At 40.8% G+C, this 288,358-nt stretch overlaps 1 protein-coding gene across 4 annotated transcripts; it reads left to right on the top strand.

Moving 5' to 3' along the window:
• Positions 1-29,298: 29,298 nt before the first annotated feature.
• LOC137757680 (ubiquitin carboxyl-terminal hydrolase 9X-like) lies at positions 29,299-174,845 on the top strand. Of its 4 annotated transcripts, none has more exons than XM_068534289.1 (45): positions 29,299-29,543; positions 55,238-55,488; positions 64,034-64,179; positions 66,808-66,887; positions 70,226-70,338; positions 71,754-71,972; positions 73,316-73,431; positions 73,630-73,881; positions 73,957-74,095; positions 75,717-75,869; positions 77,473-77,577; positions 89,360-89,566; positions 92,041-92,177; positions 93,863-94,011; positions 97,133-97,220; positions 99,806-100,148; positions 101,279-101,374; positions 101,770-101,981; positions 103,422-103,662; positions 103,970-104,119; positions 104,940-105,060; positions 116,739-116,869; positions 117,042-117,320; positions 120,473-120,598; positions 122,337-122,462; positions 123,527-123,696; positions 143,336-143,444; positions 144,188-144,334; positions 145,155-145,301; positions 146,040-146,262; positions 148,799-149,019; positions 151,184-151,374; positions 156,509-156,682; positions 159,529-159,670; positions 160,843-161,590; positions 161,977-162,100; positions 162,869-163,094; positions 163,649-163,778; positions 166,822-167,007; positions 167,422-167,642; positions 167,731-167,819; positions 171,306-171,462; positions 171,617-171,829; positions 172,234-172,329; positions 173,026-174,845. In XM_068534289.1, the coding sequence occupies exons 2-45, from the start codon at positions 55,396-55,398 to the stop codon at positions 173,161-173,163; spliced, it is 7,674 nt and encodes a 2,557-aa protein (XP_068390390.1). In that variant the 5' UTR covers positions 29,299-29,543; positions 55,238-55,395; the 3' UTR covers positions 173,164-174,845. The 4 variants fall into 4 exon arrangements, with proteins under 4 accessions (XP_068390390.1, XP_068390391.1, XP_068390392.1 ...); XM_068534290.1 differs by having other exon boundaries at positions 93,878-94,011; XM_068534291.1 differs by lacking the exon at positions 89,360-89,566.
• The last annotated feature ends 113,513 nt before the right edge of the window (positions 174,846-288,358 follow it).

The following is a 288,358-nucleotide window of genomic DNA, read 5'->3' on the forward strand; positions in this document are numbered from 1 at the left end:
ATAACTGATACACTGTGCTGTATAGCAGAAAGTAACACAACATAGTAAATGAACTATACTCCAATTAAAAAAAAACCAAAAAACTGCATTCAGCCTTTGCACATCTATAAGATAACAGACCCTGAAAAATAGTGCATTCCTGCATGTAGCCAAGACAGGAATATAGGTGAAAGGGAAAAGAAACTAGGTGAAAAGGAACATTATACCAAAACCTGAGATGAATTATCATATTTTAGTATATGTCACCACCCATTTGCTAATACATGTATGATTTAAACAGCGACATGACAGTCCTAGTTACACCATATAGGTCAAAGGGGTACTAATCATGTAAGCCTTGATGTCTACCCAAGAATGAGGAAGAAGGTGGTCTCCTCCCCTCTCCACTTTTTCTTTGATTATAAAAATGTAGTCCTCTTTGTTCTGGGGCTGCACTCCCTTGCCTGCCCACTTGTATCTCTCACAGCGTCCTATGCTAATAAACTCAGTCACAGTCTAGTGCAGTGGCTCTCAATGGAAGGAAGAAGGTTTCCTACCTGCCAAGGGAACATTTGGCAATGTCTGGAGACATTGCGGCTGCCACAATTTGCGGTGTGCTACTGGCATCTAGTGAATAGAGATTGGGGATGCTGCAATCATCCTACAATGCACAGACCACTCCCCACACATATGTATACACACATAAGAATTATTCTGCCCAAAATGTTACTAATGCTGATGTTGAGAAAGTATAGTGGGAGAGACACACAGTCTAATAGGAGAAGCATATTAATTTAATAATCACACAAGCAAGTGCAAAATGGCAACTTTGGCAAACACAATGAAGGAGGAGAATTGACCTACTAAGAGAGGTCAGAAAGGGCATCCTATGGTAATAAACTTACTTTTTGCCTGCGCCTTTGCCTCATGCTGAATTCTTTCTGTACCAAGACCAAAGAAACTGAGCTTCAGTTAAGTCCTAAGACCAAACGACTGTTCAATAAAAAGACAGCGGGTTTGAGTCCCCTCTTAAATCAGGGATTATGGGTTCAAGTCCCAATCTGAGGTGCGCCTGCATTTGAGCTCCATCCAAAGAGTGTGGTTTCAGCTTCTGTTCAATTTTTTTTCAAGTTCTTTAGTTTTCTTCAAATATTTAAGGAATGCACATTGTTTGACGTCAGAGGATGTTACTTCCTTGGTATTTCTGGCTTGGCACATAGAGGGCAAAACAGAACCCAGCCCACGGCTTAGGAAGAGACCCAAGAGAATGACAGGGCCCTGAAATGTTAGTTTCATTAGCTTCATAAGAAAATCTCCGGGCTTCCCTGGTGGTGCAGTGGTTGAGAATCTGCCTGCCAATGCGGGGGACACGGGTTCGAGCCCTGGTCTGGGAAGATCCCACATGCCGCGGAGCAACTGGGTCCATGAGCCACAACTACTGAGCCTGTGCGTCTGGAGCCCGTGCTCCGCAACAAGAGAGGCCACGACAGTGAGAGGCCCGTGCACTGCGATGAAGAGTGGCCCCTGCTTGCCGCAACTAGAGAAAAGCCCTCGCACAGAAACGAAGACCCAACACAGCCAAAAATTGAAAAATAAAAATAAAGGAATTCCTTAAAAAAAAAAAGAAAATCTCCCTCTAAAGAATAGTTCTTCTGATTGGAAAAAAAAATTACATTGTCAAGAATTTGAAGCTAAGAATGTCTACATTTAATAAGAACATAGCTGTCCTCAAAGCCTGGGACTAATACCAAAGATTACTATTTAATTTTGGAGACTTTTTAAAAAAAATTCTGCAATGCATTGTCTCACAGAATACCAAGAAATTACTCTTGGTTTGGATATATACTTTTAGTCGCAGTTATTAATCAACATATGTAAAACATCTGCTTGACTATTGCCAGGATATATCCAACACGTTTTCTTATTTATTTACTTATTTATTTGGCTACATCAGGTCTCAGCTGTGGCACGCTGGATCTCCGCTGCAACGTGTGGGATCTTTTGCTGCAGTGCGCAGGCTCTTCATTGCGGTGCACTGGCTTCTCGTTTATTGTGGCACACAGGCTCAGTAGTTGCGGCACTCAGGCTTAGTTGCCCTGCGGCATGTGGGATCCTAGTTCCCTGACCAGGGATTGAACCCATGTCCCCTGCATTGGAAGGCAGATTCTTAACCACCAGACCACCAGGGAAGTCCCTATCCAACATATTTTCTTAATTATACATTTAGCTAAAGCAAGATGAGTCAGTAGTTCTGTTATTTCATAATCATTATGAAAAAACTATTTTTTGGAATTTTCTCCTTTTACTGTGTTTGTTCCTTTAGTGGCTGTGTCTCCAGGTGGGCAAGGAAGCCTGGAACTGGGCTCAGATATAACTTCCTCCAGAGACCAAGTGTACAAAAGCAGGGGGCAAGAGGACAAGTACTGGGGAAGGTACTCCTGGACAGCAAGAATAACATGGGCTACTTATTAGTTTTTAATCACTATGTAACAAATTGGCATAAATTTAGTGGCTTAAAACAATAGCTATTTATTAGTTCATAGTTGTGTAAGTCACAAGAAGAGGTACAGGTTGGCATGGTTCTCTTCTTGAGATTGTACATACTCAAATCATGGTATTGGCTACAATGACTTCCTTTCTGGAGGTCTGGGAAGAATATAAAGCTCATTGAAACTGTTGGTCAATTTCTTTCCTTGCAGTTTTAGGACTGATGTCACCATTTCCCTGTTAGCTGGCAGGGTCTACTTTCAGTTCTGAGAGACCACTCACATTCCTAACCTCCTACATTACCAAAGCTAGAAATAGAGACTGTCTTTTGTGTTAAATCTTCTCATTCTTCAAATCTCTTTCACCAAGAAGAGAAGGTTCTTTTTCAGAGTTACTTGTTTGATAAACATTACAAAGAATAATTTCCTTTTTTAAAAAATTTGGGACCTTAATCATATTTGCAAAGTACTTCACAGAAGCATCTAAAATAGTATTTGATTGAGTAACTGAATGAAGGTGTAATGATTAATTGTATGTGTCAGATTAGCTGGGCGTTGGAGCTCAAATATGTAGTCAAGCATTATCCTAGATGGTCCTGTGAGAGTGTTTTGGGATATGATTTACACTTGTGTCAGTGGACTTTGAGTAAAGTGGATTGCCCTCCATGATGTAGGTGGACCTCATCCAATCAGCTGAAGGCTTAAATAGAACAAAAAAACTGACCTCTCCTGAGCAAAAGTGAATTCTGCAGCCAATAGCCTTGGACTTGAGCTGCAAGTCATCAGCTCTTCTCTGTGTCTCCAGACTGTCAGCTCACAGTGCAGATTTTGGACTTATCAGCCTCCATATTTCTGTGAACCAATTTCTTAAAATGTATGTCTTTATAACACACACACATACACACACACACACACACACACACACACACACACACTTACCCTATAAGCTCCATTTCTCTGTAGAACCCTAAGACAGTAGCAATATGTACACCACAGATGAAGAATTTTGTGTTCCATCTTAGACTTCTATCTACTGTGGGCTACATTCCAGAGGTTCTGAAATAGCCTGGTATACCAGAGGGAATGACAGGCATTTTAGTTGGCTGAAAAGATGCCATTAGGAACCTTTCATTCTATTCAGAGCAGTAGTTCTCAAAGTATGGCCTGAGAATACAAGACCTCTAACAGAGTTTGTAGGTCAATATTATTTTTTGTGATAATCCGTAAGTCATTCATTAATTTTATTCTCATTCTCTTATGTGTATATGGTAGAGTTTTCCAGAAGCTACATGATGTATATGATGTCATTGCTCTGAGAGGCAATGAAAGTGATAAAATAAAATTATTTTTAAGGCAAGATAAAAATTTAAACATGAAATTTTCTCTCGTACCTCCTCCCTCCCCTTTGTACGCATTGTGCATCTGCATTATACATTAACTAGACCTCCTTAGAAAACATAGGAATGCCTACTCAACCAAAAGAGCAATTCCCTCCTGGCACCAGCAAGGTAACTCCTTAGGAGATAACATTCCTTTCTTAATCCTTTAAGTGGTCACAATAACCCACTACTTGCCTTATATGGATAGATCTGGACTATGTAAACTGTCAGTATGTCACTTTGATATATTACCCTGTGCCTCAAAAACTTTATGTGTAACGTCTGATGGGCAGAATAGTCTCAGCTTTCCAAGGACTGTCTCCAAAGTTATGCTCCTCAGATTGGCTCAAATAAAATTCTCTATTTCTCTCTTAGATTGACAAATTTTCATTGATATTTTCATGGCATAGCCAGCAGGTTATCATAGATATCCACCAGAGGACATCTGGAGTCTATCCCAAACTGACACTCCATACCAGCATAGGCCCTTCGTGTACCATCAGCTTCTCAGTACTCCTCAGGTGTTCCAATGAGTTCTCCTGATATTTGGATCTCATTGTTTTATTTATTTATTTATTTAATTTATTTTCGGCTGCACTGGCTCTTCCTTGCTGTGCGTGGGCTTTCTCTAGTTGCAGCAAGCAGGGGTTACTGATCGTTGCGGTATGCAGGCTTCTCATTGTTGCAGAGCACAGCCTCTAGAAGCATGGGCTTCAGTAGCTGCGGCATGTGAGCTCATTAGTTGTGGCATATGGGCTCAGTAGTTGTGGTTCACGAGTTCTAGAGGGCAGGCTCAGTAGTTGTGGTGCACGGGCTTAGTTGCTCCACGGCATGTAGGATCTTCCCGGACCAGGGCTCGAACTCATGTCCCTTGCATTGGCAGGCAGATTCTTAACCACTGTGCCACCTGGGAAGCCTGGCAGGTGGATTCTTTACCAATATGCCACCAGGGAAGTCCAGATCTCATTGTTTTAAATGACAATTTAAAATTTTTTATTTGAACTGTTTCTACTTAAGAGTTGGGGTCTTAGGTGCACTGGTGCATTTTCCCAGGTGGAGACCTACAGGGATCTGGGCAGGGAAACAGATGGCTGGGTTTTTGTTAAATTTGGCTTACTTGAAAATAAGTTGCTGCATAATCTGAACAAACAATTTACTAGTGAAATAAGAGACTGAAGTATTCGGCTCTGAAGAAAAGGGACACTTGCTCCTTCCAACCACAAGTTGTCCTCAGGTGACTAAGAACCTAGTGGAGGTATCAGGATTGATCCTCCTAATGTGCAGCAAGTCCGGTAGGGAATCCCACTAGAACCATTAAGTAAATTCTGCTCTTTTAGGGAAGCACAATATAAAGTGCTCTGAGCACCCATGGCAGTTTTAGACTGTCAGAAGGAGACACGTAAGAGTCAAACCAACCAACAGTAACTCCCTAGGGAGCTAGACTCAGAAGCAGCACACATTCGATCTATCACACTGTCCTCAGAAAATTGTTCAGATAATATCTCATATTTGAATTAGGCTGCCAAATTAACAATTGGAAATTGTGCCTCAAAGGTCAGACAGCTCCCTAATAGGCAGTCACCAATGTTAATGCCATCTGGGTTTATGGAACTGACACTTGCAAATATTTAACGAAATGGGAAGGTCTGATGCACAAGCTGTCCCTGAAAATGGTCAAGATGAGACTCTTAACATTTCAAAACTGGTTTGAGAAAACCTGTTTGACAAACATCTTATCAAAATTCTGACCCTAAGGCAACAAATCCCACTAGGAGAAACTTGCATTTCTCTCCCTCTGCCTCTGAGCTTTAAATGCTCTATCAGAGCTCTCAGGAATTCTTGTCTTACTCTTATCTATGTCACCCCCAGTTCCTGACACTGAGAGGGGAAAAAAGGAAAAGAGGCTTTTTTAAAGTCAGGCAAGGGCTTCCCTGGTGGCGCAGTGGTTGAGAATCTGCCTGCCAATGCAGGGGACACGGGTTCGAGCCCTGGTCTGGGAAGATCCCACATGCCACGGAGCAACTAGGTCCGTGAGCCACAATTACTGAGCCTGCGCGTCTGGAGCCTGTGCTCTGCAACAAGAGAGGCCGCGATAGTGAGAGGTCCGCGCACAGCGATGAAGAGTGGCCCCCGCTTGCCACAACTAGAGAAAGCCCTCGCACAGAAACGAAGACCCAACACAGCCATAAATAAATAAAATTAAAAAAAAAAAAAAAAAAAGTAAAAATATAGGGACTTCCCCGGTGGCACAATGGTTAAGAATCTGCCGGCCAATGCAGAGGACATGGGTTCAAGCCCTGGTCCATAAAGATCCCACATGCCACGGAGCAACAAAGCCCGTGCACCACAACTACTGAGCCTGTGTGCCTAGGGCCCATGCTCCGCAACAAGAGAATCTGCCACAATGAGAAGCCCGCACACCGCAACAAAGAGTAGCCCCCGCTCACCACAACTAGAGAAAGCCCATGTGCAGCAGCAAAGACTCAGTGCAGCCAAAAATAAATATAAATAAATAAATCTTTAAAAAATAAATTAATTTTTAAAATAAATAAAAATATAAAAATAAACTCAAGCAAGTAAATTTATCTTATTCCAACTGTTATTTATAAGACTAAATTTTTAAATGAAATTATGATATCTCTATGCATGTGTGTATACTTTATAGATATACTATGTGTCTTCCTCCACATGGTATTACCAAAATTAATTTGTAAATGAGCTTTATATAATTGATTTAAAGGAAATTAAGCTCTCATATAAATTCTTAAAAATGTAAAAGAGGGATTTCCCTGGTGGTCCAGTGGTTAAGACTCCGTGCTTCCACTGTAGGGGGTATGAGTTCGATCCCTGGTCAGGGAACTAAGATGCCACATGATGTGTGGTGTGGCCAAAAATAAAATAAAATAAAAATAAAATAAACTAACCCAAGTGAATTCCAGGTTCACATCATCTGGAAAATATTGTTTTAAGTTAATATTTTGTATTAAAGCTAGTTTAAGCTTGTTGGTTTAATTAATGCAAACATGTCTTTAGAGTCATCAACATTAAATATGGTTTTTTGGTACCAAGTTTACTAGAAGTCAAATAAGACCTTATAAATTTGTCAACAAGAAAAATGATATGATAAAATTTGATGATTTTATCAAAAAATGATATGATAAAAAATTTATAAGTAAATTAAATACAAATGAGATAAGAATTTTTAGGTGAACTCTCTAGGAAAATATATGTTTTAGTGATATACTTTTGTGGATATTAAATTCTAGTGTTGATTAATTTTTTTGACGTGTTATATTTACTGCCTAAGACTCACTTCCTGTATGGCTCCTCATTACTAAGTTACATTATTGTAAAATTTAACTGAATTATTAAAAAGACATTCTAAGTTTGTTTCTCAGAGCTTATAGATTATCACAGTAATCTATTTTTGGATGACAGGTGCCCCATGACCTACAACTATGAAATTATGCATACTGTGAAAGACATTTAAAAAACTATCTTCAACCTGGATGGGAGGACGCTTATCAGGTACTCTTAACTAACCCATGCACAGTGAAACGAAAAGGAATTGACTCTTGGATTTATATTTCCCACTTAAAATGGGCCCCTGCAATAAACTGGTCTATAGAAAGGACTCTTGACTTCAACTCACCTTAGAACAATGCTCAACAGAGTAGAAACTATACCCACAACAGGACATGAAGAAAATGACATGAGAAGTTGACTGTTATCCCAAGATGCTGGACCTGGCCCATGCAATCATTTATAGTATTTTCTTGATTTGGGGGGACTTTTGCATATATCAGTGATTTTCTGTCATGAGCGCAAATCATATGCAAGTTTCAAAAACCAGTACAATTGTTGGGTTTGTAAAATACTATCTATGTCTAGCAATTCTGGGTTACCCTGATGAAGTTCATGTCTCCAAGGTTTAGACTGGCTAGCCCTTAGGGATTTTATTTTAGAAGAAAGAAATTCTAGTGCAATGCAAGCCACTGTTGACATCACTAAGTAGGACCTTCCTACCTTGCCAATTAATGACACCTGTTCTGAACCTGGCCATAAATACTCCTATTTACTAGATATGAATTATATTGGGTAACTCCTAATAGGACCCAATGGATTTGTGGAACAAATGTATGACCTTGGCTCTCCCCAACGTGGCTAAGAAGATGCACAATTGGTTTTCCTTGGGCCCAAGGTCACCTATAAGTAGGCTTGGAAACCATCACTGCCAATTTGCCTTTAATGTGAGCACACTGGGATTGATCAGTCTTCCACTGGTATCATCATTTGGCCATGATATTCATTCCTTCACTTAGAATAGGAGATGTTATTACTGGCATAGAAGCTTTAACAAACTTCACTCAGCAAGCTGTAAATGATAGCATCAAGTCATTAGCTTGCTCAATTCAGAAGTTACATGATTCCATGATAAGAATAGTGGTCCTACAGAATAGCATAGCCCTTCATATATAACTGATTCCCAAACTTATGCTATAATATACACTGAATTTTGTGTTTCTATATCTGATGAGTCTTCTAATGTAAGCCATCTAATGACACATATGAAGAGTCAAACTATGGGACTTCCCTTGTGGCGCAGTGGTTAAGACTCTGCTCTCCCAATGCAGGGGCCCAGGTTCAATCCCTGGTCAGGGAACTAGATCCCACATGCATGCCGCAATTAAGAGTTCACATGCCACAACTAATGAGCCCACTTGCTGCAACTAAGACTCAGTGCAACCAAATAAATAAATAAATATTTTTCTTTAAAAAAAGTCAAGGGGGACTTCCCCGGTGGTGCAGTGGTTAAGAATCTGCTTGCGAATGCAGGGGACATGGGTCCGGGAAGATCCCACATGCTGCGGAGCAACTAAGCCAGTGCGCCACAACTACTGAGCCTGTGCTCTAGATGCTGCGAGCCACAACTACTCAGCCCGCGTACCACAACTACTGAAGCCCGCACGCCTAGAGCTCGTGCTCCACAATGAGAAGCCACTGCAATGAGAAGCAAGCGCACTGTAATGAAGAGTAGCCCCCGCTCGCCGCAACTAGAGAAAGCCTGCGTGCAGCACCGAAGACCCAACACAGACAAAAATAAATAAATAAATAAATTTATTGGGGAAAAAAAAAAGAATCAAGGAACTTCCCTGGTGGCGCAGTGGTTAAGAATCCACCTGCAAATGCAGGGAACATGAGTTCGAGTCCTGGTTGGGGAAGATCCCACATGCCGCGGAGCAACTAAGCCTGTGCGCCACAACTACTGAGCCTCTGTGCTGCAAATACTGAAGCCTGTGAGCCTAGAGCCTGTGCTCCGCAACAAGAGAAACCACTGCAGTGAGAAGCCCACGCATCGCAATGAAGAGTAGCCACCGCTCGCAACCAGAGAAAGCTTGCGCACAGCAACAAAGACCCAACGCAGCCAAAAATTAAATAAATAAATAAATAAATAAATTTATAAGAAAAAGAAGAGTCACATTTCCACTCTGAATGATCCTCTTCCCAGGTTAGGAGAAATTCTAAGAAAATGGTTTGGTTCAGGAGGATCCTGGTTTAAATCTTTACTAAAGACCATTCTTACTCCTATTTGCAATTTTGATTACAGTTGTATAACTTATAAAGTGTTAGTTTCTTGCCTTTCATACTGGGTATCACCTGCTCCTGTTACCAAGTCCAAGCTCACTCTGCTAGCCCCAGGACAGGCCAATAAATTGGGAGATGAGGTGTTGAGGCAGGGAAGATGACTTTATTCAGAAAGTCAGCAGACTGAGAAGGTGAAGGACTAGTGTCTCAAAATAACCATCTTACTGGGGTCTGGATACCAGTTTCTTTTACAGAATCAGAGAGAGAAGTAAAGTAAAAAGGCAGAATAGAGGGGGATAGTCAATGAGGAAGTAATTAAAAAGGGCCATCAGTCTTGCAAAACATCTCCTGGAATGACCAGCCTTGGTGAAGGGATGTGTCAATTTCAGCCATTTACAGGTGGACAGGGTTCCCTGATACAGGCCATTATGTATGATTATAATAACAAAAGCAACGAAAAGCAAAGGCTAAAGTCAAAGAAACAGATCCAACATGGAGTAAAAATTGGCTCTTCCCTGTTAAGATTCCCCCCTGTTGATGTCCATTCCAAAATCTTGTGGAAAAAGTTGTGACAACCATTCTAACTGTTCCATCAGATGGACCTTTCTGGAAGTGTCCGCCATCAGTGCCAGTGATCCAAATGTTGAGATTTGTCTTCCTTTGTTCCTCTTTGGAACATGTCAACTTTACACCTGTAGACTTTAAAATATTCACAACCTAAAAGTTGAGAGTTAGTGAGAATTTTGAGGGCTTCAAGCCCAGGAGGCTGCATCTCAAGTTAAGGAATTTAATATTTTTCTATGTATGGGAAGATGCAAGAGTCTGAGCTCACTGAAGTCATTCCTTTGATATCCACCACAGCTATCTTGGGGCTTGTATCCTGTATTTTCATATCCTGAGTTTCCTCAGGGCTCACCATAGGAAGTGGCTGCAGTCTGATGGCTGCTAGATGGCAGGTATTCTTCTTCCTGAGTTTCCTGAGGGTTCACCATCTCATGTTGGAGGGCTGCAATTGCTGGTGACTGGTCCTCTCCTCTTGGTCAGGAATCTGACCAATATTTGGGAGACATTTCATGATCAAATATTGTCCCATGGAGCTGGGATGAAATTCTTGATATGCCACTCCAAGGTGCTAATTTTCAGATTAGGCCCTACTGATAATTAAAGATTCTCTGGATCCTCTGTCTAATTATGATCCAAGTGACATTTTCCCTTGTTGCTTCTTCCCATACCTAGAATCACACTATTACAATTATTTTATGTTATAAATGTGAGAAGTTTTACTGAGGGCCTGGTTACACACTGGGTACTGTGAGAGACAGCAATCTTATAAAACAGACAGGATATAAGCAATGCAGCTAGTAACACTGACAAAGCCATAGTGCAGCAGGGAGACACAAAGCACAAACAATTTGGAAACAAAGAACAAATTAAAACAATGATTGGTATAACTAGTTGTAATTCCAGTTGCAATAACTAGTGACCAAAGGAACCATAACTGATTTAATGAGCCATCCCTAGCTTTGACACAGGAGAAGAGGAGGCAGGGCACAACATCTGAAAGAATGACACAGCCCGAAGACATGACATAAACTGATTAGAACCAGATGGGTCCAAAATGGCAGACAAGACAACTTCCACTAGACCTTGAGCCTCAGTATATGCACACTGTAACACATCAGCAAGCTGACTGACACACCCACAGGTGCCAAGACAGTTCCAAGGCCGAACATAAGGATCAAAAAGTGAGCGGTGGCCCAATTCCTGGAAATCTCTATCCCTTCCCAAAATAGTTGGAATATTCCTCCACTCATTAACCTATGAAATTACCCACCCCTATAAAAACTGACAACCCCATACCTTGGTGCCTTTCTCATCTTCTGAGATGGCCCACACTCTGTCTGTGGAGTGTTTCTCCCAAGGCCACTCTCATTGTCTTTGTGTTTTTAATAAATTTATTTATTTATTTTTGGCTGTGTTGGGTCTTCGTTGCTGCATGCAGGCTTTCTCTAGTTGTGGCGAGTGGGAGCTACTCTTTGTTGTGGTGCATGGGCTTCTCATTGTAGTGGCTTCTCTTGTTGCAGAGCACAGTCTCTAGGTGCACAGGCTTCAGTAGTTGTGGCACATGGGCTCAGTAGTTGTGGCTCGCAGGTTCTAGAGCACAGGCTCAGTAGTTGTGGCGCATGGGCTTAGTTGCTCCATGGCATGTGGGATCTTCCCAGACCAGGGCTCAAACCTGCGTCCCCTGCATTGGCAGGCAGATTCTTAACCACTGTGCCACCAGGGAAGTCCCACTCTTATCTTCTGAGATGGCCCATACTCTGTCCATGGAGTGTGTTTCTCTCTAAATAAATCCATTTCTTACCTATTACTTTGTCTCTCACTAAATTCATTCTGCAATGAGACATCAAGAACCTGAACTTCATTAAGTCCTGAAAGCAGGCATATGATCTCAGTTGGAAGACTGGGGGTTTTGGCCAGGTTCGAGACCAAGCCACGTGGGTTCAAGTCCCAATCAGGTTTTTGGCTGGGTTTGATTCCTGGCATGTGGGTTCAAGTCCCAATCTGAGGGGCATGGTTTCAGAAGTGCTTCCCATTTTAGCTCAAGCAGTTAGTACCAGATGCTGTGTGTTCAAACCAAAGTAAACAAACCAAACTAAACTGCGCCAGCCAGAAGTCACACTCAAAGTATAACAGATGGCAAAGAGATATGCCCAGAAATCAAAAGCCAAAGGGCAAAAAATGTCCCAAACATGACTTCCCAGTCCCACTAGATCTATGACCTTTGTCCAAAGAGATGCCTCACAAATGGAATTTCCCTTCACAGGGACAACTCCCCAAACTGGAAGCAAAATTCCCCATATTGGAACTAAAGTTCTCCAAATGGACAAGGTCCAAAAGGCCACAATGGGACCCTGATGTCAAGCTGTCTTTGTGAAAATGTGACTTGAGCATTTAATTTACAAAGGAAATCCCATCTCAAAAAAGGGGGATTGGACACTCTGGCATATATAAGAAGCTGTATTTCAGGGTAAGGTCTCTTAGTTGGCATTCTAGAGGTTGTAAGAATTAATGGTTTTGTACTTCTCCAGAAACCCCCATCACTGGGATAGACTGAGATGTTTTCTGTGCCACCTTGGTGTTTATCACAGAATATGTGGCACCCTTAACTATCAGAAAGTCAATCAACTTGTTCCCCAATGTCAAAGTTACCCGGGGCTCCTGTGGGGAAATTAGAATTGGACACCTCAAGTCTAAGGGAGTCCCCTGGCCTCCTAACAGGATATCAGTGCAAGGGAAATTGTCCTGCTACGGAGGTGGGCCCTGGTCCAACCATGGTGCCCTGTCGGGTCTTTGATGGTGATACTAAACGATATCCTTGTGCCTTGGGGGTTATCATAGAAACTTCTATTTGATCCCCATGGGTAGGGGAAACAGAAGATGGTGAAAGGCGTGAATATGTTGGCAGAATGGGGGAGCAGCTGGAAGAACTGCCAGTGCAGGCTTCTTGGCCAGTGGGGGAGCTGGATAGGCCGGAGGGGGTTTAGGTTTTGGAGTAACATGTTCCCACTCTCGTTTTCTCCCTCTTTCACCTGTAGAACAGGTTCCCCCTTGGGTTTCCCTTCAGAGTGCTACACCATAAGGTGGCAGCCCTCTGATTCCTTTTCCTCCTGATGCAATAGAGTAAATGCTTCTACAGCATATGGAATCTCATCTTTTCCCTGCTCTTTTGCAAAATACTTCTGTGAGATCAGATAATAATTGAGTAAGCCACTCTGGGGCCGTCGCTCTTCTGTTCCTAACATATATTGGGTCCACACCCTATTATAATAGTATATCAGGTCTTTCTTAGTCATAGGCTCATGGCTATGTTTTGCCCATTTATCTACTATACACCCCAAAGGGCTCCCCTTCGGGATAGATGGAGTATTTCCCATTTTTATAAGTTTGATAACACCAAAACACAAAAGACGCAAATTCCAACACAAAAAGCACAAATTCCAATATTGATGCACACAAAACCAAAACCAAAACCAGCGAACCAGTTCCAAATCAGGTAGAGTCCAAGAACAATTTCCCTCTCCAACAGGGTACCCCAACCAAACAAACTAGCTTGTCCCATAAAGGAAATGCTCCAATTGAGGGGGGAACATGTTCCCCGTGTGCACACAGGAGTGACTTACCCTCCAAATTCGAGTCCATTGACTTGCAGAAGTTTGTCGACTCCTTGCTCCAACTGCCAAGGGCAGGGGTAGCCAGTGCTGCTTCAGGGAATTTTGAAGGGGAGATCCTCAGGACACATGGTCCCGGCAGCTGTTAGGGCCTTGCCCCAACATCGCCTGACTGGGGCCAGCTAGCCACAAAGCAGCTAGGCTCCTGGCTGGCTAAGCCAAATTTATTACAGGCCAATAAATCAGGAGACAAGGTGTTGAGGCAAGGAATACGACTTTATTTGGAAAGCTGGCAGACCAAGAAGATGGCAAACTAGGGTCCCTGAAACACCATCTTACTGGGGTCTGTTTGCCAGTTTCTTTTATAGAACAGAGATGGGGAGGAGGTAAAAAGTAAAGTAAAAAGGCCATTAGTTTTGCAAACTATCTCCTGGCTTGGCAGGCATCCAGGAGAGGATGTGTTAATTTCTCCTTTCTGCAGCCATTCACAGGTGGGCAGGGTCAGATTGTCTCCCTGTGAGCTGAACAAAAGCACTTTAGTTTAATATTCAGGCAGAGGGGCAGGGTTCTCTGAGGCAGGCCATTATGTATGATTATAATAACAAAATCAACACAAAAGCAAAGGTTAAAATCAAAGAAACAGATCCAATGTGGAGTCTGATTTAGCTCTTCCCTGTTACACTCCTACTAACATGATGGTATACAAACAGCTTGATACGATTGACCACATCTATACATCTCTATTAAGTATGGACAGGCACAATGCACATGAGAGGTAGAATTGTCAGAAGTCCTACTGGACAATTTGTAATTGATTATCAGTCTTTGCCAAATATCCTACCAGTACAGCGCCTTAAGAAAAAATTTAAAATGGGTTATTGAGACCCTGCATTGAGGGCAGTGATAGACCCAAGGCAAGTAAGCAACCACCCTGGAATCAAATATTTGAATTACCTAATACTTTGTATCAAAAGATTAATAATCAAAAGGGGAAGTTGATAAAATAAAATTATTTTTAAGACAGGAAAAGAATTTAAACATGAAATATTCTCTGCCCCCTTGTACATCCTCTCTCCCCTTTAGTGTGCATTGTGTATCTGCATTATACATTAACTAGACCTCCTTAGAAAACACAGGAATGCCTACTCAACAAAAAAAGAGCAATTTCCTCCTGGAACCAGCAAGGTAACTTCTTAGGAGATAATTTAACCAAGCAGGATCCTATGGGGTCTTCCCAGGACAGGCCTTCCCCCACATCCTCTGCTTTAGCTCCTCTCGGAAGTACCTAGATAACAGTATTTGATGCACATTGCTGAGTTGTTTTGCAGATGTGAAAATCCCTTACCAAATGGAAGAACTACTTGATGACCAATAGCACATAGCCCCAGGCATGCTGGAGTCTAAGGACTGATAATGTTAACACCTGTGATACCACTGCCTCACCATCAGCCAATCAGAGAATTGTGCACAAGCTGATCACAAAACCTGTGACCCCGCATTCCCCCAACCTGACCTTTAAAAATGCTTTGCCGAAACCCTTTGTGGAGGTTGAGGCTTTTCAGGGCATGAGCCACTTCTTCTCCTTGCATGGCCTTGCAATAAACCTTTCTCTGCTCCAAACTCTGATGTTTCAGTCTGTTTGGCCTCACTGTGCATTGGGCACATGAACTTGTGTTAACAATAACATTCCTTTCTTAATCCTGTAAGTGGTCACGATGACCCACTACTTACCTTATATGGGCAGACCTGGACTATGTAAACTGTCAATATGTTACTTTGATGTATAACCCCTTGACTCATAAACTTTATGTAATAGTATGTTTGAAACAGAGCAGGACTCTGTGGGGCTCCCCGGTACAAATCCTTTCTGTGTCCACCATTTCTTGTTTGTGAGAAATAGGCTTCAGCCTCCTAGAGCTTCCCTGAGTTCCAAAGGGCAGAGTCAAACAGTTGCTAACCAGGGAAAGGAGGGAATGCAGAAACAAAGGAGGACAGTGAAGAAAGAATAATGCAGGATGCGGCAAAGCCCTGGTTTCTCAGGAAGGAATATACAGAACAGTATCTTTGAGTACTTCTACAGGAACTAAGGCCCCACCCAGGTGGAGGATGGCAACTTCAGGCTGAGCACAAGATTCCTGGAACACTGCCCTGTTACCTCACCAACCAATCAGAAGAAAGTCACACACCCTGCAGCCCACACCCTAAATTTTGCCTGTAAAAACTTCTGCCAGAAAAGTATTGGGGAGTTCAGGGGTTTTGAACACAAACTACTCCTTTTTTGGCCTTGCAATAACTTTCTCCACTCCAAACTCCAATGTTTTGATTTATTTGGCCTCATTGTGCCTGGGGCACATGAACTTGTGTTTAGTAACAATTTTTGAGGGCTAGCCAAGGAGACACCAGGCCCATAGAAGGTCGACCACAGCCAGGGGCAGCCACTTCCTTGAGTCCCTAGCAGCTGCCAGAGTTCATTTTGTTCCAGGGTAGTTGGAGGAACTCTCCCTGACAGGCACCAGCCACCCTGGCCCAAGGTTGTTTGGAGCGAAGAAATGTCCTGAGATATGGTCCACACTTGGAGTTGTTTGTGGGTGAGTCATTCCAGCTTGCACAGGCTGGGAAATTCTACCTTCTCCCCTGGAAGGGGACTGAGCCACTCTGGGCTCATTGCAAGCCAATCTGGGTCTATTCTCTTTCAGAAGCCAGGCCACTCTGGAGGCCTCCATCTGCAAGTGGGAGTGGAATTTTTGGACTAAACCCCTCTGATTTTCTGTCTTTGCAACCATACCACATTTGTTGCTTGTATTTTTGTGTGCATCAATTTGGGGGTGAGCCACTGTAGCCTGTGAAGCCTAGAAATTCAACCCACTTCATCTGGGCTCACTTCCCTTTTAGGGAGTGAGCTACTCTGGGCTCATTGCGGGCCAATCTGGGCTTGATCTCTTTAGAGAAGTAAGCCATATTTTGGACTCCTCCATTTGGGAATGGAAGTGGAATTTTGGGGCTACACCTCATCTGATCTTTTGTTTGTGGGACCTTGTTTGCTGTTTGTATGTGTGTGTGTTTCAGTACTGGCACTGGTTAGTAAAGATGTCTCTGAGCTCTGAACACTGATGACATCAGTGTATTCTTCCCTATTGCATTGGCTTTGCCTATGGCAGAACACTGGTTGGCATTTTTTCCTTTTGAGCTAAGGCTTGGCCATCTAGCCCCATCTCTGATTGAGCATTAATTGGGAATTTCCCTTTCTGGGGCTAGGGAACTGTGACCCTCAGAGACAGTTCTGCATTGCATTGGTGTGCTGTTTGGCCATAAATTGTTACATATGGATGCCCAGAACTCTGTTCCAACTTAGAGCCCCCCAAGGTGTATTTTTGCAAAACTGGAAGACCTTCAGCTATGTTCCCATGAATGAAAGAAAATGGTATTTTATTGTAACCCTGCTTGGTGTCAGTACTCCTTGAGATCCAAAGAAAAATGGTCCCTAATGTACTCTAAATTCTTTTATGCTGTTGTATCAAAGTTGGCCTTTTAAAATTTGTTTGGCTTTTATCTTGGGTCTGTCCATGAATGTTTTGGTACAGGTATCCAAATTCTATTCTCTCTTCCTGGTTTGACCCTTGTTAGGGGGTCCTGGTAACTTGAATGCTGATTCATGTTCATCCAGAAGTGAGGCATGTAACTATGAGTTATATTTATTATTGCTATTGATTTCCACTATTTAGAGACTGAAAAAAAAAAAGAAAATCCCAGAAAATGGTCAAGATGGAACTCCTTTGACATTCTAAAACTGACTTTTGCATATGCAATTAGAGGAAGCTAGCTTTCTAGAAGAAATTGGTATTTCCCTTTCTGTGCCTTTAAGATGTAAATAATCTTCCGGAGCTCTCAAGAACTTTAATCATCTGTGATCCCAGAGAGTGTAGAAAAAAAGTGGCCTTTTTATAGTCAAGCAGGAAGCAGCTCATGCAGCTCAGTATAAAAAAAACAAACAACCCAAACCAAAAATGGGCAGAAGACCTAAATTGACATTTCTCCAAAGAAGATATACCGATTGCCAACGAACACATGAAACGATGCTCAACATCACTAACCATTAGAGAAATGCAAATCAAAACTATAATGAGGTATCACCTCACACCAGTCAGAATGGCCATCATCAAAAAAATCTACAAACAATAAATGCTGGAGAGGGTGTGGAGAAATGGGAACCCATTGCACAGTTGCTGCAGTGTTGGTGGGAATGTAAATTGATACAGCCACTATAGAGAACAGGATGGAGGTTCCTTAAAAAACTAAAAATAGAACTACCATACGACCCAGCAATCCCACTACTGGGCATATACCCTGAGAAAACCATAATTCAAAAAGAGTCATGTACCACAATGTTCACTGCAGCTCTATTTACAATAGCCAGGACATGGAAGCAACCTAACTGTCCATCGACAGATGAATGGATAAAGAAGATGTGGCACATATATACAATGGAATATTACTCAGCCTTAAAAAGAAACGAAACTGAGTTATTTGTAGTGAGGTGGATGAACCTAGAGTCTGTCATACAGAGTGAAGTAAGTCAGAAAGAGAAAAACAAATACCGTATGCTAACACATATATATGGAATCTAAGGGAAAAAAAAAATTGTTCTGAAGAACCTAGGGGCAGGACAGGAATAAAGATGCAGTTGCAGAGAATGGACTTGAGGACACAGGGAGGGGGAAGGCTAAGCTGGGATGAAGTGAGAGAGTGGCATGGACTTATATATACTACCAAATGTAAAATAGATAGCTAGTGGGAAGCAGCCGCATAGCACAGGGAGATCAGCTCAGTGCTTTGTGACCACCTAGAGTGGTGGGATAGGGAGGGTAGGAGGGAGAAGCAAGAGGGAGGGGATATGGGGATATATGTATATATATAGCTGATTCACTTTGTTATAAAGCGGAAACTAACACACCATTGTAAAGCAGTTATACTCCAATAAAGATGTTAAAAATATATACATACAGTCAAGCAGGAAAACTGATATCTCTGTATCTGTACAGATGCAAGTGTGTCTATGTGTACCTTATAAATATGATGTGTTTCTACCGTCAAAACCAAAATTGGTTTGTGGATGAACTCTGTTTAATTAGCTTAAAAGAAATTAAGCACTCATATAAATTCTCAAAATATAAAAGAAAGTGGCCAGAATGAATTTCACGTTCTTGTGATCTGGGAAATATTCAGTACTGAATCAATACCTGGTATTGAAGCTAGCTTATGCTAGTTGGTTTGATTAATAAAGATATGTCTTTAGACTCATCAGTGTTAAGTATGACACTTTTGCTGTACCTAGATTTAGTAGAGGTCAAATAAGACGTTATTGTATCTGTTGCAAATTTGTCAGCAAGGAAAGTAACTCAATATGATAAAACTTTTATTTTTTGATAAAAATTTTGAGCAAGTTAAATGTAAATGAGATAAGATTGGAAAAAAATTTTTTTTACTTATTTATTTATTTGGTTGCCCCAGGTCTTAGTTGCAGCAGGCGGGCTCCTTAGCTGCGACTTGCCTGCTCTTTAGTTGCAGCTTGCTGGCTCCTTAGATGCGGCACCTGGGCTCCTTAGTTGTGGGATGAGAACTCTTAGTTGCAGCATGTGGGATCTAGTTCCCTGACCAGGGATTGAACCCTGGTCCCCTGAATTGGGAGCTCGGACTCTTAGCCACTAGACCACCCAGGAAGTCCCTCTTCCTTTGTTTCTGCATTCACTCCTTTCCTGATTAGCTACTCTTTGAATCTGCCCCCTGGAATTCAGGATAAGTCCAGAAGGCTGAATTAGGCCTATTTCCTACAAACAAGAAATGGGGGACAAGGAAAGGATTTGTTCCTGGGAGAGCCCCACAGTGTCCTTCTCAGTTTCACCTCCCTCCATAAAACCTCCTTTGTTTTAGAGATCTTGGTTGGTTTTAGTAACTAGTCATTTGGTCTGCTTGTTTTTTCTCTTTTTGGGTTTTAAATTCCCCCTAACATATTTTAAATTAATTAATAAAGAGTGAGCCTGTGGAGACTTCCCTGGTAGTCCAGTGGTAAAGAATCCGCCTTCCAATGCAGGGGACATGGTTTCAATCCCTTGTCAGGGAACAAAGATCTCACACACCGTAGGGCAACTAAGCCCGAGTGCCACAACTAGAGAGAGAAAACCTGCACCCTGTAACCAGAGAGAAGCCCACGTGCCACAACGAAAGATCCTGCATGCCTCAACGAAGGTCCTGTGTGCTGCAACTAAGACCTAACACAGCCAAAAAAAAAAAAAGTGAGCCTGTGAAACCCTAGGCCTCTACCTTTGACCCAAATAAAAGCAGAATCCTAGGCCTGCACTCTCTCTACCTGCAAACTTGCTGTGTAGCCTTGTTGTCAATATGAGTTCATGTGCCCTATTTGATTTGTATCTTGCTTTTCAGGCTCTTAATGGTGTCTTTTCCAGGGTAAAGAATAATTATGGTAAAATTTAATTAATTTTAAAAAACAGATTATGCTTTTGGAGTTGTATCTAAGAACTCTTCGGCTAGCCAAAGTCTTAAGGATTTTTCTCTTATTTTTCTAAAAATTTTACTGTCTTAGTATCTTTTACATTTAGTTCCCTTCACCATTTCAAGTTAATTTTTGTAGAAGGGTCAAAGTGCTGGGTTTTTTGTTTGTTTGTTTGTTTTTTAATAAAATATAATTTTAATTTATGTTACTCTGCTGTTACATAGGGCATAACATTTTCACAGACTTTTTTGGGACTACAGTCAATGATGAACAACGTACAATAGTGGTCCAACTTTCTAAATAACTATCACTAGACAGAGTGGACACCCCCTTACATGTGCACAAATCTGCATGGGAAAATAATAAAGTTTTAGACTTGGACTTGTATAATTTCTAGTGTATTAAGAAATGACATACACTTTAATTTGCCAAAAGCAATGCTTGTATTCTGGCAGCAACATGCTACTTCCATTATACGGTAAAGTGAATACCAGAACTTAAAAAGGCAGGAGGTGTAAATAAATTTTTATTGGGAAGGGAAGTTATCAACTTAAACAGCAGCAAATGAAGAGTGAATAAGGAAACTCCCTGTTGTCACAGATACACAGGACCTCCTAAAAGTACTATTTTTATTTGTTGGTTTTTGCACATGGATGTCAGTTCTAAGAGCACTGAGGCAGGAGATAGATGGTTAGACATATACAGCCATCCTCCTGTTTACACTTCCAGATAAAAATAACAACAGGAATAGGGTAAATAGTTGGACTTTACCTCCTCTGGACAATTTAAGATAACAGTAATGTCAGGAGCAGGGAGGAGGTGAGCCCTGCCCAGATAAAAGATAAAGAGACTACATATATCTCATTCTTAAGGTCAGGAGACCTTCCTGACTACACATGCACAGAAAGACTCCTCAGACGTCAAAAAGGAGGGGATGCCACCCCATAGAGGTGATGTTGACCTACCGACAGCCCTCTTCAGTGGAATCCGTCTTGGCTAAGAGATGCACACGCACACAAGGGAGGACCCTGAAATGAACCAAATATGGACTCAGAGCCCAGCAAAGCAAGATGACTGTCCAGAGGAAACCTGGTAGAAATGCCCCATAAAATGATTCAAACTACAACGAGGGTGCAACTCTCTCTCTTGGTCTGCCCGTGTATCTATCTATACATACCATTTTGCCTCCTAATAAACACTTCACTTGCTTCACTACCTTCTGTATCTTTGTGGGAATTCATTTCTACAAAGCCAATGGGCTAGGATCTTGTCACTAACCACTGTCCCTGGTGGTCTAGTGGCTAGGATTCAGTGCTCTCACTGCCACAGTCTGACTTCAATCTCTGGCCAGGGAACCGAATGAAATCCTGCTTGAAGCTGCTGCAGACTGAGGCCACCCAAGATCACATTTGGTTCTGAAACCTGGAATTCAAGGTAAATCATGGGCTTCACCCAGCTTCGGCTTGAGGCCCCTGACTTTTGCTCTTGCCGTCTTTGTCTCGCTCACTGCTTTATCCTCTTTCCAAGACCTGCAGGGCATGATCTCACTCTGCTCAGTGAAGAAGCCCAAGGGGTCTCTCCCTTTCTCTCTATCTCTCTCTGTCCCATATGGAGCCCTCTACTACACTCTTCTTTCCCACCTTACTCACACAACAAGGTCTCTTTCTCACTTTACATCTCCACACCCTTTCAGGGAAGGATTTTCTGGACCTCATTCCTAAACTGTGTTCCCACCACTGCCAAACTCGCTGTTGCCTGTGTCAGATAAAATCGTCAGAAGATTCCCAATTTTACCTTAGCCACCAAACAAACAGGGCAGTAGACTTGGGGTTCTTCTCCTGTTTAATCTCCCCCCTGCAACATGTGTATGGAAACACAAAAGACTGTGAATAGCCAAAGCAATCTTGAGAAAGAAAAACAGAGGTGGAGGAATCAGGCTCCCTGACTTCAGACTATACTACAAAGCTACAGTCATCAAGACAGATGGTATTGGCACAAAAGTAGAAATATAGATCAATGGAACAGGATAGAAAACCCAGAGATAAACCCATGCACATATGGTCACCTTATCTTTGATAAAGGAGACAAGAATATACAATGTAGAAAAGACAGCCTCTTCAATAAGTGGTGCTGAGAAAACTGGACAGCTACATGTAAAAGAATGAAATTAGGGCTTCCCTGGTGGCACAGTGGTTGAGAATCTGCCTGCCAATGCAGGGGACATGGGTTCAAGCCCTGGTCTGGGAAGATCCCACATGCCGTGGAGCAACTAGGCCCATGAGCCACAACTACTGAGCCTGCACATCTGGAGCTTGTGCCCAGTAACAAGAGAGGCCGCGACAGTGAAAGGCCCATGCACCATGATGAAGAGTGGCCCTCGCTTGCCACAACTAGAAAAATCCCTCATACAGAAGCGAAGACCCAACACAGCCAAAAATAAATAAATAAAAAAATTTATTAAAAAAAAAAAAAAAAGAATGAAATTAGAACACTCCCTAACACGATACACAAAAATAAACTCAAAATGGATTAAAGACCTAAATGTAAGGCCAAAAAGTATAAAACTCTTAGAGGAAAACATAGGCAGACCACTCTATGACATAAATCACAGCAAGTTCTTTTTTGATCCAACTCCTAGAGTAATGGAAATAAAATAAAAACTAATCTCCCCCTGCTTTGAGAGTGCAGGGTATTAACAACTGGACCACTAGGTAAGTCCCTGGGCTGGCTATTTTCAAGCTGATTCCAATTCTCACCTTAAGCAGAGCCCTGGGAATGCAAACATCCCCTATCAGGACCCCTCACACAAGGGACTGGGTCAACCCGGCACATCTGACCAGGGATCAATGAGGGAATAGAGGATACTTAAAATTACATCAAGCACAGGATTTGAAGGAAATTCAGAGGGCACTCTGAAACTCCTTCAGGTGCCTCCTAGTAATGTTTCTGGGACTCTGGACTTCATTTCTAGGAGTGCTGTTCTGGGTTGCAGGTTGCTCAATATGGGAGGATCCCCTTTCTAAGCCAGATGGGCTGAGAAAGGAAAAACTTAGGTTTTGCTGTAACATTGCCTGGCCTTTATTTAAATTAGGGGATTGAAAAATGGCCTGAAAATGGGTTTCTAGATTATAATACAATTAGATTTTTATTGCCACAGGATGGGAAAATGGACTGAGGTTAACTCTCCTGACATTTTAAACTATCCTCTTCTAACTTCTCCCAACTCTGGGGGGAAGGGGGTGGTGGTGAACAAACCTTCCCCCTCTCCTGCAAGTTCCTTTGCTCCTTCAGATTCTTCTGATCAAACTAAGACCCCACCTCATCAGAGGGACAGTCCCTGCTGGGATAACATTTTATCATTTTATCAGCCTGTTTGCCCCTGTTGTGAGGAAAAATTTGAGCACTATTTTGTCTATCTTAGCTATGAAACTATGACTACAGAAACGAAAGATGATAGTTTATTATCACATTGTGTGGCCACAATATTCTTTGGACTCCAGAGAAAACTGGTTAAGATAAAACTTTTTTTGAAATTGCAAAAAACTGGTTCTTTTGTGCATGTGCAATTAGAGGAAGCTAGCTTGTTAAAATAATTTTTCCTCTTTTTTTTTTTTTTCCAGAATTCTGACCCAGAGGGAACAAGTCCTACTAGCAGAACTTGACTTTCTCTCCCTGTGCCTGGAGACCAGGGCTCTCAGGAACACTTGTCTAGACCATCTCTAATTCCTGAGACTGAGGGAAAAAAACAGGGAAGAAGCCTTTTAAATTTTTACTTATTCCAACTGTTATTTACAACTAGTGAATTTTATATTGTGATATCTGATTGATGACTAAGTTTAGAAAATGAAGCTCTGAGCTCTCTTGCTGTGTCTGTCTATACGTTTATGTGTGCATTATCTTTGTCTTTACATTTGGATGGTATTATAAAAATTAATCTGTCAATGAGGTCTACTTAATTGGCTTAAAGAAAATTAAGCGCTTATATAAATTCTGAAAATTATAGAAGGTAACAGGCCAGCATTAATTTCAGGTTCACATGAACTGGGAAATATTCAAGATTAAATTAATAGCAGATATTAATGTTTAAGTTTGTTAATCTAACTAATATAGATACGTCTTTGAAACTGTGTAACTCAGATTGGGACTTGAACCCACATGCCAGGACCTGACCCAGCCAAACCCAGTTTGAACCCATGGTCTTTTAATTAAGATCACACACCTGGTCTCAGGACTTAGTGAAGCTCAGGTTCTTGATGCCTCATTGCAGAAAGAATTCAGTGAGAGACAAAGTGATAGGTAAGAAGTGGATTTATTTAGAGACCAACATACTCCACAGACACAGTGTGGGCCATCTCAGAAGACAAGAGCGGCACCAGGGTATGGGGTGGTTAGTTTTTATAGGGGTGGGTAATTTCCTAGGCTGATGAGTGGGAGGAGTATTCCAGCTATTTTGAGGAAGCGGTGGGAATTTCCAGAAATTGGGTCACTGCCCACTTGTTGACCTTTTATTGCTGGCCTTAGAACTGTCCTGGCACCTATAGATGTGTCATTTAGATGCTAATGTATTCCAGTGGGCATATAATGAGGCTCAAAGTCCACTGGTAGTCGAATCTTCCGCCATCTTGGCCCCAGTTGGTTCTAACCATTTATGTCATGTCCTATGGCTATGCCATTCTTTTAAAGGTTGTGCCCTGCCCCCTTCCCTCTTATTTTATCTTCAGAGTCATCAACATTAAGTGTAATACCTTTATTGTATGTAGGTTTAATAGAAGTTAAAGAAGATCTTATTATATCTGTTGCAAACTTGTCAGCAAGAAAAATAACTTGGTATGATGAAATATAAGTGAATTAAATTCAAATGAGATAAGAGCTTTGGGTGAACTTTTCAGGAATAATTATATTTTAGAATGTCTACTTAAGAATAATCTCTCCAGATATTCACAACTTGAAGTTTAGAGTTGTGATAAAATAAGTTAAGTGATGGAAGATTTGTGGAAAGAGGACCCCGAGAAAAGAATTTTGTGCATGGCCAGGATTGACTAAGTTTAAAATAAATGTTATTGAGTAAATGAATTTTAAAAGTAAGCTGGTGCAAAACATGAATTTGGCTTGTATCTCTGTTAAGAGGCCAAGTTTTCTTAAAATGTTGAACTGCCTTTGATAACAGATTTTGTTTCTTTACCTTCCAAGTGATCTATTCTGTATTTGTCTTTTTTTTTTTAAACAATTTCTATTTTTATTTATTTATTTATTTATTTATTTATTTATTTTTGGCTGTGTTGGGTCTGCGTTTCTGTCCAAAGGTTTTCTCTACTTGCGGCAAGCGGGGGCCACTCTTCATCGCGGTGCGCGGGCCTCTCACTATCGCGGCCTCTCTTGTTGCGGAGCACAGGCTCCAGACACGCAGGGTCAGTAGTTGTGGCTCATGGGCCCATTTGCTCCGCGGCATGTGGGATCTTCCCAGACCAGGGCTCGAACCCGTCTCCCTTGCATTGGCAGGCAGATTCTCAACCACTGCGCCACCAGGGAAGCCCTTTATTTGTCTTTGAAATCTTTTATTGTTACTTTGGCTAAGTGAATATTGTTTCACAGTGACCTATGATCCTATCTGAGGCCTCTAAAAGCCTTTTTGTTTTTGAGTTTTATTTTATTTATTTTTCTATACAGCAGGTTCTTATTAGTTATCTATTTTATACATATTAGTGTATATATGTCAATAAACCCTTTTTGATATTTTTTGGACAAAACTTTCTAAATCCAACTCTTTTATTTATTTATTTGGCTGTCTCTGGTCTTTAGTCGTGGCACGTGGGATCTTCGTTGTGCCAAGTGGGTTTCTTTCTAGTTGTGGCATTCAGGCTCCACAGTGTGCAGGCTCAGTAGTTGAGCATGCAGGCTTAGTTGCCCTGTGGCATGTGGCACCTTAGTTCCCCAACCAGGGATCGAACCCACATACTCTGCATTGGCAGGTGGATTCTTAACCACTGGACCACCAGGGAAGTCCCTCCTAAATCCAATTCTAATGAAGTCCTTTTGACCTCTAGCTAACTTTAGGATGCTTCAAAGGGCTCCTGAAACATCCCAGAGAGAGATATTAAACAAATTAAGTTCATTTGGTATGTTAAATTACATGGGAAGTATTGTCCAATGAGTAACAAATCTTCTTAAGTTATATTGTATAGTAAATGTTATTAATATAGATATTCTAGAAATTATATGGAGTTCCTAAAATTCTGATATTTCCTGGTAAAATGTTATCAGTCATAATTCTACTTATCTTAAAGTGCTGTATGTCACAGCAGTAACCAAGTTACTTTGTCAATTGCATTGCAATCAGATTTTTTAAAAGATTATTGTTTATTTATTTTATTTATTTATTTTTGGCTGCATTGGGTCTTAGTTGCGGCACACGGGACTTTCATTGATGCATGAAGGATCTTTCATTGTGGCTCACAGTTTTCTCTCTAGTTGTGGTGTGAGGGTTTTCTCTCTCTAGTTGTGGCGAGCAGGGGCTACTCTTCATTGAGATGCGCAGGCTTCTCATTGCAGTGGTTTCTCTTGTTGTGGAGCATGGGCTCTAGGTGCACAGGCTTCAGTAGTTGCAGCACACAGGCTCAGTAGCTGTGGCATGTGGGCCCTAGAGCACGTGGGCTTCAGTAGTTGTGACACACAGGCTCAGTAGTTTTGGTTCACGGGCTCTAGAGCACAGGCTCAGTAGTTGTGGTTTATGGGCTTAGTTGCTCTGTGGCATGTGGGATCTTCCTAGACCAGGGATCAAGCCCATGTCCCCTGCATTTGCAGGTGATTCTTAACCACTGTGCTACCAGGGAAGTCCCTAAGTTTATAATTTGAATAAACACAACCACTTTGGAGAAATACTTGGCACTATTTATTAAAGATAAACATATAAATACTCAAAAAAGCCAGAAATCAAACTCATAGGCTTGTGCCTACTAAAAACAATGACATATGTCCCCCAAAAAACATGGCTTAAACCTTGCTTATTCATAAAAGTTCCAATTTGGAAATGACTCAAATGCGTTGTCAGTACTAATTAGGTACATATTTATATAATGCAACACAAATAAAGCTCTTAGACACAATGTTGAGCAAAAAAGTCAAAAATAAAAGTTTACATGCTGTATGATTTTGTTTATATAAATTTCTAAATCAGGTAAAACTAGTTTAGGCCAATAGAAGTCAGAATAGTTGTTACTTCAGAAGGTTGAGGTTGGACAATGACTGGAAAGGTATGTTTTTGAAGTACTGGTAGTGCTTGTTGGGAAAGATGATCTGCCATGGGTCTTTCACTCCTTTTCTGGGTATGCTAACAATGCGTCTATGTCATTTACCTATGCCCATTACCTAAGTCAATTCTCAGTTAGGAATCTTGAGTGATAAGGTAGCATCCCTCCCTATCCCAACACACAAACAGAAAGCTTCCTTATTAGTTAGTATAAAACTACTGGAATCCCCAAGCTCACTGTTCGTCAGCTGTGACGGAAATAGTGAAATGTGTGGCAACAATATGTACTTCTTCACATCACTTCTGTGGGATTTAGGAAATAAGGGAAACCTGCAAACATGATAGTCATGCTGCTTGTTCTGCTATAAGTAATAAAGTCATTGATCTTGTCCCTAGCTCCTCTTACCAGGATCCACTAAATACTGCATTCTATATGAAACTTGTCCAGGTTACAGAAATGTATTTACTTAGTAAAAATTGAGCTGCGAATTTTACAGGATGTATGTGCACTTAAGTAAAAACATTTACACCCCCACCCCCCAAAAAGGCTCACGTCTATGTATCAGCTATCAAGATTGTTCACGGGAGAAGGGAAGGCACGACGTAGGAGGCAAAAATAAGACCCAAAGGATTTTTATATGTAGGGTGCACTCTGATAGGGATTAGAACTTCCATTTTCCACTTACCATGCCTATCTGGTGATCTTGGGCAATTTACACTTTGTACATATTTTCTTTACAGAGAATCAAGAATGGTAATCTATGTCTTGAAAACTTCATAGAGTAATAAGTACTAACGACATCCCCATCATTAGCACACCTGCAATTGTATAATACATGGATGGATGCTTGCAGGTGGACCCAGAAGATGAACAAATAGAACCAAATGAATCCAGCAATATATTAAAAAATATTCTACACCAAGGCTAAGTGGCAGTTATCCCAAGAATACAATATTGTTTTAACATATAAAAATAAATTAACAAAATATTCCATATTAATAAAGAACAAAATCCACATGGTCACCTTAACATATCTCGCACGGATAACCAACAAGCTCTCATCTTACTCTCTCAAAGAGGTGGCTGGCCCACTGGATTCTACCGAATCGACAATTTTTCCCTCCTCAGTGCCCAGGGCCCTACAAGAAGACTGAAGGGCTCTGAAAGCTAGGAGGTAGTAAGAGGTGCTGCCCCAAACTGAGTGTCGGAGATTGCCCAAGCACGGAACAAAAGTCAGTCACAGCATTTTTTCCATTCAGGTCCATCTTCTCCCTGGCATTCCGAATCTGGAAAAAAAAGTGACATCGGATGTAGCATTCATACGGGTTTGTCGGCGGGTTAGAAATTCACATTGCCACAAAACCCAGCGATGCAAGTGAACATGTCAGTGTGACGGCGATGGGTCACCACACGCGATTAATCTGTGTTTAATACCTTCTTCGAATTAGTTACTCCTCGGGAGTCCCAGTCTCAATACCGTACTTTTTAATTCTGGCCCGTTCTCAATCCAGCTGTTCCCCTAAGGAGCTCCAGAACCGAAACGGCATGAGACCCATTACAGTCCGTGGAAGGGCACGCGCGACAATTACTGCTCCAACGCGCTTTGTTTACCATGTGGTCCCCACCCCTTTCCCAGCGGTGCAGAATCAAGGTGCCTCAGTCAGACTGATTTGCTTCCGGCTTTGGGTTAGAACTCTCTCCAGTTCCGGCTGAGTGAGGCCATGGGGGAGGGGAAAGGGAAAAAAAGGGAGGAACAGCTGACCGACAAGGAACTAGCAGGAGTAGGGGGAGAGGCCGAGAGGCGGGACTTGGCGGCAGAGCGTTGCGGGGATTGGTCCTCCAGGCTCCGGGTGGCGCTGAGGCTGGTGGGAATCTGCGCCGCGGCGGTAGCTACTGGCCCGGCGGTTTTTTTTTTTTTGTTTGTTTGCCGGATCCGCCATATTGAAGAGGACCGGGCCAGGCGACGGCCTGAGCTTCAACGTCCCCCCCTCTCCCTTACGGGAGACGGCCGCCTTAGCCCCTCATTTTGGTGTTGGTGTCGGCACCTAGGACTGCGTCGCAGCTTAGAGACCAGGCCCAAGAAGGTGAAGCCCCCGCTGCGGGAGGACTAAGGACGTGAAACAGGAGAATCTCACCACTTGGAGCGCCTCTAAGCTCAGAGACACGCCGGCGCGAGAAAAAAAGAGGTAAGAGAGCCACAGTGTGGAGGAGGACGGAGTGGGAACAGTGCCTTTTTCCTCACGCTGCGGTCTGGAACCTGGCAGCTGCAGTTTTTTTCCGTATTTGGGATGAGCTTTGCGTTTCTGTCAGCTATCACGTTGTCTGGTTTTGGGGTAAAAGCATCTGCGTTATGCAGTAAGTGGGCACGCCACCCGCACCTCCCCGGGGTCAATAAATGGATCTGTTCAGTATTTCTTCCCTTCTCCTTGCCGGGCCTGGAGATTTTTAGGCCCCCTCTTGTCCGCCCTAACTGGGTTGGAGTGTCCCTCACCGCTCTAAAGGGTGCGGATCCTCAGCTCTAGGAACATGTCCGTGTTTTGAAGTGTAAGGGAAAATGGCTGACGTCTCTGTCCCTCCCTCTCTTCTCCGGTACGCTTTTATCTGTGGCTGGAGCCTAACCACTCCACTGAAGGCCCTTGAGATACAGTCCTCAGAGGACCCTTGACGTATCCCCTCTCGCGCTTGCCACCAAACGCCATCACTGAGACCGAGTGATTCGGAGTAGAGCTAGGTTCCAGCTACGCCTGGCTATCAGATCTTGACGTTTGTCAATATTCCGAGATAGCCTCGGATAGCACACCAAAGTGGTGAGGGCTGAGGGGGGTGAAAGATGTTTAAATGACGAACTGTTCCAAACTAGGTTTTACTTTTTTGCTTTTTTCTGTTGCTAAAAAAATACTAGCTTCATTCAGTTTCTTAGTAGTAAAACTTCATTTTTGTTAATGTCAGCTATTACGTTTCAGATATATATGAAATTTTTCGTTTTTATGGAATATTAATGTACAGGTATTTCAGTTATTTTATGGAATTCTGTTAAAATGGTACTGAATATGCCACTGGGCAGTTTCTGCTACAGGTGTTTAAATATGAGTTTTTTTTAACTTAATTCAGCGAGTTTTAAATGTGGCTTAAATAGTCATGCTGTATTTTGAAAATGATATACTTTGTCACTTTTACTTAACCAGTAAACAAGTTCATCCTGAGAAGCCGTGTAACACTCGTATACGTACTCTCGGTCTTAGAAAACAATTTGGTATGCTTTGCTTAGGAAAGATCTTTTATTGGGTCTTATCATTAGAGATTTTGTCCTGAGTAAGCATTAGTTGACAAGAAGCCTTGATGCCTATCTTAAATTTAAAGACACATTTTTCTTGCTCTACTAATTCGATAATTAAAGCATGTAGTTTTAGTTTAAATGTTTTAAACTTGATTGTCCCAGTATTTGGGAACTATTTGCAATTATTGATTCAAAGGGCACCTGAGAATGTGTTGTATTTCATAAATTTCAAGATAAGATTTTTAAATTATAACTTTTTCCTCTTACCCTTTTCCCTTAACGATTTTAACACAAAAGTTTAACCTATCATCTTGATATTTTAATTATTATTATTTCTTCTTCTTGCTTGGCCCTAATAATATCTAATGTTTCTTCTGAAGTTGGAGAAAATTTGTGTAGTGACAGCATAACAGCAAAACATTACATTTGACAATCTTAAGTTCTCAAGTAATTTTTAAGACTAGGTTTTACTTTAAACCATATTAGTGGGTAGAGATGGGTTTTTTTCTTCTATGATTTTGAAATGCATTTTTAGATTTCAGTAAGATAAAGTACTTTTCATGCATAATTTTTGTTTTTTGTTTTTTTTTTAGATTATGTGTGCTTGCCTTTTTTTTTTTTCACACACACACACTGTATTTTATTTTTACAAGAGATAGACTGACACCAAGCATTGTACATGGATGACCACAACAAAAGCAACAATGATTGCAATTACCAAACATGAAACACACTCATACTATGTCATAATATTGACATTCAGTCCAGCAATCCTCCACTGTAACAGCTCCTTTACTTTGCAGTGAAAATTGATTTGTATATTCTTTGCCTCTGAGTCCTTGTGGGATTTTTTTTTTTTTTAATTCAGACAGAAAGTCACAAAAATTATACTCATCCTCATCAGTTCACTCAGTCCCATGTAATTGATTTTTTTTTTCATCTTGATCTTTTGTTAGCACTTTTATGAGTTCATCAGTTTTTCATTAGAGTTCTGAAAATGCTTATTCATTCAGTTCAGCAGTACAGTCAGTTACCAGAAACCTGTACTTGTCAGAGTCTTTTCCATGAATTTCTTGAAGATGAAAGCCTTTTATAGGAACATATTTGCAAAAGCATCAGAGTACACCCAGAACTGTCTGTAAATGACAAAAGACTTAAAAATGACCACTGTTAAAGATTTGATGAAAGTTCATAATAATGCAGTTGACAAGAAAATTAGTTATTTCTGAGATATACATTTTAAAGTAATAACTAGGATTATTACTTATAACATTATACCAGAACATATAAGATTTTTAGAAATTTCATGTAATGTCTGAAACATTTATATTAACATATTTCCATACAAATACAAATACAGGATTTTTAGAAATTTCATATAATGTCTGAAACATTTATATTAACATATTTCCATACATATTTCCACACAAATACAAATATAAGATTTTTAGAAATTTCATGTAATGTCTGAAACATTTATATTAACATATTTCCATACAAATAACCCAATGAAAGTTTAGTATTAGTTGTTTTGTTTGTTTGTTTTTTTATACTGCAGGTTCTTATTAGGCATCAGTTTTATACACATCAGTGTATACATGTCAATCCCAGTCGCCCAATTCAGCACACCACCATCCCCACCCCACCGCAGTTTTCCCCCCTTGGTGTCCATATGTCCATTCTCTACATCTGTGTCTCAACTTCTGCCCTGCAAACCGGCTCATCTGTACCATTTTTCTGGGTTCCACATACATGCATTAATATACGATATTTGTTTTTCTCTTTCTGACTTACTTCACTCTGTATGACAGTCTCTAGATCCATCCACGTCTCAACAAATGACTCAGTTTCGTTCCTTTTTATGGCTGAGTAATATTCCATTGTATATATATACCACAACTTCTTTATCCATTCATCTGTCGATGGGCATTTAGGTTGCTTCCATGACCTGGCTATTGTAAATAGTGCTGCAATGAACATTCGGGTGCATGTGTCTTTTTGAATTACGGTTTTCTCTGGGTATATGCCCAGTAGTGGGATTGCTGGGTCATATGGTAATTCTATTTTTAGTTTTTTAAGGAACCTCCATATTGTTCTCCATAGTGGCTGTATCAATTTTACATTCCCACCAACAGTGCAAGAGGGTTCCCTTTTCTCCACACCCTCTCCAGCATTTGTTGTTTGTAGATTTTCTGATGATGCCCATTCTAACAGGAGTGAGGTGATACCTCATTGTAGTTTTGATTTGCATTTCTCTAATAATTAGTGATGTTGAGCATCTTTTCATGTGCTTCATGGCCGTCTGTATGTCTTCTTTGGAGAAATGTCTATTTAGGTCTTCTGCCCATTTTTGGATTGTGTTTGTTTCTTTAATATTGAGCTGAATGAGCTGTTTATATATTTTGGAGATTAATCCTTTGTCCGTTGATTTGTTTGCAAATATTTTCTCCCATTCTGAGGGTTGTCTTTTCGTCTTGTTTATGGTTTCCTTTGCTGTGCAAAAGCTTTTAAGTTTCATTAGGTCCCATTTGTTTATTTTTATTTTTATTTATTTTTATTTTTTTTTAATGAAAGCTTCTTTATTTATTTATTTTTGGCTGTGCTGGGTGTCCGTTTCTGTGCGAGGGCCTTCTCTAGTTGTGGCGAGCGGGGGCCGCTCTTCATCGCGGTGCGCAGGCCTCTCACTGTCGCGGCCTCTCTTGTTGTGGAGCACAAGCTCCAGACGCGCAGGCTCAGCAGTTGTGGCTCACGGGCCCAGCTGCCCCGCGGCATGTGGGATCTTCCCAGACCAGGGCTCGAACCCGTGTCCCCTGCATTGGCAGGCAGGCTCCCAACCACTGCGCCACCAGGGAAGCCCCCATTTGTTTATTTGTGTTTTTATTTCCATTACTCTAGGAGGTGGATCAAAAAAGATCTCGCTGTGATTTATGTCAAAGAGTGTTCTTCCTATGTTTTCCTTTAAGAGTTTTATAGTGTCCAGTCTTATATTTAGGTCTCTAATCCATTTTGAGTTTATTTTTGTGTATGGTGTTAGGGAGTATTCTAATTTCATTCTTTTACATGTAGCTGTCCAGTTTTCCCAGCACCACTTATTGAAGAGACTGTCTTTTCTCCATTGTATATCTTTGCCTCCTTTGTCATAGATTAGTTGACCATTGGTGCGTGGGTTAATCTCTGGGCTTTCTATCTTGTTCCATTGATCTATGTTTCTGTTTTTGTGCCAGTACCATACTGTCTTGATTACTGTAGCTTTGTAGTATAGTCTGAAGTCAGGGAGTCTGATTCCTCCAGCTCCATTTTTTTGCCTCAAGACTGCTTTGGCGATTTGGGGTCTTTTGTGTCTCCATACAAATTTTAAGATGATTTGTTCTAGCTCTGTAAAAAATGCCACTGGTAATTTGATAGGGGTTGCATTGAATCTGTAGATTGCTTTGGGTAGTATACTCATTTTCACAATGTTGATTCTTCCAATCCGAGAACATGGCATATCTCTCCATCTGTTGGTATCATCTTTAATTTCTTTCATCAGTGTCTTATAGTTTTCTGCATACAGGTCTTTTGTCTCCCTAGGTAGGTTTATTCCTAGGTATTTTATTCTTTTTGTTGCAATGGTAAATGGGAGTGTTTCCATACTTTCTCTTTCAGATTTTTCATCATTAGTGTATAGGAATGCAAGAGATTTCTGTGCATTAATTTTGTATCCTGCAACTTTACCATATTCATTAATTAGCTCTAGCAGTTTTCTGGTGGCAGTTTTAGGATTCTCTATGTATAGTATCATGTCATCCGCAAACAGTGACAGTTTTACTTCTTCTTTTCCCATTTGTATTCCTTTTATTTCTTTTTCTTCTCTGATTGCCGTGGCTAGGACTTCCAGAACTATGTTGAATAATAGTGGTGAGAGTGGACATCCTTGTCTCGTTCCTGATCTTAGAGGAAATGCTTTCAGTTTTTCACCATTGAGAATGATGTTTGCTGTGGGTTTGTCATATATGGCCTTTATTATGTTGAGGTAGATTCCCTCTACGCCCACTTTCTGGAGAGTTTTTATCATAAATGGGTGTTGAATTTTGTCAGAAGCTTTTTCTGCATCTATTGAGATGATCATATGGTTTTTATTCTTCAATTTGTTAATATGGTGTATCGCATTGATTGATTTGCGTATATTGAAGAATCCTTGCATCCCTGGGATAAATCCCACTTGATCGTGGTGTATGATCCTTTTAATGTGTTGTTGGATTCTGTTTGCTAGTATTTTGTTGAGGATTTTTGCATCTATGTTCATCAGTGATATTGGTCTGTAATTTTCTTTTTTTGTAGTGTCTTTGTCTGGTTTTGGGATCAGGGTGATGGTGGCCTCATAGAATGAGTTTGGGAGTGTTCCTTCCTCTGCAATTTTTTGGAAGAGTTTGAGAAGGATAGGTGTTAGCTCTTCTCTAAATGTTTGATAGAATTCACCTGTGAAGCCATCTGGTCCTGGACTTTTGTTTGTTGGAAGGTTTTTAATCACAGTTTCAATTTCATTACTTGTGATTGGTCTGTTCATATTTTCTGTTTCTTCCTGGTTCAGTCTTGGAAGTTATACCTTTCTAAGAATTTGTCCATTTCTTCCAGGTTGTCCATTTTATTGGCATAAAGTTGCTTGTAGTAGTCTCTTAGGATGCTTTGTATTTCTGCGGTGTGTGTTGTAACTTCTCGTTTTTCATTTTTGATTTTATTGATTTGAGTCCTCTCCCTCTTTTTCTTGATGAGTCTGGCTAATGGCTTATCAATTTTGTTTATCTTCTCAAAGAACCAACTTTTAGTTTTATTGATCTTTGCTATTGTTTTCTTTGTTTCTATTTCATTTATTTCTGCTCTGATCTTTATGATTTCTTTCCTTCTGCTAACTTTGGGTTTTGTTTGTTCTTCTTTCTCTAGTTTCTTTAGGTGTAAGGTTAGATTGTTTACTTGAGATTTTTCTTGTTTCTTTAGGTAGGCTTGTATAGCTATAAACTTCCCTCTTAGAACTGCTTTTGCTGCATCCCATAGGTTTTGGGTCGTCGTGTTTTCATTGTCATTTGTCTCTAGGTATTTTTTGATTTCCTCTTTGATTTCTTCAGTGATCTCTTGGTTATTTAGTCACGTATTGTTTAGCCTCCATGTGTTTGTCTTTTTTACGTTTTTTTCCCTGTAGTTCATTTCTAATCTCATAGCATTGTGGTCAGAAAAGATGCTTGATATGATTTCAATTTTCTTAAATTTACTGAGGCTTGATTTGTGACCCAAGATGTGATCTATCCTGGCGAATGTTCCGTGTGCATTTGAGAAGAACGTGTAATCTGCTGTTTTTGGTTGGAATGTCCTATATATATCAATTAAATCTATCAGGTCTATTGTGTCATTTAAAGCTTCTGTTTCCTTATTTATTTTCATTTTGGATGATCTGTCCATTGGTGTAAGTGAGGTGTTAAAGTCCCCCACTGTGATTGTGTTACTGTCCATTTCCTCTTTTATAGCTGTTAGCAGTTGCTTTATGTATTGAGGTGCTTCTATGTTGGGTGCATATATATTTATAATTGTTATATCTTCTTCTTGGATTGATCCCTTGATCATTATGTAGTGTCCTTCCTTGTCTCTTGTAACATTCTTTACTTTAAAGTCTATTTTATCTGATATGAGTATAGCTACTCCAGCTTTCTTTTGATTACCATTTGCATGGAATATCTTTTTCCATCCCCTCACTTTCAGTTTGTATGTGTCCCCAGGTCTAAAGTGGATCTCTTGTAGACAGCATATATATGGGTCTTGTTTTTGTATCCATTCAGCCAGTCTATGTCTTTTGGTTGGGGCATTTAATCCATTCATGTTTAAGGTAATTATCGATATGTATGTTCCTATGACCATTTTCTTAATTGTTTTGGGTTTGTCTTTGTAGGTCCTTTTCTTCTCTTGTGTTTCCCACTTAGAGAAGTTCCTTTAGCATTTGTTGTAGAGCTGGTTTGGTGGTGCTGAATTCTCTTAGCTTTTGCTTGTCTGTAAAGCTTTTGATGTCTCCATCAAATCTAAATGAGATCCTTGCTGGGTACAGTAATCTTGGTTGTAGGTTCTTCCCTTTCATCACTTTAAGTATATCATGCCACTCCGTTCTGGCTTGCAGAGTTTCTGCTGAGAAATCAGCTGTTAACCTTATGGGAGTTCCCTTGTATGTTATTTGTCGTTTTTCCCTTGCTGCTTTCAATAATTTTTCTTTGTCTTTAATTTTTGCCACTTTGATTACTATGTGTCTCGGCGTGTTTCTCCTTGGGTTTATCTTGTATGGGACTCTCTGCGCTTCCTGGACTTGGGTGGCTATTTCCTTTCCCATGTTAGGGAAGTTTTCGACTATAATCTCTTCAGATATTTTCTCGGGTTCTTTCTCTCTCTCTTCTCGTTCTGGGACCCCTATAATGCAAATGTTGTTGCATTTAATGTTGTCCCAGAGGTCTCTTAGGCTGTCTTCATTTCTTTTCATTCTTTTTTCTTTAGTCTGTTCTGCAGCAGTGAATTCCACCATTCTGTCTTCCAGGTCACTTATCCGTTCTTCTGCCTCAGTTATTCTGCTATTGATTCCTTCTAGTGTAGTTTTCATTTCAGTTATTGTATTGTTCATCTCTGTTTGTTTGTTCTTTAATTCTTCTAGGTCTTTGTTAAACATTTCTTGCATCTTCTCAATCTTTGCCTCCATTCTTATTCCGAGGTCCTGGATCATCTTCACTATCATTATTCTGAATTCTTTTTCTGGAAGGTTGCCTGTCTCCACTTCATTTAGTTGTTTTTCTGGGGTTTTTTCTTGTTCCTTCATCTGGTACATAGCCCTCTGCCTTTTCGTCTTGTCTGTCTTTCTGTGGATGTGGTTTTTGGTCCACAGGCTGCAGGATTGTAGTTTTTCTTGCTTCTGCTGTCTGCCCTCTGGTGGTTGAGGCTATCTAAGAGGCTTGATGGGAGGCTCTGGTGGTGAGTAGAGCTGACTGTTGCTGTGGTGGTCAGAACTCAGTAAAACTTTAATCCACTTGACTGTTGATGGGTGGGGCTGGGTTCCCTCCCTGTTGGTTGTTTTGCCTGAGGCAACCCAACACTGGAGCCTACCTGGGCTCTTTGGTGGGGTTAATGGCAGACTCTGGGAGGGCTTACGCCAAGGAGCACTTCCCAGAACCTCCGCTGCCAGAGTCCTTGTCCCCACAGTGAAACAGAGCCACCCCCCGCCTCTGCAGGAGACCCCCCCAACACCAGCAGGTAGGTCTGGTTCAGTCTCCCCCAGGGTCATTGCTCCTTCCCCTGGGTCCCGATGCGCACACTACTTTGTGTGTGCCCTCCAAGAGTGGGGTCTCAGTTTCCCCCAGTCCTGTCGAAGTCCTGCAATCAATTCCCACTAGACTTCAAAGTCTGATTCTCTAGGAATTCCTCCTCCCATTGCTGGACCCCCAGGTTGGGAAGCGTGACGTGGGGCTCAGAACCTTCACTGCAGTGGGTGGACTTCTGTGGTATAAGTGTTCGCCAGTCTGTGAGTCACCCACCCAGCAGTTATGGGATTAGATTTTACTGTGATTGCGCCCCTCCTAGCATCTTACTGTGGCTTCTCCTCTGTCCTTGGACATGGGGTATCCTCCTTGGTGAAGTCCAGGGTCTTCCTGTCAATGATTGTCCAGCAGCCAGTTGTGATTTTGGTGCTCTCGCAAGAGGGAGTGAGAGCACGTCCTTCTACTCCGCCATCTTGGTTAATCCTCCGGATAATTTTTGTTTGATGAAGTATTTCTAATGCAGCTTACTCTGAAATTGGATATTTGTAATGAAATTTCAACATTCATTTATTGTCTAGCTGGACAAAATCACACTTTCAGCTTTTTAGTGTTTTCACATTAGTTTCAGCATTTTAATTTGGACACATTTCTTTTTTTGCTGTGTGTGCGTTAAAGGATTTGTCCTTACAGATTGGAATGACAATTGTGTCTTTTGGTCATCATGTAAGTTAATTTTTTAACAGCTTTAGTGAGGTGTATTTTTTACATACCATAAAATTTACTCTTTAACACATACAGTTAGGCAATTTACATACCATAAAATTTACTTCTTTAACATATACAGTTAGGCATAAATTTACAGTGCTGTAAAAACAACAGACCAATCCAGTTTTTGAATATTTCCATCACTCTAGTTACTGCCGTTTACCTGCAGACATGCAGATCCTCAGATCCCACTCCCCCCACCTTTTGTTTGTAGTCCCAGGCAATTTCTAATCTACTTTTTAATCTCTAGAATTGCCTATCATGGATGTTTCAGATAAATGGAATCATAAAATATGTGGTCTTTGTATCTGACTTCTTTCACTTAGATAATGTTTTTGAGGTTTATTCATATTGTAATGTGCATCTGTGTGCTATGGACTTCAAGTAAAGCTGTTACAAACACTAATTTTCAAGTCTTGGTGTGTGAATAATACATTTTTGTGTTGGGTAGATACCTGGAAGCAAAGTTATTGTATTGTAAATTTATGTTTAACTTAAACTGCGCAATGGTTTCACAATTGTTTCCAAAGAGATTGCCCCCATTTTATTTCCTACCAGGAGTTTATGAGGTTTCCAGTTCATTTTGAGTACATTTTGACTTTCTGGTTATATCCATTCTAGTGGGTGCGTTGTGGTATCTTTATTGTGGTTAATTTGAACTTCCTTACTAACTAGTTATATTGAGCATATTCTCATGTACTTATCAGCTGTTTGCAAATTTTCTTTGGAGAAATGTCTGTCTAGACTCTGCTCATATTTTAAATTAGTTTTTTTTTAAATTGCTGTTTGCTTAGGTTTTATTTTTTCTGTGATACATGACTTGCAATATTTCTCCTAATCTGTGTTTTCTCTTTTCACTTTCTTTATGGCATGTTTTGAAGTGAGTAGTTTCAAATTTTGATGAAGTTCAGTTTATTGTTTTTCTTTCTTTTAAAATTAATTAATTGCTGTGTTGGGTCTTCGTTGCTGCACGTGGGCTTTCTCTAGTTGTGGTGAGTGTGGGCTACTCCTCCTTGCGCCACATGGGCTTCTCATTGCGGTGGCTTCTCTTGTGGAGCACGGGGTCTAGGCACACAGGCTTTAGTAGTTGCAGCACGTGGGCTCAGTAGTTGTGGGTTGCGGGCTTAGTTGCTCCGGGATCTTCCAGGAGCAAGGATTGAACCCGTGTCCCATGCATTGGCAGGAGAATTCTTAACCACTACGCCACTGGGGGGGGGGGGTCCCTTAATGTTTTTCTTTTTATCACTTTTCAGTCTAGCCAAGAAATGCTTGCTTAACTGAAGGTCATAAAGATTCAGTCGAATTTCTTTCCTTAAGGATTTTATATTTAAAGTACTTAGTTTGTAATCCGTTTTGGGTTAACTTTTGTGAACTGTGTAAGTTAAGAACCCAAATTCATCTTTTATGTGGATATCCAGTTGTTTCAGTACAGGTTGATCAAAAGACTTTTCTTTCGCCCTTGAATAGTCTTGGCATCCTTGTTAACAATTATTTGACATATTCAAAGGTCTTACAAGTTCTGGACTGTCAGTTCTGTGCTGTTGATCTGTCTGGTGTATCCTCACACTAGCAATGGGTAAATTAATTTATATTCTAAATGACAGTGACAGTTAAATTTTGTTTTAAATTGTGGTAAAATACACTACTAAGTCCAGATTATATGTATGTTATTTAAATTGTATTAAAACATACATAAGAAAATTTAGCACTTTCCTGTTCTCAGTTATACCATTTAGTGACATTAAGTACATTCATTCACATTGTTATGCAGCCACCACCATTCATCTCCAGAACTTTATTCATCTTGTAAAAGTGAAACGATACCATTAAACAATAATAATTTCCCCTTTCTCCTAGCAACTACCCTTCTACTTTTTGTCTCTGTGAATTTGATTACATACCTCATATGAGTGGAATCATAAGTTATTTGTCCTTTTGTGACTGGCTTATTTCATTAACATAACGTCCTCAAGGTTTATCCATGTTGTCACGTGGGTCAGAATTTACTTTTTCTAAGGCTGAATGGTATTCCACCGTGTGTGAATACCATATTTTATTAATCCATTCATCTGTCAGTGGGTAATTTGGTAATTGGTTACACCTCTTGGTGATCAGGAGTAATGATGCAGTGAACACAATTTTGGAAATACCTGTGTGAGCCTCTGCCTCTGTTCTTTTGCATATACACACAAAAGTGAGATTGCTGGGTCATATGGTAATTCTATTTTTTTTATTTTATTTTATTTTATTTTTTGAGATACTACCATTTCATTTCTGCTAATATAATTGGCTATTGAAGGTTGTAAGGTTATTGATCACCTTTTTCTTGTCTTTTTCCTTAAGTAGCTATTATTGGGAACTTCTGATGAGTCTGGTTAGTTTTGACCTGACCATCAGAAGTTATATGGCATTAGTCCCATGTTTTGTGTAAACAGAATATGTATTTATCTCTGAGAAATTTGATTGTTCTTTTAGTAATGCTTCAAGAACTTAGAATATTGCTTGTACGAATAACAAGTATATCATTTTTTCTATAAACATACAGAAAAATTTACCTGGAGGACTAATTAAAAATACACAGTTGGACTCCATCCTCAGATTTTTAGATTATCTAAGTCTGGAGTAAGACCATGAGATTTTGCATTTCTGATAAGTTCTCAGGTGATACTGAAGTTGCTGGTCTTAAAAGAGACCTGGAGAGCCGTTAACTTAGAGTTTGTTTCCAGTGTAGCCTACGTTTTTTTAAGGGAACTTTATTTTTTATTTATTTAGTTTTATTTATTTATTTATTTTTGGTTGCGTTGGGTCTTTGTTGCTGTGTGCGGGCTTTCTCTAGTTGCAGCACGCGGGGGCTACTCTTCATTGCGGTGCATGGGCTTCTCATTGAGGTGGATTCTTTTGCTGCAGAGCATGGGCTCTAGGCATGCAGGCTTCAGTAGTTGTGGCTTGCAGGCTCTAGAGCTCAGGCTCAGTAGTTGTGGCGCACAGGCTTAGTTGGTTCTCAGCATGTGAGATCTTCCTGGACCAGGGCTCGAACCCATGTTCCCTGCACTGGCAGGCTGATTCTTAAGCACTGTGCCACCAGGGAAGCCTTAGCCTCCCCTTCTTTCTAAGCACTTGTACACATGTGTATGTTTGTGTACGTGTGCTTTTGTGTGTATGAAAGTTACGCATATTGTTGACTGGTGAAAAGGTTTGGAGCCCATAAAAGAGAAATAGAAAGCAAAACACCATGTACAGATATTTTATTTCCCTGATACCACCATGTAGAAGTAATCATATTATTAGGTATTTTTAAACTTTTTTGTGTTTATTTTTTAAAAATAAATGAAAACGCTGAAAAGTAGAAGTTAGTACTTATTTTGTCATTTAAAAAGTTATACATAGGAAGATTTTTCAGGTCTTTTAATACTCCATTTTATAAGTGTATTGTGATTTAGTTACTGTTTCCCTTGATGCCCTTTTTAGACTGTCAACGGTTTTTGTTAGGTATATGCTGTGATGAACATTTTCGTTTTGGTGAATATTTGAATATTAGGTTGAATCGAAGTTTTCATTAGTTGCGGTATATTTCAGTTTAGTAAAGTTTTTTCATGTTCTTTGTTTCTGCTTTTTTAAGGTTTTAGAATTTAGATATGTGTTATCTGTTCATTCTGCCTGGGAGACATTGTCTTCATACTTCTTGTTTCTGAGAGGATACTGCTGCTCCTCCTCCCCCCTTCCCCCATCCCCACCCCAGCTCCCTACCATATTGCTCAGAACTCTCATCATGAATTTCATTAACATTTCCAGCGTTAAAAGCCACACACAACCAAAAAGTTCTCTCCTATCCTTCACTTATTTTGACTCAGGATTTTCCATGCACACCCTAGACTTACAGCTTTGCAACTTTGTTCTGTTCCTTTTGGGAGAATTTTCCTTTTCTTTGTTAGTGCCAGTTATTTTTCATCTTCAGTGGCTGAGGTTTATATATAGGGTGGTTCACATAGCTAAAATCGTCTCAGGCTCTTTTAAATGAGGTTTTTAAAAACTGTCTTTCTCCTTGGTATTTTTCTGTCAGATAGTTGTTCCCATTGCAAGTTTAGTGTCTGTTTTCTTTTTAATCTGTGTGCTGGGACATGAGATTCATTCATTGTGTTTGAATGTAGCACACTGTACTTGAAGTGGTTGCCCAGACCTTTATGAAATAATTACAGATAATTGCATGTAATCATACTCAGTTGATACACTTGCTATTCATAGCATTTGTATGAATCTATTAAGCAGGATAAAAACAGTAGATATATTATCTGTTTTATGTAACGTTTTATGTAATTCAGTATCGGTTTACAGCAATAGATTTCAACTTGGGCTGATTTTGCCTTCCTATTAGACAATCAGCAGTGTCAAAAAATACTTTTGGTTTTCATGATTTAGGTGGGAGGAGTTGGCTTGCACTGGTTGGCGTTCAGTGGTTAGAGAACAGAGATGTTGCTAAGCATCTTGCAAAGCACAGAATATCCCCCAACCCCCAAAGTTATTTGGTCCAAAATATTTACAGTGCTGAGATTGAGATACCCTGATGTGCAGAGTTTTTAGACTTGTGTTCCATAGCTTGCAAGTTATTAGAGTTGTTAACTTGTACCTCATCAGCTAGAGGGATAGGGGCTGAAAGTTAGAGGAGAAGCCTGAAGTAGTAGTGTAAAACAAGTATAGTCCTTCCCTGATAGGAGAGGGTGTTAGTCTGAGCCATGTGATATAAGCTGCCTGCAATTGAATTGCTGTTGTTAGAAGATGATTTTAGTAATCCTCAATGCGGTTGCATGGGGAATTAATTACATTAGGGAAAAGAGAATCATGGGAGGCTTCCCTGGCTTGCTTTCAGCTACCTGTGGCTACAGTAAGCAGGTTCCTCAGTTGTACTTCCTTTTCTCTTCCCTGTTCTTTCTTAAAGATACTGTTCCGACTCTTACCATGCTAATTCCAGTGGAATGAAGCTACTTTGAGATAGCTCTCCCGGTCTGCCTTTGCATGATTTTTTAATTTTCTCTTTATTTAATTGAACTATCTATAGTTGATGTGAACGCTTATACTCTTCCTACTATTTCTTTTTACTCTTTTATTCTTGTAGTTCTGTTTACCTGGCGTATGCTCCCTTATGGATATGTCTTACCTACAGTTCTGAGTTCATACGCCATCTTTGATTATCTTCATTTGGTAATGATTTTCACTTTCTTTGAACTCCAATAGCACTTTGTCATGACATTAATATTTTCTAATAATTTTTTTTTTTTTTTTTTTTTTTGGCTGCATTGAGTCTTCGTTGCTGTGTGCAGGCTTTCTCTAGCTGCGGCGAGCGGGGGCTACGCTTCATTGCCATGCGCGGGTTTTCATTGCAGTGATTTCTCTTGTTGCGGAGCACAGGCTCTAGGCGTGCAGGTTTCTGTAGTTATGGCACATGGGCTCAGTAGTTGTGGCTCGTGGGCTCTAGAGCACAGGCTCAGTAGTTGTGGCGCGTGGGCTTTGTTGCTCCGCGGGATGTGGGATCTTCCTGCACCAGGGCTCGAACCCCGTGTCCCCTGTATTGGCAGGGGGATTCCCAACTACTGTGCCACCAGGGAAGCCACTGTGCCACCAGGGAAGCAAAAATTCTTTTTGCTTTTGGTGTTTTTGTATTCTCTTCTAGAATTTATCAACGAAAAATTAATAGTCAATCTAAGAAAAAAAGGGAAAATTTTATTCAAGCCAACTTGAGGATTATAATCTAGGGGACAGTCTTTGAGAAAGCTCTGAGGACTGTTCCGCCCACTAGAGGTCAAGGCACAGCTGTATAAGTTTTTTGAGACAGTGTTAGTCATCAAAGTAACATCTTGACAGTTTACATAGTCCAACAAGACAAGTAGTGGGTTATTGTGATTCCTTCCAGAATTGAGAAAGGAATTTTACTTCCTAAGGAGTTACCTTGCTGGTGCTAGGAGGAAATTGCTTTTGTTTTGTTGTTTTTTCCTTTCTTTGTGGGCAGGCATTTGTGTGTCTTCTAAGGGGGTCTAGTTAACATGTAGTACAGATGTACACTAGAAGGGATGGAAGAGGTAGTGACTCAAACAGCACAAAGAGAATTTTGTGTTTAGCAATTTTCTTCTCCTGCCTTAAAAATAATTTTATTTCATCCAGTTGAAGTCCATGTCTAATAGCATGTTCTTTTGCTTGCTAGGTATTATTGAATAGTTGAATTTTTACTTATTAACACTTGTACAGTGATTACATAGAATCCCAGGGATTATTATTATGGAATTTAAGTTACTTTATCTTATTAATTGTTAATAAATTATTTTATTAATACATTACTGATTTACTAATTGTTAAAGAATCTAAAGAAACAATGCTATTATATATGTCATTCAGAAATTTTTCTGGGATGTCTCTTGAGTGAAGTTCTTAGTTTCTGAGGTGAAAGCTATCCTTTTTGAGATCAGCATATATAACTAGTTGAGGGAGTGTCGGACTGAATATAAGTATCATGTTGTCAGTTAAGAGACTTGGGTTACAGTTCTAGGGCTTCAGCCAACTTGTGAGTTATTTAACCTTAAAATGAGAGACTTAGGGACTTCCCTGCTGATCCAGTGGTTAAGACCCCGCGATTCCACTGCTGGGGTCACGGGTTCCATCCCTGGTCAGGGAACTAAGATCCCACATGCTGTTAGGTGTGGCCAAAAAAGAAAAAAAGAGAGAAACTTAGACTCAGTATTTGCTATCTAATCTTACTGTAATTCTTTAGTTGTATTTATTCATTTAATTCCATTGATGGTTCTGGGTCAGGGTCTCTCTAGAGATTTTACTCAGGTGCCAGCTGTGAGTAGCAGTCTTCTATCTGAAGGCTTGACTGAGACTGGAGTATTCACATCTGTGATGACTTATTCAAAAGACTGACTGTTGGCAGGAGGCATCAGTTCCTTGCCATGTGGATCGCTCTGTAGTGCTGCTTCAGTGTTTTGGGGAAAGTGTTAGCTGCCTTGTTAAGAATACCTTTGTTAAGCTTTAAGAATACCGATACTGCTAAAAAATTATTGTAGTTTGCTAGGGAAAATAATATTAAGAGGAATTTTAGTTTTTTTTCATATGAAGAGTAGAGATACGCAGTGATTAAAGTTGGTGTAGACAGTTGCATGTAAAATTGCATGTTCTTTGTTTTTTATCACAGTAAGATAATTAGCAAAAGGAACTTATTTTGTATGTTGGACCTTTTAACAGGCTAGCAGTTCTCAATTTTTTTAGGTTTCAAGGCCCCTTAACAGTTAAAAAGTTTTGAGAATCTCATGAAGCATTAGTTTCTGTGTGTTATCTCTTGATATTTACCATGTTGTAAATTTAAATTACAGATTAAAAATTCTTCAGTATTTCATTTGAAAACCAATTACATGGTAACAAGTATTTTTGTGAAAGGTAACTATTTTCCAAGTGGAAAAACTTTTAATAGGCTATTTTTTAGAGGAGTTTTAGGTTTGCAGGAAAACTACACAGAAAATAGAGAGTTCCTATCTGTCCCCTTTACTCTGTTGTTCACCTCTTGCTTCAGTATGATATATTTATGACTGATAAATTTGTACTGATACGTTAGTGTTAACTAAAGGCCATAGTTTTATGTTAGGGTTCATTCTTTATATTGTGCAATTTTGTGGGTTAGGACAAATGTATAATGTCATGCATTCATCATTATAGGGAAAAGTTCCAGGTCCCTAAAATGTCCTGTGCTCTACCTGTTCATCTCTTCTTTCCACTCCCTGAATACTTGGTAGCCGCTAAAGTTTCTGCTGCCTCCATAGTATTGCCTTTTCCAGAATGTTAAGTACTTGGAATCATACAGTATGCAGGTTTTTCAGACTGGTTATAAAGAAACCACTTTACAACAGTATGAATTTGAGACTTCTCCATGTCTTTTTGTTGCCTGATGTCATTTCTTTTATCTATGAATAATACTCTATTATTTGAGTGTAACACAGCTTTTTTGTTGTTGTTTTTGTTTACCTATCTTGGTTGATTCCAAGTTTTGGCAAATGTGAATAGAGCTGCTAGAAACGTTTGTGTGCAGGTTTTGCCCAGTTTGGATGTAAGTTTTTTGCTTTTTTGCGTTGGATCTTTGTTGTTGCGAATGGGCTTTCTCTGTTTGCAGCGAGCAAAGGGCTACTCTCTGTTGCGGTGCCAGGCTTCTCATCGTGGTGGCTTCTCTTGTTGTGGAGCACGGGCTCTAGGTGCGCGGGCTACAGTAGTTGTGGCACGCGGTCTCAGTAGTTGTGGTGCACGGGCTGAAATTGCTCTGCAGCATGTGGGATCTTCCCGGACCAGGGCTTGAACCTGTGTCCCCTGCGTTGGCAGGCGGATTCTTAACCACTGTGCCACCAGGGAAGTCCCTGGTGTTTTTTAAAAATAAATTTATTTATTTATGGCTGTGTTGGGTCTTCGTTGCTGCACGTGGGCTTTCTCTACTTGCAGTGAGCCAGGGCTACTTTCCATTGCATTGCGTGGGCTTCTCATTGTGATGGTTTCTCTTGTTGCAGAGCACAGGCTCTAGGCATGCAGGCTTCAGCAGTTGTGGTGCACAGGCTCAGTAGTTGTGGCTCACGTGCTTAGTTGCTCCACGGCATGTGGGATTTTCCTGAACCAGGGCTTGAACCCGTGTCCCCTGCGTTGGCAGGTGGATTCTTAACCACTGCACCACCATGGAAGCCCTGGACATGAGTTTTTGTTTGGGTAGATATCTAGGTGTATGATTGCTGGTTTGTATGGTAAACCTATTTTTAGTTTGCAGGAAACTGCTCAATTGTCTTTCAAAGTAATGGAATACCATTTTGCATTCTCACCAGCAGTGTGTGAAAGTTTTTCAGTAAGGGGAATAAGGCTGTCACTTTTATATTCTGGGTATGAGGACTAAAAGATTTGGTATTTTCTGTAAATAGACTAAATAAGGGTAACAATGATTTAATATTCTATTTTGGTAGCCATTACAGATCACCATGCTTCTAGATCCTCAGGGAAGAAATTAGTGAGAGTGATCCAGAGATAGTTTTTGATCAATATATGAGAATAAGATTCTGGATTTGAGGTGAGGAATTTCTTAACATCAGTTTGTGGAAACAGTTGCAAAGGACATATGATAATTGGGAGTCCTTGGCATTTGTTTACTCAAATTCTGCCAGTTGTTGCTAGATTGGTGGAACACTTGACATATCTTACAGGCTTCTTGGGATTCATCATGAGCAAATCTCCAAGGCTGTTGTCATTATGGAGTTTATGTTTTATTGTCTTACAGAGAGAAGTTCACATAGATGCCAAAAAAAGGAAAGTGCAGGAGGCTGTGAGAGCCAAATGCAGGGGGATTGATGAGACTTGTCAGGGATATTTCAGAAAGGCCACATTTGAGTTGAAAGTTGAAGAATGAGTACAGAATTAACCAGACAAATTGCTGGTGCCAAGGTCCCAGAAATAACATGTGGAACAAAATTTAAAGGAACATGAAGAAGAAAAAAAAATTACTTTAAAATTAATATTTAGGTTTATTGTCCTGAAAATAGGATTCTCACTCAAGTTTTGTTTTCTTATGAGAGGGGGGAAAACTTCTAAGATCACTTATTAGGTAGTTGATTAATTGTCCATTATTAGTAGCTAGTTTTATAACCATTTTGAGAAACTATTGTTTATATGCATTGTTCTATATAAACTACACTTTGTAAAGACTTGCATTTTAGCATTGCATCTGTATTATCGTAGACATATGTTAATAAGCCCATAGATAGCATATGAGGCTCATCATGCATGATGGGGGGAAAAATAATTAGGAATTGCTGTTTTGTTTAAGATACTACTCCAGACTACCAGTACATTAAAGATATGTATTAAAATTTAAATATGTGTTAATTTAGAAATAAGTATTTTTGTACTTTACCTTATTTTACATAGGACTTAAAAGTGCTTAGTGAATTATAGTACAGAATAAACAATTTATTATATGCATTTAAATATTTAAACAATTTATTATATGCATTTAAATATTTAACTCAGTGTTTTATGTATATTTTTATAATACTAATTGGAAAATAGTTTGTAAGTAGCTGGTTTAAGATAGTTGTTATTAATGTTTACTGTCTTAGAATGGTTTGCAAGAGCAGTGAGCTTTAGTTAGCTTCATGAAGGCTGAGTATAGGTTGAGCTTTTCTGTTACACTGCTTGAATCTACTAAGTCCAGATTATATGTATGTTATTTAAATTGTATTAAAACATACATAAGAAAATTTAGCACTTTCCTGTTCTCAGTTATACCATTTAGTGACATTAAGTACATTCATTCACATTGTTATGCAGCCACCACCATTCATCTCCAGAACTTTATTCATCTTGTAAAAGTGAAACGATACCATTAAACAATAATAATTTCCCCTTTCTCCTAGCAACTACCCTTCTACTTTTTGTCTCTGTGAATTTGATTACATACCTCATATGAGTGGAATCATAAGTTATTTGTCCTTTTGTGACTGGCTTATTTCATTAACATAACGTCCTCAAGGTTTATCCATGTTGTCACGTGGGTCAGAATTTACTTTTTCTAAGGCTGAATGGTATTCCACCGTGTGTGAATACCATATTTTATTAATCCATTCATCTGTCAGTGGGTAATTTGGTAATTGGTTACACCTCTTGGTGATCAGGAGTAATGATGCAGTGAACACAATTTTGGAAATACCTGTGTGAGCCTCTGCCTTCAGTTCTTTTGCATATACACACAAAAGTGAGATTGCTGGGTCATATGGTAATTCTATTTTTTTATTTTTTGAGATACTACCATGTTTATTTCCCATGATGGTTGCACCATTTTACATTCCCAGCAGCAGTGTACAAGAGTTCCAGTTTCTCTACATCCTCATTAACCCTTATTCTTTTTTGTTTGTTTTCTGATGGTAGCCATTCTAATGGGTGTGGGCCAATATCTCATTGAGGTTTGATTTATGTTTCTTTAATGATTAGTGATGCTGAGTATCTTTTCATATGCTCACTACTCATTTGTACATCGTCTTTGGAGAATGTTTGAGTCCTCTGCCCATTTTTTAATCAGGTTATTTGATTTTGTTATTGTTGAGTTATAAGAATTCTTGAATATTCTGGGTATTGCCCCCCCATCACATATGGTTTTTACATTTTTTGTTCAGTACTACAGGTTGATTTGTTCAATTCTGCCTTTCACATTGTTGATTGTGTCCCTTGATATACAGAATTTTTTGAGTTTGAGATCAGTTTATCTATTGTTACTTTGTTGCCTATGCTTTTGGTGTTTTTGTCAAGAAAATTTTGCCACATTTAATGTCATGAATATTTTCTCCTGTGTTTTGCTCTAGGAGTTTTATAGTTTGGGGTTTTAGGTATTTAATCCTTACTGAGCTAATTTTTGTGTGTGGTATTTTACATCTGGATATATTACATTCTTTTTTACGTGTAAATATTTAGTGGATATTCAGGTTTCCCAGCAACATATGTTGAAAAGAGTATTCTTTTCACATTGAATGTTCTTAGTGTTCTTGTTGAATATCATTTGAGCATATGATTGAGGATTATTTCTGAGCTTTCTCTTCTATTGCTTTAGTCTACATGTGTGTCTTAATGTCAGAATTATACTACTTTGATTACTGTAGGTTTGTAGTTTGTCTTGAATCAGGGGGTTTGACACCTCCAACTTTGTTCTTTTTCAAGATTGTTTTAACTATTTAGGAGTTGGCTTGACATTACATATGAATGTTAGGATGGAGTTTTCTTTATCTTCAAAAAACTCTGTTAGGATATTGATAGGGATTGCATTGCTTCTGTAGATTGACATCTTAATAAGTCTTCCAGGCTGTGATATGAGATATCTTTCCATTTATTTATGTCTTCAATTTCTTTCAGAAATGTTGTAGTTTTTCAGGGTACGTGAAATCTTTCCTCCTTGGTTAATTTTATTCTTAAGTTTTCTTAATTTCCTTTTTGGGTTGTTCATTGTTAGTGAACTGATTTTTAAGGTGTTGATTTTGTATCTTGCAGCTATAGTGAAGTTGTTAATTAGTTCTAACACTTTTTAATTTATGTTATGGAAGCTTTAGCGTTTTCTACATATAAGATTATATCATCTCCAACAGACATAATTTATCTTCGTTTTTTGATTGGGATGCCTTTTTAAATTAATTAATTAATTTTCTTACCTAAATGCTCTGACCCAGAGTTACAGTTCTGTATTAAATAGAAGTGGTGGAAGTGGTCAGCCTTACTTTATTCCAGATCTTAGAGGAAAAGCTTTCAGTATTGAGTATGATGTTTGTTGTGGGTTTTTCATATATGGCTTTTCATGTTGAGTTTCTTTCTCTTGCTTTTTTATTTTTTATCATAACAGGGTGTTCAGTTTTGTCTAATCCTTTTTCTCCATCAGTTGAGATGATCATTAGTATTTTTCCTTTATTCTCTTAATGTGGTATATTACATTGATTGATTTGAAAATCCTACTTGGTCATGCTGTTGAATTCAGTTTGGTAGTACAGTATGTTGGTGAGGATTTTTGCATCAGTATTCATCAGGGATATTGAGCTCTTAATTCCCTTGTTTCTAAAACACATTAAAAAAGAAAAGGATCTTATATCAACAACCTAACTTGACAAGTTAAGGTACTAGAAAAAGAACATACTCATCCCACAATTAGCAAGAGGAAGTAAATAATAAAGATTAGCACTGAGATAGAAGACAGAATAGAGAAGAAATAGAGAAATAACTGAAACCAGACTGCTCTTTGAAAAGATCAATAAAACTGACAAATTTTTAAAAAATTTTTAAATTTTTTAAAAAAAGAGAAGATTCAAATTGCTGAAATCAAATGAAACTGGAGATACGACACCTGGTGGCAAAATATGTCAAATTCTAAGAAAATAGTATGAAGTATTATACATCACCAAGTTAAGTAAAGTAGAAGAAGTAGATAAATACCTAGAAACATTAACCCTACCAGAAGTAACTTATGAATAGACATAAAAGTAGCAAGGAGAATGCATCAGTAATCAGAAATCTTAAAACGAAGAAAAGCACTGGACCTGATGATGTCACTTGTGAATTCTGTCAGACATTCAAATAATGTCTTCATAGCAATCATTCTAAAAATTTTTTAAAAGTTGAGGAGGAGGGAACACTCCTCATTTGAGTCCAGCATTACCCTGGTACTTCAGCCAGAGAAAGACACTATAAGAAACCTACAGACAAGTATCTCTTGTAAACCATGATACAAAATCATCAACAACATACTAACAAACTGAATTCAGCAGCATATTAAAATGATAATACACAGTGAATAAGTGAGAGTTATTCCTGGAGTATAGTACGGTTCAGTATATGAAAATCAGTAAATATAATCAGATTAACAGAATAAGGGAAAAGAATACATAATAATCTCAACTGCTGCAGGAAAACATTTGACGAAATTCCTTCAGCATTTTGAATATATCATCACTCTCCTAGCCTGCAGGTTTCTGCTAGAGAAATTTCTGATAATCATATATAGGTTCTCGTATGTGACAAGTTATTTTTCTCTTGCTCTTTTTGAGATTCTCTTTTAGTCTGACTGGTGTCTTGGCATGGCTGTCTAGTTATGTACTTCTTGGAGTTCTTTGTTGAAATTCTCATTTAGTTTCTGTATCACTTTTTGGTTTTGTTTAGTTATATGTCCGTGTTCTCTTTCATGTCGTTCTGCATTTTTAAGACGGTTTAAAAAAATTCTTCTGCGGGGTTGGTGTTTTGGACTTCTTTTTTTGATTCGGTCAGATTTCCCTAATCCCTAATGTTTTCATATGTTCTGTAATTTTGTTGTTGTTCAGATTTTGGGCATTGGAGAAAATAGCTGCTGGTTCCAGTATTCTTTTTTTTTTTAAGGTTTTTTTGGGATGTGGACCATTTTTTTGTTTGTTTGGTTTTTGTGTGTGTGTGTGTTTTTAAAGGAACTCCTTTGTTTATTTGTTTATTTATTTATTTATTTATGGCTGTGTTGGGTCTTCGTTTCTGTGTGAGGGCTTTCTCTAGCTGCGGCAAGCGGGGGCCACTCTTCATCGCGGTGCATGGGCCTCCCACCGTCGCGGCCTCTCTTGTTGCGGAGCACAGGCTCCAGACGCGCAGGCTCAGTAGCTGTGGCTCACGGGCCCAGTTGCTCCGCGGCATGTGGGATCTTCCCAGACCAGGGCTCGAACCCGTGTCGCCTCCGTTGGCAGGCAGACTCTCAGACCTTCCTGGACCTTCATGTCTTTGGCTTTGTGTGCTTTTCTCCAACTATATGTGGGTGCTTTTCGCCATGTTCATTTCCTGTGTTTCTCATTAAGAGTTTTTGGTTTCAGTTTAACTAATCTTTTGCTCCTCCTGTCTTGCTTGTTGAATTGCAGAGTTCTGCTATAACATGCTGTGGAACTCACCTGTTTTCAGTGGCCTCCAACACTATGCCACTGTCAGGCCATTCGGAAATCCCTAGGAAAGCCAGAACTCTGGACCTAAGTTCCACTTTATTCCTTCTGTTCTGAGAGAGGAGTCAGTTGGAGCAAGGAATTGGGTATTATTTTCTCTTTTGCTTTGAGCTACATTGGGTTGGGGAATGACCCAGTGTGAGGCAAACTTCAAGAACTCTTATCCTCCTCACAGTTGTCGTTTCTGTTGTTTATGCGCTCACCTGGGTCCGGAAGCCGCATATTAACCGGTGTCTGGCTGTCTTACAATTGTATTTTGATCCACATACTGCTGTTAACTTGTGTTTGAGGGAGAACTAGGGCCTGGAGCTTCGTATTCTGCTATTTTGCTGACATCACTCTCCTAGTACTAATTTTTATCTAGAGAAAGGTTTCCTAATCCTAGAATATGTTGAACTACTAGAGTTTGAATATGACAAAAATGCTGTTGTGATTTAAAGGAAATATCTAACGTTGCTGTTTTGAATTACATTTCAAATGATTTGAATAATTACTCAATTGCTCAGTTGTGTCTCAGGATATTGTATCTTGTAGTGCAGAGTTTCTCCCTAGACAAAACAGAGGCTTTGCCAGAAGTAATGGGTCTGTGATCTTGGAGAAAGGTATTTTATTTGAGGGAAGGGAGATTGCTTGGTCACTTTGTTTCCATTTACCCTAATAATATCATGTTTTTTGAGAATGACTTATTACCCTTGCTAAATTACTTAACATGTATCTCTAGATAGAGGGATAAGGGCAGACATAAAATGACAGACGAATACAATTTTAAGATATTTTAGTTCAAATAACCTCAAATGCCAAAGAGAATACTATGCAAGGGAAAAGTGTGTGAAGAAAAATTTAAGTAGGACCCCCCTCACCTCCCACCCCAGGAAGCAGTGTTTTAGAGAGAGATGGGATTAATTCTAGGCTTTTGTACTTTCTTACCTGTGCTTTGTTAAATCACTTAATTTCTTAGAGCCTCAGGTTCCTAATTCATAGAACAAATATAACAAAATCTGTGTAACATTCAGAGTTATGAAAGTCTTAGTTGAGTCTTGCTCCTGGACCAAGTGTCATCTCTCATCCTCCGCAAAACACCCATACACATAAAGCTTTCATCGCAGGTTTAGAACTGCCTTATTTTCAGAGTCAGCCATGGAACTCCCTTAAGACCATCTCCTTAAAAGCAATTTTGAACACAAACCAGATGATGAGAAAGAGGAATGACAAACATTTTTTCAAAAAATTTCTGAAGAAGGACAGGTATTAGTGACTTCCGGTAGAGGAGTTTTAAGCATATTTTTGGCCAAGAAAAATGGATCCAGAAAGAAATGGAGAAGCCAAAGTTAAGAGCAAAGCCCTTTTACACACGGAACATACACAGTGGGATCAGTAGCCCAGGTAAAAGGACAAAAGAAAGAACGTTAGAATTGAATGGGTGGCTGATTTTTTTGAGTTGTAAGAAAAAATTATATAGCTTTTGTTAGCAACAGAACTCAACGAAAGATGATAAAGAATTTCTTTAAGTTTTAAAAATTGTCTACTTCATATAAAGTTTTTGAATGAGAATGTTTAAATCTGGGAAATCAAAAGTGAAAGACTCTGTGATCTTCAAGTGACCATGTGGAGATATGTGTGTGTATATGTATTTATGTAATCTGTATGGATACTTCAGATGTTTTCTTGATCTGCTTTCTCTCTCTAATCCTACCTGTATGAAATCATGTTTTATCTTAATTTGGCTTTTCATTTTATTTATTTAAGAGCAGTCTACACCTTTATCTTTATTTTCTCAGTATTTTATGGGCATTTTATAGATTCTTTTGTAAGTAAAAAATAACTAAGAGCTTTGTATTTTTTCTGGAATGTTGTATCCAATATTAAGACTTCTATGTTTTCTTGTTATAACTACTGCTACAACAATGTAAATTTATTGAGTAATAATATTTATAAAAATTTTACCTTTTCATTTCTGTTTCATTTTTATAGCCATCTCTTATTGACTGTAAAGGCTCTGGTGATGTTACCATACACATTAAAATTGGAACGATTCATTATTAATTTTTTTAATATTTGAAACAAGTATACCTTTTGTTCCCTTCTACTCTTAGGTGATGAAATGGTCTCTGCAAGATGGTCTGTCCTTGAATTGGAGATATTTAAGGCTGACATATGCTGGTACTTCAGCTTCTATAAGTGGACTATAAATTCTTCTCTTACGACGACTAAATAAACAGACAAAATAGCAAAAATCTGTTCTGTGTCGAGTATGACAGCCACTACTCGTGGCTCTCCAGTAGGAGGGAATGACAGCCAGGGCCAGGATCCTGATGGACAATCTCAGCCCCCCTTCCAGAATCAGGTAGGAAATGAAGGCTGTGTTGTCTTGGGTGCTATGGATTAGTAAATGGTGGCCAGATGTCCTAAATAATTTGTGAAGTAATCATAAAAGCTATTGTCATTTTAAGTTACACTTTAAAAAAGTCACTGAGGTTCTTAGTAAAAGGAAACGTACTGTACACATGCTTGAGAATGTACCTCTACTTTATTTTATATGTAAGGCCCTCTGAGCGTGAGGGCAAAAGAGTTAAATCAGTCATTGTATCCTTTAGTTATCAGCATAGATTCAAGTCAGCTGTTTTTGTTCACATCTCATCTTTGTACCCACACTTACCTTATGCATCTGGTTGAGTAATATATCTAATCTTCAGATGTTCCATATCTTTAGATTAAAAATTCCACGTCTTTAAAAAGATAAATGAAATAATGTAAGTAAAGAGTTTGACATAGATTTTAGTATTGAAGTTTTGTGCTGACCTACACGGAAATAATTTTTTTCCTTTTCTCTGGAAGAATTTGTATAAAATAAATTTATTAAAAGCTTAATATTAATTTTTTGATTTTTAGATATTGGTCATTTGTATTTATTATGTGTTAGGGGATTAATCAGTTTCATTAAACTTCGCAAAATAGAGTTTTGCAAAGGTATTGCCTTTTATTTTTCTCCTCCCATTTATATATTACTTATTCGTGTTCGTTAGATCATTCCTTTTGCTTTCCTGGGGTTTAATTTGTTGTTAATTTTCTAGTTTCCTGATAACGAACTTTAGATAATTGATTGTTCAGCTTTTCTTAAAACATGCATTTTATACTATAAATTTTTGCTAAACCATATCCCATAACTTTTGGTATGTGTTTATGTTTACTGTTACTCAGTTAACATTTTAAAATTTGCGTGGTAATCTTTCTCTATAAGGATTCTTTATAAACACTATGCTTCATTTTCAAGCAGTTAGAGATTTTCTGGTTAACTTTTTGTCATTGGTTTGTAGCTTAATTCCTCTGTGATTAGAGAATCTATTCTCAGTGATGCCGCACTTAGGAACTTATTGAGGGTTGGTATGTTGCTCAACATAGGGTCAGTTTCACTTCTACTTGGCAAAAATACTATATATTATGCTGTAGCATTCATTATGCATGTCAGTTGTTTCCAGTTTTCTCAGTATTCATTTCATATGTTCTATATAACCTTGTTTTATTTTGTTTTAAATCTACTGGTTTTATTACTAGTTGAGAACTCTTTTGATCTCCACCTGGGATTGTGGGCTTGCACATTCCACTTTTATATGTTATATTAATTGTAGCTAGACACATTTGAAACCAATAAGATGCATTCACATTGAAAATAGTGATTTTGCAGGGAGGGGGTGTTTGACTCATTAATCTTTACGTGCACACCTCTAATGTGGGTAGAGATCTCTTTATTTAATATTATAAATTTATTTATTTATATACTTTATTTTTGGCTGCATAGGGTCTTTGTTGTGGTTCACGGGCTTCTCATTGTGGTGGCTTCTCTTGTTAAGGAGCACGGGATCTAGGTGTGCGGGCTCGTGAGCTGTAGAGTGCAGACTCAATAGTTGTGGCACGTGGGCTCAGTAGTTGTGGTGTGGGCTCTAGAGCTCAGGCTCAGTAGTTGTGGCGCACGGGCTTCGTTGCTCCGCGGCATGTGGGATCTTCCCAGGCCAGGGCTCGAACCCATGTCCCCTGCATTGGCAGACGAATTCTTAACCACTGCACCAACAGGGAAGTCCTAGAGATCTCTTTAATCTCCAGTAATTCTTCCTACCTCAAAACCTAACTCTCACATATTAGTATAGGTGCACCACTTTGCAGGGAGGGTGGAAGGTTATTGTCATGAAGGATATCTTATCCTTTTTTTTTTAAACACCATTTGTTATTTTTAATTGGGGTTTTTTTTTTTTTTTCAACTTTCGGGTTTTATTTATTTATTTATTTATGGCTGTGTTGGGTCTTCGTTTCTGTGAGACGGCTTTCTCTAGTTGTGGCAAGTGGGGGCCACTCTTTTATCGCAGCCTCTCTTGTTGCGGAGCACAGGCTCCAGAAGCGCAGGCTCAGCAATTGTGACTCACGGGCCCAGTCGCTCCGCGGCATGTGGGATCCTCCCAGACCAGGACTCGAACCCTTGTCCCCTGCATTGGCAGGCAGACTCTCAACCACTGCGCCACCAGGGAAGCCCTGTTATTTTTATTGTTGTCTTTCGTTAATTCCCCTGAGTACTACTGTTTTAAATTGTTCTCTTTTGTACTTTTTACTTGTTTTTAGTGGGCTTTTAGGTTCAGAGCAGACTTGAGCAGAAAGTACAGAGTTCTTACTTGCCTACACTACCTGCCTACACTACCCTCCCACCCCCCACCACAGCCATCCTTGTTAAAATCAGTGAATCTATATTGACAGATCATTATCACTCAAACTCCATAGTTTACATTGTGGTTCACTTGCTGTTTTCTATATTTTCTGTTTTGACAAAGATGTCTTATTATAGAATAGTTTCACTGGACTAAAATAAAATCTTCGCCGCCTCTTCATCCCTCCCTTCTGTGAACCCCTGGTGACTACTTGGTCTTTGACTTGCCTCTATAGTTTTGCCATTTACAGAATGCCATATAGGTGGAATCATACTGTGTGTAATCTTTTCAGATTGGCTTCTTTTACTTACTAATATGCATTTAAAGTTCTTCTTTGTTTTTTCATGGCTTAGTAGCTTTTTTTTTTTTTTTTAATCACTGAAAAACATTCTGTTGTCTGGATGTACCACAGTTTATCTGTTCACCTACTGAAGGACATCTTGATTGCTTCCAAGTTTTGGCAGTTGTGAATAAAGTTGCTATAGACATCCATTCATGTGTGGGTTTTTGTGTGGACACATATTTTCAACTCATTTGAATAAACCAAGGACTGCAGTTGCTGGATTGTATATGTTTAGTTTTAGAAAAAAACTGCCAAACTGTTTTGCAAAGTGGCTGTACTAGCATTTGGTTTTGTCACGGTTTTGAATTTTGGCCATTCAAATATGTATGTTTTGGTATCTGGTTGTTTTAATTTGTAGTTCCCTAATGACATATGATGTTGAACATCTTTTCATATGGTTATTTGTTATTTGTTAGTCCTTTTTGGTGAGGTGTATCTTCAGGTCTTCTGCCTATTTTTCAGTCAGGTTTTTTTATTGTTGAATTTTAAGAGTTCTTTGTATATTATGTATAACTCCTTTATTTTGCAAATGTTTTCTCCCAGTCTTTGTCCTAGTAACTTGTCTTCTCATTATCTTGATAGTCTCTTTCATGGGGCAAAACTCATTAATTTTAGTGAAGTTCAGCTTGTCAGCTCTTTGTTGCCTTTCATCTTATATCTGAAGTTAGCACCAAACCCAAGGTCATTTAGATTTTCTGTTATGTTATCTTCTGGGAGGATTACAGTATTGTGTTTTACTTTTAGGTCTCTGATCCACTTTGAGTTTTCATTGTGAAGGGTGTATGGTCTTGTTTCTGAATTCATTATTTTACATATGGGTGTCCAGTTGTTACAACATTACTTATTGTAAGGCTTTTTTTCCACCATTGTTATTGTCTTTGTTCCTTTGTCAAAGATCAATTGACTGTTGGTATGGGTCTATTTCTATATGTTTCTTCATTCCTTGAACTTTATATTTGTCTTTAGGTATGTAAACTTTTAGGCACAGTTTTCAGCAAATGCAAAAGTTGAATTTTGCTTTTTGATCCACTCAATCTTTGTCTTTTAATTAGTGTATTTAGACCACTGATGTTTAAAGTGATTATTGAAATAATTGGATTAATACCTTCCATATTTGTTACTATTTTCTATTCATTGCTCTTGTCCTTTGTTCCTAGTTTTGTGTGACACTTTCCTTCCACCTTTTGTGGTTTTAATTGAGCATTTTATGATTCTCATTTCTCTCCTTTTTTAGCATATCAGTCATAATTTTTTTCCTTTATAGTGGTTGCCTTAGTGTTTGCAATATACATTTCTAACTAATCTGTATATTCACTTTCAAATAACACTATACAGTTGTATGGGTAGTTTAAGTTCCTTATAATAAATTATTCATAACTCCTTCCTCTTGTTCTTTATATCACTGCCATTATTTATATCATTTACCCAGAATCTGTTATCCTTAAATATATTGTTGCTTACATTATTTTGGACACATTATGAGTTCAAGTAAGAACTAAGATAACAAAAGTATTTATTTTATCTTCACTTAACTCCTTTTCTAATGCTTTTCCTTTCTTTATGTAGAACGAGTTTCTGACCCAATCACTTTTTTTCTCTCTGAAAAACCTAAAATTTCATGCAAGGCAGAACTACTGACTATAAATCCCCTTAATTTTTGTCTTAAAGATTCCTCCTTCACTTTGAAGTGTGTTAGTTTCCAGCACAGAGAATTCTAGATGGGTAGTTGTTTTCTCTGAACTCTTTGTTTTTGAATTTTTATTGGAGTATAGTTGATTTACAATGTTGTGTTAGTTTCTGCTTTACAACAAAGTGAATCAGTTATAAATATCCATGTATACACTCTTTTATAGATTCCTTTCTGTATAGGTCATTACAGAATATTGAGTAGAATTCCCTATGCTATACAGTAGTTACTTATTAGTTACCTATTTTATGTAGTATTGTGTATAAGTCAATTCCAATCTCCCAATTTACCCCTCCCCCTCTTACCCCCTTAACTCTTGAAATATTGTGGAGTGATTTTTTCTTCATGGCTTCTGAGGAAAAGTCTGCTATAAATTTTTTTTTTTAACGATTTTTTTGATATGGACCATTTTTAAAGTCTTTATTGAATTTGTTACAATATTGGTTCTGTTTTATGGTTTGGTTTTTTGGAGGCATGTGGGAGCTTAGCTCCCTGACGAGGGATTGAACTTGCGCCCCCTGCATTGGAAGGTGAAGTCTTAACCACTGGACCACCAGCGAAGTCCCAGCCTGCTGTAACTTTTATCCTTGCTCCTTTATAGGAAAGATTCCCCAGCCCCCCAACTAATGACTTCTTTCAAGATTTTTCTTTACCATTTACTTTTTGCAGTTTGAATATGATATACCTAGGTGTCTGTCTTTCTTTTTCAAACATTTATCCTGCTTGTTTTTCTCTGAGCTTTTTGAAACTGTGCTTTGGTGTAAGACATTAATTTGGGGAAAATTCTCAGTCATTATTGTTTCAAATATTTCTTTTTTTCCCCCTCTCTTTCTGCATTCTGGAATTCCAAGTATGCATATGTTACACCTTTTGTAGTAGTCCTTCAATTCTGCCTCCCTCCTTCCCTCTCCTTCTCTCCCTCTCCCTCCTTTCTTCCTCTTTTTTCTTATCTTTTTTCTCTTTGCTTTCCAGTGTTGGAAGTTTCTCTGGACATATGTTTAACCTCAGAGATTCTTTCCTCAGCTGTGTCTGGTCTACTAACGAGCCGATCACAGGCATTCTAAATTATTGTTAACACTGTTTTTGATCACTAGCATTTCCTTCTGGTTCTTTATTAGAATCTCATCTCTCTGCTTACATTACCCATATCTTCTTTAATGTTTACATTTTCCATTAGTGTCCTTGGCACATTAGCTGTAGTTAAAGTTTTGATATGATAATTCCATCATCCCTCCTGTATTTGAGTCTGATGCTTGCTTCGTCTTTTCAAGCTATGTTGATTATCTTTTAGTATGCCTTGTAATTTTTTGTTGAAACCTGTACATACTATATTGGATGGTAGTAAGGAGGGACAGAATTACTTGAGAGGGCTAGTATTGGGTATTTCTCTTTCTCCCTCATGGAAGGCTATATAGCAGGCTAGAATTTGCTGTTTTTCCTTATTTCAGGTTGGTTAGGTTCTGATAAAAACCTAGGCGAGGGCTTCCCTGGTGGCGCAGTGGTTGAGAATCTGCCTGCCAATACAGGACACACGGGTTCGAGCCCTGGTCTGGGAAGATCCCACGTGCCGCAGAGCAACTGGGCCCGTGAGCCACAATTACTGAGCCTGCGCGTCTGGAGCCTGTGCTCCGCAACAAGAGAGGCCGCAACAGTGAGAGGTCCGCGCACCACGATGAAGAGTGGCCCCCGCTCGCCGCAACTAGAGAAAGCCCTGGCACAGAAACGAAGACCCAACACAGCCAAAAATAAATTAAAAAAAAAAACAACAAAAAAACCCCTAGGCGATTAGGCTCTGGTAAAAGTTTTTCCTGAGGATAGGAGCTTTTAAGAACAGAATGCTTGGGGGCATATTTCAGAATGGCTACTTTGCACCTCCTCCTCAAAACACAAGGGAATTTTTCTCTGATCTTCACTGTGAGAACTTCATAGAACTTCTGGAAGTAAAACTCAGAAAAGTGTGGCGGTTCCCTTAAGTTTAGAGCCCCCCTGGAGTTTTAACTCTCAGACTTTCCATACTCCGCTTCCAGCAGTTAATGAATTACAGTTTAGGTTTTCTTATCCCAATGCAATAGTATCCCCCGCCTGCATCTTATCCCCAAGGAATACATTCCGAGACCCACAGTGGATGCTTGAAATTTCAGGTAGCAGCGAACCCTGTATATAGTATGCTTTTTCCTAACCATTGATACCTATGATAAAGTTTAATTTATAAATTAGGCACAGTAAGAGGTGTACAATTTTATTTTATTAATATTAAGATACAACAATTGTTGGGGACTTCCCTGGCTGTCCGGTGGTTAAGACTCTGAGCTCCCAGTACAGGGGGCACGAGTTAGATCCCTGGTTGGAGAACTAAGATCCCTCATGCCACACGGCTGCCTAAAATAAATAAATAAAATAAAATAAAACAGTTGCAGTAATAACATACTATAATAAAAATCATGTGAATGTGGTCTCAAAACACCTTGTACAAGTGTAATGCCTTTTCCATCTAAACTAAGCATTTATCATGCACTGTGGCTATAACTTTCGCAGTTAGAGGTGGAACAGCAAACCTAGCACGAATTTCTTTCTCCTTCTTCACAGTTTCACAGGTAGAAAATTCATTCTTACCATAGGTGTTAGTAGCCTTATATGATTTTTTTTTCTTCCCTTGTTAATTCAAGAACTTTCAGCTTTTCACCTTAAATACTTTACAGCTTTTCTTTGGCATTTCTGAATTGCCAGAATCACTATGCTTGTGCTTGGTGGTCATAATTAAGTAAAATAAGGGTTTCTTGTAAGAACACAACCACTGCATTACCAGGACAATATGATAACCAGGTGATAACCAAAGTGATAATATTCTTGTCCAGTACAAGGACCAGGTGGGGCAGGAGCAGGATGGCTTGAGATTTCATCAAGTTACTCAGGGCCCATAATTTGAAAACTTGCGAATTGTTTATTTCTTGAATTTTCCATTCCATAGATTTAAACTGCAGTTGACTGTGGGTAACTGAAACTGCAGAAAGCAAAACTGCAGCTAAGAGAGGGATTACTGGTCTGGTTTCCATGGAGGTTTCTGCTTGTGGTTTTCTGCTCTGGTAATTTTTGATTCTTTGTGTCCCCCTAACTCTATTTTGATTTTGTGTGCAGCAGTTTTCCCCTTTGACCTTAATTAACTGGTCTATGTGAGAAGAGTTGTTGATTTTCATTTTATTCAGCTCTTTTATTTTTTAAATATTCCCTTACTGGTTCTTTTTGAAGTATAGTTAATTTACAGTGTTGTGTTAGTTTCAAGTGTACAGCAATATTATTTAGCTCTTTTAATTGTTAGGAAGGAGTGACAACTTACAAGCTCCTTATATATTGGACTGGAAACCAGAAGTCTCTTCCTATACTTTACTTTCTTCTTTTTTGTGTACTTGTATTTAAGCATCTATATTTTATGTAGCCTATGGCTAAGTTGTTTTTTTTTTTGTAACTTAAAACAACACCCATTTTCTCACAGTTTTGGTGCGTGAAGAATTTGGGAGTGGATTAGCTGACTGGCTCTGCTTCAGTATCTTTTTTTATGGTTGTGGTCAGCATGTCACTTTGGATTATAGTTTTCTGGAGATTTGACTGGGTTTGGGGACTTCATTTCCACAGTGGCTCACTCAGATGACTGTTGGCTGGGGATATCAGTTCCTTACCACGTGGGCCTCTGTACCTGTGCACATTGCCTTCAAGACACTGTGATAAGTGTCTTCAGGATATGGTACTTAACTTTTTCCGGAAAGATTGCTCTAAGAGAGTCACCAGAAGTTATGGTGATTTCTGTAGTGTAGCCTCAAAAGTTACTCTTTTCCACACTTCTGCGTAAAGATTTGTAATTACAGAGGTGAAAATTCAGTACAACTGTATTGTACTGGCAGTAAACATTACAAAAACTGATGTTCTCTAAATTTAATCTGGTTAATTCATGTAGTACAATGTAGCTATTAATTAACTTTTATAAGATTCTTAATTATGTGGAAAAATACTCATAGGTTGACAGGAAAAGATATCTGTGTTTTCCATTTTGTCAAATATTTATAGATATATATTGACAATAAAAAATTTATATTTTCACATAACCTGTGTTGGCATCTGAATTGTTAAATATTGCACGTTATAAAAATTTAAATCTGTAATATTTAATTTTAAGGCCTCATCACCTGATTCCTTCAATGAGAATTCCCCAGCAGCTCCTCCAGATGAACAAGGTCAAGGTGATGCTCCACCACAGGATGAAGATGAGGAACCTGCGTTTCCACATACTGACCTGGCAAAGTTGGATGACATGATCAACCGGTAAGTTCGTTGTTTTGGGCGAGGTTTGTTGGTTGGTTGTGTTTTTTTGTTTTGTTTTGTATTGGGTTTGGTGTTTTTGTTTTATTTTATTGTAGTGTAGTTGATTTACAATGTTGTGTTAATGTCTTCTGTACATCAAAGTGACTCAGTTATACACATATATATTCTTTGTCATCTCCTTTTCCATTGTGGTTTGTCACTGGATTTTTAAATTAATTAATTAATTAATTAATTAATTTGGTTGCGTTGGGTCTTCATTGCTTCACACGGCTTTCTCTAGTTGCATTGAGTGGAGGCTATTATTCGTTGCGCTGATTTACAATGTTGTGTTAATGTCTTCTGTACATCAGAGTGACTCAGTTATACACATATATTCTTTGTTATCTCCTTTTCCATTGTGGTTTGTCACTGGATTTTTAAAAAAAATTAATTAATTAATTAGGTTGCGTTGGGTCTTGGTTGCTGCACACGGCTTTCTCTAGTTGCATTGAGTGGAGGCTACTATTCATTGCGCTGCACAGGCTTCTCATTGCAGTGGCTTCTCTTGTTGTGGAGCATGGGCTCTAGGCATGTGGGCTTCAGTAGTTGTGGAACATGGGCTCAGTAAGTTGTGGCTTGTGGGCTCTAGAGCACAGGCTCAGTAGTTGTGGTGCACGGGCTTAGTTGCTCTGCGGCATGTGGGATCTTCCTGGACCAGGGATCAAACCCATGTCCCCTGCATTGGCAGGTGGATTCCTAACCACTGTGCCACCAAGGAAGTCCCTGTCACTGGATATTAAATATAGTTCCCTGTGCTATACAGTAGGACCTTGTTGTTTGGCCGTCCTGTGTATTATGGTTTACATCTGCTAATCCCCAACTCCCAGTCCTTCCCTCTTCTAACCTTAGGGTTAGTTTTAATTTTTTTTTTTTGTAATGGAGGCAATAAACTAAAAAAAACTATCAGCATTGCAACTGGTAGTAAATGAGAAAAAGTGGACTTCAATGTTAGTCATCTTACTGTCCTTTTTTTATATATATATATAAATTTATTTATTTATGGGTGCATTAGGTCTTCATTGCTGCATGTGAGCTCTCTCTAGTTGCAGCGAGCGGGGGCTACTCTTTGTTGTGTGCAGTGCGAGGGCTTCTCATTGCGGTGGCTTTTCTTGTTGTGGAGCACGGACTCTAGGCATGTGGGCTTCAGTAGTTGTGGCTCGCGGGCTCTAGAGTGCAGGCTCAGTAGTTGTGGTTCACGGGCTTAGCTGCTCCGCGCCATGTGGGATCTTCCGTGTCCCCTGCATTGGCAGGTGGATTCTTAACCATTGCATGACCAGGGAAGTCCCTTACTGTCTTCTTAATAACCTTCACATTTTAGTCATTACCAAATACTTTATAACTCATTGTTCCTAATGCAGGCATTTGTACGGAGTTTTTAAAATTGAAAGACGATGATAAGGATAAAGTTGTTAAAATATGATATGTGATCTTACTTGGTATGTTTCTTGCCTAGAACTATATGTGGAGATTTCCTTTTGAGTGTTTATGAAGTTCATTTCTCCATGGTATACTGACTGCTAGAGTTGCTCAGTGACTTTTGTTATTTCTAGGATGTCCATTTTCTGTAGGAGTCCACTTTTTCTCATTATTACCAGTTGCAGTGCTGATAAAGTAGTGCTTTTCTAGTTTATTACTTCCAGTTTTTTATGGATCAACAACAAGGTCCTACTGTATAGCACATTACTGTAAGAGATTGTATTATTGTTTACTTTGTCTGATGCTTGTTATTACTAGACTGTACTTCTAATTAGAACCAGAGGACTGAGTTATAGTAAATCCTTAGTGGCAGGGAACTAAAAAAGATGCTTTTCTGTAACTAAAAATAACCCAAAAAGGTAGTATCAATTTATGTCTAACCGATGATTTGTAATAAGAAATCTTTATCAAAATAAGAATATTTGGGAATTTTGCTATATTTCAGGAAGGGTTTAAGGGATAGATGGAAGTAAGTTCTTTAGGGGAAGTAATGGGTTAGTAGTGGATATATTCCTAAATGACTGAGCTTTTTTAATATTGGGGAAAATACTAATTGGGTGTGGTGGTATCTGTATCATTGCTTTGATGTTGAAGTATGCTTATTGTATAAAAGCTTGGAGACCATATGAGTCCCATAATCTTCAGGAGAGGTTGATAGATCATCCTGTGAAGGTGAATTGAGGAGAAACCAGCCATTTGTCTTCTCATTTCTTTTGTCTGTTGTGAAGAAGACAAAAGAAAAGGTTGTCATACTTGTTTTTTCTCACTAATAAACCTGAACCTCAAAAGAACACTTTTTCCTACTAACCTTAACAACTGGTATACACTTAATTAATAATTATTTTTAGTTTTAGTGGTCTGTGAAAGTTATTAAATGAATTCTCCCTTAATGCTATGTTTGTAGTTTTACTGCTTTAAAAAATTGTGTGTGTAAATACAGTAGCACTAAGCAAATAATTTGCCAATCTCTTTTTTAAATTTTATGATGAATACATAATACAGTCAGGGTTTTTTCACTTTTTCATGGTAAAAGCAGTTGCAGTAGGTAAGTTATTTATGGTATTTCGTTTGTGCTCAAACTGCAGCATTTTAAAACTCTATGTTAATTTTTAGGCCTCGATGGGTGGTTCCAGTTTTGCCGAAAGGGGAATTAGAAGTGCTTTTAGAAGCTGCTATTGATCTTAGTAAAAAAGGTGAGTTTATATTTTACTGTACTTTTCATTATGTATGCTATTATATATTTTTTCACATTTAAAAAAAAAAATTTATTTATTTTTGGCTGTGTTAGGTCTTTGTTGCTGCATGTAGGCTTTTCTCTAGTTGTGGCGAGAGGGGGCTACTCTTCGTTGCAGTGCGCGGGCTTCTCATTGTGGTGGCTTCTCTTGGTGCTGAGCACGGGCTCTAGGTGCGCGGGCTTCAGTAGTTGGTGACTCACGGGCTCTAGAGTGCAGGCTCAGTAGTTGTGGTGCTTGGGCTTAGTTGCTCCGCAGCATGTGGGATCTTCCCAGACCAGGGCTCGAACCCATGTCCCCTGCATTGGCAGGCAGATTCTCAATCACTGTGCCACCAGGGAAGGCCCCACGTTGTTCTTGAAGGCTTTGTTTTTTTCAATTATAAAATCCTAGACTACACTATATCGCTAAACTTTCTAGTAGTAGGGCTTATGTATATTAAACTCAGAGCAGAACGTTCATAGAAACCGTAAGACAGCCTTTAAGGACCTCTGAGTCCTTTAAAATTTAATGCAGAATTTTATGATTATTCATGTTTCTAAGGACAAGATCTGTTGTTTTATATATATATATTTTTTTAAATTTATTTATTTATTATTTTTATGGGTGTGTTGGGTCTTCGTTTCTGTGCAAGGGCTTTCTCTAGTTGCAGGAAGCGGGGGCCACTCTTCATCGCGGTGCGCAGGCCTCTCATTATCGCGGCCTCTCTTGTTGCGGAGCACAGGCTCCAGACGCGCAGGCTCAGTAATTGTGGCCCACGGGCCTAGTTGCTCCGCGGCATATGGGATCTTCCCAGACCGGGGCTCGAACCCGTGTCCCCTGCATTGGCAGGCAGATTCTCAACCACTGCGCCACTAGGGAAGCCCCTGTTGTTTTATATTTTTACAGAAGTTGTTTCTTAAAAGTCAAAAATATTTTTTAGAATGTAATAGATTTAAAAAATCTGTTATGTGAAAGAGTACACATTATAGCATATTTTACAATTTAAAAACACTGTGTGGTCATATGACTTCAGATATTTTTGTAGACTTTTTTTTTGTACCTAAACCATTTATATGTGAGAAATACGTTAAATTGCAAAATAGTTCAGTAAAAAATATTTTAGCTCGGCCATTTGAATCACTTACTAAAAAGCCAGTGAATCAAATGACATGCTAATGGAAGCCCCATCTGTTATTGTCTTTGTAATAAGCTGTCAAGATTGTATGTTTGACATTTTTTTAAACACAGAAAGGTTTTTTCTGAGAAAGATAAAAAGTCTTGGGGGCTTCCCTAGTGGCGCAGTGGTTGAGAATCCGCCTGCCAATGCAGGGGACACGGGTTTGAGCCCTGGTCTGGGAAGATCCCACATACCGCGGACCAAGTGGGCCTGTGAGCCATAACTACTGAGCCTGCGCATCTGGAGCCTGTGCTCCACAACAAGAGAGGCCACGATAGTGAGAGGCCCACGCACCGTGATGAAGAGTGGCCCCCGCTTGCTGCAACTAGAGAAAGCCCTCGCACAGAAACGAAGACCCAACACAGCCAAAAAATAAATTAAATAAATAAATAAATAATTTTAAAAAGTCTTGGGAAAGAAGGGTCGTGTGTGTGTGTGTGTGTGTGTCTGTCTGTGTGTTTTAAAGCAATTAACAAAATCTGTTACCAGATGTAAAAGTTTTATATTGCAACTTATCATTTTTCAACGACTTTCTTCTACTAAGAGGTGCACCTGAATTCTTGTAGCAGATGACTAATTTTTGTTGTATATTGTACTTAATTAAGGCCTTAAAGGCTAAAACAAAGGGCAGTAGCATTATATTTTCTGGGTCATCCAGTGAGGAGTTGAAATGGGCTATCCACAGGTGTATTTACTGAGTGTAATGTCATTAGGCAAATTTTACCATCTGTGATACCTTGGGAAATCTGATTCCATGGCAAGGGTAATAATTTTATTTAACTTACAGAGACCTAACATTTAAAGAATGTTTCATGATTTTTAAAAAAAAATCTTACAGACATAATCTAGTGTCCTATGGAAATATCTTACCAGATAAAAAATGTTTCTCAACACTCAAAAAAAGTTTATTGTGGTTAGTTTGGGTTGTATTTATTTATTTATTGAAGGGTTCATGTACTAGACATGTTTTAGGTCCTGACAATATACGATGAACAAAAACTGAAAATGCTACTTAGTTTAATAGCATTGCCATTCTGTGGATGTATATCATTTTCAGGGGCTTTTCTCCACTTTTTTCTGGGGTCTCGGTTACTGTATGAAGCAAATTTTACATTTTTATGGAAGATCCTGGGTTTAGCTGACATACCAATAAGTATATGATTGAAAGCACAGTATACTTTATTGTACTAATTTAATGTTTCTGAGTTATGACGAGTCACAAGTCATCTTTTTGGATGAAGGCACATGTGTCTGTTCTATTAAATCACACAAAAGTAAAAAGAAAATGCTTAGATGCCAAGAAGTGAGAGAACTAATTAGAAAGACAGGATTCATCTTTTAAATTTTTTTTCAAATAAATTTGTTTACTTATTTATTTTTGGCTGCGTTGGGTCTTCGTTGCTGTGCGTGGGCCTCTCTAGTTGCAGCGAGTGGGGGTTCCTTTCTTTGTGGTGCACGGGCTTCTCATTGTGGCAGCTTCTCTTGTTGCGGAGCACGGGTTCTAGGCGTGTGGGCTTCAGTAGTTGTGGCACGCGGGCTCAGTACTGGTGGCTCGGGGCTCTAGAGCGCAGGCTCAGTAGTTGCGGTGCACGGGCTTAGTTGCTCCGTGGCATGTGGGATCTTCCTGGACCAGGGCTCGAACCCATGTCCCCTGCATTGACAGGTGGATTTCTAACCACTGCGCCACCAGGGAAGCCCTTCATCTTTTAAATTTGATAATAAATTATTTACAGGAAAATGAAGTTTTTAAGTCACTGTTTAAAAGTTGTGAACTGTTATTTTCACTGAGTAAAAAGAAATGGTTTGTATCCCCTATCTACTCAGTAACTGTCTTTGTTTTAAAGTCTAGTTTAAAAGTCTAATTTCAGAGCATTTTCATCGCATTCATTAATTTGATGTAATTTTATACAACTCAGTGTTACTAAAGTTTATTGAGTATAGTATTTCATTTTTCTGAGTTACATGTTTTCAGTGTAAATAAGTTACCATTTAACCTCTTTTGATAACGCCCTGTCTTGTTTCAAAAGCTACAGTACTATTTTTTAGTTGGAAACTATAATAGTTCATAACAGTTTAATGATGTAATTGGCCAGAGAACTTTTTACTTTGTGTCAGGTTTAATTTTTTCACCTTTTCTTAGGTCTCGATGTTAAAAGTGAAGCATGCCAACGTTTTATCCGAGATGGGCTAACAATATCTTTCACTAAAATCCTTATGGATGAGGCAGTGAGTGGCTGGAAGTTTGAAATTCATGTGAGTCTTATAATTTATTTTGGAGACTCAGGTTTACATGGTAATCCCTGTGGGTTTGTCTCTGGAAAACATTACTGTGAATAATGTATCAAGTCTGCTGATGTATTTGATTCAGTTAAAGGTCTTTTAGGATGAGCTTGACATTTTGAGTTATGAAACCTTTGCTTCATCTCTCACCTGGAACCCCAGGTCCCTGTGACCTTGTGTAAATTTCATCAACTGTATTGGGTTGACCAAATAGTTTGTTCAGGTTTTTCCATAAGATGTGATGGAAAAACCCAAACAAACCTTTTGGCGAACCCAATATGTGTTTTTGATTGGTAGAGTCCCCCTGATTTATGTACCAGTAAGAAAGATAAATACCCCAAATGGGGAATATAATAGGAGACTCCCAGTATAGCTGGCTACCAAAGGGTGTGTGAAATTTCATTGCAAGTGTAGCTGGTAATTAAACTCTTCGTGCAGAAATGACACTCAAGGTATCTGGCACAATTTAACCTTGGCAGTGAGTAGAGAGAAAGAAAATCACCCCTGGGAATTTAAAAAACTAGTATGCCTGCAAGTTTGTGGTATGAATTTGAACTCAGTTTTAATAGCAAAAGTCAAACAATTTAAAGTAGTCTAAGATTGGTTGTATCTTCAAGTGACTGCATCAGGAAACACAAGTACTCTAAGGTAACACCTTCAGTCTAGGACAAAATTTAATTCAAGCTACCATTAATTCTAAGATACCCTCATATTCTAGAGATTTTGAAAGTGAAAAAGTATGCATCTTAATAGAAACATTGAAGCACTATAATTATTCCAAACCTCTGGTCATTTATAAAATGGAATTACTCAAAAGTTATGAAGTAAACATATACTTTTTTTGTGAATTTCAACCTAGAAAGTATAACTTAGACATTTCCCACAAATACCTATGGCATATTATGTAAATCCTTACATTTTCTGATTTGATGTGAATTTTTAGCTGTAGAAATAGACATTTTGGGAAGGATCTGTGAGTTTTGAATTGAGGCTTAGATTACACATCTTTGGATCTTTGTTAATTTACATGACTTAAAATGTTTAAGTCATGGATTTTGGAATTATTGCCTCGAGTATAAACTCCAAAAAAAAGAAAATGGTAATTTGCATGTTCCTGTGCACATAGAGCAGAAATAGACAACCTCTGGTGCCTACTTCATTTGTAACTCTTCTCAAATATCTTTTGAAATTGGGTGCAATACTATTACGAAGTGAGTAAGTATAAATTTATTTTACTGATATATCAGTTTGATCTCAGTATTTGTTAAATGATCATACATATAGAAAAATGTTGTGAGATCATTATTAACAAGATTTTAATGTTTTGTTGTTTGAAATTGCAATGTTTTCTCTTTCTAAATCAACTCCTCCACCCCCAATATAAACAGAGGTGCATTATTAACAATACTCATCGCCTAGTGGAACTTTGTGTGGTCAAGTTGTCCCAAGACTGGTTTCCACTTCTAGAACTTCTCGGCATGGCCTTAAATCCTCATTGCAAATTCCATATCTACAACGGTACACGTCCATGTGAAACAGTTTCCACAAGTGCTCAGTTGCCTGAAGATGAGTTATTTGCTCGTTCCTCAGATCCTCGATCACCAAAAGTGTGTTGGTTTGTTATTTTCAAAATTAAATATTAAAATTATTTTGTTTTGTCATAAAATTTTAGTGTCATTAACCTCCTTTTAACTTAATGATCAGCACATAACCTTGTTATATGCTGCTTCTTGGGGCCTTCACAGTTCTCTTATATTCCTCAATCAGTAATTTGCCCCAAAGTCTTGTGTATCTGTAGTTCTTTCTGTGGTTTTCTTGAACCGTCCTTGCTCCTTTCTGTCGCTTTCCCTATCCTGAGTTCCAGGCTCCTTTTGTTTGTCTGATCTCCAAGGTAGGCAATAGAAACAAATTTCTCAGGCAGCCCACAGTTTATTAATGTTGTAAATTCAGTCCTCTCTGCTCTTTCCAGTTTATGTAAAAGGATTAAAGATTAGACCATTGCTTCCCTTAAACTGTGTTGCTTTGGGGAAGGAGTAGGCATTTGTCAATAAAAACAATGAAATTGCCTAACCTTTGAATGTGACTTCTTCCTGATTGAGCATTTGCTTGGTTGCTCTAAAATTTGGACTGATTTTCAGAGCTCCTATAAAGTTATTTAACAAGAGCAATGCTTTCAAGCTTCCTATTCGGAAGTCTTCCTACTGTCACTCTCTATATTAACCCTTTAAAAAAGGGTTATGGTAGGAAATAAAATGGGAGGAAAATACTATAGTGAATTTATTTAGGAAAAAAACTTGATTTACAGGAGGCTCGTAATAGGTTACTATCGAAGCTAGAATTGAGATATATCAATGTAGTCTTCAGTTAGCATTTTACATGTGTTTTGAATACTTTTATTCTGTTTGTAAATTATTTTCTGTTTGTAGAAATTATTTCTGCCTCAAATTGTTAGTAAAAAGGCCTCTGTTCCTAATTTTTATTGTTTCTGTTCATTTTTTTTCCCGTAAAATTTGGCTTTTTAAAAGATAAGATTTAAAGGTCTTTCTTGTGCACTTATGCTTACAATATGATTTTTATATTTACATAACGTTTAAACTCATTTACATCTCTCTATAGCAGTGTTTTTAGCTACGAAACCTTAATTTCTGTTCACCAGACATACGGGATATGAACAAATACCAGCCATGCCACTAGGAACTACTTCTTAAATTAAACCTGTGCTGCTTCTGGCTCAAGCAATACAGAGAACAGAATATGATAGGAAAAGTTCTAAGTCTCCATAAATATTTGTGACCATTTAATACAAATATTTTGTATTCTTTTAAAACACAGCTTTACATAATTATTTTATTGAATTTCCTATTTCTGATTTAATTTCAAACAAAGGTATTTCAAATAGTAGCTTTTTCCATTCTTAAAGGAAAAAATTAACTCATCAATTCTATTGCAGGGTTGGCTAGTGGATCTCATCAATAAATTTGGCACATTAAATGGGTTCCAGATTTTGCATGATCGTTTTACTAATGGATCAGCATTAAACGTTCAAATAATTGCAGCCCTTATTAAGTAAGTTAATTTTTAAAATTAATATTTATTGTACTGTAGAGATTTATTTTATGACCTTGAAAATAATTGAATTTCAGTTTTCTACTCTGCTTCTCATTTTAAACTGTTAATTTTTTTTAAGTGTTGAAATTAGTTTGGGAGTTAAGTCTTGGTGTAAATACTGGATATCGCAGAAGTATTGCTTTTTCCTTATTTCAGACCATTTGGACAATGCTATGAGTTTCTCAGTCAACATACAGTGAAAAAGTACTTTATTCCAATTATAGAAATAGTTCCACAATTTTTAGAAAACTTAACTGATGAAGAACTGAAAAAAGAAGCAAAGAATGAAACCAAAAATGATGCCTTTTCAATGATTATTAAATCTCTGAAGAATTTAGCTTCAAGGATTCCAGGACAAGAAGAAACTGTAAAAAATTTGGAAATTTTTAGGTTGAAAATGATACTCAGGTAAGCGATTTCCTTCTGTAAATAATTACTTGCTTGGTTTCTTGTAACGCTACTCAATCCAAATTTTTCTTACAGATTATTGCAGATTTCTTCTTTTAATGGAAAGATGAATGCACTGAATGAAATTAACAAGGTGATATCTAGTGTATCATATTATACTCATCGACATGGTCATCCTGAGGAGGAAGAGTGGCTGACAGCTGAGCGAATGGCAGTAAGCCCCTTTGCTCCTTTTAGGAATAAGAATCTGCTTAACGAAAAGTAGTACCGGTTAATGTTAGAACAAAATCTAACTCTGATATTAGGAGATTGACTTAATTATGAGCTATTAAATACTAAAACTTTCTTTATAATAGTAATTACAAATGATTGGTTATTTGGAAGTGATAGGCTAACTTATTGTGTCTTTGGTAAATTTATCATTGTTAAATGTAGGTAGGTGTTCATGATGCAGTTACAGTTAGGTGGTTTGGATGAAATGAAGTGGATAGAGGTGATCTTTAGAGGGGGTCCACGATCTGGAATCTAGTGAATGAATTGGTATGTTGATAAATTTGCGAATTCAGTTTAGAAGGTTTAAAATGGAGATTATACTTAAAGGAATAAAATCTTGACAGGTAATGTCATGATTTTAAGAACTTCATTTTTAAAACACCTGTATCTATATCATTTTGACATTGATGTATGCTAGATATTTTTATATATTTTAGTACTGGAATGAATAGCATACAGTAAGTTATAATAATAAGTTAGTTATTCAGTAATATTTTTTGAATGCATATTCTGTGCCAGCACTGGGGTTTATCTGTGAAGAATAATCTCTACCTTAAAGGAGTCTTCAGTTTAGTAGTGTAAATGATCAAACTGTGATAAAAGGTTCTTTGAGGACATTTGGTTGATACTGAGAAGTATTACGTAACCTAGAGCCAGGTTCAGATTCAGTGTTGGGGGTCAGCTTTCCTGTCTCCCATTTGCCTGCTTTGTGGAATGTTGAGGAGTGACTGCTCAAAATATTGTCCACTAGTCTTAAATTGTTACCAGTCTTTTGACAGATGAAGAAAATGTAAATTTGTAAATTTAAATTTAAATTTACATTGTAAATATAACATTGATTGCTCTCCACAGATAGTTTGAGAAGTGTTTTCTGTAACATATTTAAGGGAACATTTCTGTATATGAAAAAGTAGATTCCGTGCATTTATTTATTGTACTGTATAATGATTTTGCATTAAAACAACAATAAGCACATTACATTAGTGGGTTATAATTTGTAAATTTATCACATCTGTGGGAACATTTGTGTTTAAAACTGGATCCTTTATAATTATTGTAATGTTATACATTAAAACAACATATAAACACATTATATTAGTATAATTTGTAACATAAATGTGATTTGGGTTTTTGAATTCCTATGGTTATTTAGAAGTCTGAACGATGTTTTTAATTCTATGATTTTTGCAGTTTTGCTGAGATATATGCTGACACATAGCACTGTATAAGTTTAATGTGTACAGCATAATAACTTGTCTTACATGTGTTGTCAAATGATTATCACAAGTTTAGTTGACATCCGTTATCTAATAGATTTAAGGAAGAGTTTTTTTCCTTGTGATGAGACGGGAATCTAATGTCTTAGCTTTCAAATAAACTTTACAGTAGTGCTAACTCTAGTCATCATCATTGTTGTCCTTCCCATCCCTAGTAGTTACTTATCTAACGACTGGAAGTTTGTATATTTTGATCACTTTCATCCAATTCGCCCTCCATATTTTGCTTTTTAAAAAACTTTTTTAACTTTCTGCTTTGAAACAAAATTTTTGTATTATATTTAGGAATGGATACAGCAGAACAATATCTTATCCATAGTCTTGCGAGATAGTCTTCATCAACCTCAGTATGTAGAAAAGCTAGAGAAGATTCTTCGTTTTGTGATTAAAGAAAAAGCTCTTACATTACAAGATCTTGATAATATCTGGGCAGCACAGGTAAGGAATTTAAGATGCTATTTTATTTTTATAAGCAAGATACTAAAAGTTAAGTATCCCGTGGTAGTCATTATGTAACGGTATGTGAGTTTCTTGATCTAAACAGAAATCCTGCCAAGAATATTTTTAAAATAAAAAACAAGTTTCCCCATGATGACACCGTCTGCCAAAGGGTGTAAATGATAAGTTATATATATACTTATACATACTATATATAGATTTATAACAATTATATCTTTTTTTCTCTGAGATTGTTAACAATTATAAATTGCATTTGTTTTCTATGAAATATGTAAAGAAACAAATGTTACAAAAGTGGTATTACTATATTACTCACAAAAACTTACGATTAGGGACTTCCATGGTGGTTCAGTGGTAAAGAATCCACCTTACAGGGGCTTCCCTGGTGGTGCAGTGGTTGAGAATCAGCCTGCCAATGCAGGGGACATGGGTTCAAGCCCTGGTCTGGGAAGATCCCACATGCCGCGGAGCAACTAGGCCTGTGAGCCACAACTACTGAGCCTGCGCATCTGGAGCCTGTGCTCCGCAACAAGAGAGGCTGCGATAGTGAGAGGCCCGTGCACCGCGATGAAGAGTGGTCCCTGCTCGCCGCAGCTGGAGAAGGCCCTCGCACAGAAAAGAAGACCCAACACAGCCAAAAATAAAAATAAATTAATTAATTAAAAAAAAGAATCCACCGTACAATGCAGGGGACGTGGGTATGATCCCTGGTCAGGGAACTAAGATCCCACATGCTGCGGGGCAACTAAGCCTGCATGCTCAACTACTGAGCTCGCACGCCTCAACTAGAGAGCCCGCGTGCTGCAAACTACAGAGCCCACGCACTCGGGAACCTACACGCCACGACTACAGAACCCACATGCCCTGGAGCCTGCGTGCCACAACTAGACAAGATAAAACCTTCATGCCACAACTAGAGAGATGCCCGCGCACCGCAACGAAAGATGCTGCATGTCTCAATGAAGATCCTGTGTGCCTCAACTAAGACCCGACACAGCCAAAAATAAATAAAATAAATAAATTTTTTTTATAAAACCTTATAGTTATTACAGAACATTTAAACTTTTCATGAGGATAAGTAACATTTTTGGTGTCAGAACTATTAATGCATAATTTAATTATCTTAAATGGCAGGTGTTCTTCATGGGTCAGTTGGGAAATAACGTAAGTTCTAAATTACAAAGCTTTTTTTTTTTTTTAGAAGAGAAACCAAAACGTTCATTTTGCTGTCATTGAGCACTTAAGCTTTCAGTGTGGAAACAATCCACCCTTTTGCCTTATTTTCTCTAAATTTTATTTTTAAAATTCTGTAATAAACTTTCGTATGAATTCCTGAAGTGCATTACCGCTTACATCAAGAAATTGAATATCAAATGAGTACAAACATCAGCTCTAAAGCATTTAAAGTATTAGGAATTTTGTTTATAACCTCACATTAAGCAGGTAGGAATATTGTACTAATTAATAGAGGTTGATACAGTACAGCTTATTTCCTGTTTTTATTCAAATTTAAGTATAATGACTTTTTTTGTTTTTATTTTTGTCCTAAATAAATATTATTTATTTTGTTTTTTTTCAACAGGCAGGGAAACATGAAGCCATTGTGAAGAACGTACATGACCTTCTGGCAAAGTTGGCCTGGGATTTTTCTCCTGAGCAACTTGATCATCTTTTCGATTGCTTTAAGGTAGTAGTTCAAATAGTAAAGCAGTACCATTTCACTTTCAGTAGATTCAGTTCATGAGATATCTTTTGTGTTGGCCAAAATACTTCCTAACAAATTTCATTAAAGAATCTCTTAGAAATAAGAATTGATTGTTATATATTCCAGTCAGAATGTAACAGTTTTTATTATATTAATAATTTTCTTCACAAATACAGAATCAACTATTTTTCTTGCAGGTTAGTTTCCTCTGCCAATTTTTGATTTTGCTGTAGGTTAAGATAAATCGTAGAAATGCGGGGAAATGTTACTTGTTACAGTGGAAAGTGAGACACGATAACAAATGTGGAGACAGATACGACACTAAAACACAGTGGTTCTTGGGCTAGTGCACACAGGCAAATAGAAACGAGATTTAGCAAGAAGTTCAAGAGTCTCTAATGTCATATCTGCATTGGTATATTTGGGCACTTGAAAAGTTTCTCTGTAGTTGTTAAGGTTGATTGGAGAATTTGTGGATCAAGAGCTTAAAATCATGTCATTGTTCATGAATGAATATTCCAGTAACCACAGGGCTTAGAATCAGAAGATTTCTTATTTATAATAACTGTTGTATTGCTGATAGCAAGTTAAGTTGGTACAGCCACTTGAGAAAACAGTTTGGCATTATCTCTTAAAATGAAGGTTTTTCATAGACAAGACCAAAAGACAACCCTCAGAATGGGAGAAAATATTTGCAAATGAAGCAACTGACAAAGTATTAATCTGCAAAATTTACAAGCAGCTCACGCAGCTCAATAACAAAAAAACAAACAACCCAGTCCAAAAATGGGCAGAAGACCTAAATAGACATTTCTCCAAAGAAGGTATACAGATTGCCAACAAACACATGAAAGAATGCTCAACAGCATTAATCATTAGAGAAATGCAAATCAAAACTACCATGAGATATTATCTCACACCGGTCAGAATGGCCATCATCAAAAAATCTAGAAACAATAAATGCTGGAGAGGGTGTGGAGAAACGGGAACCCTCTTGCACTGTTGGTGGGAATGTAAATTGATACGGCCACTATGGAGAACAGTATGGAGGTTCCTTAAAAAACTAAAAATAGAACTACCATATGACCCAGCAATCCCACTACTGGGCGTATACCCTGAGAAAACCATAATTCAAAAAGAGTCATGTACCAAAATGTTCATTCTAGCTCTATTTACAATAACCAGGACATGGAAGCAACCTAAGTATCCATCAACAGATGAATGGATAAAGAAGATGTGGCACATGTATACAATGGAATATTACTCAGCCATAAAAAGAAACGAAATTGAGTTATTTGTAATGAGGTGGATGGACCTAGAGTCTGTCATACAGAGTGAAGTAAGTCAGAAAGAGAAAAACAAATACTGTATACTAACACATATATATGGAATCTAAGAAAAAAAAAAAAGTCATGAAGAACCTAGGGGTAAGACAGGAATTAAGACACAGACCTACTAGAGAATGGACTTGATATGGGGAGGGGGAAGGGTAAGCTGTGACAAAGTGAGAGAGTGGCATGGACATATATACACTGCCAAACGTAAAATAGATAGCTAGTGGGAAGCAGCCTCATAGCACAGGGAGATCAGCTCGGTGCTTTGTGACCACCTGGAGGGGTGGGATAGGAAAGGTGGGAGGGAGGGAGATGCAAGAGGGAAGAGATATGGGAACATATGTATATGTATAGCTGATTCACTTTGTTATAAAGCAGAAACTAACACACCATTGTAAAGCAATTATACTTCAATAAAGATGTTTAAAAGAAATGAAGGTTTTTGTGTCCTCGGACACAACTATTGTATTTCTGAGTGAATACTCTGGAGAAACTCATCATGTGTGTGCCAGGATACACGTTCAGCAGTGTCTTTAGCAGAATTATTTGTATTAGCCCCAACTGGAAAGAACTCAAATGTCTATGAATAGTAAAACGATAAATAAAGTGTCTAATCCAGCAGTCTCCAACCTTTTTGGCACCAGGGACCGGTTTTGTGGAAGACAGTTTTTCCACGGGGGAGGGGGAATGGTTCAGGTGGTAATGTGAGCGATGAGGAGCGGTAGATGAAGCTTCAGTCACTTGCCTGTTGCTCACCTCCTGTTGTGCGGCCAGGTTGGGGACCCATGGTCTAATCTAGTAGTGGAATGCTACATGACGGTGAAATTAATGCATTAGAACAACTGAGCAAATGGGTGAATCTGCTAATATGATGAATTTTTAAAATTTATTTAAACTTTTAAAAAAATTTATTTATAGCTGTGTTGGGTCTTTGTTGCTGCGTGTGGGCTTTCTCTAGTTGCGGTGAGCAAGGGCTACTCTTTGTTGTGATGCGCAGGTTTCTTATTGCAGTGGCTTCTCTTGTTGCGGAGCACGGGCTTTAGGCAGCCAGGCTTCAGTACTTGTGGCACGTGGGCTCAGTAGTTGTGGCTCGCAGGTTCTAGAGCACAGGCTCAGTAGTTGTGTCGCACGGGCTTAGTTGCTCCGCGGCATGTGGAATCTTCCCAGACCAGGGCTCGAACCCATGTCCCCTGCATTGGCAGGCGGATTCCTAACCATTGCGCCACCATGGAAGCCCGACAGACAGATTCTTAACCACTGCGCCACCAGGGAAGTTCATGATGAATTCTTTTGTACATACTATTTTAAATCCATTGAAGTATATCACAATTAGACAAGAAAATCAATATTGAGAAGTTGTGGATACTCTAAAAGTTAATTTAAGAGAAAACTTCTGAAATGGTGATATATCATCAATACTAGCCATAATGGCAGAAGAATGGAATGGTGTTAGTTTCTCTTTTTAATTCAGAGATTCTCAAATGTTCTAATTATAATTGTAATAAAAATTCCATTATCTGTGCACTGCCCCTTTGGCTCATCAGATGTCTGTTATTCAATAAGAAGCATTATTTTGTGAGGGGCTGGTAAAGTGATGTTTCATATAGTGTATTTCGTTGTCTTGAAAGATCTTACTAAAGGTGTCGTGAAGAATGGACTATAGGTCGACTAACAGTTCTTTATAGTTTGTAACTAAATGATCCTGACTTATCCTCAGTTACATTAGGTTATGTTATTGCTCAAACACTAGTCTCTACTTATTTGAGTTCTTAGTAAGTCTTTGTCTTCCAGTGTTTTTACTAATTTAGTCCTTTGCCAGTGGAGTTGTCACTTTTTTCACAGTCTCATGAGTTTGAAATTCTTTCTCATTGTGGTGGTCTTCATATTCTTAGTCATTAATGAGATTGAAAATGTTTTTACATGTTTTTAAACTGATTTTATCTGCTTTTTGGTGAATTCCATACTCATATTTCTCCTGTTTACTTTTCCTGTTTGATTGTTTCCTTATTTCATTGATTCCTAAGATTTTTTTGTATCTCTGTTGCTCACTCCTTGTCCATATTTTTAAAGTATTTCTTATAGTTTTATTAGCATTTTTCTGAATCAGAATCCAAACGTATTATGAACTCTACGATTGGCTCATATGTTTGTTTTTCTTATTTTAGCCATCCTAGTGGAGTTGAAGTAATATCTCATGGTGGTTTTGATTTTGCATTTGCTTAATGGCTAATGACGTTAAGTAACTTCTTACGTGTTTATTGGCCATTTGTGTAGCATCTTTGAAGAAATTCCCATTGAAATCATGTACTCATTTGCCTCTATTTTTGATTTATAAGAATTCCCTATACAATGTATACACAAGTCTCTTAGTATTACTTGCAAATATTTTCTCCTCTTTGATGGTTTGTCACTCTCTTGGTGTCCTTTTTGTAACACAAAAGTTAATTTTTAAAAAAAAATCAGGTGAATTTCATATTAGATAGCATTAAATGTTTTAAATAACTATTTAAAAGTGTATGATTCAGTGAAATTTAGTACATTCATAGTGTTGTGCAACCACTGCCTTTGCAAGAATCCAAAACATTTTCCCCACTCCCCTTATTTCTCTTTCCACCCTTCCTCCCTGACCGTGCACACCAGCAATCTGCTTTCTTTCTCTAAACATTTACCTATTCTGGATAAAAGCTTTAAATTTTGATGAAGTCCAGTTTATCTCCTTTTGGCATGGGGTTGGGGGGTGTCCAAAAATTGGGGGGGTCTTGTACTTTTGGTTTCATATTTAAGAAATTATTTCCTAATCTGTGGTCTCAAGGATTTTTTAAAAAATATTTTTTGCTTTTATATTTAGACCTGTAATCAGTTTTGAATAATTTTTTTGTATATAGTGTGAGATAGAGTTCCAAGTTCATTTTTTTGCATGTGAATATTCAGTTGTTCCATCAATGTTTGTTTAAAAAAATTTTTTTTTATGGAAATGTCCTGGCATTTTTGTTTAAAATCAGTTGACCATAGGTGAAAAGGTTTATTTCTGGGCTTTGTGTTCTCTTCCTTTAATGTATATGTTGGTTTTTATTTCAGTACTGCATTGCTTTGATTACTGTAGCTTTGTAGAAAAAATTTAAGGTTGTTTTGGCTATTCTGGGTCTTTTGAAATGCTGAGTGAATTTAGAATTAGCTTGTCAGTGTCCACAAAGAAGGAGGTTGTTGGGTAGCTGTAGCTTAGTTTGCATTATATTGCCATCCTAACAATATTAGCCTTCCAATGCATGAATATGAAATATGTTTCCATTTATTTAAAGACGGTATTTCATTTATTTAAGTCTTCTTTAGTTTCTTTCAGCTTAAAAGTGTCTGTTGAATTTTTTAACCAGAATGTGATTTATTTTTTGATGTTACTGTAAATGAGAGATTTTTCTTTATTTTGGGGTCGTTCCTATCTAAAAACATACCTACTGTATAGAAAAATAATTGATATTTTGGTTTTATTGGTTTCGTTTTTATAAATTTATTTATTTATTTGTGGCTGCGTTGGGTCTTCGCTGTTGAGCATGGGCTTTCTCTAGTTACAGCAAGCCGGGGCTGCTTTGTTGTGGTACATGGACTTCTCATTGTGGTGGCTTCTCTTGTTGTGGAGCACGGGCTCTAGGTGCGCGGGCTTCAGTAGTTGTGGCACAGGGCTTAATTTCTCCCTGCATGTGGATCTTCTGGACCAGGGCTCGAACCCGTGTCCCTGCATTGTCAGGCAGATTCTTAACCACTGCACCACCAGGGAAGCCCCAACAATTGATATTTTAAATTTTTATTTTGCATCCTGTAACCCTGTTAAATTTATTACTTGAATGTTTTTAATGAATTCCATATCATTTCCCAAAAAGGGTAGTTTTACTTCTTCCTTTCCAATCTGAATACCTTTTTCCCCCCCTCTTCCATAATTGTCCTACTCAGGGTAAAGCAGGGTGTTTAAACAGCTGGTGAAAGTAGGCATTCCTGATCTTAGGTAGAAGGCTTTTAGTCTTTCACCATTAAAGACGATGTTAGCTATGGGGTTTTTGTAGTTGCAGTTTGTCAGGGTGAGAAATTTCTGTCCTATTTCTAGTTTATTGAGTATTTTAATCATGAAAGGGTTTTGGATTTTGTCACTTGCTTTTTCTGTGTAAAGTGAGTTGTTGTTGACTTTTTGTCATTTTTTGGTCCTATATTAACAGTGGTATTTGTGTGTTCAAATAATCTTGCACTTCTGGAATAAATTCCACTTGCCATGATGTATAATGCTTACCTATGTTGCTAGGTTTAATTTGTGAGTATTCTATTGAGGATATTTTTACACTTCTTACTGCCAGACTTTTTCTAAGTTGGCTGTAATATTTTACATTGTCACCCACAATTAGGAGTAATCCATTTTTTCTATCTCATTGCCAGATTTGGATGTATTCACTATTTTATTTTATTTTTTTCTAATAGGTGTGCAGCAAAATCTTATGGTTTTAATTTATATTTCCTTAATGGCGAATATGTTGCATCTTTGATACACTTAATTTGACATATGTATCTTTGTTGAAGTGTTTGTTCATACCTTTCGCCTATTTTATATTTGGGTTGTTTGTTTCCTTTAGTTTACAGAGTTCCTTATGTATTCAACATTCTAGTTATTTTTTAGATGTGTGCAAGTATTTTCTCCCAGTCTTAAATTGTCTTTTCATCCTCTTAGTAGGCTATTTTGCTGGTGAAGTTATTTGTTTTGACGAGGTCCTATCTTAATGGGTCATGCTTATGGTGTCGAGACCAAGGACTTGTTGCCTTGGTCCCAAGAATTTGTGGAGGAAAAAAATCCCAGGGAATTTTTACTGCATTGTTTTTTCTGAAATTTTTATAATTTTACAGTAAAGTCTGATTCATTTTAATCTAAGTTAATCTAAGTTTCACTTAGATAGTGGGGATTTTGGTGGTTGTGTTTTTTTGTGTGTGTGTTTGTTTTGGTTTTGGTCTCCTGTGTATTTTCAGTTGTTCAAGTACCGTTTGGTGAAAAGCCATCTTTCTTTTTCTTCTTGCCTACATTAGGTTACCTTTTCACCTTTGCCAAGTGTCAGGTATATTTGTATCGATCTATTTCTAGGTTCTCTGTTTTTGTTGCATTCCTCTATCCTTCTTCAGTACTACAGTTTTGATTACTGTTTGCATATAAGTTTTGAGGTCAGGCACACAGATTCCTTTCACTGTATTTGTCTTTTTTTAAAATTGTTTATTCTAATCCCTTTGCCTTTGCATGTAATTTTTAGCATAATCTGGTCTAATACAGTGAAATATCTTGCTGGGATTTTGATAGAAATGCATTAAACCTTTACATCAATTTGGGGAGAATTAACATTTTTGCTATCTTGAATCTTCCATTCCATGAACATCATATACCTCTTTGTTGATTTAGATCTTTGAGTTCTTCTGTGTTGTGTAGTTTTTAGCTTATAAACCCTATAACAGTTTATTTTACACTTAGGTATTTAAATATATTTTCTGAAGTGACTGGAAATGTTACTGTATTATCAGGGCTGATATCCATAAGTTTATCACTACTGTGTAGAAACTATTGAATTTTGTTATGTGTATTGATATCCTGTGATCTTAAATACAGGCATTTTAAAATTTTTTCTCCTGAGTTCCTTGAGATTTTTTTTACATACAAAATCATATGATTTTCAAATAGGAAGAGTTTTTCTTCTTTCTTCCCAACTGGATGTCTTTTCTTTTTCTTCCCCTATGTTAGCTAGAATTTCTTATACAACATTGTTTTATTCAGATATTAGGGAGACAAAAACATTCATGTTTCACTATTAAGAGTAATGTTAACTATGTTTTTCATAGATGACCTTCCTCAGAGTTGAGAAAGTTGTCTACTCCATTTCTATTTTCTGAGAATTTTTGTCATAAATAGATGTTGAATTTTGTCAGATTTTTTTTCTACATTGTTTGATGTGATTGTATCATTTTTCTTTTTTACTGTTAATGTAGTAGATTACAATAATTGTTTTTCACTTATTGAATCAGCCATCCCTCCCTGCAATAAACCACAGATGGTCGTGTCCTATTACTCTTTTCGTATGTTGCTGAATTCCAGTTTCTAATATTTGTTGAGGAATTTAAAATCTGTATTCATGAGGGATTGATCTATAGTTTGTGTGTACATCAAGGTATTAATTCTTTTGTAGTATAAATTGGAAAGTGTTTTCTCCTATTTTCAGGAAGAAATTATGAACAGTTGGTGATACTTTAAGTGTTAGGTAGAATTTTTCAATGAAACCATCTTGGTTTGGTGATTTTGTTTCTGGAGTTTGTAAATTATGAATTTAACTTTCATAATAGTTCTATTCAAATTATCTATTTTATGTTTTATGAGTTGTAATAATGTGTCTTTTCAGTGGTGTAGTTCATTTCATATAAATTGTCAGATTTATTTGTTGAATTGTTTGTTATTCCATACTATCCTTTGATGTCTGCAGTGTCTGTAGTGATATCTTTGTTTTATTCTTGATGTTGGTAATTTGTGTATGCTCAACTTTTTCCCTTTTTCACAATACTAGAAGTTTGTTAGATATAGATTATTGATTCTTTCAAACATCCAAGTCTTTATTTCTTTGCCTTTCTCTGTTGTTTTTCTGTTTACTGTTTGTTGTTTTTTGTTCTGTTCTTTTGTATTTCATTTCTACTGCTTTTGCTTCAGGCTTTCTTCTGCTTTTTCCAGATTTTTAAAATAGCTTAGATTATTTATTTAAGCATTTTCTCCTTTCTAATCTATACTTTAGTGCTACTTATTTTCCTCCTATTATTGCTTTCATAACTGCATATATTTCATAACTGTATTGGATTTTCATTTACATTCAGTTGATTATGTTTTTGATCTCTATTAAGGTGTCTCTTCTGCAACATAGAAACATGTTTTGTTTCCAAGAACTAGGAGATTTTTCCATTTTCTTGCTGTTACTGACTTACGGTTTTATTGCACTGTGGTAGGAAAACACTCAGTCTGATTTCCATTCTATTAAATTTGTTGATTTTTTCTTTTTTCATATACAGGAAATGGTTTGTCTTGGTATATTTTCTGTGGGTACTTTGAAAAGAAGGCCTGTTCTGCTGCATATGGGGAAGTGTTTTCTGTAAATGTCAGTTAAGTCCTGGTGGTTGATGTTCTTGTTGAGTTCTATATTTTGCTGATATTCTGTTTAGTTCTGGCAGTCGTTTAGAGAGGGCTGTTGATGTCTCTGCCTATTATGGACTTGCCTATTTCTTTGTGGAGCTCTCCTTTGTAATATACGTATTTTTGATGCATGCAAATTTAGTATTGCTATGTCTTGTTGATGGGCTTACTCTTTTTCAACATATAATGTCCCATTCTCTCTCTGATAATGTATTTTACTCTGAAATCTATTTTATCTAATTCAGCCACTCCTGCCTTCCTTAAATTCTTGTGTATTTCTACATCTGTTTACTTTCAACCTGCTTGCATCTTTATACTTACAGTATAAAGAATCTCTGTTAATCTTTGCTTTGTAACTGGTATATTTAGACCTTTTATATTTAATGTGATTATTGATGTATTAGAGTATAAGCTTGCTATTTTATTTTTGTGTTCTGTTTGTTCTCTCCTGTTTTTCTTTCTCTTTTCTTTTTTGCTCTTTATTTTCCAGCTGTCTTGGGAGTTATTTGTACATTTTTTGGGTTTCTTTTTTTTTTTTTTCCTTTTTCTTTTCTCTTGCATATTACAGTGTCTCTGTATGGCTGCTTTAATATCTGTTCTAACATTTGTCATCTCAGTGTTGATGTCTATTATTTTTTCTTTCTTCCAATTTAATAGCTTCCTGATTCTTGCTATGTTTGAGTAGCTTTCAGCTGAAACCTAGGAGTTTTTATAAGACCGTGAGACTAACCTTTTTTTTAATCAACAATCTTTATTGTTTTATTTATTATTATTTTTGGCTGCATTGAGTCTTAATAGCTGCGCACAGGCGTTCTCTAGTTGAGGCAAGTGGGGGCTACTCTCGTTGTGGTGCACGGGCTCCTCATTGTGGTGGCTTCTCTTGTTGAGGAGCACAGGCTCGAGGTGCACAGGCTGCAGTTGTGGCCTGCGGGCTCAGTAGTTGCAGCACGTGGGCTTAGCTACTCCTTGGCATGTGGGATCTTCCCAGATCAGGGCTCAAACCCATGCTCCTTGCACTAGCAGACAGATTCTTTACCACTGTGCCACCAGGGAAGTCCTGTTTAACCCTTTTTTAAAGCTGGTTTTGTCTGGTGCCCGTCAGGCAAGGGAGGGGAGGAATGCCCCTTTATTTATTTATTTATTTATTTATTTTTAACATCTTTATTGGAGTATAATTGCTTTACAATGGTGTGTTAGTTTCTGCTTTGTAACAAAGTGAATCAGTTATACATATGTTGCCATATCTCTTCCCTCTTCCCTCCCTCCCTCCCCCTTTATTTTTATAACCAGACAGAGATTTAACTCTAGGTTCCCCTCTTGGTGTTCCTTATCTCCCAAGGTGGGACATTCCTTTGGTAGGTGTAGAGGAAATTCTGACACAGTGTGTGTTCCATTCTGACACCATGGTCAGGGGTGACCTTATTAACTGCTGGGCAGTAGTAAAAGTCCTGACTCTACTAGGCCTCCTCTGGCATCATACAAGCAGGCACTCTTTGTTACTGATGGCCGGTAGAAATCCTAGCTCCCTACTTGGTCTTCTGTTATTTCACCCAACTAGGTGTTGAGATGCTTTGCTAATAAACAGCCTTATGTGATATGTGTGTGCATTGGCCATAATTTTTTCTATGTTGTTTATTTAGAATAAGGCAGTTATTTTCTGAATGTTTTCTGTCATGCCGTGTTGCCCCTTTTTTGACCCTTTGACTGTAGAGATGGCTTTGGGGAATGACTTCCTTGTTTGCACTGATTTCCAAATTACTGGCTTCTTCAGCTTCTAGTCTGGGATATATGAAGAAAAATCTGGGAAGTCACCTGCCTTGTTGTTCCTCAGGTTTTGACATTCTTAGCAGTTCTGCTTTCTTCTCTTCAATTTTCAGAGTTTGTTTTATGTATAATGTTTTTCGTTGTACTTAGTGGAAGAAATAGTAAATCTATTCTATCTTCTCAAACACAGGAACTATTTCCGTTTATTTTATTTTATTTTATTTATTTTTGGCTGTATTGGGTCTTCGTCACTGTATGCAGCCTGTCACTAGTTGTGGTGAGCTGGGGATACTCTTCATTGTGGTGCATGGGCTTCTCATTGAAGTGGCTTCTCTTGTTGTGGAGCATGGGCTGTAGGCGCACGGGCTTCAGTAGTTGTGGCTCACAGGCTCTAGAGCGCGGGCTGAGTAGCTGTGGTGCACGGGCTTAGTTGGTCCGTGGCATGTGAGATCTTCTTGGACCAGGGCTCAAACCCGTGTCTCCTGCATTGGCAGGCGGATTCTTAACCACTGTGCCACCAGGGAAGTCCAGAAGACATGTTTTATCATAAGTGGGATTCGAACCCACGCCTCCAGGGGAGACTGCAACTTGAACGCAGTGCCTTAACACTGCTTGGCCATCCTGACCTGTGTTCTCTGCATTCTTTTTTTTTTTTTTAAATAAATTTATTTGTTTATTTTATTTTTGGCTGCATTGGGTCTTCATTGCTGCTCTCAGGCTTTCTCTAGTTGCGATGAGCGGGGGCTACTCTTCGTTGCTGTGCGCGGGCTTCTCATTGCGGTGGCTTCTCTTGTCGCAGAGCACAGACTCTAGGTGCACGGGCTTCGTTAGTTGTGGTGCGCAAGCTTAGTTGCTCTGCAGCACGTGGGTGGGATCTTCCCGGGCCAGGGCTTCAACCTGTGTCCCCTGCACTGGCAGGCGGATTCTTAACCACTGCGCCACCATGGAAGCCCTGTTCTCTGCATTCTTATCGATACTTGCTATTTTCGTTTTTTTGATAGTAACCAGGCTGATGGGTGTGAGGTGGTTTCTCATTGTAATTTTGATATGCATTTCCCTAATCAGTGATGTTGAGCATCTTTTCATATGCTTATGGGCCATCTGAGTCTTCTTTGGAGAAATATCTGTTCAAGTCCTTTTCCCATTTTTGAATCAGGCTGTTTGTTTTTGTTGTTGAGTTTTAGAACTTAAAGTATTTTGTATTGGGTATTTTCTCCATCTTTTTATTATGTAATTTTAAAGTCAGCAGTGATGGAGTTAAAGTTGTAAATAGAGGTTTTTTTCTCCTGGTATTTAGATTAATCTTCCTTTTGAATACTACTGGTTTCCTCAAATGAGAAATGAATTATGCTGTTGGTATGCATGTGTGGGTGTGATGAATAGAGTTAGTTTATCCAAAGCCCTGTAATTAAAATAGTGATGACCTAATATAATACATGTATAAATTGTGATATATACGTAATTTAAAATTTTTTCCTAGGCAAATTGGACAAATGCAAGTAAAAAGCAACGTGAAAAGCTACTTGAGCTGATACGACGTCTTGCAGAAGATGATAAAGACGGTGTGATGGCACACAAAGTATTGAACCTTCTTTGGAATCTGGCTCATAGTGATGATGTGCCTGTAGACATCATGGACCTAGCTCTCAGTGCCCACATAAAAATACTAGATTATAGTTGTTCCCAGGTATGGGAGTGCTTCTTTGCTCATTTTCTCTTTTTTCCCCACAATTAGGATGACTTTGTTATAGGATAATCCCATTATTTAATCATTCCAGGTAATTTTTGAGGAATTGTCTTACTTTTGTCATATAAGCCTGGCTTCCTCCTCTTACATGTTTTTCAACAAGTTTTTATGTCATACACTAAGCATCTTTACCACTCTGTGAGAGAGTTTGTACAGATAAAACAACTCATAATAATAATACTGTAGTTAAATATATGATGGTAAAATGGAATTGTCATTCATTAAAACCAGTTATTACTTTGGAGGTAAGGGTAATTAAGTATTTTTGCTCAAAACATAATTAACAGAATTTTCTAAATAGAGGTTTAGCAATTCACAACATCTTCTCTGTGTTTAACTTGTGTCATTTGTTTACTGATTTTAAGTATGTATTTTTATACTAATTTTACTTAGATTTTTGGACCTGTTTCTGGATTTTTATCAGCAGTGATTTGCTGTCCTTTTGATAGGTTGGCTATATAAAGGTGTTATATTCCCTTAAAAAAAAAACTGGGCAGGGTATTTTTAGCCACCTCAGGGCAGGTGTTCTGCTTTCAGCTGGATTTGAATTTAATCAAGTTGAGCAAAGGTGATGCTGCCAGGTTTTGAAAATCATATAATTGTGAAGGTTTAGAAGTATTTGCTAACCTGATAGACTTTTAAAAGTGTTGTGTTCTTTTTTTAAGTGCTGTCTTTTATATAGCAAAGTGAATAGATTCAGAGAACATTCTTTACCTGGGTTTCTTTCTTTTTTTTCTTTTTTTCTCTTTTTGGCTGCGTTGTGTCTTCATTGCTGTGCACAGGCTTTCTTTAGTTGCGGCGAGCAAGGACTACTCTTTGTTGCGGTGTGCAGGCTTTTCATTGCAGTGGCTTCTCGTTGCTGACCATGGGCTCTTGGCATGCAGGCTTCAGTAGTTGCAGCCCACAGGCTCTAGGGTATGAGGGCTTCCGTATTTGTGGCACGCGAGCTCAGTAGCTGTGGCTCACGGACTATAGAGTGCAGGCTTAGTAGTTGTGGCACACACGCTTAGTTGCTCCATGGCATGTGGGATCTTCCCGGACCAGGGGTCGAACCCTTGTCCCCTGCATGGGCAGACGGTTTCTTAACCACTGCGCCACCAGGGAAGTCCCAAGTGCATCTTGTTTTGATGAAGTATTTTCCTTAGCACTAAAGTATTGCATCTTCCTTTAATGAGTTACTTAGAAATTGCCTGCTGTAGTGTCTTAAACATTGCTACGTTAATAGGTATTGGATTTCATGGAATTCAGTAAAAGTGTTTTGCCTTTTTCAACGTCAGCCTTCATTTGTTGTAGTTAAGGAAAACTATAGTAAATATTGCACTTTTTGCCCTCCAACCTAAAGTGCTTTTGGAGTCATGACATAATTAGTATTGGCATGTAAAAAATTTTAAATCCTTAAATATGCACATAGAATTCAGTAATTTCACTAGGAAGTTTTTCCTAGGAAATACATGAAAACAGTGTGATATTTATACAGTAAACAATAGAAACCATTTAAATTGAGAATACACTCCATAGCATATTGTACAGTCATTAAAATGGCTATTGTTGTATATAGTTCATAGTATTCAATAAAAACACTTGAAGTATAGAGCCTCTTTCATTTCTAAAAAGAGATATGCATGTGCTTGCAAAAAGTATCTCTCCATGTGAGCTGTTAAACAACATTCCTTTTCTTCCCTAAATATGCCTATAGATAGAATCATTTCAGTTAAAAAAGGGTTAGGTATTCAAACCTGAACTTATGATTATTAGTGATCATAGATAAAAAAGACTAAATCAAGTAAATTATGGCAGATTTTTAGAAATAAACTTACTCTTACAACATCTTTCAACATTTAAAATTTTCCTTTAGGTGAAAACGTGTGCCTGTTTTCTCTAACATTCTGTTTGTGTGTCGATTTGTTTTTATTCTTATTTTAATTTTTTAAAATTAAAAATAATTATACTGTATTTTCTTGATGAAGTGATGTTCTTTGATCTTTTTAGAAAAATATGCTAATATCACACCCACATAAGTAATACTTGGGATTGTACGTTTTTCCTAACTTTTATAATATCAAGAACATTATAAAACAGTTAAAAGCAATACCCACATTTAAGTGTGTTTTTTAAAAGTTAAATTTCCTGTGAATGTTTCTGAGCTTGGAATTTATACCATGTTGCAGATATATCTGAATCCATGGAACACTGACTTCATAGTAGTACTTTACATTTTGGAATTTAGGTGATAACATCAAATGAAGAACATACTTAAAGCATTTTATTTCATGAAACTACTATAACTACATTGTAATTTTTATGAGGCTTAGCTTAAAAGCTTTTCTACTTTGTATTCTCAAAGTAATTTGAAGGTAGAATGATATTGAACACCTGTCCTTATAACCATAATTTTGTGTGTGTGTATGTGTAAGGATCGAGACACACAAAAGATCCAGTGGATAGATCGCTTTATTGAAGAACTTCGCACAAATGACAAGTGGGTAATTCCTGCACTGAAACAAATAAGAGAAATTTGTAGTTTGTTTGGTGAAGCACCTCAAAATTTGAGGTAAGGCTCTTAATTCAGAAAATTTTCTGATTTTTATTTATATTATGTTAAAACAGAATATCAGTAACAGCAAATTTTAAAGAGAGAAAGTAGAGGGGGAAAACAGGAAGCTTAATGAAATAAGAATTCTTTATTCTTCTTTATATTTAATGACACAGTTAAACTCACCAAGTTTTATATAGCAGGTAAGTATGAGTCAAGTTACTGCCTTCCACACTTAGTTCAGAATTGTCTTAATTCCAGCAGATATGCCAGACAGTATCAAGGTGTGGGTTGTGTTTATTTCACTCCTTATTTCATCTTACCTTTTCTACCAGTTCACTGTTTGTTGGCTTGATATTCATTCTAAGTTCCACATGATAGTGTTTCTTACAGTCCTTAAATATATTCTTAACTGGTCTACTCTGACACATTTCTCAACAATTTTTTTTTAATTTTAAATTTCATACTAAGGAATAGTAATTTTCACAGTGGGGGTGGTGGGGTTTTTTACCTTTTCTTGAATTTAAAAGTTAATTTTCAAAGGTAAGACTAAATGTGATTTAAATTATGGAAGATGACAAGTCTTTGTTTAAAGATACTTTTTTACTCTATATTTTAGCTAGGTTTTTCTTAAATAGTTAATTTCATGTTTGTACTTGATGCTAAACTATTAGTGGTTATTAGAATAATTTATCCTTTTATATTCTTGCAGTATATTTGGAATTAATGACAGAAGAGAAGTAATAGCATGTAGAAAGCTAAATGTAGTGGCAAGAATATTCACAATGCAATTAGGATTCCTGGTAGTGAGCCCCAGTTTTGTCTGACTAGCTGTAATCTTAAAATGCTTCTCTAACCTTTAAGAAATATTTTTCTTGTATGTAAGACAATTACGATTGCCAAAATCCTTTATAGCACTAAACTGATAAGATGATGCATGTAAACAGAATTCCTGTTTTAAAAGAATTATATAATGCTACTTTTAATGTTTTTATTTCTCAAGTTGAATTTTTATTCTTTTTTTCCCCTAGTGCTAGAAAAATTATATGAAATTAGGAAATTTTATGGAGATAAATACTGCAGGAAATGTTGAAATAGTCTAATAATAATATTTATTTGTGAAGGACATATTTTTAGTGTTTGATCTACGATACATGCCTTTTGTCTTTTACCAAACATACCCTTTTTCTGGTTGCTTATACATGAAATACTATATATACTCTGTTGGCTGGTGATTTGCTCACCAGTAGATTAATAATGATGTGACATCTGATTGATTTCACTGAAAATGACAAAACAGTATGGGAACTAGGTGTCTTTCTGGTGGTATCCATGGGCAAAACTGGCTACAGACTCAGTGTTCTAGAATGAACCTTTAATGTCTAATATCCTTGATAATGTAGATTTGCTCATAACTGCACAAGAGCTGTGCTTTGATATTAGTATCATGTAAGATTAGTATCATGGGTGAAATTGGAGAGTACTGATAGACAGTTTTCAAGTAAAATAAGAGTACTGGAATAAATATGTTATGAGGCATCAGTTAATCTCAGATTTCTTGATATTTTGTTGCTAAAAAAGGAGAATATTGACCAATTTTATTACAAATGTCAAGTATTTTAACCTTTTAAAAGTAGTAACTAGAATTTAGTCTCTGTAAACTTAGTTACAGCAGTGTTGATTTGCCTAATTATACTGTTAAGTTCTTCTCGTTTTAGTCAAACTCAGCGAAGTCCGCATGTATTTTATCGTCATGATTTAATCAATCAACTTCAGCACAGTCATGCCTTAGTTACTTTGGTAGCAGAAAACCTTGCAACTTATATGAATAGCATGCGACTTTATACTAGAGGTATGTATTAAAAGCTAAAATTAACTGCTGGGAATCAACCTGGCCTTGTCTTCCCTGTATTTTGTTTTGTCCTCATGTTAATTACTATAGAAATGAAGATATATTTATTTTTTAAAGGACCAAGAAATGGAAGTGGATTGGTTTTTATAAGGTGTATTCAGTTATGGGTCCACTTGACCTCTCAAATCTTAAATGACCAAAGCTCTAGGCCAAGTTTTCAAGGCCGTTTACTAAGTTCTTGTATCTCTCCCTGCTCATCTGTGTTAAACTGATTTCTTTCCTTCTGTATTTGGGAACTTGTACCTACAGTTGGTTGTTACCCTCTTGGGTATGTACTCCTTTTAAACCTTTCCTTTCTTACTGACAGCACTTTTAACTGCTTTTCAAGAAAACTTAATAATTCTGTTAATTAATAATTCTCTTAATTAATAAAACTGTTGTCAGTTTTCTCCACGTCTGTTGTTTGTATATATTACAGTTGTTTTTAATAACCTTACATTGGTGTTTTTAGTTCTTCAGAGAACTTGGTTAAAATGTTACTAGATCACCATATGTACAATTGATTCTCAGTATATGAAACTGTTTAAACATATTGGGATAAAGTTTCCTGTGGTTCAACAGAAAACTTTTTTTAGTAATTGCTATATGTGAGGCTGCCTTCTTGGTGCTTTAAAGACCAATTCCAGTGTTACTTGTTCTTTAACAGTTTAATCTGAATGTCTGTGCTGGAGCACAGAATATTCTTTGTACATCTGTACCTCTATATTATTCCAAATTCATAGGACAGACAAACGCCAGCTACCTTGTAGGCCCAATTTTTTATATTTGAGTATGAAAAAGAAAAGTTTCTGTTGTCCATTATTGAAGATAGGATTAAGCTTAGTGTTGAACTGAAAGTATTGCTCAGTTGACATGATATATGAGGATGTGTAGAATTCAGTCATATACATATGTTTATAATGTGGGTGTTTGTAATAACTCATTATTTGACCAGAACAGTAGACTCTGTTGATGTCATTTTACCTTTAAGGGCTATGGTGTAGTTTGGTTGAGTAATAAGGTGTTTGTAGACATAGCTAAGTTTTTGCTGATACATACCCATATAAGTTACATAAATCTGTTGCAAGAATTAATCAACTCTTCAGATAACTGGAATGATTGTACTGACCTCCTGTTCATCTCATATTTTACCCATTCTGTCCACTCTAGTCGTAGTATTAGAAAAGCAGTCAAAGAACCAGGTGCTTATATTGGTCCCACTCAGTCCTGCTTACTACGTATACCAAGGTTTATTCTTAGCAGAATGGTAGGACAGGGAAGTCACTATAGGCATGAAACTGTAGTTTATTTTCTCTCGCAAGAGCAGCCCAAATCAGCAACATAAGTGAGAGATTCGTGTATAGTTCTCTTGAGGTTTTATGACCTCAGGCTTTCTTGGAGGTAGAGTCCTCCTACATGCCAATTAAGACCTTTTCCAAAAGTACAGTCAGCTACATATTTAATTTCAATAATTTTTATTCACTTTTGTGTGAATTCCTCTGTTAATTTAATGTCATTGCCATAAATTGAAGTCCGAATTGCCAGTGCAGTCAGTTGGAGCACGTGTGCACTTCAGCATCACTAGGATCCTCTGTTTCATTTAGTCAGATTATACCTGTGCTCTTGGCTTATCTCCCTTTCATGATCTCAAGAATGGCAGCATTCTTCCTTATCATATTTAATTGCTTCTTTGCAAAGTTAGAGATACAAATGCAACCTCTATCAACTGCTAGATTTAAAACGTGGCCTCATTCATAGCCTATATAACTTGCAGGTTACTTAAGCCTTCAATGGTGAAGAGTTACCAAATCTGTAAAATGAGGATAATAATAGTTATAACTTCATGAGTTAATACTTGCTAGAATGGAGTTAATGCTTGTTAGAATGTTGCCTGACACATAGCAAGCACTTGAAATTTTGTTGTATTAATGAGTTCCTTTGAATTAATTGATTTCATATCATCTGCTTCTAACCTTTTCCTCCTTAATATATTATTTTATGTTTCTGACCAGTGCTTTTTAGCAGTTGACCTTTAAATATAGGGACAAAATTAATTTTTCTAGTAAAACTTACATTGAATTCTATGATGTAGAACTAATAACACAACAAACTATGGTGATTGTTTCTGTCTAAGAAGCATATTGCATGGATCTGTTCAAGCATATGGCAAGATATATATTGTGAGGTTCTTGGAGTTCACTGATATTTCCTCAGTTTCATTCTTCAGTGTTATGCATTTGCCATAACTATGTTGCATTTCTACTAGGCATCTTTGGTTTTGGAAAAATTATTTCCGTAGTGTCATGATCAGCTGATTTCACCTCTGCTTTTATGTTATCTTAGACAAGAAAGTAACATTAAAATTCTTTATATAACTTTTACATGTGAAAGGTAAAAATGAGCTACTTTTTATTGAAGTTATGCACCAGTACTTCCTGAATCACAGTTAAAGATTTTTTTTTAATGTTCATCAACAAAATATAATACACTTCAGCTTAGTGCATTAGAGGAGGATACCCTTTGTGTTGGTTTGAAATTAATGAGTTTTATGTATCATTTTCTCCCATTTCTGAGCAAAGTTTGTATGACTTACACAGTGCAATTCATTTAAATCTATGGTTTTTTTAGGGACTGCCAGTTTGTATTACCTCTTCCCATTCTCTTTGCTTTCATTATGATGCTTGGTTATTTTCAGGACCACTTGGCAACAAAAAAAGATGTATTTACAAGAGTCATTTAACAACCGTGCTGTGTTAAAATGCACATCCTATGTTTTGTTCACTTAGTAATTCTTACTCATTTCTACCTGTTAGCCGTGAAGTACTGTTAAATATTTGTGGATTCTTGCAATTTAAAGAATATCTTTAACTAACGTTACTCATTTTACTAAGCTTATAGTTCTTTGGAGAAATGACTTATTAGCAAGTGTACATTTTTGTGGGGAAAATTAGATATTTAAATATATCTATTACATGTTGCCTATTAATGATAAATGATTACTGGATTCTTAACTTCTTTTGGTTAAAGTCAACAGTGATGTGGATATATATGTGTATGATGCAATATTTTTGTTAATTTGCAGACCATGAAGACTATGACCCACAAACTGTGAGGCTTGGGAGTAGATACAGTCATGTTCAAGAAGTTCAAGAACGGCTTAATTTCCTTAGGTTAGTTTTAAACAATTAGTGCTCTTCTCTTTAAGGCACACATAAAGATGCAATGTTAATATTCTTCATAGCTGAGTCTTTTTTAGGTAACCATTTCACCTGTAACTGAGTATTTTCCCACATAAGAACCATTGCCAAAAGTTAATGTAACATTTCCTATGTGTTCATTATTAAATGCCTTTTAATTATTGGCTAAGCTTTAACTTTATTCTTTTATTGGATTTTGAAGAAAATACATTTTAAATTTCAGAGTGGAGCTTATGTTTATTTCTGTTAGAAATTAAAGTTTATTCTTCATACATTTTCATACTTTGAACTATAGGACGGAAAAACCATCAGCCAGAGAACATTTTCATTAATGCTATCGTGGCAGTAAGGAACATTAATGCTGTTATGGCAGTGAGGGTCGTTGGTATGCTTAGGTGCTTTGTTTATTCTAACAATGGCTGATAAAGGCAAGCTAAACCTATATATAATAACATTACTTAAGATGGAGATAAGGAAAAATAGCCTATCTTTTAAGCCAAAACTAAATACTAAATAATACTGAATTTGCTCAGTAATGTTTAACTTTTTTTAATATAAATTTATTTATTTTTGGCTGAGTTGGGTCTTCGTTGCTGTGCATGGGCTTTCTCCAGTTGTGGCGAGCGGGGGCTACTCTTCGTTGTGGTGTGCGGGCTTCTCATTGTGGTGGCTTCTCTTGTCGCGGAGCGTGGGCTCTAGGCATGCAGGCTTCAGTAGTTGTGGCGCACGGGCTCAGTAGTTGTGGCTCCTGGGCTCTAGAGCTCAGGATCAGTAGTTGTGGTGCACGTGCTTAGTTGCTGTATGGCATGTGGGCTCTTCCTGGACCAGGGCTCGAACCCGTGTCCCCTTCATTGGCAGGGGGATTCTTAACCACTGTGCCACCAGGGAAGCCCTGTAATGTTTAGCTTTTCACTAAAAAGCTAAAGCTTTTCACGTGTCTATTTATGTGTATGGATATGGCTATGTAGCTTAAGTGATGAGGTTTCTTAGAATTTCAGTTAGCATATCATAGCAGAAAAGTATATTTAAATCATAAGTATGTTAAGAAAGAATGCCCAGGCTATCAGTTTTTCATAAAATCTTGTATTTATTATTTTTCATACATATTTACTCTTGGGAATTTTCTCTTTAGAGTATGTTGTATACTATATTTCTGTTGCTGAACCATGTAATTTATGGGGAATATGTAGATTGACATATAATCTATTTTCTAAGTCAATCCATAGCTACCTTTAAGAATTTTATAATCTGTCAGATAGATCTGATCTCTCTGATGCAAGTGTTTACACATTTCAACTTAGGAAAAATTCTGGTCATCAAATTTTATGACATTAAAATCTAGTCATCAGATTTTCTGACATTTATTTAAAGTGCTCTTCCCCCCGCCACCCCGCTAACATCCAAGGAAAAAAAGTTGCCACCTCGTATCTAGGTTCTCTCCCTAGTGGGCCACTATTATTGACATTTGTGTACGGTATCCCTTAGGTTTACTGAAATAGAAAAATGGTTTAGAATTTACTTATTCTGTTAAGGTTTAGAATCAGACCTACTGTAGTTCCTGCTCTATACATACATAGTAGTGCAGTTCACTAAAGGAAAAGGTGCTTTATTATTCTGGCCTTCATGTTGCTCATTTGTAAATTGGAGAGATTAGGTAGAATTAAAAAGTTCTAAAAGGCACCTTCTTACTCAGACCTAGAATTATTGAGATATTAAAGACCTACAGTTAAGACCCAAAAGAAGAAACCCACTGACATTAAATGAATACACCATACTGTATTGGAAATGAAGCCACCATTTGTTAACTAAGAATTAAATGTAAAATTATTATTCAGATCAAAATTAACTTCTGTTTTCTTTCATTATCATTCATAGAAATAACACAGAGTAAGTAGAAGAGTGCTAAAAGAAACTAGAGTCTAACTGAAGGAAGACACTGCTTGAAGGAGAATTATCAGCTTCATTGTAGTCTTATTTTAATGGACACCTAATAGTCACACAGCTAAAAAGCACCAGAGGACATCTTGAATATTGATAAACATATTAGTGATTACTGACCTAGAATAATAAGCTTAAATTACTTAGATTGTTTTGTTTACTGTGTGCAGGTATTGAGTATAATATTTTTAGAAATTAAAAAATTTTGAGGAGCTTTATTTTATAACAACATTCTGTTATGTCAGAGTCATCTAACGTAATAACCTTATTTTGCAGTGAAACCATATAAGCAGGGAGCTAAGTCAGGATCTGGTTTCAAAGCCTACACTTCTTGACAGTCAGAAAGAAGCTTCTGTATTTAGCTCACATCATCTAGCATAATTCCTGGAGTTTAGTAGTTGCCCCATGAATATATGCTTGTTAAATGAATGAATTAATAGCTGATATTTTTTTGCTGCCAGATATATAGTTAAGAAATAGGCTTTTTTGAAAGAACACATTTTTAAGCTGTAATTAAAATGTGATTGTGCTAAATGAATTATTTTAGACACATTGAAATAAATTGTGTTTGAGGGTAAAATTGTATAGACCTAATTACAGATTTCTTAAATTTTTCCAAGATTTTTACTGAAGGATGGCCAACTGTGGCTCTGTGCTCCTCAGGCAAAACAAATATGGAACTGCTTAGCAGAGAATGCAGTTTACCTTTGTGATCGTGAAGCCTGTTTTAAGTGGTATTCCAAGTTAATGGGGGATGAACCAGACTTAGATCCTGATATTAATAAGGACTTCTTTGAAAGTAATGTGCTTCAGCTTGATCCTTTCCTGTTAACTGAAAATGGAATGAAATGTTTTGAACGATTCTTCAAAGCTGTTAACTGTCGAGAGGGGAAACTAGTAGCAAAAAGAAGAGCCTATATGATGGATGATTTGGAGCTAATAGGATTAGACTACCTTTGGAGGGTAAGTGAGAAGTCGGAACTCCTGTTTGCAAACATTATACCTGAGGTGGTTTCTAAAAAATGGTTAAGGAGTCATAATCTTGCTTGTAAGTTACATGTATTTATCCTTGTTGATGCTTTTCCTAGTAATTGGGGGATATGAGAGAGAGCATGGGTGGGAATTGTTCATCTTTAGCTTCTTGTTATATCATTTTTATTTGCCACTAACTTTTGGCTCATTCTCTCTCTCTCTCCCCTCTAACTATCTGCCACTGGTACATCTGTTGTACTTAGAATTCCTTCAGGTATATGCAAGTACAGTAACCATTTTCTGCCTGCAGATCTTTCACATTCCTTTCATGAAGGTCATTAGCTACCTTACATAAGTTATATCTTGGGGTTTATTGTACATTTAATGCCAAAATGAATGATGGACAGAACAGAGGATTATTAGTTGGATGGAGTTATCAATTAATACCTTTATGACACTCCTTAATTTGTGATATATTTAAGTACCTGGGAGTAAAATGCTTAAGGTTTTTTCCATTTTTGTAAATAAATTTTGTTTCCATCTTTAAAAATCTAACCTATTACATTTCAGCTTATATCGTGTTATGGATGTGGGGTTTTTTGGTTTTATTTCTAAACCACAGATAAGCTAAGGTGTTTGCTTGGTCTTTCATTAAAATCAAGGGTTTTTCTCAGCTCAGTCTCCCTCTATTCCTCTCCTTTTCCCTCCTCAAACCTCTCAAAGGGTCAGCCCTGAAACACCCTCAGAGTATAGGATTCTAAACATGTTGTAAAAACCTCTGATGTAATTAGATCAGTGACAAAGATGTGCAGAAGTTGTTGCAGTTGACAGGATTGCTTTTTGTGATAAATGATTTTTCATGGAAAATTTTTTAGCTTATTTGAATTATTCCTTGAAAGTTTCACAATTTTTATTGTTTTCATTTTAAAGCAAATTGCTCTATTGAGAAAACTTGTATGTATCAATTCTTAATATTCCATTTACTTAATTTTACATGATTTGCATATCAAAATCAATTTAGTCTTAAATCATTGAATTTTTTTAAATTGATATAATTTGAATTTAAGTGCCAAATGAAAATACATCTTGAATGTTACTAATACTTTAATTTTTGGATCTAGGTTGTAATTCAGAGTAATGATGATATTGCAAGCAGAGCTATAGATCTCCTTAAAGAGATATACACAAACCTTGGCCCCAGGTTACAGGTCAATCAGGTGAGGATTGAAGTACATAAAAACTTCCACTCCAGTTAGATTGAAAAGTAGTCTTGTGTTTAGTAGAATCTTTTTAAACTTAGAATTAATTAGAAAATTAGAAACTTAACTTTTTAACTCTTGTCAAAAATATTTAAGTATTTAATGCACATTTGTCCCTTACCAAATGCCAACTCAGTGAATGTTTCCTTGGTAATTATTTTTAGGTGGTTATGATCATTTCGAATGTAATTATTTATTATTGTGTTTTATTATTGATCACACATAATGTGAGTTACCTACTTTTAGAAGTTACCTAGAAGTTGAAATTTTACTGTCTTTAATTAGATTAATGTCATATTTGGTTTTAAATTTGAAGCAGTTTGAACTGTTCTTATTTGGCCCAATATTTATAGGTGGTTATCCATGAAGACTTCATTCAGTCTTGCTTTGATCGCTTGAAAGCTTCATATGATACATTGTGTGTTTTGGATGGTGACAAAGACAGTATTAATTGTGCAAAACAGGAAGTCATTCGAATGGTTCGAGTATTAACTGTTTTAAGGGAATACATAAATGAATGTGATAGTGATTATCATGAGGAAAGAACAATTCTACCTATGTCAAGGTTTGTAAGAAACTGATCTTTTGGTGTTAATTTGCAATTATTTATTTTTCTTAACCAGTTAATTGGTAAAGTTATGATGTATAGATTAAAAGGACCATAAAGAAATTTTTTATTTCTGGATGTCAGTATCCTGCCTTTTAAAAACATTACTTGCATCTTACAGATTTTTTTTTTAAAAATAGAAAGTTTTGAGTTACATTTTGGAGAGGCATTGTGCTCTGAGCTACTACCATCCATTAAGTGTTGCTCTGGTATTTTGCAGTTTGATGTGTTTTTATTTTGATATTATTTGTTTACACTGTTAAAAATAAAATTCTTTAAAGTTGCTTATTTAGTAAATGTCACAAAGAATATTTTTAAATGTCTTTACTAAAATTTCTTTAAATATAGGAACTATAATATAAATCACTAAATCATTTTAATATAATTGTATATTGTATATATTATGTGATATAAATGATATATTATAAATTAAATAAGCAATATATTAAATTATTTAATAATAGTGTAAATGGCATTTCTAGTTGGGGGGAAGTTTGTAGGATTAAGTACCATCAGATGTTTAAAAATTGTGATCATTTTTTAAATGGAAAATGTAAAATTGCTTATTTTAATGTGATTTTTATTTTGTATCTTACCTGTGGGAAGAGAATATATACCTAGAGAAATATTTTGGGGTGAATTTTTTTTTAAAAAGAAATTCACATTGATTGATTGATTGATTGATTGATTGATTGATTGATGGCTGTGTTGGGTCTTCGTTTCTGTGCAAGGGCTTTCTCTAGTTGTGGCAAGTGGGGACCACTCTTCATCGCGGTGCGCGGGCTTCTCACTATTGCGGCCTCTCTTGTTGCGGAGCACAGGCTCCAGACGCGCAGGCTCAGTAATTGTGGCTCACGGGCCCACTTGCTCCGTGGCATGTGGGATCTTCCCAGACCAGGGCTTGAACCTGTGTCCCCTGCATTGGCAGGCAGATTCTCAACCACTGCGCCACCAGGGAAGCCCCAATTGGGGTGAATTTTGTTTTTAAGAATTCAAAAATTTTTCTAGTGGAAACATGCATTTTGACATTTTTGTTGACACTCTCAAGCTGAAGTTCATTTCTTCCACATTTAAAAATACTCTTGGTGAATTGACATTTTATGGCTTAAAATTAATTGATATTTTATTCATGTCTCTGTTATTAATTTATCATAAGTAGAAATCTTCTGCATTCATAGAGGCAAAGATTAACAACAAAGGCGTATAGTTATGTTATGTTTTCAAGATTAATTATAGTGTTTACAGTTAAAGAAATAAAAAATTTTTATTTTGTATATCCTGAGAACAACATTAGTCTAAGCTTCTTCCTTTTACTTAGTTAGGAAATGTTAAATTCCCAGCTTTATGTCTTGGCCATCTACTGAACATTACTGTGTTTCCCCCTTCCCCTCCCTGCAGAGCATTCCGTGGTAAACATCTCTCTCTTATAGTTCGATTTCCAAACCATGGCAGACAGGTTGATGACTTGGACATATGGTCTCATACAAATGATACAGTTGGTTCAGTAAGACGATGTATTCTCAATCGTATTAAAGCAAATGTAGCCCATACAAAAATTGAACTCTTTGTGGGTGGTGAATTGATAGATTCTGAAGATGACAGAAAGCTAATTGGACAATTAAACTTAAAAGATAAATCAGTAAGTACATATAATTTTCAAATATTCTCCCAAAATTAAACATTGAGGCTGTTTTCTAATTGTTCATTAATGTTTGAGCATCTAACTGTTGTGTACAGTCTTCTGTGTTAAGTGTTTGGGTTATAACCCTAAGTAAGATGGGTTGTGTTGTGGAGGAGATAAGCTACTAAGGGGTTAGTTTGGGTAGAACTTTTTAATTGTACCTCTAGAATTAAAGCATGAAGTCTTTTTTTAGCCTTACGATATATCTAGTTGCTGCATTTTGTGGAAGTATTTTCCATTGTCTTTGCTGTTCTGTCATTTTCAGGTAATTACAGCCAAACTTACACAAGTAAGTTCCAATATGCCTTCCAGCCCTGATAGTTCTTCTGATTCCTCAACTGGATCTCCTGGAAACCACTGTAATCGTTACAGTGATGGTCCTAATCCAGAAGTGGAAAGTTCTTTGCCTGGGGTGGTGAGTAGATAGTGTGTGTAAGGCATTACACTCTTCTTTGACAATACAGAGAAATGTGTAAAATGGTTCTTTTCATAAGAAGTTTATATGTTCTAAAGATTGGGAATGTCAAATAAGTATACAGTTAACTGTTAACTTCTTGTTGGATTTCTTAGTTGTTGGATTTTAAAATAAAATTTCCCCATGGATATAGAATTATATTTGCATAGAATTAATCTGTCACTATTGAGCTACAATACTACTAAATATATACCTCTAGAAAATATTAGTCTTTCCTTTGGAACTGTTTTTACAGAAACGTACAATCTCCTGTTTTTCTGAGATTCTTAGTAATACTTCTCACATCTAAAACAGCAACTCTTCCCTTTCTTACTCTTTCTCTACCCATCCTTCTTAAGAATCATAGCTGGAATAATACCAGCCACTTCATCGTGAGAGGAATTTGAGTCCCTGAGACAATTGGATTAGGAATTTAATCAACAGTAGTTACCGCTGAAGGGTGTGAAGTGTCTTTTGTTTAAACAGCATCTGAGAGCTGTGTGTAATTCATGGTTTAGAAAACAGAAAATGTGCCACAAAGATATTAGAGTAGCTTAGGCTTATTTAATAAATGATTGAGTTTGCATTGTGAAGAATCAGTGGGTTTGTAAAAAGTGAAAAGGTAGGGAAGGCAGATAATTTCAGGTAGTAAACATGGCATATGCAAAAGATGGGATTGATAAGTAGAAAACTTATTTGGGGAAAGTGTATAGGTTATTTTGAAAAACAAAATTTTTTGACATAATTTATAGGTATATTCTTTTTGTATTCTATTTTCCAGATAATGTCACAGCATCCCAGATATATCTCTTTCCTTTGGCAAGTTGCTGATTTAGGTAGCAATCTGAACATGCCACCTCTTAGAGATGGAGCAAGAATACTTATGAAACTTATGCCACCAGGTAAGAAAAATACCTCCCCACTCCCTTCTCTATCCTGCTCCTAATGCTGACAAGTACTTAATAGACAAATACTGTTTCTTTTGAGATACACTTTGTGGTATAGTGTATGATACTGATCATGTGTCATCCATGCCATTGCTGATGAGAAATTTTCCATGGATGATTAAAGAATATTTAGGAACATATAATGTAAAAAATATTTCTAGTGAACTAATGCACACAAGTCAGAAACTCAGGATTCTTCAAACCCTATATGAAAAACAGTAATCTACCTCACCCATCCTCATCCTCCATTTCTGTTTCAAAAAAAAGACTGTTTTTATCTTTCAGGTTTCATTATTGTGTATAACAGTTTATCCCTAAACAGTATGTTTGCATTATTAATTTTTATGTCGAGTTTAGATATTATATACTGGCTTTCTTACTTTCACATCCTTTTTTGGTCATCTCACAATTTTGCTGAAAAAAATTATTCATATTTTCAAGACTAAATATTACGGAAATATTTGGCTTAATAAAAATGCTAAAAATAAAAATAAAAATGCTACTAACATTACAAACAGACTATATATCAAAATATTGTAATCTCCTAGGTTACCCACACCTATTTATACTAGTTTTTAAAATCTCCCCCTTTTATTTGCTTGATTTTGTGTGGTATTCATTACTAAGTCTCCCTCATTCCCTTCAGTAATTTTTAAAAACAATTTTCAACATGGTCAGATGTGTTATATCCTGTTTTTGTTTATTTTCTTTTGCTCGAGTCTGTTTCTTGGACTTCTTTATACAACTTTTGTATTGTGGATGCTCTAGTACACCTTGGTCTTGGGACGTTTTCAGTCCGTCCTTATTTTACTGAAACATAGCCCCCTAAAAAAGGTGGAGGGTACATGGGAAGCAGATTTATTTTAATAAAAAAAACTACTTTTCTCAATTCAGCTGAACTCTTACCTATAGGAGTATTTTTTGTTTTGTTTTGTTTTGCTTATAGTAGTTTGAGTATAGCATTAAAGGTTGAAAGTTTGTTCCTTTATAGTTTCATAGCAGTTTTGACCATTGGGAAGACTAAAGCCATTTGTATGTCAATTTTCTTTTTGTGGAGAAGCCTTTTAAGTTTGTTTTTAAAGCCCTTGAGTTGAGCTCTTCTGATGAACTCATCAGAAGAGCTTTAGGTGAATTGTTTTTTGTTGTTGTTGTTGTTTTGTTTGTTGGGTGCTGGGTACTCGGACTTCTTCAGTCAAAAGATTAATTGCTTCAGATGTGAGTGATTTGAAAAATTTTTGCTCATATTTTTCTCATTCTTTTATTTGTGCTTTTGAAAATTTTTTATGCATCAGAATGTGCTGTTGGATTTAGTTATAGTTTTGCCTCTCTTAAGCTATTACAGTTTTTTTGAAGATTATGTTGATACAACTCTCAGTTGACTTTTTTAGCTTATTGTAACATTTTCACTTTTTTTCTGTTACTTATAGTTCTGTTTTATTTTATGAACATTTTGCAGTATTTGTACTTTAATAGGATATTTGTGTTTCCCTAAACCCCACGTTTTGCAAAACCATGCATGTAGTGTTACGGAGAAAATCACAGAATTACAGAAAAGTAAGAAGTACAATACAAAGAACTTTTTCTTTTTTTTTCCTTTTTTTTAATCATTTTTTAAAATTAATTAATTTATTTATTTTTGGCTGTGTTGGGTCTTCGTTTCTGTGCGAGGGCTTTCTCTAGTTGTGGCAAGTGGGGGCCGCTCTTCATCGCAGTGCGCGGGCCTCTCACTATCGCGGCCTCTCTTGTTGCGGAGCACAGGCTCAGTAATTGTGGATCACGGGCCTAGTTGCTCCGCGGCATGTGGGATCTTCCCAGACCAGGGCTCGAACCTGTGTCCCCTGCATTGGCAAACAGATTCTCAACCACTGCGCCACCAGTGAAGCCCCAGAACTTTTTCTTTTTTAAACCATAAGAGAGTAATTGCTCTGATGCTCTGTCATCCTTCAAAATAGTTGTGATTTTCTTCAAACTAAGGACATTCTGCTGTGTAATAGCAAATTAAATATGTAAACCAGAAAATAAACACTGAAATGTTTTCATCACCTAATTGTCCCCATTCAAGATTCACCAGTTACTCCAGTAACATTCTTTAGCAGAGAGATTGGAAAACTTTTCCTATTAAAGACTAGACTAGCAAATGTATTAGGCTCTGTGGGATAAGGAGCAAAATCAAGGACGCTGTGTAGATACTTATGTGAAAGGGGAAGCAGATTTCCACAAAAATGTTTATTAGCAAAATTCAAACTATAAAAATGATAATATAGTGCAGTTTTTATGATATGGGCCTACTAATGAGAATCACAGGATTTTTTTAGGGCATTACAGTATTTTGTTGGGGTTCAAAGTTTGTGTTCCATATCATCAAATCAGTTGCAGATATTCATTTGTTATTGTTTATCTCTAAAATATAAATTTTATATTTTAATCTTTGACATGGTTTTTCCACAACAGGTACTATTGCTCATTGTTCCTTGAGCATTTGTAAAAGGCATTCATAGAATTTCCTTTATTCTTCTCTTAATGTTTGATTTTTATCATGTCATTACACGGAAATTTAATCACTTTGAATTTTAAGCTAGGTAGGAAGCTCTTCAGTTTCGCAGTTAACTGCATTTTGAAATACGGAGATTTCCTTTGCACTTACATCACAATTTGGAAAGTGCTATGGGAACTGTAGTTTGAGTTTGGAAAATATATCTGCTGTAAATTTAAATCATCTCTACCTTACTTATAGTACCTAATACAGCGTAAATGCTATATGAACGGTTGTTATACTGTTTTGTTTAGTGAATAATGTCAAGAAAGGTCTGTGTTCGTTCAGTACAGATTGTAGGCCTAACTACATAGTACACACAATAACATAACATTTCTTTAAGCACAGATTGCTTTCTTTCAGTGACCTGAAACAAAAATAATTGAATAACACAGAATATTTAAAACACAAGTACGTACAGCAAATTTAATTATCAATAAGAGAAAATATAACTCACCCCCCCCACCACACACACACACACACACACTCTTACACTCACACACACTATGTTGACATTCACCAAAATAGTGGTTTTTGTCTCTTTTAACCCTCATGTGATGATCACAGTGTTGACGACAATTGCTGTTCGGTTGCCTACAATGCTGATGTTGTGAGGCACTGAGATGTGTGGCACTATAGCTAAGCTGTGAAACAGCAGGGTAACTCAAACCTCTGATAGTATGTTAAAAAGATCATCTACGTTGGGAGAACTGGGTTCAAATTGTAGACTCTGACACTTCGGAGGAGATCAGTAACACTAATGTCAGAGACTTCCCTGGTGGCACAGTGGTTAAGAATCCACCTGCCAGTGCAGGGGACACAGGTTCGAGCCCTGGTCTGGGAAGATCCCACATGCCACGGAGCAACTAAGCCCGTGCAGCACAACTACTGAAGCCCACGCGCCTGGAGCCCGTGCTCCGCAACAAGAGAAGCCACCGTAATGAGAAGCCCGTATACCGCAACCAAGAGTAGCCCCCACTCGCTGCAGCTAGAGAAAGCCCACGCGCAGCAACGAGGACCCAACACAGCCATAAATAAATAAATAATTAAAAAAAATAATACCAATGTCAGGATCAGTGGAGGTTGAGTCAGGAACATCATTTCCACATGAAGCTGAGAGATTAGATTAGGGTTGACTGGGAGCATTGCCAGTTAGGAGGACCTTGAATGGCAGATTCTTCTCATCGACATATTTCTTCACTTCAGGAATGAAACACTCGTGGTGCCATTCCAGGGATGAGATAGCTAACACTCAGGCCTTCCTGTTGTGTTGCCAGAGCACAAGCAGGCACTTTTTATTCTTGAGTGCTGGGGATTGGTTACTCAGGAGAGGAGGCCTGGCTTGATTATGTGATATGCTGCATTGCCACACAACACAATAGTAATGTGATCTTTCCAGGCCTTGAATTCTGGGGCCTACTTGGCATTCTTATGCCAAGTGGGTATGCCTTATGGATGTGGGTACTATTGGACACGTTTTTCCAGAGCAAGCTTTTTTCATCACAATGGAAGACTTGCTCTGAATGTAGCCATTTTCTTCCATGAATTTCTTGAGCCCCTTTGGAAATGATGCTGCCTCAGCATCAGCCAATGCCAGTTATCCCATGATCTCTAAGTTCTTGAGGCTATAGTGCTTTATATAGCTATCCTGCTGTCCCTTACTAGCCTTAAAGTCTTTCCTCTTGCTCTCCTAAAACCCCTCACAGCAGTGCTCATGGAGGCTAAATGCTTTTTCGGTCATAATTTCACCATGAACAGGATATGTTCTCTAACATGTCCTTTAACCACGTGCTTAATGTTTTCCCAGTCACTGCAAACAGATAATCATGAAACAGACTATTTTAGCCATTGCAGGGGCAGCACAAACACACAAGTTTCAGCTTTTTGTTTTATTGTGTGAATGCTCAACTTGCTCTTAACTTTACAGCCTTTAGGTCAAAAGATCAAAGATTTTGATTTTCTTGTTTACAGATAGCACTTTATACTCCTTAGCCTCTGACAGGTTGCTTTGACCAGTTAATTACACTTTAGAGCCATTTTTTCAGAGAAACAGTACACACAAGAGCAAACAAAGAAGATGTGAAGTGAGCAGTGCTCAGTGAGTGCGGGAGATAGACTCAGGGTCTGTGAAATGCTGGGAAGCTATAGCAGAGTATACTTAAACATTGCTTAATTTGCTTGGTTTCAGTGTAGTACATGGTGCATGGTCAATTCAGATTTTGCTTTTTGGAACCTTCTAGGTTGTGTTTTATTTTGATTTTTCAGTATTTTTGATTCACATTTGGTGGAATGCTTGGATGCTATATCTGCTGATGTGGAGGCCTGACTACTTGTGAATCAAACAGTGTTAGTTGGCATCGAAATAACTTTACTGCAGTATTTTGAACACTTCTGCCTTGTGATTGTAGGTTGAATTCATTAAGAAACGTCAAATCTGCAGCAAAAGCTAAACTCCTAAACCATTCCAGTGTTTGAGAATATTTCTACTTGCACACAAAAAATATTATTCTTGACCCTGAGCTTTTAAAAATCACAATAAAACATTACTATTTTGCTAAAACATTGAAGTCCTATGTGGTAGGGCAAGTCAGAATACCCTGATTCTTTTTCCAGCAAAAATTTATAAACTAAATATTGTTAAGTCCATGAAAGTAAGTGAAGTTCACTGTTGACACTGCTGGTTAATAACGTATTGATAGATTTGAATGTTTTCCACAAACTGCTTGCTGATGAATAATCCAATGAATGAATGACCATAGGGTTTAAACATCTTACATTTTCACAAGTTTTGTAAATCTTTCTTCCTAAAACTTTTTCTCTTCCACATACACCATTACCATGATAATTTTATCAGATTTTACTGCTTGTATTAAATTAGTGTTTTCTCAGCTTATTTGAGAATATTTTCATTCGTAATTGTTTAATGCGGACTGTCTAATTAGAGGCCAGTTCTTTAATCACTGCAAACTTGACATTGCCTTATTCTGAACAAATACTGAGCAGCATCATTAATATCTATCACCTCATCATGGGCCCCCCAAAAAATCACTCAGTCATTTGCCTTGCTTTTCATTTTTTTTTTTGAATTTTATTTTATTTACTTTTTTATACAGCAGGTTCTTATTAGTCATCCATTTTATACACATCAGTGTATCCATGTCAATCCCAGTCTTCCAATTCATCACACCACCACCCCCACCTGCCGCTTTCCCGCCTTGGTGTCCATATGTTTCTTCTCTACATCTGTGTCTCTATTTCTGCCCTGCAAACCAGTTCATCTGTACCATTTTTCTAGGTTCCACATACATGCATTAATATACGATATTTGTTTTTCTCTTTCTGACTTACTTCACTCTGTATGACAGTCTCTAGATCCATCCACGTCTCAACAAATGACTCAATTTCATTCCTTTTTATGGCTGAGTAATATTCCATTGTATATATGTACCACAACATCTTTATCCATTCGTCTGTCGATGGGCATTTAGGTTGCTTCCATGATCTGGCTATTGTAAATAGTGCTGCAATGAACACTGGGGTGCATGTGTCTTTTTGAATTATGGTTTTCTCTGGGTATACACCCAGTAGTGGGATTGCTGGATCATATGGTAATTCTATTTTTAGTTTTTTAAGGAACCTCCATACTGTTCTCCATAGGGGCTGTACCAATTTACATTCCCACCAACAGTGCAAGAGGGTTCCCTTTTCTCCACACCCTCTCCAGCATTTGTTGTTTGTAGATTTTCTGATGATGCCCATTCTAACTGGTGTGAGCTGATACCTCATTGTAGTTTTGATTTGCATTTCTCTAATAATTAGTGATGTTGAGCATCTTTTCATGTACTTCTTGGCCATCTGTATGTCTTCTTTGGAGAAATGTCTATTTAGATCTTCCTCCCATTTTTTGATCAGGTTGTTTTTTTTTTAATATTGAGCTGTGTGAGCTGTGTATATATTTTGGAGATTAATCCTTTGTCCGTTGATTCATTTGCAAGTATTTTCTCCCATTCTGAGGGTTGTTTTTTCATCTTGTTTATGGGTTCCTTTGCTGTGCAAAAGCTTTGACGTTTCATTAAGTTCCATTTGTTTATTTTTGGTTTTATTTCCATTTCTCTAGGAAGTGAATCAAAAAAGATCTTGCTGTGATTTATGTCAAAGAGTGTTCTTCCTATGTTTTCCTCTAAGAGTTTTATAGTGTCTGGTCTTACATTTAGGTCTCTAATCCATTTTGAGTTTATTTTTGTGTATGGTGTTAGGGTGTTCTATTAATTCTTTTACATGTAGCTGTCCAGTTTTCCCAGCACCACTTATTGAAGAGGCTGTCTTTTCTCCATTGTATATCCTTGCCTTCTTTGTCATAGATTAGTTGACCAGAGGTGTGTGGGTTTATCTCTGGGCTTTCTATCCTGTTCCATTGATCTGTGTTTCTGTTTTTGTGCCAGTACCATATTGTCTTGATTACTGTAGCTTTGTGGTATAGTCTGAAGTCAGGGAGTCTGACTCCTCCAGCTCTGTTTATTTTCCCTGAAGATTGCTTTGGCTATTCAGAATCTTTTACGTCTCCATACAAATTAAAAAAATTTTTTTTTAGTTCTGTAAAAAATGCCATTGGTAATTTGATAGGGATTGCATTGAATCTGTAGATTGCTTTGGGTAGTATAGTCATTTTCACAATATTGATTCTGACAATCCAAGAACATAGTATATCTCTCCATCTGTGTTATCTTTGATTTCTTTCATCATTGTCTTATAGTTTTCTGCATACAGGTCTTTTACCTCCTTAGGGTAGGTTTATTCCTAGGTATTTTATTCTTTTTGTTGCAGTGGTTAATGGGAGTGTTTTTTAATTTCTCTTTCAGATTTTTCATCATTAGTGTATAGGAATGCAAGAGATTCCTGTACATTAATTCTGTATCCTGAAACTTTACCAAATTCATTGATTAGCTCTAGTAGTTTTCTGGTAGCATCTTTAGGATTCTCTATGTATAGTATTAGGTCATCTGCAAACAGTGACAGTTTTACTTCTTCTTTTCCAATTTGTATTCCTTTTATTTCTTTATCTTCTCTGATTGTTGTGGCTAGGACTTCCAAAACTATGTTGAATAATAGTGGTGAGAGTGGACATCTTTGTTGTGTTCCTGATCATAGAGGAGATGTTTTCAGTTTTTCACCATTGAGAATGATATTTGCTGCGGGTTTGTCATATATGACCTTTATTATGTTGAGATAGGTTCCCCCTGTGCACACTTTCGGGAGAGTTTTTATCCTAAATGGGTGTTCTATTTTGTCAAAAGCTTTTTCTGCATCTATTGAGATGATCATATGGTATTAATTCTTCAGTTTGTGACTATGTTGTATCACATTGATTGATATGTGTATATTGAAGAATCCTTGCATCCCTGGGATAAACCCCACTTGATCATGGTGTATGATTCTTTTAATGTGTTGTTGGATTCTGTTTGCTAGTAGTTTGTTGAGGGTTTTTGCATCTGTATTCATCAGTGATACTGGTCTGTAATTTTCTTTTTTTGTAGTATCTTTGTCTGGTTTTGGTATCGGGGGTGATGGTGGCTTCATAGAATGAGTTTGGGAGTGTTGCTTTCTCTGCAGTTTTTTGGAGGAGTTTGAGAAGAATGGGTGTTAGCTCTTCTCTAAATGTTTGATAGAATTCACCTGTGAAGCCATCTGGTCCTGGACTTTTGTTTGTTGGAAGATTTTTAATCACAGTTTCAATTTCATTGCTTGTGATTGGTCTGTTCATATTTTCTGTTTCTTCCTGGTTCAGTCTTGGAAGGTTATACCTTTCTAAGAATTTGTCCAGTTCCTCCAGGTTGTCCATTTTATTGGCATAGAGTTGCTTGTAGTGGTCTCTTAGGATGCTTTGTATTTCTACGGCGTCTGTTGTAACTTCTCCTTTTTCATTTCTAATTTTATGGATTTGAGTGCTATCTTTTTGCTGATGAGTCTGGCTAATCATTTATCAATTTTGTTTATCTTCTCAAAGAACCAGTTTTTAGTTTTATTGATCTTTTCTATTGTTTTCTTTGTTTCTATTTCATTTATTTCTGCTCTGATCTTTATGATTTTTTTCCTTCTACTAACTTTGGGTTTTGTTTGTTCTTCTTTCTCCAGTTCATTTAGCTGTAAGGTTAGATTGTTTTTTTTTTTTTTTTAATTATTTATTTATTTATTTATTTATTTATTTGGCTGTGTTGGGTCTTCGTTTCTGCGCGAGGGCTTTCTCTAGTTGCGGCAAGCAGGGGCCACTCTTCATCGCGGTGCGCGGGCCTCTCACTATCGCGGCCTCTCTTGTTGCGGAGCACAAGCTCCGGACGCGCAGGCTCAGTAGTTGTGGCTCACGGGCCTAGTTGCTCCGCGGCATGTGGGATCTTCCCAGACCAGGGCTCGAACCCATGTCCCCTGCATTGGCAGGCAGATTCTCAACCACTGCGCCACCAGGGAAGCCCCGGTTAGATTGTTTATTGGAGATTTTCCTGTTTCTTGAGGTAGGCTTGTATAGCTATAAACTTCCCTCTTAGAACTGCTTTTGCCGCATCCCATAGGTTTTTGATCATCGTGTTTTCATTGTCATTTGTCTCTAGGTATTTTTTGATTTCCTCTTTGATTTCTTCAGTGATCTCTTGGTTATTTAGTAACGTATTGTTAGCTTCCATGTATTTGTGTTTTTACATTTTTTTCCCTGTAATTGATATCTAATCTCATAGCATTGCGGTTAGAAAAGATGCTTGATATGATTTCAGTTTTTCTTAAATTTATGTCCATTGGTGTAAGTGAGGTGTTGAAGTCCCCCACTATTATTGTGTTGTTGTCAATTTCCTCTTTTATAGCTGTTAGCAGTTGCCTTATGTTATTGAGGTGCTCCTATGTTGGGTGCCTATATATTTATAATTGTTGTATCTTCTTCTTGGATTGATCCCTTGATCATTATGTACCGTCCTTCCTTGTCTCTTGTAACATTCTTTATTTTAAAGTCTATTTTATCTGGTAAGAGTATAGCTACTCCAGCTTTCTTTTGATTTCCATTTGCATGGAATATATTCTTCCATCCCCTCAGTTTCAGTCTGTATGTGTCCCCAGGTCTGAAGTGCATCTTTTGTAAACAGTATATATATGGGTCTTGTTTTTGTATCCATTCAGCAAGCCTGTGTCTTTTGGTTGGAGCATTTAATCCATTCATGTTTAAGGTAATTATCAATATGTATGTTCCTATGACCATTTTCTTAATTGTTTTGGGTTTGTTTTTGTAAGTCCTTTTCTTCTCTTGTGTTTCCCACTTACAGAAGTTCCTTTAGCATTTGTTGTAGAGCTGGTTTGGTGGTGCTGAATTCTCTTAGGTTTTGCTCATCTGTAAAGCTTTTGATTTCTCCATCGAATCTGAATGAGATCCTTGCCAGGTTGAGTAATCTTGGTTGTAGGTTCTTCCATTTCATCACTTTAAGTATATCATGCCACTCCCTTCTGGCTTGTAGAGTTTCTGCTGAGAAATCAGCTGTTAACCTTATGGGAGTTCCCTTGTATGCTATTTGTCGTTTTTCCTTTGCTGCTTTCAGTAATTTTTCTTTGTCTTTAATTTTTGCCAGTTTGATTACTGTGTGTCTCGGTATGTTTCCCCTTGGGTTTATCCTGTCTGGGACTCTCTGCGCTTCTTGGACTTGGGTGGCTCTTTCCTTTCCCGTGTTAGGGAAGTTTTCAACTATAATCTCTTCACCTATTTTCTCGGATCCTTTCTCTCTCTTCTCATTCTGGGACCCTATGATGCGAATGTTGTTGCATTTAATGTTGTCCCAGAGGTCTCTTAGGCTGTGTTCATTTCTTTTCATTCTTTTTTTTAAAATTCTGTTCTGCAGCAGTGAATTCCACCATTCTGTCTTCCAGCTCACTTATCCGTTCTTCTGCCTCAGTTATTCTGCTATTGATTCCTTCAGTTCTTTAATTACTGCAAACTTGACATTGCCTTATCCTGAACAAATACTGAGCAGCATCATTAATATCTATCAGCTCATCATGGGTCCCCCCAATAAATCACTCAGTCATTTGCCTCGCTTTTGTTTTTGTTTTCTTTTCATGTTAAAATATATGGTACATTTTCTATTCCCACAGTAAGGTATAAGGGTTCCATTTTCTCCACGTTTTCACGAACACGTGAAGTCGTATCTTAACATGATTTTGAGTTGCATTTCCTTGGTGACTGCTGATGTGCTTACTACCAATTTGACTATCTTCAGAGAAATGTCTGTTCACATCCTTTGCTTATTTTTCATTTGGGTTTTTTGTCTTTATGATTGTTTTGTAAATGTTCTTGATATATTCAGATACAAGTCCTTTATCACATCACATAACTTAAATATGTTCTGTGTGTTCTCTTTTCACTCTGTAAATAATGTCCTTTGTTATAGTCCAGTTTATCTCTTTTTCTTCTGAACACTTGTTCTTTTGGCATCATATATAAGAGATAATTGCCTAATCTAAGGTCATGCAGATTTGCTGCTAAGTTTTCTTCTAAGAAGGAACTATCTTTTTAGTGTAATCTTCACTGTGTGGGTTTTTTTTCCTAAGCTTCACATCTTTATGATGTGACAAAACAAAATAAATAGCTTTTCTTATTTTAAGTATACATAAGGAAATAATTGTTACTTTTGCAATTTTCTTCTTAAAGTGTACCTTCTTTTGAAACTCAAAATTTTCAGTAAAGCTCAAACAGTTTATGTGTAATGTCATATGAGACCAATAATTGAGAACTTGATGGGAGGAGCTTGTGTTTGTGTTTCAAGAAGAACTAATTCCTTTTCAGTGTTGTGGTTTGTTTGTTTGTTTTTTTCTGTCTCCAGTGGATGAAGGAGAACCTGTTTACTTGAGGTCTCTGGATAGGAAACTGTTCCCTTCATATATTGGGTTGATGATTAAAGAGCCCTGGTTGATCATTAACCAGTCCAGGTCTGGTTATGTCTTGTAACATGTGAACTTATAGCTCAGCTTAATTGAATTTATAGATGATGTTTCATGTTTAATACTCTTCAGTATATATGTGAAATAATAACAATTAATATTTTACTTTAGTCTGTGTCTATATTCTTTGCAGATAGCACAACAATAGAAAAATTAAGAGCTGTTTGTTTGGACCAGGCAAAACTTGGAGAAAATAACCTTGGACCATCTCTTGATTCCCTTTTCTTTGGTCCTTCTGCCTCCCGAGTGCTGTACCTAACAGAGGTTGGTATTTTCCTTTTCAAAAGTAGAATTTTTTATGATGTGGTGATATGATCATGTATAATCTTTTGAAATAGTTAAGAATTTCTTAGCAATAATAAGGGAAATAGAAGTTACAAAATTATTTTTAACATCTTTAATACAGTTTCTGTCCCCCCGCCCTTCTTTTTTGCAGGTAGTTTATGCCTTGTTAATGCCGGCTGGTGCACTTTTGGCACATGATTCCTCTGACTTTCAACTTCACTTCTTGAAAAGTGGTGGCTTACCCCTTGTGCTGAGTATGCTAACAAGAAATAACTTCCTGCCTAATACAGATATGGAGACACGAAGGGGTGCTTACTTCAGTGGTCTTAAAATAGCCAAACTCTTGTTAACTGCTATAGGCTATGGCCATGTTCGAGCTGTAGCAGAGGCTTGTCAACCAGTTGTAGGTGGTGCAGATCCCGTAACACCGGTAATACATTTTTAAAATGTTTTGTGGTTAATATTTAATTTTTAAAGTTAGACCCTTCAGTGAGAGAATGCAAGTTCAATTCACTCTACTAAGTGATATTTGGGTTGAAATATACAAAAAAATTTTTTTTTTTGGCTCCGCTCTGCTGCATGTAGGATCTTAGTTCCCTGACCAGGGTTTGAACCTGGGACCCCTGACCCCTGCGTGCAAACCAGAGTCTTAACCACTGGACTGCCAGGGAAGTCCCCAAATGTAAATGTGATATACTGATTACACTAACCTCAGAGGATACTTCATTCACCTTAAGTACCGCCCCCCCCTTTATTTTTTGACTTTTCATTTGTTGTAAGTCTCATAAAAACTTCACATGAATCTTTTGTTGCCTCATACCTGGAAGTTATATAAAGACAGTTGGTTATAAAAGAAAAAATGTATTTGGCATGTCGCCCACCTCTCATCCCACCGACCAATGTAACTGCTGTGACTGACAAAGACTCTGTTTATGCTGGTAGCATCCTTAAAGCACAGTCACCGCATGCTCTCAAGATATGCTGACATTTGATGCAAAGGTTGAATGTGGCTTCCAATTCTCACTGAAATTGAGTTTATTTACATTACAAGTGATGGTTTTATTAAATTGCTGAAGATAAAATAACTTAGGGATACAGATTTTTTTTTTCATCAGGAATGGGTTTGTTCTTAATCAAGGAAATTTAAATAATAATTACTAGATATTTGATGTTAAAGTTATTAATTATCTTAGGTGGGAGAGTAGTATTGTGGATTTTGTTTAAAAGAAGAGTCATTAGGAATTCCCTGGTGGTGTAGTGGTCAGGACTCAGCACTTTCACTGCCAGGATGCAGGTTCAGTCCCTGGTCAGCGAACTAAGATTCTGCAAGGCACTGGGGCTGCCAAAAAGAATAATAATAAATAATAAATTAAAAAACAAATTTTAAAAAATAAGAGTTATGGTAAATCATTTCTAATAAAATAGAATGTCTGGGATTTTCTCCAGAATAATTCTGGGGTGATGTGGGCAGAGTTAGTGAGTTGGGGATTCAGTGAAACAAGTTTGGCCTTTTGTTTACAATTATTGCAGCTAGATAATGGGTACTTGAAGGTTATTTATGTTGTTTTTATATAATTTTGAAAATTTCATTTAAAAAGTTAAAATTTGTACAAGCACTTTTAGAGAAGAAATTTATAGTGCTCTGTCCTCACTATAAGTTTGATTGCTTTATATTGTGGTTTCTATGCATATTTACATAAAAACAGATAGTTTCTGGTCATGATCCTTTCCATAGTGGCTTAATGAAGTAACAAAACAATTTTATGTATCTTCTTGTTCTTTTCCCTAAGAATTACTATTTAGAAAATGCATAAGGATACAAAGGTACATAATAGGGTCTAATTGCAAGTTGCCCACATTCTAGTAAGGAGTTAAGTGAAAAATTAGCATTTAAAATACGTTTATTATAGAGCCACATATAATATTTAGAAGAGGGTTACAAGTTGATAAATACAGTAACTAGTGAAGAAAGTTAATTCTGGGTGTTTTTCCTCATGGATTTAAGAACTTATGTATACTCTTAAGTAAAACGTTATCTTTTCCACATTTATACTTTTATTATTATTTCTTTAACTTAATTCCTTTTCCATGAAGTTTGAGACCTTGTTTTTTTTTTAATAGAAAATGTTTAGTTCTGCCAATACAGTAAGTGAAAGGAAAGTTATTTTTACCTTGTAGAGCATACTTAATCCTCATCCCAGTTTATTGAGTTGAATTGGAAATTAACATATCAATGGTGATCTTAACAAGAACAATTTCAGTGTAAAAGTGCCGTAAACCTTTGATTTAAAAAATAAACCCTGAATAATTAGTAAAATTGAGTTAACAGTTTGAAAACATGTTTTATTCTTTCCACAGATAATCTGTCATGCATCTATTATATAACATATATTGCTTAAGGTGAAATGTTAACAAAAGCGTACATGATTCCTATATGTGTTCAGGCTAGTTCATTGGAAATTAGTAATCATGTAAATATATTGAGTTCCTTTATGTTAATTATAATACTTTATCTTATTTAATCATTAATATAAATATATTTGGTCAGTCACTTTTATTTCTTCCTATTTTTTAAGTGAAAATTTAAGATCTAAAGAGATGAAATAACTTGGCCCAAATAGTAAAAAGGACCTGAGAGTTTAACTCAGTGAAGATGCAACTGTACTTATTATGAAACTGTACTTAAACCACCTGTGCTACATTCACTTTTTATTCAAAATCTCATGTAGTAGCACCTGGCAAGTAGACCTTCAGATACTTATGGAAGGATTTAAATAATTCGTATGTACATAATAATAAATAACAAAAAATTAAACAAAAAGTTAAACTTGTCCCATTTGAAGTTGAGAGAAGAGCTGGAAGCCTTGTACCTAGTCAGTCTTCATTGTCCACTTAGAGACTGTAGGAACACCTCTGCAAACTCTTGAATTTTTAAAACATCTATTTTTGAAAAGATTTTCTTACCAAAACTTGACTATAAAAGAAAGGTATATACAGAGGATGGGGGAGACTTTAGCACATTTTTGGTGATGTGTGTTTAGAGCACAGTTAACAAAGTACTTATGAACAAAATATAAAAAACATTTTAAAGACTGAAAGGGAAGGAAGTGAGAGAAATAATTTTAGAGATTAGATGGTAAGAAATTGAAAGTCTGTTTATCTGGGGCCCCCAGTTTTCTCAGTCATATCACAGCAAGCATGGTCATTTGCTGAGTAGGAGGCCTGGGAAAAGGATTTTACTAGAGACCTATAAAAGATTTGTTCAGAGCTGTGTCATTATGTCGTGCAAGTGAAAGTGAACATAATTGTAGAAACAACTGAATTCATGTGAAATTGGAGTTTGCAGAGGAGTATTGTCACTTTTTAAAAGGGAACTAACAGAGGCAGTCTACAGGTTGGCAATCTGAAATGCTTTTTTATGCTGAGCACCATATATTCTACTGTAGATAAGTAGAAGGATGACATCCTCAGAGAGTGATGGTGGATGAGGAGCATATGTTTGGGTTTTTGCTATGTACAAATTTTTGAAATTTAGTCATGTACAAGTTTTTTACTCCAAGTAAAAAGGTTAACTTTTTTCAGATTAACCATATTACTCATGATCAAGCAGTGGTGCTACAAAATGCCCTTCAGAGCATTCCTAACCCATCATCTGAGTGCATGCTTAGAAATGTATCAATACGTCTTGCTCAACAAATATCTGATGAGGTTAGTATCAAACTTCGAAAGTTCTGGGATCTTGGTTGGCTTATTTTTTATTACTCTTGACACAGTCTCTACTTACTCATGAATATCATAGTCTGAGGTTGAATATTCTGAGAGTATCAGTTTAGATTCTCTTATTTTAACTAAAATTTACTGAAATTGTATTTACTATTACATATTAACATCAGTACTTTAGAAAGTACTTTTTAAAAACTTTTAAACAGGCCTTTTGAGCTGTAATGTATATTGGATAAACTAGATCAAAATAAAACATACTGAGTTTTGACATAATGTTTAAATTAATGATACAGTCAAGAAACAGAATATTTCTGTCAGCCCCAAAAGTTTTCTCTTCCTGACTGCAGGCATTTACTGCTCTGCTTTTGTCACTGTAGAGTAGTAATCATTTTCTTAAATTTTACATAAATAAAATCATATTATAAACAAAATTAAAGACAAATACATGGAGTCTTCTGTAGTGTTGTAGAAGACAATATGGTAAAAATGTAAGTTACCAAATTATCTATAGAGTCAAGGCAATGCCAATAAAAATTCTGTCCGGTTAAAAAAAAAAACATATACTCCTTTGTGTCTGGATTATTTCAGTCCGCATGATTTTGAAATTTATCGGTGCTATATTATATGTCAGTACTTTATCCATTTTGAGTAACATACACTTTATGGTCATCCTATATGTTCTGTTAATGAACACTTGTGTTATTCCTAGTTTTTTTTACTATTTGGAATAGAGCCATTTTGCAAATCACCAGTAAGTCACAAGTGCCTCTTTGGCACATGTTTTCTTATTTCTGGGTAGACACATAGGAGTGGAATGGCTGGGTAATTTGGTTTCTGTGTTTGTAAAATTCTTATGAAAAATGTTCAAACCAGATGCGATCTTAACCTGAAGCCTCCATTGTGGCTATAGCTGATAAGCATGATTTTGCTTCGTCTGTATATGGTTTTTTTTTTTTTTTAGTTTATTTTAATTAATTTACTTTTGGCTGCATTGGGTCTTTGTTGCTGCACGCGGGCTTTCTCTAGTTGCAGTGAGTGGGGGTTACTCTTCGTTACGATGCCCGGGCTTCTCATTGTGGTGGCTTCTCTTGTTGTAGAGCATAGGCTCTAGGCACGCGGACTTCAGTAGTGGCACGTGGGCTCAATAGTCGTAGCACGCGGGCTCTGGAGCGCAGGCTCAGTAGTTGTAGCGTGAGAGCTTAGTTGCTCTGCGGCATATGGGATCTTCCCGGACCATGGCTCAAACCCGTGTCCCCTGCATTGGCAGGCAGAGTCTTAACCACTGCGCCACCAGGGAAGCCCTGTCTGTATATGTTTTATGACTTGATGTTAACATCCAAAACACATGGGACCAAGGCTACTTTGTTTTTCTTTATTTTTTAATTTTATTGAGGGATAGTTGGTTTACAGTATGTTAATTTCTGCTGTACAGCAAAGTGATTGTTGTACATATATCTATACATATTCTTTTTCATTCTTTTCCATTACGGTTTATCACAGAATATTGAATATAATTCCCTGTGATTGTTGTTTATCCATCCTATATATAATAGTTTGCATCTGCAGGACCAAGGCTGCTTCGCATCTTAAATATAGCATAGACTGTCATAGTCACTTTATTTATAGCCATTTATTCTTCTACTTTCACAGTAAAAAAAGTTTTGTTTTCTGATTATTTGACTCTAATACTCTGTCAGCACTTTAATTACCCGTTTTCTTTCAGGCTTCAAGATATATGCCTGATATTTGTGAAATTAGAGCTATACAAAAAATCGTCTGGGCATCAGGATGTGGGACATTAGAGCTAGTATTTAGCCCAAATGAAGAAATCACTAAAATTTATGAAATGGTAAGAGTTATTACAGAAATGCATTCCTTTTGTGTACATGTTAATTATGCATATGACTAAATTTTTCATCTTGTCTGCCATCTTTAAAGACCAATCACTATATCTAATGGTTTAAAATAAACTTCTGTAGTTAGGATGAGAATGTACACAATTTTATTTTGAAAATAAACTACTTCAAAATCTCACTGTAAGGCAGCTTTTTTCTAAAACTTTTTTTTTTAATCTCTCATTGAGTTGAATATACTTAACGCCATAAAGAATTTGCTTTTCCAGTTTTCTTTAATTATTCTTCTTTCTTCAAGTTTTTGGAACTATGACGTCCAAGTACTTTACTTGTTTCTTTTATAGCACTCAAAGGCAGCAACGGTTTTCACCATTTAGGTATTATCCCTGTTTCTCATTTGATTAAGCAAATTATTTGCAGAAATGAGACTTTATTTAGCTCTTTGATTTTCTATTCTGTTTACTTGTCTTTGATAGTCATTTCTGTATATTTAAGAGAGGAGAGTGGATAATGGAATTACAGAGCTTCCCTTTTTGGAATATTTGAGTGACTATTCTGTTCTAGACATGTATTATACTGATTTTATTTTTTTGATAAGTGGAGGCAGATTATAAATTATTAGCTACCAATTTGAATATATTTTAGGTTGGAAAAGCCTTCTATACCTTCCTCAACATTTGTGTAAGCTAGTTGCTTTTTTAATAAAATGGCATTTTAGCTTTTTTAATAAAATGGCATTTTAGATAAGCTGTACAAGAAAACTAATCAAAGAACCAAGTACAGTGAGTGCCAGAGTTATTCTTTAGAAAGGAATCATGGTTAATGCAGAAGTACACCACTTACACCCAGAAGAAGAAGGAAGTGATTCTTAGCTTTTACTGAGCATACTCCTTTAATCCCCTTTGGGATATATTCCAAAGGGTCTCAGAAGCTACAGGTGAAGAGACTGAAGACAAATGGTCTTTAGTGAGTATACATAAGTTTTAAATACTAACTTGAAGGTTTGTGAATTTGTCCTAACTGTATCACCAGTAATTTACTCCTCATCATAATTTTACAGACCACCAATACAAGCAATGTGCCAGACGTGGAAGATGAACAGGTTTGCTGTGAAGCATTGGAAGTGATGACATTATGTTTTGCTCTAATTCCAACAGCCCTGGATGCACTTAGTAAAGAAAAAGCCTGGCAGACATTTATCATTGACTTACTGTTGCACTGTCCCAGCAAGTAAGTGATTTTTTGTTGTTGTTGTTTTGAGAGAAGTCTGACCTTATTCTTTTAGGCAGACATGAATTAATTTTGATCAAAATTTATCTCAGAAGTCAAATAAGGAAGCCTTTTTCTTGTCTACATTAGCACTTTGATATTTAGGAAACATGTATTTAATATATTTCACTTAACCTAAATATGTTTTCATCTCTGGAAAATGCCCCTGTTGTTTTTTTAATTTCTTTTACAGTTTTTTAATTGTGGTAAATGTATAGTTGTTTGTAACAAAAAATTAGATATTTTAATGACTTTTAAGTGAACAGTTCAGGGACATTAAAAACATTTACACTGTTGGGCAGTCATCACCACTATTTCCTAAATTTTTCATCATCCCATATACATTATTTAAGTAGTAACTCACTCCCATTTCCAAACCTCTGTGCCACTGTTTACCTCTAATATGTGTCCTGTCTCTGAATTTGCCTATTGTCAGTACCTCATATAAGTGGAATTACACAATATTAGTCTTTTTGTGTTTCATTTAGCAAAATCTCAAGGTTCATACATGTAGCATGTTGAAGGATTTCCTTCATTTTTAATGCTTTATAATATTTCACTTTATGTATGTATTATATTTTTGCTTATGCATTCTTCTGTTGGTGGACACTTGATTGTTTCTACTTTGGGCTATTGTGAGTAGTACTGCCCTGACCATTGTTGTAAACACAGATACGTGTTTGAGTTCCCATTCTCAGTTTTCTTAGCATGTAATTCGGAGTGGATCTGTTAGGTCATGTAGAAATCCTGTGTTTAACTTCCTCAGGGTCCACCAAACTGAATTACACAGTGGCTTCACCATTTTATACATTTTACACAACCACAAGCAGTGTACAAAGATTTCAGTTTCTCCACATCCTCTTTCCATACCTGCTACTTTCTGACTTTTTAAATAATAGCCACCCTAATGGGTGTGTGGTGGATCTCATAGTAGTTTTGATTTTCATTTTCCTGTATGGTTAGTGATGTTAAGCATCTCTTCATGTGCTTATGGTATATCCTCTGTGGAGAAGTCTCTAGTTAGACATTTAAGTAAGTCCATTTTTCTTTGAATTTTAAAATAGGTTTCTCCATTTCTGTGATAAACAGAATTTTGAAAGAAATTACATTAAATCTATAGATTGCTCTAAGTGGTATTAACATGTTAACAGTGTTAAGTTTCAATATGTGATGCAGGTTATCTTTCTATATTTAGATCTTCTTTCATTTCTTGACACTATTGCACCTTCTTGGTTTTATTTATTACAAAGTTATTTTATTCTTTTTGCTGCTATTGTAGGTGGAATTGTTTTCTTAATTTTCTTTTTGAGTTGTTCGTTGCTAGTACCTAGAAATACACTTGATTTTATATTTTACAATTGTGCTGGATTAAGCTTCTGAATGGATTCTTTAGGGTGTTCTCAATATCAGAGCCTGTCATTTGTAAAAAGAGGTAGTTTTACTTCTACCTTGGCAATTTGGATGTGTATCATTTGCCTTTGCTTACTTGCTCTATTATGTTGAATAGAGATAGTGACAGCAAGCATACTTTTCTCGTTCGTGGTACAGAGAGAAAGCTTTCAGTCTTTTCATCGAATGTGATGTTAGCTGTTAAGTTTTTCATTTATGCCTTTACTCTCCTGAGACAGTTCCTTTTTATTCTTAGCTTATTAAGTATTTTTTATCATGAAAAAGTTGAAATTTGGGTGTTTTTTTGAATCATTTGAGATAGTTGTGGTTTTCCCATTTTTTATATTCATGTGTTGTATTAACATTAGTGATTCATATAATGAACCACTCTTCCATTCTTGGAATAAATCTCACTTGGTCGTGGTGTATATATTTCTGTATTTAGTTGTCAATATTTTACTGAGAATTTTTAATTTATTTTATTGTAAAAATTTGTGACATCATATTTACCATTTGAAAGTCTACAGTTAATGTTAAAGATATTTACATGGTTCTGCAATAGAGCTCTTTTTCATCTTTCAGAACTGAAACTCTGTTCCCACTACACACTAATTCTCCAACCTACCTTACCACCACTACTCCCCCTAAACCCTCCCTCTTGGGAAATGCCTTTCTATTTTATGTTTCTATGATATTGACTACTTTAGATAGTCAAATCTAGTTTATTTTTTTTTAATAGATCTTTATTGGAGTGTAATTGCTTCACAATACTGTGTTAGTTTCTGCTGCACAACAAAGCAAATCAGCTATATGCATACATATGTCCCCATATCCCCTCCCTCTTGAGCCTCCCTCCCATCCTCCCTGTCCCACCCCTCTAAGTCATCGCAAAGCACCAATCCGATCTCCCTGTGCTACGCTGCTGCTTCCCACCAGCGAACTGTTTTACATTCAGTAGTGTACATATGTCTATGCTACTCTCACTTTGTCCCATCTTCCCCCTCCCACCTCGTGTCCTCAAGTCCACCTCTATGTCTACCTCTTTATTCCTGCCCTGCAGCTAGGTTCATCAGTACCTTTTTTTTCTTTTTTCTTTTTACATTCCATATATATGCATTAGCATACGGTATTTGTTTTTCTCTTTCTGACTTCATTCTGTGTGACAGATTCTAGGTCCATCCACCTCACTACAAATAACTCAATTTCATTTCTTTTTATGGCTGAGTAATATTCCATTGTATATATGTGCCACATCTTCTTTATCCATTCATCTGTCAATTTAGGTTGCTACCATGTCATGGCTATTGTAAATAGTGCTGCAATGAACATTGTGGTACATGTCTCTTTTTGAATTACGGTTTAATCAGAGTATGTGCCGAGTCGTGGGATTGCTGGGTCATACGGTAGTTCTATTTTTAGTTTTTTAAAGAACCTCCATACTTTTTGCCGTAGTGGTTGTATCAGTTTACCTTCCCAGCAACAGTGCAGGAGGGTTCGCTTTTCACCACACCCTTTCCAGCATTTATTGTTTCTAGATTTTTTGATGAAGGCCATCCTGACTGGCCTGAGGTGATACCTCATTGTAGTTTTGATTTGCATTTTCTCTAATAATTGGCGATATTGGGTATCTTTTCATGTGCCTCTTGGCCATCTCTGTGTCTTCCTTGGTGAAATGTCCATTTAGGTCTTCTGCCCATTTTTTAACTGGATTGTTTGGTTTTTTTGATATTGAGCTCCATGAGCTGTTTGTATATTTTGGAGATTAATCCTTTGTCTTTTGTTTCCTTTACAAATATATTCCCCATTCTGAGGGCTGTCTTTTTGTCTTGTTTATGGTTTCCTTTAATGTGCAAAAGTTTTAAGTTTAATTAAGTCCCATTTGTTTAGTTTTATTTTTATTTCCATTACTCTAGGAGTTGGGGCAAAAAAGATCTTGCTGTGGTTTATGGCAAAGAGAGTTTTTCCTATATTTTCCTCTAAGAGTTTTATAGTCTCTGGTCTTACATTTAAGTCTTTAATCCATTTGGAGTTTATTTTTGTGTATGGTATTAGGGAGTGTTCTGATTTCATTCTTTTACACGTAGCTGTCCAGTTTTCCCAGCACCACTTCCTTTTTTTCTTTTAAATAGCATTATAGAAGCCCTGTGATTGTTTATTTTTTTAAGTTTTTTTATTATTATTTAGTTTTGGCTGCATTGGGTCTTTGATGGGTCTTCATTGCTGTGTACAGGCTTTTCTCTGGTTGCGGCGAGTGGGGGCTACTCTTCCTTGCAGTGTGCGGGCTTCTCATTGCAGTGGCTTCTCTTACTGCAGAGCATGGGCTCTAGGCACACGGGCTTCAGTAGTTGTGGCTCGCAGGCTCTAGAGCACAGGCTCAGTAGTTGTGGAGCACGGGCTTAGTTGCTCCGCGGCATGTGGGATCTTCCCGGACCAGGGCTCAAACCCGTGTCCCCTGCATTGGCAGGCAGATTCTTGACCACTGCGCCCCCAGGGAAGCCTCTCAGCACCACTTATGAAGAGGCTGTCTTTTCTTCATTGTATGTTCTTGCCTCCTTTGTCGTAAATTTGGTGCTCATATGTGTGTGGGTTTACCTCTGGGCTTTCTATCCTGAACCATTGATCTGTATTTTTGTTTTTCTGCCAGTACCATACTGTCTTGATTACTGTAGCTTTGTGGTATAGTTTGAAGTCAGGGAGCCTGATTCCTCCAACTCTGTTTCTCTTTCTCAAGATTACTTTGGCTGTTCAGGGTCTTTAGTGTTTACATACAAATGGTAAAATTTTTTGGTCTAATTCTGTGAAGAGTGCCATTGGTAGTTTGATAGGGATTGCATTGACTCTGTAGATAGCTTTGGATAGTATAGTCATTTTCACAATATTGATTCTTCCAACCCAAGAACATGGTATATTTCTCCATCTGTTTATGTCATCTTTGATTTCTTTCATCAGTGTTTTATAGTTTTCTGAGTAGACGTCTTTCACCTCCTTAGGCAGGTTTATTCCTAGGTATTTTATTCTTTTTGTTGCAGTCGTGAATGGGAGTGTTTCCTTAATTTCTCTTTCTGATTTTTTGTTACTGGTGTATAGGAATGCCAGCAATTTCTGTGCATTAATTTTGTATCCTGCAACCTTACCAAATTCATTGATTAGTTCTAGTAGTTTTCTGGTGGCATCTTTAGGATTTTCTATGTATAGTATCATGTCATTGGTAAACAGTGGCAGCTCTACTTCTTCTTTTCCAACTTGTATTCCTTTTATTTCTTTTTCTTCTCTGATGGCTGTGTCTAGGACTTCCAAAAGTATGTTGAATAAGAGTGGTGAAAGTGGACATCCTTGTCTTGTTCCAGATCTTAGTGGAAATGCTTTCAGTTTTTCATCATTGAGTATGATGCTTGCTGTGGGTTTATCATATATGGCCTTTATTTTGTTGAGGTAGGTTCCTTCTGTGCCCATTTTCTGGAGAGTTTTTATCATAAATGGGTGTTGAATTTTGTCAAAAGTTTTTTCTGCATCTATTAAGATGATCATATGGTTTTTAATTACTTAATTTGTTAATGTTGTGTTCCACATTCATTGATTTGCGTATATTGAAGAATCCTTGCATCCCTGGGATAAATCCCACTTGATCATGGCGTATGATCCTTTTTTGTGCTGTTGGATTACTGTTTGCTAGTATTTTGTTGAGGATTTTTGCATCTATGTTCATCAGTGATATTGGTCTATAATTTCCTTTTTTTTGTGCTGTCTTTTTCTGGTTTTGGTGTTGGGGGATGGTGGCTTCATAAAATGAATTTGGGAGTGTTTCTCCCTCTGCAATTTTTTGGAAGAGTTTGAGAAGGATCAGTTTTAGCTCTTCTCTGTATGTTTGATAGAATTCGCCTGTGAAGCCATCTGGTCCTGTACTTTTGTTTGTTGGAAGATTTTTTTTTTTGTTTTTTGTTTTTTAATTAATTAATTAATTAATGGTTGTGTTGGGTCTTCGTTTCTGTGCGAGGGCTTTCTCCAGTTGTGGCAAGGGGGGGCCACTCTTCATCGCGGTGCGTGGGCCTCTCACTGTCGCGGCTGCTCTTGTTGCGGAGCACAGGCTCCAGACGCGCAGCCTCAGTAATTGTGGCTCACGGGCCCAGTTGCTCCACGGCATGTGGGATCCTCCCAGACCAGGGCTCGAACCCGTGTCCCCCGCATTGGCAGGCAGTTTCTCAACCACTGCGCCACCAGGGAAGCCCTGTTGGAAGATTTTTTATTTCAGTTTCAATTTCATTACTTATGATAGGCCTGTTTATATTTTCTAATTCTTCCTGGTTCAGTCTTAGAAAATTGTACCTTTCCAAGAACTTGTCCGTTTCTTCTTGGTTGTCTGTTTTATTGGTATATAGTTTTTTGTAGTAGTCTCTTATAATCCTTTGTATTTCTGTAGTGTCAGTTTTGATTTCTCCTTTTTCATTTCTAATTTTATTGTTTTGCATCCTCTGCCCTTTTTTCTTGATGAGTCTGGCTAAGGGTTTATCAATTTTGTTTATGTTCTGGTACTAAAAGATCCAGCTTTTAGTTTTACTGATCTTTGCTATGGTTTTCTTCATTTCTCTTTTATTTATTTCTGCTCTGATCTTTATCATTTCTTTCCTTCTACTGACTTTGGGTTTTCTTTGTTCTTCTTTCTCTAGTTCTTTTAAGCATAGGGCTAGATTGTTTATTTGAGAATTTTCTTGTTTCTTGAGGTGAGATAGAATTGCTATAAACTTCCCTCTTAGAACTGCTTTTGCTGTGTCCTATAGGTTTTGGGTCAGCATGTTTTCATTGTCATTTGTTTCTAAGTATTTTTTTATTTCTTTTTTGATTTCTTCAGTGATCTCTTGGTTATTTAGTAGTGCGCTGTTTAGCCTTCATGTATTTGTAATTTTTACATTTTTTTCCCTGTAATTGATTTCCAGTCTTACAGCGTTGTGGTCAGAAAGGATGCTTGATACGATTTCAGTTTTCTTCTATTTTCTGAGGCTTGATTTGTGACACAAGACGTGATCTATCCTGTAGAATGTTCCATGTGCAATTGAGAAGAAAGTGTATTCTGCCACTTTTGGGTGGAATGTTCTGTAAATATCAATTAAATCTACCTGGTGTACTGTGTCAATTAAAGCTGGTGTTTTCCCTATTTATTTTCTGTTTGGATGATCTGTCCATTGGTGAAAGTGGGGTGTTAAAGTACCCTGTTATTATTTTGTTACTGTTGATTTCTCCTTTAATGGTTGTTAGCATTTGCCTTATGTATTGAGGTGCTCCTGTATTGGGTGCATAAACATTTATAATTGTTAATACCTTCTTCTTGGATTGATTCTTTGATCATTATGTAGTGTTCCTCCTTATCCCTTATAACAGTCTCTATTTTAAAGTCTGTTTTATCTGACACTAATATTGCTATTCCAACTTTCTTTTTATTTCCATTTGCATCGAGTATCTTTTTCCATCACTTCACTTTCAGTCTGCATGTGTCCCTTGGTCTGAAGTGAGTCTTTTTTAGACAGCATGTATATGGGTCTTGTTTTTGTATCCATTCATCCAGTCTGCGTCTTTTGGTTGGGGCATTTAATCCATTTACATTCAAGGTTATTATCAATATGTATGTTCCTATTACTTTTTTCTTAATTGTTTTGAGTTTGTTTTTGTGGGTCTTTTTCCTGTGTTTTCCATCTAGGGAAGTTTCTTTAGCATTTGTTGTAAAGCTGGTTTGGTGGTGCTGAATTCTCTTAGCTTTTGATTGTCTGAAAAGCTTTTGACTTCTCCATCGAATCTGAATGAGATCCTTGCTGGGTAGAGTAATCTTGGTTGTAGGTTTTTCTCTTTCATCACTTTAAGTATATCCTGCCACTCCATTTTGGCCTGCAGAGTTCCTGCTGAAAAATCAACTGATAACCTTATGGGGATTCCTTTGTATGTTATTTTTTGTTTTTTCCCTTGGTGCTTTTAATATTTTTTCCTTCAATTTAATTTTTGTTAGTTTGATTAATATGGGTCTTGGTGTGTTTTTCCTAGGGTATATCCTGTATGGGACTCTCTGTGCTTCCTGGACTTGGGTGACTATTTCCTTTCCCATGTTAGGAAGTTTTTGACTATAATCTCTTCAAATATTTTCTCAGACCCTTTCTTTTTCTCTTCTTCTTTTGGGACCCCTGTAATTTGAATGTTGGTGTGTCTAGTGTTGACGCAGGGTCTCTGAGGTTGTCTTCAGTTCTTTTCATTCTTTCTTTTTTATTCTGCTCCTTGGCAGTTATTTCCACCATTCTGTCTTCCAGCTCACTTATTCGTTCTTCTGCCTCATTTATTCTGTTATTGATTCCTTCTAGTTTATTTTTCATTTCAGTTACTGTGTTGTTCATCTGTTTCTTTGTTCTTTAGTTCTTCTAGATCTTTGTTAAACATTTCTTGTATTTTCTCAATCCATGCCTCCATTCTATTTCTGAGATCCTGGATCATCTGTACTGTCATTACTCTGAATTCTTTTTCAGGTAGAGTGTATGTTTCCTCTTCATTTATTTGGTCTTGTAGGTTTTTACATTCTTCATCTGTGACAAATTTTTTTGCTCTCTCTTTTTTTTTTTTCTTGAGTGGGATTGTGTTCCTGTCTTTCTGGTTGTTTGGCCTGAGGCTTCCAACACTGGAGTTTGTAGGCTGTTGGGTAGAACTGGGTCTTTGTGCTGAGATGAGAAACTTCATGAGACCTCACTCCGGTGAATATTCCCTGGGCTCTGAGGTTCTGTGTTAGTCCAGTCATTCAGACTCGGAGCTCCCACCGCAGGAGCTTTGGCCTGACCCCTGGCTCATGAACCAAGATCCCGCAAGCTGAGTGCGGTGGCCCAAAAAAGGAAAAAAAGAACAATAACAAAGTAAAAAATAAAATTAGACAAGGAAACTAACAGATACATTAGAAAGAATATAAAAGTAAAAATACAGATGAATCAACAACCAGAACGTACATCATTACCACAATAGTAAAAGAAGAGGAGGAGGGAAAAGGAAAAGGGGAGGGAGGCCTTGGCTCTGGAGGGCGTGGCCTAAACAAGGGTGAGGTTTGGGCAGTGGGCGGAGCCGATGCTTATGACCCACAGGGCTGGAAAAGGCTGTGCAGGGTATGGCTTAGGCTCAAGGAACAGAAGGGTCCCAGGCATGCCCCCCACCCCTGCTCTCAGAGGGCAGGGGACTTCACCTGCAAGCCCAGCAGGCTTCCTGGGCTTGAGTGGGTGGGGCAATCACCCTCCTCTCCTGCTCCTCCTCTCCTGCTCCGCCCAGAGGGCCTCTCCCGACTGCCTCTCTTGTTCTCCCCTCAGCCTCCTTTTTACTCCCCCAAGGACCCACATGACTTGGAGGGGACCTCAGAGGGCAGGGAATTGGCCTGGGATCTCAGCAGGCTCCCCTGACCCCAGTGGGCAGGACAGTCACTCCTCTCCCACTCCTACAGAATGGCTTATCCCGCCTGCCTCTCCTGATCTTCCCAGCCTCCCTCCTGTGCCCCCAGAACCCACGGTTCCTGGATGGGGCTTTGGAGGCGGGATACTCCCTGATCTCCTGATCTCCCTGGCCTCAGGGGTGCCGATCCTGTCTGGCCTCCACTTCTCCTCCCCTCTCAGTCCCCTTACGTCCTACCGGTTCATTTTGGGGTTCCTCCCATCTCCTTGGGTGTCAGGTTCCCCCATCAGTGGCTGGCAGGCACCCTAGTTGTGGGGAGTTGCTAGCTCTGCATCTTCCCACACCACCGTCTTGACTCCGCCTCCAAATCTACTTTAGAGTCATATGATTGGAATCATACGGTATTTGTCCTCATATGACTGGCCTGTTTTCCTTAGCATAATGTTCTCCAGGTTCTTCCATGTTATAGCACGTGACAGGATTTCCCTCTTTTGTAAGTTTGCATAACATTATATAACAACATATATTTCACATGTTCTTTATCCACTTATCTGTTAATAGACATTTGGGTTACTTCTATAGTGAATAATTCTCTAATGAATTTGGGTATGCAAGTATCTCTTTGAGAGCCTGCCTTGAATTCTTTTGGATATATACCTAGAAGTGAGGTTGTTGGATTGTAGGATAATTCTACTTCTAAGTTTTTGGGGACCCTCTATACTGTTTTCCATGGTAACTGCACCATTTAACATTCCCAGTAATGGTGCACAAAGGTCCAAATTTCTCCACATCTCTGATGATACCTGTTATTTTGATACTGGTCATCCTGTTGTGTGTAAAATGATACCTTATGGTTTTGATTTGAATTTCTCTTATGATGAGTGATGTTAAGATCATTTTCATGTGCTTATTGGTCTTTTTGAGTATATTTGCATCTGTATTTTTAAGGTTATCAGTCTTGCAGTAGATTTGTCTGGCTTTGCTAACAGGATGATGTTGGCCTTATGGAATAAATTAGGAAGTAGTCTCTCCCATAAAATTTTTACAAAAAATGAAGTTTGTTTCAGTTCTTCTTTGTTTGCTAAAATTCACCAGTGAATCCATTTTGCTCCTAGACTTTTCTTTGTTGGGGAATGTTTTTGATGATTGATTGAGTTTGCTTGTTACAGATCTGTTGGTTAATTTTTTTTTTAATCAAATTTTAAAAGATTTTTCTGCTTACCCTGAATTTAATTTGCTGTTTTTTTCTATTCTAAAGTGTATACCTACATTAGTCATTCTAGATCTTCTTTTCCTATATGTCCATCAGGTGCTACTAATTGCTCAGCATTGCTTTTACTGTACCCTATAAATTTGATATGCTATTTTTTCAATTTCTTTTTGTTTGAAGTAATTTTTTGAGACTTCTTCTTTGACCCATGTATTATTTAGAATTATGTGGTTTAATCTCTAATCTGTTTTGGGTTTTCCAGCCATCCCTTTCTTCAGTTTTAGTTTAAATCTGTTGTGATCTGAGGGCATACTTTGTGTGATTTCTATTCTTTCAAATTTGTTAAAGTGTATTTTTTGTCCCAGAAATTGGTCTGTCTTGTTGAGTGTTGGTGTCAGCCTGAGAAGAATATACATTACTGACAGAGGAGTTTCATTTATTTCTCCTTGAATTTTTATCAGTTTTTGCCTCTGTAGTTTGAACCTGTTGTTAGGTGCATGAAGAGTAAAGATTGTTAGATATCATTATTTAATGCTCCTTTTTCATTCCTGATAAGTTTCCTTGCTCTGTAGTCTACTCTGTGAAATTATAATTCTCTCTTTATTATAGCTACTCCAGCTTTTTTTTATTGGTGTTGGATGTCAAGCATCTGACTGTGTCTTTGAAATGGGTTTTTTTAAATAGCAATATATAGTTGGGTATTGTTTCTTTTATACTCTTACAATCTGTATCCTTTATTTAGTGTATTTAGACCTTGATTTTTAAAATAATTATGTCTTTGGATTAATATCTACCATATTTTGTTGCCGTTTTCTGTGCATTTTCCATATTTTTGATTCTTTCTCCATAACTCTTTTTCTGCTTTCCCTGTCTTTTGTTTTTTTTAAGTATGTATAATCATGTAATTAGTTATTAGCTTTCTTATTTAGAGCTTAACTATACTAGTGATTTTTTTTCCCCCCAAATTTGCAAATGGCTTGCAAGTGTAAAAATTATCACTGTGGAAGATATCTAATATTAAGCTTCTTGAGAAAGCAGAAACAGAATGTTAAATATTACATGTTGACCTATTTTTATTTTTCCCCAGCTTTATTTAGGTATACTTGACATACAAAAGGTATATATATTTAAGGTGTGAAATGTGATTTCTTTTCTGGGTGTATTTCTATATTGTGAAATGAGTATCACAGTCAAGCTAAATAATATATTGCTCACCTCACATAGGTATGATTTTTTGTTGTTGTTTGGCATGGTGAGAAAACTTAAGTTCAACTCTCGTAATTTCAGATATTGTGATACATTATTATTAGGGATAATTACCAAACTGTGCATTATTTCTTTAAAACTTATTCGCCCTTCATAATTGAAACTTTCTGCAATTTGCCCAACATATGCTCATTTCCCCCTCCCCTGGTCACTGGCCAATCTTAAACATCTCTGCTTATAAGAATGGGATTTTTTAAGATTTCAAATGTGGGTGAGATTAAACAGTATTTGTCTTTCTAGGTCTGGCTTATTTCACTTAGCATAGTGACCTCCATTCATGGTGTCACAAATGGCAAGATTTCCTTCTTTTTTTATGGCTCAGTAATACTCTGCTGTAGAGATTTATCATATTTTCTTTATCCAACCATCCGTCAACAGACAGATTGCTTTCGTGTCTTGAAATAATACTGTAATAATCATGGGAATGTTAAGATCTCTTCAAGACACTGGTTTCATTCCACTGGATCTACATTCAGAAGTGGGATTGCAGGATCATATGGTAGTTCTATTTTTAGTTTTTTAAGGAACCTTCATGATGTTTTCGATAATAGATGCACAAATTTAATTTACAACCAACAGTGTTCAAGGGCTCTCTTTTATCCACATGCTTGGCAAAACTTGTTCTCTATTGACTTTTTGAAAATAGCCATCCTAACATTTGTGAGGTGCTTTTGATTTGTATTTCCATGATGATTGTTCATGATGTTTATTTTTTCAAATACCTATTAACCATTTGTGTGTCTTTGGAAAAATGTCTGTTCAGGTCCTGAGCCCATTTATTTCGGGTTGTTTGGTTTTTTGGTATTAAATTGTCTGAGTTCCTTATATTTTGGATCTAAATCTCTTAATTGGATATGTAGTTTCCAAGTAAATTTTTTTTTTTGGCCTCACTGTGCGTTATGTGGTATCTTAGTTACTCCAACCAGGGATTGAACTGAAGCCCCCTTCAGTGGAAGCGTGGAGTCGTAACCACAGAACTACCAGGGCAGTCCCTATTCTCTTTTTCATAGGTTGCCTTTTCACTCTGTTGATTGTTTCCTTTGCCATGAAACTATTTTGTTTGATGCAATCCCATTTATCTGTTTTTGCTTTTGTTGCCTCTGATTTTGGTGGCAAATCCAAAAAAATCAGTTGCCCAAAACAATGTCAAAAACCTTTTTTTCTGTTTTCTTCTAGTAATTTTATGATTTCAAGTTCTAGGTTTAAGACTAATTCATTTTGAATTACTCTTTCATATGGTATGAGATAAAGATTCTTTTCATTCTTATGCATGTGGATTTATAGTTCCCTCTATACTGCTTATGGAAATACTGTTCTTTCCCCATTGTGTATTCATGGCACTCTTATCAAGGATCACCTGACCATAAGTGTATGATTTTCTTTCTGGGCTCTGTACTCTGTTCTGTTGATCTATATGTCTGTCTTTAGGTAAATACTCTACTCTTTTAATTACTGTAGTTTTATAATATAATTGGAAACCAAGAAGTATGACGCTTTCACCTTCTTCTTTTTAAGATTGCTTTGGCTATTTGGGGTCTTTTGTGGTTCCATATGAATTTAGGATTGTTCTTATATTTTTGTAAGAATGCCATTGTGATTTTGATAGGGATTGCATTGAAGTAGGTTACTTAGGGTGCTGTGGACATTTTAATCATAATATTAATTCTCCTAATCCATGAACACAGTATGTCTTTCTTTAATTTTCTTCATCACTGTTTTATAATTTTCGGTGTGCAAGGCTTTTCACCTCTTTGGTTAAGTTTATTCTAAGTACTTTATTTTCTATGTTCCTAACAATGGGATTGTTTTCTTAATATCTTTTTCCTGAGAAATGCAACTGTTTTTTGTATATTGATTTGGGGGGTGGGGGTGCATGCTGTCTGGCTTGAGAGATCTTAGATCCCAGACCAAGGTCAAACCCATGCCCCCTGCAGTGGAAGTCCTTGTTTATTGATTTTTGTATCCTGCATCTTTATAGGTTTTTTCATGGAGTCTTTGGGGGTTTTTTACATGTATGATTATGCCATCTGAAAACAGTCAATAGTACTTCTTACTTTCAGTTTGGATGCATTTTGTTTCTTGTCTAATTGCTTTGGAGAGAACTTATATTGCTGTGTTTGGTAGAAGCGGTGAGAGTGGGTTAGAGGGAAAGCTTTCAGGTTTTCACCATTAGTTATGATGTTAACTGAGGGCTTGTCATATGACTTTAATTGTGTTTAGGTGAATTTCTTCCCTTTTTTTTCTTTTTCACAATTTTAATCATGAATGGGTGTTGAACTTTGTGAAATGCTTTTTCTGTATCCATTGTGTTGATTGTTGTCATTTTCTTTTATTTCATTAGTGTGATGTAGCACATTGACTGATTTGCCTGTGTTGAATCATGCTTGCATCCCAGGGATGACTCCAACATGGTCATGGTGTATAATCCTTTTAATGTGCTGTTTGTTTTGTTTTGTTTGTTTTTATTGTTTAAATTTTATTTATTTATTTTGGTTGTACCAGTTCTTAGTTGCAGCAGGCGGGCTCCTTTGTTGTGGCATTCATGTGGTATCTAGTTGCCTGACCAGGGATCATGTGGGATCTAGTTCCCTGACCAGGATCCCATGTCCCCTGCATTGGGAGACAGATTTTTAACCACTGCGCCACCAGGGAAGTCCCTGTGTGCTATTAAATTCAGTTTGATAGTGTAGTATTGAGGATTTTTCACCTGTGTTCATCAGCGATATCGGCCTGTGCTTTTTCTTGTATTTTTATCTGCCTTTGGTATCAGGGTGGTGCTACCCTCATAAAACGAGTTTGGAAGTGTTCCCACTTACTCTATTTTTTGTAAAACTTTTAAAAAGATAGCTGTTAACTTATTTGAGTGGTAGAAATAACTAATAAAGTCATCTGTTTTGGCCGTGTATTTGTTTTTATATTCCTGATTCATTCTCCTTAATTGTTATTGGTTCCTTTCTATTTCTTAAATTTGAATAACACCAATTTAGTTTCAGTAACATACAAATACTGTTCTGTGCTTTTCAGTTCTTCCCCTTATATATATATATTTTTTTTTATTGATTGATTGATTGCTATGTTGGGTCTTCGTTTCTGTGCTAGGGCTTTCTCCAGTTGTGGCAAGTGGGGGCCACTCTTCATCGCGGTGTGCGGGCCTCTCACTATCGTGGCCTTCCTTGTTGCGGAGCACAGGCTCCAGACACGCAGGCTCAGTAGTTGTGGCTCATGGACCTAGTTGCTCCGCGGCATGTGGTATCTTCCCAGACCAGGGCTCGAACCTGTGTCCCCTGCATTAGCAGGCGGATTCTCAACCACTGCGCCACCAGGGAAGCCCCCCCCCCCCCTTATATTTTTATTGTTACAGATTATATCTCTAAACACCATGGGATCATTAAAATAGATTTAAGATTGTTGCCTTTTAAATCACAAGGGAGCTGCATACCAAAAGTACCTTGAGACTAACTTTCACATTTTCCTGTAGAGAGCTCTACCAGTGTTTTCTACTTCTTCATGTTGTTTTAAATTACTTGCTAATGTCCTTTTCATTTCAGCTTGTAGGCTGCCCCTTTAGCAGTCCTTGTAGGGCAAGTCTAATAACAAATTCCCTTAACTTTTTCTTATCTGGAAATTTCTTCATTCTTGAAGTATTATTTGCCATACATAGAACTTCTTGGTTGATGGTTTTTTCCTTTGGCACTTTATATCTGTCATTCTCCTGCTTTCCTGATTTTCTGATTGATTGTAAATCTTATTGAAGAGCACTTCTCTGTGACAAATTGCTTCATCCTTTATGCTTTCACAGTTTTGTCTTTGGCTTTGAACAGTTTGACTGCAATGTGTCTGCGTGGCTCTCTTGAAGGTTTTCCAGTTTAGAGTTTGTTGCCCATATCCTATCAGATTTGGGACATGTTCGGCCATTATTTCTTCAAATATTCTTTCTGTCTCTGTTTCCTTCTGGAACTTTTCATGTTACTATATTGGTTCACTTAATGGTGTATCACACATCCCTTAGTTTTTTCACTTTTCTTTGTTTTTTTTCTGCTCCTCATACTAGATTATTTCAGTTGTTCAATACTGTATTGTTTGCCTGCTCAAATCTGCTGTTGAACACCTCTATAGAGTTTTTTATTTCAGTTATTTATTTTTTGTACTCAGAATTTCCATTTGTCTTGCTATGATTTCTTTTTTAAAAATATTGTCAGTGTATTCATACATGTTTCTGTCGTGCTTTATAGTTCTTGCATTGTATTTTAAGAGTGTTTTAAGATATTCATCTACAGAGTCTGGCTTCCTAAGGGACAGTGTCTGTCAATTAATTGTTTTGTTAAGTTTTTTTTTTTTAATTTATTTTTATTTATTTATTTTTGGCTGTGTTGGGTCTTCGTTTCTGTGCGAGGGCTTTCTCTAGTTGAGGCAAGCGGGGGCCACTCTTCATCGCGGTGTGTGGGCCTCTCACTATTGTGGCCTCTCTTGTTGTGGAGCACAGGCTCCAGACGCGCAGGCTCAGTAGTTGTGGCTCACGGGCCTAGTTGCTCCGCAGCATGTGGGATCTTCCCAGACCAGGGCTCGAACCCGTGTCCCCTGCATTAGCAGGCAGATTCTCAACCACTGCACCACCAGGGAAGCCCTAATTGTTTGTTTTGAATTGGCCATACTTTCCTGTTTCTTTATATGCTTTGTGATTTTTGTTATTGTTGTTGTTGGAAACTGTATATTTGAATATTATAATGTGGTAATGCTGGAAATCAGATTCATCCCCTCCTTGATTATTGGAGGATTAGATTGGGTTCTGCCAGTGTTTTGACTGAATACAGAACAAATCTGTTTTGCAGATTGGATCTGTGTTAGCACAATTCTGTAACATTTTGCCCAAATCTTTATAATTCTGCTTTAGCATTCACTTCTGATTGTACTGAGACTGTATATTAGCCTGAAGGTGAAAGCTTAGTGTGAAATTATGTAACTTTTAGTATGTATCCTATCCTGTATGTGATTTTTCTGTATTTTTCAGTGTTTTTTACTGGTTTTCAATATCCTAATTTCCTCCTCCTAAAAATCTCTTGTCTAGTTTTTGCTCCTTTGCCTCATTTTTATTTTACGTCTCAACTATAATCTTTGCTTCTAATGGCTGTGGGTTTTTCTTTCACCTTAGAATGTTTTTGACCAGCACCTGCCATTTTCTGCCATGAGTGAGTTCTGAGGAAACAGAAATAAATGTTGTTCTTTTAAGACCCTTGGATAGAGTAGAACACAGTAGTGTGCAAATAAGGTTTGTTTTGCTCTATCCAGAAAAGGGGATCAGGATCTTACATTGGGAACATGGCTGCCATCTTTAAGCTCTCCAGCACGCAGGGCAGGTGGTGGGGCAACACCAGAAACTTTATCACTTTCAAGTTGTTATTTTCTTGATTGAGTGATTATTTGAAGTAAACCTTTATTTTCCAGAATTCTGTCAGCTTTTGCTTGTTTTTTGATGTTTCCGTGGAGATGGGTACTTGGAGTTGGCTATGTTGCAGTTTTGTGTCTATTATTTTTTTCTTTCTTTTTTAAAATACCTTTAATTTTATTGGAGTATAGTTGATTTACAGTGTTGTCTTAGTGTACAGCAAAATGATTCAGTTATACATACACATATTAATTCTTTTTAAAATTCTTTTCTCATATTGGTCATTCTAACATTTTTTCTTGAGTACTGTTTTCTAATTTCAGAATTCATTTTCATTTAAGAAGTTTGTTTTATCCTATTTTGTAAAATATGATTAAAGTATTTAAGTAGCCCTAACTTGGCTTCCTAGTTCTTAGATTTTTGTTTAGTTGGTGGTGGTGGTGGTGTGGGGGTTTTTTGTTTGTTTTGTTTCGTTTTTAAGCAACTCAATCAATTCCAAGTAAAATTTGATGATATGATTTTGTGTAGGACAATCAGGAAATATTTCACTAACTAGGCTACCTTTAATTAAATACTGAAAGTCTAAATCATTGTGTAGGTATATAAGAAGGGTCAGTATATGTAAAAGTTCTGTGCACAAGTCTTCTTAACCTCTTAGACAATATGAAGGAGGTCACTGTTACTGGAGCTGAGTAAATGGAATTTCTAGAGATGATGTAAGAGAGATAACAAACAGTATGTCTCGTTATGTAGGATGTTATAAGTCCTTGTAAGGCTTTGGATTTTATTCTTTAAGTCAGTGATTCATAACTGGAGGTGAGATTGGCAGAGTTGTTACTGGCCTCTGGTAGTTGAGGTGAATGCCACTAAATATCTACAATTCACAGAGCTGCTTCCTTATACCCTGACTTAAGTGAAATAGGAAGTCATTGTAGGGTTTAGAATACAGGTGTGATATGTTTGACTTAACCTTTCAAGAGGCTGCTTTTATCATTAAATAAGTATCAGGAATTTGGGCAGTAACTCATTTTTATAGTGAGGTTGAGCAATGCACTCTCAAACACCTTTGAAAATTTGTTACAAGTATTCAGTCATCTTTGCAGAAAATTGTGAAGAAAGCCACCATACGTGTGGAACTTCTTAGATACTATTTTGGAGGTTTTTAATGCCCATCTCTGTTTTTTATAAGTCAGAGGACTCTTAAAGCCTCGGAAATACTGTGGGCTTATTATGTTTGGGCAAATCTAAGTGAACTGAGGTCAAACCAGAAATCTGTGATATACTTTAATAGAGCCATTTATTATTTCTTTTTCTCCTCTTCTTCCTCCTTAATCGCTTATTAATACTTCTGTGAAACAGTGTTGGTGAATGAAACCTCATACAACTTTCTAGGGTAATGAAGAGAGGAACAGGAGAACTGGATTTTTGACATTTGGATAACTAATTTGGACTATAAAATGGAAAGCATACAAGTACATTCACATACCACAGTATTTATACTCTTTAATTTTGTTTTTCCTAATACGAAATTTTTGTTGACACAAAAGTTACTAATGATTTTCCAGAAAACAATCCAAAGGAAAGTGGTTTCTTAAGGATTATGGTTGGTGTTGGCAGAATTTTTGAATTTTTGCTCTTAAATTTTTAAGTAGAATTAGTAGGCAAGTAACATTGTTTGGAAAAATATTTGAAAGTGAGTTATAAATTGATCATCTTGGGTTTGTTTTAGTTACGCTTTGTCTTGTTCCACAAGATAAAAAAAAAATGCACAGGAAAATGAATATGGACAGTAAGATAATGAAAGTAAAAGAATGAGAATTTGGAAAATTAAAGGTAGAAAAGTTAAAGTGAGACCAAGAGGGAGCTTAATACATAGAACTTAAAATCCTTCAGATTTGCACCACAAATTTATTTCAGAGCTTTATCCCCTAGCAAGGAGACAGAAATATGGTATTTATTCATCAAAATGCTCACTTAGTCACCATTTAACATCAAACATGTGTTAGGCTCTGTTCCAGTGTCAGTGACTCTCATTAACAAAGACTGAAAGAATTCGATTAGGTCAAAAATTAATGATATCACTATTCAGTGAAATGGAAAAAGCAAAGTTCAGTTTATTACTTGTAATAGTAAGGGAAAGCTATAACAGTAGAGCACATTCTCTGAGCAAAACAGACAGTGTGGTTTTAAGCATAAGCAGTTTTGCATAGGTGTCAGTGGGTTGACATTATTTGTAGATCCAGGTTATTCAGGTGAGACTGGGTTACTACTACTTTTCAAATAGATGATATTATACAATATAATGTTCTCGTTGTCCTCAAACGTCTATCAGAGTCATTGGGATTGCTTATTAAAATGCAGATTGCTGGGCCTCTCTCCCCGAGTTTCTGAATTAGTAAGCATGGAGTGGGCCCAAGAATTTGTATTTCTAAGAAGTTCCCAAGTTCTTAGGTAATGCTACTAGTCTGACAGCTGTCAGGTTTAGCTTCATCTATATTGAATTTCCACAAGTTGTTTGCCGCAAAGCACTGTTCATTGAAAACAATTCTGTGGAAAACCACAAAAGGTGTACAGCTTACTGCATGGCATCTTGTATCGTATCTGTTGGGGTATTTCTATATTGTTCCAAGAGAGGTTTGAAAGGTGTCCTGCAGATATACACATATTTTATTCATCTATGTTTGCTCTTTGCAAAGACTCTGAGAAGTCAGTTATTAAGAAATTTTAACTCAGTCATTTCCAGCTTATTTAGGTATAATGTGAGGTTTTACTCCAAGAAAAGTAACTTACATAAATATCTATTCTGTGTTGCTAACTACCTGCTAATGGTAGATTACCTTGTAGTTTTACCATTAATTTATCTCCTCTGTTAAAGGTAAACCAGTGTTGGAATAATTTATTGTTGTTTTTATTCATGAGAACAACTCATTAAATAGAAAATGTTTTTATTTCAGAACTGTTCGTCAGTTGGCACAGGAGCAGTTTTTTTTAATGTGCACCAGATGTTGCATGGGACACAGGCCTCTGCTTTTCTTCATTACTCTGCTCTTTACCATTTTGGGGGTGAGTCATTTTTTAATGAACTTATCAGTATGATTCATTCTTAAATGAGGAAAATTCAGGAAACTGGGATTTTAGATTTTATTTAAAAATTAGGTTATGTTTAATAAATAAAATAATGAATCTTTCCCATTATTTTCTTTACTGTTCATAGATTGTTTCTATTTGTTTTTTATAAATCCTTAAGGGAAAAGTACACCACCTTCTTTGAAAAATAGAAATCAGAGATCTTATTCTTTTTAATGTCATTGTATAAGGTATTGCCACATTGTATAAGGTAATTTACCAGTTCTCTGAGATTTTAAAAAAATTAATATGGGGCTTCCCTGGTGGCATAGTGGTTAAGAACCCGCCTGCCAATGCAGGGGACATGGGTTCAAGCCCTGGTCCGGGAAGATCCTACATGCCAGGGAGCAGCTAAGCCCATGCACCACAACTACTGAGCCTGCGCTCTAGAGCCCGCGAGCCACAACTACTGAGCCCATGTGCCATAACTGCTGAGCCAATGTGCCACAACTACTGAAGCTCGTGCACCCAGAGGCCATGCTCCACAACAAGAGAAGCCACCTCAGTGAGAAGTCTGCACCCTGCAACAAAGAGTAGACCCTGCTCACTGCAACTAGAGAAAGCCCATGCACAGCAATGAAGACCCAACGCAGCCAAAAATAAATAAAAAAATTTTTTTAATTAATATGAATTTGAGCATGGACTTGTGGATTCATATTGTTTCAATTATTCTTTTTCAGAGCACAGCAAGACAGAGAGGTACACGTTCAGGTGACTATTTCACTCTTCTACGGCACCTTCTTAATTATGCTTTCAGCAGTAATGTTAATATACCCAATGCTGAAGTTCTTCTCAACAATGAAATTGATTGGCTCAAAAGAATTAGGGTAAGTTTTATAATATTCCATTTATTACCTCATTATTAAATTATTTTTCTTATTAAAAGGGGGTTTATTGTTTTGAGTATTTATGTTAAGCTGGACAAAAAAAACCCTGGGAGGTAATAGAACAAACAAAATATATACTTTTCATTGGTGAACTAATAACTCATGATTCATAGAAAGAAGGTACAACTAGGTTTGTATAAATGCCTTACTTTATAGTTGGGACTTAGAATGCTGATGTTCACTTCCCTCCAATTTGGTATTTTTAAACTTTTTTGCAAATTGTAATCATATTTAATAAGGATTCTATAAAACTTTTAAAATAAGTATCCGATAGGTTAGTATTTACATTTCATGATTTGCTTTTTATATATACAGAGTTCCATGAGAATACATTTCTGAAATGTGTAGTTTTTGGCCTTTAGATTAGCATTCTCCTAAAACCTACTTCTGGAATTTCTCAACCTTGGCACCATTAATGTTTTGGACCAGGTATTCTTCTTTTGAGGAACTGTGCTATGTCTTACAGGATGTTGAGCAGTACTCTCAGCTTCTGATCAGTAGACTGTGCTTTAATAATTCCACTCTCTTCCAAGTTGTGAAAACCAGAAATATCTCAAGAGACAATGCATGTCCTCTTGGGCAAAATTGCTCTCATTTAATGTTTGAGATAGAGTTCTATAGAAGAAATAAGAAACTACTGGAATGAAAAGGTTTGGCAACATTGTATCTGAGTCATCACTCTCCTCCAGCTCTGTTTTGTTCTGATCTTTTTTGTCCTCCTTTTCTGTAAGTCAGGCCTATAATATTTTTCCTTCGACAGGATAATGTTAAAAACACAGGTGAAACAGGTGTTGAAGAGGCGATCTTGGAAGGCCACCTTGGGGTCACAAAAGAGTTGCTGGCCTTTCAAACGCCTGAGAAAAAATATCATGTTGGTTGTGAGAAAGGAGGTGCTAATCTCATTAAAGTAAGTCCTAAGTTTTAGTACTAACTAGTTATCATGAACTTTTGAATGCCTATTAGCAAATCTATCTGATTAAGTTCTATACTATTTCGTCTTTAAGATATCTTGGTCTTTTTCTTAATTATTTGTCTCATAAAAACCTTTATCTCTGTGAAAGTTGCAGTAAATTTTAAGTAAATGTGTACCTCCCTTTATTCAAGAGTTTGTTTAATTAATCAAAGTTCAGGGAAGAAAGTTCAGATGAAATGTTTCAGAAAGTTAACAAGCAGCATTATGCTATTTAGTAAATCTGAATTTTTATTTGATCAAACTTTAAAGTGAAAACTATCTTACAAGACTGTTTATTTTTTACATATATTTGTTAAGTGAATTTCTTCAAGTGTGTCTTACAGTTCAAGGAAAAGAATATCATTTGATGTCTTTTATTTTTATTTAAAATGCATTAATTTCAGTTCATATTTGATTAGAGGAGTAGATTTATTTGGAATATATTTTTTCTTAAATAATAGCTTTTAAAAATATCTTAATATTCAGAAAATTGAGTATGTTTATTAATTACGGTCAGTAGTTTTTTGAAATATAATTTTATTTTATTTGAAAATCCAAAATTGTATTTGAGATAATGAGATATTTAAGTGTATCAAACAAATAATTAGAAGACTATTTCCTTCCAAGGGACATTTTTTCCTAAAGTAAATATTACTGCTAACAATATGTGATCTGTTTTTTTCAACTCTTTAGGAATTAATTGATGATTTCATCTTTCCTGCCTCCAAAGTTTACCTGCATTGTATGAGAAGTGGAGAACTACCAGCTGACCAGGCTATCCCAGTGTGTAGTTCACCAGCTACCATCAATGCTGGGTTTGAACTACTTGTAGCATTAGCTGTTGGCTGTGTAACGAATCTCAAACAGATAGTAGACTGTTTGACTGAAATGTATTACATAGGCACAGCAATAACTAGTAAGTATTTTAACTTGGAAAGCTGTTTCTGTTAGTAATATTTGTGTTTAATATTTCTGTGTTTAATATGTTAGTAATATTTCTGTGTTTAAAATTTCTGTGTTTTTTCTTTAGGAAAACGTTTAACTTGTGTTTGTTTTTAGCAACTAGTGTAATGATTTTTATAATCATATATAATTGAGACCATTATGACCACAGAACCTCTATACAGAAAAATTTCCAAATGTACATTTAAATGTCTTCCTGTAGATGATTCAGGTAACTTGGCAAAATGCTTTATTTCATCATATATGAAATAAAATCCAAATTCCAGGGTAATAAGCCAGATTTGATGCTACAGACTTTTATACTTAAAACTTAAAATGCGTGACATGCATTGGAAGGAATTTCAGCATCTCACTTAGAGGTTCCTTAATGATACTTTGATCTGACTTTTACAAAAGTTGTAGTTTTGAAGATCAGAATGTGAGAAGATAACATTTTCGTGCATTTTATTTTTTTCTTAATTAATGCCAACATCAGTCCCATGAAGTAGGAAGCTGTCTTTAGATCTTGTAAGAACTGAAACTCAAAAGGGAGGAGTGTAAGTAAAAGTAACAGAAAATAAGATCATAAAATCTAATTAATTTGAAGAGAAAACCAAGGCATGGCAATGTAATGTACAGTATCCAATACTAATTCTTTAAGAACATCTGAAATTATCTTTCTTATGCTGTCTTATAGAGTGTAAAGTTTTCAATCACATTTTAGGAGTTTCTAGCTGAACTTATTTATTTGTAGTGTGGAATCTACATAAAGAGAGGAGATTTTTGAGAACTTTTTTTTTTTAAAATAACTTATTTAGGTTAAGAATTTCATGGTTATATTATTCACATATAAAAGAAGATATATGCTAAACATACTAACTTCCTACCCAATCCTGGTTCAGAGATTGTCTGCATATGCAAGTTGTACCTATGGATAGCTCTTTGCTTAGTTTTTTTCCTAACGTAAAAGGGAATATGCTGCACACACGGTTCTTCATATTGTTTTATTTGTTTTACATTTAGTAATATATCTATCACCATAATAAAGATCTATGTAATTCAGTTATTGGCTGTATAATTTGCAGTTCAGTATACTTTATGTAATCCATCTCCAAGTTAGTGATTAATGTTTAGGATATTTTTGGTTACATGATAGGTGGCAAGGCTTATAAAGTGATTTACAGTTCTCACAGACCTTTCAGATATACTGTCTCATTGGCTCCTGAAAATATTATAAAACTGGGTATAGGCAAAGTAGTGTTTACTCTTACTGTGTTACGAGGAAGGAAACATATTGATGCAAAAGTTAAAGTTTTTGTGATGTGGAACTGTGGCTTGAACCTTAAGTGATCTTAAATCACTTTATCACTAATTAGTTTATAACTTAATATATAAAATAGGTAATTTAAACTAAAAATTTTAAATTTATATATATGTATAAAGTCACATGGTTTTTTGTTGTTTTAAATAACTTTATTGAGATATAATTTACATACAAAAAGTTCACTTTTTTGTATGTAAGCATACAACTTCAGTGGTTTTTAGTCTACTTCCAGAGTTTTGCATCCATCACTTAATTTAATTTCAGAACATTTTCATTATCCCCAAAAGAATTTTTGTGCCCTTTACCAATCACCCTGGTCTTCTTCCGCTACCTGTCCCTCCCACCTCAGCCTTACGCAGTACTAGTTTTTTTTCCCTATAAATTAGCTTATTCTGGATATTCCATATAAGCAGAGTCATAAAATATGTAGTCGTTCATGACTCCCTTCTTTCACTTAGCATAATGTTTTCAGTGTTCATCCATGTTGTAGTATATGTCAGAATTGTATTCCTGTTCTTTTTTTGTTGCTGAATAATAGTACGTTGTGTAGATATATACTACGTTTAATTTATCCATTTATCACCTGATGAACATGTGGGGTTTTTTTTTTTAAATCCACCTTTTTTACTATTATGAAGAATGCTGCTATGAACATCCATGTGCATGTTTCGTGTAGATACATTTTTTCATTTCTTTTGAATAGATATATTGGAGTAAAATTGCTGAATCATATGGTAACTACATGGAGAACTGCCAAACTTTTTTGCATGTTGCATGTCTCATCTTCATTTTACATACCCCACCAGCATGTTGGAGAATCCCAGTGCTTTTTGTTGTCTGTTTTTATTATTTTTTTAATTTTTAAAATTATTCTGGTGGGTGTGAAATTGTAATGTTTTTATTTAAAGTTTTGATCACAGTGTATTGAAAGTACTTAAAGCAAAGACAATGGTTACCCCAAGAAATTTAATAATACCATCTTATATGTCTCTCTAAGAAGACTATCATAAAAGCAACTCAGTACTTCTATATTAAAGATCTGTGTAGTGGCATATATAATTAAAATAATGTACTCTCTTAGTGTACTCTCTTTCAATGTGCTGATTTTAGTTTGTCAGTAGAACAGAGCTGTCAGTGGGCAGAATCATTATTTTCACGTTATGAGGATCTTTTTTTCTTCTCTTAGCTTGTGAAACACTTACTGAGTGGGAATATCTACCACCTGTTGGACCCCGCCCACCAAAAGGATTTGTGGGACTTAAAAATGCTGGTGCTACTTGTTATATGAATTCTGTGATCCAGCAGCTATACATGATTCCTTCCATTAGGAACAGTATTCTTGCAATCGAAGGCACAGGTAGTGATATAGATGATGATATGTTTGGTGATGAGAAGCAGGACAGTGAGGTAAGTTTTAAGTATAAATTCTTTTTTTGTGTGTTGTAAGATATTCATATCAGATACTGTTTTTCTGTCTTAGAATACTGTACTTCTCATAGGGTTTTTTTGAAGTACATTTGATGATAGAACAAAAATCTCTGAGCTACTGTCTCTGGCACATTATAGTACTCATTATCTAATAGATTTTAAACTTCAAGTTGATAATCTTTGTCACACGTTTTCTGTTTTTTAAAAGCAGCAGTTAATGTAGTCATGTCTTGTGGGACATGGTAAGTATAATTTGGTGTTTATAAAGTGATAAATATCTTCATTTAAAGTAATGAAATTATGTTTTCATGCTTTAACTATTCAAAGTAATGATTCCATTTAATTGATTCCACGTCTTGTATCATTTACCATTTTTATAATCTGTGCTTATTCTTGGGATACTTTAAATATTTTCCTCAGGTAATGTTTTTTTCTGGTAAGGAAACAAAATTTGTTTGCTACTTTAAATAATGCTACATAGTGTTATTAATAGTATTAGGTAACAAGAGTAGATAATCAGGCTCCCTATCAAGAGTATCCAGTGCAGAACAAAGCAACAGAAAAGCTGGGTTTCAGTGGGAGGTCAGAGTACATGTAATTAAAATGTAGCTCTTAAGTACATAAATACAGAGGACTTTTGGTTACGTTTATACAGAAACTGGTTTTTTAAAATCTTTCACTTTTTCATTCACATAAATTTCTAGGAATTAATTGAAAAGACAGAATATTCAAAATGTGAATGCTTTTCCCTTCATTCCTATGTTTCTTTCCTTCTCTCGCCAAGACTAGATTGGCTCTAGAATAGTGGTCCATCACTTAGAGATATTCTGAAACATAAACCTAACTTTACTCTTCTCAGATCTGATTAATCACACCATCCAGGCATTAGGGTCTGGGTAGGTTTACTTTTTCTTAGAATCACCATATGGGGTGCACACACCAATACGTGATTAACAACCACTGTTTGAAAGAAAATTGGAATTTTAAATACCTAGTTCTGTAACCCATGTTACTACTAGGATGCTAAGTTAAACATGGACATGAGGGACTTCCCAGGTGGTCCAGTGGTAAAAGAAGCTGCCTTGAAATGCACGGGACACAGGTTCGATCCCTGGTCAGGGAACTAAGATCCCACATGCCGCATGGCACCTAAGCCCACGTGCCCTGGAGGCTGCACGCCACAACTAGAGAAGAGAAAACCCACATGTCACAACTAGAGAGAAGCCCAAGCACCACAACAAAGAGCCCGCATGCCACAACGAAAGATCCCACATTGCACAACTAAGATCCTACATGGCCATAAATAAATAATCAATTAGTCTTTTAAAAAATATACATTTTTTATACAATATATATACAAAATATATATACAAAATATATAATTTTTTATACAATATATTCCGAAAAAGAAAGTAAGGCAGAAAAAAATACTAGAATTTCAAACTGTGCATCTACCTTTGCTGCTTGATCCATGTGCTTTATGTTGTCTCACCACGATAGTGCAATTATCTGCCTGTTTACTAGTTTCTTTTCCTGGACTGTGAGCTTTTCAAGGGCAGGAACTGGGTATTTACTTTCCTACCATAAGCTGCAGATGCAGAGCAAAGAATATAAAAAGATACTCACTTTTCTGTAAAACAACTAAATTCTTCATGAGAATTTAGAGTGATTAAGACCTTTAGAGCTCTGTCTATGCTTCTGTTTCTACCAAAGGTACTCTTAATTTCTATACTTACTGAATATTAATAATTCACATCATGTCACATAATTTACCTCATATAATCTGTGAAGAATGTGTTATCTCACAAGAAAAAACTGAATCCTAGAAAGGCTAAGTAACTTATTTCCCCAAAGCTTTTGTATAAAGCACTCACTTGTCTCCAGTCTAGTCTACTCAACTAAACCTTTGTTTCTTACACTATCTCCAAAAAATATTACAGTTTTTAATGCTTTTTTAAATGGTAACCCTCCTGTGAATTTGTGGGTGTAAGCACTAATATTACAAAATGAATGTTAAGTGCTTTAGATATTTGGAGTATAAAATAATACAAATCATTTTTCATTTATTTGTATTTGTCTCAACTTATTTCACTCTACCTTTAAAGTTAGATTAGATTATCAATGATATTTTTTTCACCTTCAGAGTAATGTTGATCCCCGAGATGATGTATTTGGATACCCTCATCAGTTTGAAGACAAACCAGCATTAAGTAAAACAGAAGATAGGAAAGAGTACAATATTGGTGTTTTGAGACACCTTCAGATCATCTTTGGTCATTTAGCTGCTTCCCGGCTGCAATACTATGTGCCCAGAGGATTTTGGAAACAGTTCAGGTAAATTATGGGTGAATGATGATTTCAGTTTTATAAAAATCTCAGTATACTGAGTCAGGGTGGGGGTTATTTTGTTTGCATTTTTGTTTGTTTGTCTGCAGTTACCAATAAAGAAGCTAGGTACTTTGCCCTGGAAAACGTCCCACAGTCTGGATTTTCCTAATTGCATTCTGGAGTTGTTTTTCAGTATTTTCTTTGTCTCTGTCCCTGTATTTTTTAGGTTGGCAGGTCATATGGTCTGTCACACCTACTCAACTCTACTGTTACAACAAGAAAACAACCATAAACAATACATAAATGAATAAGGTGTGGCTCTGTTACAATAAAGCTCTGTTTATGGACACTGCAATTTGAAATTCATATTGTTTTCACTTGTCATGAAATACTATTTTGATTTTTTTTCCAGTCATTTAGTATATATAAAACCATTCTTAGCTCTGGGATGCTATGTCGGCAATGGACTGGACTTGACTCATGGGCTATACTTTTCTTAACCATGATTAAGAGGCTTGAGCAGATTCAAGTATGTTATTCCCCATTTGCAGTGGGCAATACTGTTTCATAGATGGTGATTTTATTCCCTTCGGGAAGATATAAAATGTGTATCTTTCTGTTTGTGATATGAAAGAGCCACTCAGTCATCATAAATAGAAGTGTCCCTCATCAATTAGATAACTAACCTTAACATACATATCTACATGAAAACTAGGATAGATACTGTTTTATTTTTCCTTTTATGTTTAAAAAGTAATCATACAGTTTCTTAGCATCCTACTCAAGTGACCAATAAAGTTTGTTCTATTTTTATATTTTAAAAGTTCAGTTACATTTTGATGTCATTTCTTTTTTTTCACAAATTTTATCGAGACCTGTCTTGTGTCATGCCCACTACAGCTGTAACTACACAGCTCTAGTTACTGTGTAGAACAAGGCTGCAGTCTTTTATAGGAGTTTAGAATTATGTCAGCAGAGTAACTCCTAAGTAAATTTGAGGTGGGCAAGCAAAGGGATCATCTGACTTCTGGGTCACCCTCTGTTTCAGTCAGGGTAGTACCCTTTTTATATGTATTAGGATATCACTTAGATTTCTTTTGAAACTCACAAATTTTTAGTATGGTGACCCCCATTATCTTTCAATATAACTTTATGTGTTCTACAAATTAAACTCTCAACCTTGGTCATAAGAGTGATTTGTGTTTATAACATTTTCTACCAGATATGTACCTTTCCTCTTTCAGTTCTGTCACCTAAGAAATACCTCTCTCTTTTCTCCACCTGTTACTGTACTGATTTTTTTCATACCTTTATCCTGACTCAAGATTTTCTTTTGTATTCTAGTCAACATTTATGTTCTTGTTCTTCCAGATTACTATACTATGAGCTTTTATCTTAAAATCTTTCACTCAATTATTTGTATGTGTGCATGTATATATAATTATAATTAGATAGCAAAACTGTATACATGAATGTATCTGTATCTACATATTTCTACCTATAGATATAGCTAGATATATAGGTGTGTATAGTTTTCCTCGTAATACAAAATTACAATGTTTGTATTTGAATGTTCTAAATCCTAATGTGTACTTAAATATATGTTTATGATTTTTGTCTAAACACTTATTCCCTCCATACAATGGTGGAAAGCTCACAGCACTTTTGTACTACCTATAATCATTAAGAGACACACAGTGTGCTCTTAATGTGTTTTTTCTTTTTGGCAAAGTTTATATAAAATTCACCATTGTAACCATTTAAAAGTATACAGTTCAGTGACACATATTACATTCAGAATGTTTGTATGATCACTAGTACCATCATCCCACTGTCTTCTTCCAGAATATTCTCACCATCCAGAAAGAAACTCCCATGCCTATTAAAGAGTCATTCCCTGTCTCCCCTTCTTGCAACCAAAAAAAATAGCATTCTGGGTACGAATTTGCCTGTTTTGAGTATTTTAAATAAATTCAATCACACAGTATGGTATATGGGGTATAGTTTCTTTAAGCATATATTTAAGGTGCATCCATGTTGTAGCATGTATCAGAACTTTGTTTCATGGCTGATTGATAATCCATTGTTTATGACTACTCCATATTTTTGGTGATGCACTCATCAATTGATCTTTGGATAGTTTCCCTCTTTTAGCTATTGTTAATAGTACAGTACTTCCATGAACAGTCATACTGTGTAAGTTTTTGTGTGTACTTAATTTTTTAAATTTCTTTTTTTTTTTAGGAATTCCTTTATTTTTATTTTTTATTTATTTATTTTATTTTTAACTGTGTTGGGTCCTCATTTCTGTGCGAGGGCTTCCTCTAGTTGCGGCAAGCGGGGGCCACTCCTCATCGCGGTGCATGGGCCTCTCACCGTCGCGGCCTCTCCTGTTGCGGAGCACAGGCTCCAGACGTGCGGGCTCAGCAGTTGTGGTTCACGGGCTTAGTTGCTCCGCGGCATATGGGATCCTCCCAGACCAGGGCTTGAACCCGTGTCCCCTGCATTGGCAGGCAGACTCTCAACCACTGCGCCACCAGGGAAGCCCCTAAATTTCTTTTAATATCTAGCAGTGCAGTTGTTGGATCATATGGCGGTTATGCGTTTAACCTTTTGCGGAATCACCAAACTCGTCCACATCCCTTATACCAGTTTATTTTCCCACCAGCAGAGTATGAGGGTTACAGGTTTTCAGCATGCATGCCAATATATGTGGGGGTTTTGTGTTGTTTAGGTTTTGGTTTTTTGGTGTATGTTGTTTTGTTGTTTTTGTTTTTTTTTTTTTAAATTATAGCCTTTCAAGTGGGTATGAAGTGGTATATCATTGTGGTTTTAATTTGTGTTTCCCTAATGACTAATAATGTTGAGCATCCTGTCATATGTCTATTGGGCTTTGACAATTTGTATATTTTGTTGAGGAACATGTGTATTCAAGTATACATTGTCTTTTTGTTGTTGTTTTATAACAGTTCTTTCTATAGTCATCATACTAAGTTTTTTTTTTTTTTTAATTTATTTATTTATTTATTTATGGCTGTGTTGGGTCTTCGTTTCTGTGCGAGGGCTTTCTCCAGTTGCGGCAAGCGGGGGCCACTCCTCATCGCAGTGCGCGGGCCTCTCACCATCGCGGCCTCTCCCGCTGCGGAGCACAGGCTCCAGACGCGCAGGCTCAGCAGTTGTGGCTCACGGGCCCAGCCGCTCCGCGGCATGTGGGATCCTCCCAGACCAGGGCCCGAACCGATGTCCCCCGCATTGGCAGGCAGACTCCCAACCACTGCGCCACCAGGGAAGCCCTAAGTTTTTAATATAAATGATTTACAAATATTTTTTCCCATCTTGTCTTTTCACTTTAAATTTTGATGAAATTGTTTTTACCTGTTTTTTCTTTTACTCCAGTTTACTAATTGTTTTGCTGTGGTAAAATGTATGAAACAAAAATTTTACCATTTCAGATGTTTTCAAGTTTATAGTTCAGTGGCACTAGGTATGTACATTCATATTGTGTGTACCGCCATCCATCTTAAGAACTTTTTTCATCTTCCTAAGTTGAAATTCTGTATGCATTAATAATAACCTTCCATACTGATGTTTAGGTGTTGATTTTTAAATCTCTCAACTTCACTGAATTTGCCAAATTCTAGCAGATTTTGGTTGAATCTTTAGGATTTCTCATTTGGATGCCTTTATTTCTTACTCTTGCCTAGTTGGTCTGACTAGAACTTGTAGTGCTGTATTGATAAAAGTGAAGAAAACAGGCATCCTTGCCCTTATTCCTGATCTTGGAGGGTAGGTTTGAGTCTTTCATCATTACACCTTTACTAAATGGACCAAATACCTAAACATGAGATAAGCTGTAAGACTTTTAAAAGAAAAAGTGAGGGAAGCCTCATGACACTGGATTTGGCTGTGGTTTCTTGGGCTGACACTAAAGTCATAGTGGCACGGCCAAAAAAAAAAAAAAGGTTAAAGGATGAGAGCATTCAGTGCTGACCAGGATGCAAAGAATATGGGTCACCTATTGCTGATGTGAATGTAAAGCAATAAAATAGGTGATTCTCCAATTATCTCAAAGTAAAATTAATTTTTAAAAAATATAAAATGGTAGAAAAAAGTAAACTATAATCACTAATACAAAGAAAGTTAAAAGAACAAATTCATGTAACTTCAGAAAAGAGTATCTTGATTGGGTTACTGTGAAGCTTTAAAAAGTTGGTTTTAAGGAAATAGGGGTCCAGAACGGTTTGACTATTAGTAGCATTGTGAAATTTGGTGGGGAAATTGAGTTACGGTTTAGTATCTTGATAGTGGTGGTTGTTACACAACTGCCTGTGATTTATAAAGATCACATAGTGTGCTCCAAAAAGATTGAATGTTACTCTATGTAAATTTAAAATTAATTTTTTAAATTAGTAGCTAATGTTTTAAATTGTAAAAGCACACCACACACAAAAGAAAATAAACCTCCTTAGCAGGTTTAAAATTTTGCCTTGTCTTTTGCTAAAAATGAATGTATTTCTATTCTCTTATGTATATTATTCTGTAAATATTAAATTAGATGTTGTTTTTGATCTTCCAGCATGACTTTGCTTTTACAGCAGTGGTTCTCATCTTGTGTACACAATTGGAATTTTGTTTTCTCTGGCTCGGTTGGCTTAAGTTTTAAGTCCATTCAAATTACAGAAAATACATTCACTCTAGAACAGAGCAAATGTTTCTCTTTTCATTTGGAAAAATCACTTTAGTTAGGAATAAATGGCTGTGAACATTGCAATATAGCCTCCAAAATTTAAGCAGAATTAAATAACAAAGTAGTCGTTATAACATCTATATAAGACTGTTTTCCTTCTCATGTTAATGCTCTCTTTACTTGAATTCAAAATACGTGACTCTACTGCTTCATAAAGGAAGCACCATTCTGAGTGCCTGGCACTGTAGTACCAGTTTTACTATGAGCTTCACTTCCATTACTGTAGCCACCCAATACATAGCATGCATTGATTTACTTCTGCTTCCTGTGTAAATGGATAAAGCCTCAACTTACATTTCTAATGTCATTGTCATTTTTGTTGTTTAGAAAAATAAAATACAGATATTCTGGGGGTGGAGACTACAATTTGTTTTGTTCCGTTTTTTCTCTTAGGCTTTGGGGTGAACCTGTTAATCTTCGTGAACAACACGATGCCTTAGAGTTTTTTAATTCTTTGGTGGATAGTTTAGATGAAGCTTTAAAAGCTTTAGGACATCCAGCTGTGCTAAGTCAAGTCTTGGGAGGTTCCTTTGCTGATCAGAAGATTTGCCAAGGCTGCCCACATAGGTAAGTACTAGTTGACATTTTTAATATGTACTTTGTATGGGTCTTTCTTTTTTTAATAGTATAAATAAAATTTTTACCAATACATATGTATGAAAGCAGAGTACCAAATATTACATTCTTATGTTATACCCCACTGTTTTGTGGGTTGTTTTTTTTTCAGTAGCATTTAGTTCTTGTTACTCTCAGTATCTCATTATTTTTCTCTTACATTCTTATATTTTGTCATATCTGAGGAAATAAAATGGCAATTTTTCCTTAAATCTACATAAAGATATTTACCTGGCTGTTATAATGAAAACAATAATTGAAATGTCTACAATACAGTAACTTTAGGGAATTCCCTGGTAGTTCAGTGGTTAAGACTCATCACTTCCACTGCAGGGGGCACGGGTTTGATCCCTGATTGGAGAATTAAGATGCTGTAAGCTGGGCAGAGCGGCAAAGAAAAAAAAAAATCCTCGTGAATGAAACCTGGCATATAGTAAGCACTAATTAAATGTTAGTTATCTTTAGCACGCTTCCCTGGGTGTTTGGAGTTTAGTTAGTTACCCAACACCTTTTAAAAATATATATAAATAAATAAACAAGCAAACAAACAGCAACTTTAGAAGATAACTGGTAGGTCTGGAATTTTCTATAGAGATTTAAAATTACCATTGATTCTTATCATTCGTGAGATGCGTTAGGTATGTTTGCACATCAGATCATTAGCAAGAGTTGACAAGACATTATTCTGTGTTTTGGAGCAAATTAGAAGAGATTGATTTACTATGGGTTCCTAATGAAAATAATTAAAGAATTCTTGGTTATTAGTAGTTCAGAAGGTTTAACGATGGACACTCATATCATGCCTATTGTGTGGGACTTCTTGTTACACATTCATATAACACAGAAAGGAAATTCTTTCTCACCCAAATAATCAAAATAAGATAGTATTTTCTAAAAGCTACTCTAGGGACTTCCCTGGTGGCACAGTGGTTAAGAATCCGCCAGCCATTGCAGGGGCACAGGTTCGATCCCTGGTCTGGGAAGATCCCACATGCCGTGGAGAAACTAAACCCATGTGCCACAACTGCTGAGCCTGCTCTAGAGCCGGCGTGCCACAGCTATTGAAGCCCAAGCGCCTAGAGCCCATGCTCCACAACAAGAGAAGCCACCACAATGAGATGCCCACGCACCACAATGAAGAGAGTAGCCTCTACTCGCCGCAACTAGAGAAAGCCCATGCACAGCAACAAAGACGCAGTGCAGCCAAAAGTTAATTAATTAATTAAAATAAAATAAAAGCCACTCTGTTATTCTGTAAACATTAGTTTGGTGTAAGTGGATAAAGCAGATTTTTTTGAAATTAGGGAAATGAGTTGAGGAAAGGTAATATTCACATAAATGAGAAACTCTTACCATGTTACAGTGCCATTAGTTTGGAAGATGGGGAGTCATTGATTCACCTAGCTTGGCCAACTTTGTATTCTTATGAAAGATATTTTACATTAGATGAACAATGAAAATCCAGCTCTTTGTCATGTGTTCTTATCAGTCCTCAGTTTTTTTAGTCAGAGTTACTTGTGAATTCTTTTGCTCTGCCAAATGGAAGTGTCTTGTGCAAATGAAGTACACATTCCAACAAAATTAGTCTTACTAGACATTTTAGGAGTATGTAAGAGTCTCAAGTCTTTCTAGTATTATAGAACATTGTTTTTTTAGGGTGTCCCAAATTGCAAGAGAAACTGTTAATCTCAGTTTATCTCCTAAGACCTTTTTCTCCTCTGTGGACAGGTTTCTATCACAGTAGAAACATGTGTAATAAGCCATTTATAAATACTTCTGTGTTTTGTCTTTCTGAATTACAAGTTTCTAAATATGAAGGACTGTCTAAAACATAATATCCCCTATGCTCTACACATGGTGGGCACTCTTTTTTTTTTGACTGTGCCATGCGGCTTGTGGGATCTTAATTCCCTGACCAGGATTGAACCCGGGCCTGCGGCAGCGAAAACACGGATTCCTAACCACTGGACTGCCAGGGGATTCCCAGGTACTCTTGATATATTGGTTGGATCAGTGGATTTAATGGTTGATAATGTTTTCTGAGTTTAATAATGTGTCATCAGAAATTCCTGAAAGCCCCTTTTGTAGAGAATCATCAGAATGTGGGTTGCTCACTCCATCCCACATCACTTACTCTTTTTACAAATTTTTTTATGACTCTGTAGAACTGAATACTAGAGACATGCAAGTATGTTGGATAGTTGAACTTGTGCATTAGGCGAGAACTTGGCATCTAAGTGCCAAAATATTAGTTGCTATTTGTATTACACATGTGGAGGAACATTTAAAAATTCAGCTCATAAATAGCCTTTTTTCTAAACTTGATGAATGTTTACCTTTACCTTGCCATGAATTACTGCTACTTAAATAACAAAGGTAGCTGTGTGAAAGAATATAAAGAACTTAAGCAGTGAGGCCAGACAAGCCTGGCTTCACATCACACTCTGTGTAGTAAACTGGGCCATATTAATCTCTTTGTCACCTCTTTCACCATCACCCACGCCCCCACTACAGTTTCTGTATCTATAAAAGAGGGACAGATAACATATCTCTAGGAGGTTTTTTTTTGAAGGTGAAGGTAAGCAATACTGTGTTTAAAGAGTCTGATGCATCGCCCAGTACAAAGTAAATGACCAGGGAAAGACAACTGTTAACTTACGAATAACACTGTGACTAATGCATTTGACATGGTACAGTAAATACTGCAAATGTGTTTTTTGTCAAGTTCACAACTTAACGACAGTGTTTAGAAACCTAAGGAATAAATCCTTTTAATGTTTCTTAAATAATGTCTTTAGATACGAGTGTGAAGAATCTTTTACAACTCTGAATGTAGATATTAGAAATCACCAAAACCTTCTTGATTCTTTGGAACAGTATATCAAAGGAGATTTATTGGAAGGTGCAAATGCATATCGTTGTGAAAAATGTGATAAAAAGGTATGTATTGTTTGTTTTTTAGTAAATATGATTGCATTTAACATAGCTGGAAGACATCAAAATTGTTTTCAATCTCAGATTTTACCTCTGCTTTGCTACAGTGGCAGTCAAGATGATAACTGATTAAAAGATTTGTCAAGGAAACAGTATTGAAAGAAACTAATAATAATAATAAATTAGGAAAAGTCCTTTTAATTGGGTGGTTAATTTTAGAAGTCACAATAACTTAACATCACTTTTTCTTGTAGTTTAAAAGTTGCACAGTTACTTTCCATTTCTGCCCTGAAACACATTGCCATTGAATTTTTCAAACCTGAAGAATTGCTAACAGAAAATATTTTTCCCCTTTCATACTCAAGCTTATTCTTCAACTTTAGAACACTGTGCTAATTTTATTTGGTTACAGCAGATTTTCAGAACTACTTGCAGTTTTAAAGATGAGATCTGATTTTTAGATACCACCAACTAATTTTATTTGTGGCCACTTAAACAGTTTGTGAGATGGAACTATAACATGTCTTTGAAAATACATATGCTATGATAAATAGTAAATATTTTTCTGGGCCCACCATACCCTCTCATCTTGAAGTTATTACCTGAACTGCTTTGATTTTAAACACCATTTAGATTGTGGCATCTAAAGCCATACCTATAGCTCTGACACAGTTTCTGCTGGAGTGGTTTCTTCTTATACAACTTGCCACTCTTAATCCATGTATTTTAAACTAGAAACCTTGGTAGCGCTTTTTCAGAAGGTAGTATGGATTAAATGCAGCATGTAGCATGTTATCTGTCACTAAGTGCTATATATATTAGCATATTATTACAGTATTTCTTCAGTTTGCTTACAGCAGATTTTATTCATTTAACATAAAAGTAAAGGTCAGAAAAGTAACATGATCAGTTAGCAGTGGGAGTGTGGAACCAGTTAGTTATTAGTTTTTATATCACTAATTTTTATAATTTGCAACAGATGAGTGATTACATATTTTTAGGCTTGGTATAAGTATTTAGAAAAAGTCAGTAGTGATGAATGATCTTGATTATGTTATCATTTATCTGTTTGTAAATACATTTAGAGGATCATAAAGTTTTAAATTGTATTATTAAAATTCTTTTGTTTTATTTGGGTTATAGAAGAACATTCACTTATTATTTACCATTTATTGTAGGTTGATACAGTAAAGCGGTTGCTAATTAAAAAATTGCCTCCTGTTCTTGCTATTCAATTGAAACGATTTGACTATGACTGGGAAAGAGAATGTGCAATTAAATTCAATGATTATTTTGAATTTCCACGAGAGCTGGACATGGAACCTTACACAGTATCAGGTGTTGCAAAGCTGGAAGGAGATGATGTAAACCCAGAGATTCAGTTGATACAACAGAATGAGCAGTCTGAATGTGAGACAGCAGGTAGCACAAAATACAGACTTGGGGGGGTGCTTGTACACAGTGGTCAAGCAAGTGGTGGACATTATTACTCCTACATCATTCAGAGGAATGGTAAAGATGGTGAGAGAAATCGCTGGTATAAATTTGATGATGGAGATGTAACAGAGTGTAAAATGGATGATGATGAAGAAATGAAAAATCAGTGTTTTGGTGGAGAGTACATGGGAGAAGTATTTGATCATATGATGAAGCGCATATCATACAGGAGGCAGAAAAGGTGGTGGAATGCTTATATACTCTTTTATGAGCGAATGGACACAATAGACCAAGATGATGAAATGATAAGATATATATCAGAGCTAACTATCACAAAACCCTATCAGATTATGTCACCAGCCATTGAGAGAAGTGTGTGGAAACAAAATGTGCAGTTCATGCACAACCGAATGCAGTACAGTTTAGAATATTTTCAGTTTGTGAAAAAACTGCTTACGTGTAACAGCGTTTACTTAAGCCCTGCTCCAGGTAAGTGTCTGGAATTTAACTTAGAAGTTTATCAAGTATCAATATGTATTTAGTGCTTTACTTCAGTATTCTTTTACCTTCTTTTTTTTCATAAAATTATTTAGACTCATTTTGTTTTAAATGTGTCAGCATATTCAGTGCCAGTTATTTTAAAGTCATGTATTTAATATACCCATACCTTTGAATAGTCAGTATCTAGAAACATAGAAGAGCTGTTAACTTAATGGGAGTTTTCACTAAGCATTAGTTTGAAACATGGATTGGTTAAGTACTAAGGTAAGTGCTGAAGATTACTTTTTGGCTAAGAATTTTTTTAAACATGGAGCTTTTGTTTAAACACATTTAAACAAAAGTGTGTTTGACTGTTCATGTGCTTTTTATTTAAGGACAAGATCACTTGTTGCCTGAAGCAGAAGAAATCACTATGATTAGTATTCAGCTTGCAGCTAGATTCCTCTTTACCACTGGATTTCACACCAAGAAAATAGTTCGTGGCCCTGCCAGTGATTGGTACATGGCTTTGAATTTTATTTACTTTGTACTTAGAGTTCGTATGGTTCATTATTATGTTGCTTTATTTTCCCCTAACTGTGGGAATCTTACTTCAAATTTTAAATATAGGATAAAAATCTTGGTAGTAATGTTGAGAGAAATTGTATTTAAAATGCTTAATTTTAATGTGCCTTTTATTATTCAACGTTTGGCTCCTGTTTCTATTACTTATATTCTATATCTTTACTACATGGATTCATTCTGCTTATGTTTAAAAAGGTAGAGGATTTTTAAATGATTATAGTCTTAAGTTTATAATTGTAAAATATGGAAGACATTTTAATACCTTAATCTAACAACTGTTCTTAGCATCTCTCAGATTAGAAGATGTTAAGGAGTTATCACTGGATCAGAAAGAGTTAATAGATTTGTATCCACCTACATATACAGTTCTCATTTAATTCATTTTGTGACTATGGGACTAGATCAGGTCACAGGGCTGAAGTTTGTATTAAAACCAACTATAATCGGGAATTCCCCCTTGGCCCAGTGGGGAGGACTCCTGCTTTCACTGTCAAGGGCCCAGGTTCAAGTCCTGGTCAGGGAACTAAGATCCCACAAGCCATGTGGCTCAGCCAAAAAACAACAACAACAACAACAACAACAACTAAGATCATTAATTGCAGAGCTCTTTCCTCTTTATTTGGTTCACAGAAACCTGTTGGTTCATTGTAGCAGTTAAAATGGAGGCACCTAAATGAAAATTCATATATTTTTCTGTTTTAGGTATGATGTACTGTGCATTCTGCTCCGTCACAGCAAGAACGTACGTTTTTGGTTTGCTCATAATGTCCTTTTCAATGTTTCAAATCGTTTCTCTGAATACCTTCTTGAGTGCCCTAGTGCAGAAGTGAGGGGTGCATTTGCAAAACTTATAGTATTTATTGCACATTTTTCTTTGCAAGATGGGCCTTGTCCTTCATCTTTCACATCTCCAGGACCTTCTAGTCAGGTAATCAAAAGCTTTTCTTTAATTATGAAATACTTAAATGTAAATTCTGTTTTCTGCCAGGTGAAATCAGTAAACATATGCATTTGTTTGACATATATACCATATATGAAATGTTTGCACACATCAATTGAGTTCGTTAAAATTGTTTCACAGTAATGTTTGATTTTTGGGCACTTTAAAATATAAGGAAAATTTTTTCTATTTATTCGGTTACTTGCCAGCTGTGTACTAAGTCTTCAGATTGTGTATGTTCAGTTAAGGTTTAATTTTATAATGGCTAAATTTAAATCTTTTGTTAAGTATCATTTTTAGCATAAAACTCCAAGTGGTTTTTATTTTATTATTATTATCTGCCACTCAAAAACATTATAAAACATCTGCAATGAAATCTCCCCAAGCTATATATTTCATTTCCCAAAAAACAAATGTGTTTAATAATTTCCTACCTGATACTTCTGCCTAATAACCTCTATGCAGACATACACTTTTAATGCACATAGAAGTATACTTTTCTATATCTTGTTGCTGATGAAATAATAAATTATGATTCACAGGCATGTGATAACTTAAGCTTGAGTGATCACTTACTAAGAGCAGTATTAAATCTCCTGAGAAGGGAAGTTTCGGAACATGGCCGTCATTTACAGCAGTATTTCAATCTGTTTGTAATGTATGCCAATTTAGGTAAGAGTTTTCATATTCTTTTTAATGTGTTGCTTTGTATTTACATAATAAATGATGAAAGCGTTTATTGCATTGTTGAGAACTAATCTGTTCTAAAGTAGAAGCAGTTATTCCATGCTTATCCTTGAAATCCATTGCAGATTATCTGTATAACTTTTTTTTTTCTTTTATCTTTGGCTGCATTGGGTCTTCGTTGCTGCACGTGGGCTTTCTCTAGTTGCGGTGAGCAGGGGCTACTCTTCGTTGTGGTGCGTGGGATTTTCATTGCGGTGGATTCTCTTGTTGTGGAGCATGGGCTCTGGGTGCACGAGCTTCAGTAGGTGTGGCACATGGGCTCAGTAGTTGTGGCTTGCAGTATTTTTCTTTCTCTGTCCGACTTCACTTAGTATGATGATCTCTAGGTTCATCGATGTTGCTGCAAATGACATTATTTCATTTTTTATGGCTGAGTATTATTCCATTGTATACATGTAGCATATCTTCTTTATCCATTCCTCTGCCGATGGACATCTGTGTTGTTTCTGTAGCTTGGCTATTGTAAATAGAGCTGTTATGAACACTGGGCTGCATGTATCTTTTCGCGTTATGGTTTTCTCCAGATACATGCCCAAGGGTGGGATTGCTGGATCATATGGTATTTCTATTTTTAGTTTTCTAAGGAACCTCCAAACTTTTCCATAGTGGTTGCAGCAGTCTACATTCCCAACAGTGTAGGAGGGTTTCCTTTTCTCCACATTCTTGCCAGCATTTGTTATTTGCTATCTTTCTGTCAATAGCCATCCTGACAGGTGTGAGGTGATATCTGATTGTGGTTTTAATTTGCATTTCCCTGATGATTAGCAACGTTGAGCATCTTTTCCTGTGGCCTTTCGGCATCCTGAATGTCCCCTTTGGAAAAATGTGTATTCAATTCTGTCCATTTTTGAATCGAGCTGTTTTTTAGATGTTGAGTTGTATTAACTATTTGTATATGTTGGATATTAACCCCTTATTGGTCACATTATTTGCAAATATTTTCTCCCATTCAGGAGGTTGTCTTTGTTTTGTGGATGATTTCCTTTGCTGTGCAAAAGCTTCTGAATTTAACTAGGTCCTATTAGTTTATTCTTGCTTTTATTGCCTTTGTTTTAAGGAGACTGATCCAAAAGAATTTTGGTATGATTTATGTCAGAATGTTCTGCCTTCGTTTCCTCTAGCAGTTTTGTAATATCCAGTCTTGCATTTAGGCCTTTAATCTATTCTCAGTTTATTTTTGTATAATGGTTTTCAAGAATGTCCTAATTTCATTCTTCTCTGTGTAGCTGTCCAGTTTTCCCAGCACCACTTATTGAAGAGGCTGTTAAAAAGAGAGTAAAGTTGTTGGAGAAAGTGTTGCAGGGAATTTGTAAACAGAGTGAATGGTAGATGCAAAGACTTGGCATTACATGACTTGGCTCAGTGGACAATATGAATGTTTTTCTGTGTGACATGATCTGGTGAAAGATACGAGATAGGTGATGGACCTGCTCTTTTTGCAGGTCTTGTGCAGGCACTGAGAGCCATTATAACATTATTAGCGAGGTTTACCTTAGAAAGATTACACTTGCTATAGTGTAGAATGGATTACAGTTGTACAAGACTAGAGATTGTAGTATAATCTATAGACAGATATCATTATTGCCTTATGTTATGGAGTGGGCAATAAGGAAGATAACACTTGAAAGATTTAGGAGTTTTTATGAGAGAATCAGCAGACCTTGGTGATTGGATATTTGAATGAATGGAGCAGGGAAAAGACATATGTCCAAGGTGTGACTTGAGGAACTAAGAGAACTGTGTTGCCATTTACTGAGAGGAAACGTAGGAATAGGAACCTATCTGGGCAGATTAAATTTTAAAAGTATGTTGTACACCTTAGCAAAGAACTCCAATAAACAGTGAGATACATACATCCAAAATTTGGAGTCATCTATATGAATGAGTATAGATTCTATAATGACTATATATTTAGTCACAGGAAAGTAAGCAGTATTAAGAGATAGTGTAGAATGAGAACTTTGGGGAAAAACATCTTCTATGAGCTAGAAGAAAAGAATCCACAGTTAAGAGTAAGAAATAGAAAATGGAGGAAATAAGAAAGGATGGACAGAAGGAGGGAGGGAATAGAAAATGGAAGAGACAGAACCCCAAGTAAAAGATTCAAGAACAAGGAAATAGTTAAATTTGAGAACTATTTTTTAGCTTCAAACCAAGTTTGGGAGAGAAACTAAATGAGAATGAGGAATGGGAAAATTAGAAAACAAGCAACAGGAAATTTAGGCTTTTTTCCCCCCCAAAATTTTTCTCTAGAGAGGGGAAAAAGAGAAGATGGTAGGTTACCAAAAAACCTTGTTTCTCATTTAGCGTAGTTTCTGTCTTTGTCATCTTCCCTTACTTTGTTGAGAGACAGTATCTAGGCTCCTCAGGTCTCTCTAGGCCCTACAAAGTGTGCTTTTCTCTAGGGCTTAGTATAATTGGAATGCCAGAGTCATGATCAGTACTTCACAGTTAGAATAATTAAATTTACCTTAACTAGGAACTTCCCTGGTGGTGCAGTGGTTAAGAATCCACCTGCCAATGCAGGGTTCAAGCCCTGGTCTAGGAAGATCCCACATGCTGCAGAGCAACTAAGCCTGTGAGCCACAACTACTGAGCCCGCATGCCACGACTACTGAAGCCCACACGCCTAGAGCCCGCGCTCCGCAACAAGAGAAACCACTGCAATGAGAAGCCCGCGTACCACAACCAAGAGTAGCCCCCACTGTCCGCAGCTAGAGAAAGCCTACATGCAGCAACAAAGACCCAATGCAGCCAAAAATAAATACATTTGTTTTTAATTTACTTTAACTAAATCAACGTATTTTTTGTTTTATCTGTATTTGTGCAGTCTAATCAAAGGAGACGAGCTTTAATCATAAAAATTGTAGGCAGCTATACATAGTTACTTTTTTATTAAAGCAGAACCTGCCATTCTTACTATTTTTGCTTGTTTTTCCTGAACATTACTCTCGTCCCTTTTTTACAGGTGTGGCAGAAAAGACACAGCTTCTGAAATTGAGTGTACCTGCTACCTTTATGCTTGTGTCTTTAGATGAAGGTCCAGGTCCTCCAATCAAATATCAGTATGCTGAATTAGGCAAGTTATACTCGGTAGTGTCTCAGCTGATCCGCTGTTGCAATGTCTCATCAAGAATGCAGTCTTCAATCAGTGGTAAAGTAGAATGTTCCATTCTTTATAGTACTTTAAAAGTAATGCTAGCCTTCTGTAGTACTAAATTAAAATTCTGACATTTATATAAATGAAGTAAAAGACTATATGCTTTATTATATTTTTAAACCGTTTGCTTTTTTACATGTTTACAAGAGACCTTTTTCAAAATTTACCACCTACTGTGATAAATCCCTTATTTATGAAATGGTGTAAGAATTTTAACTTTATTTATATTTTGTCTTCAGTGTCAGCATTTATATTTTTGCATCTTATCTTAGTATATCTGATCATTTTAATGAATGTTTTATTGTGCTTAGGACACTTAATTTATAATTTTGTTTTTAATAAAAAATTTAATATTGCAGTTTTGCAAAGAAGTGTATTGGCTTTTCATTGATGACAAATCTATTCTAGGTAATCCCCCTCTTCCCAGTCCTTTTGGTGACCCTAATTTATCGCAGCCTATAATGCCAATTCAGCAGAATGTGGCAGACATTTTATTTGTGAAAACAAGTTATGTGAAGAAAATTATTGAAGACTGCAGTAACTCAGAGGAAACCATCAAATTGCTTCGTTTTTGCTGCTGGGAGAATCCTCAGTTCTCTTCTACTGTCCTCAGTGAACTTCTCTGGCAGGTTAAAGGAAAATAAACATTCATATGTCTGTAATTTGATTAATTATTCCTTTAAATAAGAAATTCAGTTATGTTTTACCTGTCTTTAGGTTGCGTATTCATACACCTATGAACTTCGGCCATATTTGGATCTACTTCTGCAGATTTTACTAATAGAGGATTCTTGGCAGACTCACAGGTGGATACACTTTTTGCTACCAGAATAATTACATTTTTCTAGGTTCTAGAAATAACTGAAATTTCTAGTAGCTGAATATATTTTTACTTCTTGAATCTCTATTAAATGCTTAATCTTAAAAATATATAATAACATAACAAAATGAATGTTTTCCCTATCACAGTTTTATTTCATTTTTATTTTTTCTTAAAACTGCAGTTCCGTGCTTATTACTAGTCTTTTTCCTTGTACTTAACATTTTTCACTTTTTTTAACTTAAGAAGACTAACGTAGGCTTTTGATAAGTTTTTAAGTTCCATTAATAGTAATTTAGGACTACATATGCTTGTTTTTTAATTCATTACACTAAGTAACATTTAGGTATTTAACAATAATCCTTAGTCTGTTAGAAGTTTTATTAGTATATGAAGAGTCAACAGTAACTTGTTTGAACTAAGGTTATCCTACCTACCAGCAGACTTTCAGAGTTCTTCCCAAAATTCTGCTGTGTTCTTTGCAGTAAAACTCAGCCTAAGAATACTGATACAGAATTAGTTGCCCAAATCTACCACTTGACCCTCACTTTTCTCCCCACAGGGACTTATATGTATACATATTGCCACCTATTAGTCATTCTAATAAGCAAAAGAAAAATCTGAAAATGACCTTCAGAATTTTGTGCACTCCTGTAACATCTTTGGCCATGGTAGTGCAGTTTTCCTAGTAACTTTGTTAATGTGCTGTGAACGATTGACGAGTTGAGTATGTAGCATGTATGATATTAAATTGTGAATTAGTGGGACTTAAGATATAACAGCATGTCAGTATTTCAAGATACTGGGGACTTCTGGTGGCGCAGTCATTAAGAATCCACCTGCCAGTGCAGGGGACACGGGTTCCATCCCTGGTCTGGGAAGATCCCACATGCTGCAAAGGAACTAAGCCCGTGCACCACAACTACTGAGCCTGTGCTCTAGAGCCTGTGTGCCACAACTACTAAAGCCCACACACCTAGATCCATTCTCCACAACAAAAGAAGCCACCGTAGTGAGAAGCCCACGCACTGCAAGAAGAAGAAGCCCCAGCTCACTGCAACTAGAAAAGCCCACATGCAGCAATGAAGACCCAACGCACACAAAAATTAATTAATTAATTAATTTTTATAATATGAAGCTATTGGTACTTGATATTCTGTTAAGGAAAATTTGCCTCCAAATTTTAAGCTGTAAGGTCACTGGAATAACTGTTAAAAGAATCACAACTACATGAGTTTTTAGATTTTTGGTACATAATGTTAGAAGAATTGTGTACAAATGGAAATGTCTGTGTATTGATCCTCAGAATAACCAGTAAAATCTTAATTTTTAAATAAATAGAAATGAAAAAATTTAAATGACTTTAAGTTTTTAATAAATTTGTAGAACACAGTGTTTAATGATAAATCACTTTAATCAGGTATTTAAGAGGGACTGGAAATACATTAGACTTCTTAAATTAATGTTTTCAAATTCTCAACTAATTTAGCATCTTAAATTTCCAGCAAATCAAAATCAATGTTTTCAAAATAGTGTTAACCAGAAACAAATTACCATGAAACAAAAATGTTACAACCTATATTCATTTATTTAGTACCTATTTCAGTATCTTGACAGAATTGGATACTTCTAGAGTCTATTTTAATAGGATCTAATTTTTACTCATTAATTATTTTTCTAAAGAACTTAAGCATATGTTATTTACTATGTGACTTTTTTTTAAATTCATTATTTTTGGCTGCATTGGGTCTTTGTTGCTGCGCGTGGGCGCTTCTCTAGTTGCAGTGAGCAGGAGCTACTCTTCATTGCAGTGCGCAGGCTTCTCATTGAGGCGGCTTTTCTCATTGCGGAGCATGGGCTCTAGGGCACGCAGGCTTCAGTAGTTTTGGCACCCGGGCTCAGTAGTCGTGGTGCACAGGCTTAGTTGCTCTGCAGCATGTGGTATCTTCCTGGACCAGGGCTCAAACCTGTGTCGCCTGCATTGGCAGGCGGATTCTTAACCACTAAGCCACCAGGGAAGTCCCGTGTGACTTCTTACAGATGCTTTAAACTCATCAGTCTCATCCTAGCCTTGTAGTTTCACTCAAGGAAGTGATAATAGTAAAGGTATAAATATTGGATTAATGTGCACAATAGTGAGTTTTTGTGAACAAACTAGTATGGGATTGTTATTAGCTTAAATGTGAAGTGTTTTGTAAAATGACCATTTGGTTTATTCAATAAACAGTACTTAAGAGATATTTACAAAGTGTCTACTTTGTGCCAAGCACTGTCATTGGCAACAGAACAAAGCCGGCAAAAACAATATTGATTATAATGGCTTAAAAAAGTAGTTGATATTAATGGTGATGTGGCAGAAATACTGAGTATCACTTTGTTATCAATTAAAAACTAAAGAATAAAAATAGAATATATACTACAATAATACAAGTGTTTCCAGCTAAACATGCCTATGCATGTTATTTTTTTTTGTCTGAAATCATTAGACTTCGAAAAATTACTCAGATGTCTGTGGCGGTCCAGTGGTTAAGACTCCACGCTTCCAATGCTAGGGGGTGCGGATTCAGTCCCTGGTTGGGGAACTATGATCCCACATGCCGAGCGTGACGGCAAAAAAAAAAGAAAAATTACTGAAATATTTTCCAAACAAGATTTATATGAATGTATGTACTGCAAAATAGAAACATGTAAACAAAAGAAAAAGCCCTGCTTTTGGTTTGGAATATAATGATATTCTATTAAGTGAAACAAATGGTATGCAAGAGAATTTTTTCTAGATACTTCATGTTCAGCTACTGATACTACAGAAGGCACAATTTTACCCATAAATTTAATTGGCTACTAAGGAGAACAGGACTCCATTGGCTATATAAAATGTTATGTTGAGGTTTGGCTAGAGCTGAAATGAAATCATTGATCACGAGCAATTCAGCCAGTTCTTGGCAGTGAAAATGGCTTTAACCACCATGTGTATTCTGTTGATTAGAATTCAAGTTAATTTTGTACTACCAGATTATATCACTTTCATAGAAACTAGACTTTACACTCTGAAGTGCAGTCTTGAAGTCATGGTCTAATAACTACAAGTAAATATGTTCTCAACTGAGGCATTCATGAAGACATAGTTTATAGTTAATTTTAATGAGAACAATTTAGTATTGGTATCCTTAATTGTTCATTTAAATTACAGTATAGCGAAATTATTTCGGATTGATAATAATTTCATAGGACTTCAGACTCTTGAGTCAGACTTAGCTCCCCAGCTTGCTAGCTATGTGACATTAGTTGTTTGACTTCTGTACTTGTTTTCTCATCCATGGAGTGGGTTTACTAATGGTACCTTCTTAGTAATTTAACTGTAGATTTAAATAGATCAGATTATTACATCAAAATGTGTATTGAATGGCATTCAGTAGGCTCCAGAATGTTAGCTAAGAGATACCGCAAATTTATGTATCTGGTTCTTTTCTAGAATTCATAATGCACTTAAAGGAATTCCAGATGATCGAGATGGGTTGTTCGATACTATCCAGCGCTCTAAGAATCACTATCAAAAAAGAGCATACCAGTGTATAAAATGTATGGTAGCTCTCTTTAGCAGTTGTCCAGTTGCTTACCAAATATTACAGGTGAGAATTTTTTCTTATAATTTTGTAACAGTCTGAATCATAATAAGGGGTGCTTTGTTAAGAAAAGAATCATGAAAGTTTGGAGTCAGCTTTTTAACCTAACATTAAAAATTATTCCAGATTCTTTCATAAACAATTTTATTTTCTTTTCAAGGGTAATGGAGATCTTAAAAGAAAGTGGACCTGGGCAGTGGAATGGCTTGGAGATGAACTTGAAAGAAGACCATACACTGGCAATCCTCAATACACTTATAATAATTGGTCTCCTCCAGTGCAAAGCAATGAAACATCAAATGGTTATTTCTTAGAGAGATCACATAGTGCTAGGATGACACTGGCAAAAGCTTGTGAACTCTGTCCAGAAGAGGTAAAAAAAGCCACCAATGGGCAGCAGATAAAAATGGAAGAAAGAGAAGTAATATTTTATAGGCAGTGTTTATTGTTTAAAAAAATTTACTGTGCAGTAAATTTGTCATGCAGTTTTATTGGCTTTAATGTTTAGTGTTGGTTGTTCTCAAGTAATCAAAGAAGATTGCTGACTCCTTTGTTAGAGTTAATTTGGAGAAATTTTTGTGAGATTGTCTGAAACTCATATATCTAGGTGAATCAAACTTTTTCTCTAATTGTGAATTATTTTATCTGCAGTAAATGAAAAAAATGTTAAACAGGTCAGCTTTGCGGATCTAATAAAATTTATTCCTAAAGATTAAAAATAAATTTAAAGTTGCTTTATAATCACATTCTTAATCTCTTTAAATATTTTAATATTAGGAGCCAGATGACCAAGATGCCCCAGATGAGCATGAATCATCTCCACCAGAAGATGCCCCATTATATCCTCATTCATCTGGATCTCATTATCAACAGGTAAACAGGAGTTTGCTTGTTTTCATTATCCCCCAAATTTTTGTGCTTTACTTAAAAATTATTTACTTATTTTTCTTACATATTTTGTAACTTACTACCTGTGACTGTAAAGTAGTAAAGGAACTATTTAGAATAACTTTGACAAGAAGAAGAGTGGTTGGAGTGGGGTCATGTAATAGCATGTTTCGACTAACCCGGTAGTATTTTCTTTCTCTACTAGGCAGCCCTCTTGTACTAAAAGCTGTAGTATTTAATAAAAATGTGTGATAAACACATCAATGTAAAATTAATAACTATTGAAATATATTAAGAATGGAAGTGTCTTGGTTACCTCTGTGCAATGTTTAGTTGCAATAAGAATGTCTTTTAAAATTAACAGTTTGATTGACTTCAGTAGATGGAAAGAAAGAATGATAACTGATGAAAATGTTTTATCTTTTAACTTTCATTCAAAAACAAGTTTTTGGAAAGATTGTCCTGAATTAAACCATAAACGAGACTAATTCAGATCTTTTAAGGCAGTGGTTCTGAAATTTAACGTCCCTCAGATCACCTGAAGGCACTTGTTAAAATCAGAGATTGCTGAGTCCCACCCCAAGAAAAAAAGACCCATATCTACTTTTAAACAGACTTTACACCATGATTTTTCATTTTAATTTGAAAAGTCTGACATGCTGATCTGTTTCACCTTCTCAGAATAATCACGTGCATGGACAGCCGTATACAGGGCCAGCAGCACATCACTTGAACAACCATCAGAAAACTAGCCAACGACCACAAGAAAATTATGAAGGCAGTGAAGAAGTATCCTCATCTCAAATGAAGGATCAGTGAAATTTGTGTAATTAACTGGTTCCTTTAAGACCAGGCACTTAGGCCTTACAGTCCAAACTTCTATATTTGGCTAGTATTTAAAACTAGAGAAATTGTTCATCATGGAGTGGAGAGTTGATTCATTGTCTCATCTGCAGAAATTTGCTGTCAGTATGTGAGCCACCTGCAGGAGAAAGTGTATAATGTTTTGTAATAAATGGCTGATAGCAATATGTAAATGGCAGAGGTGTATATAATATATTAATGTTTGTTAATTCTTAGGCAAGAAAATTTTTTTGATGAATGCAGAGTTCTACAAAAAAATAATTTTTTCTGTTTGCTGCATTTGGCAACCAGTATTTGCAGCTTTGTGGCAATTGGATCAAATCCTCTACCAAAATGAAGAAAAAAGGTAACATTGAAAGAGGCCATTCATATCAATCACACCAGTAGTTTTTGTTAACTCTTAGTTACTGGAGCCATGTAAGACTTTGAATTACATGGATGATAATCTGAAAATTGATGATGTAATAACACTGTTCTGCATATTACCTTTTTATTCTGGTAATACATTAATCACTTTACAGCTGTAGTAATGCTATAACATTTAGCTTGGCTTCACACTAAGTTTGTGTAGCCAGTGAGGACAAATTTACCTCAATGACAGCAGTTTCCTCAAAGTGACAGCTGTATTGCCCAGAGCTTTTATTTCTTATACCAGGAATAAATAAAACAAGGGGAGATGTGACAAACAGTTTTTGGTTACATATATTTTCTTCATATTTAACGTTTGACAGTTCAGTCTCTGGTGGTATACAGAATGTGAAAATATTGATAATAGGAATTTTAAAATATTAAAACAAATATGCAAAATTTTGCCCTGCCAGAATGTGGGGAGCGTAAAAGAAGACTGTATTTGGTGCGTTTGTTTTGTTTTTTGATATATAATTTTGCTTCAACTGCAGCCTGATGAAGTGGACATCATCAGGGTCCCACAGTAGTTTGAAATACCATTGTACCAACATGTCTGGATGATTTTCTAGTCAGTCACTATTTTACTTGAGAGCAAAATTATCCCAGTTTCTTTTCCATTCCAAAACTCTTATTGTTGTGAGTTTAATTAAATAATAAATTTCAAGTTAGTTAATATAATTCTGAAGTACTATTTTAGAATAAAAATTTGTTTCAGAATTCCAGGAAACTTGTGAGTAAATATTATATTAAAAAAAAAATTGGTGGGGCTTCCCTGGTGGCGCAGTGGTTGAGAGTCTGCCTGCCAATGCAGGGGACACAGGTTCGAGCCCTGGTCTGGGAAGATTCCACATGCCGCGGAGTGGCTGGGCCCGTGAGCCACAACTACTGAGCCTGAGCGTCTGGAGCCTCTGTCCCGCAGCAGGAGAGGCCGCGATAGTGAGAGGCCCGCGCGCCGCGATGAAGAGTGGCCCCCACTCGCCGCAACTGGAGAAAGCCCTCGCACAGAAACGAAGACCCAACACAGCCAAAAATAAACATAATAAATAAATAATAAAATTTAAAAAAAAATTGGTAACTTTTGAATGTGTGTAATATTTTGGAACCTATCTAAAAACCAAATATCCCTGCAAACAAATACAGCCCATCCAATACTATTTAAATATATTGCTGTTTTGTTTTATAGAAATTATTTTGCTGAATTCACACAAATAGAATTTGATTTAAGAAGACTTTTGTCCTGTGTTGTGTTTTTGTTTCTTGTTCCTCTTTTGTTTTCTTTTTACAGACTGCAATAAAATTAATTTTTTGTATAGCATGCCTTGACATGCACTGAATTCAACAGTTCAGACACGTTGAGTTTTTGTGTTGAAAATGATTTGCTTTTTGCCCTTTACCACACAGGAATTACAGAAAAGAAAAACAATTAAGTATTGTTAATTTTTAAATTTCCTAAAGTAAGTAGTCTTGTGCTTTGGGCATATTTCTGTGGTCAGTCCTTGTTACTTAACAGTAGTTATGTTAGAAAGAGTTGCCATGAGCACTGAGTTAAATGCTGATGTACAGGAAGTACTGGGTTAGGACCCTGCAAGCCTCTGGTTGTATTTTTGAACCCATCAATACATAATCTTCTTTCATATGTGTTTCTGTTCAAAGATACTTTATTTAATATATATTTTTGATTGACATTGAACTCAAGGGCAGCAGAACTATAAGATTCACGTCTGAATGATGCTTATTGAAAACGTAAGTTCTCAAAGTGGCACGGCCCTCTTGTGTTTAAGAACACTACACAGCATTTAAAACACTTTACTTGGGATCTATTTTAAATAGCGGAATCATAACCAAAAATCAGAAAAGAAGAATAGAATATGCCACTCAGTACCCCAAAAATGACTCCTTTTTATAGTATGGCAGGGGAAATATAAAGGCAGATCGTCACCCGCCTTTATCTGGGAACATTAATATCAGATGCATAAAAATTTTTGCTGCTCTGTGATGACTGTGAATAGCCACAGGACCATGGGTTTTTTAAAAAATTTATTTATTTTATTTATTTATTTTTGGCTGCTATGGGTCTTCACTGATGTGCGTAGGCTTTTTCTAGTTGTGGCGAGCAGGGGCTACTCTTCGTTGCGGTGCATGGGCTTCTCATTGCTGTGGCTTCTCTTGTTGTGGAGCACGGGCTCTAGGCGCACGGGCTTCAGTAGCTGTGGTTGGCGGGCTCTAGAGCGCAGGCTCAGTAGTTGTGGCTCATGGACTTAGCTCCTCCACAGCATGTGGGATCTTCTGGACCAGGGCTCAAACCCGTATCCCCTGCACTGGCAGGTTGATTCCCAACCACTGCACTACCAGGGAAGCCCAAGAGTATTGATTTTGAGGTTATAAATAAATTTTATTGAGTAGACGAGTTATAAATTTGAAATACAGAATCTACAAATAAGGAAAGTTGAGTGTATTTATAAGAATTAACACAAGTTTGATGGTACTTTAATTGAATTGATAGGAAATTTTTTTTACAAAAGACCTCTAACTGGAATTATACAAAGAAAAAATAAAGTGATTAAAAGAGAAGGTACTTATTTCCACTACTCAATATAGGTACCATTATATATATATAATCAATGTATTCTAGGTTTTCTGTAACAGGAAATTTTGTCAGTTACTTCAACTGCAAAGGGCTGGGGTAGCCAGTGCTGCTTCAGGGAATTTTGAAGGGAAGATCCTCAGGACACATGGTCCCAGCAGCTGTTAGGGCCTTGCCCCAGTATCGCCTGACCAGGACCAGCTAGCCACAAGCAGCAAGGCTCCTAGCTGGCTAAGCCAAACTTGTTACAGGCCAATAAATCAGGAGACAAGGTGTTGAGGCAAGGAATACGACTTTATTCGGAAAGCTGGCAGACCAAGAAGATGGCAAACTAGGGTCCCTGAAACTCCATATTGGGATCTGGATGCCAGTTTCTTCTATAGCACAGAGAGGGAGAGGAGGTGAGGAAGTAAAGTTAAAAAGCCATTTGTCTTGCAAAATAAGAGGGGATGTGTTAATTTCTTCTTTTCTATAGCCATTCACAGGTGGGCAGGGTCAGAGTGTCACTGTGAGCTGAACAAAGGCACTTTAACATTCAGGCAGAGGGGCAGAGTTCCGTAAGGCAGGATGCTTACAGCTGTAGACAGTGATTATAACAAAAGCAAATGGGGCTTCCCTGGTGGCGCAGTGGTTGAGAATCTGCCTGCCAATGCAGAGGTCCAGGAAGATCCCACATGCTGCGGAGCGGCTGGGCCCGTGAGCCACAACTACTGAGCCTGCGCATCTAGAGCCTGTGCTCCACAATGGGAGGGGCCGCGGTAGTGAGAGGCCTGCGCACCGCGATGAAAAGTGGCCCCTGCTTGCCACAACTAGAGAAAGCCCTCACACAGAAACAAAGACCCAACACAGCCCACCCCCCCCCCAAAAAAAAGTAAAACAGATCCAACATAGAGTAAGAATTGACTCTTCCCTGTTTCAGTAGCTGCTGTCTTTTTGTACATCAGGACGTCAGTAATGAATTAAATACATGTGGAACATTAGATCACCATGAGAGTTTCTCAGAAGACAGTCCTAGGGAAATCAAAATTAGGATTGGAATTATACATAACTTCTGGAAATCCTAACATGTTCATGATATAAGACATGCCTCCATGTGGAAGTTTATTATAAACTAATTCTTTCAGACTTGCTCATTTGATGCTTAAAATTGGGGTATGATCTCTAATCATCCTTAAATTAACCTATTCATTATGAGACCATTTTAGTCATTGACATTGTAGAAGCATATTTTTTATATAAATTTATATTTAGTTTTGACTGTGGATCTTCGTTGCTGCGTGCGGGCTTTCTCTAGTTGCGGCGAGCGGGGGCTACTCTTCATTGTGGAGCATGGGCTTCTCATTGCGGTGGCTTCTCTTGTTGTGGAGCATGGGCTCTAGGCACACAGGCTTCAGTTGTTGCAGTAAGTGGGCTCAGTAGTTGTGGCTCTTGGGCTCTAGGGCAGCCTCAGTAGTTGTGGCACACAGGATTAATTGCTCCACGGTATGTGGGATCTTCCCAGACAAGGGCTTGAACCCATGTCCTTGGCACTGGCAGGCGGATTCTTAACCACTGTGCCAATAGGGAAGTCCTAGAAGGGTATTTAATAATCTGGAAAAATATTCATAATATCTAAAGCAGAAAAAAGGCAGCGTGGGAAGGGAGAAAAACAGGTGGTGTTTTTGGGGAGTGGTTTATATACTTTAACTGAAAGTGATGGGGCCCAATTAGTAGCTAGCCTCTCCCAAAAAACAGCTTAATTTGTGTGCAGATTATTTTATGTTGTGATTCCAAGGGAAAAAGTGAGGTACAAGTAAGTGTTAAAGAGACAAGAGGAAAATTCAGTCCATTACTAGTTACTATGGGTAACTAGTGTTCGGTGTCCCTGTGATCTTTCTGAGAAGCTTGTAGAATGGGCCTCAGGATTGTCTTCCTACAAGGAAGAGAAAAGTATTTGTCCACTGGATTCCAGTGTGAATTGGGCAAGTATCAGCCCTGGGTTATTAGCTCCCTGGCACTTTCTGTTCGCAACAAACTATGTCACAATGCCAGAGAGGATTCTTCTAGCCCCCATTTAAAAGACCCATAGCCAGATTTAAAGATGTACAGTGCTCCCGTAATGATATGGTATTAGCAGGTAGGATCTTTGGGAGGTGATCAGGTGATGAAGGTAGAGCCCTCGGGAATGGGAGAAGAAATGTAAGAAAAAATGTGAAAGAGTCAGCTCCCTCTCCACTATGTGGGCACAGGGTGGCAAGAAGGCATCCATCTGTAAATCAAGAATATGGCCTTCACCAATGCAGACCATGCTGGCACTGTTATGTGAGAGTTCCAGCCTCAAAAACTGTGAGAAATAAATGTCTATTGTTAAGTAATGCATTCTGTGTCATAGTAGTTTGAACTAACACAGCTGTTATCTGGCAGAGGGATCACCAGAATATATATTCTGCTAGTTCAGCTTCAGTGTGACAATCCATAGACAGTGTGCTATTTTAAAACATTTTTCCTGCTATGCAAGTGACTGTAAGGTCCCAAAGGCCTTTCTCTGTAGCCCTTTAGCTGCAGCATGTGTGACTCCTTTCCACTGGAACTTCAAGACAAACTGTCCTTGGTCTCAGTCTTTTTATGTTGAGTGAAGAAAACATTCATTAGGTTGCTCTCAGGGAGAAGTAAACCTGTAATCACTACACTGTTTTCTGAGAGTGAAAATTGAGAGCTAAACAAATTAAGTATTTTGTGTGTATATGTACATGCAGGACTGAAGTCCTTAGGTTTGCAGAGGTGGGGAAGACCCCTGCCACAGACAGCATTATCTAAACGCAGAGGTCAACATGCAATTCTTAACAAATGACTCTCCAGAGGAACCTGAAAGAGAATGAGAAGCGGAAACGGGAAACCAGAAAAAGCCAGCTGGGACATGGGTTCAGAAGGCTAGCCTCAGCTTGATCCCAGGAGGAGCTTTGAAGCGTAAATTATACCTCACAAACTGTCTTGCCTTGCTTCAAGGGATAAGAACTTGAATACTCCTACATACTTAATCATTGCTTAGAGGATATAAGGGATCAGGGTTGTATAGTTCCCAGAAACTTTCAGTTTAGTGTAATCACCAAGGGCAATCCTCTGTAGAAATTTACAGATGTGACTGATTAGCAGAGCCTTCAGCTTCTGTGTACAAGCACTGCAAACCAGTAAAAGCTATCCCAGGAGATCTAAGGGAGGCTTCAGAAAGTATCCTTTCAGTCTCCCACCAGAGTTAAAGTATGAGTTAAGTTGTCAATTTACCACATAGAATTTGGGGGGCAAAATAAGGGACAGAATATCCAGGTCTCTGCAGAGTGTTTGTTTGTTTTGGCTGCGCCGGGTCTCGGTTGCACCATATGGGCTCTTCGTTGAGGCATGCGTGCAGGATCTAGTTCCCTGACCAGGGATCGAACCCTGGCTCCCTGCATTGGGAGCACGGAGTCCTAACCACTGGACCACCAGGGAACTCCCTGCAGAGTTCTTTAATGCCACACTGAGAAATGCACATTTCACTGTTAGAGAAAGGGGTAAGCTGAAATGGATCCAGAGGAAGGTGCAAGAAAATAGAGGCTAGAAACATGTCATTATATAAGGATCCTCTGGACTCAACTGTCAAGGATTGGGCTGTGTGTGGTTAGGAGTATCTTAGGCGTGGGGATAAAAGTAAGTTTCTCATGGAATTGAGGCCCTCCCACAGTCAAGAGTCTGTCTACGTTCTACTCTGTGCCTCTTCTCAGCTCGCTCTTCATCTCCCAACTTTCTGGTCTTCCCTCTCCCATTCCCTTCTTTTTTCTCTCTTCCTCATATTCTAGTGTCACTTTTTCTTTCCTCAATTTCTTATCAATAATCCAGTGTTTAAATTCTATCTATTGTGGAGATGCAGTTCTGGGCACATCATTATCCATCCCTTTTTCTCCAAAATAACCAACTCCCCTTTACCCCACAAGCAATACCCTGGAAACTTTTCTACTTTCTGTCTATGAATTTGGCTACTCTAGTCACCTCATATAAGTGGAATCATACATTATTTGTCTTTTTGTGAAGGCCTTATTTACATAATGTCTTCAAGGTTCATCCATGCTGTAGCAAATTATAGGATTTCCTTTTCAGAGATGAACAATATTCCATTGTATGAATATATCCCATTGTATGAACATATTACCAACTTATTGATGAATAGTTGAGTTGCCTTTCACCTTTTGGCTGCTGTGAATAGTGCTGCTGTGAACATGGGTGTGTAAATACCTGAATTTCTGTTCAAGTCTCTGAAAAAAATTCTCTTGAATATATACCCAGAACTGAAATTGCTAGATGGTATGGTAGTTGTAGTTTTAATTTTTTTCAGGACTCTATTCTCTTTTTTTATTTTTAAATTTATTTATTTTATTTCTTTATTTTCGGCTGCGTTGGATCTTCGTTGCTGTGCATGGGCTTTCTGCAGTTGCGGCAGCTGGGCTGTACTCTTCGTTGCGGTGCATGGGCTTCTCATTGTGGTGGCTTCTCTTGTTGTGGAGCAGGGGCTGTAGGTGCGTGGGCTTCAGTGGTTCTGGTTTGCGGGCTCTAGAGCGCAGGATCAGTAGTTGTGGTGCACAGGCTTTGTTGCTCCGCGGCATGTGGAATCTTCCTGAACCAGGGCTCGAACCCATGTCCCCTGCATTGGCAGGCGGATTCCTAACCACTGCGCCACCAGGGAAGTCCCACTGTTTTCCGTAATGGTTACATCATTTTACTTTGAAAGCTTGTTAAACTTTTGTTTACTGAAGTTCAGCTCAGTCAGAGCCTGTTTTTGATTTGATTAGAATGCATTTTCCCCACCATGAGGTTTCTCAGCCAAAGATAGCTGTTGGCTAGAATAATCTCTCCAGATCCAACGTTAGATATATGGTCTTGGGCACTTATAGGTGACCCCTAGGGCTCTTTCTGGGGCATATGGGTGAATTCACTAATCTTGTTGTGAAGTCATTCATGAAGAATTAATACAAAGAAAGAAAGTTCTATAGTGAATGGCCCTGAAAGGTAAAACTGGAGTTTTCCTGTATATCCTTCCTCCCTCCCTCCCTTTCTTCCTTCCTTCCTTCCTCTTTTCCTTTCTTTTTTCATCCCCTGTAGAGATTCATATTAATTATACTATTTTGTTTATGGAATATTATGATTGGTACACAGAGGCCACATCCCAGTTGTTGCAGGAAAGGGGACCCCTTCCATGGCCTGAGAGTGGGCTCTTGTCTAACACTCAGAAATGAATTGTCTGAGGAGACACATGTGCTGACAAAGCAAGAGACTTTATTGGGAAGGGGCACCTGGGTGGAGAGCAGCAGGGTGAGGGAACCCAGAAGAAATGCTCACAATCTCGGGTTTTATGGTGATAAAGTTAGTTTCTGGCTTGTGTCTGGGCAGTCATCTTGCTCGGCCTATAGTGGGTCTGACTCAGGATCCTTTCTAGTGGCACACGTGTGCATCTCTCTGGGAAGACGGAATTCCAGCGTGAGGGTTCTGAGAGGTTGGCAGGACATATGGGCTGGCATCTCCTCCCTCCTTTCAGCCTATCCCAAATTCTCCAGGTTACTTTTTGGCAGCAGCACCGCATTCCTCATCAGGACCTCCTGCTGTGAGACAACTCAGGCAAGCAGCTGTCACCATGCTGCCTGGCCAAGGCTGGCGGTTTCAGTCAAAGAGTCCCTAACAAATCTCCTGTCACCAAGCTGGAGACCCAGGAGAGCCATGTAGTTCCAGTCAGAATCCAAAGACCCAAGAAACAGGAGAACCAGTGGTCTAAGGGCCAGTTTGAAACAGCAGCTTTGAGTCCCAAGGCCAAAAGGGTCAAAATCCCAGCTCAAACAGGCAAGAGGAGTTCCCTCTTAATCAGCCTTTTTGTTCTACTCTTAGGATACAGTCACGTCTTCAACTCAGCGGACAGAGCTCACTCATTGTGAATAGAACAATCTGTTTTTCAAATGTTAATTTCACCTAGTAACACCTTCAAAGACACACTCCAAATACTTTGACGAAACAGATGTGGCTTAAGTTGACACATAAATTAACCAGCATACCTTCTAACAAATAGAATGTGGCTAAAGTGGCAAGGTGTGACTTCCAGATTAGGTAATAAAAGTCACTGCTACTTCTGCTTTTTCTTTCTTGAATTGCTACTGCATTCTGAGGACTCTTAAGCAACCCTATGGATAGGTCTACTTGGTTTGCAAGTGAGGCACAATAAGCACCAATTTGCCACATAAGTCACCATGGAAGTAGATCCTATCAATGTAGCCTTTAGATGACTGCAACTTTAAATCAGAATCTCCTGAATAAGCTACTTTCATATTCCTGACTCAAAAATGTTGATAATCAGAAATGTTTGTTGGTTTAACCCACTAGCTTTGAGGATAATTTATGTAGCAATATTTAAGTAAAACAGTACTTATAAAATATGAGCTTTAGATCATGGTTTTCAAATAATGGCTACACATTAGAATGTCCTGAGGAGCTTTAAAAAAATTCAGTGTGTTGTAGGCCATACACAAATTAAATGTCAATCTCTAGTACTTGGCCCTGACATCAGGATTTTTTTTTTTTTTTTTTTTACACTTCCCAGATTATTAATCCAGTATGCTGCCAAGATTGAGAATTACTGGGCTAATCTTTGGTTCTTAACACTGGCTACACTTGGGAGCTTTGAAACCATACACAAACCTGGACCCAACCCTCAGAAATTAAAATTTAGATGTAATTGGTTTTAGTATGATACTTTTTGTTTCCCTTCCTTCCTTCCTTTTCTTTCTCTCTGTCTCCCTCCCTTCCTTCCCTCTTTTCTTCATTCCTTCCACTCTTCACTCCTGCTCTCACTCTCTTCACTGCCTCTATCAGTTGCTCCTTTTTTTCTTTCTTAGCTCCTTAGGGAATTGTACTCTGCAGGCAGGGTTGGGCCTCTAAAGTGTTAGCTATAAAAGTCACTTCTTAACACACAGAAAAGACTTCCTCATAGTCCTTAAGGAAACCCAAAGTGAACTTGCTGGAGTTACTCTTTTTGAAGGCCTTTAAAGAAAGAAACTAGAAAAATAAGTGCTGATATGTAACCAGACAGATTTCCAAATGACATTGTAGTAAATCAAATTATTGTTTGGTTGAAAACATTAACTCATTCAAGTATGCCTTGAGTGACCAAAACTATGATAACAAAGAACTTCTGAGATTTTTTTTCTTACCCTAGAATGCTAGAGTTTGATTCAAATCCCAGCTGTATCACTATGGCTATGGAATCTTTAGTCTATTCAAGTCCAACTTCTGTTACCTGTAAAATGGGAATAATAGTAGAACACCCCACTCCCCAAAACGGGCTACTCTTGAGAATAAAGTAAGAAAGTATATGTAAAGTACTTACAGGAAATTGACTCCTCAGTAAGATTTTTTGGGTAGACTTAGTGACAATTCATCTCCAGTGATAAGTGTGAGGGAATGTTGCAGGGACACTGTCACGAGGGATATTTACGTTCTGTTTGAAGGCAGACAGTGAAAGGTGAGAGAGCTCAGCCTATGCTTTCCTTTGCTCAGTTGCCTTCAACTCAAAATAATCCTCATGCCACAGTGGCACATTTTGCAGTACCATATTCTGATCTCTTTACCATGTCAAACACAGGAAATATTCTTGATACTGTACAAGATAGTGGTACAGAAAATGACATGATATATGAACTATTTTAAACACCTCCTTTTATTTACAGTTTTAGTCAAGAATGTCTCTTACTATAACAAGATTAAGAGAAATGCCTGCTAGGCCTTACTTGTAAAAGTAAGATTTTATTTTAAAAAATCATACTCTTCACAGACTTCCCTGGTGGTACAGTGGTTAAGAATCCGCCTGCCAATGCAGGGGACATGGGTTCAAACCTGGTCCGGGAAGATCCCACATGCCGCAGAGCAACTAAGCCCGTGCACCACAACTACTGAGCCTGTGCACCACAACTACTGAAGCCCACATGCCTAGAGCCCGTGCTCCACAACAAGAGAAGCCACCACAATGAGAAGCCCACTCACTGCAACGAAGAGTAGCCCCCGCTCTCTGCAACTAGAGAAAGTCTACACGCAGCAGTGAAGACCCAATGCAGCCAAAGATAAGAAAGAGAAAGAAAGAAAGAAAAATCATGCTCTTGGAAGTTGAGTTAGGAATCCTCAAGTCAGAGTTTTTTGGAATTCACAGTACTGCTGATCTCAGTATTTAACACCCTGAAGAACACTATTAAATCATGACAACTGTACTTTTCTTTTTTTTGGCTGTGCCACATGGCTTGTGGGATCTTTGTTCTCCCACCAGGGATTGAACCCGGGTCTTGGCAGTGAAAGTGCCAAGTCCTAACCACTGGACTGCCAGTGAACTCTCCAGTTCTCAATATTTTAAATTTGCCAAAACAAAATTTTTTGAATTACATGGTGGTTCTTCAACCCACCTATAGTTATTGTGTTACTTATAGGTTCGTGGGCCTTATGCGACATTTATGGTCTCAGTTTCTAGGAGTGGCAGAAATTGGGTATCTTTAAACATTCCCTAGGTGTCCCTCCTTCATACAGTTCAAAACCAACTCTTCAGATTTTAAGCATCAGAGGCGTAAAAAATAGTCATTCAAAAAAAAAAATAGTCATTCAATGTATGTTTAAACTCTTTATATAATTACAAAAATGTGCTAAAGGTAAATAATTTTTACACCTACATTGTTGAAAAGAAATAGAAAAATGAATAATTTTCATGATCTACCTGGATGACGAACATCATCTAAAACAGTTGCCATGCTTCATTCTACAGGAAAATGGTTTTACAGCCAAAAATGGAGTCAAGGGACAGTTGAATAATCCTACGCGTGAAGCCTAACAATTACAGAGTTGAAATTTTGCTTGATGTTTTAATTATAAGGTATTCGAAAAGAAAACTGGAGTTCATGACATAAACATTTCAAGAAAACTTGCTTGAAAAATCTGCACTGATGATTTGACTACAATTTAATTTTCATGTATTTCATCAAAAACCTCTGAAATGGCCAGCTTTTAGTTAACAATTAAGTGAAAACAATAGGGCTTCTACATTTGGCTGAGCCTGTAGAAAAATAAGCAAGATGAGGAAAAAACAGAAAAGCTTCTAATTCAGATATAAAAAGATAGCGTGTATCAGAACATGGGTTATTGACAAAAGGGGGTGTATACTGAGAAAATTTCTGGTTTTCACAAGATTGATATTTAATCCCTTAAATATAATATCCCTGAAATATATCTAATAATTGATTGTGTATGAGTTTAGTAAGCAAAGTTGGTTCTTAGTGGTGCATCTTTTTTTTTTTTGGCCACACCATGGCACGCAGGATCTTATTTCCCCGACCAGTGATGGAACCTGTGCCCCCTGCAAAGGAAGCGTGGATTCTTAACCACTGGACTGCTGGGGAAGTCATGGTGCCTCTCGTTTTTTGGGTTTTTAAAATTTATTTTATTTATTTTTGGCTGCATTGGGTCTTGTTGCTGCATGCGGGCTTTCTCTAATTGCAGAGAACACGGGCTTCTCATTGCGGTGGCTTCTCGTTGCAGAGCACAGGCTCTAGGCGTGTGGGCTTCAGTAATTTTGTCACACAGGCTCAGTAATTGTGACGCACAGGCTTAGCTGCCCCAAGGCACGTGGGATCTTCCCAGACCAGGGCTCGAAGCCGTGTCTCCTGCACTGGCAGGTGGATTCTTAACCACTGCACCACCAGGGAAGTCCCAAGGTGCACCTTGTTTTGATGAAATATTTTCCTTAGCACTAAAGGGAGCAGAATTGAGCCTCATTTGCTGTTTTCTATCAGGTATTGGCTAAATCTGCCCATTCTTTGTGAGTGTTGTACGTTTAGGAAAGTCTTGAGAATTTCTGTTTTACAGAGGAGAGTTTTTTAGTGGTTTAAGAATATTTTCTAATGAGTGTTTCTAAATATTTTCTAGATTCTTAAGCTGAAAATATAGATCACTGATTCCAAATTTTTCTTCTTTTCTAATATAGGATTTTTTCCCCTCTTATTTACTTGCTTATTTATTAATTTATTTATCTGAAGTATAGTTGACCTACAATATAATTTATTTTCAGGTATACAACATAGTGATTTGACATTTGTATACATTTATGAAATGACCACCACTATAAGTCTAGTGACCATCTGTCCCCATACAAAGTTGCTCCAATATTATTGACCATATTTCTTATGCTGTATGTTACATCCCTGTGGCTTATTTGTTTTAGAACTGTTCAAACTAAAGTTTGTACCTCTTGATCTGCTTCACCTATTTCAATCATACCCACCTCCACATCTCCCCTCTGGTGACCACCAGTTTGTTCTCTGTCTCTATGAGTCTGTTTCTTTTTTGTTTTGTTTTTTTTAAATTCCACATATAACTGAAATCATACTGTATTTCTCTTCCTCTGTGGTTAAATCCATTTTTTAAAATTGAAGTGTAGTTGATTTACAGCATTGTGTTAATTTCTGCTATACGGCAAAATGATTCAGATATATAACATACATATATGTTCTTTTTCCTATTCTTTTCCATTATGGTTTATCACAGGTTGTTGAATATAGTTCCCTGTGCTATGCAAAAGGTTCTTGTTGTTTACCCATTCTGTATATACTAGTTTGCCTCTGCTAATCCCAAACTCCCAATCCTTCCCTCCCCCCAGCCCCTCCCGCTTGGCAACCATAAGCCTCTTCTCTGTGTCTGTGAGTCTCTTTCTGTTTCATAGATGGTTTCATTTGTGTTGTGTTTTAGATTCTACATATGGTGGAAGAATAACTTTGCCCTTTCTCTGCCTTTTTATGGTATTTGGACTCTCAATGGATTAGATGATACCTACGCATACTGGGGACAGCCATATGCTTAACACAGTTCTCCAACTCTAATGGCAATCTATTCCAGAAATGTTCTCACAGACACACCCAGAAATAATGTTTCATCAGCTATCTGGTCATGAGCACAACTGGCACCTAGACCTTAGTTTCTAATACCATTTTCCTATAAAAGAAACAGGGGTTCCTTGGAGGAATAGCTGATTCTAGGACTGGGGCAGCAAATATATAAGGAAATAAGGAATTTCTCAAAAATCAGTCAATCCACATGGATAGGGGACTATGAAAAGGATGCAGGAACAAGTTGATAGAGCTCTCAATGGCCAAAATTGGAACAATCAGCAGTGAAACTATTAAATAGAATTTGATTAGAACTCAAAGTGAAATAAATATATCTGAGTCTGATGTAAATGATTTATTGAAATAAATGATTGAATAAATAAATGGGAGAATAGACAGATTTACTTTGCATAGAATTTGAAAGAAATTATGTAGATATCTGCTTCCAAAGAGTACAGTGAAATGGAGGGAAGAGTAATTTTGCACTGGAGAAACTTGTAAAATATCACCTCAGCCAAATGATACAAGTTAGCAGCATGTTGATAACATGGCCCCTTCATATGATGGGATAAAAATGGTACCACTCCATGATCTTCCTCCATAAAACCCATATCCCCAGTTTAATAATGAAAAAATCATTAGGCAAATTCCATTAGAGGGGCATCTTACAATATTCTTACCAATACCCTTCAAAACTGTAAAGGTTTGAGAAACTGCCATAAACAAGATGAGCCTAAGAAGACCTGTAATGTGGCACCCTGACTAGAATTCTGGAACAGTAAATATGGTAGGTAAAATACTAAGAAAATCTAAAGAAACCATGGTCTTTAGTTAATAGTAATGCCTCAACATTTGGTTTATTAATTGTAACAAATTACAATCTAATGTAAGATGTTTGTATTAGGAGAAGCTGACTGAGGGGGCATATGGAAACTTCCCATATGAACTTGTCACTTTTTTTCTGTTAATCTAAAGTGTTTTACAAATAAAGACTACTTAAAAACCAAAGAGGGGCTTCCCTGGTGGCTCAGTGGTTAAGAATCTGCCTGCCAATGCAGGGAACATAGGTTTGAGCCCTGGTCTGGGAAGATCCCACATGCCACAGAGCAACTAACCCCATGTGCCACAATGTAGAGCCTGTGAGCCACAACTACTGAGACCATGCACCTAGAGCCCATGCTCCACAGCAAGAGAAGCCACTGCAATTAGAAGCCCACACACCACAACCAAGAGCAGCCCCCGCTCGCCGCAACTAGAGAAAGCCCACACGCAGCAACAAAGACCCAACACAGCCATAAATAAATAAATAAATAAATTTATTTTAAAAAAATACAGAAGGACTGTGGGAGCACAGAGAAGGGAAAGTGTGTGTGAATGTTGAAGACTTTGTAGGAATTTGAGAGGCAAGAACATAGTATCTTTTGTGCAGGGGAACAAAGTATACAGGTAGGAAAATGCTGAGTGTTCCAAGAAAAACTGAGCAGTCCAGAACAGGTGATGTGAAACAGCAACGATGGTAGTAGATGTACCAGTTGGTGACAAGGTGGACAAGAGGGATGGCAAATGATCAGAGTATAGAAAAAAAAATCAAAGAGCTCTTTTGGAGCCAGATCTTGAATTATCTTGAATGTTGTGGGCCATATCAAAGGTTTTCTAGTAGTAATGTGGTAGAAATGAAACAGAAGGGAAGGGGGCAGGGCACAACCCTTAAAGACTGATATAGCTGTTGAGGATACTACATAACTGGTTAGAACCGATTAGGCCCAAGATGGTGGATGATTCGACTTCCAGTGGACCTTGAGCCTCATCATACACTCATTGTAACATATCAACATCTAAATGACACACCCACAGGCACCAGGATAGTTCTGAGGCCAACCATAAAAGGTCAAAAAGTAGGAGGTGGCCCAATTCCTGGAAATCCCCACCCCTTCCCCAAAATAGTTGGAAAAATCCTCCCACTCCTTAGGCTATGAAATTACCCAGCCCATAAAAACTAACCATTGAATAATTTGGGGTCTCTCTCACTTTTTGAGATATTTTGCATTCTGCTTATGGAATGTGTATCTCCCAGGATCTCTCACCTTCTCAGATGCCATGGACTCTGCCTACAGAGTGTGTATCTCCATAAATAAAGCTGCTTTCCCACATAGTTTTCAGGGCAGAGCCCCCTTGCCTGCCCGCTTGTATGTCTCACAATCATCCTATGCTAACAAATCTGCTTCTTGCTTATCACTTTGCTTCTCACTGAATTCCTTCTGTGATGAGACATAAAGGACCTAAGCTTCAGTAAATATTGACACCAGGTGAGTGATTCTAATTAAAAGACCTTGGTTTCAAGCCCCAATCTGACTTTTGGATGGATTTGAGTCCCATCTGAATTGTGTGGTTTCACAGTGAGATTTGTGTTAAGAAAAAACTCTGCCAGAAATGTAAAGAGTGAGATAAAGGAGGTAGATATGAGTCAGAAAGAGCAATAAGGAGGTTCTCAGGAAATCAAGCACACTGTTGAGTAATGATGGAATTATTTGAAGAATATACACAAAAGGAACTCATAAACACTTATACTGTTTTAAAACAGTATATGGGGGTGGGAAGGAAGCTGCTCATAAATGTCAAGTTAAATAAAGTCCTGAGCTAAACAATGAGACAAGGAGACTAACTTGATATTCATATGATGATAAAGGAGGAAATTATTTGTGGTTAGTGGATATGAAATAAGAGAAGCATAGTTTAAAAAAATCAGTACAAGGTTCTGAGCCTGGGTATTGGTGAAGATGAAGCCGTCATCTGAGATAATGACTAAAAGAGGAAGTAGCTTTGGAGAAAATGATAAATTTTGCTGGCACTGTTGAACTGAAAGTGTTTGAGCAACACTGGGCACAAGGCTAAATGATGAACTGTAAAGGTCCTGAAATTATTCTGCCCATGCTTGAATTCCTGTGCTCAACTGATATCAAGCAGGACTGTATGTAACTCCTGGGTGCAAATCCTTTCCATGTCCTCTGTTTCTTGTTTGTAGAAAATAGGCCTCATTCAGCCTCCTAGACCTTTCCTGAGCTCCAGTGGGATAGATTCAAACACTTGTTAATCAGGGAAAGGAGTGAATGCAAAAACAAAGGTACAGGATGGGGCAGCGCCCTGGCTCCTCCTCAAAGGACATACGTAACACTATCTCTGAGTTCTTCTTCACCCAGGTGGAGGATGGTAAATTCACACTGAGCACAATATTCCTGGAACATCACCTGTTAACTTAACCACCAATCAATCAGAAGAAAGTCACACACCCTGCAGCTTTCACCTCAAATTTGCCTAAAACTTTTCCTCAAAACCATCAGGGAGTTCGGCATTTTTGAGCACAAGCTGCCTGTTCTCCTTTCTTGGCCCTGCAGGAAGCCTTTCTCTGCTCCAAACTGCAGTGTTTCAGTTTATTTGGTCTCACTGTGCATTGGGCACAGGAACTTTCTTCAGTAGCAAAACCACTAATTTGCTCTGTGATGTAGAAAATGTTTTGGTAACTTTTCTGTCCATTTGTTTCCTTACCTGTAAAATGGGGAAAACAGTATCTTCTTTACAGATATATTATGAGAATGAGATGAGCTTATACATGTGAAACATTTAGAACAGTTCCTGGCAATACTTAATGCTGCTGCTATTTTTACATAAAGTTAACAACATTCAGCAAGCAGCTGAAAAATATACCTTCCCAGAAAAAATAAATATGACTTCCAAACACCTTCCCTTCTGGCTTCCCTTCTGGCTTCTGGAGGTGTCATCTATTCTGTGTGAGTTGTGCTATTCCTGGACAGTATGTAATTGTATTTCCCTGATATATATTTCCTGGTTATTGGTTCAGAACATTAGTATTGTCAGCATATGGGAAGACTTCACAGAAGAAAGATTCAGTCCTGCCTAAGTATACACTTCTGTATTTCTTAATAGAAAATGCTGTGCTGGATAATCTTAAGATGTCTAGAGACATTTTCCAAAACTTGAAAAAAATTTTAAAACCCTAACAATTACTAATTACGAAGTAAAAAGGTGTAAAGGATTGAATTGTTTTTATAAAGTATAGAGCATCTGATTCTAAAATACAAGTGGGGACTTCCCTGGTGATCCAGTGTTTAAGAATCTGCCTTCCAATACAGGGGATGTGGGTTCAATCCCTGGTCAGGGAACTAAGATCACAAATGCCACAGGGCAACTAAGCCCTTGCACCACAGCTACTGAGACTGCAGGCCACAACTAGAGAGGCCGAGCACCACAATGAAAGATCCCGCTTGCTGCAACTAAGACCTGACACAGCCAAATGAATAAATAAATATAAAATAAAATAAAATAGGAGTGATACTCAGCCTCATTTGTGAGGTTATAGCCTGTCTTCAAGTTCTACATCAAGTGTCCATGTTACCTATGATATAGCCTGGAATCCTGGAGGCTAGATGTGTAACCTCCTTTCACAGCACTCTGAAGATTTCCCATCTTCTTTATCAAGCCAAAACAGTTTCCTTGCCCCTTTCTCTCCAGTTTAGAGTGTTACCCTGTTATTCATTTCTCTTAATAACAATTCCTTATTTGCATAAACAAAGGCAAGAATTCACTGGGTCTCATGTTTTAAAATATTTTCAACAATACTAACAGTGGAGAAAATGCCCTGTGATATAATTTCGGTTGTGATTTTTGCATCTTTATGAAAAGTTAAGTGAATTCCATGCCAGGTCCTACTATTCAAGAGTATAATTAGGTATAATTACTTAAAATACTTCCAGTGTTATGGGTTTCAGATTTCACTCTCTGAGAATAAGGGTTTATAGCAATATTGCAGGTCAAATATCTATAATCACTGCCCATTCTTATATTCTTCTAATTGTCTTACATTATCAGGCATTTGTATGTAATTTGCTTTAATCTGAAGTCACTACACCTTCCCACAAAATACACAAAGACAGCACCAAAAGGTCAGTTACACTTTAAAATGTAAAATGAGTCTCAACAGGGATCTGTTTTTTGTTTGCGTACCTCTTACTATGCTTCTGTTTACCCGGGAGTTCCTTCCTTTTTTGAGTGTAATTAACATACTTAAAAGATGTGTCAATCTGTGGGGCAATAGTGAATCTCATTAAAGACTGAGATTTCTTCTTCTTGGGATACCTTTTACTATGCCTTTTCTTATAGCTAATATTCTGCATGGTTTTTGGTTGCTTGAGTCGTTTGAGTACATTATTTGCATCATTGTCAATCTATCCTTATAATCTTTATAATAATTATTTGTTATCCCTATCTCTTACATGTCCCAATATCACATCTATCTTAAGAGATTGGAATCACAGAGTAGTAAAAAAAAAAATTGCAGAATTTTGAGTATAGACAGACGTTTTATCAGACTCCTTATCATGACTGCATAAGACATGGTATATACTCTCGTAATCAAAACTTCATTGGGTGCCACATCTGACCAGTGCTAGGATTGTGATATGAAAAAAAAAAGAAAGAGAGTAAATGTGAGAGTTGTGAATTAAGTTTTTTGGGGGGCAAAATGAGGACTATAGCCCAGGAGACAGCATCTCAGATACCTCTGAGAAACTGCTTCAAGGAGGTAGGGGGGAAGCTCAGTCAGTATACATGTGATTTTGGTGAAGGGGGAGTATATGCAATCAAGCACATATTTTTGCAGAAGTTTGCTGCTAGTCTCATGAGGGTTACTGCTAGTCACCTAGCAGGAGAGGAGCAGACATCACCATGAAGGATTTTAGTGCTTTTCTAGATATGAAGAGATGCAAGAATTGGGCTCATAAAATCGTCTTCTGAAAATATCTAACTATCTGAAGGTCTGCTATCCTAGTTATTTTCTAGAGCACAGAGTGCCTCATTCCTGATGTCCACCCTGAACTCCTTTCAGGGAGTGTTGAAGGTCAGCAGCTGCAGCAGCTTGTGTACATACAAGCACAGCCGTGCTCACATAAGGCTCAGTGTGATTCAATCCATAGCCAATACCAGCACAAACACAAACACACACACCTCTCACTGTGACTCAATGCACAGCCCTTACTGGCACACACAAACACGCCTCATGGTGACTTAATGCACAGCCTCTGACAGCACACACACAAACACACACGGCTTTCTGTGAATCAATGCACAGCCTATACCACCACTCACCCAGACACACACACACGGCTCACTGTGATTCAATGCACCCCCTAAACCAGCACACACACACACGGCTCACTGTGACTCTATCCATGGCATGTAACAGCAGACACACAAACACACACACACATGGCTCACTGTTACTCAATGCACAGCCTATATGAGCACATACACACAGATACAAGTCTCACTGTGACACAAGGAACAGCTTATACCAGCACACACACACACAAAAAAACTCACTGTGACTCAAAGCGGAGCCTATATCATTGCACACACACACCTCCTTGTAACTCAATGCTCAGCTTATACAGTGCACTGACACACACACCTCACTGTGAGCCAATGCTCAGTCTATACCAGCACATGCACCCACACATGGGTCACTGTGACACAATGTACAGCGTACACCAGCACACACACACACACACACACACACACACACGGCTCAATGAGACTCAATGTACATCCCATATCAGCACACACAAAATAACACACCCACACATATACACACGGCTCACTGTAACTCCATACACAACCTATACCAACACACACACACACACACACACAGCTCACTGTGATGAATGCAGAGCCTGTACAAGCACACACACACACACACACACACTGCTCACTGTGACTCAATGCACAGCCCATAACAGCACACACACAAACACACGCAGCACACTGCGACTCAATGCACAGCCTATGAAAGCACACACACACATACGGGTCAATGAGACTCAATGCACAGTCCATATCAGCACACACAAACACACACACACACATATACACATGGCTCACTGTAACTTGATGCACAACCTATACCAACACACACACACAGGCACACACACATACACAGCTCACTGTGATGACTGCACATCTTGTACCAGCAAACACACACACACACACACACACACGGCTCAATGTGACTCATGGCACAGCCTATACCAGAACACAGACACACGCACACACACACATGGCCCTCAGTGAGTCAATGCAGATCCTATACCAGCACACACACACACACACAAACACACACACGGCTAACTGTGACTCAATGCACAACCTATACCAGAACACACACACACATGCATGGTTCACTGTGACTCAATGTAAGGACTATACCAACACACACACACTCGGACATGTCATTTTGACTCCGTACACAGTCTGTACCAACACACACACACACAGTCTCAACTCACTGTGACCCAGTGCACAGCCTATACCAGCACACACACAAACATACACACAGCTCACTGTGACTAAATGCACAACCAATACCAGCACACACAGACACATACACGGCTCACTGTGACTCAATGCACAGCCTATACCAGCAAACAGAAACAGAAACACAGCTCAATGTGACTCAATGCACAGCCCATTCCAGCACAAACACACACACACACACACACACACACACACACACACACGGGTCACTGTTACTCAATGCACTGCCTATACCAGACAGACACACACACACACGCACACCTCATTGTGACTTAATACACAGGCTATACCAACACACACTAAGACACACACACACACAGCTCCCTGTGATTCAATGCACAGCCTATATCAGCACACACACACGGCTCACTGTGACTCTATGCACAGTATATACCAGCACACACACACACACACACACACACACACACATACAAGGCTCACTGTGACTGAAAGCACAGCCTACAGTAGTACACACACACACACACACAAGGGTGTGTGGCAGAATACACAGCCTATACAAGCAAACACACACACACGGATCACTGTTACTCAATGCACAGCTTATACCAGCACACACACACACGGCACACTGTGACTCTATGCACAACCTATACGAGCACACACACACAGACACAGGGGTCACTGTGACTCATTACACAGTCTATACCAACACACACACACACACACACACACCTCACTGTGACTCAATGCTCAGCCTATACAGCACACACACCCACACATCCATGGCTCACCGTGACTCAATGCACAGTATATACCAACACACACATGGCTCACTGTGACTCAATGCACAGCCCATACCACCACACACACAAACATACACACAGCTCACTGTGACTCAATGCACAACCAATACCAGCACACAGAGACACATACACGGCTAACTGTGACTCAATGTACAGCCTATAGCAGCGCAAACACACACATCATTGTGACTCAATGCTCAGCCTATACAGCACTAACACACACACACACACACATCTCAGTGTGACTCAGTGCCCATCATATACCAGCACACACACACTCAGCTCCCTGTTAATCAATTCACAGCATATACCAGAACACACACACACACACATATACATGGCTCACTGTGACTATGCACAGCCAGTAACAGCACACACACACACAAAAACACACGGCTCTCTGTGAATCAATGTACAGCTTATACCAGCTCTCACACACACAGATGGCTAACTGTGACTCAATGCACAGCCTATAGCAGCACACAGTCACACCTCAATGTGACTCAGTGCTCAGCCTGTACAGCACACGCACACACCCACCTCAATGTGATGCAGGGCACAGCCTATACCAGCACACACACAGAAACACATGATTCACTGTGGCTTAATGCACATCCTATATGAAAGCACACACACACACACACACACACACTGAGCAATGTGACTTAATGCACAGCCTGTACCAGCACACATACACACACACAACTCTCCCTGTGACTCAATGCACAGCCCATCACAGCACACACACATACACACATTCACCTCCCTTTGGCTCAATGCAGAGCCCATGACAGCACACAGACTCCAAAAACACACAGATGCATGGCTCACCATGACTCAATGCACAGTCTCTCTCAGCACACAGACACACACTAACTGCTCACTGTGACTAAATGCACAGTCTATTCCAGCACACACAAAACACACATGACTCACTGGATTCAGTGCACAGTCTCTACCAACACACACACACTCCCATCTCACTGTACAGCTTATACCAGCACTCACACACACAAACACGGCTCACTGTGACTCAATGCACAGTATATAGCTGCACACAGACACACACACACACCTCACTGTGACTCAATGCACAGCCTATACCACAATACACACACACACCTCACTGTGACTCAATGCTCAGCCTATACCAGCACACACTAACACACACACCCACACACATGCACGGCCTACTGTGACTCAATGCACAGCCTATACCAGCACACACACACAAACACACACATACAGCTCACGGTGACTCAATGCAGAGCCTATAGTAGCACACACACACACACATACACACACACTCCCCTCATTGTGACTCAATGCTTAGATTATACTGGCACACACACACACACACAGAGCTCACTGTGACTCAATGCACGACCTATAGCAGTACACACACAAACACACACAGCTCACTGTGACCTAATGCACAGTGTATTCCAAAAAACACACACACACACACGGCTGTGACTCAGTTCACAATCTATACCAGCACACACACACATGGCTCACTGTGACTCAATGCAGAGCCTAAAGCAGCACAAACACACAAACAGACACACAGCTCACAATGACTCAATGCAGAGCCTATACTAGCACATGCACACCCACATGCACACACACACACCTCACTGTGACTCGATGCTCAGCCTATAAGAGCGCACACACACAGACACACACACAGACACACACACACATACCTGACTGTAGCTCAATGCAGAGTCTATACCAGCACATACGCACACACACAAGACATGCCCGGCTCAGTGTGACTCAATGCAACTTCCATACCTGCACATACACACAAACACACAAACTCACTGTGACTCAATGCTCAGACTATACCAGCACACACCCACACGGCTCACTGTGACTCAATGTACACCCTATGCCAGCACACACACATGGTTCACCGTGACACAATGCAGAGTCTATACCAGCACACACACACACACACCTGACTGTGACTCAATGTGCAGCCTATACCAGCACACACGCACACACACACACACACACGCCTGACTGTGACTAAATGCACAGTCTATACCAGCACAAACACATATACACATGCACACACACAAGGCTCACTGTGACTCAATGCACAGTATATACTGGCACACACAAACACAGACACATGGCTCACTGTGATTCAATGCACAGCCTATACCAGCACACACACACACACACACACACATAAATGGTTCACTGTGATTGAATGCACAGTCTATAGCAGCACCCAGACACACACACGCACACAGACTGCTCACTGTGACTCAAAGCACAGCCTATACCACCACACACACACAGAGACACAAAAGCATTGCTCACTGTGACTCAATGCACAGCCTATAGCAGCACGTGCACCCACACACACACACACACCTGAGACTGTGACTCAATGCATCAGCCTACACCAGCACATACACACTCACACACGAACTTCATTGTGATTCAATGCTCAGACTATAGCAGCACACACACACACGGCTCAATATGACTCACTTCACAGACTATGCCAACACCCACACATGGCTCACTGTAACTTAATGCAGAGTCTATACCAGGACACACACACACACACACACACACACACACATACACACACACACGGCTCACTGTGACTCAATGCACAGCCTATACAAGCACAGACACACACACATACACGACTCACTGTGACTAATTGCACAGCCTATACCTGAACACGCATACATATTCACACACACATCACTGTGACTCAATGCACAGCCTATAACAGCACACACACACAGATACACGTCTCACTGTGACTCAATGAACAGCTTATACCAGCACACACAAACACACAGCACACTGTGACCCAATGCACAGTCTATACCAACACACACACACACACACAAACAGCTCACTGTGACTCAATGCAGAGCCTATATCAGTGCACACACACACCTCCCTGTGACTAAATGCTCAGCCTATACAGCACACTCACTCACACACACCTCACTGTGAGCCAATGCTCAGCCTATACCAGCACACACACCCACATACTCACGGCCCACTGTAACTCAATGCACAGCGTATATCAGCACACACACATACACACACAGCTCACTGGGACTCAATGCACAGCCCACACCAGGACACATATAAACATACACACACCTCACTGTGACTCAATGCACAAGAAATACCACCACACAGAGACACATACACGGCTCACTGTGACTCAAAGCACAGCCTATACCAGCAGACACACACACACACACCTCACTGGGAGTCAATGCTCATCCCATACCAGCACACACACACATGCACACACATGGCTCACCGTGATTTGATGCACAGCCTATACCAGCACACCAAAACACACACACACGGCTCACTGTGACTCTATGCATAGCCTATACCGGCACACACACACACACCTCAATGTGACTCAATACACAGCCCATACCAGCACGCACCACACACACACACACACACACACACAGTTAACCGTGACTCAACTCACAGCATATAACAGCACACACACACACACACACACACACTCCTCTCCTTTTGACTGAATGCACAGCCCATCACAGCACACACACATACACACATTCACCTCACCTTGGTTCAATGCACAGCCAATAACAGCACACAGACACATAAAAACACAGTCACAGCTCACTGTGACTCAACGCATAGCCTATACCAGCACACCCAAACACACACACCTCACTGTGACTCAGTGCCCAGCCCAAAGCACCATACACACACACAAACACACAGACACATGGCTTACTGTGACTGAAGGCACAGCCTATAACAACACACACACAAACAGCCCAATGTGACTCAATGCACAGCCCACACCAGCACACACACACACACACACACACACACACATACGGCTCACTGTGACACAATGCACAGCCTATAACAGCACAAACACACACAAACGTCTCAATGAGACTCAATGCACAGCCTATACCAGCACACACACACACACACACACACGGCTCAGTGTACCACATGCACAGCCTATGCCAGCATACACACAAGGCTCATTGTCACTCAATGCACTGTCTATACAACCACATACACACACACAGACACAAACGGCTCACTATGACTCAGTGCACAGCCTATAACAGCACACACCTAGAGACATAAAAACAGCTCACTGTGACTTAAAGCCCAGCCTCTTCCAGCACACACAGACACACACACGGCTCGCTGTGACTCAATGAAAAGCCTATACAGCACACACACACACGCACACCCCTCAATGTTACTCAGTGCACAGCCTATAGCAGCACACACACACACAAACAGGGCGCACTCTGAGTCAATGCTCAGCCTATACCAGCACACACGCACACACGGCTCACTGTGACTCATTGTCCAGCCTATACCTGCACACACACACACACTCACAAACACACTTTCACTGTGACTCAATGCTCAGCCTATATCACCACACACACACATACACACACACACACGGCTCAATGTGACCCAGTGCACAGCCTATACCAATACACACACACACACACGAACACCTCACTGAGACTCAATGCACAGCCTATACCAGAACACACACACACACACACACACACAGCTTATTCTGACTCAATGAACAGTCTATACCAGCACACACACAGACACACACACACACAGCTTTCTGGGACTCAATGCAAAGCTGGTACCAGCATGTGCACACACACACCCCTCAGTGTGACTCAATGCTCAGCCTATACCAGCACACACAGACACACACACCCCTCACTGTGACTCAATGCACAGCCTATACCAGCACATGCACACAAACACACGCATGGCTCACTGTGACTGAAAACACCATCCATACAAGCACATACACACACACACATACACCTCATTGTGACTAAGTGTTCAGACTCTACCAGAAAACACACACACGGCACACTGTGAGTCAATCCACAGCCTATGTCAGCACTGCCCTCACATACACATGGCTCACTGTGACTGAATGCACAACCTATACCAGCACACACGCATGCACACACACACATGGCTCACTGTGACTCAATGCACGGTCTCTAACAGCACACACACACACACACACACACACGAACAGCTCACTGTGACTCAATGCACAGTCTATTCCAGCACACACACACACACACACGGCTCACTGGACTCAGTGCACTCTCTATACCAGTGCACACACACACACTCACAGCTCATTGTGATTCAATGCAAAGCCTATACCTGCACACACACACACACACAGAGCTCACTGTGAATCAATGCACAGCCTATACCAGCACACAGACACACACACAGAGCTCACTGTGACTCAAAGCACCATCCTTACCTACACACACACACACACACACAAACACACACACTGCTCAATGTGATTCAATGCACAGTCTATACCAGCACATATACACACACACACACACACACACGAACCTCATTGTGACTCAATGCTCAGACTATACCAGCACACACATATACGGCTCACTGTGACTCAATGCAGTCTATACCAGCACACACACACACACACACACACCTCACTGTGACTCAATGCACAGCCTATACCAGAACACACACACACACACCTCACTGTGATTTCATGCTCAGCCTATACCAGCACACACATACACACACAACCAAACACATGCATGGCTCACTGTGACCCAATGTACAGCCTATACCAGCACGCACAAACACACACAAACCGTTCACGGTGACTCAATGCAGAGCCTATACTAACACACACACACATACACACACACCCCTCACTGTGCCTCAATGCTCAGATTATACTGGCACACACACACACACAGAGCTCACTGTGACTCAACGCACGACCTATGGCAGCACATACACTCACACACACACAGCCCACTGTGACTTAATGCACAGCGTATTCCAATAAACACATACACACACACACACGGCTGTGACTCAATGTTCAGACTATACCAGCACATACACACACACACACAGCACTCACTGTGACTCAGTGCACGACCTATACCAGCATACACACACACAGAGCTCACTGTGACTTAATGCATAGTGTATACCAGTACACACACACACACAGCTGTGACTCAGTTCACAATCCATACCAGCACACACACACACATGGCTCACTGTGACTCAGCCTAAATCAGCACACGTGCACACACACACACACCTCTCAATGTGACTCAATGCACAGGCCATACCAGCACTCACCATCCACACACACACAGCTAACCGTGACTCAATACACAGCCTGTAACATCACACACACACACACACACACAGTTCTCCGTGAATACATACACAGACAATACTAGGACACACACAGACACACACACACCTCAGTGTGACTCAAGCCCAGCCTATATGAGCACACACACATACACATATGGCTCTCTGTGATTCAATGCACAGCATGTACTGGCACACACACACAGACACATGGCTCACTGTGACTAAATCCACAGAGTATACCAGCACACACACACACACACATAAATGGTTCACTGTGATCGAATGCACAGCCTATAGCAGCACACAGACACACACGCCCACACTGCTCACTGTGACTCAATGAACAGCCTATACCACCACACACACAGACACAAACACATCGCTCACTGTGACTCAAAGCACAGCCTATATTAGCACACACAAAAAACCACACAGACACATATACATATGGCTCACTGCAACTCCATACACAACCTATATCAACACACACACACACCCCCACACTTTCACAGCTAACTGTGATGAATGCACAGCCTGTTCCAGCACACACACACTCACACACACACACATATCCATGTGACTCAATGCACAGCCTATATGCGCACACACAGACATACACAGACACACACGCATGGCTGACTGTGACTCAATGCACAGCCAATACCAGCACACACACACACAAACAGAGACACACACGCACGGCTAAGTGTGACTCAAGGCATAGCATATAACTGGACATACACACACACGGCTCATTGTGACACAATGCACAGCCTATACCAGCACACACACACACACAGACACACACGCACGGCTCACTGTGACTCAAGGCACAGCGTATAACTGGACATACACACACACACGGCTCAATGTGACACAATGCACAGCCTTTACCAGCACAGAGACACAAACACACAGATCAATTTGACTCAATGCACAGCTGTGGGAAGCATATAGTCTTAGCCGGAGGTAACTCCTGGTGGAGACAGTATGTCTCTCACAAAAAGCAAAGCCCTTACCCTTGACTTGGAATGCACTCTTTTTCCCAGGTCTGAGGGATGTAAAAGAGATTAGCAAAGCTATCTCAAGCCAGGAGACCTCAGGGAACTGAGAGCCCTGGTTGTTCCTTATGGCTGGGGGCTGTGTGTGTGCCTGGTTAAGGGAAGATAATGTTCAAGGATAGTTGTTGTAAACTTGTTGACATCCATGGTGGTGACTGAACTGAGACGATAAGCAATTCTATGGGTTCATTGTCTAATAATGAGTTCCTCTTCTGTCTATATAAGATTCAGTAAATTCTAAATAAAGTGCCTTGCAACCATCAGTTGTCTAGGTCGTTCTGACCCCATATTCACAGTGCTATTCAGTCCCTTACCCCTCTCCGTAGGGACCTGGAAGACCCCCTGCAGTGGCTGGACTGTTGCACACAGCCTATACCAGCACACAGACAGACACACACATGACTCACAGTGACAAAATGCACAAACCTTACCAGCGCACACACACACTCCACAGACGCATGGCTCATTGTGACTCAAGGCATGGCCTATACCAGAACACACACACACACATATCCACTGGTCACTGTGAGTCAATGCACAGCCTGTATCAACACACATACAGAAACACACTCAAAAACACAGCTCATTGTGACTCAGTGCACATCCTATATGATCACACACACACACACACACTGAAGCCCAGTTCACTCTAACTGAAGGCTCAGCCTATACTGCACACACTCACAAACACATACAGAGCAATGTGACTCAATGCACAGCTATACTGTGATACAGACACACACCCACACACATAAAAAACACACAGCTTACTGGGACTCAATGAACAGCCTATACCAGCAAACACACACACACACACACACACACACGACTCACAGTGACTCAATGCACAAACCATACTAGCACACACACAGCCACACCAAGAGATGCATGGCTTATTGTGACTCAAGGCCCAGCCTATACCAGAACACACACACACACAAAGCTCACTGTGACACAAAACACAGGCTATAACAGCACACACACACACACACGGCTCACTCTGAGTCAACACACAACCTATTCCACAACAACCACACACAACATGGCTCACTGAGACTCCATGCACAGCCTATACCAACACATTCACACACACATGGCTCACTGTGATTCAATACCCAGCTTATACCAGCACACACACACAAATAGCTCAGTGTGATTCAATGCACAGCCATTACCAGGAGAAACACAAACACACACACCTCTCACTGTGACTCAATGCCCAGCCCATACCAGCACACACACAGAAACAGACCTCACTGTCACTCAATGCACAGCCCTTACAAACACACACAAAAACACACACATGGCTCACTGTGACTTAATGCACAGCCTCTAACAGCAAACGCACAAACACACACGACTTTCTGTGAATCAATGCACAGCCTATACCAACACACACACAGACACACACACGGCTCACTGTGATTCTATGCACAGCACATACCAGCACACACACACACACACACACACGGCTCACTGTTATTGAATGCACAGCCTATAGTAGCACACACACACACACACGGCTCAGTGTGACTGAATACACAGCCTATACAAGCACACACACACACACACGCACACAAATGGCTCATTGTTACTCAAGGAACAGCCTGTACCAGCACACGAACACAGATACATATCCCACTGTGACTCAAGGAACATCTTATACCTGCACACTCACACACACGGCACACTGTGACTCAATGCACAGCCTATACCAGCACACACACAGTCAGACACATGGCTCACTGTGACTCAATGAACAGTCTATACCAACACACAGACACACACAAACACCTCATTGTGACTCAATGCACAGCGTATATCAGTGCACACACACACCTCCCTGTGACTCAATGCTCAGCCTATACAGCAAGCACACTCACACACACACACCTCACTGTGAGCCAAAGCTCACCCTATACCAGCACACACACCCACACACCCACAGCTCACTGTAACTTAAAGCTCAGCCTATACCAGCACACATACACACACACACAGCTCACTGTTACTCTATGCACAGTCTATACCAGCACACTCACACACACATACCTCACTGTGAGTCAATGCTCGGCCCATACCAGCACGCAAACACACACACACGGCTCACTGTGATTCGATGCACAGCCTATACCAGCACACACACACACAGACACAGACACATGGCTAACTGTAATACAATGCACAGCCTATACCAGCACACACACACACAAACATGGCTCAATGTGACTCAATGTACAACCCATACCAGCACACACACACACACATACACACCTCTCAATGTGACTCAATGCAAAGCCCATACCAGCACACACCACACACACACACACAGTTAACCGTGAATCAATTCACAGCCTAAAACAGCACACACACACACACACAAACACAGCTCTCTCTGAAATCATGTGCAGCTTATAACAGGACACACACAGACACACACACACCTCACTCTGAGTCATGCCTGGCCTATATCAGCACACACACACACATATACATGCACACACACAAGACTCACTGTGATTCAATGCACAGCATGTACCAGCAAACACACACACACAGACACATGGCTCACTGTGACTCAATGCACAGCCTATATGAGAACATACACACACACACAAACATTAATACTTCACTGTGATTAAATGCACAGCCTATATAAGCACATAGAGACACACACACATATTGCTCACTGTGACACAATGCATGGCCTGTACCACCACACACACACACACACACACACACAGAAACGCATTGCTAACTGGGACTCAATGCACTGCCTATAACAGCACACACACAAACACACATGGCACACTGTGACTCAATGAACAGCCTATTACAGCACAGACACACACATAGCTCAATGATAATCAATGCACAGCCCATATCAGTACATGCAAACACACAGGCACACACATATACACAAGGTTCACTGTAATTCCATGCACAAACTATACCAACACACACACACACACTCACATACACAGCTCACTATAATGAATGCACAGCCTGTACCTGCACACAGACACACACACACAAACAGGGATCAATGTGACTCATTGCACAGCCTATACCAAAACACAGACATGCACACACACACACACACAGCTATCTGGGACTCAATTCACAGCCTGTACCAGCACACACACACACGCAAACACACTCACGGCTCACTGTGACTCAATGCACAGCCTATAACAGAACACAGACACACAAGCATGGCTCACTGTGACTCAATGCACAACCTATACCAACACACACACACACACCTCACAGTGACTCAAGGCAGAGCCTATATCAGCACACACACACATCTCTTTTGACTCAATGCTCAGCCTATACAGCACACACACACACTCAACTCACTGTGACTCATTGCACAGACTATATCAGCACCTTCACACACACACAACTCACTGTGAGTCAATACTCAGCCTATACAAGCACACATACACACACACCCATGGCTCACTGTGACTCAATACACAGTTTATAACAGCACAAACACACTCACACAGCTCACTGTGACTCAATGCACAGCCCATACCAGCACACACACAAACATACACACAACTCACTGTGACTCAATGCACAAAAAATACCAGCACAAACAGACACATACTCGGCTCACTGTGACTCAATGCACAGCCTATACCAGCAAATACACAGACAAACACAGCTTAGTGTGACTCAATGCAAGCCCATAAAAGCACAGAGACTAACACACTCACACACACCTCACTGTGGCTCAAGGCAAAGCCCATACCACCACACACACTAACACAGACACACATACACCTCTCACTGTGGCTCAATGCACAGCCCATACCAACACACACATACACACACACCCAAACACACGCACGACTCACTATGACTCAATGCAAAACCTATACCAGTGCACACACACACACACACCCATGGCTGACTGTGAATCAATGCACAGTCTATACCAGCACACACACACACACAGCTCCCTGTGGCTCACTGCACAGTCTATGCTAGCACACACATAAACACACATAAACACACATGGCTCACTGTGAGTCAATACACAGCCTATACCTGCACACGCAGAGACATACACACATTCACACACACACAGCTCACTGTGACTCAATGCACTTTCCATACCAGCACAAACACACACACACACATGTCTCACTGTGGCTCAATGCCCAGCCTATACCTGCACACACACACGCACACACACAAGTGACTCAATATTCAGCATATACCTGCACACACACACACACACACCTGTGACTCAATGCACAGCCTATGCCAGCATACACATACACCCACACACCTCACTGTGACTCAATGCTCAGCTTATACCAGCACACACAAACACACACAGCTCACTGTGACTCATGCATAACCTATACCAGTACAGACACACACACAGCTACAGTGACTCAAGGCGCAGCCTATACCAGGACAAAGACACACACTCACATGGCTCAGTGTGACTCAGTGCACAGTCTATACCAGCACAAACACACACACACGGCTCACTGTGCCTCACTGCACAGCCTAAAGTAGCATCTGTGCACACACATGCACACACACACATGGCTCACTGTGACCAAATGCACCACCCATACATGCACACACACACATACAAACACACTCAGACGGCTCACTGTGATTCAGTGCAAAGCCTATAACAGCACAGACACACACACTCACACACACACGACTGTGACTCAATGCAGTCTATACCAGCACATACACACACCTCACTGTGACTCAATGTGCAGCCTGCACCAGCATACACACACACACACACACCTGTGACTCAATGCGCAGCATGTACCAGCACACACACACCCACACATACCTGTGACTCAAAGGGCAGCCTATACCAGGACACACACACACACACACACACCCCTCACTGTGAGTCAATGCACATCCTAAACCAGCACACAAACACACGGCTCACTGTGACTCAATTCCGAGCCTATACTTGCACACACACACACTCACACACACACTTCACTGTGACTCAATGCATAGCCTGTTCCAGTACACACACACACAGATACATCACTGTGACGCAATGCTCAGCCTATATCAGCACACACACTCACACATACAGCTTACTGTGACTCAATGTGCAGCCTATAGAAGCACACAAACACCGGCTCATTCTGACTCAGTGTGCAGCCTGTATCAGTGCGCACACGCACACACACACAAACACGTCTCATTGTGACTCAGTGTAAAGCTATACCAACACAGATACACACAGACGAACAGCTCACTGAGACTCAATGCACAGCCTATACCAGAACACACACACACACACACACACACACGGCTTACTCTGACTCAATGCACAGTCTATACCAGCACACACACACAGACACACACACACAGCTTTCTGGGACTCAATGCACAGCCTATACCAGCACGTGCACACACAAACACCCCTCAGTGTGACTCAAAGCACAGCCTATACCAGCACACACATACAAACACACACACACCTCACTGTGACTCAGTGCTCAGCCTATACCAGCAGACACAAACAAACACAACTAACTATCCCTCAATGCACAGTCCACAAGCAGCACATACACACACATATATGCAACTAACTGTGACTCAATGATCAGGCTATACCTGCGCACCCCCAAACGGTTCACTATGACTCAATGCACAGCTTATGCCAGCACACACACATGGCTCACTGTGACTCAATGCAGAGTATACCAGCACACACACATGCACACACACCACTGTGACTCAATGTACAGTATATACCTGCATGCACACACACACACACACACACACGGCTGACTGTGACTTAATGCAGTCTATACCAGCACACAGAACGACAAAACACACCTGAATGTGACTCAATGCACAGTCTATAAGCAGCACATACACCCACACACCTCACTGCGACTCAATGCTCAGACTATACCATTACACACACACACGGCTCACTGTGACTCAATGCACAGCCTATGCCAGCACACACACACAAACACTCGGCTCCCTGTGACTAAATGCACCATCCATCCCTGCACACACACACACACACACACACACACACAAAGATGGCTCAATGTGACTCAGTCCACAGCCTATACCGGCACAAACAATCACACCTAACTGTGACTCAATACTCAGACTATACCAGCACACACGCATGCACACACACACACATTGCTCCCGTGACTCCATGCACAGTCTGTAACAGCACACAGACACCCACACACACACACACACATGATCAGCTCACTCTGACTCAATGCACAGTCTATTCCATCACACAAACACACACATGCTCACTGTGAGTTAGTGCACTGTCTATACCAGCACACAAACACACACTCAGATCTCACTATGACTCAATGCAAGCCTATAACAGCACACGCACACACACACACACACAAACCTCACTGTGACTCATTGCAAAGCCTATACCAGCACACAGAGACACACACACCCCTAACTGTGACTCAGTGAACAGCCTATACCAGTGCTCATGCACACACACACACAAGGCTGACTGTGACTTAATGCACAGCCTATATCAGCACACACACACACACACACACTGCTCACTGTAATTCAAAGCACCATCCTTACTTACAAACACACACACACACACACATTCACAGCTTACTGTGACACAGTGGACTGCCTATACGAGCACACATACACACACACACATGGCTCACTGTGACTCAATGCACAGCCTATGCCATCACAGGAAGACACACACACCACTCACTGACACTCGATGCACATCATATAACAGCACACACACATGCACACACACACACAAGGCTCACTGTGACTCAATCCACAATCTCTAACAACACAAAAACACACACAGGACTCGGTGACTCAATGCCCAGCCTACACCTGCACACACATGCACAATCACACACACACCTCACTGTGACTCAATGCACAGCCTGTACCAGCACACACACACACAGACACACCTCACTGTGACTCAATGTTCAGCCTAGATCAGCACACACACACACACAGCTCACTGTGACTTAATGCACAGCCTATACAAGCACGCACAAAGACACACACACACAGTTCACTGTGAATCAATGTCCAGCCTATACCTGCACACACATGCACACTCACACACACACCTCACAGTGACAATGCACAGCCTGTACGAGCACACACACACACACACACATCACTGTGACTGAATGTGCAGCCTATACCAGCACACACACACACGGCTCATGTGACTTAGTGCACAGCCTATACCAACACACACGTGCACACACACACACACACATGAACAGCTCACTGAGACTCAATGCACAGCCTATAGCAGAAAACACACACACACGGCTCACTCTGACTCAATGCACAGTCTATACCAGCACATACACACACACACACACCGCTACCTGTCACTCTATGCAAAGCTTATACCAGCATGCACACACACACACACCTCAGTGTGACTCAATGGTCAGGGTATACCTGCATACACAGACACACACACACCCCTCACTGTGATTCAATGCACAGTCTCTACCAGCACACACACACACACACACCGTTCCCTGTAACACATTGCACCGTCCATACTGCACACACACACACACACACAGACGGCTCAATGTGACTGAGTCCACAGCCAACATCAGCACACACACACAGCTAACTGTTACTCAATACTCAGCCTAGAGCAGCACACACGCATACACACACATGCACAGCTGACTGTGACTCAATGCACAGTCTCTAACAGCACACACACAGCTCACTGTGACTCAATGCACCATCCGTACCTACACACACACAAACACACACATACACACGGCTTAATGTGACTCAATGAAATGTCTATGCCGGCACACACACACACACACACACACACACACGGCTGTCTGTGTCTCAGTGCACACTCTATACCAGCCCACATGCACCCACAAACAGCTCACTGTGCCTCAAGCCTATACCAGCACACACACACACACAGACCTCTCTGTCACTCATTGGTCTGCCTATACCAGCCCACGAACACACACACCCCTTACTGTGACTCAATGCACTGCCTATAACAGCGTGCATGCACACACACACACAGTTGACTGTTAATCAATGCATAGTCTATACCAGCACACACATGCACAAAAACACACCTGACTGTGACCAAATGCACAGTCTATACCAGCACACACACACACACGGCTCCCTGTAACTCAGTGCACAGTCTATGCTAGCATGCTCACACACACAGAGAAACACACATGGCTCACTGTGAGTCAATACACAGCCTATACCTGCACACACACACACATACACACACTCAAACACAAACAGCTCACTGTGACTCAATGCAAAGCCTATACCAGTAAGTCCACACACACACACACACCTCACTGTGCCTCAATGGTCAGCCTATACCAGCAAACACAGACACACACTCCTCTCTGTGACTAAATGAACAGCCTATACCAGCATGCACACACATCACACACATGCTGACTGTGACTCAATACCCAGCCTATACCTGAACACACACACACACACAAACACACCTGACTGTGACTCAATGCACAGTCTATATGAGCACATACACACACACACACACACGTTTTTCTCAGTGTGACTCAATGCACCATCCATGACAGCACATGCACACACACACATGCTCCTCACTATGACTCAATGCTCAGACTATACCAGCACACACACACACACACGGCTCAGTGTGACTCAATGCTCAGCCGATATCAGCACACACACTCACACACACAGCTCAATGTGACTCAATGTGCAGCCTATACCAGCACGCACACACACACACACACACACCTGTCACTCAATGCACAGCTGATAGCATCACAAACACACACAAATACATGACTCACTGTGACTCATTTCACAGCTCATACCTGAACACACACTCACACACATACCTCACTGTGACTCATTGCACTTCCTATACCAGCACACACACCTAGCTCACGTTGAATCAATGCTCAGCCTATACCAGCACACAAACACACACGCACTGGTCACTGTGACTCAATGCACAGCCTATACCAGCACAAACACACAAACACACACACAGCTCACAGTGACTCAGTGCAGAGCCTATAACAGCACACACACACACACACACGCACACACACACACCTGACTCTGACTCAATGCAGAGTCTATACTAGCACCTACACACACAAACAACACATGTCCGGCTTATTGTGACTCAATGCATCATCCATACCAGCACATACACACAAACACACACACCTCACTGTGACTCAAAACTCAGCCTTTACCAGCACACACACACACGGCTCACTGTGACTCAATGCACCGCCTATGCCAGCACACACACATAGCTCACTTTGACTCAATGCACAGCCTATACCCGCAAACACACACACAGCTCACTGTGAATCAATGTACAGCCTATATCAGCACACACGCATACACACACACACAGCTCACTGTGACTCAATGCACCATCCATACCTGCACACACACACACACACACGGCTCAGTGTGACTCAGTGCACAGCCTATACCAGCAAACACACACACATGAACATCTCACTGTTATTCAATGCACATTCTATACAAGCACACACACACACACGCAGTTCCCTGTAGCTCAGTGTAAAGTCAGTACCAGCACACACACACACACAGTGCACTCTGACTCAATGCATAGCCTATACCAGCATGCACACACAGACATACACATCTCACTCTGATTCAAAGGTCATCCTATACCAGTGTGCACATACAGACACACACACATGGCTGACTGTGACTCAATGCACAGTCTATACGAGCACAAACACACACACAAACACCACTGACTGTGATTCAATGCACAGTCTATAACAGCATATACACACACACACGTGCACTGCTGAGTGTGTCTCAATGCACCATCCATACCGGCACATACACACATACACACACACGGCTCAATGTGGCTCAATGTCCAGTCTATATGTGCACACACACACACACCCCTGTGATTCAATGCACAGACTATGCCAGCACACACAAACAACCACCTCACTTTGACTCAATGCTCAACCTATACGAGCACACACACAAACACACACACACACAGGGCTCACTGTGACTGAATGCACAGCCTATATCAGCACAGACACACAAACACAGCTCACTGTGACTCAGTGCACAGCCTAAACCAGCACCCATGAACACACACAAACACGGCTCACTGTTACTCAATGCACTGTCCATACCAGCACACACACACAAACACATAGACGGCTCTCTGTGACTCAGTGCACAGTCTATACCGGCACACACACACACACACACCTCACAATGATTCAATGTTCAGACTATATCAGCACACACACACACAAGGATTCCTGTGACTCAATGCACCGTCCATACCTGCAAACACAAACACACACACAGAAGGCTCAATGTGACTCTGCCCATAGCCTATATCAACACACACACACACCTGTGACTCAATACTCAGCCTGTAGCAACACAAACACATACAGGCTCATGCACAGCTGACTGTGACTCAATGTACAGTCTATACCTGCATACACAAACGCGGTTCACTGTGACTCAAGCACAGCCTATACCAGCACACTCGCATGCACTCAAACACATATGGCTCTCTGTGACACTCAATGCACAGGCTCTAACAGCAGACACACACACACAAACACACACACACGAACAACTCACTGTGAGTCAATGCACAGTCTATTCCATCACACACACACACGGTTGACTGTGACTCAATGCACAGTCTATACCAGCACACACACACGGCTCACTGTGACTCAATGAACAGCTTATGCCACCACACACACATGGCTCTCTGTTACTCAATGCAGAAACTATACCAGCACACACACACACAGACACACACACACACCTCACTGTGACTCAATGAACAGTCTATGCCAGCGTGCACACACAGACACACACACATGGCTGAGTGTGACTCAATGCAGTCTACATCAGGATACACACACACACAAACACACCTGACTTTGTCTCAATGCACAGTCCTTAAGCAGCATATACACACACATGCACGCACCTCACTGTGCCTCAATGCTCAGACTATACCGGCACACACACACACGGCTCACTGTGACTCAGTGCGCACCCTATGACAGCACACACACATGGCACACTGCGACTCAATGCAGGGTATATACCAGCAGACACACACACACACACACACACACACGTCACTGTGATTAAGTGCACAGCCTATGCCTTCACACACACACAGATGAACAGCTCACTGAGACTCAATATACAGCCTATACCAGAACACACACACACACAAACACACACACACACAGACACACACGGTTTATTCTGACTCAATGCACAGTCTATACCAGCACACACACAGACACACACACACACGGCTCAGTGTGACTCAGTTCCCAGCATATACCTGCACACACATGCACTCACACACACACTTCACTCTGACTCAATGAACAGCCTGTAACAGCACAAACACACACACAGACAAACATGTCTCAATGTGACTCAGTGTACAGCCTGTACGAACACAAACACACAGACGAACAGCTCACTGAGACTCAATATACAGCCTATACCAGGACACACACACACACACACACACACGGTTTATTCTGACTCAATGCACAGTCTATACCAGCTCAAACACACACTCATATGGCTCACTGTGACTGAATGCACAGCCTAAACGAGCACCCATGAACACACACAGACACAGACACATGGCACCCTGTTATTCAATACACCGTCCATACCTGCACACAGACACACACAGACACACACAGATGGCTCTCTGCAACTCAGTGAACAGCCTATAACAGCACACACACAAACACACACAGTCGTATGGATCAGTGTGACTATATGCATCATCCATACGAGCACATACACACACACATGCACCTTACTGTGACTCAGTGCTCAGACTATACCAGCAAACACACACACGGCTCACTGTGACTCAATGCAGAATCTATACCAGCACACACACACACACACACAAACCTCACTATGACTCAATGCTCAGCCTATACCTGCAAACACACACACCTCATTGTGACTCAAAGCACTTTCTGTAGCGTCACACACACACACACACCTCACTGTGAGTCAATGCACAGCCTATACCAGCAAACACATACACACACACGGCTCAGTGTGACTCAATTCCCAGCCTATACCTGCACACACACACACTCACACACACTTCACTCTGACTCAATGCACAGCCTGTACCATCACACACACACACAGATCCGTCACTGTGACTCAATGCTCAGCCTATATCAGCACACACACTCACACACACAGCTCACTGTGACTCAATGTGCAGCCTATTGAAGCACACACACACACACGGCTGACTCTGACCCAATGTGCAGCGTGTATCAGCACACACACACACAAACACGTCTCAATGTCACTCAGTGTACAGCCTGTACCAACACACACACACACACACAAATGAACAGCTCACTGAGACTCAATGCACAGCCTATACCAGAACACACACACACACACATGGCTTACTCTGACCCAATGCACAGTCTATACCTGCACACACAAATGTGGTTCACTTTGACTCAGTGCACAGCCTATAGCAGCACACTCGCATGCACTCAAACACATATGGCTCACTGTGCCTCAATGCACAGACTCTTTGCATTGAGTTACAGTGAGCTGTTTGTGTTTGAGTGTGTGTATGTGTGTGTGTGTGCAGGTATAGGCTGTGTATTGACTCACAGTGAGCCATGTGTGTTTCTCTGTGTGTGTGAGCATGCTAGCATAGACTGTGCACTGAGTTACAGGGAGCCGTGTGTGTGTGTGCTGGTATAGACTGTGCATTGAGTCACAGTCAGGTGTGCTTTTGTGCATGTGTGTGCTGGTATAGACTATGCATTGATTAACAGTCAACCGTGTGTGTGTGTGTGTGTGTGTGTGCATGCACGTTGTTATAGGCAGTGCACTGAGGCACAGTAAGGGGTGTGTGTGTTCGTGGGCTGGTATAGGCAGACCAATGAGTGACAGTGAGGTCAGTGTGTGTATGTGTGTGTTGGCATAGGCTTGAGGCACAGTGAGATGTTTGTGAGTGCGTTCATGCTGGTATAGAGTGTGCACTGAGACACAGAGAGCTGTGTGTGTGCCGATATAGACATTTCATTGAGTCACATTGAGCCGTGTGTGTGTGTGTGTTTGTGTGGGTGTAGGTACGGATGGTGCATTGAGTCACAGTGAGCTGTGTGTGTGGGTACATACGTGTGTGCAGGTATACGATGTGCATTGAGTGTCAGTGAGGGGTGTCTGTGTCTGCCTGTGATGGCATAGGCTGTGCATTGAGTCACATTGAGCAGTGTGTGTGTATGTGTGCTGGTACAGGCATTGCACTGTGTCACAGTGAGCTGTGAATGTGTGTGTGTGTGTGTGTGTGTGTAGGTAAGAATGGTGCTTTGAATTACAGTAAGCAGTGTGTGTGTGTGTGTGTGTGTGCTGGTATGGGCTGTGCATTGAGTCCCATTGAGGTGCGTGTCTGTGTGTCTGCTGTTAGAAAATGTGCTTTGAGTCACAGAGAGCCATATGTGTTTGAGTGCATGCGAGTGTGCTGGTATAGGCTGTGCATTGACTCACGGTGAGATGTGTGTGTGTGTGTGTGTGTGCTGGTATAGAATGTACATTGAGTCACACTTAGCCATGTGTGTGTGAGTGTGTTTGTGAGTCCTGGTATAGAATCTGCATTGAGTCACAGTGAGTTGTGTGTGTATGTGTGTGCTGGTATAGGCTGAGCATTGAGTCACAGTGAGCTGTGTTTGTGTGTCTGTGCTGGTATAGGCTGCACATTGAGTCACAGTGAGGTGTGTGTGTGTGTGTGAGCACTGGTACAGGCTGTGCATTGAGTCAAAGGTGTGTGTGTTTGTGTTTGCTGGTGCAGGCTGCGCATTGAATCACAGTGAGCTGTGTGTGTGTGTGTGTGTGTGTATGTGCTGGTATAGACCATGCACTGAGTCACAGTGAGCCGTGTGTGTGTGTGCTGGTATAGTCTGAGCATTGAGTCATAGTGAGGGGCATGTGTGTGTGTGCATGTGCTGTCATGGATGGTGCATTGAGTCACACTGAGAAAAACGTGTGTGTGTGTGTGTATGTGCTCATATAGACTGTGCATTGAGTCATAGTCAGGTGTGTTTGTGTGTGTGTGTGTTCAGGTATAGGCTGGGCATTGAGTCACAGTCAGCATGTGTGTGATGTGTGTGCATGCTGGTATAGGCTGTTCATTTAGTCACAGAGAGGAGTGTGTGTCTGTGTTTGCTGGTATAGGCTGACCATTGAGGCACAGTGAGGTGTGTGTGTGTGTGTGAACTTACTGGTATAGGCTTTGCATTGAGTCCCAGTGAGCTGTTTGTGTTTGAGTGTGTGTATGTGTGTGTGTGTGCAGGTATAGGCTGTGTATTGACTCACAGTGATCCATGTGTGTTTCTCTGTGTGTGTGAGCATGCTAGCATAGACTATGCACTGAGTTACAGGGAGCCGTGTGTGTGTGTGCTGGTATAGACTGTGCATTGAGTCACAGTCAGGTGTGTTCTTGTGCATGTGTGTGCTGGTATAGACTATGCATTGATTAACAGTCAACTGTGTGTGTGTGTGTGTGCATGCACGCTGTTATAGGCAGTGCACTGAGGCACAGTAAGGGGTTTATGTGTTTGTGGGCTGGTATAGGCAGACCAATGAGTGACAGTGAGGTCAGTGTGTGTGTGTTTGTGTTGGCATAGGCTTGAGGCACAGTGAGATGTTTGTGAGTGCGTGTGTGCTGGTATAGAGTGTGCACTGAGACACAGAGAGCCATGTGTGTGTGTGTGTGTGTGCCGGTATAGACATTTCATTGAGTCACATTGAGCCATGTGTGTGTGTGTGTTTGTGTGGGTGTATGTACGGATGGTGCATTGAGTCACAGTGAGCTGTGTGTGTGTGTGTACATACGTGTGTGCTGGTATACGATGTGCATTGAATGTCAGTGAGGGGTGTCTGTGTCTTCCTGTGATGGCATAAGCTGTGCATTGAGTCACATTGAACCATGTGTGTGTGTGTGTGTATGTGTGCTGGTACAGGCATTGCACTGTGTCACAGTGAGCTGTGAATGTGTGTGTGTGTGTGTGTGTAGGTAAGAATGGTGCTTTGAATTACAGTAAGTAGTGTGTGTGTGTGTGTGTACTGGTATGGGATGTGCATTGAATCCCATTGAGGTGCGTGTGTGTGTGTCTGCTGTTAGAAAATGTGCTTTGAGTCACAGAGAGCCATATGTGTTTGAGTGCAAGCGAGTGTGCTGGTATAGGCTGCGCATTGAGTCACGGTGAGATGTGTGTGTGTGTGTGCACTGGTATAGAATGCTCATTGAGTCACAGTTAGCCGTGTGTGTGTGTGTGTGTGTTTGTGTGTCCTGGTATAGAATCTGCATTGAGTCACAGTGAGCCATGTGTGTGTGCTGGCATAGGCTGTGCATTGAGTCACAGTCACCTGTGCATTTGTGTGTATGTGTTTGTGCTGCTACAGGCCGAATATTCAGTCACAGTTAGGTGTGTGTGTGTTGATATAGGCTATGGACTGAGTCACATTGAGCCGTCTGTGTGTGTGTGTGTGTGTGTGCTGTCATAGACTGTGCATTGAGTCACAGAGAGCCGTGTGTGTGTGATGGTATAGTCTGAGCACTGAGTCACAATGAGGTGTGTTGGTGCGTGCATGTGCTGGTATGGATGGTGCATTCAGTCACATTGAGCCGTGCATGTGGGTGTGTGTGTCTGCTGGCATAGGCTGTGCATTGAGTCACAGTGAACCTTGTTTGTCTGTGCTGGTATAGTCTGAGCATTCAGTCACATCATGGTGTGTGTGTGCATGCGTGTGTGTGTGTGTGTATGTGTGTTTGTGTGTGTGATGGTATGGACAGTGCATTCAGTCACCCTAAGCCATGCATGTGTGTGTGTGTGTATGTACTGCTGTAGGCTGAGCTTTGAGTCACAGTTAGGGGTGTGTGTGTGTGTTCTGGGATAGGCTGTGCACTGAGGCACACTGAGCCGTCACTGTGTGTGTGTGCAGGCAGGTATGGGTGGTGCATTTAATTACAGTGAGCCGAGTGTGTCTGTGTGTGCTGGCATAGGCTGTGCATTGATTCACAGTGAGCCGTGTGTGTGTGTGTGGGTGGGTGGGTGGGTGCTGGTATAGGTTGTGCATTCAGTCACAGTGAGGTGTCTGTGTGTGTCTGTGTGCATGCTGGTATATGCTGTGCATTGAGTCACTCTGATGTGGGTGTGTGTGCTGGTATAGACTCTACATTGAGTTACAGTGAGGTGTGTGTGTGTGTGTGTATGTTGTATAGGCTGTGCATTGAATCAAAGTCAGTCGTGTGTGTGTGTGTGTGTGGTGCTGGCATATGCTGTGCATTGAGTCTCAGGTGTGTTTGTGTGTGTGTGTGTGTGCTTGTATAGAATGTGCATTGAGTCACAATCAACCATGTGTGTTTGTGTGCTCATGCTGGTATAGGCTTTGCATTGAGAGACAGCTGTGAGTGTGTGTGTGTGTGTGCTTGTATAAACTGTGCACTGAGTCACTGATCTGTGTTTGTGTGTGTGATGGTATAGACTGTGCATTGACTCACAGTGAGCTCTTCTTGTGTGTGTGTGTGTGTGAGTGTGTGTCTGCTTTTAGAGTCTGTGCATTGAGGCACCGTGAGCCATATGTGTTTGAGTGCATGCGAGTGTGCTGCTATAGGCTGTGCATTGAGTCAAAGTGAACCACATTTGTGTGTGCAGGTATAGACTGTGCATTGGGTCAGAGTAGGCCGTGTGTGTGTGTGTGTGTTCTGGTATAGGCTGTGCATTGAGTCTCAGTGAGCTGTTCATTTGTGTGTGTGTGTGTGTGTTGGTACAGGCTGTACACTGAATCATATTGAGACGTGTTGGTGTGTGTGTGTGCTGATACACGCTGCACATTGGGTCAGAGTCAGCCGTGTGTGTGTGTGTGCTACAATAGGCTGCACATTGAGTCACAGTGAGCTGTGTGTGTGAGTGTGGGATTGCTGATATAGGCTGAGCATTGAGTCACAGTGACTATCTGTGTGTGTGTGTGTGATGGTACAGGCTGTGCATGGAGTCAGAGTGAAGTGTGTGTGAGTGTGTGCAGGTATAGGCTGGGAAATGAGTCACACTGAGCCGTGTGTGTGTGTGTGTTTGCTGGTATAGGCTGTGCATTGACTCACAGTGAGGTGTGTGTGTGTGTGTGACGCTACAGAAAGTGCTTTGAGTCACAATGAGGTGTGTGTGTTTGCAGGTATAGGCTGAGCATTGAGTCATAGTGAGGTTTCTGTGTCTGTGTGTGTGTGCTGGTATAGACTCTGCATTGAGTCACAGTGAGCCGTGTGTGTGTTTGCTGGTATAGTCTGAGCACTGAGTCACAGTAAGGTGCATGTGTGTGTGTATGTGCTCGTATGGATGATGCCTATAGTCACACTGATCCATACGACTGTGTGTGTTAGTGTGTGTGCTGTTATAGGCTGTTCACTGAGTTGCAGAGAGCCGTCTGTGTGTGTCTGTGTGTGTCTGTGTGCAGGTATGGACGGTGCATTGAGTAACAGGGTGCCATGTGTCTGTGTCTGTGTCTGTTCATGGGTGCTCGTTTAGGCTGTGCATTCAGTCACAGTGAGCCATATGAGTGTGTGTTTGAGCTGGTATAGACTGTGCATTGAGTCAGAATAAACCGTGTGTGTGTGTGTGTGTGTGTGTCCTGGTATAGGCTGTACATTGAGTCTCAGTGAGCTCTTCGTCTGTGTGTTTGTGTTGGTATAGGCTGTACACTGAGTCACATTGAGACATGTTTGTCTGTGTGTGTGTGTGTGTGTGCTGCTACAGGCTGTTCATTGAGTCAGAGTGAAGTGTGTGTGTGAGTGCGTGTGTGTGCAGGTATATGCTGGGAACTGAGTCACACCGATCCGTGTGGGTGTGTGTGTGTCTGTGTGTGTGCTGGTATAGACTGTGAAATGAGTCAGAATAAACCGTGTGTGTCTGTGTGTGTGCGTGTGTGCTGGTATAGTCTGAGCATTGAGGCACAGTGAGGTGCGTGCATGTGTGTGTATATGCTGCTTAAGGACTGTGCATTGAGACAAAGTCAGGTGTGTTTGTGTGTTTGTGGATCCTGATGTAGAGTGCGTTGAGCCACACTCAGCCATGTGTGTGTGTCTGTGTGTGCATGCTGGCATAGACTGTTCATTGAGTCACAGTGAGGTGTGTGTGTGTGTCTGTGTGTGTGTGTGCTGGTATAGTTTCTGCATTGAGTAACAGAGAGCCATGTGTGTGTGGTGGCATAAGCTGTTCATTGAGTCACAGTGAGCCGTGTGTGTGTGCTGGTATAGACTGTGCATTGAGTCACAGTCAACCGTGTGTGTGTGTGATGGAATAGACTGTGCATTGACTCACAGTGAGTTGTTCGTGTGTGTGTGTTTGTGTGTGTGTATCTGCTGTTAGAGCCTGTGCATTGAGTGTCACAGAGAGCCATATGTGTTTGAGTGCATGCGAGTGTACTGGTATAGGCTGTGCTTGAGTCACAGTGAACCGCGTTTGTGTATGCAGGTATAGACTGTACATTGAGTCACAGTCAGCTGTGCATGAGCCTGTATGTGTTTGTGTTGCTACAGGCTGAGTATTGAGTCACAGGTGTGTGTGTGTGTTGATATAGGCTATGGCCAGAGTCACATTGAGCCATCTGTGTGTGTGTGTTTGTGTTTGCAGGTATGGAAGGTGCACTGAGTCACAGGAAGCCGTGTGTGTGTGTGTGTGTGTGTGTGTTGGTATGGGCTGTGCATTGAGTTATATTAAGGTGTGTGTATGTGCTGGTATAGGGTGTGAAATGAGTCACAGCCGTGCGTGTGTGTGTGTGTATGTATGTTTGTGTGCTGGTACAGGCTGTGCATTTAGTCACACTGAGGTGTGTGTGTGGGTGTGCTGGCATAGATAGTGCATTGAGTCACAGTGCCATGTGTGTGTGTCTGCACGCTGGTATAGGCTGTGCATTGAGTCACAGTGAGGGTTGTGTGTGTCTGTGTGTGCTGCTATATGCTGACCATTGAGTCACAGTGAGGTGTGTGTGTGTGTGCTGGTATAGGCAGCGCATTGAGTCCCAGTGAGGTGCGTGCGTGTGTGTGTGTCGGTATAGACTCTTCACTGAGTCACAGTGAGCCATGTGTGTGTGATGACATAGGCTGTTCATTGAGTCACAGTGAGCCGTGTGTCTGTGTGCCGGTATAGGCTGAGCATTGAGTCACAGTGAGCTGTGTGTCTATGTGTGTGCTGGTATAGGCTGAGCATTGAGTCACAGTGAGCTGTGTTTGTGTGTCTGTGCTGGTATAGGCTGCACATTTAGTCACAGTGAGGTGTGTGTGTGTGTGTGAGCACTGGTACAGGCTGTGCATTGAGTCACATTGAGCCGTGTGTGTGTGTATGTGTGCTGGTACAGGCATTGTACTGTGTCACAGTGAGCTGTGAATGTGTGTGTGTGTGTGTGTGTAGGTAAGAATGGGCTTTGAATTACAGTAAGCAGTGTGTGTGTGTGTGTGTGTGTGCGTGTGCCGGTATAGACATTTCATTGAGTCACATTGAGCCGTGTGTGTGTGTGTGTGTTTGTGTGGGTGTAGGTACGGATGGTGCATTGAGTCACAGTGAGCTGTGTGTGTGTGTGTACATACGTGTGTGCTGGTATACGATGTGCATTGAGTGTCAGTGAGGGGTGTCTGTGTCTGCCTGTGATGGCATTGGCTGTATATTGAGTCACATTGAGCCGTGTGTGTGTGTGTATGTGTGCTGGTACAGGCATTGCAATGTGTCACAGTGAGCTGTGAATGTGTGTGTGTGTGTGTGTGTAGGTAAGAATGGTGCTTTGAATAACAGTAAGTAGTGTGTGTGTGTGTGTGTGTGTGCTGGTATGGGCTGTGCCTTGAGTCCCATTGAGATGGGTGTGTGTGTGTCTGCTGTTAGAAAATGTGCTTTGAGTCACAGAGAGCCATATGTGTTTGAGTGCATGCGAGTGTGATGGTATAGGCTGCGCATTGAGTCACGGTGAGATGTGTGTGTGTGTGTGTGTGTGTGTGCTGGTATAGAATGTTCATTGAGTCACAGTTAGCCATGTGTGTGTGTGTGTTTGTGTGTCCTGGTATAGAATCTGCATTGAGTCACAGTGAGCCATGTGTGTGTGCTGGCATAGGCTGTGCATTGAGTCACAGTCACCTGTGCGTTTGTGTGTATGTGTTTGTGCTGCTACAGGCCGAATATTCAGTCACAGTTAGGTGTGTGTGTGTTGATATAGGCTATGGACTGAGTCACATTGAGCCGTCTGTGTGTGTGTGTGTGTGTGCTGTCATAGACTGTGCATTGAGTCACAGTGAGCCATGTGTGTGTGTGATGGTATAGTCTGAGTACTGAGTCACAATGAGGTGTGTTGGTGCGTGCATGTGCTGGTATGGATGGCGCATTCAGTCACATTGAGCCATGCATGTGGGTGTGTGTGTGTGTGTGCTGGCATAGGCTGTGCATTGAGTCACAGTGAACCTTGTTTGTCTGTGCTGGAATAGTCTGAGCATTCAGTCACATCATGGTGTGTGTGTGCATGCGTGTGTGTGTGTGTGTGTGCATGTGTGTTTGTGTGTGTGATGGTATGGACTGTGCATTCAGTCACCCTAAGCCATGCATGTGTGTGTGTGTGTACGTACTGCTGTAGGCTGAGCATTGAGTCACAGTTAGGTGTGTGTGTGTGTGTTCTGGGATAGGCTGTGCACTGAGGCACACCGAGCCGTCACTGTGTGTGTGTGTGTGTATGTGTGCAGGCAGGTATGGGTGGTGCATTTAGTCACAGTGAGCCGAGTGTGTCTGTGTGTGCTGGCATAGGCTGTGCATTGATTCACAGTGAGCCGTGTGTGTGTGTGTGTGAGGGTGGGTGAGTGGGTGGGTGCTGGTATAGGTTGTGCATTCAGTCACAGTGAGGTATCTGTGCATGCGTGTGTGTGTGTGCTGGTATAGGCTGCGCATTGAGTCACTCTGATGTGGGTGTGTGTGCTGCTATAGATTCTACACTGAGTTACAGTGAGGTGTGTGTGTGTGTGTGTATGCTGTATAGGCTGTGCATTGAATCACAGTCAGTCGTGTGTGTGTGTGTGTGTGGTGCTGGCATATGCTGTGCATTGAGTCTCAGTAAGGTTTGTTTGTGTGTGTGTGTGTGCTTGTGTAGACTGTGCATTGAGTCACAATCAACCGTGTGTGTTTGTATGCTCATGCTGGTATAGGCTTTGCATTGAGAGACAGCTGTGAGTGTGTGTGTGTGTGTGCTTGTATAAACTGTGCACTGAGTCACTGATCTGTGTTTGTGTGTGTGATGGTATAGACTGTGCATTGACTCACAGTGAGCTGTTCTTGTGTGTGTGTGTGTGAGTGTGTGTCTGCTTTTAGAGTCTGTGCATTGAGGTACAGTGAGCCATATGTGTTTGAGTGCATGCGAGTTTGCTGCTATAGGCTGTGCATTGAGTCAAAGTGAACCACATTTGTGTGTGCAGGTATAGACTGTGCATTGGGTCAGAGTAAGCTGTGTGTGTGCGTGTGTTCTGGTATAGGCTGTGCATTGAGTCTCAGTGAGCTGTTCATTTGTGTGTGTGTGTGTGTGTTGGTACAGGCTGTACACTGAGTCACATAGAGACGTGTTTGTGTGTGTGTGTGCTGATACATGGTGCACATTGGGTCAGAGTCAGCCGTGTGTGTGCTTCAATAGGCTGCACATTGAGTCACAGTGAGCTGTGTGTGTGAGTGTGTGTGCTGATATAGGCTGAGCATTGAGTCACAGTGACGGAACTGTGTGTGTGTGTGATGGTACAGGCTGTGCATTGAGTCAGAGTGAAGTGTGTCTGAGTGTGTGTGTGTGCAGGTATAGGCTGGGAATTGAGTCACACTGAGCCGTGTGTGTGTGTGTGTGTGCTGGAATAGGCTGTGCATTGACTCACAGTGAGGGGTGTGTTTGTGTGTGACGCTACAGAAAGTGCTTTGAGTCACAATGAGGTGTGTGTGTTTGCAGGTATAGGCTGAGCATTGAGTCATAGTGAGGTTTGTGTGTGTGTGTGTGTGCTGGTATAGATTCTGCATTGAGTCACAATGAGCCGTGTGTGTGTTTGCTGGTATAGTCTGAGCACTGAGTCACAGTAAGGTGCATGTGTGTGTGTATGTGCTCGTATGGATGATGCATATAGTCACACTGATCCATACGACTGTGTGTGTTTGTGTGTGTGCTGTTATAGGCTGTTCACTGAGTTGCAGAGAGCTATCTGTGTGTGTCTGTGTGTGTCTGTGTGCAGGTATGGACGGTGTACTGAGTAACAGAGTGCCATGTGACTGTGTGTGTGTGTGTGTGTTCATGGGTGCTTGTTTAGGCTGTGCGTTCAGTCACAGTGAGCCATATGAGTGTGTGTTTGAGCTGGTATAGACTGTGCATTGAGTCAGAATAAACCGTGTGTGTGTGTGTGTGTGTGTTTCCTGGTATAGGCTGTATATTGAGTCTCAGTGAGCTGTTCATCTGTGTGTGTGTGTGTGAAGGTTTAGGCTGTGCATTTAATCACAGTGACGTGTGTGTGTGTGTGTGTGTCTGCTAGTATATACCGTGCATTGATTCGCAATGTGCCATGTGTGTGTGCTGGTATAGGGTGCGCACTGAGTCACAGTGAGCCGTGTGTGTGTGTGATGGTATAGTCTGAGCATTGAGGCACAGTGAGGTGCGTGCATGTGTGTGTATATGCTGCTTAAGGACTGTGCATTGAGACAAAGTCAGGTGTGTTTGTGTGTGTGTGTATCCTGATGTAGACTGCATTGAGCCACACTCAGCCATGTGTGTGTGTCTGTGTGTGCACGCTGGCATAGACTGTTCATTGAGTCGCAGTGAGGTGTGTGTGTGTGTCTCTGTGTGTGTGTGCTGGTATAGTTTCTGCATTGAGTAACAGAGAGCCATGTGTGTGTGGTGGCATAAGCTGTTCATTGAGTCACAGTGAGCCGTGTGTGTGTGCTGGTATAGACTGTGCATTGAGTCACAGTCAACCGTGTGTGTGTGTGATGGAATAGACTGTGCATTGACTCACAGTGAGTTGTTCGTGTGTGTGTGTTTGTGTGTGTGTGTCTGCTGTTAGAGCCTGTGCATTGAGTGTCACAGAGAGCCATATGTGTTTGAGTGCATGCGAGTGTGCTGGTATAGGCTGTGCTTGAGTCACAGTGAACCGCGTTTGTGTATGCAGGTATAGACTGTACATTGAGTCACAGTCACCTGTGCATGTGCCTGTATGTGTTTGTGTTGCTACAGGCTGAGTATTGAGTCACAGGTGTGTGTGTGTGTTGATATAGGCTATGGCCAGAGTCACATTGAGCCATCTGTGTGTGTGTTTGTGTTTGCAGGTATGGACGGTGCATTGAGTCACAGGGAGCCGTGTGTGTGTGTGTGTGTGTGTGCTGCTATGGGCTGTGCATTGAGTTATATTAAGGTGTGTGTATGTGCTGGTATAGGGTGTGAAATGAGTCACAGCCGTGCGTGTGTGTGTGTGTATGTATGTTTGTGTGCTGGTACAGGCTGTGCATTTAGTCACACTGTGGTGTGTGTGTGGGTGAGCTGGCATAGATAGTGCATTGAGTCACAGTGCCATGTGTGTGTGTCTGCACGCTGGTATAGGCTGTGCATTGAGTCACAGTGAGGGTTGTGTGTGTCTGTGTGTGCTGCTATATGCTGACCATTGAGTCACAGTGAGGCGTGTGTGTGTGTGTGCTGGTACAGGCAGCGCATTGAGTCCCAGTGAGGTGCGTGTGTGTGTGTGTGTCGGTATAGAGTCTTCACTGAGTCACAGTGAGCCATGTGTGTGTGACGACATAGGCTGTGCATTGAGTCACAGTGAGCCGTTTGTCTGTGTGCTGGTATAGTCTGAGCATTGAGTCACACTGAGGTTGTGTGTGTGTGTTTGTGCTGGTATGGATGGTGCATTGAGTTACACTGAGCCGTGTGTGTGTGTATATGTGCTGGTATAGACTGTGTATTGAGTCACAGTCTGTGTCTGTGTGCTGGTATAAACGGTGCATTGAGTCACAGCTGTGTGTGTGTGAGTGTGTGTGTCTGTGTGCTGTTATTGGGTTTGCACTGAATCACAGTGAGCCATCTGTGTGTGTTTGTATGTGTGTGTGTGTGCAGGTATGGCTGGTGCATTGAGTCGGAGTGATCAGTGTGTGTGTGTGTGTGTGTGCTGGTACAGGCTGTGCATTGAGTCACACTGAGGTGCGTGTGTGTATGTGTGTGCTGGTATAGATAGTGCATTGAGTCACAGTGCCGTGTGTGTGTCTGTACGCTGGTATAGACTGTGTATTGAGTCACAGTGAAGGGTGTGTGTGTGCTGCTATAGGTTGACCATTGAGTCAGAGTGAGCTGTGTATGTGTGCTGATACAGGCTGCTTATTGAGTCACAGGTGTTTTTGTGTGTGTGTGCTGGCGCAGGCTGCACATTGAGTCACAGTGAGGTGTGTGTGGTGTATGAGCTGGTATGGATGGTGCATTGAGTTACAGTGAGCCGTGTGTGTGTGTGTGTGTGTGTATGCTGGTATAGACTGTGTATTGAGCCACTATCAGGTGTGTGTGCTGGTATAGACTGTGTATTGAGTTACAGTCATTTGTGTGTGTGTGTGTGTGTGCTGGTATAGACTGCATTGAGTCACAGTCATGTGTGTGTGAGTGTGTGTGTCTGTGTGCTGTTATAGGCTTTGCACTGAATCACAGTGAGCCTCTGTGTGTGTTTGTAAGTGTGTGTAGGTATGGATGGTGCATTGAAACACAGTGAGAAGTGTGTGTGTGTGTGTGTATGGGTGCGAATTTAGGCTGTGCATTGAGCCATAGTGAGCCATGTGTGTGTGGTTGTGCTTGTATAGACTGTGCACTGAGTCACATTGAACGGTGTGTGTGTGTGTGTGTTTGTCCTGGTATAGGCTGTGCACTGAGTCACAGTAAGCTGTGTGTGTTTGTGTGTGCTGTTATAGGCTGAGCATTGAGTTACAGTGAGCTGTGTTTGTGTGTCTGTGTTGGTATAATCTGCACATTGAGTCACAGTGTGGTGTATGTGTGTGTGTGTCTGTAGTTTTGTGTCCTGGTATAGAATCTGCATTGAGTCACATTGAGCCATGTGTGTGTGCTGCTATAGGCTGAGTAGTATTGAGTCACAGTTAGGTGTGTGTGTGTGTGATGGTATAGGCTGTGCATTGGGTCACAGTGAGGTGTGTGTCTGTGTGTGTTCTTGTATAGGCTGCGCATTGAGTCACACTGAGGAGTGTGTGTGTTTGTGTGTGCTGATCTAGGCTGAGCATTGAGTCACTGTGAGGGGTGTGTGTGTGTGTGTGTGTGCTGGTACAGGCTGTGCATTGAGTCACACTGAGTTGTGTGTGCAGGTGTGCCAGTATAGATAGGGCATTGTGTCACAATGCCATGTGTGTGTGTCTGCACGCTGGTATAGGCTGTGCATTGAGTCACAGTGAGGCGTGTCTGTGTCTTTGTGTGTTGCTATATGCTGACCATTGAGTAACAGTGAGGTGTGTGTATGTGTGAGCTGGTATAGGCTTTGCCTTGAGTCACAGGTATGTGTGTGTGTGTATGCTGGTACAGGCAGCACATTGAGTCACAATTGTGTGTGTGTGTGTGTGCTGGTGCTGGCTCTGCATTGAATCTCAGTGGGGTGTGTGTGTGTGTGTGTGTGTGTGTGTGCTGGTATGGGCTGTGCATTGAGTCCCAATGAGGTGCGTGTGTGTGTGTCTGCTGTTAGAAAATGTGCTTTGAGTCACAGAGAGCCATATGTGTTTGAGTGCATGCGAGTGTGCTGGTATAGGCTGCGCATTGAGTCACGGTGAGATGTGTGTGTGTGTGTGTGTGCTGGTATAGAATGTTCATTGAGTCACAGTTAGTCATGTGTGTGTGTGTGTGTGTGTTTGTGTGTCCTGGTATAGAATACGCATTGAGTCACAGTGAGCCATGTGTGTGTGCTGGCATAGGCTGTGCATTGACTCACAGTGAGGGGTGTGTGTGTGTGTGAGATGCTACAGAAAGTGCTTTGAGTCACAATGAGGTGCGTGTGTTTGCAGGTATAGGCTGAGCATTGAGTCATAGTGAGGTTTGTGTGTGTGTGTGTGTGCTGGTATAGACTCTGCATTGAGTCACAGTGAGCCGTGTGTGTGTTTGCTGGTATAGTCTGAGCACTGAGTCACACTAAGGTGCATGTGTGTGTGTATGTGCTCGTATGGATGATGCATATAGTCACACTGATCCATACGACTGTGTGTGTTTGTTTGTGTGCTGTTATAGGCTGTTCACTGAGTTGCAGAGAGCCGTCTGTGTGTGTCTGTGTGTGTCTGTGTGCAGGTATGGATGGTGCATTGAGTCACAGTGATCAGTGTGGGTGTGTGTGTGTGACTGTGTGCTGGTACAGGCTGTGCATTCAGTCACACTGAGGGGTGTGTGTGTATGTGTGTGCTGGTATAGATAGTGCATTGAGTCACAGTGCCGTGTGTGTGTGTCTGTACGCTGGTATAGACTGTGTATTGAGTCACAGTGAAGGGTGTGTGTGTGCTGCTATAGGTTGACCATTGAGTCACAGTGAGCTGTGTATGTGTGCTGATACAGGCTGCTTATTGAGTCACAGGTGTTTTTGTGTGTGTGTGCTGGCGCAGGCTGCACATTGAGTCACAGTGAGGTGTGTGTGGTGTATGTGCTGGTATGGATGGTGCATTGAGTTACACTGGGCCGTGTGTGTGTGTGTGTGTATGCTGGTATAGACTGTGTATTGAGCCACTGTCAGGTGTGTGTTTGTGTGTGCTGGTATAGACTGTGTATTGAGTCACAGTCATTTGTGTGTGTGTGTGTGCTGGTATAGACTGCACTGAGTCACAGTCATGTGTGTGTGAGTGTGTGTGCCTGTGTGCTGTTATAGGCTTTGCATTGAATCACAGTGAGCTTCTGTGTGTGTTTGTACGTGTGTGTAGGTACGGATGGTGCATTGAAACACAGTGAGCAGTGTGTGTGTGTGTGTGTGTGTGTACGGGTGCGAATTTAGGCTGTGCATTGAGCCATAGTGAGCCATGTGTGTGTGGTTGTTCTTGTATAGACTGTGCACTGAGTCACATTGAACGGTGTGTGTGTGTTTGTCCTGGTATAGGCTGTGCACTGAGTCACAGTGAGGTGTGTGTGGTGTATGTGCTGTTATGGATGGTGCATTGAGTTACACTGAGCCATGTGTGAGTGTGTGTGTGTGTGTGTTTATGCTGGTATAGAGTGTGTACTGAGCCACAGTCAGGTGTCTGTTTGTGTGTGCTGGTATAGACTGTGTATTAAGTCACAGTCATTTGTGTGTGTGTGTGTGTGCTGGTATAGACTGCATTGAGTCACAGTCGTGTGTGTGTGTGTGTGTGTCTGTGTGCTGTTATAGGCTTTGCACTGAATCACAGTGAGCCGTCTGTGTGTGTTTGTATGTGTGTGCAGGTATGGATGGTGTATTGAAACACACTGAGCAGTGTGTGTGTGTGTGTGTGTGTACGGGTGCAAATTTAGGCTGTGCATTGAGCCATAGTGACCCATGTGTGTGTGGTTGTGCTTGTATAGACTGTGCACTGAGTCACATTGAACGGTGCGTGTGTGTGTGTTTGTCCTGGTATAGGCTGTGCATTGAGTCACAGTGAGGTGTGTGTCTGTGTCTGTGCTGGTATAGGCTGCACATTGAGTCACAGTGAGGTGTGTGTGTGTGTGTGTGCACTGGTACAGGCTGTGCATTGAGTCAAAGGTGTGTGTGTGTTTGCTGGTGCAGGCTGCACATTGAATCACAGTGAGCTGTGTGTGTGTGTGTGTGTGTGTGCTGGTATAGACCATGCACTGAGTCACAGTGAGCCGTGTGTGTGTGTGCTGGTATAGTCTGAGCATTGAGTCATAGTGAGGGGCATGTGAGTGTGTGTGCATGTGCTGTCATGGATGGTGCATTGAGTCACACTGAGAAAAACGTGTGTGTGTGTGTGTATGTGCTCATATAGAGTGTGCATTGAGTCATAGTCAGGTGTGTTTGTGTGTGTGTGTGTTCAGGTATAGGCTGGGCATTGAGTCACAGTCAGCATGTGTGTGATGTGTGTGCATGCTGGTATAGGCTGTTCATTTAGTCACAGAGAGGAGTGTGTGTCTGTTTGCTGGTATAGGCTGACCATTGAGTCACAGTGAGGTGTGTGTGTGTGTGTGTGTGAACTTACTGGTATAGGCTTTGCATTGAGTCTCAGTGAGCTGTTTGTGTTTGAGTGTGTGTATGTGTGTGTGTGTGCAGGTATAGGCTGTGTATTGACTCACAGTGAGCCATGTGTGTTTCTCTGTGTGTGTGAGCATGCTAGCATAGACTGTGCACTGAGTTACAGGGAGCCGTGTGTGTGTGTGCTGGTTTAGACTGTGCATTGAGTCACAGTCAGGTGTGTTTTTGTGCATGTGTGTGCTGGTATAGACTATGCATTGATTAACAGTCAACCGTGTGTGTTTGTGTGTGTGTGCACGCACGCTGTTATAGGCAGTGCACTGAGGCACAGTAAGGGGTGTGTGTGTTCGTGGGCTGGTATAGGCAGACCAATGAGTGACAGTGAGGTCAGTGTGTGTGTGTGTGTGTGTGTGTTGGCATATGCTTGAGGCACAGTGAGATGTTTGTGAGTGCGTGTGTGCTGGTATAGAGTGTGCACTGAGACACAGAGAGCCGTGTGTGTGTGTGTGCCAGTATAGACATTTCATTGAGTCACATTGAGCCGTGTGTGTGTTTTTGTGTGGGTGTAGGTACGGATGGTGCATTGAGTCACAGTGAGCTGTGTGTGTGTGTGTACATATGTGTGTGCTGGTATACGATGTGCATTGAGTTTCAGTGAGGGGTGTCAGTGTCTGCATGTGATGGCATAGGCTGTGCATTGAGTCACATTGAGCCGTGTGTGTGTGTATGTGTGCTGGTACAGGCATTGCACTGTGTCACAGCGAGCTGTGAATGTGTGTGTGTGTGTGTGTGTTTGTGTAGGTAAGAATGGGCTTTGAATTACAGTAAGCAGTGTGTGTGTGTGTGTGTGTGTGTGCGTGTGCTGGTATGGGCTGTGCATTGAGTCCCATTGAGGTGCGTGTGTGTGTGTCTGCTGTTAGAAAATGTGCTTTGAGTCACAGAGAGCCATATGTGTTTGAGTGCATGCGAGTGTGCTGGTATAGGCTGCGCATTGAGTCACGGTGAGATGTGTGTGTGTGTGTGTGTGTGTGTGTGCTGGTATAGAATGTTCATTGAGTCACAGTTAGCCGTGTGTGTGTGTGTGTGTGTTTGTGTGTCCTGTTATAGAATCTGCATTGAGTCACAGTGAGCCATGTGTGTGTGCTGGCATAGGCTGTGCATTGAGTCACAGTCACCTGTGTGTTTTTGTGTATGTGTTTGTGCTGCTACAGGCCGAATATTCAGTCACAGTTAGGTGTGTGTGTGTTGATATAGGCTATGGACTGAGTCACATTGAGCCGTCTGTGTGTGTGTGTGTGTGCTGTCATAGACTGTGCATTGAGTCACAGTGAGCCATGTGTGTGTGTGATGGTATAGTCTGAGCACTGAGTCACAATGAGGTGTGTTGGTGCGTGCATGTGCTGGTATGGATGGTGCATTCAGTCACATTGAGCCGTGCATGTGGGTGTGTGTGTGTGTGTGTGCTGCATAGGCTGTGCATTGAGTCACAGTGAACCTTGTTTGTGTGTGCTGGAATAGTCTGAGCATTCAGTCACATCATGGTGTGTGTGTGCATGCGTGTGTGTGTGTGTGGGCATGTGTGTTTGTGTGCGTGATGGTATGGACAGTGCATTCAGTCACCCTAAGCCATGCATGTGTGTGTGTGTGTATGTACTGCTGTAGGCTGAGCATTGAGTCACAGTTAGGTGTGTGTGTGTGTGTTCTGGGATAGGCTGTACACTGAGGCACACTGAGCCGTCACTGTGTGTGTGTGTGTGTATGTGTGCAGGCAGGCATGGGTGGTGCATTTAGTCACAGTGAGCCGAGTGTGTCTGTGTGTGCTGGCATAGGCTGTGCATTGATTCACAGTGAGCTGTGTGTGTGTGTGTGTGTGTGTGTGTGAGGGTGGGTGGGTGGGTGGGTGCTGGTATAGGTTGTGCATTCAGTCACAGTGAGGTATCTGTGCGTGTGTGTGTGTGTGTGCTGGTATAGGCTGTGCATTGAGTCACTCTGATGTGGGTGTGTGTGCTGCTATAGATTCTACACTGAGTTACAGTGAGGTGTGTGTGTGTGTGTGTGTATGCTGTATAGGCTGTGCATTGAGTCACAGTCAGTCGTGTGTGTGTGTGTGTGTGGTGCTGGCATACGCTGTGCATTGAGTCACAGTCAGGTGTGTTTGTGTGTGTGTGTGCTTGTGTAGACTGTGTATTGAGTCACAATCAACCATGTGTGTTTGTGTGCTCATGCTGGTATAGGCTTTGCATTGAGAGACAGCTGTGAGTGTGTGTGTGTGTGCTTGTATAAACTGTGCACTGAGTCACTGATCTGTGTTTGTGTGTGTGATGGTATAGACTGTGCATTGACTCACAGTGAGCTGTTCTTGTGTGTGTGTGTGTGAGTGTGTGTCTGCTTTTAGAGTCTGTGCATTGAGGCACAGTGAGCCATATGTGTTTGAGTGCATGCGAGTTTGCTGCTATAGGCTGTGCATTGAGTCAAAGTGAACCACATTTGTGTGTGCAGGTATACACTGTCCATTGGGTCAGAGTAGGCCGTGTGTGTGCGTGTGTTCTGGTATAGGCTGTGCATTGAGTCTCAGTGAGCTGTTCATTTGTGTGTGTGTGTGTGTGTGTTGGTACAGGCTGTACACTGAGTCATATTGAGACGTGTTTGTGTGTGTGTGCGCTGATACATGGTGCACATTGGGTCAGAGTCAGCCGTGTGTGAGTGTGTGCTTCAATAGGCTGCACACTGAGTCACAGTGAGCTGTGTGTGTGAGTGTGTGTGCTGATATAGGCTGAGCATTGAGTCACAGTGACGGATCTGTGTGTGTGTGTGATGGTACAGGCTGTGCATTGAGTCAGAGTGAAGTGTGTGGAGTATGTGTGTGCAGGTATAGGCTGGGAATTGAGTCACACTGAGCCATGTGTGTGTGTGTGTGTGTGCGCTGGTATAGGCTGTGCATTGACTCACAGTGAGGGGTGTGTTTTTGTGTGACGCTACAGAAAGTGCTTTGAGTCACAATGAGGTGTGTGTGTTTGCAGGTATAGGCTGAGCATTGAGTCATAGTGAGGTTTGTGTGTGTGTGTGTGTGTGCTGGTATAGATTCTGCATTGAGTCACAGTGAGCCGTGTGTGTGTTTGCTGGTATAGTCTGAGCACTGGGTCACAGTAAGGTGCATGTGTGTGTGTATGTGCTCGTATGGATGATGCATATAGTCACACTGATCCATACGACTGTGTGTGTTTGTCTGTGTGCTGTTATAGGCTGTTCACTGAGTTGCAGAGAGCCATCTGTGTGTGTCTGTGTGTGTCTGTGTGCAGGTATGGACGGTGTATTGAGTAACAGAGTGCCATGTGTCTGTGTGTGTGTGTGTGTGTGTTCATGGGTGCTCGTTTAGGCTGTGCATTCAGTCACAGTGAGCCATATGAGTGTGTGTTTGAGCTGGTATAGACTGTGCATTGAGTCAGAATAAACCGTGTGTGTGTGTGTGTGTGTTTCCTGGTATAGGCTGTATATTGAGTCTCAGTGAGCTGTTCATCTGTGTGTGTGTGTGTGAAGATATAGGCTGTGCATTTAATCACAGTGACGTGTGTGTGTGTGTGTGTGTGTCTGCTAGTATATACCGTGCATTGATTCGCAATGTGCCATGTGTGTGTGCTGGTATAGGGTGCGCACTGAGTCACAGTGAGCCGTGTGTGTGTGTGCTGGTATAGTCTGAGCATTGAGGCACAGTGAGGTGCGTGCATGTGTGTGTATATGCTGCTTAAGGACTGTGCATTGAGACAAAGTCAGGTGTGTTTGTGTGTGTGTGTATCCTGATGTAGACTGCATTGAGCCACACTCAGCCATGTGTGTGTGTCTGTGTGTGCATGCTGGCATAGACTGTTCATTGAGTCACAGTGAGGTGTGTGTGTGTGTCTGTGTGTGTGTGTGCTGGTATAGTTTCTGCATTGAGTAACAGAGAGCCATGTGTGTGTGGTGGCATAAGCTGTTCATTGAGTCACAGTGAGCCGTGTGTGTGTGCTGGTATAGACTGTGCATTGAGTCACAGTCAACCGTGTGTGTGTGTGATGGAATAGACTGTGCATTGACTCACAGTGAGTTGTTCGTGTGTGTGTGTTTGTGTGTGTGTGTCTGCTGTTAGAGCCTGTGCATTGAGTGTCACAGAGAGCCATATGTGTTTGAGTGCATGCGAGTGTGCTGGTATAGGCTGTGCTTGAGTCACAGTGAACCGCGTTTGTGTATGCAGGTATAGACTGTACATTGAGTCACAGTCAGCTGTGCATGAGCCTGTATGTGTTTGTGTTGCTACAGGCTGAGTATTGAGTCACAGGTGTGTGTGTGTGTTGATATAGGCTATGGCCAGAGTCACATTGAGCCATCTGTGTGTGTGTGTATGTGTTTGCAGGTATGGACGGTGCATTGAGTCACAGGGAGCCGTGTGTGTGTGTGTGTGTGTGTGCTGGTATGGGCTGTGCATTGAGTTATATTAAGGTGTGTGTATGTGCTGGTATAGGGTGTGAAATGAGTCACAGCCGTGCGTGTGTGTGTGTGTATGTATGTTTGTGTGCTGGTACAGGCTGTGCATTTAGTCACACTGTGGTGTGTGTGTGGGTGAGCTGGCATAGATAGTGCATTGAGTCACAGTGCCATGTGTGTGTGTCTGCCCGCTGGTATAGGCTGTGCATTGAGTCACAGTGAGGGTTGTGTGTGTCTGTGTGTGCTGCTATATGCTGACCATTGAGTCACAGTGAGGTGTGTGTGTGTGTGTGCTGGTACAGGCAGCGCATTGAGTCCCAGTGAGGTGCGTGTGTGTGTGTGTGTCGGTATAGAGTCTTCACTGAGTCAGAGTGAGCCATGTGTGTGTGACGACATAGGCTGTGCATTGAGTCACAGTGAGCCGTGTGTCTGTGTGCTGGTATAGTCTGAGCATTGAGTCACACTGAGGTTGTGTGTGTGTGTTTGTGCTGGTATGGATGGTGCATTGAGTTACACTGAGCCGTGTGTGTGTGTATATGTGCTGGTATAGAATGTGTATTGAGTCACAGTCTGTGTCTGTGTGCTGGTATAAACGGTGCATTGAGTCACAGCTGTGTGTGTGTGAGTGTGTGTGTCTGTGTGCTGTTATTGGGTTTGCACTGAATCACAGTGAGCCATCTGTGTGTGTTTGTATGTGTGTGTGTGTGCAGGTATGGATGGTGCATTGTGTCGGAGTGATCAGTGTGTGTGTGTGTGTGTGCTGGTACAGGCTGTGCATTGAGTCACACTGAGGTGCGTGTGTGTATGTGTGTGCTGGTATAGATAGTGCATTGAGTCACAGTGCCGTGTGTGTGTCTGTACGCTGGTATAGACTGTGTATTGAGTCACAGTGAAGGGTGTGTGTGTGCTGCTATAGGTTGACCATTGAGTCAGAGTGAGCTGTGTATGTGTGCTGATACAGGCTGCTTATTGAGTCACAGGTGTTTTTGTGTGTGTGTGCTGGCGCAGGCTGCACATTGAGTCACAGTGAGGTGTGTGTGGTGTATGAGCTGGTATGGATGGTGCATTGAGTTACAGTGAGCCGTGTGTGTGTGTGTGTGTGTGTTTATGCTGGTATAGACTGTGTATTGAGCCACTATCAGGTGTGTGTTTGTGTGTGCTGGTATAGACTGTGTATTTAGTTACAGTCATTTGTGTGTGTGTGTGTGTGTGTGCTGGTATAGACTGCATTGATTCACAGTCATGTGTGTGTGAGTGTGTGTGTCTGTGTGCTGTTATAGGCTTTGCACTGAATCACAGTGAGCCTCTGTGTGTGTTTGTAAGTGTGTGTAGGTATGGATGGTGCATTGAAACACAGTGAGAAGTGTGTGTGTGTGTGTGTATGGGTGCGAATTTAGGCTGTGCATTGAGCCATAGTGAGCCATGTGTGTGTGGTTGTGCTTGTATAGACTGTGCACTGAGTCACATTGAACGGTGTGTGTGTGTGTGTGTTTGTCCTGGTATAGGCTGTGCACTGAGTCACAGTAAGCTGTGTGTGTTTGTGTGTGCTGGTATAGGCTGAGCATTGAGTTACAGTGAGCTGTGTTTGTGTGTCTCTGTTGGTATAATCTGCACATTGAGTCACAGTGTGGTGTATGTGTGTGTGTGTCTGTAGTTTTGTGTCCTGGTATAGAATCTGCATTGAGTCACATTGAGCCATGTGTGTGTGCTGCTATAGGCTGAGTATTGAGTCACAGTTAGGTGTGTGTGTGTGTGATGGTATAGGCTGTGCATTGGGTCACAGTGAGGTGTGTGTCTGTGTGTGTTCTTGTATAGGCTGCGCATTGAGTCACACTGAGGAGTGTGTGTGTTTGTGTGTGCTGATCTAGGCTGAGCATTGAGTCACTGTGAGGGGTGTGTGTGTGTGTGTGTGTGCTGGTACAGGCTGTGCATTGAGTCACACTGAGTTGTGTGTGCAGGTGTGCCAGTATAGCTAGGGCATTGTGTCACAATGCCATGTGTGTGTGTCTGCACGCTGGTATAGGCTGTGCATTGAGTCACAGTGAGGCGTGTCTGTGTCTTTGTGTGTTGCTATATGCTGACCATTGAGTAACAGTGAGGTGTGTGTATGTGTGAGCTGGTATAGGCTTTGCCTTGAGTCACAGGTATGTGTGTGTGTGTATGCTGGTACAGGCAGCACATTGAGTCACAGTTGTGTGTGTGTGTGTGTGCTGGTGCTGGCTCTGCATTGAATCTCAGTGAGGGGTGTATGTGTGTGTGTGTGTGCTGGTATGGGCTGTGCATTGAGTCCCAATGAGGTGCGTGTGTGTGTGTCTGCTGTTAGAAAATGTGCTTTGAGTCACAGAGAGCCATATGTGTTTGAGTGCATGCGAGTGTGCTGGTATAGGCTGCGCATTGAGTCACGGTGAGATGTGTGTGTGTGTGTGTGTGTGTGTGCTGGTATAGAATGTTCACTGAGTTACAGTTAGCCATGTGTGTGTGTGTGTGTGTGTGTTTGTGTGTCCTGGTATAGAATCCGCATTGAGTCACAGTGAGCCATGTGTGTGTGCTGGCATAGGCTGTGCATTGACTCACAGTGAGGGGTGTGTGTGTGTGTGAGATGCTACAGAAAGTGCTTTGAGTCACAATGAGGTGCGTGTGTTTGCAGGTATAGGCTGAGCATTGAGTCATAGTGAGGTTTGTGTGTGTGTGTGTGTGCTGGTATAGACTCTGCATTGAGTCACAGTGAGCCGTGTGTGTGTTTGCTGGTATAGTCTGAGCACTGAGTCACACTAAGGTGCATGTGTGTGTGTATGTGCTCGTATGGATGATGCATATAGTCACACTGATCCATACGACTGTGTGTGTTTGTTTGTGTGCTGTTATAGGCTGTTCACTGAGTTGCAGAGAGCCGTCTGTGTGTGTCTGTGTGTGTCTGTGTGCAGGTATGGATGGTGCATTGAGTCACAGTGATCAGTGTGGGTGTGTGTGTGTGATTGTGTGCTGGTACAGGCTGTGCATTGAGTCACACTGAGGGGTGTGTGTGTATGTGTGTGCTGGTATAGATAGTGCATTGAGTCACAGTGCCGTGTGTGTGTGTCTGTACGCTGGTATAGACTGTGTATTGAGTCACAGTGAAGGGTGTGTGTGTGCTGCTATAGGTTGACCATTGAGTCACAGTGAGCTGTGTATGTGTGCTGATACAGGCTGCTTATTGAGTCACAGGTGTTTTTGTGTGTGTGTGCTGGCGCAGGCTGCACATTGAGTCACAGTGAGGTGTGTGTGGTGTATGTGCTGGTATGGATGGTGCATTGAGTTACACTGGGCCGTGTGTGTGTGTGTATGCTGGTATAGACTGTGTATTGAGCCACTGTCAGGTGTGTGTTTGTGTGTGCTGGTATAGACTGTGTATTGAGCCACTGTCAGGTGTGTGTTTGTGTGTGCTGGTATAGACTGCATTGAGTCACAGTCATGTGTGTGTGAGTGTGTGTGCCTGTGTGCTGTTATAGGCTTTGCATTGAATCACAGTGAGCTTCTGTGTGTGTTTGTACGTGTGTGTAGGTACGGATGGTGCATTGAAACACAGTGAGCAGTGTGTGTGTGTGTGTGTGTGTACGGGTGCGAATTAAGGCTGCGCATTGAGCCATAGTGAGCCATGTGTGTGTGGTTGTGCTTGTATAGACTGTGCACTGAGTCACATTGAACGGTGTGTGTGTGTTTGTCCTGGTATAGGCTGTGCACTGAGTCACAGTGAGGTGTGTGTGGTGTATGTGCTGTTATTGATGGTGCATTGAGTTACACTGAGCCGTGTGTGAGTGTGTGTGTGTGTGTTTATGCTGGTATAGAGTGTGTACTGAGCCACAGTCAGGTGTCTGTTTGTGTGTGCTGGTATAGACTGTGTATTAAGTCACAGTCATTTGTGTGTGTGTGTGTGTGTGCTGGTATAGACTGCATTGAGTCACAGTCATGTGTGTGTGAGTGTGTGTGTCTGTGTGCTGTTATAGGCTTTGCACTGAATCACAGTGAGCCGTCTGTGTGTGTTTGTATGTGTGTGCAGGTATGGATGGTGCATTGAAACACACTGAGCAGTGTGTGTGTGTGTGTGTGTGTACGGGTGGAAATTTAGGCTGTGCATTGAGCCATAGTGACCCATGTCTGTGTGGTTGTGCTTGTATAGACTGTGCACTGAGTCACATTGAACGGTGCGTGTGTGTGTGTTTGTCCTGGTATAGGCTGTGCATTGAGTCACAGTGAGCTGTGTTTGTGTGTCTGTGCTGGTATAGTCTGAGCATTGAGTCACAGTGAGGTGTGTGTGTGTGTGTGAGCACTGGTACAGGCTGTGCATTGAGTCAAAGGTGTGTGTGTGTGTTTGCTGGTGTAGGCTGCGCATTGAATCACAGTGAGCTGTGTATGTGTGTGTGCTGGTATAGTCTGAGCATTGAGTCATAGTGAGGGGCTTGTGTGTGTGTGCATGTGCTGTCATGGATGGTGCATTGTGTCACACTGAGAAAAACGTGTGTGTGTGTGTGTATGTGCTCATATAGACTGTGCATTGAGTCATAGTCAGGTGTGTTTGTGTGTGTGTGTGTTCAGGTATAGGCTGGGCATTGAGTCACAGTCAGCATGTGTGTGATGTGTGTGCATGCTGGTATAGGCTGTTCATTTAGTCACAGAGAGGAGTGTGTGTCTGTTTGCTGGTATAGGCTGACCATTGAGAGACAGTGAGGTGTGTGTGTGTGTGTGTGTGTGAACTTACTGGTATAGGCTTTGCATTGAGTCTCAGTGAGCTGTTTGTGTTTGAGTGTGTGTATGTGTGTGTGTGTGCAGGTATAGGCTGTGTATTGACTCACAGTGAGCCATGTGTGTTTCTCTGTGTGTGTGAGCATGCTAGCATAGACTGTGCACTGAGTTACAGGGAGCCGTGTGTGTGTGTGCTGGTATAGACTGTGCACTGAGTCACAGTCAGGTGTGTTTTTGTGCATGTGTGTGCTGGTATAGACTATGCATTGATTAACAGTCAACCGTGTGTGTTTGTGTGTGTGTGCACGCACGCTGTTATAGGCAGTGCACTGAGGCACAGTAAGGGGTGTGTGTGTTCGTGGGCTGGTATAGGCAGACCAATGAGTGACAGTGAGGTCAGTGTGTGTGTGTGTGTGTGTTTTTGCATAGGCTTGAGGCACAGTGAGATGTTTGTGAGTGCGTGTGTGCTGGTATAGAGTGTGCAATGAGACACAGAGAGCCGTGTGTGTGTGTGTGTGCCAGTATAGACATTTCATTGAGTCACATTGAGCCGTGTGTGTGTTTTTGTGTGGGTGTAGGTACGGATGGTGCATTGAGTCACAATGAGCTGTGTGTGTGTGTGTACATATGTGTGTGCTGGTATACGATGTGCATTGAGTTTCAGTGAGGGGTGTCTGTGTCTGCATGTGATGGCATAGGCTGTGCATTGAGTCACATTGAGCCGTGTGTGTGTGTATGTGTGCAGGTACAGGCATTGCACTGTGTCACAGCAAGCTGTGAATGTGTGTGTTTGTGTGTGTGTGTGTGTGTGTGTAGGTAAGAATGGGCTTTGAATTACAGTAAGCAGTGTGTGTGTGTGTGTGTGTGTGTGTGCGTGTGCTGGTATGGGCTGTGCATTGAGTCCCATTGAGGTGCGTGTGTGTGTGTCTGCTGTTAGAAAATGTGCTTTGAGTCACAGAGAGCCATATGTGTTTGAATGCATGCGAGTGTGCTGGTATAGGCTGCGCATTGAGTCACGGTGAAATGTGTGTGTGTGTGTGTGTGTGTGCTGGTATAGTATGTTCATTGAGTCACAGTTAGCCGTGTGTGTGTGTGTGTGTGTTTGTGTGTCGTGTTATAGAATCTGCATTGAGTCACAGTGAGCCATGTGTGTGTGCTGGCATAGGCTGTGCATTGAGTCACAGTCAGCTGTGTGTTTGTGTGTATGTGTTTGTGCTGCTACAGGCCGAATATTCAGTCACAGTTAGGTGTGTGTGTGTTGATATAGGCTATGGACTGAGTCACATTGAGCCGTCTGTGTGTGTGTGTGTGTGTGTGTGTGCTGTCATAGGCTGTGTATTGAGTCACAGTGAGCCATGTGTGTGTGTGATGTTATAGTGTGAGCACTGAGTCACAATGAGGTGTGTTGGTGCGTGCATGTGCTGGTATGGATGGTGCATTCAATCACATTGAGCCGTGCATGTGGGTGTGTGTGTGTGTGTGTGTGCTGGCATAGGCTGTGCATTGAGTCACAGTGAACCTTGTTTGTGTGTGCTGGAATAGTCTGAGCATTCAGTCACATCATGGTGTGTGTGTGCATGCGTGTGTGTGTGTGTGGGCATGTGTGTTTGTGTGCGTGATGGTATGGACAGTGCATTCAGTCACCCTAAGCCATGCATGTGTGTGTGTGTGTATGTACTGCTGTAGGCTGAGCATTGAGTCACAGTTAGGTGTGTGTGTGTGTGTTCTGGGATAGGCTGTGCACTGAGGCACACTGAGCCGTCACTGTGTGTGTGTGTGTGTATGTGTGCAGGCAGGTATGGGTGGTGCATTTAGTCACAGTGAGCCGAGTGTGTCTGTGTGTGCTGGCATAGGCTGTGCATTGATTCACAGTGAGCCGTGTGTGTGTGTGTGTGTGTGTGTGTGTGTGAGGGTGGGTGGGTGGGTGGGTGCTGGTATAGGTTGTGCATTCAGTCACAGTGAGGTATCTGTGCGTGCGTGTGTGTGTGTGCTGGTATAGGCTGTGCATTGAGTCACTCTGATGTGGGTGTGTGTGCTGCTATAGATTCTACACTGAGTTACAGTGAGGTGTGTGTGTGTGTGTGTATGCTGTATAGGCTGTGCATTGATCACAGTCAGTCGTGTGTGTGTGTGTGTGTGGTGCTGGCATATGCTGTGCATTGAGTCACAGTCAGGTGTGTTTGTGTGTGTGTGTGCTTGTGTAGACTGTGTATTGAGTAACAATCAACCATGTGTGTTTGTGTGCTCATGCTGGTATAGGCTTTGCATTGAGAGACAGCTGTGAGTGTGTGTGTGTGTGCTTGTATAAACTGTGCACTGAGTCACTGATCTGTGTTTGTGTGTGTGATGGTATAGACTGTGCATTGACTCACAGTGAGCTGTTCTTGTGTGTGTGTGTGTGAGTGTGTGTCTGCTTTTAGAGTCTGTACATTGAGGTACAGTGAGCCATATGTGTTTGAGTGCATGCGAGTTTGCTGCTATAGGCTGTGCATTGAGTCAAAGTGAACCACATTTGTGTGTGCAGGTATACACTGTCCATTGGGTCAGAGTAGGCCGTGTGTGTGCGTGTGTTCTGGTATAGGCTGTGCATTGAGTCTCAGTGAGCTGTTCATTTGTGTGTGTGTGTGTGTGTGTTGGTACAGGCTGTACACTGAGTCATATTGAGACGTGTTTGTGTGTGTGTGCTGGTATAGGCTGCACATTGAGTCACAGTGAGGGTTGTGTGTGTCTGTGTGTGCTGCTATATGCTGACCATTGAGTCACAGTGAGGTGTGTGTGTGTGTGTGCTGGTACAGGCAGCGCATTGAGTCCCAGTGAGGTGCGTGTGTGTGTGTGTGTGTCGGTATAGACTCTTCACTGAGTCAGAGTGAGCCATGTGTGTGTGATGACATAGGCTGTGCATTGAGTCACAGTGAGCCGTGTGTCTGTGTGCTGGTATAGTCTGAGAATTGAGTCACACTGAGGTTGTGTGTGTGTGTTTGTGCTGGTATGGATGGTGCATTGAGTTACACTGAGCCGTGTGTGTGTGTATATGTGCTGGTATAGACTGTGTATTGAGTCACAGTCTGTGTCTGTGTGCTGGTATAAACGGTGCATTGAGTCACAGCTGTGTGTGTGTGAGTGTGTGTGTCTGTGTGCTGTTATTGGGTTTGCACTGAATCACAGTGAGCCATCTGTGTGTGTTTGTATGTGTGTGTGTGTGCAGGTATGGCTGGTGCATTGAGTCGGAGTGATCAGTGTGTGTGTGTGTGTGCTGGTACAGGCTGTGCATTGAGTCACACTGAGGTGCGTGTGTGTATGTGTGTGCTGGTATAGATAGTGCATTGAGTCACAGTGCCGTGTGTGTGTCTGTACGCTGGTATAGACTGTGTATTGAGTCACAGTGAAGGGTGTGTGTGTGCTGCTATAGGTTGACCATTGAGTCAGAGTGAGCTGTGTATGTGTGCTGATACAGGCTGCTTATTGAGTCACAGGTGTTTTTGTGTGTGTGTGCTGGCGCAGGCTGCACATTGAGTCACAGTGAGGTGTGTGTGGTGTATGTGCTGGTATGGATGGTGCATTGAGTTACAGTGAGCCGTGTGTGTGTGTGTGTGTGTGTGTGTGTGTATGCTGGTATAGACTGTGTATTGAGCCACTGTCAGGTGTGTGTTTGTGTGTGCTGTTATAGACTGTGTATTGAGTTACAGTCATTTGTGTGTGTGTGTGTGTGCTGGTATAGACTGCATTGAGTCACAGTCATGTGTGTGTGAGTGTGTGTGTCTGTGTGCTGTTATAGGCTTTGCACTGAATCACAGTGAGCCTCTGTGTGTGTTTGTATGTGTGTGTAGTTATGGATGGTGCATTGAAACACAGTGAGAAGTGTGTGTGTGTGTGTGTGTGTGTGTACGGGTGCGAATTTAGGCTGTGCATTGAGCCATAGTGAGCCATGTGTGTGTGGTTGTGCTTGTATAGACTTTGCACTGAGTCACACTGAACGGTGTGTGTGTGTGTGTGTGTTTGTCCTGGTATAGGCTGTGCACTGAGTCACAGTAAGCTGTGTGTGTTTGTGTGTGCTGGTATAGGCTGAGCATTGAGTTACAGTGAGCTGTGTTTGTGTGTCTGTGTTGGTATAATCTGCACATTGTGTCACAGTGTGGTGTGTGTGTGTGTGTCTGTAGTTTTGTGTCCTGGTATAGAATCTGCATTGAGTCACATTGAGCCATGTGTGTGTGCTGCTGTAGGCTGAGTATTGAGTCACAGTTAGGTGTGTGTGTGTGTGCTGGTATATGCTGTGCATTGGGTCACAGTGAGGTGTGTGTCTGTGTGTGTGCTTGTATAGGCTGCGCATTGAGTCACAATGAGGAGTGTGTGTGTTTGTGTGTGCTGATCTAGGCTGAGCATTGAGTCACTGTGAGGGGTGTGTGTGCGTATGTGTGTGTGTGTGCTGGTAAAGGCTGTGCATTGAGTCACACTGAGTTGTGTGGGAGGGTGTGCCTGTATAGATAGTGTATTGTGTCACAATGCCATGTGTGTGTGTCTGCACGCTGGTATAGGCTGTGCATTGAGTCACAGTGAGGCGTGTCTGTGTCTTTGTGTGTTGCTATATGCTGACCATTGAGTTACAGTGAGGTGTGTGTATGTGTGAGCTGGTATAGGGTTTGCCTTGAGTCACAGGTGTGTGTGTGTGTGTGTGCTGGTACAGGGAGCACATTGAGTCACAGTTGTGTGTGTGTGTGTGTGCTGGTGCTGGCTCTGCATTGAATCAAAGTGGGATGTGTGTGTGTGTGTGTGCTGGTATGGGCTGTGCATTGAGTCCCATTGAGGTGCGTGTGTGTGTGTCTGCTGTTAGAAAATGTGCTTTGAGGCACAGAGAGCCATATGTGTTTGAGTGCATGCGAGTGTGCTGGTATAGGCTGCGCATTGAGTCACGGTGAGATGTGTGTGTGTGTGTGTGTGTGTGTGTGTGTGCTGGTATAGAATGTTCATTGAGTCACAGTTAGCCATGTGTGTGTGTGTGTGTGTTTGTGTGTCCTGGTATAGAATCTGCATTGAGTCACAGTGAGCCATGTGTGTGTGCTGGCATAGGCTGTGCATTGAGTCACAGTCACCTGTGCGTTTGTGTGTATGTGTTTGTGCTGCTACTGGCTGAATATTCAGTCACAGTTAGGTGTGTGTGTGTTGATATAGGCTATGGACTGAGTCACATTGAGCCGTCTGTGTGTGTGTGTGTGTGTGCTGTCATAGGCTGTGCATTGAATGACAGTGAGCCTCTGTGTGTGTTTGTACGTGTGTGTAGGTATGGATGGTGCATTGAAACACAGTGAGCAGTGTGTGTGTGTGTGTGTGTGTGTATGGGTGCGAATTTAGGCTGTGCATTGAGCCATAGTGAGCCATGTGTGTGTGGTTGTGCTTGTATAGACTGTGCACTGAGTCACATTGAATGGTGTGTGTGTGTGTGTGTGTGCTGGTACAGGGAGCACATTGAGTCACAGTTGTGTGTGTGTGTGTGTGCTGGTGCTGGCTCTGCATTGAATCAAAGTGGGATGTGTGTGTGTGTGTGTGCTGGTATGGGCTGTGCATTGAGTCCCATTGAGGTGCGTGTGTGTGTGTCTGCTGTTAGAAAATGTGCTTTGAGTCACAGAGAGCCATATGTGTTTGAGTGCAAGCGAGTGTGCTGGTATAGGCTGCGCATTGAGTCACGGTGAGATGTGTGTGTGTGTGTGCACTGGTATAGAATGCTCATTGAGTCACAGTTAGCCATGTGTGTGTGTGTGTGTGTGTTTGTGTGTCCTGGTATAGAATCTGCATTGAGTCACAGTGAGCCATGTGTGTGTGCTGGCATAGGGTGTGCATTGAGTCACAGTCACCTGTGCGTTTGTGTGTATGTGTTTGTGCTGCTACAGGCCGAATATTCAGTCACAGTTAGGTGTGTGTGTGTTGATATAGGCTATGGACTGAGTCACATTGAGCCGTCTGTGTGTGTGTGTGTGTGTGCTGTCATAGGCTGTGCATTGAATCACAGTGAGCCTCTGTGTGTGTTTGTACGTGTGTGTAGGTATGGATGGTGCATTGAAACACAGTGAGCAGTGTGTGTGTGTGTGTGTGTGTGTGTATGGGTGCGAATTTAGGCTGTGCATTGAGCCATAGTGAGCCATGTGTGTGTGGTTGTGCTTGTATAGACTGTGCACTGAGTCACATTGAACAGTGTGTGTGTGTGTGTGTGTTTGTCCTGGTATAGGCTGTGCACTGAGTCACAGTGAGGTGTGTGTGGTGTATGTGCTGTTATGGATGGTGCATTGAGTTACACTGAGCCGTGTGTGAGTGTGTGTGTGTGTGTGTATGCTGGTATAGAGTGTGTATTGAGCCACAGTCAGGTGTCTGTTTGTGTGTGCTGGTATAGACTGTGTATTAAGTCACAGTCATTTGTGTGTGTGTGTGTGCTGGTATAGACTGCATTGAGTCACAGTCGTGTGTGTGTGAGTGTGTGTGTCTGTGTGCTGTTATAGGCTTTGCACTGAATCACAGTGAGCCGTCTGTGTGTGTTTGTATGTGTGTGCAGGTATGGATGGTGCATTGAAACACACTGAGCAGTGTGTGTGTGTGTGTGTGTACGGGTGGAAATTTAGGCTGTGCATTGAGCCATAGTGACCCATGTGTGTGTGGTTGTGCTTGTATAGACTCTGCACTGAGTCACATTGAACGGTGTATGTGTGTGTGTTTGTCCTGGTATAGGCTGTGCATTGAGTCACAGTGAGGTGTGTGTCTGTGTCTGTGCTGGTATAGGCTGCACATTGAGTCACAGTGAGGTGTGTGTGTGTGTGTGTGCACTGGTACAGGCTGTGCATTGAGTCAAAGGTGTGTGTGTGTTTGCTGGTGCAGGCTGCACATTGAATCACAGTGAGCTGTGTGTGTGTGTGTGTGTGTGTGCTGGTATAGACCATGCACTGAGTCACAGTGAGCCGTGTGTGTGTGTGCTGGTATAGTCTGAGCATTGAGTTATAGTGAGGGGCATGTGAGTGTGTGTGCATGTGCTGTCATGGATGGTGCATTGAGTCACACTGAGAAAAACGTGTGTGTGTGTGTGTATGTGCTCATATAGAGTGTGCATTGAGTCATAGTCAGGTTTGTTTGTGTGTGTGTGTGTTCAGGTATAGGCTGGGCATTGAGTCACAGTCAGCATGTGTGTGATGTGTGTGCATGCTGGTATAGGCTGTTCATTTAGTCACAGAGAGGAGTGTGTGTCTGTGTTTGCAGGTAGAGGCTGAAAATTGAGTCACAGTAAAGTGTGTGTGTGTGTTTGAACTTACTGGCATAGGCTTTGAATTGAGTCCCAGTGAGCTGTTTGTGTTTGAGTGTGTGTATGTGTCTGTGTGTGCAGGTATAGGCTGTGTATTGACTCACAGTGAGCCATGTGTGTTTCTCTGTGTGTGTGAGCATGCTAGCATAGACTGTGCACTGAGTTACAGGGAGCCGTGTGTGTGTGTGCTGGTATAGACTGTGCATAGAGTCACAGTCAGGTGTGTTCTTGTGCATGTGTGTGCTGGTATAGACTATGCATTGATTAACAGTCAACCGTGTGTGTGTGTGTGTGTGTGTGCACGCACGCTGTTATAGGCAGTGCACTGAGGCACAGTAAGGGGTGTGTGTGTTCGTGGGCTGGTATAGGCAGACCAATGAGTGACAGTGAGGTCAGTGTGTGTGTGTGTGTGTTGGCATAGGCTTGAGGCACAGTGAGATGTTTGTGAGTGCGTGTGTGCTGGTATAGAGTGTGCACTGAGACACAGAGAGCTGTGTGTGTGTGTGTGTGTGCCGGTATAGACATTTCATTGAGTCACATTGAGCCATGTGTGTGTGCGCGGTTGTGTGGGTGTAGGTACGGATGGTGCATTGAGTCACAGTGAGCTGTGTGTGTTTGTACATATGTGTGTGCTGGTATACGATGTGCATTGAGTTTCAGTGAGGGGTGTCTGTGTCTGCATGTGATGGCATAGGATGTGCATTGAGTCACATAGAGCCGTGTGTGTGTGTATGTGTGCTGGTACAGGCATTGCACTGTGTCACAGTGAGTTGTGAATGTGTGTGTGTGTGTGTGTGTAGGTAAGAATGGGCTTTGAATTACAGTAAGCAGTGTGTGTGTGTGTGTGTGCGTGTGCTGGTATGGGCTGTGCATTGAGTCCCATTGAGGTGCGTGTGTGTGTGTCTGCTGTTAGAAAATGTGCTTTGAGTCACAGAGAGCCATATGTGTTTGAGTGCATGCGAGTGTGCTGGTATAGGCTGCACATTGAGTCACGGTGAGATGTGTGTTTGTGTGTGTGTGTGTGCTGGTATAGAATGTTCATTGAGTCACAGTTAGCCATGTGTGTGTGTGTGTGTGTGTTTGTGTGTCCTGGTATAGAATCTGCATTGAGTCACAGTGAGCCATGTGTGTGTGCTGGCATAGGCTGTGCATTGAGTCACAGTCACCTGTGCATTTGTGTGTATGTGTTTGTGCTGCTACAGGCCGAATATTCAGTCACAGTTAGGTGTGTGTGTGTTGATATAGGCTATGGACTGAGTCACATTGAGCCGTCTGTGTGTGTGTGTGTGTGTGTGTGCTGTCATAGGCTGTGTATTGAGTCACAGTGGGCCGTGTGTGTGTGATGGTATAGTCTGAGCACTGAGTCACAATGAGGTGTGTTGGTGCGTGCATGTGCTGGTATGGATGGTGCATTCAGTCACATTGAGCCGTGCATGTGGGGGTGTGTGTGTGTGTGTGTGCTGGCATAGGCTGTGCATTGAGTCACAGTGAACCTTGTTTGTGTGTGCTGGAATAGTCTGAGCATTCAGTCACATCATGGTGTGTGTGTGCATGCGTGTGTGTGTGTGTGGGCATGTGTGTTTGTGTGCGTGATGGTATGGACAGTGCATTCAGTCACCCTAAGCCATGCATGTGTGTGTGTGTGTATGTACTGCTGTAGGCTGAGCATTGAGTCACAGTTAGGTGTGTGTGTGTGTGTTCTGGGATAGGCTGTACACTGAGGCACACTGAGCCGTCACTCTGTGTGTGTGTGTGTATGTGTGCAGGCAGGTATGGGTGGTGCATTTAGTCACAGTGAGCCGAGTGTGTCTGTGTGTGCTGGCATAGGCTGTGCATTGATTCACAGTGAGCCGTGTGTGTGTGTGTGTGTGAGGGTGGGTGAGTGGGTGGGTGCTGGTATAGGTTGTGCATTCAGTCACAGTGAGGTATCTGTGCATGCGTGTGTGTGTGTGCTGGTATAGGCTGTGCATTGAGTCACTCTGATGTGGGTGTGTGTGCTGCTATAGATTCTACACTGAGTTACAGTGAGGTGTGTGTGTGTGTGTGTATGCTGTATAGGCTGTGCATTGAATCACAGTCAGTCGTGTGTGTGTGTGTGTGTGGTGCTGGCATATGCTGTGCATTGAGTCACAGTCAGGTGTGTTTGTGTGTGTGTGTGCTTGTGTAGACTGTGTATTGAGTCACAATCAACCATGTGTGTTTGTGTGCTCATGCTGGTATAGGCTTTGCATTGAGAGACAGCTGTGAGTGTGTGTGTGTGTGCTTGTATAAACTGTGCACTGAGTCACTGATCTGTGTTTGTGTGTGTGATGGTATAGACTGTGCATTGACTCACAGTGAGCTGTTCTTGTGTGTGTGTGTGTGAGTGTGTGTCTGCTTTTAGAGTCTGTGCATTGAGGCACAGTGAGCCATATGTGTTTGAGTGCATGCGAGTTTGCTGCTATAGGCTGTGCATTGAGTCAAAGTGAACCACATTTGTGTGTGCAGGTATACACTGTCCATTGGGTCAGAGTAAGCCGTGTGTGTGTGTGTGTTCTGGTATAGGCTGTGCATTGAGTCTCAGTGAGCTGTTCATTTGTGTGTGTGTTGGTACAGGCTGTACACTGAATCACATTGAGACGTGTTTGAGTGTGTGTGTGCTGATACATGCTGCACGTTGGGTCAGAGTCAGCCGTGTGTATGTGTGTGCTTCAATAGGCTGCACACTGAGTCACAGTGAGCTGTGTGTGTGAGTGTGTGTGCTGATATAGGCTGAGCATTGAGTCACAGTGACGGATCTGTGTGTGTGTGTGTGATGGTACAGGCTGTGCATTGAGTCAGAGTGAAGTGTGTGTGAGTGTGTGTGTGTGCAGGTATAGGCTGGGAATTGAGTCACACTGAGCTGTGTGTGTGTGTGTGTGTGTGTGCTGGTATAGGCTGTGCATTGACTCACAGTGAGGGGTGTGTGTGTGTGTGAGACGCTACAGAAAGTGCTTTGAGTCACAATGAGGTGTGTGTGTTTGCAGGTATAGGCTGAGCATTGAGTCATAGTGAGGTTTGTGTATGTGTGTGTGTGCTGGTATAGACTCTGCATTGAGTCACAGTGAGCCGTGTGTGTGTTTGCTGGTATAGTCTGCGCACTGAGTCACAGTAAGGTGCATGTGTGTGTGTGTATGTGCTCGTATGGATGATGCCTATAGTCACACTGATCCATACGACTGTGTGTGTTTGTGTGTGTGCTGTTATAGGCTGTTCACTGAGTTGCAGAGAGCCGTCTGTGTGTGTCTGTGTGTGTCTGTGTGCAGGTATGGCCGGTGTATTGAGTAACAGGGTACCATGTGTCTCTGTGTGTGTGTGTGTGTGTGTTCATGGGTGCTCGTTTAGGCTGTGCATTCAGTCACAGTGAGCCATATGAGTGTGTGTTTGAGCTGGTATAGACTGTGCATTGAGCCAGAATAAATCGTGTGTGTGTGTGTGTGTGTGTCCTGGTATAGGCTGTATATTGACTCTCAGTGAGCTGTTCGTCTGTGTGTTTGTGTTGGTACAGGCTGTACACTGAGTCACATTGAGACATGTTTGTCTGTGTGTGTGCGTGTGCTGCTACAGGCTGTTCATTGAGTCAGAGTGAAGTGTGTGTGTGAGTGCGTGAGTGTGCAGGTATATGCTGGGAACTGAGTCACACTGATCCGTGTGTGTGTGTGTGTGTCTGTGTGTGTGCTGGTATAGACTGTGCATTGATTCAGAATAAACCGTGTGTGTCTGTGTGTGTGTGTGTGTGTGTGCTGCTATAGGCGTTTCATTGAGTCACAGTGAGCTATGTGTGTGTGTGTGTGTGCTGGTATAGGCTGTGCACTGAGTCACAGTGAGCCGTGTGTGTGTGTGTGTGTGCAGGTATGGATAGTGCATTGAGTCACAGTGAGCTGTGTGTGTGTTTGTGTTCAGGTATAGGCTGTACATTGATTCAGAGTGAGCCATGGGTCTGTGTGTGCGTTTTCTGGTATAGCCTGTGCATTGAGTCAGAGTCAGGTTTCTTTCTGTGTGTGTGTGTGCTGGTATAACTGTGCATTGAGTCACAGTCAACTACGTGTGTGTGTGTGTGTGTATACTGGTATATGCTGCGCATGCACTCACATTGAGGGGGGGGTGAGTGTGTGTATGCTGGTATAGTCTGAGCATTGAGTCACAGTGAGCTGTGTGTGTGTGTGTGTGTGTGTGCTATTGGAGACTGTGCATTGAGTCACAGTGAGCCATATGTGTGTGTGCATGCCTGTGTGCTGGTGTAGGGTGCGCATTGAATCAAATTGACCCCTGCTTGTTTGTGCTTGTATAGACTGTGCATCGAGTCACAATTAGCCATGCGTGTGTGTGTGTGTGTGTGTGTGCTTGCTGGTATAGGCTGAACAGTGAGTCATACTCATGTGTGTGTGAGTGTGGTGGTATCAGCTTTGCATTGAGTCACAGTGAGGGTTGCATGTGTCTGTGTGTGTGTACTACTATAATCTGAGCACTGAGTCACAGTGAGGTCTGTGTGTGTGTGAACAGGTGGTATCTTAGGCTGGGCATTGAGTCAGAGTGCACCATGTGTGTTTGTTTTTGTGCTGGTATAGACTATGCACTGAGTCACTTTGAGCCGTGTGTGTGTGTGTGTTTGTCCTGGTATAGGCTGTGCATTGAGTCACAGTGAGCTGTGTGTGTATGTGTGTGCTGGTATAGGCTGAGCATTGAGTCACAGTGTGCTGTGTTTGTGTGTCTGTGCTGGTATAGGCTGCACATTGAGTCACAGTGAGGTGTGTGTGTGTGTGTGAGCACTGGTACAGGCTGTGCATTGAGTCAAAGGTGTGTGTGTGTGTGTTTGCTGGTGCAGGCTGCACATTGAATCACAGTGAGCTCTGTGTGTGTGTGTGTGTGTGTGTGCTGGTATAGACCATGCACTGAGTCACAGTGAGCCGTGTGTGTGTGTGCTGGTATAATCTGAGCATTGAGTCATAGTGAGGGGCATGTGTGTGTGTGCATGTGCTGTCATGGATGGTGCATTGAGTCACACTGAGAAAAACGTGTGTGTGTGTGTGTATGTGCTCATATAGACTGTGCATTGAGTCATAGTCAGGTGTGTTTGTGTGTGTGTGTGTTCAGGTATAGGCTGGGCATTGAGTCACAGTCAGCATGTGTGTGATGTGTGTGCATGCTGGTATAGGCTGTTCATTTAGTCACAGAGATTAGTGTGTGTCTGTGTTTGCTGGTATAGGCTGAACATTGAGTCACAGTGAGGTGTGTGTGTGTGTGTGAACTTACTGGTATAGGCTTTGCATTGAGACCCAGTGAGCTGTTTGTGTTTGAGTGTGTGTGTGTGTGTGTGTGTGCAGGTATAGGCTGTGTATTGACTCACAGTGAGCCATGTGTGTTTCTCTGTGTGTGTGAGCATGCTAGCATAGACTGTGCACTGAGTTACAGGGAGCCGTGTGTGTGTGTGCTGGTATAGACTGTGCATTGAGTCACAGTCAGGTGTGTTTTTGTGCATGTGTGTGCTGGTATAGACTATGCATTGATTAAAAGTCAACCGTGTGTGAGTGTGCATGCACGCTGTTATAGGCAGTGCACTGAGGCACAGTAAGGGGTGTGTGTATTCGTGGGCTGGTATAGGCAGACCAATGAGTGACAGTGAGGTCAGTGTGTGTGTATGTGTGTTGGCATAGGCTTGAGGGAGAGTGAGATGTTTGTGAGTGCGTGTGTGCTGGTATAGAGTGTGCACTGGGACACAGAGAGCCGTGTGTGTGTATGTGTGTGTGTGTGTGTGTGTGTGCGTGCCGGTATGGACATTTCATTGAGTCACATTGAGCCGTGTGTGTGTGTGTGTTTTTGTGGGTGTAGGTACGGATGGTGCATTGAGTCACAGTGAGGTGTGTGTGTGTGTGTACATACGTGTGTGCTGGTATACGATGTGCATTGAGTGTCAGGGAGGGGTGTCTGTGTCTGCCTGTGATGGCATTGGCTGTATATGGAGTCACATTGAGCCATGTGTGTGTGTGTGTATGTGTGCTGGTACAGGCATTGCAATGTGTCACAGTGAGCTGTGAATGTGTGTGTGTGTGTGTGTGTGTAGGTAAGAATGGTGCTTTGAATAACAGTAAGTAGTGTGTGTGTGTGTGTGCTGGTATGTGCTGTGCCTTGAGTCCCATTGAGATGGGTGTGTGTGTGTCTGCTGTTAGAAAATGTGCTTTGAGTCACAGAGAGCCATATGTGTTTGAGTGCATGCGAGTGTGATGGTATAGGCTGCGCATTGAGTCACGGTGAGATGTGTGTGTGTGTGTGTGTGTGTGTGTGTGTGTTGGTATAGAATGTTCATTGAGTCACAGTTAGCCATGTGTGTGTGTGTGTTTGTGTGTCCTGGTATAGAATCTGCATTGAGTCACAGTGAGCCATGTGTGTGTGCTGGCATAGGCTGTGCATTGAGTCACAGTCACCTGTGCGTTTGTGTGTATGTATTTGTGCTGCTACAGGCCGAATATTCAGTCACAGTTAGGTGTGTGTGTGTTGATATAGGCTATGGACTGAGTCACATTGAGCCGTCTGTGTGTGTGTGTGTGTGTGCTGTCATAGACTGTGCATTGAGTCACAGTGAGCCATGTGTGTGTGTGAAGGTATAGTCTGAGCACTGAGTCACAATGAGGTGTGTTGGTGCGTGCATGTGCTGGTATGGATGGCGCATTCAGTCACATTGAGCCATGCATGTGGGTGTGTGTGTGTGTGTGCTGGCATAGGCTGTGCATTGAGTCACAGTGAACCTTGTTTGTCTGTGCTGGAATAGTCTGAGCATTCAGTCACATCATGGTGTGTGTGTGCATGCGTGTGTGTGTGTGTGTGTGTGCATGTGTGTTTGTGTGTGTGATGGTATGGACTGTGCATTCAGTCACCCTAAGCCATGCATGTGTGTGTGTGTGTACGTACTGCTGTAGGCTGAGCATTGAGTCACAGTTAGGTGTGTGTGTGTGTGTTCTGGGATAGGCTGTGCACTGAGGCACACCGAGCCGTCACTGTGTGTGTGTGTGTGTATGTGTGCAGGCAGGTATGGGTGGTGCATTTAGTCACAGTGAGCCGAGTGTGTCTGTGTGTGCTGGCATAGGCTGTGCATTGATTCACAGTGAGCCGTGTGTGTGTGTGTGTGTGTGAGGGTGGGTGAGTGGGTGGGTGCTGGTATAGGTTGTGCATTCAGTCACAGTGAGGTATCTGTGCATGCGTGTGTGTGTGTGCTGGTATAGGCTGTGCATTGAGTCACTCTGATGTGGGTGTGTGTGCTGCTATAGATTCTACACTGAGTTACAGTGAGGTGTGTGTGTGTGTGTGTATGCAGTATAGGCTGTGCATTGAATCACAGTCAGTCGTGTGTGTGTGTGTGTGTGGTGCTGGCATATGCTGTGCATTGAGTCTCAGTAAGGTTTGTTTGTGTGTGTGTGTGTGCTTGTGTAGACTGTGCATTGAGTCACAATCAACCGTGTGTGTTTGTATGCTCATGCTGGTATAGGCTTTGCATTGAGAGACAGCTGTGAGTGTGTGTGTGTGTGTGCTTGTATAAACTGTGCACTGAGTCACTGATCTGTGTTTGTGTGTGTGATGGTATAGACTGTGCATTGACTCACAGTGAGCTGTTCTTGTGTGTGTGTGTGTGAGTGTGTGTCTGCTTTTAGAGTCTGTGCATTGAGGCACAGTGAGCCATATGTGTTTGAGTGCATGCGAGTTTGCTGCTATAGGCTGTGCATTGAGTCAAAGTGAACCACATTTGTGTGTGCAGGTATAGACTGTGCATTGGGTCAGAGTAAGCCGTGTGTGTGCGTGTGTTCTGGTATAGGCTGTGCATTGAGTCTCAGTGAGCTGTTCATTTGTGTGTGTGTGTGTGTGTGTTGGTACAGGCTGTACACTGAGTCACATTGAGACGTGTTTGTGTGTGTGTGTGCTGATACATGGTGCACATTGGGTCAGAGTCAGCCGTGTGTGTGTGTGTGCTTCAATAGGCTGCACATTGAGTCACAGTGAGCTGTGTGTGTGAGTGTGTGTGCTGATATAGGCTGAGCATTGAGTCACAGTGACGGATCTGTGTGTGTGTGTGATGGTACAGGCTGTGCATTGAGTCAGAGTGAAGTGTGTGTGAGTGTGTGTGTGTGCAGGTATAGGCTGGGAATTGAGTCACACTGAGCCGTGTGTGTGTGTGTGTGTGCTGGAATAGGCTGTGCATTGACTCACAGTGAGGGGTGTGTTTGTGTGTGACGCTACAGAAAGTGCTTTGAGTCACAATGAGGTGTGTGTGTTTGCAGGTATAGGCTGAGCATTGAGTCATAGTGAGGTTTGTGTGTGTGTGTGTGTGCTGGTATAGATTCTGCATTGAGTCACAATGAGCCGTGTGTGTGTTTGCTGGTATAGTCTGAGCACTGAGTCACAGTAAGGTGCATGTGTGTGTGTATGTGCTCGTATGGATGATGCATATAGTCACACTGATCCATACGACTGTGTGTGTTTGTGTGCTGTTATAGGCTGTTCACTGAGTTGCAGAGAGCTATCTGTGTGTGTCTGTGTGTGTCTGTGTGCAGGTATGGACGGTGTATTGAGTAACAGAGTGCCATGTGACTGTGTGTGTGTGTGTGTGTTCATGGGTGCTTGTTTAGGCTGTGCGTTCAGTCACAGTGAGCCATATGAGTGTGTGTTTGAGCTGGTATAGACTGTGCATTCAGTCAGAATAAACCGTGTGTGTGTGTGTGTGTGTGGGTGGGTGCTGGTATATGTTGTGCATTCAGTCACAGTGATGTGTCTGTGTGTGCGTGTGTGTGTGTGTGCTGGTATAGGCTGTACATTGAGTCACTCTAATGTGGGTATGTGTGGGGCTATAGACTCTACACTGAGTTACAGTGAGGTGTGTGTGTGTGTGCGTGTGTATGCTGTACAGGCTGTGCATTGAATCACAGTCAGTCGTTGTGTGTGTGTGGTGCTGGTATATGCTGTGCATTGAGTCACAGTCAGGTGTGTTTGTGTGTGTGTGTGTGTGTGCTTGTGTAGACTGTGCATTGAGTCACAATCAACCGTGTGTGTTTGTGTGCTCATGCTGGTATAGGCTTTGCATTGAGAGACAGCTGTGAGTGTGTGTGTGTGTGTGCTTGTATAAACTGTGCACTGAGTCACTGATCTGTGTTTGTGTGTGTGATGGTATGGACTGTGCATTGACTCACAGTGAGCTGTTCTTGTGTGTGTGTGTGTGTGAGTGTGTGTCTGCTTTTAGAGTCTGTGCATTGAGGCACAGTGAGCCATATGTGTTTGAGTGCATGCGAGTGTGCTGCTATAGGCTGTGCACTGAGTCAAAGTGAACCACATTTGTGTGTGCAGGTATAGACTGTCCATTGGGTCAGATTAAGCCGTGTGTGTGTGTGTGTGTTCTGGTATAGGCTGTGCATTGAGTCTCAGTGAGCTGTTCATTTGTGTGTGTGTGTGTGTGTGTTGGTACAGGCTGTACACTGAGTGACATTGAGACGTGTTTGTGTGTGTGTGTGCTGATACACGCTGCACATTGGGTCAGAGTCAGCCGTGTGTGTGTGTGTGCTTCAATAGGCAGCACACTGAGTCACAGTGAGCTGTGTGTGTGAGTGTGTGTGCTGATATAGGCTGAGCATTGAGTCACAGTGACGGATCTGTGTGTGTGTGTGATGGTACAGGCTGTGCATTGAGTCAGAGTGAAGTGTGTGTGAGTGTGTGTGTGTGCAGTTATAGGCTGGGAATTGAGTCACACTGAGGGGTGTGTGTGTGTGTGTGTGTGTGCTGGTATAGGCTGTGCATTGACTCACAGTGAGGGGTGTGTGTGTGTGTGAGACGCTACAGAAAGTGCTTTGAGTCACAATGAGGTGTGTGTGTTTGCAGGTATAGGCTGAGCATTGAGTCATAGTGAGGTTTGTGTGTGTGTGTGTGTGTGCTGGTATAGACTCTGCATTGAGTCACAGTGAGCCGTGTGTGTGTTTGCTGGTATAGTCTGAGCACTGAGTCACAGTAAGGTGCATGTGTGTGTGTATGTGCTCGTATGGATGATGCATATAGTCACACTGATCCATACGACTGAGTGTGTTTGTGTGTGTGCTGTTATAGGCTGTTCACTGAATTGCAGAGAGCCGTCTGTGTGTGTCTGTGTGTGTCTGTGTGCAGGTATGGATGGTGCATTGAGTAACAGGGTGCCATGTGTCTGTGTGTGTGTGTGTGTGTGTTCATGGGTGCTCGTTTAGGCTGTGCATTCAGTCACAGTGAGCCATATGAGTGTGTGTTTGAGCTGGTATAAACTGTGCATTGAGTCAGAATAAACCGTGTGTGTGAGTGTGTCCTGGTATAGGCTATATATTGAGTCTCAGTGAGCTGTTCGTCTGTGTGTTTGTGTTGGTACAGGCTGTACACTGAGTCACATTGAGACATGTTTGTCTGTGTGTGTGTGTGTGCTGCTACAGGCTGTTCATTGAGTCAGAGTGAAGTGTGTGTGTGAGTGCGTGTGTGTGCAGGTATATGCTGGGAACTGAGTCACACGGAGCCTTGTGTGTGTGTGTCTGTGTGTGTGCTGGTAAAGACTGTGCATTGAGTCAGAATAAACCGTGTGTGTCTGTGTGTGTGTGTGTTTGTGTGTGTGTGTGTTTTTTGGTATAGGCTGTATATTGAGTCTCAGTGAGCTGTTCATCTGTGTGTGTGTGTGTGAAGGCATAGGCTGTGCATTTAATCACAGTGACGTGTGTGTGTGTGTGTGTGTGTCTGCTAGTATATACCGTGCATTGATTCGCAATGTGCCATGTGTGTGTGCTGGCATAGGGTGCGCACTGAGTCACAGTGAGCCGTGTGTGTGTGTGCTGGTATAGTCTGAGCATTGAGGCACAATGAGGTGCGTGCATGTGTGTGTATATGCTGCTTAAGGACTGTGCATTGAGACAAAGTCAGGTGTGTTTGTGTGTGTGTGTATCCTGATGTAGACTGCATTGAGCCACACTCAGCCATGTGTGTGTGTCTGTGTGTGCACGCTGGCATAGACTGTTCATTGAGTCACAGTGAGGTGTGTGTGTGTGTCTGTGTGTGTGTGTGCTGGTATAGTCTCTGCGTTGAGTAACAGAGAGCCATGTGTGTGTGGTGGCATAAGCTGTTCATTGAGTCACAGTGAGCCGTGTGTGTGTGCTGGTATAGACTGTGCATTGAGTCACAGTCAACCGTGTGTGTGTGTGATGGAATAGACTGTGCCTTGACTCACAGTGAGTTGTTCGTGTGTGTGTGTTTGTGTGTGTGTGTCTGCTGTTAGAGCCTGTGCATTGAGTGTCACAGAGAGCCATATGTGTTTGAGTGCATGCGAGTGTGCTGGTATAGGCTGTGCTTGAGTCACAGTGAACCGCGTTTGTGTATGCAGGTATAGACTGTACATTGAGTCTCAGTCAGCTGTGCATGAGCCTGTATGTGTTTGTGTTGCTACAGGCTGAGTATTGAGTCACAGGTGTGTGTGTGTGTTGATATAGGCTATGGCCAGAGTCACATTGAGCCATCTGTGTGTGTGTGTTTGTGTTTGCAGGTATGGACGGTGCATTGAGTCACAGGGAGCCGTGTGTGTGTGTGTGTGTGTGTGTGCTGGTATGGGCTGTGCATTGAGTTATATTAAGGTGTGTGTATGTGCTGGTATAGGGTGTGAAATGAGTCACAGCCGTGCGTGTGTGTGTGTGTATGTATGTTTGTGTGCTGGTACAGGCTGTGCATTTAGTCACACTGTGGTGTGTGTGTGGGTGAGCTGGCATAGATAGTGCATTGAGTCACAGTGCCATGTGTTTGTGTCTGCACGCTGGTATAGGCTGTGCATTGAGTCACAGTGAGGGTTGTGTGTGTCTGTGTGTGCTGCTATATGCTGACCATTGAGTCACAGTGAAGTGTGTGTGTGTGTGTGCTGGTACAGGCAGCGCATTGAGTCCCAGTGAGGTGCGTGTGTGTGTGTGTGTCGGTATAGAGTCTTCACTGAGTCACAGTGAGCCATGTGTGTGTGACGACATAGGCTGTGCATTGAGTCACAGTGAGCCGTGTGTCTGTGTGCTGGTATAGTCTGAGAATTGAGTCACACTGAGGTTGTGTGTGTGTGTTTGTGCTGGTATGGATGGTGCATTGAGTTACACTGAGCCGTGTGTGTGTGTATATGTGCTGGTATAGACTGTGTATTGAGTCACAGTCTGTGTCTGTGTGCTGGTATAAACGGTGCATTGAGTCACAGCTGTGTGTGTGTGAGTGTGTGTGTCTGTGTGCTGTTATTGGGTTTGCACTGAATCACAGTGAGCCATCTGTGTGTGTTTGTATGTGTGTGTGTGCAGGTATGGATGGTGCATTGAGTCGGAGTGATCAGTGTGTGTGTGTGTGTGTGCTGGTACAGGCTGTGCATTGAGTCACACTGAGGTGCGTGTGTGTATGTGTGTGCTGGTATAGATAGTGCATTGAGTCACAGTGCTGTGTGTGTGTCTGTACGCTGGTATAGACTGTGTATTGAGTCACAGTGAAGGGTGTGTGTGTGCTGCTATAGGTTGACCATTGAGTCAGAGTGAGCTGTGTATGTGTGCTGATACAGGCTGCTTATTGAGTCACAGGTGTTTTTGTGTGTGTCTGCTGGCGCAGGCTGCACATTGAGTCACAGTGAGGTGTGTGTGGTGTATGAGCTGGTATGGATGGTGCATTGAGTTACAGTGAGCCGTGTGTGTGTGTGTGTGTGTGTGTGTATGCTGGTATAGACTGTGTATTGAGCCACTATCAGGTGTGTGTTTGTGTGTGCTGGTATAGACTGTGTATTGAGTTACAGTCATTTGTGTGTGTGTGTGTGTGTGTGCTGGTATAGACTGCATTGAGTCACAGTCATGTGTGTGTGAGTGTGTGTGCCTGTGTGCTGTTATAGGCTTTGCATTGAATCTCAGTGAGCCTCTGTGTGTGTTTGTACGTGTGTGTAGGTACGGATGGTGCATTGAAACACAGTGAGCAGTGTGTGTGTGTGTGTGTGTGTACGGGTGCGAATTTAGGCTGTGCATTGAGCCATAGTGAGCCATGTGTGTGTGGTTGTGCTTGTATAGACTGTGCACTGGGTCACATTGAACGGTGTGTGTGTGTGTGTGTTTGTCCTGGTATAGGCTGTGCACTGAGTCACAGTAAGCTGTGTGTGTTTGTGTGTGCTGTTATAGGCTGAGCATTGAGTTACAGTGAGCTGTGTTTGTGTGTCTGTGTTGGTATAATCTGCACATTGAGTCACAGTGTGGTGTATGTGTGTGTGTGTCTGTAGTTTTGTGTCCTGGTATAGAATCTGCATTGAGTCACATTGAGCCATGTGTGTGTGCTGCTGTAGGCTGAGTATTGAGTCACAGTTAGGTGTGTGTGTGTGTGATGGTATAGGCTGTGCATTGGGTCACAGTGAGGTGTGTGTCTGTGTGTGTTCTTGTATAGGCTGCGCATTGAGTCACACTGAGGAGTGTGTGTGTTTGTGTGTGCTGATCTAGGCTGAGCATTGAGTCACTGTGAGGGGTGTGTGTGTGTGTGTGTGTGCTGGTACAGGCTGTGCATTGAGTCACACTGAGTTGTGTGTGCAGGTGTGCCAGTATAGATAGGGCATTGTGTCACAATGCCATGTGTGTGTGTCTGCACGCTGGTATAGGCTGTGCATTGAGTCACAGTGAGGCGTGTCTGTGTCTTTGTGTGTTGCTATATGCTGACCATTGAGTAACAGTGAGGTGTGTGTATGTGTGAGCTGGTATAGGCTTTGCCTTGAGTCACAGGTATGTGTGTGTGTGTATGCTGGTACAGGCAGCACATTGAGTCACAATTGTGTGTGTGTGTGTGTGCTGGTGCTGGCTCTGCATTGAATCTCAGTGGGGTGTGTGTGTGTGTGTGTGTGTGTGCTGGTATGGGCTGTGCATTGAGTCCCAATGAGGTACGTGTGTGTGTGTCTGCTGTTAGAAAATGTGCTTTGAGTCACAGAGAGCCATATGTGTTTGAGTGCATGCGAGTGTGCTGGTATAGGCTGCGCATTGAGTCACGGTGAGATGTGTGTGTGTGTGTGTGTGTGTGTGTGCTGGTATAGAATGTTCATTGAGTCACAGTTAGCCGTGTGTGTGTGTGTGTGTGTGTTTGTGTGTCCTGGTATAGAATCCGCATTGAGTCACAGTGAGCCATGTGTGTGTGCTGGCATAGGCTGTGCATTGACTCACAGTGAGGGGTGTGTGTGTGTGTGAGATGCTACAGAAAGTGCTTTGAGTCACAATGAGGTGCGTGTGTTTGCAGGTATAGGCTGAGCATTGAGTCATAGTGAGGTTTGTGTGTGTGTGTGTGTGCTGGTATAGACTCTGCATTGAGTCACAGTGAGCCGTGTGTGTGTTTGCTGGTATAGTCTGAGCACTGAGTCACACTAAGGTGCATGTGTGTGTGTATGTGCTCGTATGGATGATGCATATAGTCACACTGATCCATACGACTGTGTGTGTTTGTTTGTGTGCTGTTATAGGCTGTTCACTGAGTTGCAGAGAGCCGTCTGTGTGTGTCTGTGTGTGTCTGTGTGCAGGTATGGATGGTGCATTGAGTCACAGTGATCAGTGTGGGTGTGTGTGTGTGATTGTGTGCTGGTACAGGCTGTGCATTGAGTCACACTGAGGGGTGTGTGTGTATGTGTGTGCTGGTATAGATAGTGCATTGAGTCACAGTGCCGTGTGTGTGTGTCTGTACGCTGGTATAGACTGTGTATTGAGTCACAGTGAAGGGTGTGTGTGTGCTGCTATAGGTTGACCATTGAGTCACAGTGAGCTGTGTATGTGTGCTGATACAGGCTGCTTATTGAGTCACAGGTGTGCTTGTGTGTGTGTGCTGGTGCAGGCTGCACATTGAGTCACAGTGAGGTGTGTGTGGTGTATGTGCTGGTATGGATGGTGCATTGAGTTACACTGGGCCGTGTGTGTGTGTGTATGCTGGTATAGACTGTGTATTGAGCCACTGTCAGGTGTGTGTTTGTGTGTGCTGGTATAGACTGTGTATTGAGCCACTGTCAGGTGTGTGTTTGTGTGTGCTGGTATAGACTGCATTGAGTCACAGTCATGTGTGTGTGAGTGTGTGTGCCTGTGTGCTGTTATAGGCTTTGCATTGAATCTCAGTGAGCCTCTGTGTGTGTTTGTACGTGTGTGTAGGTACGGATGGTGCATTGAAACACAGTGAGCAGTGTGTGTGTGTGTGTGTGTGTACGGGTGCGAATTTAGGCTGTGCATTGAGCCATAGTGAGCCATGTGTGTGTGGTTGTGCTTGTATAGACTGTGCACTGAGTCACATTGAACGGTGTGTGTGTGTTTGTCCTGGTATAGGCTGTGCACTGAGTCACAGTGAGGTGTGTGTGGTGTATGTGCTGTTATGGATGGTGCATTGAGTTACACTGAGCCGTGTGTGAGTGTGTGTGTGTGTGTGTGTTTATGCTGGTATAGAGTGTGTAGTGAGCCACAGTCAGGTGTCTGTTTGTGTGTGCTGGTATAGACTGTGTATTAAGTCACAGTCATTTGTGTGTGTGTGTGTGTGCTGGTGTAGACTGCATTGAGTCACAGTCGTGTGTGTGTGAGTGTGTGTGTCTGTGTGCTGTTATAGGCTTTGCACTGAATCACAGTGAGCCGTCTGTGTGTGTTTGTATGTGTGTGCAGGTATGGATGGTGCATTGAAACACACTGAGCAGTGTGTGTGTGTCTGTGTGTGTGTACGGGTGCAAATTTAGGCTGTGCATTGAGCCATAGTGACCCATGTGTGTGTGGTTGTGCTTGTATAGACTGTGCACTGAGTCACATTGAACGGTGCGTGTGTGTGTGTTTGTCCTGGTATAGGCTGTGCATTGAGTCACAGTGAGCTGTGTGTCTATGTGTGTGCTGGTATAGGCTGAGCATTGAGTCACAGTGAGCTGTGTTTGTGTGTCTGTGCTGGTATAGTCTGAGCATTGAGTCACAGTGAGGTGTGTGTGTGTGTGTGAGCACTGGTACAGGCTGTGCATTGAGTCAAAGGTGTGTGTGTGTGTTTGCTGGTGCAGGCTGTGCATTGAATCACAGTGAGCTGTGTGTGTGTGTGTGCTGGTATAGTCTGAGCATTGAGTCATAGTGAGGGGCTTGTGTGTGTGTGCATGTGCTGTCATGGATGGTGCATTGTGTCACACTGAGAAAAACGTGTGTGTGTGTGTGTATGTGCTCATATAGACTGTGCATTGAGTCATAGTCAGGTGTGTTTGTGTGTGTGTGTGTTCAGGTATAGGCTGGGCATTGAGTCACAGTCAGCATGTGTGTGATGTGTGTGCATGCTGGTATAGGCTGTTCATTTAGTCACAGAGAGGAGTGTGTGTCTGTTTGCTGGTATAGGCTGACCATTGAGTCACAGTGAGGTGTGTGTGTGTGTGTGTGTGAACTTACTGGTATAGGCTTTGCATTGAGTCTCAGTGAGCTGTTTTTGTTTGAGTGTGTGTATGTGTGTGTGTGTGCAGGTATAGGCTGTGTATTGACTCACAGTGAGCCATGTGTGTTTCTCTGTGTGTGTGAGCATGCTAGCATAGACTGTGCACTGAGTTACAGGGAGCCGTGTGTGTGTGTGCTGGTATAGACTGTGCATTGAGTCACAGTCAGGTGTGTTTTTGTGCATGTGTGTGCTGGTATAGACTATGCATTGATTAACAGTCAACCGTGTGTGTTTGTGTGTGTGTGCACGCACGCTGTTATAGGCAGTGCACTGAGGCACAGTAAGGGGTGTGTGTGTTCGTGGGCTGGTATAGGCAGACCAATGAGTGACAGTGAGGTCAGTGTGTGTGTGTGTGTGTGTGTGTTGGCATAGGCTTGAGGCACAGTGAGATGTTTGTGAGTGCGTGTGTGCTGGTATAGAGTGTGCACTGAGACACAGAGAGCCGTGTGTGTGTGTGTGCCAGTATAGACATTTCATTGAGTCACATTGAGCCGTGTGTGTGTTTTTGTGTGGGTGTAGGTACGGATGGTGCATTGAGTCACAGTGAGCTGTGTGTGTGTGTGTACATATGTGTGTGCTGGTATACGATGTGCATTGACTTTCAGTGAGGGGTGTCTGTGTCTGCATGTGATGGCATAGGCAGTGCATTGAGTCACATTGAGCCGTGTGTGTGTGTATGTGTGCTGGTACAGGCATTGCACTGTGTCACAGCGAGCTGTGAATGTGTGTGTGTGTGTGTGTGTGTAGGTAAGAATGGGCTTTGAATTACAGTAAGCAGTGTGTGTGTGTGTGTGTGTGTGCGTGTGCTGGTATGGGCTGTGCATTGAGTCCCATTGAGGTGCGTGTGTGTGTGTCTGCTGTTAGAAAATGTGCTTTGAGTCACAGAGAGCAATATGTGTTTGAGTGCATGCGAGTGTGCTGGTATAGGCTGCGCATTGAGTCACGGTGAAATGTGTGTGTGTGTGTGTGTGTGCTGGTATAGAATGTTCATTGAGTCACAGTTAGCCGTGTGTGTGTGTGTGTGTGTTTGTGTGTCCTGTTATAGAATCTGCATTGAGTCACAGTGAGCCATGTGTGTGTGCTGGCATAGGCTGTGCATTGAGTCACAGTCACCTGTGTGTTTGTGTGTATGTGTTTGTGCTGCTACAGGCCGAATATTCAGTCACAGTTAGGTGTGTGTGTGTTGATATAGGCTATGGACTGAGTCACATTGAGCCGTCTGTGTGTGTGTGTGTGTGTGTGCTGTCATAGGCTGTGTATTGAGTCACAGTGAGCCATGTGTGTGTGTGATGGTATAGTCTGAGCACTGAGTCACAATGAGGTGTGTTGGTGCGTGCATGTGCTGGTATGGATGGTGCATTCAGTCACATTGAGCCGTGCATGTGGGTGTGTGTGTGTGTGTGTGCTGGCATAGGCTGTGCATTGAGTCACAGTGAACCTTGTTTGTGTGTGCTGGAATAGTCTGAGCATTCAGTCACATCATGGTGTGTGTGTGCATGCGTGTGTGTGTGTGTGGGCATGTGTGTTTGTGTGCGTGATGGTATGGACAGTGCATTCAGTCACCCTAAGCCATGCATGTGTGTGTGTGTGTATGTACTGCTGTAGGCTGAGCATTGAGTCACAGTTAGGTGTGTGTGTGTGTGTTCTGGGATAGGCTGTACACTGAGGCACACTGAGCCATCACTGTGTGTGTGTGTGTATGTGTGCAGGCAGGTATGGGTGGTGCATTTAGTCACAGTGAGCCGAGTGTGTCTGTGTGTGCTGGCATAGGCTGTGCATTGATTCACAGTGAGCCGTGTGTGTGTGTGTGTGTGTGTGTGTGTGTGAGGGTGGGTGGGTGGGTAGGTGCTGGTATAGGTTGTGCATTCAGTCACAGTGAGGTATCTGTGCATGCGTGTGTGTGTGTGCTGGTATAGGCTGTGCATTGAGTCACTCTGATGTGGGTGTGTGTGCTGCTATAGATTCTACACTGAGTTACAGTGAGGTGTGTGTGTGTGTGTGTATGCTGTATAGGCTGTGCATTGAATCACAGTCAGTCGTGTGTGTGTGTGTGTGTGGTGCTGGCATATGCTGTGCATTGAGTCACAGTCAGGTGTGTTTGTGTGTGTGTGTGCTTGTGTAGACTGTGTATTGAGTCACAATCAACCATGTGTGTTTGTGTGCTCATGCTGGTATAGGCTTTGCATTGAGAGACAGCTGTGAGTGTGTGTGTGTGTGCTTGTATAAACTGTGCACTGAGTCACTGATCTGTGTTTGTGTGTGTGATGGTATAGACTGTGCATTGACTCACAGTGAGCTGTTCTTGTGTGTGTGTGTGTGAGTGTGTGTCTGCTTTTAGAGTCTGTGCATTGAGGCACAGTGAGCCATATGTGTTTGAGTGCATGCGAGTTTGCTGCTATAGGCTGTGCATTGAGTCAAAGTGAACCACATTTGTGTGTGCAGGTATACACTGTCCATTGGGTCAGAGTAGGCCGTGTGTGTGCGTGTGTTCTGGTATAGGCTGTGCATTGAGTCTCAGTGAGCTGTTCATTTGTGTGTGTGTGTGTGTGTGTTGGTACAGGCTGTACACTGAGTGACATTGAGACGTGTTTGTGTGTGTGTGTGCTGATACATGGTGCACATTGGGTCAGAGTCAGCCGTGTGTGTGTGTGTGCTTCAATAGGCTGCACATTGAGTCACAGTGAGCTGTGTGTGTGAGAGTGTTTGCTGATATAGGCTGAGCATTGAGTCACAGTGACGGATCTGTGTGTGTGTGTGATGGTACAGGCTGTGCATTGAGTCAGAGTGAAGTGTGTGGAGTGTGTGTGTGCAGGTATAGGCTGGGAATTGAGTCACACTGAGCCGTGTGTGTGTGTGTGTGTGTGTGTGTGTGCTGGTATAGGCTGTGCATTGACTCACAGTGAGGGGTGTGTTTGTGTGTGACGCTACAGAAAGTGCTTTGAGTCACAATGAGGTGTGTGTGTTTGCAGGTATAGGCTGAGCATTGAGTCATAGTGAGGTTTGTATGTGTGTGTGTGTGTGCTGGTATAGATTCTGCATTGAGTCACAGTGAGCCGTGTGTGTGTTTGCTGGTATAGTCTGAGCACTGAGTCACACTAAGGTGCATGTGTGTGTGTATGTGCTCGTATGGATGATGCATATAGTCACACTGATCCATACGACTGTGTGTGTTTGTCTGTGTGCTGTTATAGGCTGTTCACTGAGTTGCAGAGAGCCATCTGTGTGTGTCTGTGTGTGTCTGTGTGCAGGTATGGACGGTGTATTGAGTAACAGAGTGCCATGTGTCTGTGTGTGTGTGTGTGTGTGTTCATGGGTGCTCGTTTATGCTGTGCATTCAGTCACAGTGAGCCATATGAGTGTGTGTTTGAGCTGGTATAGACTGTGCATTGAGTCAGAATAAACCGTGTGTGTGTGTGTGTGTGTTTCCTGGTATAGGCTGTATATTGAGTCTCAGTGAGCTGTTCATCTGTGTGTGTGTGTGTGAAGGTATAGGCTGTGCATTTAATCACAGTGATGTGTGTGTGTGTGTGTCTGCTGGTATATACCCTGCATTGATTCGCAATGTGCCATGTGTGTGTGCTGGCATAGGGTGCGCACTGAGTCACAGTGAGCCGTGTGTGTGTGTGCTGGTATAGTCTGAGCATTGAGGCACAGTGAGGTGCGTGCATGTGTGTGTATATGCTGCTTAAGGACTGTGCATTGAGACAAAGTCAGGTGTGTTTGTGTGTTTGTGGATCCTGATGTAGAGTGCGTTGAGCCACACTCAGCCATGTGTGTGTGTCTGTGTGTGCATGCTGGCATAGACTGTTCATTGAGTCACAGTGAGGTGTGTGTGTGTGTCTGTGTGTGTGTGTGCTGGTATAGTTTCTGCATTGAGTAACAGAGAGCCATGTGTGTGTGGTGGCATAAGCTGTTCATTGAGTCACAGTGAGCCGGGTGTGTGTGCTGGTATAGACTGTGCATTGAGTCACAGTCAACCGTGTGTGTGTGTGATGGAATAGACTGTGCATTGACTCACAGTGAGTTGTTCGTGTGTGTGTGTTTGTGTGTGTGTGTCTGCTGTTAGAGCCTGTGCATTGAGTGTCACAGAGAGCCATATGTGTTTGAGTGCATGCGAGTGTGCTGGTATAGGCTGTGCTTGAGTCACAGTGAACCGCATTTGTGTATGCAGGTATAGACTGTACATTGAGTCACAGTCAGCTGTGCATGAGCCTGTATGTGTTTGTGTTGCTACAGGCTGAGTATTGAGTCACAGGTGTGTTTGTGTGTTGATATAGGCTATGGCCAGAGTCACATTGAGCCTTCTGTGTGTGTGTGTTTGTGTTTGCAGGTATGGACGGTGCATTGAGTCACAGGGAGCCGTGTGTGTGTGTGTGTGTGTGCTGGTATGGGCTGTGCATTGAGTTATATTAAGGTGTGTGTATGTGCTGGTATAGGGTGTGAAATGAGTCACAGCCGTGCATGTGTGTGTGTGTATGTATGTTTGTGTGCTGGTACAGGCTGTGCATTTAGTCACACGAGGTGTGTGTGGGTGAGCTGGCATAGATAGTGCATTGAGTCACAGTGCCATGGTGTGTGTCTGCCCGCTGGTATAGGCTGTGCATTGAGTCACAGTGAGGGTTGTGTGTGTCTGTGTGTGCTGCTATATGCTGACCATTGAGTCACAGTGAGGCGTGTGTGTGTGTGTGCTGGTACAGGCAGTGCATTGAGTCCCAGTGAGGTGCGTGTGTGTGTGTGTGTCGGTATAGAGTCTTCACTGAGTCACAGTGAGCCATGTGTGTGTGACGACATAGGCTGTGCATTGAGTCACAGTGAGCCGTGTGTCTGTGTGCTGGTATAGTCTGAGCATTGAGTCACACTGAGGTTGTGTGTGTGTGTTTATGCTGGTATGGATGGTGCATTGAGTTACACTGAGCCGTGTGTGTGTGTATATGTGCTGGTATAGACTGTGTATTGAGTCACAGTCTGTGTCTGTGTGCTGGTATAAATGGTGCATTGAGTCACAGCTGTGTGTGTGTGAGTGTGTGTGTCTGTGTGCTGTTATTGGGTTTGCACTGAATCACAGTGAGCCATCTGTGTGTGTTTGTATGTGTGTGTGTGTGCAGGTATGGCTGGTGCATTGAGTCGGAGTGATCAGTGTGTGTGTGTGTGTGTGCTGGTACAGGCTGTGCATTGAGTCACACTGAGGTGCGTGTGTGTATGTGTGTGCTGGTATAGATAGTGCATTGAGTCACAGTGCCGTGTGTGTGTCTGTACGCTGGTATAGACTGTGTATTGAGTCACAGTGAAGGGTGTGTGTGTGCTGCTATAGGTTGACCATTGAGTCAGAGTGAGCTGTGTATGTGTGCTGATACAGGCTGCTTATTGAGTCACAGGTGTTTTTGTGTGTGTGTGCTGGCGCAGGCTGCACATTGAGTCACAGTGAGGTGTGTGTGGTGTATGTGCTGGTATGGATGGTGCATTGAGTTACAGTGAGCCGTGTGTGTGTGTGTGTGTGTGTGTGTGTGTGTATGCTGGTATAGACTGTGTATTGAGCCACTGTCAGGTGTGTGTTTGTGTGTGCTGGTATAGACTGTGTATTGAGTTACAGTCATTTGTGTGTGTGTGTGTGCTGGTATAGACTGCATTGAGTCACAGTCATGTGTGTGTGAGTGTGTGTGTCTGTGTGCTGTTATAGGCTTTGCACTGAATCACAGTGAGCCTCTGTGTGTGTTTGTATGTGTGTGTAGTTATGGATGGTGCATTGAAACACAGTGAGAAGTGTGTGTGTGTGTGTGTGTGTGTACGGGTGCGAATTTAGGCTGTGCATTGAGCCATAGTGAGCCATGTGTGTGTGGTTGTGCTTGTATAGACTGTGCACTGAGTCACATTGAACGGTGTGTGTGTGTGTGTGTGTTTGTCCTGGTATAGGCTGTGCACTGAGTCACAGTAAGCTGTGTGTGTTTGTGTGTGCTGGTATAGGCTGAGCATTGAGTTACAGTGAGCTGTGTTTGTGTGTCTGTGTTGGTATAATCTGCACATTGTGTCACAGTGTGGTGTGTGTGTGTGTGTGTCTGTAGTTTTGTGTCCTGGTATAGAATCTGCATTGAGTCACATTGAGCCATGTGTGTGTGCTGCTGTAGGCTGAGTATTGAGTCACAGTTAGGTGTGTGTGTGTGTGCTGGTATATGCTGTGCATTGGGTCACAGTGAGGTGTGTGTCTGTGTGTGTGCTTGTATAGGCTGCGCATTGAGTCACAATGAGGAGTGTGTGTGTTTGTGTGTGCTGATCTAGGCTGAGCATTGAGTCACTGTGAGGGGTGTGTGTGCGTATGTGTGTGTGTGTGCTGGTAAAGGCTGTGCATTGAGTCACACTGAGTTGTGTGGGAGGGTGTGCCTGTATAGATAGTGTATTGTGTCACAATGCCATGTGTGTGTGTCTGCACGCTGGTATAGGCTGTGCATTGAGTCACAGTGAGGCGTGTCTGTGTCTTTGTGTGTTGCTATATGCTGACCATTGAGTTACAGTGAGGTGTGTGTATGTGTGAGCTGGTATAGGGTTTGCCTTGAGTCACAGGTGTGTGTGTGTGTGTGTGTGCTGGTACAGGGAGCACATTGAGTCACAGTTGTGTGTGTGTGTGTGTGCTGGTGCTGGCTCTGCATTGAATCAAAGTGGGATGTGTGTGTGTGTGTGTGCTGGTATGGGCTGTGCATTGAGTCCCATTGAGGTGCGTGTGTGTGTGTCTGCTGTTAGAAAATGTGCTTTGAGTCACAGAGAGCCATATGTGTTTGAGTGCATGCGAGTGTGCTGGTATAGGCTGCGCATTGAGTCACGGTGAGATGTGTGTGTGTGTGTGTGTGTGTGTGTGCTGGTATAGAATGTTCATTGAGTCACAGTTAGCCATGTCTGTGTGTGTGTGTGTGTGTGTGTCCTGGTATAGAATCTGCATTGAGTCACAGTGAGCCATGTGTGTGTGCTGGCATAGGCTGTGCATTGAGTCACAGTCACCTGTGCGTTTGTGTGTATGTGTTTGTGCTGCTACAGGCCGAATATTCAGTCACAGTTAGGTGTGTGTGTGTTGATATAGGCTATGGACTGAGTCACATTGAGCCGTCTGTGTGTGTGTGTGTGTGTGCTGTCATAGGCTGTGCATTGAATCACAGTGAGCCTCTGTGTGTGTTTGTACGTGTGTGTAGGTATGGATGGTGCATTGAAACACAGTGAGCAGTGTGTGTGTGTGTGTGTGTATGGGTGCGAATTTAGGCTGTGCATTGAGCCATAGTGAGCCATGTGTGTGTGGTTGTGCTTGTATAGACTGTGCACTGAGTCACATTGAATGGTGTGTGTGTGTGTGTGTGTGTTTGTCCTGGTATAGGCTGTGCACTGAGTCACAGTGAGGTGTGTGTGGTGTATGTGCTGTTACGGATGGTGCATTGAGTTACACTGAGCCGTGTGTGAGTGTGTGTGTGTGTGTGTATGCTGGTATAGAGTGTGTATTGAGCCACAGTCAGGTGTCTGTTTGTGTGTGCTGGTATAGACTGTGTATTAAGTCACAGTCATTTGTGTGTGTGTGTGTGCTGGTATAGACTGCATTGAGTCACAGTCGTGTGTGTGTGAGTGTGTGTGTCTGTGTGCTGTTATAGGCTTTGCACTGAATCACAGTGAGCCGTCTGTGTGTGTTTGTATGTGTGTGCAGGTATGGATGGTGCATTGAAACACACTGAGCAGTGTGTGTGTGTGTGTGTACGGGTGGAAATTTAGGCTGTGCATTGAGCCATAGTGACCCATGTGTGTGTGGTTGTGCTTGTATAGACTCTGCACTGAGTCACATTGAACGGTGTATGTGTGTGTGTTTGTCCTGGTATAGGCTGTGCATTGAGTCACAGTGAGGTGTGTGTCTGTGTCTGTGCTGGTATAGGCTGCACATTGAGTCACAGTGAGGTGTGTGTGTGTGTGTGTGCACTGGTACAGGCTGTGCATTGAGTCAAAGGTGTGTGTGTGTTTGCTGGTGCAGGCTGCACATTGAATCACAGTGAGCTGTGTGTGTGTGTGTGTGTGTGTGCTGGTATAGACCATGCACTGAGTCACAGTGAGCCGTGTGTGTGTGTGCTGGTATAGTCTGAGCATTGAGTCATAGTGAGGGGCATGTGAGTGTGTGTGCATGTGCTGTCATGGATGGTGCATTGAGTCACACTGAGAAAAACGTGTGTGTGTGTGTGTATGTGCTCATATAGAGCGTGCATTGAGTCATAGTCAGGTGTGTTTGTGTGTGTGTGTGTTCAGGTATAGGCTGGGCATTGAGTCACAGTCAGCATGTGTGTGATGTGTGTGCATGCTGGTATAGGCTGTTCATTTAGTCACAGAGAGGAGTGTGTGTCTGTGTTTGCTGGTATAGTCTGAACATTGAGTCACAGTAAAGTGTGTGTGTGTGTTTGAACTTACTGGCATAGGCTTTGAATTGAGTCCCAGTGAGCTGTTTGTGTTTGAGTGTGTGTGCAGGTATAGGCTATGTATTGACTCACAGTGAGCCATGTGTGTTCCTCTGTGTGTGTGAGCATGCTAGCATAGACTGTGCACTGAGTTACAGGGAGCCGTGTGTGTGTGTGCTGGTATAGACTGTGCATAGAGTCACAGTCAGGTGTGTTCTTGTGCATGTGTGTGCTGGTATAGACTATGCATTGATTAACAGTCAACCGTGTGTGTGTGTGTGTGTGTGTGCATGCACGCTGTTATAGGCAGTGCACTGAGGCACAGTAAGGGGTGTGTGTGTTCGTGGGCTGGTATAGGCAGACCAATGAGTGACAGTGAGGTCAGTGTGTGTGTGTGTGTGTGTTGGCATAGGCTTGAGGCACAGTGAGATGTTTGTGAGTATGTGTGTGCTGGTATAGAGTGTGCACTGAGACACAGAAAGCTGTGTGTGTGTGTGTGTGCCGGTATAGACATTTCATTGAGTCACATTGAGCCATGTGTGTGTGCGCGGTTGTGTGGGTGTAGGTACGGATGGTGCATTGAGTCACAGTGAGCTGTGTGTGTTTGTACATATGTGTGTGCTGGTATACGATGTGCATTGAGTTTCAGTGAGGGGTGTCTGTGTCTGCATGTGATGGCATAGGATGTGCATTGAGTCACATAGAGCCGTGTGTGTGTGTATGTGTGCTGGTACAGGCATTGCACTGTGTCACAGTGAGTTGTGAATGTGTGTGTGTGTGTAGGTAAGAATGGGCTTTGAATTACAGTAAGCAGTGTGTGTGTGTGTGTGTGTGCGTGTGCTGGTATGGGCTGTGCATTGAGTCCCATTGAGGTGCGTGTGTGTGTGTCTGCTGTTAGAAAATGTGCTTTGAGTCACAGAGAGCCATATGTGTTTGAGTGCATGCGAGTGTGCTGGTATAGGCTGCACATTGAGTCACGGTGAGATGTGTGTTTGTGTGTGTGTGTGTGCTGGTATAGAATGTTCATTGAGTCACAGTTAGCCATGTGTGTGTGTGTGTGTGTGTTTGTGTGTCCTGGTATAGAATCTGCATTGAGTCACAGTGAGCCATGTGTGTGTGCTGGCATAGGCTGTGCATTGAGTCACAGTCACCTGTGCGTTTGTGTGTATGTGTTTGTGCTGCTACAGGCCGAATATTCAGTCACAGTTAGGTGTGTGTGTGTTGATATAGGCTATGGACTGAGTCACATTGAGCCGTCTGTGTGTGTGTGTGTGTGTGTGTGTGCTGTCATAGGCTGTGTATTGAGTCACAGTGGGCCGTGTGTGTGTGATGGTATAGTCTGAGCACTGAGTCACAATGAGGTGTGTTGGTGCGTGCATGTGCTGGTATGGATGGTGCATTCAGTCACATTGAGCCGTGCATGTGGGTGTGTGTGTGTGTGTGCTGGCATAGGCTGTGCATTGAGTTACAGTGAACCTTGTTTGTCTGTGCTGGAATAGTCTGAGCATTCAGTCACATCATGGTGTGTGTGTGCATGCGTGTGTGTGTGTGTGTGCATGTGTGTTTGTGTGTGTGATGGTATGGACAGTGCATTCAGTCACCCTAAGCCATGCATGTGTGTGTGTGTGTATGTACTGCTGTAGGCTGAGCATTGAGTCACAGTTAGGTGTGTGTGTGTGTGTTCTGGGATAGGCTGTGCACTGAGGCACACTGAGCTGTCACTGTGTGTGTGTGTGTGTGTGTGTGTGTGTGAAGGCAGGTATGGGTGGTGCATTTCATCACAGTGAGCCGAGTGTGTCTGTGTATGCTGGCATAAGCTGTGCATTGATTCACAGTGAGCCGTGTGTGTGTGTGTGTGTGTGGGTGCTGGTATAGGTTGTGCATTCAGTTACAGTGAGGTGTCTGTGTGTGCGTGTGTGTGTGTGCTGGTATAGGCTGTGCATTGAGTCACTCTGATGTGGGTGTGTGTGCTGCTATAGACTCTACACTGAGTTACAGTGAGGGGTGTGTGTGTGTGTGTGTGTATGCTGTATAGGCTGTGCATTGAATCACAGTCAGTCGTGTGTATGTGTGTGTGTGTTTGGTGCTGGCATATGCTGTGCATTGAGTCACAGTCAGGTGTGTTTGTGTGTGTGTGTGTTCAGGTATAGGCTGGGCATTGAGTCACAGTCAGAATGTGTGTGATGTGTGTGCATGCTGGTATAGGCTGTTCATTTAGTCACAGAGAGGAGTGTGTGTCTGTTTGCTGGTATAGGCTGACCATTGAGTCACAGTGAGGTGTGTGTGTGTGTGTGTGTGAACTTACTGGTATAGGCTTTGCATTGAGTCTCAGTGAGCTGTTTGTGTTTGAGTGTGTGTATGTGTGTGTGTGCAGGTATAGGCTGTGTATTGACTCACAGTGAGCCATGTGTGTTTCTCTGTGTGTGTGAGCATGCTAGCATAGACTGTGCACTGAGTTACAGGGAGCCGTGTGTGTGTGTGCTGGTATAGACTGTGCATTGAGTCACAGTCAGGTGTGTTTTTGTGCATGTGTGTGCTGGTATAGACTATGCATTGATTAACAGTCAACCGTGTGTGTTTGTGTGTGTGTGCACGCACGCTGTTATAGGCAGTGCACTGAGGCACAGTAAGGGGTGTGTGTGTTCGTGGGCTGGTATAGGCAGACCAATGAGTGACAGTGAGGTCAGTGTGTGTGTGTGTGTGTGTGTTGGCATAGGCTTGAGGCACAGTGAGATGTTTGTGAGTGCGTGTGTGCTGGTATAGAGTGTGAACTGAGACACAGAGAGCCGTGTGTGTGTGTGTGCCAGTATAGACATTTCATTGAGTCACATTGAGCCGTGTGTGTGTTTTTGTGTGGGTGTAGGTACGGATGGTGCATTGAGTCACAGTGAGCTGTGTGTGTGTGTGTACATATGTGTGTGCTGGTATATGATGTGCATTGACTTTCAGTGAGGGGTGTCTGTGTCTGCATGTGATGGCATAGGCTGTGCATTGAGTCACATTGACCCGGGTGTGTGTGTATGTGTGCTGGTACAGGCATTGCACTGTGTCACAGCGAGCTGTGAATGTGTGTGTGTGTGTGTGTGTGTGTGTGTAGGTAAGAATGGGCTTTGAATTACATTAATCAGTGTGTGTGTGTGTGTGTGCGTGTGCTGGTAAGGGCTGTGCATTGAGTCCCATTGAGGTGCGTGTGTGTGTGTCTGCTGTTAGAAAATGTGCTTTGAGTCACAGAGAGCCATATGTGTTTGAGTGCATGCGAGTGTGCTGGTATAGGCTGCGCATTGAGTCACGGTGAGATGTGTGTGTGTGTGTGTGTGTGTGTGCTGGTATAGAATGTTCATTGAGTCACAGTTAGCCGTGTGTGTGTGTGTGTGTTTGTGTGTCCTGTTATAGAATCTGCATTGAGTCACAGTGAGCCATGTGTGTGTGCTGGCATAGGCTGTGCATTGAATCACAGTCACCTGTGTGTTTGTGTGTATGTGTTTGTGCTGCTACAGGCCGAATATTCAGTCACAGTTAGGTGTGTGTGTGTTGATATAGGCTATGGACTGAGTCACATTGAGCCGTCTGTGTGTGTGTGTGTGTGTGTGCTGTCATAGACTGTGCATTGAGTCACAGTGAGCCATGTGTGTGTGTGATGGTATAGTCTGAGCACTGAGTCACAATGAGGTGTGTTGGTGCGTGCATGTGCTGGTATGGATGGTGCATTCAGTCACATTGAGCCGTGCATGTGGGTGTGTGTGTGTGTGTGTGCTGGCATAGGCTGTGCATTGAGTCACAGTGAACCTTGTTTGTGTGTGCTGGAATAGTCTGAGCATTCAGTCACATCATGGTGTGTGTGTGCATGCGTGTGTGTGTGTGTGGGCATGTGTGTTTGTGTGCGTGATGGTATGGACAGTGCATTCAGCCACCCTAAGCCATGCATGTGTGTGTGTGTGTATGTACTGCTGTAGGCTGAGCATTGAGTCACAGTTAGGTGTGTGTGTGTGTGTTCTGGGATAGGCTGTACACTGAGGCACACTGAGCCGTCACTGTGTGTGTGTGTGTGTGTATGCGTGCAGGCAGGTATGGGTGGTGCATTTAGTCACAGTGAGCCGAGTGTGTCTGTGTGTGCTGGCATAGGCTGTGCATTGATTCACAGTGAGCCGTGTGTGTGTGTGTGTGTGTGTGTGTGTGTGAGGGTGGGTGGGTGGGTGGGTGCTGGTATAGGTTGTGCATTCAGTCACAGTGAGGTATCTGTGCGTGCGTGTGTGTGTGTGCTGGTATAGGCTGTGCATTGAGTCACTCTGATGTGGGTGTGTGTGCTGCTATAGATTCTACACTGAGTTACAGTGAGGTGTGTGTGTGTGTGTGTATGCTGTATAGGCTGTGCATTGAATCACAGTCAGTCGTGTGTGTGTGTGTGTGTGGTGCTGGCATATGCTGTGCATTGAGTCACAGTCAGGTGTGTTTGTGTGTGTGTGTGCTTGTGTAGACTGTGTATTGAGTCACAATCAACCATGTGTGTTTGTGTGCTCATGCTGGTATAGGCTTTGCATTGAGAGACAGCTGTGAGTGTGTGTGTGTGTGCTTGTATAAACTGTGCACTGAGTCACTGATCTGTGTTTGTGTGTGTGATGGTATAGACTGTGCATTGACTCACAGTGAGCTGTTCTTGTGTGTGTGTGTGTGAGTGTGTGTCTGCTTTTAGAGTCTGTGCATTGAGGCACAGTGAGCCATATGTGTTTGAGTGCATGCGAGTTTGCTGCTATAGGCTGTGCATTGAGTCAAAGTGAACCACATTTGTGTGTGCAGGTATACACTGTCCATTGGGTCAGAGTAGGCCGTGTGTGTGCGTGTGTTCTGGTATAGGCTGTGCATTGAGTCTCAGTGAGCTGTTCATTTGTGTGTGTGTGTGTTGGTACAGGCTGTACACTGAGTCATATTGAGACGTGTTTGTGTGTGTGTGCGCTGATACATGGTGCACGTTGGGTCAGAGTCAGCCGTGTGTGTGTGTGTGCTTCAATAGGCTGCACATTGAGTCACAGTGAGCTGTGTGTGTGAGTGTGTGTGCTGATATAGGCTGAGCATTGAGTCACAGTGACGGATCTGTGTGTGTGTGTGATGGTACAGGCTGTGCATTGAGTCAGAGTGAAGTGTGTGGAGTGTGTGTGTGCAGGTATAGGCTGGGAATTGAGTCACACTGAGCCGTGTGTGTGTGTGTGTGTGTGTGTGTGCTGGTATAGGCTGTGCATTGACTCACAGTGAGGGGTGTGTTTGTGTGTGACGCTACAGAAAGTGCTTTGAGTCACAATGAGGTGTGTGTGTTTGCAGGTATAGGCTGAGCATTGAGTCATAGTGAGGTTTGTGTGTGTGTGTGTGTGTGCTGGTATAGATTCTGCATTGAGTCACAGTGAGCCGTGTGTGTGTTTGCTGGTATAGTCTGAGCACTGAGTCACACTAAGGTGCATGTGTGTGTGTATGTGCTCGTATGGATGATGCATATAGTCACACTGATCCATACGACTGTGTGTGTTTGTCTGTGTGCTGTTATAGGCTGTTCACTGAGTTGCAGAGAGCCATCTGTGTGTGTCTGTGTGTGTCTGTGTGCAGGTATGGACGGTGTATTGAGTAACAGAGTGCCATGTGTCTGTGTGTGTGTGTGTGTGTTCATGGGTGCTCGTTTAGGCTGTGCATTCAGTCACAGTGAGCCATATGAGTGTGTGTTTGAGCTGGTATAGACTGTGCATTGAGTCAGAATAAACCGTGTGTGTGTGTGTTTCCTGGTATAGGCTGTATATTGAGTCTCAGTGAGCTGTTCATCTGTGTGTGTGTGTGTGAAGGTATAGGCTGTGCATTTAATCACAGTGATGTGTGTGTGTGTGTGTCTGCTGGTATATACCCTGCTTTGAGTCGCAATGTGCCATGTGTGTGTGCTGGCATAGGGTGCGCACTGAGTCACAGTGAGCCGTGTGTGTGTGTGCTGGTATAGTCTGAGCATTGAGGCACAGTGAGGTGTGTGCATGTGTGTGTATATGCTGCTTAAGGACTGTGCATTGAGACAAAGTCAGGTGTGTTTGTGTGTTTGTGGATCCTGATGTAGAGTGCGTTGAGCCACACTCAGCCATGTGTGTGTGTCTGTGTGTGCATGCTGGCATAGACTGTTCATTGAGTCACAGTGAGGTGTGTGTGTGTGTCTGTGTGTGTGTGTGCTGGTATAGTTTCTGCATTGAGTAACAGAGAGCCATGTGTGTGTGGTGGCATAAGCTGTTCATTGAGTCACAGTGAGCCGGGTGTGTGTGCTGGTATAGACTGTGCATTGAGTCACAGTCAACCGTGTGTGTGTGTGATGGAATAGACTGTGCATTGACTCACAGTGAGTTGTTCGTGTGTGTGTGTTTGTGTGTGTGTGTCTGCTGTTAGAGCCTGTGCATTGAGTGTCACAGAGAGCCATATGTGTTTGAGTGCATGCGAGTGTGCTGGTATAGGCTGTGCTTGAGTCACAGTGAACCGCATTTGTGTATGCAGGTATAGACTGTACATTGAGTCACAGTCAGCTGTGCATGAGCCTGTATGTGTTTGTGTTGCTACAGGCTGAGTATTGAGTCACAGGTGTGTGTGTGTGTTGATATAGGCTATGGCCAGAGTCACATTGAGCCTTCTGTGTGTGTGTGTTTGTGTTTGCAGGTATGGACGGTGCATTGAGTCACAGGGAGCCGTGTGTGTGTGTGTGTGTGTGCTGGTATGGGCTGTGCATTGAGTTATATTAAGGTGTGTGTATGTGCTGGTATAGGGTGTGAAATGAGTCACAGCCGTGCATGTGTGTGTGTGTATGTATGTTTGTGTGCTGGTACAGGCTGTGCATTTAGTCACACGAGGTGTGTGTGGGTGAGCTGGCATAGATAGTGCATTGAGTCACAGTGCCATGGTGTGTGTCTGCCCGCTGGTATAGGCTGTGCATTGAGTCACAGTGAGGGTTGTGTGTGTCTGTGTGTGCTGCTATATGCTGACCATTGAGTCACAGTGAGGCGTGTGTGTGTGTGTGCTGGTACAGGCAGTGCATTGAGTCCCAGTGAGGTGCGTGTGTGTGTGTGTGTCGGTATAGAGTCTTCACTGAGTCACAGTGAGCCATGTGTGTGTGACGACATAGGCTGTGCATTGAGTCACAGTGAGCCGTGTGTCTGTGTGCTGGTATAGTCTGAGCATTGAGTCACACTGAGGTTGTGTGTGTGTGTTTATGCTGGTATGGATGGTGCATTGAGTTACACTGAGCCGTGTGTGTGTGTATATGTGCTGGTATAGACTGTGTATTGAGTCACAGTCTGTGTCTGTGTGCTGGTATAAATGGTGCATTGAGTCACAGCTGTGTGTGTGTGAGTGTGTGTGTCTGTGTGCTGTTATTGGGTTTGCACTGAATCACAGTGAGCCATCTGTGTGTGTTTGTATGTGTGTGTGTGTGCAGGTATGGCTGGTGCATTGAGTCGGAGTGATCAGTGTGTGTGTGTGTGTGTGCTGGTACAGGCTGTGCATTGAGTCACACTGAGGTGCGTGTGTGTATGTGTGTGCTGGTATAGATAGTGCATTGAGTCACAGTGCCGTGTGTGTGTCTGTACGCTGGTATAGACTGTGTATTGAGTCACAGTGAAGGGTGTGTGTGTGCTGCTATAGGTTGACCATTGAGTCAGAGTGAGCTGTGTATGTGTGCTGATACAGGCTGCTTATTGAGTCACAGGTGTTTTTGTGTGTGTGTGCTGGCGCAGGCTGCACATTGAGTCACAGTGAGGTGTGTGTGGTGTATGTGCTGGTATGGATGGTGCATTGAGTTACAGTGAGCCGTGTGTGTGTGTGTGTGTGTGTGTATGCTGGTATAGACTGTGTATTGAGCCACTGTCAGGTGTGTGTTTGTGTGTGCTGGTATAGACTGTGTATTGAGTTACAGTCATTTGTGTGTGTGTGTGTGCTGGTATAGACTGCATTGAGTCACAGTCATGTGTGTGTGAGTGTGTGTGTCTGTGTGCTGTTATAGGCTTTGCACTGAATCACAGTGAGCCTCTGTGTGTGTTTGTATGTGTGTGTAGTTATGGATGGTGCATTGAAACACAGTGAGAAGTGTGTGTGTGTGTGTGTGTGTGTGTGTGTACGGGTGCGAATTTAGGCTGTGCATTGAGCCATAGTGAGCCATGTGTGTGTGGTTGTGCTTGTATAGACTGTGCACTGAGTCACATTGAACGGTGTGTGTGTGTGTGTGTGTTTGTCCTGGTATAGGCTGTGCACTGAGTCACAGTAAGCTGTGTGTGTTTGTGTGTGCTGGTATAGGCTGAGCATTGAGTTACAGTGAGCTGTGTTTGTGTGTCTGTGTTGGTATAATCTGCACATTGTGTCACAGTGTGGTGTGTGTGTGTGTGTGTGTCTGTAGTTTTGTGTCCTGGTATAGAATCTGCATTGAGTCACATTGAGCCATGTGTGTGTGCTGCTGTAGGCTGAGTATTGAGTCACAGTTAGGTGTGTGTGTGTGTGCTGGTATATGCTGTGCATTGGGTCACAGTGAGGTGTGTGTCTGTGTGTGTGCTTGTATAGGCTGCGCATTGAGTCACAATGAGGAGTGTGTGTGTTTGTGTGTGCTGATCTAGGCTGAGCATTGAGTCACTGTGAGGGGTGTGTGTGCGTATGTGTGTGTGTGTGCTGGTAAAGGCTGTGCATTGAGTCACACTGAGTTGTGTGGGAGGGTGTGCCTGTATAGATAGTGTATTGTGTCACAATGCCATGTGTGTGTGTCTGCACGCTGGTATAGGCTGTGCATTGAGTCACAGTGAGGCGTGTCTGTGTCTTTGTGTGTTGCTATATGCTGACCATTGAGTTACAGTGAGGTGTGTGTATGTGTGAGCTGGTATAGGGTTTGCCTTGAGTCACAGGTGTGTGTGTGTGTGTGTGTGTGCTGGTACAGGGAGCACATTGAGTCACAGTTGTGTGTGTGTGTGTGTGCTGGTGCTGGCTCTGCATTGAATCAAAGTGGGATGTGTGTGTGTGTGTGTGCTGGTATGGGCTGTGCATTGAGTCCCATTGAGGTGCGTGTGTGTGTGTCTGCTGTTAGAAAATGTGCTTTGAGTCACAGAGAGCCATATGTGTTTGAGTGCATGCGAGTGTGCTGGTATAGGCTGCGCATTGAGTCACGGTGAGATGTGTGTGTGCGTGTGTGTGTGTGTGTGTGTGTGTGTGCTGGTATAGAATGTTCATTGAGTCACAGTTAGCCATGTCTGTGGGTGTGTGTGTGTGTGTGTCCTGGTATAGAATCTGCATTGAGTCACAGTGAGCCATGTGTGTGTGCTGGCATAGGCTGTGCATTGAGTCACAGTCACCTGTGCGTTTGTGTGTATGTGTTTGTGCTGCTACAGGCCGAATATTCAGTCACAGTTAGGTGTGTGTGTGTTGATATAGGCTATGGACTGAGTCACATTGAGCCGTCTGTGTGTGTGTGTGTGTGTGCTGTCATAGGCTGTGCATTGAATCACAGTGAGCCTCTGTGTGTGTTTGTACGTGTGTGTAGGTATGGATGGTGCATTGAAACACAGTGAGCAGTGTGTGTGTGTGTGTGTATGGGTGCGAATTTAGGCTGTGCATTGAGCCATAGTGAGCCATGTGTGTGTGGTTGTGCTTGTATAGACTGTGCACTGAGTCACATTGAATGGTGTGTGTGTGTGTGTGTGTGTGTTTGTCCTGGTATAGGCTGTGCACTGAGTCACAGTGAGGTGTGTGTGGTGTATGTGCTGTTACGGATGGTGCATTGAGTTACACTGAGCCGTGTGTGAGTGTGTGTGTGTGTGTGTATGCTGGTATAGAGTGTGTATTGAGCCACAGTCAGGTGTCTGTTTGTGTGTGCTGGTATAGACTGTGTATTAAGTCACAGTCATTTGTGTGTGTGTGTGTGCTGGTATAGACTGCATTGAGTCACAGTCGTGTGTGTGTGAGTGTGTGTGTCTGTGTGCTGTTATAGGCTTTGCACTGAATCACAGTGAGCCGTCTGTGTGTGTTTGTATGTGTGTGCAGGTATGGATGGTGCATTGAAACACACTGAGCAGTGTGTGTGTGTGTGTGTGTACGGGTGGAAATTTAGGCTGTGCATTGAGCCATAGTGACCCATGTGTGTGTGGTTGTGCTTGTATAGACTCTGCACTGAGTCACATTGAACGGTGTATGTGTGTGTGTTTGTCCTGGTATAGGCTGTGCATTGAGTCACAGTGAGGTGTGTGTCTGTGTCTGTGCTGGTATAGGCTGCACATTGAGTCACAGTGAGGTGTGTGTGTGTGTGTGTGCACTGGTACAGGCTGTGCATTGAGTCAAAGGTGTGTGTGTGTTTGCTGGTGCAGGCTGCACATTGAATCACAGTGAGCTGTGTGTGTGTGTGTGTGTGTGTGCTGGTATAGACCATGCACTGAGTCACAGTGAGCCGTGTGTGTGTGTGCTGGTATAGTCTGAGCATTGAGTCATAGTGAGGGGCATGTGAGTGTGTGTGCATGTGCTGTCATGGATGGTGCATTGAGTCACACTGAGAAAAACGTGTGTGTGTGTGTGTATGTGCTCATATAGAGTGTGCATTGAGTCATAGTCAGGTTTGTTTGTGTGTGTGTGTGTTCAGGTATAGGCTGGGCATTGAGTCACAGTCAGCATGTGTGTGATGTGTGTGCATGCTGGTATAGGCTGTTCATTTAGTCACAGAGAGGAGTGTGTGTCTGTGTTTGCAGGTAGAGGCTGAAAATTGAGTCACAGTAAAGTGTGTGTGTGTGTTTGAACTTACTGGCATAGGCTTTGAATTGAGTCCCAGTGAGCTGTTTGTGTTTGAGTGTGTGTATGTGTCTGTGTGTGCAGGTATAGGCTGTGTATTGACTCACAGTGAGCCATGTGTGTTTCTCTGTGTGTGTGAGCATGCTAGCATAGACTGTGCACTGAGTTACAGGGAGCCGTGTGTGTGTGTGCTGGTATAGACTGTGCATAGAGTCACAGTCAGGTGTGTTCTTGTGCATGTGTGTGCTGGTATAGACTATGCATTGATTAACAGTCAACCGTGTGTGTGTGTGTGTGTGTGTGCACGCACGCTGTTATAGGCAGTGCACTGAGGCACAGTAAGGGGTGTGTGTGTTCGTGGGCTGGTATAGGCAGACCAATGAGTGACAGTGAGGTCAGTGTGTGTGTGTGTGTGTTGGCATAGGCTTGAGGCACAGTGAGATGTTTGTGAGTGCGTGTGTGCTGGTATAGAGTGTGCACTGAGACACAGAGAGCTGTGTGTGTGTGTGTGTGTGCCGGTATAGACATTTCATTGAGTCACATTGAGCCATGTGTGTGTGCGCGGTTGTGTGGGTGTAGGTACGGATGGTGCATTGAGTCACAGTGAGCTGTGTGTGTTTGTACATATGTGTGTGCTGGTATACGATGTGCATTGAGTTTCAGTGAGGGGTGTCTGTGTCTGCATGTGATGGCATAGGATGTGCATTGAGTCACATAGAGCCGTGTGTGTGTGTATGTGTGCTGGTACAGGCATTGCACTGTGTCACAGTGAGTTGTGAATGTGTGTGTGTGTGTGTGTAGGTAAGAATGGGCTTTGAATTACAGTAAGCAGTGTGTGTGTGTGTGTGTGCGTGTGCTGGTAAGGGCTGTGCATTGAGTCCCATTGAGGTGCGTGTGTGTGTGTCTGCTGTTAGAAAATGTGCTTTGAGTCACAGAGAGCCATATGTGTTTGAGTGCATGCGAGTGTGCTGGTATAGGCTGCACATTGAGTCACGGTGAGATGTGTGTTTGTGTGTGTGTGTGTGCTGGTATAGAATGTTCATTGAGTCACAGTTAGCCATGTGTGTGTGTGTGTGTGTGTTTGTGTGTCCTGGTATAGAATCTGCATTGAGTCACAGTGAGCCATGTGTGTGTGCTGGCATAGGCTGTGCATTGAGTCACAGTCACCTGTGCATTTGTGTGTATGTGTTTGTGCTGCTACAGGCCGAATATTCAGTCACAGTTAGGTGTGTGTGTGTTGATATAGGCTATGGACTGAGTCACATTGAGCCGTCTGTGTGTGTGTGTGTGTGTGTGTGCTGTCATAGGCTGTGTATTGAGTCACAGTGGGCCGTGTGTGTGTGATGGTATAGTCTGAGCACTGAGTCACAATGAGGTGTGTTGGTGCGTGCATGTGCTGGTATGGATGGTGCATTCAGTCACATTGAGCCGTGCATGTGGGGGTGTGTGTGTGTGTGTGTGCTGGCATAGGCTGTGCATTGAGTCACAGTGAACCTTGTTTGTGTGTGCTGGAATAGTCTGAGCATTCAGTCACATCATGGTGTGTGTGTGCATGCGTGTGTGTGTGTGTGGGCATGTGTGTTTGTGTGCGTGATGGTATGGACAGTGCATTCAGTCACCCTAAGCCATGCATGTGTGTGTGTGTGTATGTACTGCTGTAGGCTGAGCATTGAGTCACAGTTAGGTGTGTGTGTGTGTGTTCTGGGATAGGCTGTACACTGAGGCACACTGAGCCGTCACTCTGTGTGTGTGTGTGTATGTGTGCAGGCAGGTATGGGTGGTGCATTTAGTCACAGTGAGCCGAGTGTGTCTGTGTGTGCTGGCATAGGCTGTGCATTGATTCACAGTGAGCCGTGTGTGTGTGTGTGTGTGAGGGTGGGTGAGTGGGTGGGTGCTGGTATAGGTTGTGCATTCAGTCACAGTGAGGTATCTGTGCATGCGTGTGTGTGTGTGCTGGTATAGGCTGTGCATTGAGTCACTCTGATGTGGGTGTGTGTGCTGCTATAGATTCTACACTGAGTTACAGTGAGGTGTGTGTGTGTGTGTGTATGCTGTATAGGCTGTGCATTGAATCACAGTCAGTCGTGTGTGTGTGTGTGTGTGTGGTGCTGGCATATGCTGTGCATTGAGTCACAGTCAGGTGTGTTTGTGTGTGTGTGTGCTTGTGTAGACTGTGTATTGAGTCACAATCAACCATGTGTGTTTGTGTGCTCATGCTGGTATAGGCTTTGCATTGAGAGACAGCTGTGAGTGTGTGTGTGTGTGCTTGTATAAACTGTGCACTGAGTCACTGATCTGTGTTTGTGTGTGTGATGGTATAGACTGTGCATTGACTCACAGTGAGCTGTTCTTGTGTGTGTGTGTGTGAGTGTGTGTCTGCTTTTAGAGTCTGTGCATTGAGGCACAGTGAGCCATATGTGTTTGAGTGCATGCGAGTTTGCTGCTATAGGCTGTGCATTGAGTCAAAGTGAACCACATTTGTGTGTGCAGGTATACACTGTCCATTGGGTCAGAGTAAGCCGTGTGTGTGTGTGTGTTCTGGTATAGGCTGTGCATTGAGTCTCAGTGAGCTGTTCATTTGTGTGTGTGTTGGTACAGGCTGTACACTGAATCACATTGAGACGTGTTTGAGTGTGTGTGTGCTGATACATGCTGCACGTTGGGTCAGAGTCAGCCGTGTGTATGTGTGTGCTTCAATAGGCTGCACACTGAGTCACAGTGAGCTGTGTGTGTGAGTGTGTGTGCTGATATAGGCTGAGCATTGAGTCACAGTGACGGATCTGTGTGTGTGTGTGTGATGGTACAGGCTGTGCATTGAGTCAGAGTGAAGTGTGTGTGAGTGTGTGTGTGTGCAGGTATAGGCTGGGAATTGAGTCACACTGAGCTGTGTGTGTGTGTGTGTGTGCTGGTATAGGCTGTGCATTGACTCACAGTGAGGGGTGTGTGTGTGTGTGAGACGCTACAGAAAGTGCTTTGAGTCACAATGAGGTGTGTGTGTTTGCAGGTATAGGCTGAGCATTGAGTCATAGTGAGGTTTGTGTATGTGTGTGTGTGCTGGTATAGACTCTGCATTGAGTCACAGTGAGCCGTGTGTGTGTTTGCTGGTATAGTCTGCGCACTGAGTCACAGTAAGGTGCATGTGTGTGTGTGTATGTGCTCGTATGGATGATGCCTATAGTCACACTGATCCATACGACTGTGTGTGTTTGTGTGTGTGCTGTTATAGGCTGTTCACTGAGTTGCAGAGAGCCGTCTGTGTGTGTCTGTGTGTGTCTGTGTGCAGGTATGGCCGGTGTATTGAGTAACAGGGTACCATGTGTCTCTGTGTGTGTGTGTGTGTGTGTTCATGGGTGCTCGTTTAGGCTGTGCATTCAGTCACAGTGAGCCATATGAGTGTGTGTTTGAGCTGGTATAGACTGTGCATTGAGCCAGAATAAATCGTGTGTGTGTGTGTGTGTGTGTCCTGGTATAGGCTGTATATTGACTCTCAGTGAGCTGTTCGTCTGTGTGTTTGTGTTGGTACAGGCTGTACACTGAGTCACATTGAGACATGTTTGTCTGTGTGTGTGCGTGTGCTGCTACAGGCTGTTCATTGAGTCAGAGTGAAGTGTGTGTGTGAGTGCGTGAGTGTGCAGGTATATGCTGGGAACTGAGTCACACTGATCCGTGTGTGTGTGTGTGTGTCTGTGTGTGTGCTGGTATAGACTGTGCATTGATTCAGAATAAACCGTGTGTGTCTGTGTGTGTGTGTGTGTGTGTGCTGCTATAGGCGTTTCATTGAGTCACAGTGAGCTATGTGTGTGTGTGTGTGTGCTGGTATAGGCTGTGCACTGAGTCACAGTGAGCCGTGTGTGTGTGTGTGTGTGCAGGTATGGATAGTGCATTGAGTCACAGTGAGCTGTGTGTGTGTTTGTGTTCAGGTATAGGCTGTACATTGATTCAGAGTGAGCCATGGGTCTGTGTGTGCGTTTTCTGGTATAGCCTGTGCATTGAGTCAGAGTCAGGTTTCTTTCTGTGTGTGTGTGTGCTGGTATAACTGTGCATTGAGTCACAGTCAACTACGTGTGTGTGTGTGTGTATACTGGTATATGCTGCGCATGCACTCACATTGAGGGGGGGGTGAGTGTGTGTATGCTGGTATAGTCTGAGCATTGAGTCACAGTGAGCTGTGTGTGTGTGTGTGTGTGTGTGCTATTGGAGACTGTGCATTGAGTCACAGTGAGCCATATGTGTGTGTGCATGCCTGTGTGCTGGTGTAGGGTGCGCATTGAATCAAATTGACCCCTGCTTGTTTGTGCTTGTATAGACTGTGCATCGAGTCACAATTAGCCATGCGTGTGTGTGTGTGTGTGTGTGTGCTTGCTGGTATAGGCTGAACAGTGAGTCATACTCATGTGTGTGTGAGTGTGGTGGTATCAGCTTTGCATTGAGTCACAGTGAGGGTTGCATGTGTCTGTGTGTGTGTACTACTATAATCTGAGCACTGAGTCACAGTGAGGTCTGTGTGTGTGTGAACAGGTGGTATCTTAGGCTGGGCATTGAGTCAGAGTGCACCATGTGTGTTTGTTTTTGTGCTGGTATAGACTATGCACTGAGTCACTTTGAGCCGTGTGTGTGTGTGTGTTTGTCCTGGTATAGGCTGTGCATTGAGTCACAGTGAGCTGTGTGTGTATGTGTGTGCTGGTATAGGCTGAGCATTGAGTCACAGTGTGCTGTGTTTGTGTGTCTGTGCTGGTATAGGCTGCACATTGAGTCACAGTGAGGTGTGTGTGTGTGTGTGAGCACTGGTACAGGCTGTGCATTGAGTCAAAGGTGTGTGTGTGTGTGTTTGCTGGTGCAGGCTGCACATTGAATCACAGTGAGCTCTGTGTGTGTGTGTGTGTGTGTGTGCTGGTATAGACCATGCACTGAGTCACAGTGAGCCGTGTGTGTGTGTGCTGGTATAATCTGAGCATTGAGTCATAGTGAGGGGCATAGTGTGTGTCAGTGTTTGCTGGTATAGGCTGACCATTGAGAGACAGTGAGGTGTGTGTGTGTGTGTGGACTTACTGGTATAGGCTTTGCATTGAGTCACAGTGTGCTGTTTGTGTTTGAGTGTGTGTATGTGTGTGTGTGTGCAGGTATAGGCTGTGTATTGACTCACAGTGAGCCATGTGTGTTCCTCTGTGTGTGTGAGCATGCTAGCATAGACTGTGCACTGAGTTACAGGGAGCCGTGTGTGTGTGTGCTGGTATAGACTGTGCATTGAGTCACAGTCAGGTGTGTTTTTGTGCATGTGTGTGCTGGTATAGACTATGCATTGATTAAAAGTCAACCGTGTGTGAGTGTGCATGCACGCTGTTATAGGCAGTGCACTGAGGCACAGTAAGGGGTGTGTGTATTCGTGGGCTGGTATAGGCAGACCAATGAGTGACAGTGAGGTCAGTGTGTGTGTATGT

This window comes from Eschrichtius robustus (genome assembly GCF_028021215.1).
Source record: "Eschrichtius robustus isolate mEscRob2 chromosome Y unlocalized genomic scaffold, mEscRob2.pri SUPER_Y_unloc_3, whole genome shotgun sequence".
Taxonomy (NCBI): domain Eukaryota; kingdom Metazoa; phylum Chordata; class Mammalia; order Artiodactyla; family Eschrichtiidae; genus Eschrichtius; species Eschrichtius robustus.

Excerpts from the sequence above, each read along its gene's own strand:
- LOC137757680 (XM_068534289.1), top strand. The coding sequence starts at position 55,396 with ATGACAGCCACTACTCGTGGCTCTCCAGTAGGAGGGAATGACAGCCAG. Across the intron at positions 92,178-93,862 it reads GAAGCACCTCAAAATTTGAG|TTCTTCTCGTTTTAGTCAAA; the intron begins GTAAGGCTCTTA and ends TATACTGTTAAG. Across the intron at positions 159,671-160,842 it reads GTGAAAAATGTGATAAAAAG|GTTGATACAGTAAAGCGGTT; the intron begins GTATGTATTGTT and ends CATTTATTGTAG.